Raw genomic sequence first — 270,803 nt, forward strand, 5'->3', positions numbered from 1 at the left:
AAATAAGTTAATAACGATTTTTTAATGAAAAATTTGAGCAAACAAATGATAAGATGAAGATTTCCAAAAAAGAAAAGAGGGAAATGAAAATCAATTTAATTCTCTTTTCTATTTCTTCATTTCATAAAAATTAAACAAGATAAAAAAATCTGATTTTTAAGATGGCTTCTTATAACATTTATTTTTCAATTACACCAAAAATAAGTAAAAATGAGAATAATTGCAATTAAATTAATTTCTTTTTCGTTCTTAATTAAAAAATCTCAATATAATCGTGATTTTTGCGACTAAAATAAAATTTCTTTCAATCGTTCGCTCATTCGCAAAGAACATTTAAATACTGAATAAATGCCCATCCATAAAGGAGAATTTGATTTTTGCATTTATTTGTTTGTTTGATAACAAAATTATGTTGGCAAAATTTATAATTTGAATAAAAGCTTTTCATTTTGAATAATCTTTGGCGTCAGCGAAATGATGAAAAAAAAAGAAAAATTGAAAATTAGAGAAACAAAGCCAAATGAAAAGAATTTGGCTAAACGTTTACAAAATAAACTGAAACATCCAATGTCAAAAAAAGATAGTGTTTTCTGCTCAGAAAACAAAAAGTTCCATGATAACTTGTGATGATATCCTCGTATCCTTCTTCTTCAAGCTCTTCAAATATCTTTCTTTTCAAATCTTTTCTTTTCGCTTCATCCATTTCATTGTACGTTTTTAGTTTCAACCGCCTTGAAATATGAACAAAAAATGTCAAGCTATGGTGTGTTATTCCGTCAATCAATGTTGGCTGCCGAAGATCCTCCAAAACAACATCAATTGCTCCACTTTTCAGCAAGCCATCAACTGGTACAAATCCGTTTCCTGCAGCATTTCTCAAGGAAAAAACGCACCAATTTCTAATTTCTTCGTAATTATCCTTCGCTGTTCGATATATCTGAACAACGCTTCCTATCAGTTTAACATATTCTTCATTCCACAATTTGCATGAGTTAAAATAGAACTTCATTGTTTTCATCCATCCCGTGATTAAAAGCACTTCATTCGCTTCTTCTATGCTCATTTCTTCTTCTTTCTTCTTCCAATCCACATTTCTTGTTAGCACTTCCAGTTCTTTTGTTGACTCTCTTCCAAAATGCAGTTCATTCACAATCACTTCATCCAAGCTTTCATCATTGACCAATCTGAAAATCAAAAAATTCCAAGAAGATTGATAGGCAAGATGAGTGAGGTTGTGATGCTCTTGATGATATTGGATTATCTCTTTGATTTCATTCAAATACAGTTCTTTTGGCCCTTCCTAATAAAAATCGGAAAAAATCAATAACTTCAAAAATGAAATAAAAATAAACATACACTTAAAAAAATATTGCTCAAAGCCAGTAAAGCCACTTCAACTTCTTTTTGAATTTCCTCGTCTTCATCTTTCTTTAATGAAACTTTCAAAAGACATGGTACACAAATTAAAGTCAGGTCATATGTGAAGAAGAAGCTCAAAGAAAAACAGCATTCGCAAAGATCAACAAAAAGCTTTTCGTTCTTTCCTTCTTTTTTCTTATTTTCGTAAAAAATCATCTTTTCAAATCTTTTGTTCAACGAAGTTTCTTCAAAGCCATAAATAAACATTCTTCTCGATGTATGCAAATATCCAATGTGCTTCAGCAGCAAAATTGCATTTCTCATCGAAAGCTTCTCTTCTTTTATCATTTCATCCATTTCATTGAACAGTTCTTTTGTGAAAACTGATTCAAATTCTTTTCTATCCATTTCATTAACCATTTCATTCATTTCTCCAATTTTCTGTTTCTGTTCTGCTTTGGTGAATTGTTCCAGCTGTGAAAGTTTCTCTAAAAAAAGTGAAAAAATCAAAAGAGAAAAAAGAAGCATTTATTTTTTAAATCAACGGTTTCATATAAAAATTTGGCAAACCCAGAAACATTTGTATTTTTGAATGTGACTGTGAAATCGCAAAATGAATTCAAAACAGTTAATAAATTCATTTTCGAAATATTTGTGGTTCAATTGAATCAAATGAATTAAAATATCACCAAATCAAATATCAAATAAAAAGGAATTCCGTACCTCTTTTGCCATCAATGGTTTTTGCCTCAAAACAAACAAATCTGTGAAACAAAATTATCTTGCTTTTGTGCAAATAAATAAGGGTGTCCAACACATAAAATATAAGTGAAGATTTTTGATTGATGATTATCTGCTATAAGAGCATATTTGAGTGGATTTTGCACATAACCACAGATGCACCCATGCGAGTTATATCGCCACAGAAGAACAAGGCATTTGCGTACAGATGGAGGAGCGGGTGGCTATTTGCATCGATTTCTTGCGAAAAGGAAGTTGGTGGAGAAAACCAGCATGAAATTTGAACTTGGTTATATATTACAAAACATACAGTGCAACATTGACTGCAAGATTTTGAATGAAAAATAACTCAATAAAGATGCAGAAAAAATAAGCAGAATGTTTCTGAAGGATTGAAATGAACGGCTTGTTCATTTTGTGGGAAATGTTGTGAACTTGGCATATCTTATGCGCAGGACTTGTTTTGTGGAAAAGGAAAGAGAATTGAGGGTTGGACAATGGAGGAAGTGAGTTGAGCGAAACGTTCAGCAGGCCTTAACAACAATGGCATTTGCATTTTGAACGAAGCAAGTTGGAAAGCCATCAGCAAAAACTTAACATTGAATAAGTTTTTGAAAAGGAGTTAATTTGGAGAATATCTGTTTTCATCTGATATCACGGCCAGTTTCACAATGGATTCTTGCGTTCGATGACGTTCTTTGCCAGCATTTTGATGTACAGTTGTCTGAATTTTTTGAAGGACGAGAGACAATTTTGTCGAACAAGAAACCCAGCTGAGTCGATAATTACCTATCCATTGGAGACGGGAAAATATTTCAAGACCAAAAAGATGGTTTGATTTTTTTTTTATTTCATTCATTTTTCTTTTAAGGTGTTCTTTGAATGAATACAGAATGACTATGAACAGGAACTCCACGAAGAAAGAGAAGCCTTTTTATCCTTTTTCAAAAGAACCAGAAGTTTATAAGATTATTCTTGTTTGGATTGCGTTCAACGATGGCGTTCGTGACTTCTGCCATCTGTCTTGCATGACGCATATCCTGTCAATGCTTTGGATGAGCTTGAAAGAGAGAAAAAGAAGTTTGTTTGGTGTATTTGTTCGGAATGTTTGGCAGAAGCGATTTTTTTGTCGGGGCTTATAAACTGGCTGGACATTCACATTCAGAACACATTCAGTTTTTTCTATCGTCAAACATGACTTGGAAAAGCTGACATCTTCTATTTTTCTTCGCCTTAACATTCTCAACAGTCTCACTCAACAAAAGATGTTCATTGCCAGAATCGACACATCAATCACATAATCATAAGATTCTTCTTTTTCTTCTCCTTGTCTTTGAAAATTTTGGTATTTGTGTCAACTTCTTCAATCGTCAACATCTTCTTCGATTTAGATTTCTTCTTTGCCCATACCCTCATCATACATGAAGTTCTTTTGAATTGTTAACGCTAACAGACAAACGTAATATTCTTTTTCTGAAGGAAAAGCAGTTCAACCACACAAAGGCGGTCGATGATTTGTTAACTTTCATCTTCATCTGTTTGTATCTCTCAGTCTTTCACATATTTTGAGATAAAGATTGTTTATTTCATCTGAAATCAACTCAGTAAATGAATTATTTTTATCAATCGACTTCACTCAAATCATTTTCATCATCTTTATGAAAAGGATTGCATTCGTTTCACAATTCTCAATTGCTCCACCTTCATAGCCCTAATCATCTTTTGATTCTTCTTCCTCTTCTTCCTCTTCCTCTTGCTCCTCCTCCTCCTCCTTCTTCTTCTTCGTCTTCGCCTTCATCATCATCATCTTCTTCTTCTCTCCAGCAGTTCACCTTTTCCTCGTAATGATTTCAGTTGAAGCCATCTTCTTCAATTGCATTGTCTTCATTTTTTTTTCCTTTCGTCTCACCGATATTTGAGGCAATGCAAATCGTGTAATTGATTTTCTGCTATCACTTTGTCGCCAACGGCCATGTGTATTGTTCACATAGTTTGCGTTTTGTGCTCGTTTTTGGATTGCATTGAAGAAGCTGCGGACAATTTGTTAGGGAAATTTGGATGCAAACAGGGGCACATCTTCATCAAAAGAGCAGAGAATGCAAATGGCTGAAGGCAGAGCAAAAGAACAGCAGCGGGCTGTTGCGCCAATCAAGGCAAATGGAAGCGAAGTTTGTGAGTCTTCTTTGTTGGACTGAGGCATTGTTAAAAGAGGAACTGTCTTTCTCTTCCTCGACTATGACTGGAAATTCGTACGTTTTGGAAGGAATTAGGGCAATCATTTTGCGCGAATCATGAATGAAGTGCGTTTGAGGAGAATTCCATTGAGCTGCTGAATGAAGATGTGTGAGCAGAGGGCGAAAGAGAAATTGGAGCCATTGAGAGTTTTTGAGATGAAGCACATGAATCACACGCACACACACACACAAAAAAAAATAAATATAAATATAATAAAAAATAAATAAAATAAATAAATAAATAAATAAATAAAATAAATAAAATAAAATAAAAAAATAAAAAAATAAAAATAAAAAAATAAAAAATCAGCTTTCATTGTGTTTTGTGAGCCATGCGATTGATGAGATGCTCGGCATCGAGGAAGAAGAAGAAGATGATGATGATGAGAAGAGCGACTGAAAGGGAGCAAAAGAGAAGAAGGAATGAGACGCTCTTTGTTGGATGGCTGGTTCACTCGGCCTTCATGCGAAAAGAATGCAGCATCGATTTTGCCAGGTGAAGCAACAGATTGGAGAATATCATCTTTCATCGTCATCGCCAATGGTGCAAATGGAGATATTTTATGGAGGAAAAGAAAGAATCAGTATTATTATTGTTTAAGTGAGAAAGAAAGGAAACCAAACAATTTCAGCTGATGCCAAGGAGCACCAAAGCGGGTGAGAAGTCGAAGGGATGAAAAAAGCGAATAAAAATTGCATGTTCAGCTGAATCGACAGGAAAACGTTGTAAAAATTCATCAGTCGAAGATTTTACATGCATCAGCATCATTTCATCTGATAACGCTCCAGTTGCTGCAGAAATGTTTCAATGGCCAATGACTGTTTCATTCAACAAAAAAATTGTATTTACTGATGGAGCTGTTAATTTTGGTTATTCTTGTTTTGCTGAATATTCTACTGGAAATACTGCAGACTTCTTCTCATTTGGCTCAATTTTACCACAAGCCACTCCGACAGAGAGAGGAATTTTATTCACAATATCTGCTCATTTTCTTCTTCATATTTTGTTGCTGACAGCCGTATTTGACTATCTTATTCTGCATCGTCTTCGTCTTCTTCCTTCTTTGGGATGCGGAATGAGCGAAAATTGAGAGAATCTGCACAAATTCCATTCCTTTTGAGCATTGCTCGAAAAGACATCGCTTTTGGAGATTCTTTTATTGGAAAATGTTAATAGCCTTTTACTCAACGTCGATGAATGAAACAAAGAGAAGATGGCTAAAGATTTACAAAATTACACATGGGAGACTAGGAAATCAGTCCAACCGAAAAGAGAGACAAGTCTCTTTCACAGAAATGGATTTGGCACTTTCTTTTCATTGAGTGTATTTTTGGAGAATTATTATCATGTTCTGACAGAACAACCAATTTATTCGCAATTCAATTTGTGGAACATTTGAAGCAGAAGGCAGACATTGAATATCAAATGGCATTTGTTTCTTCAAAATCTTCTTCTTCATCTTCATTGGCAATTCAATCAACTCTCCCATTCACTGATTTATTCTTCAACATTTCATCCTTCTGTCAACGTTGCTGCTGATTTCTCGTTCATTGTCCATCTCTCTTGAAGCTTATCTCTTTCGATCAAAATCATCATTTTTCATCTTCATCACCATTTTACAAAAACACGTTTTGCTTCAAATTCTTCACAACAAACTATCAACAAACACGAAACGTTCAACATCTGATTTTTCTTCGTTCTTCTAGTTCTTCTATTATCATCATCAAAAAAAAAGCATGATAGTTTCAAACAGAATTTCTTCTTTTTCTTCTTCTTCATTTTGAGTATCAACGAAAACAGAAAAATTGGAGAATGGAAGAGAAAAGGAAAAGGAAGGCTTTCAATTGAATACATAAACCATTTGCATCAAAGCTGTGAATTCATTAGCAACATCTTTTCAATTCGTTCTCAGCAAGCCAAAATAAAAGATTTCATATTTGAATGAATGCATTGCATTTGTATTGGGCTTGAGATAAAAAGCGGATTTGGAAGAATGGATTTTTGGAACATTTCATGAATTGAAGAAAAATGGAGATGAAAAGAACAATTTTGAGCAGAGATTAAGAGATCAGCCAAGGAAACAGAATAAGGATGGAAAATGATTGATGAATGAAGAAATATTTATTTATGCGACAACAAAGCAGCTGAAGGTGAACTGCAATTGGAGCAGAACTTTTGGATGATATTGTGAGAAAAGAATGTGAGTGAGGTTTCTTCTCTTTCTCCATCAATAGGAAAAGGCAGATGAAAACAGAATGATGAAAGAAAAAGGAAGAGAAAGAGATGGAATCTGAGTGAAATTATGAAGAATTGCATTTTGAGACGAAATGAATGAAACGAGTATCCTTATTCAAGAAGAAGAGATAAAAGCAATGAAAAAAAAGCGAAGGGCTACAAAAAAGGAAGAAAAGAATTAAGAAAAATAAAAGACTGAACAAAAATGAGAAGAATGTGAAGGGCAATTAATTCTAATTGACTAGTTCTTTCATTCCCATTCTGAATTGGAGCATTGGATTGAATTCTTTTCCAGCCATATTACATATAGAACTCATGAAGTCGAAATCTATATTCTTCAACAAACATTTCTTCTTTGATGTTTTCGTATTATTCCCAAGATTTTTCATTTCATTTCTTCTTCTTCTCTTTTCGAGTTGATTGAATTTGCAGAGAGAAAGAGATAAAGCAGAGTTATCCAGAATTTTCAAGAGGAATTAAATGTGAAGTTAATTTTTCTTTATTCAAATAAAAGTGTCTATTTGAAGAAGATATGATGCAAATATTCGTTCAATGAAGATTCTTAATAAAAAAATACAAGAATGGAATTTTTGCTTTTTCATTTCTTTTTTATTAAAAAGGGGTAAAAACAACAATTCAAATTATTCAATTAATTTTTTTGAAATTTTGCGTAATGATGAAAATAAAAAAAGACAGTTTTTCGAGTGAAAAAATTAAATGAATTGAATTAAGTTAAACATTGACAAAATAATCAGAAGTATTCAATGAAAATGCATAACAGTTTTTTTCGTGGAGAAAATCAAATATTTCATGAAAACTTATGATGGCATCTTCATATCCTTCTTCTTCCATCCTTTCGAATATCTTTCTTTTCAACTCTTTTCGTTTTGTTTCGTCCGTTTCTCCATCCGTCTTTTCTTTCAGTCTTTTTGAAATATTCAAAAAGATATTCAAGCCATTCCACACAATTCTATCATCCAAAGTTGATTGCTTCATTTCCTCCCAATAGAGACCAATAGCTCCACTTTTCAACAAGTCATCAACTTCCACATTTCTATTTTCAGTAGCATATCTAAGTGTATATAGGCATCCATTTAGAATATCTTTGTGATTGTCCCTTGATGCTCGTAACACTTGAACAATGCAATTGATAAGTCCAGCAATTTCTTCGTTCCACAATGTGCACGAAGAAAAGTAATAATCAACAACAATGAGCCATCTCTCGACAACAAGCACTTCGTCATCTTCTTTTCTCTTCCAATCCACACATTTCGACAATTCTTCCAATTCTTTGGCTGCCTCTCTTCCAAAATGCAGTTCATTCACAATCACATCTTCCAGGCTTTTGTCAAGGTGTAATCGGTAAACCAAAAACTCCCAAGCAGACTGATAGGCAAGTCGCGTCAGATTTTGATGCTCCTGATGATATTCGATGATTTCTTTGATTTCATCGAGGTAAAGTTCTTGTCTAATTTCCTAATAAAAAACAAGATAGAAAATTCTAAAATGTCAAAAAAAGAAAAGAAAAAGAAAAAAAAAAAGAAAAAAAAGTTCTCATACTTCACATTTAACATCACTCAAAGCCAATAAAGCTATTTCCACGTCTTTTTGTGCTTTTTCATTTTCCTCTTTCTTCAATGAAGCTTTCAGAAGACAGGGAACACAAATATAAAGTAATTCTGGAATTTCACACACGTTAAGCAATAAGAAGCACTCGCAAAGAACAATCAGAAACTTTTCGTTCTTTTTTTCTTTATTCTTCTCATTTTCATCAATTATCATCTCTCTCATTCTTTTGTTCAATGAAGAATGAAAAAAACTGTAATTCCACACATTCATCACCATTTCGCAATATCCAATACGCTTCATCAACAAAATTGCATCTTCCATCGAAAGTTTCTTTTCTTCAATCATTTTGTCCATATTGTCGAACAACTCAGTAGTTAAAGTGTTAAGTAAATTTGAAAAATCCATTTCTTCAATTAGTTCAATCATTTCTTCAATTTTATGTTTCTGTTCAATTTTACCGCTTCTTTCCAGTTCAGAAAACAATTCTTCAATGTATTCATTATAACAGAAAGCGCTGAACATTCAAAAAATAGAAATTATGATCAAACTAAAAAACTTCTCTGCAAGTGATGGCTGATGAACCTCATCATTGGATATATCTTCATTGCACATTTCCATTCTGTTTATGTTTCTTCTCTCCATCCAGCTGTTGTTCAGCATCGTTCTGAGCGATTCAACAATTTTGATGGAAAGAAATAAGAAAGACATATTCAAAGGCAGATGCTGTCAAAAAAAAACACAGTCCAACAAATACGATGAGGATGAGTGTCTTCGCAAGTCACTGCAAGTCGCCGAGTCTGAATTGATAAGGATCTGCAAGACAAATCCGTTTTTGAGTGAAATATATCTTTGAAATTCGCAAAATAAACCAAAAAATTATCAAAGAAAAGAACACAAATAAAAAGAAAAACATGAAGTTCCAAATGAGGCAATACCATTTTTTAATAAAATAAGCTCTTCTTTTCGCCTCTCTGATTGAAGCAGTCTGCCTTTTATCATTTCTACCCAACCATTTGTTTTTCATTAGCAAAAGTCAAAAGAACTTCTGTGCATCACTAAAAGAGAAAGAAAAAAAGAGATAGAACAGAAAGGAAAAAATTAGAAATTATCATTGCAAAAAATGTTTCACAAATTTTTTATTTTTGATGATCTCTTTCTTTCTTTCTTTTTCTTTTATTAATTTTTCAAAAATAAATAAATAAATAAATAAATAAATAAATAAATATTTTTGCCATTTTGAGAAGCGTATTAAAAAGACAGTTTTTGAGTTACAAAATAAATAAAAATCACATTTTCTCAAACATTTACAAAGTTGTGTCGAATAATAAATGATGAAAAAAAAAGAAAAAAAGAAAAAAAATAAAGAAATTTTTGAGATACAAATAGAATGGCATTCCATTTCCTCAAACATTTACAAAATAATCAGAAATATTCAAAGATAAATAAATACGTTATGATTTGCAAAAATGTAACTAAACTTTTCATAAAAGCTTGCTACGATATCTTCGAATCCCTCTTCTTCCATCTTTTCAAACAGTTTCCTTTTCATCTCTTTTCTTTTCGCTTCTTCCATTTCATCCTTCTTCTTTTCTTCCAATCGATTAGAAACATTTACGAAAAAAAAAAAGAGATTATTCGCAATTTTTTCATTTAACGTTGGTCGCTGAAATTCCTCCAAAACAGTGTCAAATGCTCTTCCTTTAAGCAAGTCTTTAACATTCACAGCTCTTCTTTCCGCTGCAGTTCTCAATAAATGAATGCACCAATCGCCAATTTCTTTGTAATTATCCTTCGCCACTTGATATACCTGAACAATGCTGCCTATAAGTACAGCAAGTTCTTCATTCCACAATTCGCATGAGTGAAAATAAGACGTTATTGTTTTGAGCCACCTCATTATTATAAACACTTTCTCCTTTTCTTTTTCTCCTTCCTCTTCTTTCCCTCTCTCCCAATCCACACATTTTGACAATTCTTCCAAGTCTCTTCTTGCTTCTCTTGCAAAATGAAGTTCATTCACAATCACTTCATTCAAGCTTTTGTCTTTGTACAATCTGTATAACAAAAATTCCCAAGCTGATTGATAGGCAAGTTGTGTCAGATTGTGATGCTCCTGGTGATACTGGATTATCTCTTTGATTTCATTCAGATACAATTCTTTTTTGACAAACTGACAAGAAATAAGCAAAAAATTATAATAGCAAAAAGGAAATTAAATTTCACATACATTATCTCTAATGCTGCTCAACGCTAGCAAAGCCATTTCCGCTTCTTTTCGAGTCTCTTCGCTTTCCTCTTTCTTCAACGCAACTTTCAGGAGACAAGGCACACAAATATCAAATAACTCCCGATCAAACTGGTAGTTAAGCAAAAGATTGCATTCGCAAAGATCAATCAGCAGTTTTTCATTCTTTCCTTCTTTTTTCTTATTTTCTTCAATTATCATTTCTTCAAATCTTCTGCTCAGCAAACAACATTTAAAGGCAAAACTGAACCAGTCCAAAAGAACTTTACAATATCCAATGCGTTTCAGCAACAACAATGCATTTTCCATTGACATTTTCCTTTCTTCAATCAAATCGTATATTTTGTCGAACAGATCGACAGTATAAATAGATTTAAATTCTTCTTCATTCATTCCATCAATTATTTCATTCATTTCCCCGATTTTCTGCTTCTGTTCGATTTCGTTGCATCGCTTAAGCTCAGAAAACAATTCTTCAATAAATTTATTAATTACCGAAAGCGCTGAACATTCAAAAAATAGAAATTATGAACAAACTTAAAAACTTCTCTGCAAGTGATGGCTGATGAACATCATCATTGGATATGTCTTCATTGCACATTTCCATTCTGCCTATTTTTAGCAAAGATCAATTTACAGCAAAATTTCAAACTAAAAACAGAAAAACAAACAGAAAAACAAACATTGTTGATAATTGACAAAATTAAAATACAATTGTCAAACTCAATTCTTTTGCTTCGTAAAAATCTGTGTGAAAAAATAAATCACAAAGAAGCCAACTGTATTGGCAGTATTTTTCCAAATATGAAAAAGTTTTATTTCTTTCTGATCGAACCAACAATAATTCATTTCATTGAAATGGTTGATATTTCGATTGAAAAATTGAATGCTTTGGAAAGTATCACACATGCCTAAAATTGAATATTAAAAAATTTTCCATTTCAACATTTTGAGCAACATGAAGAAGAGGAGAAAAGACTTTGAAAAGAACTTTGCAAAGAGGAGACAAAAAAGAAGCCGTTTGATGATTAATTGTGCGTATGCTTCATTCTCCTCCAAATCAAAATGCAAGCATTAGTAATTCAATTTTTGCACTCGCATTTTGTGCAATCTGAAAGCTCTCCTTGATAGAAATGATTTTTCCTGTTATTTCAGAGTGTTTGCTGGTTTCCGTGAATGTTTCAGTTTTAATGTGTTGAGCACGGTTATAAACTATTGGGATTCTTTTATAATTAGTTAATTTCTTTAGTTGGTAATTCGAGCTAAAGGAAAATTGTTTTAGGGAATCAAGCTTTCGTTAATCCACATTTTAATGGTGCTCGGAAACATGATAACTGAATCACTTTGGGAACAGAATCAAGGCAATAATGAACAATATCGTTGATCGGGCAATGAAAGAGCTTTCATTCCAAAAGATTATAAATCTGAGCGAAGATGAAAAAAAATCGATATGGTGAAGGGAGATTGATGCAGTATCAAGATCAATTTACAATGGAAATCTTGAGTACATTCGAACATATTAATCGTTTAATGGTGTTGCCGCTTGACGTGTATTTTTCTGTGAATGCGCTTGTTACGTTTTTTGGAAAATTATCATTTTGGGTTGTTTTGTTTACAGTTGTTGATTCTCCAATATCAGCATTGATTTCAAGGCAAACATCGAATCAACATGGACGAAGGAGAAACGAATCCGACAAAACAGAACAGACTGCAATTGAAGTGTCTGTTCAAATTGAGGTGTGTTATCCAAATAAAGTCATATTTTGATATTAATTTTTTTGAAAAAAAAAATTTTAATGAAAAAGAAAGAAAGAAAGAAATCATAAAAATAAAAAAAAATTACTCATTCTTTTTGCACAATTACAATTTCATATTTTCGCTTTTGTTTTTTCTTTTTCTTTTTTTTAAACGTTGCCGATCTTTTTACTTTTTTTTAAAAAAAAAAAAAAAAAAACAGCTGTGAAGAGATTATCAAAGACAGACTGTTTCAATCAGAGAGGCGAGAAAACGAGCAATTTTTTAAAAAAAGGTATTGCCTCGTTTAGGAATTAGTTTTTGAAATGGTTTTCTTTTTTTCTTTTATTTAAAGGTTTGCTGACATATTTTGCAGACTTAAAAAATTATTCACTCAAAAACTGATTCTTGCAACAGATCCTCATCAATTCCATCTGAAGCAGCATTCAATCGCATTGTGAATGGGCTCACATTCATCTTGTTTGTTTCATTGAGCTTTTGGCTACATCTGCCTTTTGAAAGTGTTTGTCTTGTTTCCTTCCATCTGAATCGATGAATCATTCAGAAAACAGCTGGAAGGAATCCAAATGGAAGGAAAGTGATGAGAAAGAGATGAGAAAGAGAGGCAAATCCCTCAGATGCATGTGGAGAGGGGAAAAGGAGAAGAGGGAGGAGAAGGAAGAGAAGAGGGAAGGGAAGAGAGAGAAGAGGGAAGAGAAGGAAGAGGAGGAGAAGAAGAAGAGAAGGAGGAGAAGAGAAGGAGGAGAAGAGGGAGGAGAAGAGGAGATTAGAGATATCAGGTTGTTTAGAGAGGGAGTGGAGAAGATTGAAAGAACAGACAACGAAAAAGGAAGAAGAAGTGGACGACGAAAAAGAAGAAAGAAAAAAGAACAAAAAGGAAGAAAAAAGATGAATCATTATCATCTCCAACTGTTTCATCAACTTCTTCTTCTCTTCTTCTTCTTCTTCTTCTTCTTCTTCTTCTTCTTCTTCTTCTTCTTCTTCTTCTTCTCCTTCTTCTTCTTCTCCTCCTTCTCCTTCTCCTTCTTCTTCTTCTTTTCTTCTTCTTCTTCTTCTTCTTCTTCTTCTTCTTGCCATTCACAAAACAAAGAAATCAATGAAAATGATATGACAAACATTGAATTTGATAGAAATAACAATGAAGAGAGAGAAAGAGAGAGAAAGAGAGAAAAATGAAGAAGAAAGAGAAGAAGAAGAAAGAGAAGAAGAAAGAGAAGAAGAAAGAAGAAGGAAAGAAGAGGAAAATAAAGAAAGAGAAGAAGAAGAAGAAGAAGAAACAGAAGAAGATTTCAAAGAATTACTAACATTTTCCGAAAGGCAAAGAAATAAAGAGAAAGAGAAAGAGAAAGAGAAAGAGAAAGAGAAAGAGAAAGAGAAAGAGAAAGATAAAGAGAAAGAGAGAGAGAGAGAGAGAGAGAAAGAAAGAGAGAGAGAGAGAGAGAGAGAGAGAGAGAGAGAGAGAGAGAATTTAACTTCCAATTCTTGCTGTGATAAAGGTCAATGAATGCATGCATGAAGCCATTTGAAATTCGAATGAAAAAAAATTTCAAGAAAAAGCAAAATGTTTGATCACTCTTCTTCGAATGTTTCTGAGAATTTTGGTTTAAAGGCAAAAGAGCAGAAAACGTTAGTCGCAAAATAATTCATAGCTTTGCTATTTTTCACAGTTTAGTTTTTCTCTTTTATTTACAAATCAATTAAAGAATAAACGACAAATGATAAAAATAAGAATATAATATATAATATTTTTGTTTTGAAAAAAATGTTTGAATAACAAAATGCAACACTGCCAAAAATCATGCAATCACTTTATGCACATTATTTTTCAAATTAACTAGATTAAAAAAATAATTAAAAAAAATAATTATTCGTTTTTGATCGAATACATTATATATACTGAAAATACCATATTCCAACAATTTGTATTTTCTCGGCTTCTATTGCAGATAGAATACATTAATTGAAATGTGTGATTATAAAAGACGTCATCACAATTATATGCTTCATTTACAGCGTCTTGCAATGGAAAAGGACGCGAATGGAAGAACTAAAGCAATGAGATGGATTATTCAGGAAAAAGCAGCTCCCTCATCGCAAATAAGACATGACGTTGCCATTTCGGATAATGACGGATACACGATGGCAATGCTGTGGATTATAAATGTGAAGACAGAGCCACCACCGTGGATGAGGCACGATAATACACTTGGCAATAAAGACGGATGGACAATGTCCATGCTATGGATTTGTCATGTGAAAACAGAACCACCAGAATGGATGAGGCATGACATTTCACTTGGCAATAAAGACGGAGTAACAATGGCAATGAAGTGGATTTATAATACGAAGACAGAGCCACCAGACTGGATGAGACATGACGTTACACTTGGCAATAAGAATGGATGCACAATGGCTATGTATTGGATTTTCTTTGTCAATTCGGAACCACCTGAATGGATGAGACACAATATCACACTTGGAAGCAACAACGGAGAAACAATGGCTATGTGTTGGATAATTATCATAAAATCTGATCCTCCAAAGTGGATGAGGCACAACAATGAACTTGGTAATAAGGAAGGAAAAACAACGGCGATGCTGTGGATGGAGAATGTTCGAACAAAACCTCCATTGTGGATGTTGATGGATAACGCGGAAGGCAACAAGGATGAGAGGACACTTGCGATGAAATGGATTTCGGAGAAAAAGATAGAGCCGCCTGAGTGGATGAGGCATGACCCAGCGCTTGCTGATAAGAACGGAGAGACGATGGCGATGTATTGGATAAAGGAGATAAAAATGGAACCACCGGAGTGGATGAGGCATAATGTCGCGGTTAAACAAAAAGAAGGACGAACAATGGCCATGACGTGGATTCATTTTGTCAAGGCAACTCCACCAGAATGGATGAGGCACGATATTGCACTAAAAGATAAGAATGGAATGACAATGGCCATGTATTGGATTAATTCGAAAGAAAATACTCCTCCTGAATGGATGAGACACGATCCTGCACTTGCAAACAATGACGGATGGACGATGGGAATGCAGTGGATAGAAAAAGTTAAAACAGATGTTCTGAGATGGATGAGACACGACATCACTCTGCGCAACAAGGATGGGTGGACGATGGAGATGATCTGGATTATAAATGTGAAAACAAAGCCACCGGAATGGATGAGACACGATCCTGCGCTTGAGAACAACGACGGATGGACGATGGACATGCTGTGGATAAAGCACATAAAAACAGATCCTCCAGAGTGGATGAAGGCGGACAATGCGCCTCGGGATAAAGAAAAGAAAAGAGAGGGAGCGAGCGGTGAAAATGAGAGAAAATGTGAAAATTTAGATGAAGGAAAGGAAGAAGCGAAAGTTACTAATGAGAATGAGAAAACAAAAGCTATGAGCATGATTGTTGAGAAAAAAGCAGAATTGCCAGAGGAAGCAAGGCACGAGGCAACAGTTGGAGATGAGGAAGGAAGAACGATGGCGATGTTGTGGATTGAACGGATTAAAACAGAGCCCCCAATTGAAATAAGACATAATATTACTCTTGGCGATAAAAATGGGTGTACAATGGCGATGCATTGGATTCAATATGTGCATAAAGATCCGCCAGAATGGATGAGGCATGAAATTACAATTAAAGATAAAAACGGATGGACAATGGCTATGTATTGGATTTTCTTTGTCAATTCGGAACCACCTGAATGGATGAGACATAGCATAACGATTACAGACACGGATGGATGGACGATGGCCATGTTTTGGATTCGCGAAATCCATTCAGAACCACCAGAATGGATGAGGCATGGAATTACTATTAAAGATAAGGAAGGAAGGACAATGGCCATGCACTGGATCCAATTCACTGAAACTGAACCTCCTGAATGGATGAGGCACAACAATGAAATTAAAGATAAGGATGGAAAAGCAATGGCAGATTATTGGAAAATATATGTTGGAAGTGAAGTGCCAGAATGGATGAAGTGTGACGAATCAATTGTATCTGATAAAATTGATGATGAAGCCGATGATGATGAAGAATTGATAGAGACAATGAATTTGATCAAAGAAATGTTAAAGAAGCATCAGAACAGAACAGGAAAGAAAATACACTTGACAATGAGATTGGAATAGAAAAGTGAATAATGAGGATTTATTGAAATAAATAAGAGTATTTTTTTTCATCAGGAATGAGAAAATATATTGTATCTGAAGATGGATGCAAGAAGGCGAGATTTGAAATAGATACACCAGAAATGGAAGATGACTGATAATTTTGCATGAGCGATTGAATCATTTGCCTTGAAGATATTATTTGTGAAGCCTTGAACAAACTGGCAAACAGATTTGCTAGCGTGCAAATAAAGGCTATTCCACAACATTTCTTAATTCATGACTTTTCTTTCTTTCTTTCTTTGAAGATCCTTTTGCTCCATTGGCAGATGCTTGGACATGCTTCAAAGATATCTCATTTAGATCTCCTTTCGATTTGCTTTCAATTGTTTTTTCATTTCAGCAGAACAATTGAAGCTATTCATAACAATGTTTTGATTTTTACAAAATTATTTTTTTCACTATTTTTATTTTATTTTATTTTATTTTATTTTGTGAAGTTTGGTTTTGTTTTGTCTTAATTTTTTACAAAATAATTTAAATAATTTTTATTTGATTCTGTTTATAATCAAAGATAATCTCAATTATTATAATGTTGATATTTTTTTTTTCCAGTTTGTCAATGTGATTGAAAATGAAATGAGCGTTTGTGTGATTTGAAGTTGAGAAAGTCAAAAATAACAAATGGAAGGAATCAACGGGAATGATCTGTCAACGCTGATGATTGCGATGTGAGGATTTGCTAAAATGTTTTCAAAGAATGCAACAATTCTAACCACCTCTGAGGCAAATTGGCTTTTCAATTGATTTTGGCAATGAGTGTTGTGAAAATTAGGAAAATGTTTCATTTCCAGCCTCGGAATCTCTGCCTCAGTTTTATCACTGTCCAGATGTCTCTCAATCACCTATGATCTTCTTCATTTTCTTTGCCAAACGACTTTTCGGTTAAGTTTCCTCTTTTTGAATTCTTTTTGACTTTCCTTTTCCTTTTTTTTCTATTCTCTCCTTTTTTTTTGCTTCTCTTCCTCTTCCTCTTCTTTTCTTTCGACTTTCTCAACATTTGGATGCAAAACAGAACAAAGCAAAGAAGAAATTGAAGAACTACTCAAATCTTCGCCTTCGACAAATTTTTAGCTGGAATTCAAACAAATGTCATCTTTCAATTTCTTTTCTTCTTCTCTTTCTTTTCTTTTCTCTCAAATGCATTCAAAACAGTACATCTTTCCTTTTTCTAATGAAAGAAATCTTCTTTTCCATAACATCAATAGTTGTTGCCTCACTTTGATGATTCCCTTCCATCAGAATGATTGATGAGCTCGGCTCAACCAAACCCGTCTCCACCGCATATCCCCCCGTCTGGCATGGAGCCTTCTCGCCTATCCCATACAGCCCACTTGAGTCTCTTCCATTCACCCCAACAAACAGAACCTTCGTCCAATCCTTCAGCCACTCCTTTTTTGACGTTTGATCATATGACCAAGAACCTGAAGGATAATGTGCATTACATGCTCTCTGGTCATCTGTGTTTGTTGTGTAACATTCATAGAACGGATTTCCTGTGCTCAAAAAAACATTGTAATTATCTGCAAATTCTAAATCATGCCCATATGGATTGGATGCATCCCTGCAGTTGCATTCATGAAAGAAAAGGAAAAAACAATAAATCCTATCATCTGGTGCATTTTGTTTATATGTATTTAAATGAAACCCTCCTCCATATGCCGATGCGTTGCATGAAATAAATTGAATGCTTCTAATCTTAACTTGAACAGGAATATTGTAACAACGCATGCCCCCACCATAATAATTTGTAACCGAACATGAAGTGAAACAGCAGTCAAACACACACGCACTTTCCCCTTCTCCACTTTCATTTCCAACACATCCTATTCCAGAAACCTGAAAATTTTCAAGAAGGAGCCCTCCTCCATGGCTATTTGCTTAACAATTCTGGAATTCATATCTGCTGATCCTGACATGAGAGCTTTGGAGAAAGTATTCATTCATCGTTTTGAACTATCTTTTGCTTTTCAAGCATTAATCAAATAAAAATTTTCTGAAAGAATTCCTTTCACAAGAAAAAAGATGCAGAAAGATCTTCCACTCGAAAATCTATCTGAATGAAATTTTCTTGTCTGGGTTGTTTTTGATCCTCTTTATTCACATCTTGTCAACGAGTTTGCTTCATAGACTGTTCTATTTTATCTCTTTTGAATAGCTTCACATTTTGTTCTAAGCAAAAACTTTCAATAGAACATGTACCATCCTCCTGCAAAGTCCGAAGAATAAAAATAAATAAAAAAATAAATAACCACAACATACTTTTTATTCAACTTGAACGACAATGTTAAAGAAGCTTTATTCGAATAAAAAATAACTTTAAGGGATAGGTGAAGATAAAGAGGAATAAAGAATCGTTCACATAAACTTCGCTTTTTGGATTATTATATTGTTTTCTCACATTTTTCCAAGTGATGTTTGTTTCAATTAACTATAGCAAGAAATAACTTACCATTTTTGTAAAATTCAAATGTTTCATAAATTTAAGAATAAATCACACCAATGCCTGTGATTCTTTATAAAAAAATGCGCTTTCACGCTTCAAATTAATATTTGTCAATGACTTCGATAAATGAATAAGAAATTTTGAAAAATTTCAATTGAGCGATAAATTCATAGAAGTTTCATTTCGTAAAATGTTCACAAAGTAATCAGAAACATCGAATGATAAACTGTGATGGAACTTTCTGCTAAAAAATGGAATGGCTTCACAAAAGCTGATGATGTGATCTTCGTACCCTTCTTCTTCCATCCACTCAAACACTTTCCTTTTGGTTTTCTTTCTTTCCGCTTCTTCCTTTTCATCTTTTTTCTCTTCTTTCAATCTTTCTGAAACACTCAAAAAGAAATGCAAGTTTTCTCTTGCCATTTTATCTTTCAATGTTCGTTGCTGCATCTCCTCCAAAACAGTATTGATTGCTCCTCCTTTCAATAAGTCATCAACTTTCACAGCTCTGTTTTCTGCTGCATTTCTCAGGGAATAAATGCACTGATTGCAAATTCCTCTGTAATTATCCTTCGCTGCTTGATATTCCTGAACAATGCTATTGATTAGCCCAACATATTCTTCATTCCACAATTTGCATCTGAGTAAATAAATCGAGATTGTTCCAATCCATCTTCTGATTATCAGCACTTTATTCGCTTCTTCTTTGTTCATTTTCTCTTCTTTCTTCTTCCAATTCACATTTCTTATGAGCTCTTCTTGTTCTCTTGCTGCCTCTCTTCCGAAATGCAGCTCATTCACAACTGTATCTTCCAAGAATCCATTGGTGTAAAATCTGTATATTAAAAATTGCCAAGCAGACTGAAAGGCAAGTTTTGAAAGATTTCTGTGTTTCTGTTGATGTTCGATGATTTCTGTTATTTCCTTCAAATGCACTTTTTGTTCCAGATTCTATCAAAAATAAGGGAAAAAAGCAAACATAATAAAAATGAAAAAGAAGTGCTCACACTTGAAATCCAATATTGCTCAAAGCAAGCAAAGCAATTTCCACATCTTTTTGAGTTTCCTCGTTTTCCTCTTTCTTTGAAGCTTCTTTAAAAAGATAAGGCACACAGATTGAAATCGATTCCAACGAAATCCATCCGTTCAGAAAAACACAGCATTCGCAAAGATCAGTTAGTAGATTTTCATCCTTTTCTTCGCTTTTCTTCTTATTTTCAATGGCAATCATCTTCTCAAATCTATCATCCATAGAAGATGTTTTAGAGCTATAAATCCATATATTTTTTATCGCAATGCAATACCCGACGTGCTTCAAAAGCAAAATTGCATTTCCACATGTCAATGTCTTTTTTTCAATCATTTTGCCGATTGTATCGAACAGTTCTTTTGTGAAAACTGATTTGAATTCTTCTTTATTCATTTCATCAATTAATCCATTCATCTCTTCAATTTTCTGTTTTTGTTCGTCTTCTCTGCAACCTTCCAGTTCATGGAGCAATTCTGCAAAGGGTATTCAAAAAAACAAAAATTATGTTCAGAATTATTTAATCCAAATTAATGCACAAACTTGAAAACTTCTCGGTAATGGTCAACAACTGTACTCTTTCTTCAGAATTATCATCACCTGACAAACTCATTCTGTTTGTTGCAAAAAATATCAAAAAGAGGGGCAAAGCTTGTCGAATCACAAAAAAAAGATAAAAACAAACAACAATTTTTATCTTGTAAAATAAATATGATCTCAACATATACTATATTGTTTTTGCGAAATAATAAGAAGTGCAAAAGAAATTACGAATAAACCTCAAGGATTGGCTGTCAAAGTCCTTTTATAGAAATATTTTATTTCATTTTGATCAAACCAACAGATTATTTGTTGAATATTATTTTTTTTTTATTATTCTTTTTCATTATGAATAATAACAGTTCTATTTTTGAAATATAATAAATTGCAACAACTTAAGCAAAGAGAAAAGGGAACAGACAAACAAAATGTGTGCATGAAAGATTTTTCTTAATATTTTGTGAAGAAGAACGAGACTGAAAACAAGAACAGGTGATGCCTGAACTTTTGACATATTTTGTGAATTTTTGCATTTTGAGATCATCTGTTAATGGATCATTAAGTTATGAAACAAAAAAAAAAAAAAAAAAAAAAAAAAAAAAAGAAAAGAAAAGAAAAGAAAAGAAAACCACAAAAACAACATGGATTGACAAAAGAACATGAATATGAACAAGGGGAGCATGCTTGTTGAGAGAAAGAAAATCAAGGACCAATGCTTCAATTGCAAAATAATCATGTGTTATGTAGAAAAACAATGAAATCCAGCTCCAATAGAAAAGATGGAGATTCTTCAGTTCATTGAGAATCAAAAAAACAAAAGGAAATTCATTAGTTCATTGGATATTAAAAACAGATTTGTACATTCAAGGCAATTTTTATTTCAGTTGAAATGTAATTTGGAGAAGAAGGAGGAAGGCAACTTTGCCACAAAATGCACTCAAGAAACGCACCAGTTAAGCTATTTCACAGCATATGAAATGGAGAAAATGGATTTGAAGGAAAGCGATTTTTCTAGAATTCAATAACGGTCATTTCAGAATGAAGAGAATGAGAACCATTATGAATTATGTTTTGAGAATTATTTTGAATTGTTATGTTCATCAATGAGCACATCAGAATGCTCTTCATTCATCTTCAAGGCTTTTGACAGAACACAACGGAAAATGAGAATAAAATGAAAATCGTTCTAATTTCTCACCAGAGCTTCTTCTCACTCCACAAATGCAGATTTAATAAGGAATTTATGCTCGTTTTTGATTTCTGCAACGAGTCTTGTAAAAGTCTTTCTCTTTTGTGAGTGTAAAAGTTTCTCATTTACTCATAATTTGATTGATGATGAGACGCTGTCAGCTCGGTTTCCCAAATAAAACAGAATCAAATGCTCCGTTTTTCTTGAAGAGCTCTTTTAATCGAAAAGGCTCATCTCTATCTCCTCCGTCATCTGTAGCGAAATTATTGTCTTCATCTCATTATCTTCATCTTCACCATCAACATCTTCGTCTTCGTCGTCTTCTTCTTCTTCTTCTTTCTTCAACACAAAATACACGACACACACATATATAAATTCAAGAAGATATAAATTCTTCAATTTCCTCGTATTTGAGAGGATGATGAGCAAAAGATAACTTTTTTGATGGCAAATAGAAAGAAGCTGTTTTCACAAAAGGATCTTTTCTTCCACAATGAATTGCATGTGTTAGTTGAACTTGTTCATCTCTTTGGTTAATATGAACTTCTGCTCAAAGGGAGAAGATAAGCAGGTTTTTATTTTTATTTTTATTTAAATTTTTATTTCTTTGTATTCTGAGAATAAAAAAGAGATAAAGGTATATTAAAATGTTTTTCCAATTCTATTGACTTTGATTGAAAAGAAAGAAAGATTAGATAAATCTATTTTCAGGTTTTTTTATCTGTTCGTTTTTGTTTTGCAATTTTGAATTTAAAAAGAAAGTTTATATATTTTGAATCAACTATTCATAAAAATGATTTAGTGATTTTTGTTTTTTCTTTTATGTAAAAAATAGATTTTTTTAGTTATATGAACATTGATCAGAATTGTATTTTGAAAAGTGTTTTAAAGAATGTTTTGGGGATTAATTCTTTTCCAAATTTCGGTATCGACTTACGCACAAGAAGAACCATCAAATCCTCAAACAGTTTACGTGAAGCAAAGCGGGAACGAAAGTTACAGCGGATTGGAGATTGGGAAGGAAAAGCAATCACTGAAAAGTGCCTACGGTTTACTGGACGTTTATAATGCATGTGACATGAAAATAGTTTACGATGCAAATCCATTAATTGCAGAAGCCGTTGAATTTAACCTTCAACGAATAATTACAATTGAAGGATGGAAAAGTGATGGAAGTGGAAACATTGAAGTAGCAATTAATTGTGATGTTCGTCCAGGAAGTGAGCTATTTGTATTTAATTGTGATGCGACATTAAAATACTTGGCGTTTCACTTCCCAACAACGTTGAAAAATAAGGATGAAGAGGATGTATCGTTTAATTTAATAGCAGGAAGAAATGAAAGTTTGTCAATAAGATACTGCAGATTTATTCCTCCAAAAGCCGATGGCGTCAATTTTGATATTAGTCTTGCATACGCATTAGGAGGAACATTGACGATGGAGTCAGTGGAATGTTTTGATGAAGCAAATACAATGAAATTGAATTTCGAACCGTTTGTGACAGATGAATGTGAAACAGTGATATTATCAAATTTCACTTTGAAGAAAGTTGAGACAAGATCACATAGTGTCATCTGGATTCATAGTAGAACAAATATGAAATGTGATTTAACATTGAATGGAACTACTTTTTCGGAATGCATATCGCGTTCTTACGGAATATTGTATTTTGATGCTGATGGAGGTGAAAATACGTTTTCGGTTGGAGATGGAGGCGTCACCTCTTTTTCGTCGTGCAGTTGTGATTATTTCCATAGCACAGGTGGAATATATCTGCGAATACCAACTATTGAATCAGCAAATCAGCTTAAATGGCCAAAAGAGGGAAGGAATTTGATATTTGAAAAATGTTCAGCTGGAAAAGGTGAGTTGATTAGAAACACTGGATTATTTTTAGAGATGGCGAATGACTCATTATTCGAAGAAATTGCATTTGCTATGAAGAAAAGTTTTGCGGCTGATTACACACGAAGAGGAAACAAGTGGAATATCGCTGGAATGGGAAAAAATAACTACGAAGAAATTGATTTTGTGTCCAAATATTTTGATCCTTTACTACCTCCATCGCAAAATATTTCAAAGATTTATGTGAAGTCCGGGATAACTGGGAATGGTGAAAGCTTGGAGAATCCAATTGACAGTTTGAAGGAGGCCAATGAATTGTTGGGAATGATCGCAAGAGAAGATACATTTGGCATTGCAATATTAAAATCGAACGATCCTATCCAAGCCGAAGAAATTTTGTTCAGCAAGAGCCGTGGAATAATAATTGAAGGAGTGAACAGTAATGGAAATGGAAATGTTGAAGTGGCTATCGATTGTGATGCCATAGCTTCAAGAGCTTTATTTACGTGTGAAAAAGAAGTGGAATTCAAGTATTTGGCGTTCAATTTTCCCTCGTCAGGTGACAAATGGATTTCTTTAATTTTCGGAAATGAAATGTCACCGTCACTTACCATCAGCAATTGTCGATTTGTCAGAACTAGAGCTCAATTATCAGAAGGAGGAATTGTCACATGCGCCGAAGCAGATGATTCTGCTGTTGGCAGTCTTGTGAGCGCTATCAGTGGGAAAGTTACGATGAACAATGTTTCATGCACAGATGATTCAATTTGTATTTCATTTATATTTTCGCCATTTTATTTTGAAGGAACCAGTGAAATTTCATTGAATGGGTTGGAGGTGAGCAATGTGAATGAACGAAATGGAGCAACAATAACAATAAAAGATGGAAACAGCACTTTTTCAACAGTTAACATTGAAGGACTGAACATGAATGAAGTGAATTCAGCGTACGGAGATGCTGCTGGCTTGGAGATATATTTGCACTCAGAAGAATCGACAGTGTCGATTGGAAGGCAGAGCAGGTGCACATTCAAGTCATGTACAGCGCCAATAGGAATAGCAGGGGTAATGTACATTTGGATGGCAAAGATAAAGCCAAATCTTCAGCTTCCTTCAGCAGGCAATTTGGATATTGACAGCTCAAACACAGTTGGGCCGACATCAAAACCTACTTCCTTATTCATCGAAAGCGAAGGCATCGATGAATTCTGCAAACAAGAAAATGTGTTTCAGTTTGCGGATGCTTTCGAAGGATCGACAGCTGGATGGATAATGGGAAGAAAAAATAATCAATCAGCTTCTGAGGATTTGTATGAGAAGTATTTGAAGTGGAAGGGAGAAGGGCCAAAGGGAGATGACCCGAAGGAAGATGATCCGAAGGATAAAGAGGATAAAGGAGGAGATGGAGGAAATGAAGGAAATGGAGAAGAAGAGAAGCCATTTGCTTGGTGGATTATTGTGATTGTTGTTGGAGTTGTGGCAGTTGTGGCAGTTGCTTGTGTCATTTTGATTGTGATGAAGAAGAAGAGGAGCTCAAAGAACAGGATCAACGTTGAGGATGAGGAGAACGAATCAGAAGGAAAAGAAAGAAAAGAAAGAAAAGGAGGAAAAGGAGGAAAAGGAAGAAGAAACAAGAAACGAACAAAGCGAGGTGGGACATTGGAAGAAGGGAGGCCAGCGAAGAACTTTGCGGTTGATGCTGATTCAGATGGAAGCAGCAGGAAAACTGATGATTGCAATGATGGCAATAATCCTAATGGAACATTAGAGGCAGAGTATGAAACAAAAGAAGAAGAAGAAGAAGAAGAAGAAGACAGAACAAAGAAAAATGGTGAGAAAGAGGCGAATTGGAAGGGAAATGAAAATGCATCAGTCAGACAGCATTTGGACAATGTCAAACAAAACATCAATGAAACTCTTGAGCAATTTGAACAAAAAGAGCAAAAGGAAAAAAATGGCAGTGCAATTGCAGCAAAAGCAGTCAGTCATGTTTTGTCTTCAACTTCTTCTTCTTCCTCTTTTTCTTCAGTTTTGAATGAAGGATTGCAAACAAAGGAATTGGCAGCAGATATCAAAGGATTAATTACAGAAACAAATGTTATGTCGCCTTTATCTGAATAACCAAAGGGGAATATATTAAAATGGCCGAGGAAGATATCAAAGAGAATGCCTTCAAAGAAGAAGAAGAAAGAAAGAAAGAAAAAGAAGGAAAAAAGAAGAATTTGAAGAGTATAAATGAGTTTAAATTAAAATACATATGATTTTAATAATTATTATAGAATCGCTTTTATTATTTACTCATATTTTTCTTTTTTCCTTCTATTTTTAAATTTTTTATTTTTATTTTTATTCAAATCCTGAATTGCATTCTCTTTGATTATTTTCCAGTTTTCAAAAGAAATCTTAGACTTTTTAACTTTATTTATTTTTAAATCTGAATTTATTTTTATTTTTATCTTATCTTTATCTTTATTTCAAATATTTTATGATTTTCTCATTGAAATATCAATTGATATTTTTTGGGAAGCTCTTCATTGCATTTGCGATGAAACAAGTTTTTTTTTTTTGCTTTCATTTCTTTAACTTCTTATTTTTCTTTATCTTTTTTTTCTTCTCTTTCTTCATTATATTACTGATTTGTTACAAAATGCTACAACTTTTTTGAAAGTTGTAAGTATTTTTTTCTTGTTTCTTTGGTTTGAAATTGCATTTTTCTTCTCTTTTGAAATTTAAAAAACACTTTTTTATTTTCTCTCTCTTTTTTTTTATTGAAATGGCTTTTGTAATTAAACTTCTGTGTCACTTATCTCGTCTCATCTCATCTCATTCATTCGTTCATTCATTCGATTTGATGTTCATTTTTTCAAATGACTCTAACTTTACAAAACAATTTTGCTTATTCCGATTGGAAATCAATAAAGATATTTTTCCACTTTTTCATTCAAATTCATTCAACAAAAGAAATACTTTTTTTGAATGATTTGTGAAGCAATTTGTGAAGTGTGTATTGGAAAATTGAGATGATAATCTTATTTCTCATTATTCTCGCCAAATAATAATAGACTTTGCTTTTATTTCATAGTTATTCTCTTTCTCTCTTTCTCTTTCTTTCTTTCTCTTTATTTATTTCTTTCTTTCTTTCTCTCTCTCTCTCTCTCTCTCTCTCTCTCTCTCTCTCTCTCTCTCTCTCTCTCTCTCTCTCTCTCTCTCTCTCGTTCTTCATGCATTCTTCGCGCATCCAGCCACAACAACAACAACAAGAAAAAGAAGAGGAAGAAGAAGAGGAACGCGAAGAAGATAATGACCAAGAAGGAAAAAATACATATAATTACATTTGCCGAGGAGGTGCATATGAAAACAATGATAGCTTAGACGAAGGCGATGAAGAAGAAGACGAAGATCTTATCGAGATGTCATATGTTGGATATATTCTATCAGAAGATATTCTCAACATCACAACCTCATTCTCTGCTCCAGCAAGCCAAGCTTTGACGATATAGCCCAAAGACGAGGGTAAAGTGTCTTTTTATAAATTCTTTTCATCTCCAATCGCAGTGAAAATATCGGGTCCATTCTCATCGTCTTGCTCTGCAAAGATAAGATTGTCAATTTCAACAACAAGTCTGATTTCTGCACTTTGAGGATACGGATAGAAACGTCTTCACATTATATAGATAAATACAAAATACACACATGATGATATTTTCATTCAAAATTTAAATTGTTGCATTTCGTTGTTCTTCCGATTACCAAAAATAAACAGAATGAATTTCATCACTCGCAATGTTTTTCCAGTGATTGACGTTAGCATACAAAATAATACAATTGATTCTGAAGGATAGATTCATTCGCTGATCTCTCATCTTTCCAATGGATAATCTCGTTCAAAGAAAACAATTTGATCATTGAATCCATAACAAATAAAGAAAAATCGAAAAAGCGTTGCATTTCTTTAAAATCCTTGGCCAGAATGTCAACAAAAGAAAAAACAGTATGAGCACACGTGTTTTATTTGATTGTTTTGAGTTTTTATTTTTCAACAATTTCTTCTGTTCGATCATATGCGAATTCAATGTGAATGGCTGAAATATTATTGCTTTCATGAACAATTTTTTTAAAAAAGAAAAAAATGCAGGACACAGACAACACAAAAATGTTCAATAGTTTGCAATTGTTGTGCAAGTGAATATTTGCTTATTGCATTTTTTCTTTGTTTTTTATTGAAGAATTGTTAGACGAGCTTGGAGATTGCAATGAGGAAGAGCAGAAGCAAAAAATCATTGAAATGAACAAAGCTATTGATGGAATGAACAAAGAAGAATTTAATTCTATTTTTTCAAAGGAAGTGTTCAATAAAATGGACGAAGTGATTGAAGAAGAGAAATTATCTTTGAAGAATATCATTCTGTTACTGAAGCATGTTGGATATTGTAAAGTGCTAAAATGCTTTGAAATTTTAGTATTTTGTTATTCCGCTTTACACCTAAGAATTGTTATGATGATTGCTGACGAAAATGAAAAAAAAGAAGAAAAGAACAAAAAGCTTCTAATTGATCTTTGCGAGTGCTATCTTTTGCTAATCTACTATCCTTCACATGAATTAATATCAACTTGTGTGCCTTGTCTCCTGAAAGCTGCCTCGAAGAAAGAGGAAGATGAAGAAACACAAAAAGAAGTGGAAATTGCGTTATTGGCTTTGAGCAATACTGGACATCAAGTTTGAATATTTCCTTTATATTTTGATATTATTTATTTTTTCTTTTTTTAAATAGTTTATCGGACAAGAACTGTATTTAAATGAAATCCAAGAGATAATCCTGTATCATCAGGAATATCAGAATCTGACACGACTTGCCTATCAATCTACTTGGCAGTTTTTGAAAAGCCGATTATTCAACAACCGATGTTTGAAAAAAGTGATTGAGGATGATCTTCATTTTGTGGAAGAGGCAACAAGAGAGTTGGACGAACTGAGAATTCTTATTGATTGGAAGAGAGCAGAAAAGAAGATATTCGAAAATAAAACGAAAGAAGTGGTTGTTTTGAATAGATGGCTCCGAACATTGGACTCTTGCTTCAATTTATCCGAATTTCTGAAAATGGAAAATGTTGGGTTGGATCGTTGCATTATTGAGTTATGCAGAGCATCGAGAGAATATGAAAGAGGAATAAATGAAACTTGTCTTTCGATTCTTCAGAAATCTGCGGAGCTTGGAGTTATTGGAGCTGATGCACTATTAAAGGCAGGAGTTGCAAATCTGATTTCAGAGGAACTTCAGCGGTCAACTTTGGATGCCACAATGAAACGCAATTACTTTATATTATTTTCGAAAATTCGGATTATATTGAAAAATTATTTTGATTTTTTTGATGTCGATAAAGCGAAAAGAAAGGAAATAAATATGGAGTTTTATGAAAAATTGGAAGAAAATGGATATGAGGATTTAATCACAAGCTTTTATAAAACAATTTCTATTTTAGAAAGATCATATTTTTCTGCTGACTTTTCATATGAATTGACTGATTGTTTCGTGATTGTTTGAAGAAATGCGATGTGCAATATTTCGAAACAAAGAAATATTTTTCTTTCTTTCTATCTTTCTTCTTTTTTGTAAAACTGTTCAACAAATTTTAGGGAATATTTTATTTTATTAGTCAAATGATTTTTTATGGATTGCAATTTGAATTATGAAAATGTAAATGTTTGAGAACATGAGTTTATTTCATTTTGTAACTCAAAAGTTATGTTCTATTATTTTTATTTTTTTTTATTTTTTTTTTTTTTTTTTTTTTTTTGTTTCTGAAAAGAAAGAGGATGCTGACAAATAACGAATTCCAATAATTAGGAATATCGAGTAATTGAGAAAGAATAGTGAAAAGTCTAAAAACAAAAATAATTACAAACAAACAAAAACATCATTTAGTAATTTCTTAACATATAGTTATTCTTTCGAAAGTTTACGTGAAAATACTCAGAAACATTTATCTTTTTTTCAACTTATAAAATTTTATTGTTTTTCGCTTCGGCTTCTCTGCATTGAGACAAAAACAAGAATTTTTGGAAAAAATATTCAATCAAAAGAGCAATGAGTTTCAGCACAATAAATAAGTTAATCTGTGACTTTTTCTTTTATTGCTTCAAGCTTACAAACAAATGCAAAAGTCAAAATTATTTCACAAGAAGAAATCCAATTTATCTTTTTCAGAAAAAAAAACTCTATGCTTATAAAATATCCAAAAAATCTAAAAATATAATCTTGAAATTAAAAAAAGCAAAGACAACAAATCCATTCAACGCACAAAAAAGTTCATTTCAAAACATCAATCTTATCCGGTTCATTTAAATGTGCCATTCAATTTCAACTATTCAAAAAAGAAATAAAATGTATTTTATATTAATACCAATCCAAGAAATTGGAGAAGCTTAATCAAAAAGAGTTTGAGAAAAATAATGAAAATCTTTTCTAAAGAAGCGAAGAAGAAAACAGCAAAAGAATTAAACCTAAAACGATGCTTATCTTATGTGGAATATTCACGTGAAATGATCCTCCAACGTCTCCACGAGTCTCAACAGTTGCAGAGAAGAAAAGAGCAGCCAAGTGATCTTTCGTTGAAAGTTTGGATGAAATTGCAACGCGATATGTGTCTCTGATAGCAAGAGGAACAGAGTTTGAAGTTGCTTCAAAATGATCAGAAAGGCTTGCAGTACTGGCATCTGCGTAATAATCAACTGCGCTATCAGAAGAATGTTCCAGCTTCTCTTGATCTTTAACAAGCCAATACTCAATTTCACTTGAGTCCTTTGAATTCAGAGGCGATACACCCCATCCAAGCACAGTAACCGAGCGGGTGATCTTTTCGTTTGCGTCCTTTGAGTTTGGAGTGAATGCATTTGCATTTTCTGCTGTATTATCATTTTCTCCGAGAACAGACATTTCGTAATTCCATCCTGCGATTAAAGTGTCGATTTCTTTTTGTTCAACGGTGAATGTGATAACGCATGGTCCATGTTTCATAATGTATCCCTTCAACTCCTCTGTTGATGCATCCACAACTTTCACAAATGCCAATTGATCTCCATTTTGCACAACCAAAGAGCTGTTAACGGCATTTACCTCAAAAGCATCTGATTTGCTTGAGCAGATGCCTCAGTTATTCGACGCATATTTTTTCGCTCAAGCATGAATTCTTATCACGTGTTACTAAATTGTCTATTCGACCGGCTGTGTCTGATGTGCAGCGAATTTGGCATTTCTTTACAATTCGTAGAGAGCCATCGAGGCAATCAATCCCAACAAAGCAGTGCTTCACTACAGACGAAAGAGCTGTGAGCCCAATGCCCTTGCACGACGAGGAGGGCTCTCTGCTTTCTCCTCTTTTGTTGAACAACTCTGGCAGACAAGAAAGAGAATAATGAAGAGAAATTGATTGGTTGGCTCTGAAATGCGCAAAGAGTGAGAAGGATATCGCATCTGCAGCTGATCTCAATTGGGACGTGGACACTTTGTGGCAAGAAGAATCAAGTGTTGTGAAAAGACGGAAATATGGGTGGAAGAAGAGCTCATATTCTGACATCACAGAATTGTTCACTGGAAATGCAGAAGCTCCTTGATTATTCCAAAGAAAAGGCTTTTGCTGAGAAGAAAATATTTTGTGCATTTGAAATCTGTTTAATGAAGTTGTGGATTCAAATGCAGAATTAATAGAAGAAGAAGAAGAAGAAGAAGAAGAAGAAGAAGAAGAAGAAGAAGAAGAAGAAGAAGAAGAAGAAGAAGAAGAAGAAGAAGAAGAAGAAGAAGAAGAAGAAGAAGAAGAAGAAGAAGAAGAAGAAGAAGAAGAAGAAGAAGACGAAGAAGAAGAAGGTGGAGAAGAAGAAGAAGAGGAAGAATACTATTGGCATATTGAAGCAGACGAAATGGGGCTGCCAAGGAAGGAAGGGACGCTCATCTTTCTGTGCTTGAAGGACATGGCTCATCGGCCTGTTTGATTATAATGAATCAAATGCCAACGAGATTGCGGATGAGGAAGATAAATCCATATGAAAACGAAGAGAATGAGTTGGCTGTGCTTCAACAGAGAAGAGGAAGATGGATGGAAAGGTTGGCATTCATTCATCAACACTTATGATGCAGATGACAATGCTTCTGAAATGCATTCTATGATGCTCAACGCACAAAATTCAATGGACCATGCACAAACATAGAAGCTGAGCGAAACAACAACTTCATTGAAAAACAAACGATGAAAACAAAAACCATCAAATTCTCTTTCATCGGCTGTGGAGATAAAGAAATCAAACTTCGAATGATAATCATCTTGCTCGCTCAAAATGGCTGTCCCTTCGAAGAATGAAATTCAGATGCAATTTGGCAGAATGCTGTTCAACTGCAAGCTAATATTCGACAATTGGATGTCTCGTAGTTGGCGTTTCTCCACTCTTTTGAAGCAAAAGCGGAATCAGAAATAGAAATTCGCAGCCTTCCATATCTGTCTGGCACAGTTCGAGAAACAGGAAAACTTTAAAAATATGAATGATATTTTGAACTTCTCTTTTTTTTCATTGAATTCTTGCCTTTTTTTTTGTGATAAATATCCTTCCCTCGATATTGCCAGCAAATACCTTTGTCAAAAATATCACAAACTGCTCACCCTGCCTTATGTTACTAAATTCTATATAATTTTGTGAAGATTTTGTCATTCACAGAATTCCATCTTCCTTTGTCTTCATTCAATAAAACAACAGTTAAATCTGTTTTCCCTCTTGCCCCAAATAAAAATCATATATCTTCCGTAACTTCATTTATTTTCCAATGTCTATATAATAATCTGCTCCTTTCTCATTGTCTTGCTCAACAAAGCGGAGATTGGCCATTTCAACAATAACTCACATTCCTGCACTTTGGAAAGGATACGGATGGAAATATCTTCACAACATATAGAACAACAAAAATTACATACATTATGTCTTTTTGTGTTATTAATCATATTGTTGCATTCCCCTTAGCCATCCAATTAACAAAACTCATCAGACAGAATTTAAAAATCGATGCATCTCCACCATTGTCTGTTATCTCCACAGGAAATAATATTCCTAGCTCTTCAGGAAATGTTCACTCACGGAATCTCAATCGGTGCATGAATAATCCAGTTCAAAGATAATTATTCGATCAATGAATCCATTATAAATAAAGACAAGAGATAAAGTGTTGATTTTCTTGATAATTACTTGTTAAAAATATAACACTAAAAGGATGGAGTATGGGATCCAATTTTTATATTGACGATAAGATTTTATTGTGGATTTTAATTTTTTCTGTAATGTTGTGTTTTGTTTTTCATGCAAATGTTCAAAATGAGAATTTTTGCTGATTGCAACATGGCTATGGAAATATGTGGGATAGCTGTCACCGAAAAGTTCACTGGTTTGCATCCATTGTTATGTTTGAATTCCAGATGATTAGATATTCTTTTTTTCTATATTTTTATATTTGAAGAGTTGCTTTCTGAGCTTGAAGATTGCAATGATTACAAGCAGAAGCAAAAAGTCATTGAAATGAACAAAACTATTGATGGGATGAACGAAGAAGAATTTAGATCCATTTTCACGATTGAGATGTTTGACAAAATGGACAAAATGATAGAAGAAAAGAAAATGTCAATGAAAAATGCAATTTTGCTGCTGAATCATGTTGGATATAGCAATGTGCTGAAAAACATATGGAATCTGAATTTTAAATATACTTTGTTGTACAAAAGATTTGAGAGGATGATTATTGAAGAGGAAAAGAAAGTAGAAAAGAATGAAAAGCTTCTTGCAAATCTTTGTGAATGTTATATTTTACTTAGCAACCGGGTTAATTCGGAATTGATATTAATATGTGTGCCTTGCCTTCTGAAAGCTGCGTCTGTCAAAGAGGAAGATGAAGAAACACAAAAAGAAGTGGAAATTGCGTTATTGGCTTTGGGCAACATATACAAAAAAAATGAAGTATGCGCATTTTCACTTTCTTTTTGATGTCTTCACTTTTTTTCATTTTTTCTTTTAAGTTTATGTCTGAAGAATTGTATTTGAAGGAAATGAAAGAAATCATCCAACACCATCAGGAATATCACGATCTTACTCGGCTTGCCTATCAGTCTGCTTGGGGTTTTTTGATAGAAAGATTATACAACGATGGAACGTTACAAATAATTATTGTGAATGAGCTGCATTTTGTGAGGGAAGCAGCAAGAGAACTGGAAGAACTGTCGAAATGTGTGGATTGTGAGAGAAAAGAAGAAGGTGGGGGAGAAAAAGTTAGGAAAGAAGTGGATGTAATAGAGAGATGGCTTATGGTGATTATATCTTTTTTTTTCGAATGTGTATTGCCAAATGTGAAATTTGTTGAACTTATCAGCAGCGTTGGGAGTGTATTCCGAGTTGCAAAGGATAATTATGGAGGAATTTGTTATCTATGCATTTGTTCATTGAGAACAGCAGCGAGAAATAGAGCCGTGAAGATTGAAGACTTGTTGGAAAGCGAAGCTGTTGATGTTGCTTTAGAAGAGATTGCACAATCACGTGTGTTCGATAAACAAACTTCGGATTTGTTGGAATTTTTCAAAAGCCTTTGCGAAAGATTGAAAGGAAGGATTGCAAAGAAGGAAGAGAAGGATAAGAAAAAAGAGTTGAAAAGGAAAGTGCATGAAAAGATGGAAGAAGAAGGATACGAAGATTGTATCATCAGATTCAGTTGTTGCAAGATTAAAAAACTATTATATGAATTATTTTTAGTTGAAAATATTGATGATTTTTTTGTTTATTGCTGATCCGTTGGCTTTTTGATTCATCCTGTGTTTTTGCCTTTGAACTTCATTTGATTTGAACAAAATACTTGTTCTTCTTTTTTTTCTGTTTTCAAGAAAAGTTAATTTTCTTTTTTTCGAAAAGCAACTTTATTCCACTTCTGGATTTGTTTTTTTTAAACATTTCAGATGCAATAAAGAGAGCTTTATTGATTTCTTCCAGGCATATTTCATCTTCTTTTTCATCTTCTTCAAGAATACTAAATATTTAAAACAACCATTTGTGATTCCTTCCTCCTCCTTTCTTTCTTTCTTTTCTTTGTTGCTTTTCAAAGAAGCAAGTTGAAAACAGACAAAAAAAAAGGTTCAAATGCTTGCAAAATCAATAAATGAGAAAATATAAAGAAAGAGTTTTTGATTCGCAAAAATCAATGCAATTTCTCAAATATTCACAAAATAATCTGAAATATTCGATAATATGTCATGATAATGTTTTCTGTTAAAAAAACCTATCACTTCAGAGAAGCTTGTGACGATGTCTTCGTATCCTTCTTCTTCCATCTTACCAAATATCTCGATTTTCATCAACTTTCTTTTAGCTTCTTCCTTTTCATCACCCTTCTTCCTTTTCAATCGGCATGAAATCAAATCGAAAAATACAAACAAATCCCAAACTCTTCCATCTTTCAACGTTGATTGAATAATTTCCTCCATAAAAGCATCAACTGCTCCGCCATTCAGTAAGTCTTTCACACCCCTTTTGTCCTCTGTAAGTATCAATAAATGAATGCACTGATCGTTGATTTCTCCGTAATTATCTTTTGCTGCTCGAAAAACCTGAACAATGCTGCTGACAAGTTCGGCAAACCCTTCATTCCACACTTGGCACAAACTGAAGTAAAATTCCAATATTTGCAGCCAACCCAATATTATGCCCATCTCTTTCTTTTCTTTTCCTCCTCCTCCTTCTTCCTTTGCCTTCCAATCAATGCATTTCGAAAGCTCATCCAATTCACTTCTTGCCTTTCTCACGAAACCCAGCTCTTTCACAAAAACTTCTTCCAGGTATCTGTCGTTGAGTAATCTGTCAATTAAAAACTTCCATGCCGACTGATACGCAAGTCGCGTCAAATTGTGATGTTCCTGGTGATAATGGATTATTTCTGTCATTTCGTTCAAATACAGTTTTTTTCTATTTTCTATTTAAAAAAAATTACAAAAAGAAAGCGAAAAAACTCACACATGATATCCGAAGCAATTCGAGGCAAGCAAAGCCATTTCCACTTCCTTTTGAACTTTCTCGTTTTCCTCTTTGTTCAAAGCAACTTTCAGAATGCATGATGCACAGATCGAAAGAAATTCGAGTGAAACCCTACCATTAAGCAAAAGATAGCATTCGCAAAGGTCATCCAGCAGTCTTTCATCCCTTTCCTCCTTTTTCTTGTATTCTTCAACAATCATCTTTTCGAATCTTTTCGCACAAAGATGAACCCATGAACCACGTGGAATGTTTTCCTTCCAGTATTTTGCGGATTCCAATCTTCTTTCGTAACCCCAAAAAATATCTAAAATTTCGTTTTTTTCATATTTATCAATTTTTCCATCAATTTGAAGACTTTTTCAGTGACGGTGCATTCTAACTCTTTTTCTTCTTCCATCGTATCCATATATTTATGCAATTCAATGAGCATCAGCTTTTGAATGCCTGCTTTGTAATCATTCAATTCATGAAGCATTTCTGATACACAAAAAATAGAACGAAAAACGTGTGCAAAATGCGATCATTTCTTTGCAAGCATTATAAATAGACACACGTGTAAATTTTTCTTTGAAACTGTAACTCTGAGTTTCATCAGATTCAACACGAATTTTCTGATTAACAAAAAAAAAAGAGAATAAAAATAGCAATTAAAAAGCAAGTGTTTATTGGCTTTATTTCAAAATAGCAAAGGAAATCGCAGAAACTTGCCTCAAAATCATTCTTATTTTGAAATCAAATGGGACGAAATTTTTTGTTTTATGAATTTTGTCCACACAGTTCTTTCAAAGATTTTTCTTGATTTTTTATATTTCCATATTCAATATATCGCTATAATGTGCGAATTATAACTATTCGATAGCAGAAAAAGTTTGGAACAAATCATTGAATTTTTCATAAATTCAAAAATTCTGTCCCAAATCTTTGAGATTTTTCGTTAACAAAAATAATATGGGATGAAAAAATTTTAAAAATAGAAATATAACTCTATCAAGTATCGAAAGTGTTTGAACAGCACAATAGAAATGCGAAATGACAATTGTGGAATTGTTATCCGATATTTGCAACTGCATTTGTTCAAATCATGGAAACGAAAAACTCTGTTTATTAAAAAACAATTGTTAAAAATGAAACATACATATCCGAATGAATGTGAATTTTCATTTTGTATCAAGAAAATTAATTAACCAATAAAAAAAGAAAGAAAAATTGTCAAAATAATACCAGAAACAAACTCGAGTTTTTTAATAAAAAATTGTTATAAATTAACATTTCTCACACATATAAACAAAGTCCAAAATTCTTAATAAAAAAGACTTCACAAAAACGAAAATATAATTTTAATCACTCCAATAATTACAGATTTACAAAAATATAAAAAATAAATCAATAATAATAAGCTAATTTATATCATAAATAAAATGAATAATAATAAATATTTTCGTTTTAAAAACATGCAAAAATATACAGAAACATACAAAAACATACAAAAAAAATAAAAAAATTAAAAGTACATTTTTCAGCACTATTGAAGAATCAAATTCACTCCTCTTGAAAAGGCTCTTGTGAATCTGAAGGAATATCAATCTGTTTTGTGGTTGTTCCGTAATCAGAAACATAGCCTGAGATATTTGCATTCTCCTCTTTTCTCCTCATCCCCCTCTGAAAGTCTGAATTTATCGAAGTTAAAAGACTCTTCCTTTCTTCGCATTCAGTTAGCAGCATATTCTTCCTCCATCGTCTTCGCATAAAAAACAATGCCACTGCAAACCCAACACCAACAACTACAGTAGAAACAGCAATAATAATTATTATCATTGTATCCTCAACCACACCAGAATTATTTCCTTCGCTCACACACAATGGAACTGTTGTCAAATCTTTGTTGAATGCATTTTTAGTTGAAAACTTCAGCACAACATACACATCTGATCCATCAGCACGCTCCATGGCATCAAAAGGAAATATCGCACAAACTGCATTCTCATTGCTGCAGTTCAATTTATCTGCCACTGCAATCTCTGCAAATTCGTCTGTGAATTTTCCGGCATTAGTCTGGTTTGCGAGCAGCACCATCAAAAGATTGCAATTCAGAAGACATTTTCCTGTCAGAGTCACTTCATATCCCTCTCTGCTCTTCACCTTTGACACATTCACAGGCTGAGGTGTAAACAAACTCGACATCATATTAGAGGGGAAACCAACAAGCGAGCAGCTGTTGTTTTCAATCCAGAAATTCTTTGGTAATTCTTCTCCAATTTCTTCAAAGATTCTGCTTTTTCCTCTTTTGTCACCATGCTCTGAATAAGTTGTATACCTATCGCCTTTTATAAGCTCAATAGAACCTTTATCATCATTTTCCTGTGCTGTGTCGCTTTTGCAGATGATATTGTGTGCAACACTCGGAAACTCAGTCAATTCCACTGAATTCCCTTTTATTGACCTAACATCAAAAGACAAATAGCTGTTTTCAGAGTTAATCGCACCAACTAGCTTAGTTCTGAATGTAGTATTTTGCACAAAAGCAGAACAACTAAAAATACTCACAAAGGAACTTGCCCAAGTGCAGATAGTATTTGCTTCATTTTTCTGCACATTGTCTACTAAAGAAAGTGCCTTTTCAAATAAAAAGCAGCAGTTTTGAATGAGAACAATGCCAAATCCGTTTATTGACAAAAAGAATCCATTTCCGGGCTCCTTTGAACATTGGGAAATGCTTGTGTCAATCAACTGGAGGGAAACACTCAGAGAAAAATGAGAATGAAAATGTGAATAAGGAATCTGCTAATGAAGTGAAAACCGTTGTCGATATTAAACAGATGAAAATGATGATGATGACACAGTAACTAGAACAGAAGGATTCAAAACAGGAGAATCACTTTTCATGGACACAAACGAATTTACTTCCATCGAATCTATCCGCGATAAAACCGAGATGTTCTTGAGCTGTAAAAGGCTTCCTGTTTTGGCAATTGAGCAGCCTAATTGTTGTTTTCTTGAAAAAACAATGCAACTAATAACAGAAACATTCGAAAAGCCATCTTGCCAAATCGTGGAATCCCTGTAGCTGGAAATAATGCATTCTCTTTCGATAAATATAGACGAGTTTGTAATTCTCATTTTCGTTAGCAAACAGCTCATTTCGTTGATTTCATGTCTATTCAAACCTGTAAAATATTTTCCCAAAATTTTCGTGTTGTCCCTTATGAGTCGTGCATTAATTAATCTATTCTTCAGTGTGTTATCGAAATATAATGATGAGTTCTGCTTCAGATCCTCAAAAGCGCATTTTGAATCTTTTTTAAAAACAATCGATTCATAGTTGGATTCAGAGTAAATAAAACGACCAACAGTATTTAAAATGATGATACACTTTTTGAGCAAATTAAACGTAACATTTCAAAAGCATTTAAAGGCTATAAATAATCAACAAAAAAACAACAAATTTCAAATTTAAAATATGGGCATATCACAAATTTTTTTAAAGAGTGCTTGTTTAATGAGAGCAGTATCACATAAACATTAATATATTTGATGATATTGAATATGACAAGTTTTTTATCATTGATGTTTCATTATTTAATAATGCAAAAACAGTTTTTGTTTAGAAATGCATTTTTTTTTTCTTCTTTCATTTTTTATTTGAGTTGCAATTTTCACTTAAATAACTTTCCGAATATGAGTGTCTTTTCAATTTATTTTCTTTGATTATTTAAAGATGGAAATCGTCTTAATCGTTTCGAAAAAATAACTTTTTAAAAAAATTCAAAACTTTTATCAAATAAAAAAGCTCTTATTTATTCATAAACTTTCATGAAAATAAATTGCGTTGAAGTGAACAAATATCAATAATATATCCCAACAAAATACAAATTATTACTCTAATTAGAGAAAAGAAATAAAGGAGAACAAAATATAATCTAAAATGTCCAAACACAATTAGAAAATGGATAAATAAATAAAAAATTAAGCCGGAAAAAAATAAAAAATAAAAAAATATATAAAAATAAATAAAACTTCTGAAAAGAATTCGAAAGCATCGTCAATAAACATTCAATGCATTATCTTTAGGCATAACGAATAGTGAAAAAATATTAAAAATTACCAATAAAAATTTAATATTTCCTCTTCAACTCCGAAACTTTCTTTTCTCTTGTTTTTTGCTTGCTTTCTTTCTTTCTTTCTTCTTCCTCCTCCTCGTCATCATCTTCAAAGCCATCACCTTCAAAATTCCATTTCTTTCTCCTTCAATTCTTAAACCTTTCTCCCTCAATCTCTTCTTCCCAATCAAATTCTTTGAACACATCCTGCTCAACTTCTTCTTCTTCTCCTCCTCCTCCTTCTCCTTCTTCTTCATTCCTCTCCTTCTTCCTCTGATGCGACTTATTCTTCCTTTTGCCCTGCTTCTCCTTGTTTCTCTTCTCCTTTCTGCCTCTTTTGTGCCTATTTCTCTCAAATAACTCCTCCTCCTTCTCTTCAAATGAACCTTCACTCATTTTCTCTCTCTCCCTCTTTCCCTCTCTCTGCTGATGTCTGTGCTTCTTCTTACTATTTAGTTTATATTCTTCTTCTTCCTCTCCCTCTTCTCCTTCTTCCTCTTCTCCTTCTCCTTCCTCTTCTTCGCTTTCCATGTCCTTCTTCGTCTTCGTCTTCGTCTTCGCCTTCTTTTTCTCTTTTGATTTCTTTGACTTTTCTTTTCCCTTTCCCTTTCCCTTTTTCTTCTCCTTCTCCTTCTTTTTCTTCTTCATTTTCCTCTCTCTCTTTGAGTCACTTTCATCTGCATGTGAAAGAGTGTTAGAAGATGTTGCATCTTCATCCATATTCATCACGTCAAACACATTTATATCCATCATCATCTTCATCTTCCCTGTTGCTATTTCTCCTTCTTCTTCTCTTCCTTCTCTTCCTCTTCCTCCTTCTCCTTCTCCTTCATCATCATCATAATAATCGTCAAACGCACTTTCTTTTCCTCCAATCTCAGATTTCGCCCTGTTTGCTGCCATATCGTCACTTGTCACGCTGTTTCGTGAGTAATCTGACGGAGCTTCTGCCATCATCTGAAATGAATTAGAACTATTTGTAATATTTGATGCATTTAATCCATTTATTCCATTGTATGCATTCATTGAATTCATCTTATTCATTGCATTCGTTGCATTCATTGAATTTGGCACATTCTCCATTCTTCTTATACTCTCTGGCATTTCTGCCTCTCCGTATTCTGTTTGGAATTGATCTCCTCCGCTTCCTTCTATTTTATCTATATCTTCACAATTCTATGCAACTCAAACACCGAACTGTTATGCATTAACTTCAAGAGAAAACAATAGAGAAATATCAAAAAGAACTCCTTCTTTCCAAGCATCGCAAAAAGAGCAGATAAAATTTACCAAAAAAACTTAAAAAATTATAAATTATGAAAATATACCGAAGGACAAACAATGATTTTCTTGTTTTGCTACTGTTGAGACTGGAAACTTCAGAATCAAATTCAGTCTTCAAATGGAGGAGAAGGAAAGAAAAAGCACGAATAAAACAGAGTGAAATACGTTAAACAATAATAAGTATTTCTTACAATTGTATTAAATTGCTTAAAGAAGTTTTTGATAAGAATATAAAAACATAATTATTAATCGTGAAACCAATGCAAATATTAATTATTCTGTTGATCTTCAATTGTGAAATATCCTCATTTTCAGGATATACAAGGAATAAATAAATTATAGAAGGAAAACATCATGAAAAAGAGAATATAAAAAATTTCTTTTTTCAAAATACACATCAAGATCATTAAGATCATTTGAAAAAAGATATTTTTAATTCTATTTAAGAATTTATAACGAATTTGAACGTATATTATAAGCATGTGCAACATTAAGGAGAAAGAAAATACTCGCGGCAATCGACAATATTTGTATATAAAAAGATATATCAAATCTAATTCATGAAAATTATTTGAAATATGGAACACAGATTTGTATAATACTTGAAATCAATCATTCATATTGTTTTTCCATTTTCATCCACAGAATAAATACAAGTCATTTCTGTTTGATTCATATGACAAGTTTTTGATTTTCACAAGAAAATTCATCTCATTTTCACTCATTTCATCGATTAACTAAATATTGCACAATTTTTCATAACAATAAAGAATTTGGTCATTTTTAAATTCCATTTTTCATTAAAAATATTTCACTTTTTATCTTCTTTTCGTTGAAAATTCTGAAATAAAAAAGACATTCATGATAATTTTTAATTGCAATAAAGCCTGGATGATTAATTGGTTTCAAATTTGATGAGCAACAATAAATAAATTCTGGTCTGATTTTCAAAAAGAACAGGCATGTTCAAAACTGTGGCCCAAAAAAAAAAAAAGAAAATTTGACTTTAAGTTTGTTAATTATTCTGTTAATTAAACAATGAATGAAATGTCATTCTCGAAATGAAACTTTAGAATAATATGATAGCATTAAAAACAACAAATTGTTTTCAGGGTTGGGCATGAAGCGATGAAAGAGAACGAGAACAATGAAACATGATCCGATGAGGCATCTCAAATCAAAACAAGAAAAGGACAAAGAAAAGAAAGAAAGTCAAAAAGAAATAAATGAAAAAAGAACCCCAAAAATATAATTTAGCAACATCATTCAATCAGATTAATAAAACAAATAGCACGAAATCCACATTTAACAAATGAGAACAATTCAATTTCAAGAAAATGACACTGGGCAATTAAATAAAAGCACATTCACTTGCATAACTTCTGCTGAGAAATGAGCTGCACTGAAGGAGCATTCATAGCAACAATATAAAAAAAGAAGGATAAAAAAAATGAAAAAAACAAACATAGCACAAAGAATCATGAATATGGGCTCCAATTCAAAAAAAGAAATTCAATGAAGCATATGAAGACACAAGAAAATGGAAAAGGTGGATGGATAAGGGATAACAAACACAAAACACACAGACAATTCTTCGAAAGAAAAGAAAAGCTCTCCTCTCCTTGTTGATATATCCCTAAAAAATGAGTGTGTGCATAAATTCATGTAATCTCCCAAACTCAACAGAAGAAGCTGGAAAAAAAAAAAAATACAATGCAAAGAAAAAGAAGAGAATGAAGAAAATGAGGAAGAAGAACTTCAGGCATCTCAAATGCTGCAGGATAAATACAAAGCAATTAATAATAAAATGTCTGCCTATATTTCCTAACTCTTTCTCAAAACATCAAAACTTCTAATTTCCCTTCTTTCTTTGTTCCTTCTCTGAAACCTTACCTTCTTCATCATCTTCTCCCAAATCCTCCAATTCAAACTTATGATCGTCTTTCTTCTTTGTTGTTGATGCGTTTTCCTTCTGACTCTGTTTCAGTGTCAATTCTCTTTTTTGCCTCTTCCTCGCCTTTTCCGCCTGCTTCCACCGATACATGCGCATCCACTCACTCACTCTCTTCCTTCGAACTCCAAATACAGCTGACAGAACAGCCTTCGTGTCCTCATCAAATCTCTCACGTTTCCTCCTTTTCTCTTCATCCACTTTCCTTTCTTCTTCATTTTCTTTACGTGAAGAAGAAGAAGAAGAAGAAGAAGTATTTTTCTTCAAAAATTGAAGATGCATTTCACTCTGCATATCAAATTCAGGCACCTCCTTTCTCTCTTCCTCTTCTTCCTGTTCATTCTCCCTCTCTTCTCCTTCTTCCTTCTCTTCACAGAGCACCTTCATCATCTCCACTAATGCTGGCTTAAGTTTCCCTTTCTCTGCTCCTTTCTCTCCACAAACACTCTGAAGAGCCACAATCGGTGGCATCAGCAGAAACGGCACCATCTCCCCAACTTCTCCTTCACACTGTTCGAAAGGAGATTGTTGAGAAAGCAGATCAATCCATGGGGAATCCTTCATCTCCTTTGTTATTTCTTCCTTTGAGTGCTCATATAACAAAGTTGAGGGAAATGTTGTTGCAGAAGAAGGTGATGTTGAGGATGACGATGAAAGATGAGATGATGAAAGATGCGGCAGAAAAGTTCCATTATCGAGAGATAAAGCACTTGAAGAAATAGAAGTGCTTGTGGAGTCTTGTCTTTGAGTCATTTGTGTGTCTGACATATTTGAATAAGAAGTTGATTGATTCTCCTTCTCCATTCTGCGCCTAGCCATCTCTATCATTTCTTCATTCCCAAAGAATTTCAGTATTCGCCATGCTTCCATCGGAACCTTCACAACAGGCGGGAATCTCAGCTCTTCCCATTGAATCAAAGCACAAATTGTTGATTGAGCATCAGATTGCTCTTGCTGTTCAAGTTTCTGTTCATTTTGGATTTCATCATCATCTTCTTCCTCTTCTTCTTCTTCTTCCTCTTCTTCCTCTTCTTCCTCTTCTTCCTCCTCGCTTGCTCCAATTCTCGTTTCCTCCTTTCTCTTTCTGTTCCACTTCTCCAAAACAATCTCTTCTCCTCTTTCTGCATCTCCCTCCATCTCTTTCCTCCACCATCTCACCCAGCTCCCTTCCCCTTCCTTTTCCTGCATTCTCTCCAACTTCCCAATCTTCCCAGTAAGCCAATGCAACCTCTTTAGCATTCTCCCTTTCTCTTCGCACTCCTTCCTCTTCTCACATTCCTCCATCAACCTCTCAAATTCCCTCAAAACTCCCCTTCTGCTGTGTCCGCTATCATCTTGTTTTTCTTCCTCCTCTTCCCCCTCTTCTTCCTCTTCCTCTTCCTCTTCCTCTTCCTCTTCCTCATCTTCCTCATTCTCATCCCCCACAAACAGATCATCTCCTTCCACTCTCTTTATCCTCTCCAGCACTCCTGACTCTTCCCATAACATTCCACACACACGCATCAGCTCCCACGCCCCAGCCTCGCCCAGCGCTCCCACCGCCTCTGAGAACGGAATCACTCGTATCCCTTTCATTTTCCCTTCAACTTTCCCTCCTCCTCCTCCTCCTTCTCTTTCCATCTCTTCCATTTCAGGCAGATACACAAACAGCCTCCAGAACAGCGTGTGTAGCTTAACAATATCACTCGGAATGCTCTTCAATGGCATTACCCGAACTTCACTCAAATCTTTGCTGTTTCCGTTCACTCTGCTTGGCATTGTCCCCATGTCCACTCCAAACACAAGCTGATGCATTTCAAATGGCAAACAGGCAGTCTTCACAGAAAGTGCTGTCTTTCTCTTTTCGCCCTCTGAGCTGTTTGTGTGTGTGCCCCTCTCCCCATATGCCTCCACATCCATCCACTTCTTCACACACTCCAGTGCCATTCGGGTGCTCTGCACCAAAAGTGGATGCAGTCGCTCTCCTCTGAAACACACCCCCCGCACAGCCATCTCATCCCATCTGCTCTTCTCTTCAGCTCCCTTCGCCTTCTCTCTTTCTCTTCCGCCTTCTGCTGCCATCCCCTGCATTGCACACGCAAACTCTGCCACCAGCATTTGGAACACCTCCGATGCAAATCCATCTGCACAAATGGAACTTTCATTACCAGTTCTCATTTCGTCTTCTTCTTCTTCTTTATCTTCTTCTTCTTCTTCTTCTTCTATAACTTCTCCTCTCTTCTCAGCAGTTTCATTCAAAACAGAGCTTCCCCCCAAACAGAAGTATCCATCTGCTTTTCTTTGCCCTCTCATTTCTGTTCCTCCTCCTCCTTCTTCTTCTTCTTCTTCTTCCTTTACCCCTTCCTCTTCATTGAGGCAATATTCTGGTACTACACTGGCACAAACTTCTTCCTCTCCCAAAATATCTCCCAAATCAGCTGATTCCATTAGAAGAGTCTTGTCTTCCTGTTCTTCTTCTTCTTCTTCAAAATGACAATGTGATTGTCTTATCTCTTCTATTTCTTCTTCTTCTTCTTTTGTATCTTCTTTTGTGTCTGTAGCTCTTCTGTCTGGTTCTTTCCATCTTCTCCCGTCAAAACAGCAGAATGTCCCAATCTCTTCTTCCTCCCCCTTTTCGCTCTCAATTCTGCTCAAATCTTCTTCTGCCAGAAAAACACGCCTCCTCATTCCCTTCTTTCCTCTCTCTCTTCTCTCTCTTCTCTCTTTCCCCTTCCTTCCCCGCACTTCCCCTTTATCCACATGCCTCCTCTCCTCCATCGTAGCCTTCAGCAGCACCGCCATCCCCTTCGTCCTCTTCTTCATCTTCTCTTCATGTCTCTCAAAAGCCTTCTTCGCCTTCTCTTCATTCAGTTTATCTCTTTCTCTTTCTCTTTCTCTTTCTCTTCTTCTTCTTCTTGAACAAGAGACATGCTTGTTTGATGGGAAATATTCATCTTTTGGCTCATCTGCCATTTGCATTGAATCTTCTGACTGAACAGATGAAGCACAAACAGCGCAATCAGAAGATGAAGCTGAAGCAGAAAAAGAAGCAGAAGCAGAAGCAGAAGAAGAAGAAGAAGCAGAAGAAGAAGAAGAAGAAGAAGAAGAAGAAGAAGAAGAAGAAGCAGAAGAAGAAGAAGAAGAAGAAGAAGAAGAAGAAGAAGAAGCAGAAGAAGAAGGCGAAGAAGATGTTCGTTCATTAGGAGGATTCCTTGAAGAAGAAGGAGATGTTGTTGTTGTTGTTGAGGTGTGTGTTTGTGTCTGCTGACTCTGCAGGAGAAGCTGATGTTGTGTGCTGTCTGGCTGAGGAGGAGCCAACAGAGCTTCTTCTTCCTCTTCTTCTTCTTCTCCCTCATCTCCTCTGGCTCTTCTGGATGCTCCTCCACTCTGCAGTGAAGAAGACGCATTCCAATCTGAATGAAGACGGTTAAGATGGCTGTGTCCATTGCTCGTCTGAGGTGAAGATGTCTGTGTGTGTGCTGGCTGTTGTGTGTCATCTGTCTCATTCGCCTCTTCGCCTTTTCCTTTGAGCGCATTCTTTTTCATCCTTTTCGTGTTTATTTTCATTTTCATTTTCCTTCTTCCTTTCTTCGTTCTCTCCCTTCTCATCTGACATCTTCCCCTCACTGCGACAACCCCTCCTTCTCCCCACAAACCATCCTCTTCTGCTATTCCTCCACAAAAACTCCACAAATCTATCGGTTCTGACCCCTCACTCGAAATCTCTTCTTCTTCTTCTTCTTCTTCTTCTTCTTCTTCTTCAAAGATGCATCCAATCATCTTCATCTTCTCCATTTTCGCTTTTTCCATCCATTTTTCTGCTTCCCTCACAGTTTCTGCTGTTCTGCCTTTGTCCAACCAGCCTTCTTCTCTTCTCTTTTGCTCTTTTGCAACAAAAGATGCATTATTTTCATCTGGCAGAGCAGATGAATCCAAATAAGTTAAATGAAATGAGGTCAAAGAAGAAGATGATGATGCTGGTGATATCTTTCCTATTCTTCCATTCTCCTCTTCCTCTTCCATTTTCCCCGTATTTTGCCTGCAGTCCGCTCCCAAATCCTCTTCTGGTTGTATTTTTCCCTTCCTTTCTGCCTTCTGATCTTTCCTCAAACTTTTTTCGTCTTCCCTTTTCTTTCCCTTTTTCCTACCCTGAATCTTCCCTTTCCCTCCATCTGTATGTTCATTTCCTTCAATTTCCTTTCCTCTGCCGCTTTCTTCCTGGGCCATTAATTCCCTTGGCTTACCAAAAAATCCAATATCTTTATATTTATAAGACTTACAACGCTGCTTATCGTAATTTTTCTCTGCCTTTTTCCGCCTCACCATTTCGCTTTTCCCTTCATTTCCCCCTTTCCCAAGCCCATCCTCAAACCTTACTCTGCTCCTTTCCTTTTCCAGCCCTGTTTCATTTTGTTTATTTCCCTCTCCATTTTTTTCTTCTTCCATCGGCTTTCCTTCCCTCTCTCTGCACACACAAAAATCCTTCTTCAACACTTCTGCTCTTTTCTGTTCCCCAGTCTGCTGATCTGACTCTTCCTGCTGCTCTTTTCTGTCCCTTTTCATCCAAAATACACGCCTCTGATCAGACGGATCTTCCGCCTTGCCTGCCTCTTCACCCTCTTCTTCTCCGACTCCGCTATCAGGCGCTGCTAACTGTGCTGTCTGCGATCCTCTTGCTGCATCCGATCGGATTTTAATTTTCTTTTTCATCATCGATCTTGCTCTGTAATAAGTTGTTAAGCCAAATTAAACATTTTTTCATTCGATTTTTAATTCGATTTATCTCCTCTCTGCCTTCATCAAACCAAATGAAATACAAGGAAACATGGTTGTTTCATAGGAAAAGGTCTGTTTGGCTGTTTCTGCCTTGTTTTCTATCTTTTCTGTTGTTTGTCTATTGTCTTGAAAACTCCAATTCCACTTGTGCTTCCGATGAATGGTCGTTTCCAAAAGGAACGGATAAAATGTGTATTTATCAGTGTTTGCTAAATTCGCATTGTTTGCCTATTACTTCGTTATAATCATGACTTTAACATTCGTTTCTATCAATTTTCAGCTGGGAATTTTTCATGTGCTTATTCTACCATGCAGCGCAATTGGGCATCGTAGGACATGATTTTTACTGGTATTTTTATACTGCGGAGATATCTGATAAGCACAATCTGAACTCGAATGGAAATTTTGAATTTCTTTTTGGTTCCTAAGGGCCAACTACAAAGTCTAGCATGCTTATTTCAGCACAATTCGTTTTACGCCATCTAATTGTACCTGTACCAGCAATATTGAGCGTCTCAGTTGCCATTTTTTTAAAAAGCAAAAAATTACAAAAACGCTTCTGCTACGCTGAGAAATGCCTGAAAGGCTTCAAAATTTCGTGAGACTATTAAAAATACATATGTACAAACCAGATAGAAGTTTGCTATATTCGTATTTCCCTGGTTATTTGCAAAATACGAAAACAGAAAAAGGGGATATTTGGAATAATGCTTTGCAAAACAACAATTTTTGGATTGCAAAAAATGTTCCAAAAACGTTGCTCTTTTTGGTATGTATTTTGAGCGGTGCTCATTGGATGGGATTCAATTGATTTCATTTTCAGATGAGAAAGTTATGGTGCTTATCAAATTATTTCAAATTCATTCTGCTCCCTCTTGAATGACATGACGCCTCTCTCCTTTCTCCTTCGTGCTTTTGATGCAATTTGCAAAGGAAAATCAGGTGTAGATATTTTTTGATGACTTGGCTGCCTTGGACGCAGGTAATTTCAAAAAACCAAATAATTGTGGTTTTTGGGCAGTGCATTTTGCGAATGGTCTAGCTATATTAATATTGACATTTCAAAAGCAAATGCACATAAAAGGCATTGCATGCAATTAGTTTATTTTCTCTGAAGTTTCGAGTTGTGGTTCTGTTCATCAAGTCACGAATGAATTCATTTCCTATCCATTATTCCAGCGCATAAGCGACTTTCATACGTGAAAATGGAATGCATGCCTTCAATTTATGCATTTTGAAAGATGTTGCACTTTCTCATGCGCAACAACTCGGTTATTTTGGCAAATGATATTTTGATGGGAAAATACTTATTTTCATTTCAGAAAAATCAACAATGGAAGATAAATATATCAAAACATTCTGGTATGTTTTCTTTGCATTAATAATTTTATTATTTATCCTTTTTTTATCAACGAAACTGCAAGTTTTTGAGCAAAACTTAAGTAATAATATATTTTCAGTCACAGTTTTGAGAGGGCTAATTTTATTGCATAACCTGCGATATCTGCTCATTTTGAAGAGATTTGACATTGGAGCTTATGGAGCTGATTTAAGCGCTTATTTTCAATTCTTATAATTCAAGTAATTACTACCTTCAATTCATTTAAATTTGCTTGAGCAAATTGAAGATGAGAGACTTTCTATAGTTTTCTTTTTCATGCTGCTATTTGTGAGCACGGAATTGTAGCTATCTTGGAAGATGCAATGTATTTGTTGGATGAGAGAAAATGAAAGTTTATTGTTGACTTTTTTATTTGAAAAGTTCCAAAGAGAAATTTATTTTTCATTATTTTTGAATTTTCTTGGGTCTTTTGCTCATTACCGAGCTTGTCTTTATTTTTATCTGGAGCTTTCAATTTAAAGTGAAACTCTTTCTCATTTCCAATTGTTTCGCAACATCCTCATAAATTTGTTTTTAAAAAAATCACAAATTATATTTTCTTTTTCGTTTCTTTTAGACTGTCTTCAGTTTGATGTTCTCTTAAAAAAAAAAAAAAAAGAAAAGAAAAGAAAGAAAAAAAAGAAAAACTTAACGCAAGCCTTTTCTTTCAACAGACACTATTCTCTAAAAATTTCCTTGTTGCAAGGGCCTTCTATTGGATGAAATGTGAAATGATTTATAATTTTTGAAATAACCTTTTAATTCTGAGTTTTTCAAAGGGTATTTGAGTTTTTCTTTAACTTTTCGAAAATAATTGGTCTTGTTGAGTTTACAATAAATTATGCACATATTATTGGAAAATTGACATAATATCGGACATAACAATATGATTATTTTTGAAGTTATCTCGATTCATAATGAAGCTTTATTAACTTTTTTGTTAATAAATAAAACAAAAATTTTGAAAATGAATTATTAATTTTCTCAAAAAATGTGATAGTGAGTGATATTATTTTTTTCAAAAAAAAAAAGAAAAAAATAAAAAAATTCAAAAAAATATTATTTGTTCTTCATCTGTCAAATGCGATGCATTAGCTCCATCAGAAACACAGAGGATACTGCTTTTGTCATCAGATTCCACATCTGACGATTCTACACCATTTATTATTCGATTTTGGTAAACTAATTATTCAAAGTTGTTAAACTAATAACTCAAAATTGGTCAACTGATTATTCAAAATTGGTCAACTGGGGGGAAATATTGATTTTCAAGCTTTTTTTGCACTAAGCCTAAAATAATTGTTTCACTCATAACATTTTTGAACTTTATCAGTTTTCAAAATAAATTTGATTTTCATATCCTAAAACAGACATCATTGAAATCAAAACATAAAGAATAGCGACATTTCACGAATGCCAAAAAATGCACCCATTTTTATTGTGTTTAATGGTCTCAAATAGTCAATGAAAAGTGCATAATTTTTCAATGAAAATGCTTTAAGTGAAATATTTTGTCCCAACTAATTATTCAAAATTAATAAACTTATTATTCAAAATTGGTCAACTAATTATTCAAAATTTATAAAATCCAGTATTTTTTAAAAAAAATTTTTTGATATAATAAGATCACTGGTTAAGTGTCAGAAAGCGATTAAAATGTTTTGTTTTTTCATTATTCTTAAAAGGGATGAAAAATTGAACCCCGATTTTTATTATTTGTGAATAAACATGAAATTTTCTGATTTTTCAGAAAAAAATCATCATCATGGAATTAGGATAATTTTTGAATTATTTCACCTCACATCGATAAATAATGTGAAATTTAATCAAGAAAAGTTATTTGCATCAGTTTTTCAAACAAAATACAAATATTTTTTGGAACTGAATAAATCTGCTAATACACTTTTGAAAATCTTCAATTGTTTTTTATTGTTCATCTTAATATATTTTAATTTCAATAACTTTTCTTGATTGAATTTCACATTATTTATCGATGTGAGGTGAAATAATTCAAAAATTATCCTAATTCCATGATGATGATTTTTTTCTGAAAAATCAGAAAATTTCATGTTTATTCACAAATAATAAAAATCGGGGTTCAATTTTTCATCCCTTTTAAGAATAATGAAAAAACAAAACATTTTAATCGCTTTCTGACACTTAACCAGTGATCTTATTATATCAAAAAATTTTTTTTAAAAAATACTGGATTTTATAAATTTTGAATAATTAGTTGACCAATTTTGAATAATAAGTTTTCCAAACTTGAATAATAAATGGTGTATGTATGCTTTGTCATCCAGACTTAATTCGGATTCATCTTCGTTTTCAATTTCATCTTTTTCTTCCATTTCTTCTTTTTTTCCAATAGACTTTCATCCCAATTTCATCTTCGAAAGAAATTTTGAGAGTGTTTTTTGCTATATCAAAAGCTGAATAATCTCTTAGATATCTTTCTCTAATCACGTGTGTGTGGAAAACCGCTCTTAAAAGCGACCACGTTCCTTCAATGGTATCTGTGGAAGTACCAGAAGGAGATCCACAAATTGCGTTTTGTGGCACACTGTCCTATCAATGAAGCTAATTGTCCGCAAAGAAGAAGATGCCTTCCACTCGTCACTCATTATTGTTATTTCCGGAAGAATGTGAGATTTTGAAACAGGAATGAGAATGTTTGCTGAACGATATGAAACAACAAAAATGCACTGCTTTTAAAATTTTGAAGAGTTGTTCGTTCTTTCTTTTTCTCCAAAGATTCATGTTTGCTTTTTTCTTCTTACACTTTTATAATTTCTCCCTCTCCATATGCGTTTATCAAACTCCACTATCTTTCTTTCCTTGCCCAACACAATAAAATCATTGTTTATTTGATCAGCACAGGCACATCTCAATACACTGGACCAATAACTCACAACCGCATAATGAACTCCTATCATTTTGTGAAAATGCTTTGTTGAAACTCCAATCTTCAACAGAAATATGACCAATTATAATTTTCCTTTTCCAATCTTCGATATTGTTGATGTTCTATTTTTGAACAACGATCTTTTTTCTCCAAACTTTCTGAATGTTCAATTGTAAAAATTCTCTCCATCATTTTCCATTTTCAACTCTTTACGGTGAATTCTGCACTGTGGATGCATTTCTCTCATAACTCTTTTGAAAGACCAATCCAAAGCTCGATCTTCGTTTATAAACGTGGTTAACTCGTCAAAGACTGAATAATTTTTCCTCTCAGGAACCGCCATTTCACGAAAACATTTGTTGATCAAACCAATTTTTTGAATAATTGTTCCATTTTTTGATTTTTCTCAATCAATTAAATATGTCACCAAACTTCGAAACAAAAAAATAAAAACATTGTGAATGTGATGAAAGGATGTGAAATGAAAAATACAAATTTTTAGTACGTCCGATTTTTTTATAACGTTTTGAAGAAAAAATTTTTAAAAAAATTTACATTATTTTTATTTCAGACATATTATTTTCTGAATCACAAAAAATCGATTAAAAAAATCATATAAGAAAAACCATCGTCAAAAATCAATAATTTTTGTCATTAAAAACTTGTCTTTCATCAAATACTTGTCAATAAACGCAACCTTCAAATTTTTGACCCTGTAGTCAGAGTCTTTAACCGGGTCAGTGATCTATTCTTGTTATTTTAATTTTTTTATTGTTTTTGTTGCTTTATCGACAAATTGCGATTCCCTGAATGATGAAAACCTGGATTGAAAATATGAAATTGTTCAAAAAATAATTTTTCCATAGAAAAAGAATAAAGATCAGTTTGGTAATAGAAAAAACAGATTATTTCAATAAGGTCAATAATAATCAGATGCCCGATATATTGCTCCGAAAGTGGACCCCTCTGGTGCTCTTGCAGGCTGTTCTTCGCTTTCTGCTCATTCCGTTGGATTTTCCATTAGCTGTTTCATAATCAGCGATCGATCAACCAGCCGCTGAGCACTGACATTCCATGAAGCAACAATTGTTTCTGGATATCCTGCTGAAGACAAACAATTTCTCAAAATTGAAAAGAATGCTTCCCTTTTCGATAAAGAAGATGCAGTTTTTCAACATTCCTTTGCTTTAATCAAAATTTTCTTCATATTGGCTAACCAAAATTGGTCATTGGGTTGAAGGTGTGAGAAGTGTGAGAAGACAATTTTATCATATCGATTAAAGTGTCTCTACACAATCTTTTAACTTCTTCAACAAAATGACCGACTACACCATCCATCACAAGAGTAATATGCATTAATTGTTCTCATATTGCTATTCTTTTCTTCAATATATCCGAGAGAAGTGCTATCTTGAAATAATCCACAAACAAGGTTTTTGTAATGTGATCAGTTACTGAAGAAAAACAATTTTCTTGAGATGTTGTTGAGAATAGATATTCTTTCGGAAGGAATGAATGTGGAATAATAATTATTGACAGAAAACTGCAGCTATCAGAATTGGTCTTAAATGCCATTTATGTGGATTGGTGACGAGAAGTTTCAAGCACAAATAGAATAGGTGTTGTTTGTGAAGACGAAAAATTATTAGCTCTAAGTGAAAAGAAATATGTTGATGTTTCACATTTATTTCAAAAAAGTCAAGGCATTGGATTTTCTTCTCCAATATACTTTGAATAAGAATAAAAAAAAGAACATTCACTTTTCTTTATGAATGAGCAATTCTGCCTTCCGGAAGTTCATGTTGTTTCGAGAGCTGTTTTCTTTTTTTCTTTTTCTTTTTCTTTTTTTTTGGACGTTGTTGAAAGAAACGCTTTGCTCAATGTTTATTAACCTTCTTCACTTCTTCATCTTCTTTTTGCTTCTGAATAAGAAATTCATTTGCTTATATTTATTTTTTATTTTGTTAACATAACAAAAAAAATGTTCACACACCATTTTCTCCATGTCTGAAACTGTTGGATATTTTCTTGTACCAAAATTTAATAAAATCATATCTTCCATTTTTTCCTATCAGTCATATGAAAATAACGTTGATTTCACCTTTTTGCTGATTAATCAACTTGCGTTTCTTGACTCAAGAGCTCGTTGCAAAGATGATCGATGAAGTTATCCACACTTATCAATTTGATGCTGAAAATAGTCCAAAATATCATGAACAAACAAAGCATTGATGTGGTCGTTTTCCAACGACCTAATATCATTTGTTGCAACAATCCTATGAAGGGTTATTTTTTCTTTACGCATTATAATCTAAACATCTGCCTCATATGTCTTCTGACGTGAACATTTTAGAAGTGATGTGACGTGACAGAGAAAAATTTTTATTCACTTATTTATAAAATTCTTCTTTTTCAAGAAACAAAAATTACAAAAATAAATTGATGTGTATTAAGAATTTTTGAATCATTATTAAAAAGGTCATTATAATTATGATTATTATTTTCTTTCATGCTCATTTTCAATTTTTAATTGAACAATGGGTTGTGCCGCAATCGTTTTTTTGTTGCATAAATACCACTGCACTCACGTCACTGCCTGTCACTGGAGTTATAAAAATCAATTGTCCATTTTTCTAAAATTTGTGTTTTTTCAGGTGCAAAAAATTCTTTAATAAAGTTTTTAACTTCTCAAAGTCAAATAATTTAAATATGAATTTAACTTTCATGGTTTTTGTTTTTCTTTTATTTTTTTCTGACTCATTAGGATTATTAGAGCTTGTTTTACACAAAAAGCTGTTACAAACTGATGAGATGCTTATTAAAACATAAACTGTTGTTGGAGATTAGAGTCTAAATGTTTGAAGCGAATGGCTGTTCGGTTGAAGGTGGAGTTTTCATCTATTTCAGCGGGGGGCATGATAGAGTTGCGGACGTGTGGCGCTCTGGCAGTGACAGTGGAGAATCTGGACAGCGAAGCGGAGAAGGCGTATCATGTGAAATGATATCCTGTGATATTTGCAAATTATATCTGTATTCCAAGAAAGCCGAGGAAGCTGATGTTGGTAGTTGAGGAGTGCGTTATGAGGGGAGACAGAACAGAGAAAGAGCGAGCCGTGTGCGATCCGGTGCTGAGAGTGCGCGTGAAGGGGAAGAGTGCAGGGTGCAACAGGTGAGTCCTTTCTTCCGGAGCAGAGCTGTTTGATAGGTCAGTGGGGGGAAGATGCATCTATTGTTCGTGTGAAGGGAACTGTGCAGTGCTGTCTGCACTTCCTAATATCTTTGTATGAGGCCAATAGAGAAGAACGGATTATGACACACTGATTTGATAAAACAACGGAGATCACCGAGCGACTGGGGAATGGGAGGAACGGGAGTGAGGCGATTGAGAAGAACGTGGAAGAAGAGGATGTGGTGGAGCTTGCGGTGCATTTGAGAGAGGAGTTGGCTGTGGAGGAGCGGGGATGAGGAAAAGGTGAAGAAGGGATTACAGGGGAGATGGAAGAGGAAGGAGGAAAGTTTAACGTGACAGCAGCTGTTATGACGGAGGGGGGAAATGAAGGGGCAAGAAGTAACAGATCTGCTTGAGCTGTGTTGGTAGCCAATCATGCTGAATATTGGGGTGAGTGCAGTGGGTGTGATTGTGGTGGTGATGAATCCAGTGTGTGGTGTGCGGCTGCTGGAGTCTGGAGAAAACGTACTGTGGGTAAACAGAGAGAATTAGGATTCGGAGTCTTTGTGGATGCTGTGGTTCGGGGAAGAGGGAGCAGAGGGAGGGGTGCTGCTGAGTTCTCAGGTGTTGAACAAGGAGGAAGCAGTGACAGAGCGGAAGATCAAAGCGGAGAGAGAATGTATTGAAGGCAGAGATGGAGAAGAAAGTGGTGAGGAAGCAAAGGAGATTCAAGATGACAAAGAAAGAAAAATGGAAGGAGAAAGAAAAGGTGATGAAATTAATTAAAGCACTGAGAAAGAAGGAAGAGTGGAGGATGAGAAGAGGGAGAGGATAAAAAGTCAGAAGAGAGAGGAGAAAGAGACGGAAGGGGGAGGAAAGGAGAAGTTAAAAAAAAAGTGGATGATAAAGTTGGGGAAGCTGAAGTTGAAGTGGAAGATGAAGAGGAAGGAGAGGAAGAAGCAGAGTGAAAATAGTAAAGAAATCTGCTGTGTCTGTGATTTTTTAATTTTATATATTTAGAAAAAAACAGTTTTTATTCATTCTCATGGATAATAATTCTCTCGATTCTTTTGTTTTCATAACAAAATATTAAATTAACTTTCTTTAGTTAAATAATACAATTGTTTATAAAAAAGAACAAATATTGTTTTGTTTATATTATGAAAAAACATTATTGAAATGGGTGATTCTTTCTGAAAAGTCACAAATGTTTGATTTTCTAATACTTCAAAAATTTCAGATCTTGCTCAAATTTCTGTTTCAGCTCACAAATCTCCTCAAGAATGTTTAAAATAACATTATCAAGTGATAGATTCCATTTAAGTGAAGTTTGATATTAGTTCACAAAATATTTAGCAAAATATGAAATTTTTGAAGTATTAGAAAATTACACATTTGTGACTTTTTTAAAAGAATCACCCAAATCATGAAAATTGCATCAAATATAGAAGAGACTTGTTCACCATATAAAATCACGAAAACTTTTTGCTTTTTAAAATGAATTTTTGTTTCTATTTGAAACAGAAAATCAATCTTCAAAAACGTTAACAAATAAATGGTTGAAACAAGTTGAATATTAGATGTGCATGATGTGAATTTTCTCAAATAGGAAAAATGAAATTGAAATGATTAAATATTTAAATAAGGTTTGCTGATGGTGATTGTTATTTTAAATTTATTTTGATATATTTTTAAATATGGATGAAAATTTTTGGAATCATAACTTTTTTCAGGGTATCGATTTACAAATGTTGTTTGCCGCAGTGAAGAGACTTTGTGTTTGAATTGAAAAATTATCACAACTTATATCAAAACAAATGCAAAAGCTGAAATGAAGATGAAGATGCTTTCAAATTGATCTTTTCAATTTTCTCTCTACTTTTTTTGACGTTTAACAGAAATTTTCGGAACGATATTATTGAAAGAAGAATTATGATATCAAAAATAATCACTCTAATTGAAAATCTTAGATTTGGAATGAATTATTATTTGAAAATACACCTCTGTGACCTGACAAATCACTTGAAGCCTCATCTGTCACACACACACACACACACACACGAAAAAAAAAAAAAAAAAAAAAAAAAAAAAAAAAAAAAAAAAAAAAAAAAAAGAGAGAGAGAGAGAGAGAGAGAGAGAGAAAGAGAAAGAGGGATTGTTAAAGAATAACTCAGAAATTATTGATCAATGAACTATGTGTGTATTTCATTTGAAGTCGCAAATTTCAAATATGTTTTTGTTCACAATTCTGAGAGAAACGATAAAGAAGAAAAAGAGATAACGAACTGTCACAAAATGCTATTGATGTTGAATTGCTAAATGATTCATTCTCGTTATCCTCATCTCTCCGTGTTGTGAATCAAGTACAAAATGTTACAAAAAGTTGTGAAAGGCAAGTTCTTGACAAACATATTAATTCCGTTTCCGTTTTCAAACCTAATCAGCCAAATAAAGATAAAGAGGAAATTACATCAAAAGCCTCACCCAACTCGAAAAAACGAAAAACATGATTGAAATTGAAAGAACAATTACCGATATGAATCGGAAAAAGCATTAACAAAAAATGAAAAACATATGGGTCAAAATATTTGATTTCAGGGATTTTCATTGAAAAATTATGCACTTTTGACAATCTTTTTGAGAACAAAAAATTTTTTTGAAATGGGTTCATTTTTTGACATTAATGGAACGTCATAAAACATTTCGTGAAAACATCTATGATGGCGATATGCAGATAAGAAAAACCAATTTATTTTGAAAACTGAGAAAGCGAAAAAAAGTTATGAGTGAAACAATTTTATTGTGTTTTGTGCATAAAAAGCTTAAAAGTCCATATTTTCCCCCATATAATGGGGGAAAATTCGAACTTACAAGCTATTTTTGCTCAAGGATTTGAATAATTGCTTCACTCATAACTTTATTTAACTTTCTCAGATTTCAAAAAAATCTGATTTCCATGTCCGGAAACAGGCATTTTTGAAATCAAAACATAAAGATTCTTGACATTTCACGAATATTAAAAAATGGACATATTTCTATTGTGTTTTTTGATTAAAAAAAAATCAATGAAAAATTCATGATTTTTCAATGAAAATGCCTGAAGTGAACAATTTTTCCCCGTATAGATATCGATTCACTTGAGGAAAGAAGAAATAATGAAATTAAAAAAAAATACAATCAGTTGAAGTTGATATTAATGAATCAGAAGAAGAGGAATCATATGGATTCATATTTGATTTCATGATAAAAAAACACAGAATGAATTCTTGCACCTAACAATAAACACGTTGATTCAACTTGGAAATCTTGTTCGCTCACGCATAGTTAAAACACTCGAAAGAGTTCCCAATAGAACATTAACACCACACTATCAGTTCATTGTTTTTTTTGAAATGGATATCAAACTCTGACATACTAATAAAGATTGCATCTTCTTTGAAAATAACAGAAATTATTTCTTGTCAAGCCATAACAGAACAATGACCGATTCTTCTTGATGTGTTGGAAAGAAGATTTTCATCTCCTCCTCTTCCTCCTCTTCCAGCTCCTGGTCCTTTTTCATATGTAGTACTCCTTGTCGACGCTACAACAGTGAAGGTTGCAACTCCTGTTATTGATTACGAAGATAAGAAGAAGCTATTCGAAGGTCATCATTGTTCTTATTGAATGAAATTTGAAGTTACGGTCAGTTCATGGAATCCGCACAAAGCCTTGTTTGTGTCGGATGCCGTAGAAGGAGGAGTTCATGATATTGAGTTGTTTCAGAATGGTGTTGAAAGATACATGAATTATCTTAAAAAAAAACCTTAAAAACTTCTTCAATTCATCGAGAAAGTTGAAAAGTTAAGCAGTTTAATAATTGTAAATAATTGATATCATAATCTATTCTCTTATATCGATTTGTTAACACATGAAAAAAGAAGTAGAAGTTAAAGAAAAAAAATTTTTACAATATTTTTATATCTATAACTTTAAAAAAACATTTTCCATAATATACAGTTAAAAAAAGCATTTAATTGGATAAAGAAATTATTCGAAAATATTAATTGAACGTCAAAAAATATTGACAACACATATCATTCATGTATTAATAACAAATGTTTTCTAAACTTAATAGACGAATATTTAAACATTCCTGAATCAACCGCACTGTACAAAACTAAAAAACACATTATTTTTTATACCTTTAATTGATAAATTGTAAAGTCTAGATATAATACAAATATTGCCTATCAAAGTGTGTAATTTTTTTTAATTGAATAATATTTTATTAATTTTTGTTGTTTTGTTTGTTTGATAATTTTTGTGCAAAAGTTGTTGTAATTTTTGAAAATAAATTTTTCAAGAACATTTTTGATTGTTAAATATTTTTTTTTATTCCTTCTAAAAAAATGTTTTTGTTTAACTGTTATGAATGAAAAATATCTATTTTTAAAAAATATATCAAATTTTATTGAATAGATTTATCAATTTTTAACTTTTTGTTTGAAGATGAAATGAAATGGAAAATTTTTATAATTTTTTATATAAGTTATTGAAATGTTGAAAAAGGATTTATGTTATATTGTGTGAAAAATTTTATTTGATTTAACAGAAAAGTTAGAAATGTGATTGTGGTGAAAATAATTTTGTTGAAACTGAATTTTTTTTTAAGGCAATTTTTGCTTTTCCTTGCAATCAAAAATGCAAATATCTTCATCATTCATCAAGGTTGCAATGATATTATAAAAATGTTCGAGTTGCTAATTTGATATTCTTTTGTGAAGAAGGAGATATTGAAATTCCATTATCTCCTTTTGGTGAAATGGATGGGTTTTTTTTTTTTTTTTTTTTTTTTTTTTTTTTTTTACTTTTTTTTTTTTTTTTCATTCGTGAAATGTTAGATATTTTTGTGTTTCAATTACAACGATGATTGTTTGTGGATAAGAAAATCAAATTCATTTTGAAATCTGAGAAAGAGATATAAAGTTATGAGTGAAACAATTTTTTCATGCTTTGCACAGAAAAAGCTTGAAAGTCCATATTTTCCCCCACTTCGAAAATCCTTTGATATCAGTAAGTGATCGTTGTGGCTTGTAACTTACTCCTGATGACTGAATTTTGTTTTCTTTTCTTTCAAAAAATAAATAATCTTTCATATGTCTGACACTTGAAGAAGTCCAAATATCTGTTTCTTTTGGCTTATATTCTGCAAAAAAATGATTCAGATTAATGAATTGTTTTCCTGTTTGTGAAGAAGTTGACGTGTTATTTGAATAAAAGAAGTTGTTGTTTTTTGAATAACAATTTTCAACATGTGAATCAGAGTCAAGTTGTTGGACAAAAAAGGTTACAAATTGGTTAATTGAATCAATGCTTTAATCCTCCAAATTTTTATTTAACGTGTTAACAAACAAACCAAATTCAGAATCGAACGCATTCTTCCCATGGTGCTCTGCGAAATAGTTGATTTCAGTTGTTATTTTGCTGAATAGACGAGAATAAGGGGATGAAATGAAATGAAGAAGACACCTATTGGGGTTGTGAGGTCCTGTATCACAAAAGAACTTGAATGTTTTGCGTCTGTGAAAAGTTGACTTCTTTAAACGGATTGAAGACAATCAATCACAAATCGAAAATCTTTTTCAAAACAAGAAGAAAATAAGTTTATTGTTTTATTCTATGTTTTTCCGTTTTCGATTAGGAAGTTGATAAATGAAAGTTGAGATTGTTGCTGATTATCATAGAATACATGTTGAAGTTAATTGGAGCGAAGTGGAAGTTTCCATTTTTCCTTGAAATATAAAACACACACAACCTCATTTTTCTTGATATTATTTATCGAATCATTGAATTATTTCCTTTACCATTCAGCAATCACTTTGTGTTTGTGATGTTAATGCAGAGTTCAAATACTCTTGTTGAGAGGTCTTTGATTTTTGATTAGAAGATTTCATTTTTTTTTTCCAGAACATCCAATTATGCACACAACCGACACATGCCTGTTCTTATTTCAGATCAGAAAAAATGAACAGTCAATCTATTAAAATATAACAATGAAAAAGAAATGTTTATCTCATTTCTGAATCTTTCCACAGTTGCGTTCTGGGTTAAAATATCAGCCGTTTTTTATTCCCAAAAGAATATTTTGAAGTTTCTTTGATTTTTTCTTTAAAAAGAATAATCAGAGAATGAAGGCATTGATGAAGAGGAATGTTCTGTGTGAAATGTTATATTGTTGTTATTTTTCGAGTTTGAATACGAGTTGTTATTATTCTCTTCAAAAACAGTGATTATCTGAGATTGTTTTTTCTGATGTGAAAAAGAAGATTTATGGATGTGAAATGCTAAAAATGAAATGTTGAGAGAACAATTTGCTGCTGTTGAACTTAACGCCTTTTGCGATAAAAAGTGAAAGTCTTTGCTAAATGTTTTGGTGAACATTACAGAAGAATGATCATTTGAAATGTTTGATGAGAAAATGTTTGCAGTGCTATTTGTTTTCGAAGAGTTGTCAGAAATTGAATTGGTAAAATATTTGCTGTGATGAACCCATTGTTATGACAATTGTTGAAGATTTCATAATATTTTATTGTGGATAAGGGAAAAAAAAATCCATTATCATTTATAGAGAATGTGCTTGTCTTGATAATTGTTTCACTGTGAAGATGATTATTATGAAAACAATTTTGTTTTTCTTCACTCAAGAATTAATTTTGCATATGGGTAATTATTTTTGAAATGTCGCAAATGTTTAATTTTCAAATAAATCAAAAATTACATATCTTGATCATATTTCTGTTCCCGCTCATGCAACTTCACAGGAATGTGTAAAATAGCATTGTCAAATTATATCCTCCGCTTTGGTGAAGTTGCATGAGCGGGAACAGAAATTTGATCAAGATATGAAATTTTTGATTTATTTGAAAATTAAACATTTGCGACTTTTCAAAAATAATTACCCATATGATGAAAATTGACGAGATTTCACTGTGAATCTGATTCATCAGTGAAATGATTAGATTTTTCTTTTGAATCATCTTCAGAAAAAAGACTTATTCCATCTGCAATTGTTGGTGATTATTAATCCAAAGTGGAATTCGGAGATGCGAGATGAAGTGGACAAGTTGAATTGACAGGAGAAAAGATGAAAGATGAAGCTGACATGAAAGATAAAGTGTCAAGAATGGATTCAGCCGTTGAATTCGGTTTATTTTGATAATCCAAACTGGATATTTTTTCATTATTATTTAGTGACAATCCGATATGACCATTTTTTCCTTTCTTATTTTTCTATATTGAATTGAGTGACGTTGTTTTTTCATGAAGAGAAAATGAAGAAAAAATAATTGATGGATATGGGTTCGTTTCAGGAGAAGATGTGGAAATGACTTCAAGAAGCGATTACATCAATTATTCTCACAAATTGGAAACCAATGGATAAGACAAAAGAGAAGAATAAAAAAGAGTTTAAGTCACAGAGAAAAAACAATGTTGAATTAATTGAGTGTCAGACTTAAAGCAGCTTTGAAATTAAGCAGATCAACATTTTCAAGCAACTTTTGATTGCTCTTTGCAGTACTTATTCCTGTTCGAATCAGAAAAAGCTTGGGCAGAAAAGGCTATAAAGAGGGAATCAGATTCAATAATTTATCAGAAGATGGGAGATATTAGTGATCAATGGAAAGAAAAAAAAAGCAGAGCTCCGGAAAAACTTCACGCACAAAAAGAGCGTCAGAGATAAGTGCTCTTTGAGTTGCAGATGATTAGTTGTTGGTTTTTTAAATTCAGGAATCATAAAAATAAAAAGTTTCACTTTTCCACAAAACTGCCTTTTCCGCTTCTTGCGAAGAATCGCATTTCAATCAGAACAATATACCCTCCTCCTCCCTTCTGTTTGATGAAAATGTCTGCTCGTTGCTGTAAATGAAGATCGTTTCTAAAGTTGATGAAACCACCAAATTCAAAATTGAGTTGAGTTTTTCGAGAGAGAGAAATATTCAGGAAAATATTGGTTGAAATATATTTTTTGCACTTTTTCTGTTTCCAGATTGTGATACATAGGTTTGCTCCATTTGTTTAATGTTTGTCTCGAAAATTGAATCGAAAAAAAAGATGAACCGCATTCTTTAAGTTTGGATGAAAGTGCAAAGGCAGAAGAAGATGAAGAAAATGAAGTGAATATCTCTCCAAAATGGATACAAGGGAATATTTTAATTTTCTTGATAAGAAGTCCTGATATTGTGTTTGAAGTTGTTGGATCCGAAGAGAAGAATCTGGATAATTCTTTTTGAAAAGTCGCAAATGTCTTATTTTCAAATAATGTTTAATCTTCATATTTTGCACAAATATTTTTTCTTGTTCACGTTACTTCACTTGAATGAATGAAATATTATGACATCGTTTTATGTCCAACACATATTTTATGTATTCGTTAACCATTCAAAAAAAGCAGTCAACATTTCATTTTCTAATGATCATTTCATTAATTGTTCAATAAACAAAACAGTTATCAAACATTGAGAAAAATTCTATTTTTATCATCGAAAAAATGACATTACAAAGATTATTGTGTAAATAAAGGTTCGCTAAGTTTCGTGACAAAAAATTAAAAATGAAAAATACGAAGATTAAAGGTTAGTAAATCCGTATTATTTCACATTCATTGAATTCAGAATGCCAAGATTACTATCACTGAAAAAACAGCTGGAAATCAAAAGGCTTCATGCAAAAGGATTCTGTAGAAATTCTATCGTGAGAATAACAAAAACATTGAGAGAATAAGTCTCAAAATACATTAACACAATAACACTTATCACACAAAGAATATTCAGGTGCAAACCTGGGCGTCCAACATTTCTTACAAGAAAAAACAGATACATTGCAAAGAAAGCACTGAAAGAAAAATTGATACACAGGGCAAGAGATATCCCAAAGGTGACAGGAATCTATTGCGGTCTTTCCACAGCACGATTACTGTTGCACAATGTTCTGTCCAAATACACACTATGAAAAAAGAAACCATATGAATCGAATTTTTCGAAACAACAAAGAAAGGTCTTTGCAGAGTACCATTTGAGAGACGATGACAAATGGAATCATCCCTGTTTCGTGGATGAAAAAAAATTCAACCTTGATGGACAAGATAGAAGAAGGATGACATGGATTCCATTGAATGATCCTATTTCCTTCGATCATCAATGTCAGAAACCTCTAGAAAAACTTACGGGATGGTGTGCTGTTGGTTTGGATTTCAAAAGTGATTTATTTATATTAGAAAATACGATCAATTCAATTGATAATGTTTTTGTTTTGAAGCACACTCTGAAACCGCAAGATGATACCTAGCGGTCATTTTTCTGGAGATTCGTTCATGATAATGCCTATATCCATAAATCAAAGCTCGTAAAAAAAACTGTGAAGACAATCGAATTCACACTGTTCCGTGGCTACCATACTCTCCGGATCTTCATCCTACTGAAAATGTGTGGAAAATGCAAAGCGATAGATTTTATGAAGATGGAGCTCAAAAAACATCCCTAACAATTTTTAAAGAGAGTTTCACATCAGATTGGAAAAAATACCTCAATTCATAATTAATTACACAATTATGTCAATGAATGATAGATTGTCTGATGTCATTGAAGCTAAAGGAAGTTACACGAAGTGCGAAATTATTGTTCAAAGTTTTTGATTTCTTTTTTTTTTTTTTTTTTTTTTTTTTTAGAAATTATTTTTTCAGTCATGAACTTTTTGGAACATTTTTTTAACTATAAGGGTTCAAATTTTCATTTTTATTTATTCACTAAAGAAAAATGAGACAATTTTGAAAATGATGATGTTTATTTATTATTAAATATCATTTGAACATAAAGAAAAAACACAACACACAACTATTTAAATCAAGAGAAATCAATTATGAAAAGGTTGGATTGTTTTCGTTGGCACTGAAGCATTATTTAGAAATAAATTCCATATTTGGAAAGTTTGGTGCATTTCAACAAAAATTTGAGCAAAATTTGAAATTATTGATTTTTAAGAAAGTTAAACATTTGTGATTTTTTAAAAAGAATTACCCATATCATTAAAAAAACGATGATAAAACTGGTCTATTTGGAGACGCTCCTCTTTCAACTGTTTATCCTTTCTGTCGGATTCACCATCATCATTAAAAGAAGATGTTTTTTTTCTTTTTCGAAGAGCAGCACATCACTTGTGCTTTCTTCCTCACCTATCTCTTCAACAACCTCAACTGCTGTCGTTCCACATGCTCCTCTCCAGTTTCTTCTGTTAGAAAGTTTTTTATTGAATCTTCACATTCTTAGGTTTATCTTTCTCTTTCTCTCTCTCCTCACAAGCATCGTCTTCTCCTGATGCTTCCCAAAGGATATAAAGCTTTTCTTCTCCTTGTCTGCATCTGTGTTCCACAAAATAATAACTCGACATGAAAAATCAGCTCTCAGTTGAGATAATGTTCTGAATGATACGTCAGTGATATATAATTTGTTCCCACAACGTGAAATGGTGAATAAAAAAATGTGCTTTGCGATAAATGATGGATGAATGAAAATTCAATGAAGGGTGAGATGATTGGAGAAGGAAAAGTGGAAGAAGGAGTCGGAAAAATAATCTGTCAATAACCCACTGCATCCTGCTCATTCCGATTAAAGAGGAAGCATCTCTACCATTTCTCCTTATTCAAATGTTTGTCAGACTACGTGTGAACAACTGTTGACATCTTTCTGCCTTCTCCTTCAAACTCTGCCTCAGAAATGTCAAACTAAAAAATCATCTTTGGATGAAACTAACTATTCAAACGCTTTGATTGATTAATTAATGCGCAACTCGAGGTGACAATAAAATTATAGCCAGAAGTCTTTGAGGCATTTCATTTTGTGCTGCTTTCACACTGTGAAGATGAGATTTTCGTTTGAAAGGAACATCACATTTGCCACATTGTGTGTATTTCATGCAAAATGGGAATATGATATTTAATATTAAAGGCTTCTCCAGTGTTTCAGTTTGTTATTAACTGATGTCCATTCTCAGATGAATTGATGCTCATTCTTTATCTCTCTCTCTCTCTCTCTCTCTCTCTCTCTCTCTCTCTCTCTCTCTCTCTCTCTCTCTCTCTGGTTTTAACATGCACAGAATTGAAAATCAAAGTGAGTGAAAAGTGAAGCAGAACTCCATTTGTACAGCCTTATTGCCTCTCATCCACAAATTCACCTCGCAATGAACATTAATCGCGATCAGCTGGTCAACGACTGCTTTGGATATGATTGAATTGATGGGTGTTTTAAAGCATGGTGTGTTGTTATCGGTGATATCTGTGGTACACCACACGAACAGCAGTATGTTGTTCACCACAGTTTCTTTCATATTTACCGGGTTCATTCTCATCACTATCTGGGTGTCAAACTGCAAAAACACTTTTTCTTTCATTCAAACTTTCTTTAACTTGTTCATTATTTCAAAAAATATATTCTGATGTGAACAAGTCGAGTTTCTTCTTCTGTTATTTTCGTGCTTCACCATTATGGAATCTTTCTTTTCCTTTTCTGCTTCATCAATGAATTTGCACAGTATCGTTGAAGTGATGGATGTGACAACACTTCATCGAATGCAAAGATCTTCAACATACGCTTCTGTGAAAGAATACATCAACAACTGATTGTTCTCTCCAAAAATGAATGACGAGATATACTTCATTCCCGTTCCTCTGTTCCTCTTCGGCTCCTCAAATGAACGGAGGGTATTTGGATTCCATCGAAAAAACTTTTCACAAAATAAATTTGTTGCAAGCAAATGCGCCATTCGAAATCATGTCACTATCAATGGACCATTTTTGTGTGAAGGGAGGAAAGAATGTTGAAAGAGTCGTTGAGATTAAAGAAGTCAAAGATAATGACTGACGTATTCCCTGTTTGGCTGAATTTTATCTTTGATTCAGATGATATTTTTTTAATGTTCTCGTCTTTATCTTTCCACTCATCGGCTGCTCCGTTTCTTTCGCCTGCGATCCACTTAATGCTTTTTATCACTTTCAGAGTGTTAATTGACAATGTTTTCATCATGAAGTCGTAAGATGTGGTCAAACATTGCATTTTTTCCACACAATTATTTTCGATAATGACTTTGTGATGAATGCTCCTCCGCCAACAGCTATCTATTGGATTGAAAACAATTCAAAAATCATGTGGGCTTCAGAAGAGGAAAAAAGATAATGATGATAAGTTTTTAAAGAAGGAGAAATAATTCGAGAAAACGAGCGTGATTATTTTTGAAATCATTTCTTTTTTCGGTGTATTAAAATAAAAATTCACTTATGAACATAGCTTGAAAATTTATATTTGCAAACTTTTTGAGTTATTATTGTTTCAAAATCAAACGTTTGAAATGTGCTCAAGAAAATATTTTTAAAGACAGTGCGATAACTTATCAATGTTCACAAGCAAAAATGAAAAACAAATAATTTTATTAAAAAACCTAACAGAAAAAATATTTTGTCGAAAATAATCACACACGAAAAAAAATAAAGAATTCATTATCATGAATAAATGTTCACATCCAAATAGACACATTTTCTTTTTGTAATTTTGAAATAAAAGGTTCTCTACAAACCTTTGAAAGTTTCTTCTTTTCAAATTTCCTGATACAATTTAGAATTCTGTATCTTTCAATATCATCGTTTCTTCCAATTTTATTCGAATGATAACTTTTCCTAACGGATTGGAAATTTCAAAGATAATATTATCTTGAATGATTACACAACTGCATCATTCGTTCAGACAACTTTCTTTGGTTTCTTTCTCAACGATTCGCATTTAAATAATATGAACAAATTTTCTCTGCTTCATCTTTCATTTTCTTTATTCAGCAATATCCAAAAGATATATTTAATGAACACAAAACAAATTATTAAATATTAAAATGAAATAATTGACTTATATTTTTTGACCAAGAAGGAGATCGACATTATTATAAAAATAGCAGTAATTGAATTGAACAAATTATTGTTTTTCTCGTTTGTGATTAAAATTTTGATGTTCATTTGTGGAAAAATACTGACTTTCAAGCTTCTTTTGCTCGAAGCATTGAAAAATTGCTTCACTCATAACTTTATTTTGCTTTCTCAGATTACAAAATAAATTTGATTTTTATATCCGTAAACAAGTATCGTTGAAATCAAAACATGAAGTTTTTGTGTCATTACGCGAATGTCAAAAAATGGACTGATTTTTATTGTGTTTTTTGGAATAAAAAAGTCAATGAAAAGTGCATAATTTTTCAATGAATATGCCTGAAGTGAAATATTTTGCCCCATTTTTGAAAAAATTCATATTGTTGTCTTTTTCATTCGAATCTTTTTTATTTGTTTTTTTTTTATTTTATTTTATTTTTATTTTTATTTTTTTTTTTTTTTTTTTTTTTTTTTTTGTGAAATCGTTTCAAAGAACAATTTTTGAAAAGAAAAAATTTTTGAAAAAAGAAGATTCATACGACAGTTTGATTATCTCGACAGATTTAATTTTTCTGCTGACTGATCTTGACAAAGATCTGAAGATAACTTATTTAAAAAATGCTTTTTTGGTGATTTTTTGGATAAAAATAAAATAAATATGAAAAAGTCGTTAATACTCGAATGGGTGATTCTTTTTGATTTCATATTGTTTCTATCAAGTTTTACGAAATAAACTATAAGCACAAACATTTTGAAATCAATCATATGTTTTGGTAAAAAAAAAAACAATAAATGCACTTCCCTATTCAGATGAGAAAACATGTGTTTGAAAGTCATTAATTTGTAAGCATTTTTCGCTTTTTTGACAATTCTTTTGAAAATATGTGTGACAAAGAAAATTATATATTCCCCGAAAAAATATATGATTTCATAAATTATCACCCAAATGCAATATGAAATTTTTTTAACAATATAAATCAATATAAAATGAGTTATTAAAAAATAACATAATAAATTACAAATTAGAAAAAAATTTGAAATTGTCTTTTCGGTCGACTTGTGGATGTGCTTTGTGAAAAGCAGGTCTTCCGCAAAGGCTTATTGACACTGTGTTATAAAGCACTGAAAATCAACGGAAAAAAATGAATGAAAATGTTCTTGAACAGAAAAATGTGACTTTGCTCGAGAATTATAATTTGAATCGAATTAAAATTCAGTTTTGATTGTTTTGTGTTTTATAAAGAAGACACGATTGAAAAAAGTCGACATTAGGTTCATTTTTTCGTTTTGTTATTTGTCAGGTTATTTTTTGAAAATGTGTGATATCAGTTATTCCTTTTTCAAAGAATAAACACGCTCCAAAAAGTCTCGCACATGCAAATAGTATTTGCAAATAATTTTTATTTTCTTTGAATTTCTTATGAACCCATTAACCAGCAGATCAAATTCATATTATAAAACAAAAAATAAATGAATAAATGAATAAAAGAGAATCCATATGGGGAGATTTTTTTATCCGGACATTTTTTTTTAATCCGGGCATTTTTTTTTTATTGGCGTTTCTCACTAAATAAAAACTGAAAATAGAAAAAGCATATTGAACCAGGTTTGAATACATATTAAATGTTCATACAAAAAAATTTTTTTGTCAATTTTTGTTTTTGATGAAGATCTTGGGAATTTTTAATCTATTTTTGATCATTTGTTTTGCTCGTTTTTAACCGACTCTCTTTTTCTGTCAGTTTTTAGCTACTGGTCCATAAATCATTCATAATTATCTTTAATAATACCAAATCTTTTTTGTTTTTTCTTATTTTTTCACGAGTTTTTCGCATTTCATTGTTTTTGAAGAAAATTGCAAAAATCTTAAAATAATGAGCTACACAATATTTATTAGATATTTTTTTCAGATATGCGTCAAATGATAAATACTTGCAGAAAATATGCACAACGTGAAATTTTTATAAAATGTTGTTGTTTTAACAGTACAAATAGATTTTTCTTAATGACTAAATAGCTCATTTTGTTCTTGATTTAATAAAACATGACAAATCATTTCGATTTGTCATGTATTTTAATATAATTTGCAAATTATTTTGGTATTTTCATTGAAAGAATAAATAATAGTCGAGAAAAAATGAGTTTTTTGTAATTTTCTTCAAAAACAATGAAATGCGAAAAACTCGTGAAAAAATAAGAAAAAACAAAAAAGATTTGGTATTATTAAAGATAATTATGAATGATTTATGGACCAGTAGCTAAAAACTGACAGAAAAAGAGAGTCGGTTAAAAACGAGCAAAACAAATGATCAAAAATAGATTAAAAATTCCCAAGATCTTCATCAAAAACAAAAATTGACAAAAAAATTTTTTTGTATGAACATTTAATATGTATTCAAACCTGGTTCAATATGCTTTTTCTATTTTCAGTTTTTATTTAGTGAGAAACGCCAATAAAAAAAAAAATGCCCGGATTAAAAAAAAAATGTCCGGATAAAAAAATCACCCTATTTTAAAAAAATATTTTAAAAATCTCAAGTTTTGAATGGATTAAAAAAAGAACTTCAATAATAAATCCAAAATCAACAAAATATGAATAACAAAATTGATAATCCTTCAAAATGATATTAACAGCTGCTTCAATAACTAATCAACAAAATCACAGCAATAAATAACAACAATCTCATCAACAGAATTGCAACTGCAATTCTAATCACAAAATAGAAACACTTAAAAAATAAATAAAAAGATAATAATAATAATAAAAGTTCTAAATAGAGAAGTACATTTATTGTTGGCCTGCCATTCATTTGTCCATCTGCTGCTCAGACAAGCCACGAAAACGAACCCTTCCGAAGAATCTTTTCCCAAAGCACATGAATTTCGTGATTAGCGAGCGGTTCATTAAAATTCCCTTGATTCCTGTTCATTTTTGCGTTTTCTTTCTTCTTCTTTGCTTCCTCCTCTGCTCTTTTCTTTTCTGCTTCCTCTGCCTCTGCTTCTTTTTGATCTTCCTTATCATAATACTTGTTGATCTCATCAATCTCCGCACTCAGTTCTTCAACACTCAGCCCCCTTTGAATCACATTTATCAGCCTCTGTTCTTTCTCTTTTTCTCGCTTCTCCTTCGCTTTCGCCTTCTCTTTCGCCTTCTCTTTTCTTTCTTGTTCTTCCTGGTTTTTTCTAATTTTTTCCGCCTTTCTCCTTTTCCACTCCTCTGCCCGTATTTCCTGCATTTCTCTACCTCTCTTACACGGAGCTAATTCCTGCCACACAAGCAGCTCTTTGTTTGAATCCACTCTTTGCTTCACCCACTTTACATCTCCCATCAGCAAATACAGCGCTGCCCAGAATGCAGCCAGCACAACCACAAACCACACCAGCATCGGAACCAGCGACAGTATCATGTTTCTTTCCATCTTGTGCGCTCGCTCAATCAGCTCGTCGGTCACAATCACTGCTGACATGAACCGTTCTGCTCCTTCCCACGCCTTTCCACTCGAAGTCGGTGGGTCAAACTTCCCAATCCCGTCCAAGCACAGAAGAGGGATCAGAACAATGGCAATCCCTATTGCAGATCCAAACACAATCCCACAGCAGCGCACGCTCTTGCTGCATATCGTTTCGAAATCATAATTTTGTGATGGCTCCATGTTGAATGCAAAAAGATGCATCGTGATGATTGTCAGGAACAACGGTATGAAAGTAATTGTCCACGAGCTTGTGAAATTGTCTGTTTGATCGTCCACATGCAGCAAGCATTCCAATCGCACATATTCACGTCCACATTCACACATACACACACAAAAAATAAGAAAGAAAGAAAGAAAAAGAAAAAGAAATAAAATGAATAAATGAAATGAATAAAACATAATTTTTGTGCGAAACAGATACAAAAAACAAACAAATAAATAAATAAAAACGTAATGCTACTCTTCTCTTTTTTCTCACACTCACTCACTCATCCACCCTCCTTTAACACTTTGCATACAGCACAGTTTCACAGAAAAGAACACCCACGTAAAAGCGATTCCAATCAGAGAAATAATAAGCATGAACAAAGAGAAACAATAATGATATGGAAATCTTGGCCAGCATGATACATAAATCCGTTCAGATATCATTGAACCATAGAAAAGCAAAAAAATGAACAAAAGATTGAACAAAATTGTATCTGAGTTTGAAATCGTTCGCCCATCTTCTGTGAATTTTTGTGTGACTGTCTCTGTGTCTGCCACTTTTCTGAAAAGCACATCATTAGCAGTCTCATTTTCCATCGCACTCCTTTGAGGATACGGCTTTGTCACTGGACCATCAACCAGGCGATTGCGAATGTTGAATGTGTGTTCATCCCCATTCACAAAATTGTCAATATCACTGCTTGAGAAAACCACACAAAAAAAGAATCCCATAGCTACTGCATTCACTGCAAGCGTAATCCAAAAACACTCTAGCTTCACCAAACACTGAATTAAGAAATAGAAAAACAATGCAAGCATCACGATTGAAACACTAAACTGGAACTTCGATCGCGACAGGCTGAATGAAAAGACCGATCTGGTAACTTTGTTCGTCAAAAGATTCGACACATGCCCATCATCAGACAGCTTGTCGAAAACTGGCCCCCGGATAAAATTCGTTGAGTAGAAGATGGCAAAGAAAAACAAGAAAAGAAATAGCGCAAGAGACACCCATGTTAATGTGAATACAATTAAATACAACCAAGGATTTTCGATAGTTCTTTTCAGATCTTGAAAATCCTTCCAGAAGCCTTGTCTCTTTCCAAACAGCACTTCTGGAAAAGTCCCATACAACCGAATGGTATCCTTCCATCCTTTCGGGCTCAATCCAAATCGGGTCTTGTCCGCAACATCCTGAATACAATTTAAAGCAAAATATAAATCAATAAATAAACAAAAACGAAAAGAAGCCCATCAAAAAGATAGTCACTCGCTGTGCCTGCTCCAACACAGCATAAAATGCACACATCCGCATTGCTTGGATCGTACGTGTCCAGATCCTGGAACTCGCTCTGACTCATGTAGATGTTGTCTCTCAGCCGCGGCAACTCCTCAACGACAATTTCATGCCAAAACCTGCATTCAGTCAAATCCCGTAAATTTTGATCATAAAAAAATTAAATGCATGTCATACTCGTCTGTATCCAGCATCTTTCGGAAAAACTTTGACGTCCCCATCAGCCTCATTTTCGTTCTTGTGTCGCATTTTTTCAAAATTCTTCCAAATTTTCAAAAATATTTCAAAACCCAACTAAAAATCTCACACTGCTTCCAAATATCCATCGGCACTCCTGCACCACGTGCGTTCAAGCACAAACCGTCCGATAACTGCAAAACAGCAAAAAACAAAAATGCAAACTTTTCGCATCCACCAGTCCACAATCCTCATCTGACGAGCTGCTGGACGTCGGATCTTCAATGCCTGTAACCATGGGAATCAACTCTCGGAACGCTCTCTCATTTCCTGTGTGGCTGAGAACTTCTGAAGATTTCATCGATCTGGTGAATAAATTGTTTTGCCAACTGATTCGCAGTTGCTCAACCAACCACATTCACTCATTTTGTTCACTGGTATTTTTGCATAACCTGGTGATATTTTTGGAGTGTTTTTGTGCTTTTTCGAATTCAATAGAAAAATAAATTAAAGGTACTTTCTTCAAAAAATAATGAATAAAATCCAACAGACTCAATGGCAGCGCAGCAGTCACAGGTGAGGATGGGCGGAGGAAGGGGAAAGTGTGGGGCGCAGACGTGTGGCGCAGACACGCACGCCAAAAAAATTTCTGATTCAGTTTTGGAGTTCGGGCAAGAGGGACGGGGGCAGAAGACACATATAGTGTTAACGAAATGGCTTGCAGTTTTGGTGCATAAGGTGTTTGGGTTTCGTTTTTTTGTTCAGCGACAATCCACCTGAGATGCAAAAAAGGCGTGTTCGAAAGAAACGGGAGTAGTCTGCGGTGGAAAGAAAAAGGTTTGAGTGCTCGTTGCTGTTTGTGCGCTGCACGGTATGTTTGCAATTGTTTCATACCATTTTGCTTTTTTCCCCCTCGTTTTGCAATGCAATTCTGACTTTTTGGTAGACAAAGGCGACGAAGAGGAAGAGGATGAAGAGGAAGGCGATGAAGAAGAATTCGGGAGCGAAATAGACGAGGACGAGAACTCGTAGGACGAGTTGGCTGAAGAAGAAAAGGGGCTGGAGGAGGGAGCAGGGCAAGAAGATTTTGAGCAGGAGGGCATGGCTGATGAAAACACTGAGTTGGAGAGCAACCAGAAAGAGCCAATGGACCAGCTGGACGAGGACGATGAGGACGATGACGTCGAGGAGGATGAACATACCGGAGAACGGTCAGATGGCAACAGCAAGGATGACGCTGAAATGAGCAGGAGTGGCATGGAGGATCGGATGGCTGAGAGCGAGGAAGAGAAGGATGAAGCGAGCGGAAAAGAGAGCAAAGAAGCTGAATACGCTACGAGCAGCATGCAAGAGAAAAGAGAGGAAGCAAGTGACGAGGAGCCTGACGTCTCATCTCCTTCTGAAGACAGGCTTCATCTTCAGCCAGTGACAACTTCAGAAGAGGTGAGGAGGGAGGGTTCTGTTGTGGATGAGAAAGGAAGGAACGAGGCAGAGAAAAGCGATGCTGAGGCGTGTGATGAGGGTGCTGCGGCGACTTTGAACAGCACACAAAAGCAAAAGGGAAGGAGTACAGCTGCATCATTTTTGATGTCTGTCCAACAGCTGCAAAAGTTTCATCAACCACAACACCAGGAGGAGGAGGAGGAAAGGGGAAGGCGACTGGAAGAGCATCATCAGCTGAAGTGGCTGAGAGTTGCGGGCTGGATGCGAAGCAGGAGGCGAGGAGGCTGAAGGCGAAGTTGGAGGGAAAAGACGAAACGATCCTTCGTCTGCTGAAAGAGAAGAAGGAGGAGGCAGAGGAGATGGGGAAGGAGCGAGAGCTGGGGAAGAGCAGAGAAGAGTTAGCGGAGAGGAGCAGGGAAAGGGAGCGGGAATGAGAGAAGAGCAGGATTTGGGAGCTGGAGGAGGTAGAAAAGCGGGGAGAGCAGGAGGAGGTGAGGGAAGCAGTGAAAGAAGAGATAAACCAGCTGAAGAGTGTGATGAGAGGGATGGAGAAAGAGAAGGAGGAGCTGGGAGCGAGGCTGCTAGAAGCGAAGAGGGAAATGGAGAATCTGAAGAGGGAGAAGGCAGCTGCGACAAAAAGGGCAAAGTTGAAGGAGGCGGAGTTTGGAGAGGGCGCAGGAGGAGGAGAAGCGGAGGATGGATGCAGAGGCGCCTCTGAAGGGGAAGATTGGAAGGGTTGGGAAGGAAAGAGATCGCGATCGGTGGTGGTATGAGACAGCAGAAAAGGAGTGGAACAGCGAAAAGGAGGGATTAGAGGCAGAAATACGATCGCTGAAGCAGCAGGTGCAGACGCTCCAACAACAACAACAGCATTCCACTGAACACTCTTCTCCATTGCTCAAATACACAGCTGGAGAAGAAGTCGCAAGCAGAACGAACCAGCCATCTGTTTATTTTAAGAGCGATAATCAGGCGAATGGGGCATCCTGCGCTTACAGTGAAGATCCTCCGTCTGCTCTTTCTCCACCGATTCAGGTTCAGCCATCAACGCATTCACCTTCTTCTTCTTCTTCTTCTTCTTCGTCTTCGTCTTCATCATCATCATCATCATCTTCTTCTTCTTCTTCTTCTTCTTCTTCTTCTTCTTCTTCTCCTCCTCCTCCTCCTCCTCCTTTTACTTCTTCAACCTCTTCCTCTTTTTCTCCTTCTTCTTTTTCTTCTGCTGCTTCTTCATCTTCGTATTCTTCTTCTTCTGCAATTTGCCCTTTTCCACCAACTGCCCCATCTTCAACTTCTTAATTGCCTTCTTCATCAACACTTTCTCCAACTTTTTCGATGCCATTATCACTTTCTTTGCATTGGGTCGGAATATCGGCCTTCTGATTCATTAAAGCTGTTCAATCGGAAGCACAGACAAATTGAACCAAATTTTATTTCATTCACTTTTTATTCTCTCAACATCATCATAATCGTCATCAATGCCTTTTATTGTTTCGCTAAAAATGAATCAGAGCTGCTTTCCTCTCTGCAATGGAGCATTCAGCCCTGCTTCAGATCTTCGTAAGGCTTCCGCGCTCCGGCTGTGCTGAACAGGGTGAATGATTTGAATGTGAATGAGCGGAGGAAGGAAATTCTGGGGGAACGTCGCATTCATTCACTCGCTTTCTGACGCCGCCAAGAAGCGAAGAGAGAGGAGTTCAAATTCAAATGGAAGAGGCAAAGAAAGCGAAGTTCAGTTGCAAGACGAATGCTGTGCAGAGGAAAGGGAAGCAGAATGAAGGCCAAAGACGAAGAAGAGGACGAAAGAGAAAGACGAGTTTTGCACATTTCAAGTTGACGCTTTCGACCAAGGCTTGCACAGGCACAACGGAAAGAAGGCGGAGAGAAGAGTGAAGGTGATGATGATGACGACGAATTGCAGCAGACATTCTGCTTGTTCGACAGCGCACTCTCATCTGCCAAGCTGCACACTCAAAGTCCCACAACCTCCTTGACAATTATCACATCTCCGTTTTCTCCCTTGCCGCACGCACAATTGTCTGCACCTTCTGTTCTTGTTGGAACTCTGCAGAACCCATTCATGCTGTAATCTCCCTCCGCCGACTCCTCTTCATTCACACAGAAGTCCCACTGCACATTCAACCCAAGCTCTTCTTCTTTATCGTCCATGCCTTCATTTTCCTCCTCTAACAATTCGGTCATTGGGTTCTATCGCTCTCGAAGTGCTGCAGTCAATAAAAGTGCAAGGAATCTGCAAAAGTTAGGGAAACAGCAGATAGCAGACAGTCAGGAGAATTCATTTTCTGAATGCAAATGGAATAACTCAAAAACAACTGGAACATCATCATCTGTAATTGATAGAGTTTCGAGTGGTGGGGCGAATTACATGCATAATCAAGTATCTGGAACAATATCATCGTAATATCTAACCTTTTGCAATTGGATACTGTTTTTGGTATTTTTTTCTTATTTGATCAATAATGTGAAATACGGAGAGAAAAATAAACAAACAAAGATAAAAAATTGAGAAATGATCGATTATATTTTGTAGATAACAGCAAGTCCATTTTGATTGCTATTATTCGTTGCAAATTGAAGAATATGATTTATCATCGTTCATTTTTTAAAAATAAAACAGAATTTTTTGATCGAAATACATTTAAAACAAATCTTATCAATTAAATGGTTTTTTTAATAATATACAAATATAATTCATAAATTTAATAAGCACTGTTTGAGAAAGTGATTCTTGAGAGTTTTTTTGAAAACTACAATAAATATTCTTCGTTAAAAGTTATTCCGAAAAGACGGAGTTTATTCCAATTAATTTTTTATTCCAATAAAATTATTTATTCCGAATAAACTTTGTTTATTTGAATATGTTATTTTTATTCGAATAAAACCTTTCTATTCTCATTGTATCTGTTGTTCAAACAAGAAATAAAACTTCATTTTGCGCTTATAAAGGGTAGTTTTTGAATAAAATTTCATTTCGAAAATTTTCTTCCATTTTCTTTTTCAATGAAAAAGAATTTTGAAGAAATTTCGTTAATTGTTCTTCAAAGCAAAATTTCATGAAGGATAGGCTTTGCAGAAGTTTGAAAATACGAAGATGAGGTTTCCAAGTATTTCTTCCTTTTGTTATTTGTTTTTCTTTGAATCACAAAACAGGCAACTTGAAAAGAAGTTGTTTAATTCTCATTGAACTACAAACTTTGATGCAAACTCCTAATGAAAACTTCTTCTTCGTATTGTTTTTCCTTCTTTGTTTTTTTCATTTGTACTTATTATCATGGCTATTTATAAGTCAGCTAATGGAGTTGTCGAAGGAGAAAAAAAAGGAAGAAGAAGAAGAAAGAAAGAAAGAAAGAAAGAAAGAAAGAAAGAAAGAAAGAAAGAGAAAGAGAAAGAAACGATAAAAGCAAAAACATCATCATCTTCTTCTTCTTCTATCTCCTCTTCTTCCTCTTCCTCCACAGACGCATCCTCTTTGCATTCCTCTCTTTCTTCTTCTTCTTTCGCTTCGCATGTGCAAGCAGACTCAGCTGAATGCAGCAGCATCTCCATTCTGTTTATGTTTCTTCTCTCCATCCAGCTGTTGTTCAGCATTGTTCTGAGCGATTCAACAATTTTGATGGAAAAAAATAAGAAAGACATATTCAAAGGCAGATGCTGTCAAAAAAAAAACAGTCCAACAAATACGATGAGGATGAGTGTCTTCGCAAGTTACTGCAAGTTGCTGAGTCTGAATTGATAAGGATCTGCAAGACGAATCTGTTTTTGAGTGAAATATATTTTTGAAATTCGCAAAATTAACCAAAAAATTATCAAAGAAAAGAATACAAAGAAAAAGAAAAATATGAAGTTCAAAATGAGGCAATGCAATTTTTCAAAAAAATGCTCGTCTTTTCGCCTCTCTGATTGAAGCAGTCTGCCTTTTATCATTTCTACCCAACCATTTGTTTTTCATTAGCAAAAGTCAAAAGAACTTCTGTGCATCACTAAAAGAGAAAGAAAAAAAGAGATAGAACAGAAAGGAAAAAATTAGAAATTATCATTGCAAAAAATGTTGCATTTATTTTTATTTTTGATGATCTCTTTCTTTCTTTCTTTTTCTTTTATTAATTTTTCAAAAATAAATAAATAAATAAATAAATAAATAAATAAATATTTTTGCCATTTTGAGAAGCGTATTAAAAAGACAGTTTTTGAGTAACAAAATAAATAAAAATCACATTTTCTCAAACATTTACAAAGTTGTGTCGAATAATAAATGATAAATAAATACGTTATGATTTGCAAAAATGTAACTAAACTTTTCATAAAAGCTTGTTATGATATCTTCGAATCCCTCTTCTTCCATCTTTTCAAACATTTTCCTTTTCAACTCTTTTCTTTTCGCTTCTTCCATTTCATTGTACGTTTTTTCTTCCAACCTCATTGAAATAAGAACAAAAAATGATAAGCTATCAAATGTCATCTTGTCATTCAACGTTGGTCGCTGAATTTCCTCCAATACAACATTAACAGCCCCACTTTTCAACAAGTCTTCAACTTTCACAACTCTATTGAATGCTGCAATTCCCAAGGAGGAAATGCACAAATCGCCAATTTCTTTGTAATTATCCTTCACCACTTGATATACCTGAACAACGCAGTCTATTAGCTTTGCAAGTTCTTCGTTCCACAATTTGCATCTGAGGAAATAATTGTTCAATGTATGGAGCCATCTTCTCAAAATATGCTCTTCTTTCGTTTCTTCTCTTCTTTTTTCATTCTCTTCTTCTTTTCTCTTCCAATCCACATTTCTTGTCAACTCTTCTAGTTCTCTTACAGCTTCTCTCGGAAAATGAAGTTCATTCACAATAACTCTTTCCAAGCTTTTATCGTTGAAAAATCTGTCTACAAAAAATTGCCAAATTGATTGATAGGCAAGCCTTGTCATATTCTGATATTCCTGATGATGTTCGATGATTTCTGTAATTTCATTCAAATACAGTTCTCTTTTCATTTCCTATGCAAAAAAGGAAGAAAAAAATTATGATAGCAAAAAGGAAATTAAATTTCACACACATAATCTCTAATGTTGCTCAACGCTAGCAAAGCCATTTCCACTTCTGTTTGAACTTCCTCGTTTTCCTCCTTATTCAATGCAGCTTTCAGAAGGCAAGGCACACATATTGAAAGTAATTCTGAAGAGAAGTCATAACTAAGAGTGACATTGCATTCACAAAGATCAATCAGCAGTTTTTCATTCTTTCCTTCTTTTTTCTTATTTTCTTCAATTATCATTTCTTCAAATCTTCTGCTCAGCAAAGAACATTTAAAGGCATAACTGAACCAGTCCAAAAGAACTTTACAATATCCAATGCGTTTCAGCAACAACATTGCATTTTCCATTGACATTTTCTCTTCTTTAATTGTTTTATTAATATTGTCGAACAGATCGACAGTATAAATAGATTTGAATTCATCTTTATTCATTCCATCAATTATTTCATTCATTTCCCCAATTTTCTGCTTCTGTTCGATTTCTGAACAATGCTCTATTAAAGAAAATAATTCTTCCAATATATTGCAAACATATCAATTAAAGTGCTTTTAAAAAAATTGAAAAAATGAATAAACTTAATAATTTCTCATCACTTGATAGCTTCTGAACATCATCATTGGGTTTATCTTCACTGCACATTTCCATTCTGTCTATTTTTAGTAAAGATCAATTTGCCGCAAAATTTCAAATGAAAAACAGAAAAACAAACAGAAAAACAAACATTGTTGACAATTGACAAAACTAAAATATAATTATCAAACTCAATTCTTTTGCTCAATAAAAATCTGCGTTAAAAAAGAAATCACAAAGAAGCCAACTGTATTGGTCGTATTTAGCCAAATACGAAAGAGTTTAATTTCTGTCTGATCGAACCAACAATAATTTATGCCTTGGATCTGGATTGCATTTCAAATGAATAGTTGATCGTGATGGAAAATATAACACATGCCTAAAATTGAATATTAAAAAAATTTCCATTTCAACATTTTGAGCAATATGAAGAAGAGGAGAAAAGACTTTGAAAAGAACTTTGCAAAGAGGAGACAAAAAAGAAGCCGTTTGATGATTAATCGTGCGTATGCTTCATTCTCCAACAAATCAAAATGCAGGCATTAGAAATTCAATTTTTGCACTCGCATTTTGTGTTATCTGAAAGCTCTCCTTGATAGAAATGATTTTACCTGTTATTTCGGAGTGTTTGCTGGTTTCCGTGAATGTTTCAGTTTTAATGTGTTAAGCACGGTTATAAGCTATCGGGATAGTTTTATTATTAGTTCGTTTCTTGAGTGGGTTATTCAGGATGAAGAAAAATTGATGGAGGGAATCAAGCTTTCGTTAATCCACATTTTAATGGTGCTCGGAAACATGATAACTGAATCACTTTGGGAACAGAATCAAGGCAATAATGAACAATATCGTTGATCGGGCAATGAAAGAGCTTTCATTCCAAAAGATTATAAATCTGAGCGAAGATGAAAAAAAAATCGATATGGTGAAGGGAGATTGATGCAGTATCAAGATCAATTTACAATGGAAATCTTGAGTACATTCGAACATATCAATCATTTAATGGTGTTGCCGCTTGACGTGTATTTTTCTGTGAATACGCTTGTTACGTTTTCTGGAAAATCATCATTTTGGATTGTTTTGATGGTTGTTGTTGATTCACCGATTTCGGCGTGGACTTCGAAGCAAAGGCGGAAACAATACGTGCGATATAGGAATGAATCTGACAAAATATGCATGACTGCGATTGAGGAGCTTGATAATATTAAGGTGCGTTATCCAATTTATGAAACAATTTTGCATTTTTAAAAAAAATAAAAAAGAAAGAAATCATCAAAATAATAAAAAATTACTCAAACTTTTTCAGCAATGATGATTTCATGTTTTCTATTTCCAATTTTGTTTTTCTTTCTTTTTCCTGTTTTTGTGTTGCACAGATGTTCTTTTGACTACAGTCTGAATAAATAAACGACAGGGAAGAAATGATAAAAAACAGACTGCTTCAATCAGAGAGGCAAGAAGATGAGCTCATTAAAAAAAAGGTATAACAACATTTTGAAATGCAAATTATTATTCATTATCTTTTTATCTTAATCTTAATCTTTTTCTTTTTTGAATTTTCTGATTTATTTTGCAAATTTATATATAATTTTCACTTATAAACTGATTTTTGCAACAGATGATTGTCAAATCCATCCACGAAAACTTACAGTCACTATTGAATGCGCTCACATTCATCTTGTTTGTTTCATTGAGCTTCTGACAACATTTGCCTTTTGAAAGTGTTTGTCTTGTTTCCTTCCATCTGAATCGATGAATCATTCAGAAAACAGCTGGAAGGAATCCAAATTGAAGAAAGCAGACGCAAACACATTGGAGATGTTTCTGCAGTCAGCCGAGTCTGCTTGCAGGTGAGAAGGGGAAGAGGGAGAAGAGGGAGAAGAGGGAGAAGAGGTTAGAATTATCAGTCCGTTTAAAAAAGGAGTGGAGAATGTGTGTTTTCATCTGATATCATGGCATGACCGAAGGTTGATTCTCTTCCTTCGATGATGTACTTTGCCAGCCATTTGTTGACTGGTTGTCTGTTTTTTTTATGCGGCAAGAGGAAATTTTGGAGGACAAGAAACCAAGCCGAGTCGATAATTACCAAACCATCGGAGACGGGAAAATATTTCAAGGCCAAAAAGATGGTTTGATTTTTCTTTTCTTTTTTGTTTTGTTTCATTCATTTTTCTTTTAAGATATTTTTTGAATGAATACGGAATGACTATGAACAGGAATGACACGGAAAGAAACCTGTTTATCCTTTTTCAAAAGAACCAGAAGTTTATGAGATTATTCTTGTTTGTATCGCATTCAACGACGGCGTTCGTGACTTCTGCCATCTGCCTTGCATGACGCATATCCTGTCAATGCTTTAGATGAGCTTGAAAGAGAGAAAAAGAAGTTTGTTTGGTATATTTGTTCGGAATGTTAGGCAGAAGCGACTCTTTTGTTGGAGCTGATAAACTGGCTGGGCATTCACATTCAGAGCACATTCATCTTTTTCAATCGATCATTCTGACTTGGAAAAGCTGATATCGACTACTTTTCTTCACCTTCTTCTTCTTCTACTACTACTACTACTACTACTACTTCTTCTTCTTCTTCTTCTTCTTCTTCTTCTTCTTCCTTTTTTTTTTTCTTCTTCCTTTTTTTCCTCTTCTACCTCTTCTTCTTCTTTTCATTCCTTCATCACCATCAGCTCAATAGCTGCAGGCAACAGAAACACATCCACCATCATCTGCTCGGCTGCCTCCAGCCCCTTTTCCAATTACTTCTCCATAGTTTCATCCACTTCGCACACTGCAGCCATTCGCCCCATCTATTCTTCGTCCAGCTTCTCCGTCACACGCATCGACTGTTGCAGCAGCAATGCAAGTCGCACAATCGTCGAAGGGAGCAGCGACTGGTCGAACAGATCGAAGATCGAAGGAAATGCTGTTCGCGTCCTCCACCTCAAACGTCCTCTTCCTTCTTTGACTGCGCTCCCACAGAGGATGCATGAGACGAAAGCCGCGCTGTCAGTGGAACTGAAAGGAATACAGAAAATTCCACATGTCTCACCAAAAAATTCCATCACAGTGTTTGAGAGAACAGAAGCATCAACAGAAACAGCGGCATGCACTGTTCATTCACCGCAGCTGCCTCAGGCAGCACAATTTGCAGCCATCTCTCATGTTGTCCATTTCTGTTAATGATAAGTTTTTTAAGCTCTGACTGAAGAATGTTAAGAACTGATTGCAGGCTCAGATGGGGGTGATGATGACTGTTCATCCCTGTCACCTTCTCCACTCCACTTCAAAGCTGCATAAATGGCGATGAAGCAGACGAAGAAGATGGAGACGTTGAGAGAAAAAAAGATTGCTGCATTTAGATGGCAACAAGAAGCTTTTTCAGACACATTATCACTTCTGTTTGCAGCTCCACCAGAAAATCATGCTCAACATCAGCATTTGGATCACAAAGGATAATCACATGTGAGTTTTTTCAGTGTTCGAGGGAAGGGAACAGATGGATCAGGGTTGCTTTCAGGCAAAGAATTGAAGTGAAAAGAGGAGGATGAAGAAGAAGAAGAAAAGGATGAATGTATTTGCAACGAGGAAACCTTGTGAGGCAGATGAGGAGTTAGCAGAAGATTGAAAATGTTTTTTTTTTTTTTTTTTTTTTTTTTTTTTTTTTTTTGTGGATTTATCTGCAGCAAAAGAAGAAGTTGTATCTGAATCAGATTCTGCTGCTTGGAATAATATTGAAAAACAGAAGAAATTAAGAAAAGCATTTGATTGTGAGTATTTTGTGGAGGAAAACGAGCTATGTTCATATGAAAAATATTGAAAACTGATAGGAAAAAATGTTTGGAAGGTTTGCAATTTTTATTGATATTTTTGAATTGTTATTTTTTTATTCAGTGAATTTTCAAAAAAATGATGAGGAATCAGATTAATTCGAAGAAGAAAAAAAGAAATGAAATAATTTTGCCATAGAAGAGAAAGTTTCACTCCATTTCTGAGAATTCAACTTGAATGGTGAATGATGAACTGGTTTTGTCAGAGCCTTTCATTTTTTGTCACAATCATACTCAAGCCAGCTAAAAGGGGGGAGAAATAAAGGATAAAAGCAACACATTGTTCCATGTTCAGCTGAGTCAGCATGAAATATTGTGTAAATTCGTCTTCTGAAGATTTTCATTGGTCAGTGTTTTTTCATCTGATTGCACTCCAATCACAGCAGAAATATTTCATTATTCAGTGTTTTTTACGAGCAGCTTGACAAATTCTTCACAAATGGAACCACGAATTTTGAAGAAGCTTCTTTGACAAAGTTTTCAGCTGGAAATACCACTGAAAACAGTTAATTTGACTCAGTTACAACATTAGACACACCAACAGAGCGAGACTTTTTATCTTCATCATCTTCTTCTTCTTCCAGAAAAAACAGTCTATTTTCTCAGTTTCCACAAGCCTGGGAGCTGTAAGGGATGATTCAAATGGAATTGGTTCGGTTGCGCAAAATGAAAAAAGAGCACTTAAACCACAGAAGAGCTAAAGAGCTGCATGTGATGATGGAGAATATGAAGAGAAAGAAGAAGAGGAAAGAGAGACAGAACGTTAACAGAAGAAGAATTTGGGTTTTTGTGATTGAGAAGTGGCAAAAGAACGACCATTCACCAAAAGAAATCTTCTTTTTTCTTCATAAGGTTTTGATTTTGTATCTTCAGATAACTGAAATCATGTGGAACAAGGAATAACAAGGGAAGAAGCTGAAGAAACACAAAACCACTCAAAGGAGCAGAGAAGAGATTTTACAAGTTACTGAATGAAAAAGGTCTCACAAATTTTTGTCTCATGAAACTTGACGTGCAGATGCACCATTTGAAAAAGAGGAAAATGAAAGTCATTTTAAGTCTCTCTCTTTTTCTCTTCATTTCATCAAAATGAAGCGAGACAAAAATAAAAAATTAAAATGAACACTCAAATGATTATTTACGATTTTGCAACATGATGAAAAAAGAAAAATTGAATAATTGGAGTTACAGAATAAATAACATCTTATTTATTCAAACATTCACAAAATAATCAGAAATATTCAACGATAAAACAGTTATCCAAAAATGTCTGTTTAGAAAATTAAACATTTTGTGAAAGCTTGCAATTGTATCTTCGTATCCTTCTTCCTCCATCTTTTCAAATATCTTCCTTTTCGTTGCCTTCCTTTCCTCTTCTTCCTTATCATCTTCCTTCTTTTCTTTCAATTTTATTGAAACATTCTCAAAGAACCGTAAGCATTCGGTTGTCATGCCTTCATTATATGTTTGTCTCTGCATCCCCTCCAAAACAACATCAACAGCTCTTTTCAACAAGTCTTCAACTGGTACAAATCCGTTACCCGCTGCATTTCTCAAGGAAGAAATGCACCAGTAGCTAATTTCTCTGAATTTATCCTTCACTGTTCGATATTCCTGAACAATGCTGCTGATGAGTTCGACAAATTCTTCATTCCACAATTTGCATGAGTCAAAAAAGGACTTTATTGTTTTCGTCCATCCCGTGATTACAAGCACTTCATTCGCTTCTTCTTTGCTCATTTCTTCTTCTTTTCTCTTCCAATCGATGCATCCAATCAGCTCTTCCAATTCTTTTGTTGCTTCTCTCACAAAATGCAACTCATTCATAGCAATTCTTTCGATGTGTTCGTCGCTGCAGAATCGGTCAATCAAAAATAGCCAAGCAGACTGATTAGCAAGTTTTGTAAGATTTCTGTGTTTCTGCTGATGTTTGATGATTTCTGTAATTTCCTTCAAATAAAGTTCTTTCCTTAAAAACTAATTAGAAATTAGAAAATAGCAATAATATCAAAAAAGAAATAACAATGTTCATACACAATGTCCCATTCCGCTCAAAGTCAGCAAAGCCATTTCCACTTCTTTCTGAGTCTCTTCGCTTTCCTCTTTCTTCAATGCAGCTTTCAGAATGCACGGCACGCACACGCAACGCATTTTCGAATTTATGTAACCATTCAGAAAAATATAGCATTCACAAAGATCAACAAAAAGCTTCTCGTTTTTCTCTTCTTTTTTCTTTTCTTCTTTAATAATCATTTTCTCAAATCTATTGGCCAACGAAGATTTCCCAAAGCTTGGAATGAAAACATTTTTAAGCTTGATGCAACATCCAGCATGCTTCAACAGCAATATTGTATTCTCTATCGACATTTTCTTTTCTTCAATCATTTTGTCTATTTTATCAAACAGCTCTGACTTGAAAATGGATCTGAATTCTTCATTGTTCATTTCATCAACTATTTCATTCATTTCTTCGATTTTCTGCTTCTGCTCTTCCTCATCGCAATGCTCCAGCTCAGAAAACAATTCTTCAAAAAAAAAAGAAAGAAATGCAATAAGCAACAATTCAAATGCAACAATGAATGCAAACCATTGAACTTTTTTGTGCTGTCCATCTCCTGTATTTTTTGCAGAAAATTTCATTCAGAAAACAACACCATTTTGATATTCACAATGAAAGTTCATTTGATTGGATAGAATAAGTTAATGAAAAATTAAACCTCGCAAAAAATGAAAGAAATATATGCATTCAAACTGTTTCATCAAGCATTGACATTTTCGACTTGTAATTTCAAAGAAAAAGAACACTTTGTTCTTTCTCTTTGTTGTTATGGATGCTTTGATCGATAAGAATAATTCATATATGTTTGTCTTCTTGATAGATGAGAGATTGAGAAATAAATAAGTTAATCAGGGTGGGCAGAAATATTTTGAGAGATTGCACGAGACAGCGATGGTGGTGAATTGACGATGGAATTGTGTGAGATGATTTTCATGAAAAGCATCTTTGTAGTTAATTCTTCAATTTTGTTTTCAAATGAAAATATCATCATGAACGTGAATTTTATTGTTCTATTTATTTCAAAGATGTTTCCTTGTGCAACCTTCTTTAAGAATAGGAATCAGATTTGTTGTTGAAATGGCCAATCTCCGCTTGAGAGAGCAATACGATGAGAATGGAACTGATTATCATATAAAAATTGGGAAACAAAGGAATATGCGTAAATGCCATGATTTTCATAATTTTTATTGAACAAGAGATGAAGACAAATTTGCATAGCGTTTTGGAAAATGATGAGGAAAACGGTTTTTTGTGGTTTTTGGCGAAGAAAGTGGATGACAATCTCAAAAGCGAGATTTTTTATGAAAAAAAGGCAAGGAAACAATGAACAGCAATGAAACAAGATAATAGCATTTCTTGGAGAACATTTTGCTTTTCTGATTGAAAGGTTCGCCCGTGTTTGGAGAGTTTTAATGAGTTGAACATCGTTGCGCCTTCTCATGAAGTTGAGACAGGTGAAATGGAGATCATCAGCATCTGTTTCAGCCCATGCTTTTGAAAGATTTCCAATACAAGTCCACGCAGCTTCGTTTGTTTCTTATTTTGAGCATTGGCAACATTTTCAAAAAGAACAGACAGAAGTCTTATGACTTCGGTATCACGGCTCTCTTTCAATGATTTGGAATGGGAATATTCATCTGTGCTTTCAATATTATCAGCATCTTCTTCCTTCCTCCTCTTCCAAAGAAAGCATTGTCTCCAGAACTGACACGCTGTCTCGGGCGTTGAGTGTGACGGGGACGGAGATAGAGATGAAAATCGATTTGACTTTTCGTTTTTCAGTCGAGCTCCTCGTGAGTGGAGTGGTTGTTGGTGTTTTTGAGGGCAGAGTGGAAGTGAGAAAGCACAGCATATTTTCGAACATTCCTCTGAGAGGAGAAACTGTGATAAAGCAGATGAAAAGAGCAAGAAACTGAAAAAGAATGAGAATGTGCAAGGGAGATGGCAAGGAAGAAGAAGAAGAAGAAAGAGAAGAGGAAGAAGGAGAGGAAAGAGAAGAAGAGGAAGAAGGAGAAAAAGAAAAAAGAAAAAAGAGAAAAAGGAGAAAAAGAGGAAAAAATTGAAGAAAAATCAGATAAAACATAAAATATTTCAAAGGAAAATTCAAAAAACTCAGAAAATTCATCAAAATCAGCAAATTTTGCAAAATCAAATTCAATAAAGTCACTTTGTTTTTGTTCTCCTTCCACAAATATCACAACCCCTCCTCCTTTTCTTCCTCCGAAACATTCTTTTCGTTCTTCTTCTTCTTCTTTCGGTTACCTCTTCGATCACACTGAACTGGTTGATCTTTACGTCAAAGAAAACATATCGTGTGAGGAAGTTTGCTGGTTTCTGTGTTCCAAATTAACACTGCTCATGGAACAGTTGGAGATGTGAAAGGAGTTGAAGTTAAGGCGTTTGCGAGGGAGATGAGGTGGAATATGCTGAGGTTGTTAAAATTGAAACTTGTGATGAATGTGTGGTTGAGGAAGAGGGAGCTGACTGAGAGGAGAAGATAATAAAGAAAATGAACAAAACGAATTCGCAAAAAAAACTTAATGGTTCTTTTTTTCGTTTCAGAAGCGATTAAGCAGTGTTATGAAAGATTAATTTGGAAAACATTGGAGATTAAAGAAGACAACACGAGTAATATTTTCAGATGGGAGATTTGAATGAAGTGGAGCAGAAACAGAAAAAAGATGAACAGCGTATGGAGAAGACAGCAAGAAAATCATTTCTTATAAATAATTATGAAAGAAAAGTCGAGATTGACTCTTTTGTAGGGTTATTATTTTATCTTGACACTTTTTCTTTATTCTGACCCAAAAAATGAAGTGAAAAAAATTCAAAAAACAACACAATTAAAAGAAAACAAAATCAGAATTAATTCTTCTGATAACTTTCCTTTTTCCTTCACCTCGATTTAATGCATTATCTTTCTTTTCATCTTCAAAATCATCGTTTTAACATGAAGAAATCTTCTTTTTATTTTTTTCTTATCATCCACAACAGTCTTCACTTCATCTTTCTCCTTTTCATCCATTTCATTTTTCCTTTCAATATTCATTTTCAAATGATTTTCCCATTTCTCTAAAAGATTTTCGTCGGTTATCACTTTTCCATAAAAGTTGAATCTATTTCTGCGAGATGGAAGAGGGTAAATCGAAGATTCGGGCAGTTTCAAAAGAACTGGCCCAGAAGAATTGTGAAGAACACCACTGCAGACAAAAGCTTTCTGAATTACAGAAGGTGATAATGCAGTGTGGATAGCTTGAGGCAGAACGTCGGAAATTGCAGCTCGTTTGGAGGAAGATGAAGAAGAAGAGGGAGCCTCAAATCTGTTTGTCAGCTCAGATTTGAACACAGCAAACACTCCTCTGTCCAGTGGTTGACAGAGGTGTGTGCTGTGTGGCACGAAGGTTAAAACGTCGACTTGTTGTTTTTGGAATTCTCGCCAGATCGATGGATCTGCGCGAGATGCATGCGAGTCAAGAAGGAGAAGAATGTGTTCATTTTCAAGTGACATGCGCTTTCTTCTTTCGATGATGGAAGGCAGAAGAACGGTGAGAGCATACCTTTTAAAGCACTCATTGTCCATCCAGCCGCTTCCATTTGCCCAAATTTCCAACGTCGGAGATAACAGGCTTTTCAGCTCTTCTGGCAGCTTTGCACTTGGCCACAAAATGACTGAAGGAAAGGCATATCCGTCCGCTGCAACAGCTGCCACGAATGTAGAATTAATCATTCTTGGTGGTTCTTTCGTAAAACCTGCTTTTGTATCTGCTGTATGCACTACAAGCTGTTTAGAATCTGTAGGAACGCGCGTTGAAGATTCATCGACATTTACAATCAAAGCTGGATTGTAATGGAACTTTTCGTGCAGCTCGTCGAGTGTTTTATACCAGGGTTTTAAAACACTTCTGCACGAAACAGCCAGTCTGTTAATGTCCAAATTCTTCGGCGTTCCAGTCTTCAGCTCCGGATGACGCTTGACAAAGCCGTAAGTTGCAGACATTGAAACTTCTGTAAATGGTGAGTCTTCATCATCGTTGTCGTTTATAACATTTTCTATCTGAAAAACAAATGATTAAAACATATAAATAAAAATTAAACAAACCAATTCTCTTGTTTTTTTCAAAGTTAAACATGTTCCAGACTTTGCTTCAATGTGAATAATATCCAAAACTCTTTGTTCCTTTTCGCCAACAACTGCTGCAGGTCTGCCAATTTTTCCAACCAGCCTTCCTTTTCTGAGAGCTCTCACAGCATTTTTGATACCTATGCGGCTGAATTCCTTTGAATTAATTGCATCCGTCATGCGAACAACTCCATCAACAACGATATGAGCCATTCGCTCCAGCAGACTGTGATACTTCCTGTACTTACGCGAAGACATTGCGCGATGCAGTTTTTTCTTACCTTCTTTTAATTTTATTTCTGTTGATATTTTCATTTTTTTAATAATATTTTTAAGATCATAATAATTTTTTATTTTTTTGATTGAAATGAAATGAAAAAAAAATCAAAAAAAATAACATTTTTAGTAAACGAAAGGTTTTATGCCCCATGTAACCCTCCAATTCCACACAGAAGTTCAATGAAGGGGCTAAACCCCCCCATCTCCCCCCCCCCCCCCCCCCCCATGCGAAATTGGGTTTGTTTCAAAATGTATTTATTATTATCTATTGAATTCATATATATACTTAAAAATCTTTAAAAATATGAAATTGTGGGAAAAGTTAATGATTAATTAAAAAAAAAGGTCAAGATAAAAAAAAAAGGTCGAGATAAAATTATAACCCTAATTATTTATTGCTGTTTCCCTCCATTTCGTTTATTATTTTTAAAGTCGTTAAACTGCGCAGATTTGACAGGAACTTTGAAATGATGTTTCGGCTCAAAAAAATTCTTTTTCACCTAAAGCATAAAAAAGGAATGTTTTTTTCAATAAAAAAATAAAACAAATACATATCACAGAAATAAAAGCTAAATACTAGCAAAAAATCAATTTTTCTCTTTGAGCAATAAATACAACAATAGATTTTATTTTTTCAATTTTCGATCTTTTTTATGATGTCAAAAAAATTCACACATATATTTATTTTGCAAATCAAACAATAGTGATTTTTCAAAATTGAGTGATTTATTTATCCCATATTTTTTGAAATTTGGAAAATTGGTCTTAATGAATAGAATGAGGGTGTTGTGTTTGTGCTGTAGATAAAAATGAAGAATTGAATAAAAAGAACAGTTTCAAAAAGAGCTATGAAGTTCATTATTCTCTCTATTCATCTGCTTCATCTGCTTCATCGAGGTTAATGAAATTCAGAAGCGAAAAGTTGAAAGCTGCTGTGTTTACTGAAAATATGAGAAATCCTTCGTTGTGATAATTTTCTAGCCTTTCTTTTTGTATTCAATAGTTTGCAATTTTTTTTATAGAAATTCATCTGCTTGTTGCAGTGAGTGAATAAGTAGCAAAGCATGTGACAATCGTCTCGTTGCTGCTCTTATCGCTTTATCTGCTTTTGTTGCTTCTCAATAATCAAACAGATCAAGGGTTTTGTTGCTTCAAGCTGTTCTGTTTGGATGAAATGGGTTGTGTTGCCTTGTGATGTCGAACTTTTTGTGATGCTTTCTTCTACAGTGTTTTCTCTTCTTCTGTCACTTGGTGTGTGTATGTTCCCGAAGTTGGTGAGCAGATGGATATTTGAAGAAGCATATGCTAAAACTTGAGCATTGATTCTTTGATGGGTTTGAATTGCCCATTACTATGAAATAGAGTTGGTCGCATGCTCAATTAGATAGCAAAGATATGCAGAAGGTGCATACCCCGTGGGAATGAAGTATAAAGAATCTTCTGTTTTGTTTGATCAGTTGCTGATATATCCAAGGGTTACTTCACTTGAAATACTGAAGAATCCGCTTGTGGCTTTTTATTCGAACAAGATTTCCTAAGTTGAAGAAGAAGCTGTAAAAATGTAACAATGTAAAAGGAGAAAAAGATAAAGTGTAACAAGTGATAAAAAAATAAGATGAAAATGATGAAAATGATGAAAATGATGATGAAGAAGGGTCATTTGAAATCTGAATGCACGCGTCGATGCCAGTTGTTTCTTCGCTGTCTGCCAGCCCATTCCCCGAGAAAATGGAGAATCTCACTTGCCCGACACCTTCTGTGCTGCACTCCTCCTCGTTCACTGCTGCGCATGCCCCTCTTTTCTCCCAAACATTCCTCTCCTTTTTCTTCTGTTCGAAATGTCTTTCTTTCTCGTTTTCTTTTCCTTCCCAATCCATCTCCCCATTCTCATTCTCTTTCTCTTCCACTTCATTCATCATCATCATCTCCTTTGCCATCATCTCCCTCACCACCCAGTGCAGCCCTCCCCCAAACCCGCTGCTCTCACACCCCACCCACCAGCACTCCCCCATCACACACACCCCGCTGCACCCCTGCACAGAGCTGCCTCCACCCATCCCCCCTGCCACACAGCACTTCTCAAACTGGCACCCCACAACACATGCTGCATCACTGTTGCTGCCTCCATTGCTTCTTCCTTCACTTCTTCCTCCTGTTGGCGAAGAAGGAGGCGCAAAAGAAGACACATGCAGTCCACCCCCTGCCACCCCCGCTGAGCACCCTGTGAAGTTCGTGCTGTTCGCACAGAAGCTGCGCCTGACTGACGTGGCACACACGCCTCCGCCGCTTTTCAGAGGCGATGTGCAGTTCGCAAAGGCAGACGACGAGACAAGGAAGGCGCCGAACGAACGGCCGAAAACAGCTCCCCCCGACGACAGCGCAGTGCAGGACTGGAACGTGCAGGAGATCACACTCAGCGACGCATCGTCAATGCCCTGAACAGCAAGCGCTCCGCCGTCAAATGCGCCGCTTCCAGTTTGGTTCCAAATGCAGAACGAAAAAGTGTGGTTTCCTGATTCGCCGATTTGCTCCCGTTTCATTGTAGAATTCCCTTGCACACTTAATGTTGCTAAATGGCTGCACGCTATAAAAGACGTATTGAACGCTGAAAGTGAAGAAAATCCCGAATTTATGTCTCCTACGATTCCCCCATAAATCACATCCAACACACTCTCGAATCTGCTCCCGCTAATAATAGTCTTCCACAACTCATTCCCCCATTCTCTTCTTCCGAGCCCTTCTCCGTTCCCTGCCCTCCTGCTCATGTTCCGCATCTCGCATAAATCCACCTTCCACTCCCCTCTCCTCAAATCTCCCAAAAACGGACCACCACACAGTTCCATGCACTCAAACGAGCTCTGCTCAACACGCACTCTCCCAACATTCAACCCTCCATTTTTCCCCTCGCAATCTTGTACGAGCGGCCAGACTGCGCAGTTTGGATGATTTGTTATAACAGAAAAATTATTCAATAGCAAATATCCATTTGACACCGAAAATGGCGAGCATCTGGAATTTCGATTCTCCACAACAGCATTGTAAACATGTGTTGATGACAAAGCGCAAATTGTGATAATATTTAGATTTTCATATTGCAAGAAATAAGCACTACTTAATGTTATTGAAGAATTATATAATTTCAAATCTTCTCGAAAAGAAATTGAAGAATAAGCGCTCTAGAATTGTATCGAGAATATTAATAATAACGTTGAAGGATAAACATATAATAATATGAACAAATATCGAGGTATTTAACAATGAAAGTGAAAATAAACATATTGTCTAAAGTCATACATCAAATAATTCCCCCTTTAAAATTTTGCTTTTACAAGGAACATAAAACCGAATTGGTGTGCTAATAGCATCTAATGATGCAAAGAACAAAAAAATAAAAATAAAAATAAAATTCATTAAGTTATGTAATGGGGCTATTAGCAAATCAACAATTCATATTCATTTTTAAAAAGAAAAAAATGAATTTCCCTTTAGGCTTCGGTGATGATTGAAAACATCTTTTAAAGATAATATTAAAAAATGAAAGATAGAGCTGTTGAAGATAAAATTGAGAAATGCATAAAAAATTCGTCCACTCCGGGAATTGAACCCGGGCCATGAGAGTGACAGTCTCATATTCTACCGACTATACTAAGCGGACTTGTTGTTTTTGTGAATTTTTTATTATCAAGTAGTAAAATACGATATGGGTAATTCTTTTTGAAAAGTCGCCACAGATCAAAATATTGTCCCATCGCAGTAAATATAAATACACTCCGTGACCATTATTCAACATTTGTTTTTCATATTTTAAATTTGTGTTTTTTTTATCATGAAAAACAAAAGGATAAAAAAAAAACCTTTTTCCAAAAAAATTTGAATATTGCTTTTTGATCAATTTTATAAATTTGATTTAATGGTGATATTACAATTTTTATTTGTCATTGCACTTGCTTCTTTGCAACACATTTGTGGTGTAATCGATTTCAAGAGTTTATGAATTGAAAAATCAGTTTGATTTATCAAATACTAAATTTTATAGTTGTTGTGTTTATCTTCTTTTAGAGAAAAGCGATTACGTTGGGTACGGACGAATCAAGTTTTTGTTTCTAATGGACTATTCTGCATTTACTGTTTCATATGTGGAAGAGGATTTGCTGACATTTAAATTCAAAATTACATCTGCGGAACATTGTTTAATTACTGCTTTTTTCCATTACAATGCATGCTTAAAAGGCGGACATGACGCTATTCTCCAAAATTCTTCAGCTTATAACAAGTGATTCCACATGCTATTTAACAAGGAAAACATCAAAAGGAGAAAGTGCAAAATATAACTCAGTTGATATGAGTGAACAGCTTAATTTCAAATGAGGAAGAATTAGATTCGTTTCATTGGTTCAAACACAACCAAATGAAAATGATTTATTCACTTCCTCAACAACATCCAAACTACACCAGATGGCATTCTTCCAACACCTTTGATTCCGTTTAAAAAATTAATTCTCAACACATTTTTATATGGCACCTATTTCGATCCAAAGAATGACACATCGTTTGCTCCTGATTACGTCTTTTTGGTGTTGAGAAAAGGAGAAAAAGGTACAGAAAGATATTTGTTTGTTCATGCTCCAACTTCGCATTCTTTTATGAACAAACAAGAAGCGACATCATTCATAGAGAAGAGACAACTGATTACGAGAAAATTGAGCACAATGAGAACACAACAGCATAAGATTCTTGTTTCTATAAAGCAACAGGAAATGAAAGAAATAAAGGAAATTCATCAAACGAAAACAGAGTGAAAGAAGGAAGTGCCTTGATTGCAGCTGTTCAGAGAGAAGTTGAACAGAAAGGAGAGAGAAGCAACCCTTATACTCAGATTGACATCGCTTGCATTGAAATAGGCAGCATACCAAAGGTGATAAAACACATTCTATCAACACTCACTTCTTATGTGATGATGTTTACAGACATTTCTAATATTGTCATTTTTTTGGAGATTTAGAACAACACAAGGCAACTGATCACAACAAATTTCACAGAGATTTGTACTTCTCTAAATTCAGATTCAGATTCATATTCATATTCAGATACAGCAACGTCACAAACAACGATGACTGCCACAGTATCATCGAATTCTGCATCCCCTTCAACACCTTCTGCTCCACCACAATCTTCAATAGCAGACTTGTCGTTCAGCATTCTGCAAGAAATATTCTCGTCAGCTGCAGATGTTGTGCATTTCTTCCTGTTTAGCTACTCCTTTTCCTCCTCTTTCAAAGAAATGCCTCTTCTTTTCAATGGTTCAAATGATCAAAATACTCATTTCCTGCTATTTGAGTCAAGAAAAACAATGCATCGAATTATGCAGCAGCAGACAGAACTGCTTGTGATGAGAAAAGAGGAAATACTGAATGAGATGCAGACGCTGAATGAATGGCTCAGATTAGTTGATTTGAGTTCTAGACATTCAGTTGACAAAAGAGGAGGAAGAATTGGAAAGAGCCATTCCACCAAATGTAATTGTGACAGGTTTCATCAAAGCAAAGTTTACCCAACTGCAATTCTTGTTGGAGCTTAATTCTGCTGACAAATGGAGATGAACAGATAGTCCTAAAAATGTAATTCAGAAACAGATAAAGCTGATTTGCTTGCTTCATTTCCAGCTTTTCTTGATACGCAAAAGCATCGTCATTGTTATGGATGTTCTTGTGCACATTTCAACAGACAACTTGGGTGTGTCTATGCTAAAGATATCTGAATTCTCAGAAATGGCAGGTGCTCAGATGATGGCACAAGGCGGGAACTACGAATGGCTCTGCGAAATATTCTCAGAGCGGGAAAAAGCGAAGATAGAAATCAAAACAAGGAGGAGCACTTTGCAGACGAATAGAAACGATGAAGGAAAAGGCACTGCCAATGAGTCAGACGAAGCACCACAAAATGAGAAAGCCACATCTTCTGATGGAAAAAGTGTGCATTCAGGAAAAGTGACAGAATCACAATACAAGGCAAACATTGCGTTGCGGTTTATGGAACAAGAACAAAATGAGAAGGATGCATTTTGATACAGAAAGAAAAGATTGCGGCAGTTTCCAGGTGCTGATTCTTGCTCACTCAAAGTTATTTTCTCACCTTCCGTAATTGACATATTTGACTATCCAATTGATGCATTCGCGTGCGAGATATCGTCATCAATGCTCATAGAACAAGAAAAAAGAGCATCATATTTTGAGGCTACTCTCATTTTGATAGAGTCAATCATCACTTTCATCTATATCATGAGGAGCATGGGAGTGAATATTGAAGGACTCCCAAATGACCAAACAGAAGACGAAGAAAATAACAACCAACAAGATGGAAACGAAGAAGTCGACAGGCATTATCATAAAGATGAATCGAGAGAAGAAGGAGTTGGAGTTGGAGTTGGAGAAGGAGGAGAAGGATCATTTGAAGAGGGAGCTATTGAAGACGAAATAGAAGAAGAAAGGCAGATAGGAAGACAATACATGGAGAATGAGAACGAGCCAAAAAGGGAAAAAAGGAAGGAATTGGAAATGAAGATGGAGACAAAATTGAAATAAAGCCTCAACAACAACCACACAAAGAAGTTGAATGCAAAGAAACAAAAAATGCAACTTGTTTTGAAGGCACTACTGTTCTGCGGACGAGCGATCTTAACGAGTTTATTACACAGCATACACACTATCGACCAGAAAACTCTGCAGAGAAGAATTCTTCAGTTGCGGTCGAAGCGTTTCAAACTCTTTCAGAGATACAACACAAGTCGTCAGAAAATAAGAAAGCCGAAGAAAGTCAACAAGAAGACAACGAAAATGCTTTGACATTTTTCAATAAAGCAGAAAGAATGAGATTAAATAGCTGAATAGCAACTGTGGAAGAGAATGTTTGATTGTTGAGCCTGTTGTTGGGAATACAGAAGCTGAAGTGATGAAATACACAAGCGAGTGGGATCAACGTCATACAGAAAGAGAAAAAGAAAGAGAAAGGAAAAGAAAGAGAACGGGATATGATTTGGGTTCATCTTTGGCATTTCAAACAAACAATGCAAGCCATCTTGACAGCATAACGTGGAGAGAAAGAAGATGGATGATGTGGGAAGGAAAGGTGCTTCAAGTTGTTTGCCGCAAAGTTGATGAGCCTCCAGTGTCAACAATACGTGAAACTAACATGAAAAGATTACAGGAATACTTGATTAAAAAGAGAAAGAAAGAAAATGAACAAAAGTTGACGAATATTAAAAATAAACTTTCGAGCAAGTTTTTTGGTTCACAAAAGAAGCCATACGAAGATGAGGAAGTGAAATCCACTAGCAGATTTGCACTTGCAAACGAAGAGGTTTCAGAATTGTGTGCGAATAATAACGGGCAGATTCCAACAAAAGAATGCATTCAAGAGCTTACAAAAATAAGTGCAATACATCCCACTGTTCAGAATCAGAGCGGAGGTTACTATGAAATCCACAGATTCACTCGCTCGCCTGATTCTTCACCTTCTGGATATATCTGTGATTTTATCATTCCTATTCTTACGGCTGGCCCTCGCTCCACATTCTGTTATGCGCTTTTTACTCTTCCGCTTTCTATTTCTGAGGTTCTTTCTTCGAAGATATCGTTAAAGCCGATCATCAAAGAGATTGTTAAGCTTTCTTCGAAGATCACTGTCTCCAAATTGAAGTGGATCGATACAAATTCAAATGAAGAGATGAATAACTATTGGAAGAACATGTACACCAAACAGGCAACGCCACAAGAAGAAAAAGAAAAAGAAGATGGAATAAACGAGAGCGAATCTTCGTGCAAAACTACCAAAGTTGCAACTGTTGAATCACAGATATCAAATGGCGGAGCATCCAGAGAAAGAAGAATCGACAAAAGCTAATGAAAAAAACTTACAGCAGGAAAAGAAGAAAAAACAGTATCTGAATCAAAAATGAATGGTGAAATCGAAAAGAACAGAAAATCGGAAAATTTGAAAGAACCAAACGATGAAGATGTTGGAAACAAGGAGCAAATTACTTCTTTGCGGCAAGATCCATTTCTTCCACTTTATGAGCATTATCATTCACACACTTTGAGCAGCATTCCTTCAGGCACTTTTGTAAACAATGTGATTCTTTCTTCACCAAATGAAGCACTTTTGCTCGAAACAAATAATAAAACATTGCTCTGTACTAATGCCACCACAACTGTTCTTCTCTCTGAATTGCTCCAAAATTGCACAAAGAACATTCAATTGCTTGATGGAAATGATTCTTCTTCAAGCAATAAGAATGGAGAAGATAGAAAAAATACCGGTAAAGCATCACTTTCAACAATTGAATCTGTTTCAAATCAACTTTTGCCTCTGAAAAGTCCATTTGTTCCTCCGCCATCTGCAATTTGCCATTTTACAGTGGATGACTTTGCAGTAGTTGTTGAATGCCGACGGATTGAATGGCTTGCAGATACTCCAAACAGAGCAGAAGTGGAGTAGGAAAGCCCACTCAGAGCGAAACTATGGCTAAAAGAGATTGTGGAAGGAGAGTACATCGCAGCATAGGCGATGTAGTTGACTGTTCCACTTCATCCTGGAGCGTATTGGTGCACGGAAACAGAAGCCGAATACTGGGAGTGAATCAAAGATGCGATGAAAGAGAAGTATAAATCAATGGATAATTGCATTTCAATCACAGAATTCTTTACTATCAATCCGGATCATTGCTTCTTTGAACGTCTGGCTGAACTTCAAGCACTGACAAAGTTTCTCGTAGGAATGTTTAAGCCAGTGATGATTTTTGGAGAAATATCGAACGGAGAGAAGAGGATAAAAGGATGGGAGATGTTTGAAAGGCTGAAGGAGCTGAAAGAAAACAGAGAGACAATTCAGCGTGTTGTCAAAAGAAGACAAGATTGGCCAATGCGACGAGCAATGCAGAAAGAGGCAGAAAGAATAATGGAACAAGACAGAATGACGTGGGGTCATCAGCACCCTCTCAAAGAAGAGCACAAAATGTTGATCTACATGCAGATACCAGCGAGCTTTGACCAAAAGCTCAAGATTCTCAACTCTCTGGCCTTTGAACAGAAGCAAAAGTTGTATCAGTGGCCAAATAGAACGGCAGAGATATCAGAAGAAATAGCACATGACAAAGCAATCATTCGGAAGTTCAAACGAGAAAAGCTGCGAGAGATTAAGGATCTTCTCAGCAAAAAGACATTTTTGACACGATTGGAGAGGAAAGGCGAGGAGAAAAAGGAGTTAAACAACTTGAAGCATCTTCTGAAGCAACAAGCAGCACATCTCAAATACCAGAAACAAGAAGAAAAGAATTCCTTCTTTAAAACGATTGATAAGATTTTGAATGGAAGCCAAAGAGGTCGCAGCGAGATGCTTGTAGCACCATCTCTTTCTTCTTTTAAAGAAGGATTAGTTCGAAGACGCAGAATATCAACTTCTCTGTCTTCATCATCCTCAGCAGCCATGTCGCCATCTCTGGTCCTTTCACCTTATTCCTCCTCTTCAAATTCAGAGTCGCCTTTCAGTCATTCATCTGCTCATCCGCTTTCTCTGTCGCCTCATCGTTCGCGATGCCATCACCACCACATCCACGTTCACCATCCCAGAAACCACAGAAAGAGCACACAGAAAATACAAAATTCTGCTTTTAATGCGAAGAAAGCTACTCGCCCAGATAAGAAATCGAAACGGAAGCTAATTCCAAAAGCGAAGAGCCAAATTTCACCATCTTTGGAAAAGGAGAAGTTTTATAGTGATGAAAGATTAACCAAATTGCATCAAATAAAGAAACTAGCTTGCTTGTGAAATCTTCCGTGTTCAATTTATTGGATCGCAATTCATTATCACCTTCATCTTTGTACTCGTCGCATACTTCTCCTTCTCGCTCTTTCTCAATAAGATGTGAGTCCACTTCGTCCATTTGTTCCACTCTCTCGTGTGTTGAGCTTCCGTGGGAAGAGGCTGCAGAATATTCAGAGTCAGACGAAGAATGTATGCTCCAGGAACGACACGTCAGGAAGATGGAGAAGAGAATAACCATCAGGCAGCAAAAATTAGCAGAGCGGAACAGAAAACAAGAGCTGAAAAGAAGACTGTAGAGGAAGCTCAGAAAGGAGCGATTCTTCATCTTAAATGGATTCAGCATGTGAGCCAGCTCAGAGAGATCAACGACATCAGAGAAAAGATGAAGATTAAAGAAGAGCGGTGGAAACCTATTTCCAGAGAAACAAAAGCAGAGGAAAAGAAAGCGATTGATTGTCTGAAGCGACAAAAAGAAGAAATGCAAAAGAAACACACTTCAATCGAAAAACAGTGCTCGAAATTGATCGATCAAATTGTTGAGCTGAGAAAGAGAATCAACAAACTATCTTTGTCAACTTCTCCAGAGAAAGAGCCAGATGAAAAGAAGATGATGAAAGTGGAACAAAAAGTATTCCAAAAGATCAGGAGTTATGAAGAAGGAATGGATTGAGAAATGAATGAAGAGCAAACAAAAAGCGATTTGGACAAAAACGACAAAAGAAAGCTATCAAAAACTCAACCAGTAGACACTACAAATTTTATTCCTCTTACAACAATTGCCAGCATTTTGGAAGCAGAGAAGAAGGAAGAAAAGGTTGCAGAAGCCGAAAACGATTCCAAAAATGATAAAACAAAAACAGATGAAAAGCCAATATATAAATTGGAAGAAAGTAAAGAAGAATAGTAGCTTATAAAAAAAGAGCTAACAAAGCAAACTGAGGAGGAAAAGGGAAATGAGGAAAGCTCTATTCTTAGCAAAGGGGATCAATTACCATCACAACAAACTCAGAAAGAGCCAGAAGAAGAGCAAAAATTAACAAAAGCGGAAGAAGCTTCTGTCGAAGAAGCCACGAACAAAGCAAACACAGCTACCCAATCAGAAGACATTGAAATAATAGACACAAGTTTGAAGACTTCGAAGCGTTCGTCGACGTCTCCATAAGACAATGACGAAGACGATGATGATGACCTTCCATTTTCTCGTCTGAGAAATGGAACAGCCTCTTCGCGAACGAGGCTGTTCACTTTGTCCTGCCTCACATCTTCCATCGTCGCTTCGATGAATCGCAGCAACGATCACGTTTCTTTATCAACACAGGCATACTTCTTCTCGGCTCTCTCAACGATGATTTCTGAGCTGCGTTGCGAATACCCTTTTCCACCGCGTTCACGCTCACCCAGAAAGCCCTCCTTCCATCTCCTCCATTGCCCCTTTTCTTGAATTATTTGAAGAAACGAAGACACAGAGAAGGCAGACCGCGACTCGGAAAAGGGTCAAAGCAGTGCGAAAGAGCAGCAGAAACACTGTTACAGATGATGAGCGTGCAACTGCTCACTGAATCAAGAGGGAATCTGTCAAAAGGAGACAAAAGAAAGCTGAATCAGCTGGAGAAGATTCTGAATGAAGGCGAATAGGGGAACAAGAGAGGCAACAGTCCAAGCGACAGGATTATGCAAATAGCGATGAAGATGGACGAGATGGGGAGAAGCAGAATTCATAACCATTGGAGAAGAAACGACAGTGACGACGACGATTCAGACAGAGACTTTGATGGAGATTTGGATGAGATTGAAATGCTTGTGAAAATGAGGTAGTTGGAGTCGGATCGTTTACGAGATAATCAAAAAGAAGGTTCGTAAACAGATATCGAACCAAAAAGAGAAAGACAGAAGATAATGATGAAAATTTATAATTGGTTGCTTTATTTGAACAATTGTTTATGAAACGATAAACTATTGAAATGGAGAAAATAAATAAAGAAAGTTATCAGTCGATGCGTGTCGTCATAATCTGATGAACTCAAAATGTTTGTAATGATACTAATTAAGTGGAACTGCAACCATTATCTTCATCTTCATAATCTTCTTCATCTTCATAATCTTCTTCATCTTCATAATCTTCTTCATCATCATTGTCTTCTTCATTATCTTTTTCTTTTTCTTCAACGTCATCGTCTTCGTCTTCTTCATCAGAAAGAATAACAGCTTCCTTCCTTCTTTCATCATCTTCAAAATCTCATTGGCAAACATTTTGAGAATAAGTGCATCTTGGTTCATTATCAAAATTATCTGTTTCTTCGTCTGTTTCTTCTTCGTTTCTCGGGATTTCAAAACGCTTGCACTTTTCTTTTTTCCCTTCATATCTTCCAAGAATAAGTGCAAGCGTTTGTTTCCCAGTGGGAAATGACAAGCAAGAATACTTCTTGCTTGTTGCTTGTTTCTTTGCTCTTTCGAAAGAAACAGCAACCCTCACTTCACTCCATCTTGTATTTTCTTCTTCGTTGTATGGAGCAGCGAAAATTCTTCCTTCTTCGCTGCTCCATAAAAGATTTAATTTTAAATCTTTAACCCTCAGCTTCGGTGAGACTCTCACCTGAAGCCGAGGGGTGTATGGGAGGAAGTGCCTATTGATTGAGGCACTTCCTATCTCATCTGTTGATGAGTCAAATCTTTTTTTGAAAAAAGAGATTAGCTCATCAACAGATGAGATGTCCTCTCGAGAGTTCCGCGTTTCTCTCGAGAGGACCCCAAATTCTCCATCCACTTCGCTTTTTCCGTGACCTTCAGCAAAAAAGGAAAGCGAAGTGGATGAGAATTTTTTTAAAACAGAAGATGAAGGATAAAGAACAAAGTGGAGGAATGCTCCATTTCGAAAGTGTGGGCCACAATCAGCCCACACTTTCAAAGAGGTTATTTGTTTAAATTGATTTTTTGTTTTACTGAGGACTGTTTCAAGGCAGTCAACTGCGTATCTGCTGTCTTTTGATAAAACAGTTGAAAAGAAGTTGAAACAATTTTTGACAATAATGTTTTTTTGAATCATGTAAACAATTATTCCCAGATGAGAGACTTCTTTCTTTTCATAGAAATCTCGAGATATTTGAGTTTGTCTGATTGGAAGAGTCCAGTTTTGCTTGAAGTCAAGCAAAACCAGAATCTCACTTTCTTTTAGCTCATCAAGATTTTTGTTGAACTTTTCTCTTTCTTTCTTTTCAATAATTTCGTGCTTTTTCAAGATTCTTAATTCTTCCTTTTCATCATCTGTTAATTCGTTTGTTTTCATTTTTATTTCCAAACAATTCTTTCGATAACACAGATTGCATATATCTGTTCTGTTTTTTGATTTCTTCACGTGTTTAGACATTTTGCAAAAATGAGAAAAACTTATATTTAAACCTGTTTCTTTTCTCATATTTTTCCAAAGTTCATATTTTGTGGAAAAGAAAATTCTTTCTTCATTCTTTAAAAAAATTCTTCCATCTATTTCATTCATCAAATTTGTGTTTCTATTGATACAATCTCGTTCGAATATAATACGGTTTTTTCTCTGTTATTCTTCTGTTGTAAGTAAAGTTGTTTCCTTAGAGATAAATATGGTGGATGATGCAACTGGTGCGGATGATGTTAACAGTGAGATAGATGAGTCAGAAGATGTGAATGAAGAAAATAAAGCAGATGAAGCAGACGAGGCAGATGAATCAAATGAGGCAGTGGAGCGAGCTGGTTGTGCTGCTAAGGCAGAAGGGGTGAATGAAGAAAATAAAGCAGATGAAGCAGACGAGGCAGATGAATCAAATGAGGCAGTGGAGCGAGCTGGTTGTGCTGCTAAGGCAGAAGGGGTGAATGAAGAAAATAAAGCAGATGAAGCAGACGAGGCAGATGAATCAAATGAGGCAGTGGAGCGAGCTGGTTGTGCTGCTTAGGCAGAAGGGGTGAATGAAGCTGATATTGAATTGATGTTGAATTTGTTCCTAATTGTTTTTTGTATTTGATCTTGTTCGATATATGGATATTTAAAAGTGTTTGCATGTGAAGTAGATAAATTCGTTGAATTGGACAGTTGAAATAAAATGGGTGAAGAAATGTTCTCAACTGTCAAGTGTGATGGATTTTTCAAAAAATCAATATCATCATCTGACAAATCAATGAGTAACTTTTTGTTTTTTTTTTGAGTTTTACCACTTTCAGTTGTATTCCGCTTTAACCACCATTCACAAAATAGAAAATCATAATTCGATAAAGCTGAATATTTATATTATTTTATTGAAGTTAAAGATGTGAAGTGCAAACGATTTCTAACTTTTGGTAATGCTTTTCTTTCACTGTTTTGAACAGAGTAACCGTGAAGTTTGAGCATCCGTTTTGCATGGTCAACATTATTTTTTGTGCAATTCCATTGAGAATTGCGCAAATCTTTTTCTGTAACAGCATTCAAAAACGACTCCAACAAAAGAATCTTGTTCTTTTTATCAAGAATGTCGTATAACAAACCGGAATGAAACAGCAATTTGTTAAACTTTTCTATCCATTGAAAACGATTTTCAAAATTATTTTTTAATGACTGAAAATACTAATAGATACAACCATTCAATGCTTCATTCAAATACTGCAGTATTTTGTTTCCTTCCAAAGAATGCTCCAAAAAATATTGAATGAACAATTTTTCTTCATTTTTTGTACAAAATTGTAAAAATTTGAAAAGTTCTTCACATAGTTGAGATTTCCTGCTTGAAGATAATTGCGAAAAAAGCATTTTTTAAAAAAAATTTCTTTATTAATGGGAACGGAATGATCAACATTTTTTGATCATTTTTGATCTAATTTTCAGATCAGTTAAACGTTTGCGACTTTTCAAAAAGAATTACCCATATGGCACTTTCTTTTTGAAAAGTCGGAAAACTTTAATTTGCCACCCTTAAAAGATCACAAAATTCAAAAATTCTATTTTGTTGTTCAAATCAATTATCTGCTGTTATTTGTCAAAAAACTATCATTTTCAAGTTGTTCTGTATTTAAAAAAAAAGAAATCAATTATTCTTTGCATATTATTATTATTTATTTTCGATCAATCATAGTTATTCTGTGAGTTATTGCAATGAAAGAAAGGCACAATTGGTAGAAATGATGGAGAGCTCAGAATAACAATTGATTTCTTTAAAGAAAAACACGCAAACTTTGTTGAAATTCTCTTTTTTCAAAACAAAATAAGGAGTTTGAATATGTGATAAATTTTGCCAATATCACAAATCAATAGTCAATTTTTTGAAAATGAAGGTGCAAATTTTTTTAGTTTGTTTTGAAATTTTCATTTTTGGCTTTTTTGTAATCAGACGTACACATTTAATCTTTATTTTGAAAAAAATTGTTAAAGTTTTGAATTTGAATTACAGAACAAACAATGAAAGAAGTTGAAGAATGAAAATTTTGAAAACACTTTAATGGTAGTTTCTTACGATCAAATGTTCGCCCCAATAGCAGAAAATGCATCTCTAAAATAATTTTTCATCTGAATTATCGGTTTCAATGTCTCCTGTGACTTCTTAGATAAATGACAATGCATTTCATCCATCTTCCGCAACCACAGCTTCTTTTCCTCCTTCTTTAAGAAATTTGCCTGATTCGCGTACACGCTTATCAAATTACAACCTGTTGCTAATGAAGGCCAAAACGATGAGAAATATGAATGAAATGGTTTACAGACGCCAACGCTCTCGCGCTTTCCAGATTCATGAACATAAAACATCAAATAGCAACCAACTTTTTCACAAATCTCTTTATAACCATAGTTATGGAATCAGTCTTTCCCTCTTTTTCTTCACACTATTGAATGCCGTTTCATTGCTCCGTGTATGCTGAATACAATTGAGACAGAAGTTGTCTACAATGATTACTACATCATTCAAACAGCAAGCAGCCAACGAGTGAAGAGGAAGAGGAAGAAGAAGAATTAAAAGAAGAAGAAAATAAAGAAGAAAGAAGCGGTTGATGTGGTTAGGGTGCTGCTCATAGGCAGTGCAGCAAAAGAGAAGGAAGGTATCAGCTGCTGTAGTTTGAAAGAAGAGCTTGTGGAATATGCAGATGAAGATGTTGTTGTTGCCACACGGGCTGGACTGAAATAAACTTCTTTCCTTCTCCGCTATTGTAGCTCGTCGTGGGAAATTTTTCAGTCATTTTTGCCTTCGAAGGATGTTTAATTTCTTTTAAGCACAGTTTGCTTTAAATGCTTTATTAACATTTGCGGGTCGCATATAAACTTCAGCATATCGAGCACCGACTCTTTTTTCTCAATTATCACCACGAAGAAGAGCATCGCAATGATCTGCGAAAAGTCCACGGAGAAATGCGGAATGAGAGGCATCACATACAAAATGAAGCGGTAGTCTGCGAGCACCCGGCGATACACCCTGTTCATCAGCTGCATGATGATGTTCTGCCTCCTCAGCACACACATCAGCACGGCTAGGTCACCCAGAAGAAATTCCAGTGCACAGATCGTCCGTATCAACTGGAATAGAGTGGAAGTCGACTCCACAGTAATCAGGAAGATGATCGACAAGCCCTGTGCAGTGTTGCTCATTCCAGACGTAATCACTGCCAATCTCTGTTTTGTCAGGTAGCTGTCGAACAGGTCGTGCACGCAGCTCATCTGCAGAGCAGAAGAGGAGGAAATAACACTGTTGTTTTTGTTGCTATTCCCACTTCCATTGCCGCTGCGTGGCGGATAATTAATGTGCAGTTTGTGGTTCACTTCATCTCTGGTTTTTCAAATGTTAGGCTGATTGCATTTTTTTCTTCGTTAGTTTTCTCTTTTTTTCTCTGTCGTCTTTTCAATTTGCACTTCTTTTCCACTTTCTTTTGACTGCTCCATCTTCTGCATTCAAATTACTCTGCACTGAACTTCCGCTTCTTCAACCACATTAACAAGAAGAGCCAAAAACAGAAGCAGAAGAAGGTGATGTGGTTGCATTTGCAATTCCGCCAGCCCCAGAATACGACTAGATCCTCCCCCGTGTGCAGAACGACTTGTGCGGAGTACGTTTGAATGATCGCACCTGATGATAAAACTCGCTGTACAAGTGAGACAGCTTCAGCATAGCGTAGACGCCTGCTTCGCCATGCAGCGAAACGCCTCCAAAGGCAGAGGTGAGGCTGATGCAGCCAAGCAGTCAAAACACAGTCGCACGCTGCCGCTCAAACTGTGCAAAGGGGGAAAGAACTGCTGGAACGTCAGCCCTATTGCACTCGCCATATTCAAAAGGAGTGTTATTGCGAAGGAGAGCTGGCTGCTCAAGGCATCGAAGTTGCGATATTGGCTGCTTGTGCAATTATTGCTTCTACTTCTGCTATTGTAACTGTAACTGCAACTGCATCTTCGGGATGGTGCCGACTGTCTGGCTTAAGAAGAGTGAAGGGGTTGAAAAAGGAGCTTTTACGTGCAAAGACAAGTCAGAGTCCATAAGCTGGATCTGCAGGTTGTGTTATTGTGCTTGTTGTAGGTGCAGCAGCAGCAGCTGTTGTTGAAACGGAACCTATTAAAATTGCATATGCAAAGCTTCACCTCTGTTCACGACAACTCTGCCAATGTTATCAGGAGCAGAAGCCGGTTGAAGATGGTCTGCTTGAGCAGTCGCATTGATTAGAGTTTCCCGTGCACGTTGAACTCCATATGCTGATCTTCGAATACATTGAAGTGGATATGAGGGCGCTGCTTGAAGAATGACGGGGCAGAAGAGAGGGGAGGGGATTCATGGTAAGATGATAAAGAGGAAAAAGAAGAGGAAGTGAAAGAAGAGGAAGTGAAAGAAGAGGAAGTGAAAGAAGAAGAGGAGGAGGAAGAAGAGGAAGAAGAGGAAGAAGAGGAAGAAGAGGAAGAAGAGGAAGAAGAGGAAGAAGAGGAAGAAGAGGAAGAAGAGGAAGAAGAGGAGGAAGAAGAAAGCAATGAACGAACAGTTGCTTATTCGGGCTTTCTCGTATGCCTCCACTAATTCTGCGTGGCGGACTCATCAAGACACAAGACACACGTCGTCATCCACAAGAAACCTCTTCCATACAACTCGGATCACTCTTGTCACTCGCATCTCTTGCATCATTCGTTCCACAACTCGCAAGGTGACAATTGTACATCCTTCAAAACCGAGCAAAAAGCTAACAAGCAGCTGGATGATCCACAGGAAGATCCCCCTAAGTGTCCTCGTTTTCTTCCGAACTTGTCTTAAGAAAACTCATTTGACGCAAAGGAAAAGAAAAATCAGACGCTTGTTATTTCTCCGGCACTTGTTCCTTTTTGTTTGTAACCAGAGACGATAACGCAATGTGCGTTACAGGTTATGGGAGTGCTCACGTCCAATAACGAAATGCCAAGCCTTTTGAGCTTCTCCTCTTTGGCGAGGCAGATGCGGTATAGATGCAGCTTTAGAAGAAGCAGAACACAAATATTTGCTGCCAGAAAAGGATGAAGAAGCATTTATGATGTTCAGTCAAGCGAATCGCTGGGTAGCTCAGAGTTGGAGAGGATAATGAATTACTGGCAGAATCCGCGGAAGACGTCATCGGAATTCAACAGCTCCGTAATTTTCAATACGCAGCTTCCAGTGAACTTCTTCTTTTTCTCGATGCAGAAGCATGAACAGTGCCTTCCAATTACAACAAATAATCCTCCTTGAATTCAATAAATCTTCTATTGCATTGAATTGTTGATGCAAAAGAAAAATAATAATAATTAATACGTAATTATTTTTTATTTCAAGTAACTGTTTTTCAAAATAATCAACAAAAAGAAATGCAACAAACATCGTTATTTATTTATCAAAAGTCTTTCCCATAAAAGAAACACAAAATATTGTGATTCATGCTATTTATTTCATGAAACATGTTTTGAGTCATTTTCTTGCAACTAAATTATTAGCATGTTAAATTAAACAACACAATTCAAAATATAAAAAGAATGCATATATGAAAAATAAATAAAAAGCTTCACAATGCTTTTGATAGATGAAAACAGGAAAAATAAAAAAAAACCTCCTATCAGATTAATTATTAAAAATTCTATTCTGGTTTATTCAAAAAAAAAATAAAATGCAAGAATCGTGTTATTTACTAAGTTTGTGCTTTATAGAAACATTAATGTAATTTGACATATTATTTGTTATTTGATGGAAAATAATTGCCAGATGATCTCTGATTTTTCAAAAAGATTTTTAAACCAGTTAATTTTATTCTATATTCATGATACCCATGTTGAGAGTCTTTCTTCTTTCCGGTTTGTTTTTGAAATTTGAAATTTTGAAAAACTATCACATGAAAGGATTGTTATTTATCAAAGATCAATTTTTGATAATTTTAGAAGGGTCTGTGTGAAGGGAAACAAACTCTGTGAATTTTAAATTATGAAGTGTTTAGATAAGGGTTTAATTATCTTTTGGCGTTATGTATTAGTAATCTTGTTTCAATTTATTTTTCACATATAAAGCAAAATGCATTATTGAGTGAAGAGTGTTTCTTATATCTTAACTCATTCACTCTGATTGCAAATGAAATGCTCTGATTTTCTTGGTTTGTTATTGCTGGAGCGTTCATCGTTTTTATCCATTTGAATATTATTATTGTATGTTCTTTTGGATAAGAATTTGAATTGTTAGTTATAAAATACATCAGATGAATTAAGTCGTGGAGAAAAGAAAACAAACGTTGAACATTCATTGTCACAGCACATACCAAAAAATTCTCCGTTCAAATTGAGCGTTTGTTGAACACATTATTAATGACATTTCTCCTTCAAGTACAAAAATTGCATATCGACCAGACATTGAAAAACCTTCATTTTTTTTTATTCTCCTCATATTCTTCTTTCACAGAATCTGCTGAGATTTTTTTGGAAAAGCCGCTGAATACAGTGTTCTTTAGTTCAAGGCTTCCACTTGAGTGTTAGTGAAACCATAAACAGGTTGTTAATATGTGGAAACGATGAATGTGGAGAATAGATCACGGAGCGGTGTTGCATGTAAACTAGATGAACATTCACGGTAGTTGCAACAACCTACTGACAAATAGATCTGATCGAACGAAGAAGCATCTGCCTGTAGAAGGACCCAAGCGAAAGCAGCTCGAGCTCAAGATACTCTTTTGCAGGAGAAGAAAAGTTCAATAAAGGGAAAAATGAGAAGCCTCTGTACTTGTTGTTTCTAGCAGTTGATGAGATTAACAGGATATTGGACTTTGGGTTTAAGCCAGATGTGGAGAGGATTATGGAATTCACCTTTGGATTACGTCAGGATGCTTCAAACAGCAGCAAAAAAAACAGAGAAGGTGAAAGTGAACATGACAAAGCATTCTTTGGATGGCCTGATCCAGCACAAAGCCCATCTTTGCCAATTCCGTCACAGTCGCCGCCTCCAGTTTCCTTCGGATCATTTTCTTCCTCCTCCTTCCTTATTCGCAAGGCCCGACTTCTTCCTCTGTCAACCTCTCCGCTGATATTTTTGACCAACAGTCCTTTTGTTCTCTGCGACATTGCCGCTGTGGGTCAACCGTCTGTACCGACACTTTTTGCGTTGAAAGCCTAATTCAGTGTGGGTTGTTCTCGTGGAATCAGGTGTATTAGCCGCAGCATCAAGCGTGAAGCAAAAAGAAATGAAAATCTAGTGTGAGAAGCTAAGTGGAATTATTGGAAAATGTTCAAGGACTTTTGAGAAATCTACAGATTGTTCGTCATCTTTTCTGACAAGAAGGCCTAGGCAAGCGCGCTTTGTGTGTGCCGTTGAAGTCTTTCCGCTGTCATTAATCGCATGGCTATTTCACCAAGGCTGATAGGGAACAGACACTGAAGTCTTTTTTAATGGGTTCCATTTAAGTAACTTTTACAACAGATTATTACCAACGAAAGACATTGATTATCCGCAAATTGAACCGATTATTGTTATATTTGCACTAAAGAAAATAGAGACTGACGTTTATTGTTCTGGAAGAACATGTTGATGCATACGAGGACGTATATGCATTGCATTGCATTACAAAATATAAGAGTTCTCCCTGAGATGATAGAAAGGAAGAGCTGATTTCGTTACGAGCACATTTCGGCTACTTCAGTAGTGCAGATGATATGAGCAGTTGGAAATGATGGCACAGAACAGATTGTGGCTGTTTCATGTTAACTGATTTCATTCTTCATATATGTTGAACAGCTGACGGCAAAAAACTTGAGGAAGAAGAAACAGATGATTAAAACAGAGCTGAACGAAGGGGAGAAGATTTGTGAGGAAAAAGATGATGAGGATTCAAAAGACGAAAAAAAAGAAGAGGAAGGAGGAAAATTATTGAAAAAGAAGCTTAATGAGGAAGTCAGAAACATAACGAGAAAAAGGAAAGAAAATATGATGAGGACGCAGTAAAATACTGCACAAAGAAAAAAGAAAGGTTTGGAAAGAAAGCTTAGCAGAAGGTGTTAATTATGATGCCTCATGCCGATTCACAAAAAGTTGGAAACAAAAAGAAACTTCAATTGTTTTATTTTTTTTCCTCTCAATTGCTTTCGCAGCAAGGGAGGAGAAACCCTTCCAGATCTGGTCATCTGGGAATGCATTGTACAATCTTCGCGCTTTCTTCCCATGGAGTATGATCTATTTTGTGCAGCGCAGCAACTTTATTCGGATAGAAGATCATCTATTTTTTTTTTTCTGTTTGAAAAAAATGGATTCATTTGTCAGTGCATCTGACTCGTGCTGCTTTTTGTCTCAGACAACTGTTTCAGAGCTGCCGAAGCTTGTCGCCAGAGAAGAGGTCTCTGCTGTAATCAGGGAGCGAGACAAAAATGTAGGGCGGAAAGGAAGAATCAAAGGGAGAAGCATCAGAGGAGGAGGGGCTTTTGGAAATTGGAGTGAAAGCAGGAGCAGTGAAAGATGTGGATGAGAAGAAAGATGTTTTGATTTTGGAGGTGGGTATGGAGAATGTGGATCGAGTGGAGGATATTGCAGAAGAGGAGGAGGGGGAGGGGTGGAGGAAAATGAAATATAACATAAATCAGCTTTTTTGAATCATGCTTTTTCGAACTGATTCGACATTTAATCAACTCAATCATTCATATTTTGCATTTATTATATAATTTCAACTTTTCTAAAATTTTAAAACATTTTATTTTGAAATATGCAAAAACAACAAAAGCTTGCTTTTAAAAAATATTGAGGACAAGTGAATTTTAAACATGAATATTCAAATATGAAAGAATTGCTCAAAAAAAAAATTGCACATTCTTTATTAATATAAGGAAAAAACTTAGTGACGCTCAATATGACAAAACTTAAAACTCGATATCTGATACAAGAGGAAATGTGATAATGTTCAAAACCAAACTTTGTTGAGAGAAGCTCTCTCAATATTACAAATGAAAATAATGAGATCGGTTTGGAAACAAAAATGTTTTTCAAACAGAGAACACTTATATCCTGCATTTATTCACCTTTCAATTTTTGAACATCCTTTTCTGTTTGAAGTATTCACAGTTGGGCTTTGCTCGCCATCTTATGTTGTTTCCTTCAGGTCAATTGCATTCAACATCTTCACAAACGCTGCTCTTTCACTTAAGTTCCCAACAAACAAAAGCTGCAGCTCGTTCAGAATCTTCCACTCTCACGCTTCTGATGGAGTGTGCACTTCAGCAAACACAAAATATGATGAGACGCTAGCTACTCAAGATTGGACTCTCCAAGTTCGCTTTTTTCTTCCACACATACTTGGCTCCATTTTCCCTAAAATTGCACTTTTAGCGTCAGACATCCCAACAGCATCGTCCCAATCGAGAATGCAACAAAGCTCTTTGTTGCTCCCATCTTCTTGTTGATCACCAGCTCAGGTGCCTTCCACATCAAACACTCATTTCTGAATCCTTCATCATCTTCAAACGCTGATGAAGGAGGAGGTGAGTCTGTGAATCTCTCGCTCATCAACGAAATATTGGAGGAGGAAGAAACAATGCTCAATGAAGAGATTGAAGACGAATCTGAACTGTCATCAGAAGAACACTCAGAGTGTATCGCAATGCAGATAACCATGTGTTATGAGAACAGCAATGGGAGACTCAGTTTGGTCAATGATTGAAGTGGGTTTTCCATTTCGTCAAATAAGTGGAGTGCTCCATTTGCCACCCAGAATAATATCTGAGCAGCTGTTCGTTCTCTTTCTTTCAATGAATCAATTACCATCCTTTTCTTATCATTTTTTTCACAAAGTTGAATAAACAGCTGAGCAATTTTCACAAAAATAAGTATTGTTCTAAGTGCCGTTTTTTCAACTTTTTTCAAAATGATAATTCTAAAAATACAAAAGAATGATTAATTTGTTATTTTCTTTTGTTAAAAAATGATTGTTAAAAAAATAAAACAACAAAAAAGAATAATGACAAATTATAGAACATACATGATAAATACAATTTCAATGCAAATGATAACTCATTTTTTGATTCACGCTCTATTTTCAAACAAGTGTACAATCACTCAAATTATTGTTTATTATCAAAGAATAATGAATTATAAGTACCATTAAAAACAGTGTAATAAAAAGATGTTTGAAAAACATACTATGAAACCAATGACTTCTTCACATATCAATGAAAATATGAATTGTTAATAAAAAATCAATATCCCTTAAATTTTTATATTACAAAAAGCTATTTTGGTTTGGGAAAAAAGGAAAAAATGAGAAATGTATTTTGCTTGTGATAAATATCAAAATTGTGCACGATCGTTTTTGGATATATTATAATTTATTTGAAAAAAAACAATAACGGGAAGATCTCTGATTTTTCAAAAAGAAAGTGCCATATATTAATCAAGATGTTGTCTTTTTTTCTCTTTTTTTTTCATTTTATTGTTAATTGATTTTTATTTAGGTTTTGTATTATTATCCGATGTTTTCCGGTTTGTCATGTTCCTTTTAAATTTAATATATTTATATCATACAATTTTGTTGTTTGGTATTTTTGAAAAAGTTAGGATAAATCCTTTTGATGAATTTGAAACATAAGTTTTTGAAAAATTTTTCTTTTATAACATTTATTCTTCTTTTTAATGAATTATTACAGCACGCATAGCATTTTGGAATTAAATATTCCAATCACAATAAAAGAATAAAGAGGCTTTTCTCTCATAGAAATTTTTATGTATTTCGAACATTCATTTTATCCAAAAAGTTTGATTTTGTGTTAATTATTATTATCACATGTAAGATTACAGAAAATCAGTTATTGATCATTACCTTTTTTTCATTGGAACCTAAATTTTATTGATTATTCCTAGCTATTAGAACTCATTTTATAAAAACATGGGTAATTTTTTTCCAAAAGTTCCTTTTGTTTAATTTTCAAATAGGGTCAGTAATTTATCATATCCACTTTTTTTTATCGAAACCTAAATTTTGTGGCTCACAGGAGCACTTTTCGAAAAAAATAAATAATAGAATACATTCAAATTATTTTTATTTACTATTCCTGAGAACATTTTTGATTTTTTTGATTTTTTTAATTTTAGTGAAAAGATCAGCCGTTTTTTGTTTTATTTTTTTAGATCAAAGACTTGCTCATATGGGACAAAATATTTGACTTCAGGCATTTTCATTGAAAAATTATGCACATCAGATGAACTTTTTGTGATCAAAAATTTGAAAAAAAATGGGTTTATTTTTTGAAATACATGCGATGTCACACAACATGTTGTTATTATATCAATGATATTTGCTTGCAGATATGAAAATCTTATTTATTTTGATATCTGGTTTAGTTAAAAAAATGTTATAAGTGAAACAATTTTTTCAAACTTTGTGCATAAAAAGCTTGAAAGTCCATATTTTCCCCCATATTTTCACGAGCTTTTTGTTTTGAGATTTTTTAGTGTTGTTATTGTTATTGAACAAAACTTCTTTATAATTTTGGTTATTTTTAATTGTTAAACACTTCGTTTTTTTATTATTTTTTGTATTTCACTAAATTTCGACAAATTGAAGATTTTTTTGTGACAATTGAATCACTTTGTTTATTTATGTTGAAAAACAGTTGAAAAAAAGGATTGATATGATCGTCACAAAAATTTTGAAATAAAACAACATGATTTGAAGCAAAGAAAGTGATAAAACGCAAATACAAGTATTTCAGTTTTATAATCACTGTTATAAAAATATAGAGATTTTTTTCCTTTTGCATATCTTTATTTATTGATAATTGATATATTCACCCATTTCAATAAATGAAAAAACATATTTATTCAATTACATTCTTCAATTTGTCGAAATTTAGTGAAATACAAAAAATAATAAAAAAACGAAGTGTTTAACAATTAAAAATAACCAAAATTATAAAGAAGTTTTGTTCAATAACAATAACAACACTAAAAAATCTCAAAACAAAAAGCTCGTGAAAATATGGGGGAAAATATGGACTTTCAAGCTTTTTATGCACAAAGTTTGAAAAAATTGTTTCACTTATAACATTTTTTTAACTAAACCAGATATCAAAATAAATAAGATTTTCATATCTGCAAGCAAATATCATTGATATAATAACAACATGTTGTGTGACATCGCATGTATTTCAAAAAATAAACCCATTTTTTTTCAAATTTTTGATCACAAAAAGTTCATCTGATGTGCATAATTTTTCAATGAAAATGCCTGAAGTCAAATATTTTGTCCCATATGAGCAAGTCTTTGATCTAAAAAAATAAAACAAAAAACGGCTGATCTTTTCACTAAAATTAAAAAAATCAAAAAAATCAAAAATGTTCTCAGGAATAGTAAATAAAAATAATTTGAATGTATTCTATTATTTATTTTTTTCGAAAAGTGCTCCTGTGAGCCACAAAATTTAGGTTTCGATAAAAAAAAGTGGATATGATAAATTACTGACCCTATTTGAAAATTAAACAAAAGGAACTTTTGGAAAAAAATTACCCATGTTTTTATAAAATGAGTTCTAATAGCTAGGAATAATCAATAAAATTTAGGTTCCAATGAAAAAAAGGTAATGATCAATAACTGATTTTCTGTAATCTTACATGTGATAATAATAATTAACACAAAATCAAACTTTTTGGATAAAATGAATGTTCGAAATACATAAAAATTTCTATGAGAGAAAAGCCTCTTTATTCTTTTATTGTGATTGGAATATTTAATTCCAAAATGCTATGCGTGCTGTAATAATTCATTAAAAAGAAGAATAAATGTTATAAAAGAAAAATTTTTCAAAAACTTATGTTTCAAATTCATCAAAAGGATTTATCCTAACTTTTTCAAAAATACCAAACAACAAAATTGTATGATATAAATATATTAAATTTAAAAGGAACATGACAAACCGGAAAACATCGGATAATAATACAAAACCTAAATAAAAATCAATTAACAATAAAATGAAAAAAAAAGAGAAAAAAAGACAACATCTTGATTAATATATCGTATTTTACTACTTGATAATAAAAAATTCACAAAAACAACAAGTCCGCTTAGTATAGTCGGTAGAATATGAGACTGTCACTCTCATGGCCCGGGTTCAATTCCCGGAGTGGACGAATTTTTTATGCATTTCTCAATTTTATCTTCAACAGCTCTATCTTTCATTTTTTAATATTATCTTTAAAAGATGTTTTCAATCATCACCGAAGCCTAAAGGGAAATTCATTTTTTTCTTTTTAAAAATGAATATGAATTGTTGATTTGCTAATTGCCCCATTACATAACTTAATGAATTTTATTTTTATTTTTATTTTTTTGTTCTTTGCATCATTAGATGCTATTAGCACACCAATTCGGTTTTATGTTCCTTGTAAAAGCAAAATTTTAAAGGGGGAATTATTTGATGTATGACTTTAGACAATATGTTTATTTTCACTTTCATTGTTAAATACCTCGATATTTGTTCATATTATTATATGTTTATCCTTCAACGTTATTATTAATATTCTCGATACAATTCTAGAGCGCTTATTCTTCAATTTCTTTTCGAGAAGATTTGAAATTATATAATTCTTCAATAACATTAAGTAGTGCTTATTTCTTGCAATATGAAAATCTAAATATTATCACAATTTGCGCTTTGTCATCAACACATGTTTACAATGCTGTTGTGGAGAATCGAAATTCCAGATGCTCGCCATTTTCGGTGTCAAATGGATATTTGCTATTGAATAATTTTTCTGTTATAACAAATCATCCAAACTGCGCAGTCTGGCCGCTCGTACAAGATTGCGAGGGGAAAAATGGAGGGTTGAATGTTGGGAGAGTGCGTGTTGAGCAGAGCTCGTTTGAGTGCATGGAACTGTGTGGTGGTCCGTTTTTGGGAGATTTGAGGAGAGGGGAGTGGAAGGTGGATTTATGCGAGATGCGGAACATGAGCAGGAGGGCAGGGAACGGAGAAGGGCTCGGAAGAAGAGAATGGGGGAATGAGTTGTGGAAGACTATTATTAGCGGGAGCAGATTCGAGAGTGTGTTGGATGTGATTTATGGGGGAATCGTAGGAGACATAAATTCGGGATTTTCTTCACTTTCAGCGTTCAATACGTCTTTTATAGCGTGCAGCCATTTAGCAACATTAAGTGTGCAAGGGAATTCTACAATGAAACGGGAGCAAATCGGCGAATCAGGAAACCACACTTTTTCGTTCTGCATTTGGAACCAAACTGGAAGCGGCGCATTTGACGGCGGAGCGCTTGCTGTTCAGGGCATTGACGATGCGTCGCTGAGTGTGATCTCCTGCACGTTCCAGTCCTGCACTGCGCTGTCGTCGGGGGGAGCTGTTTTCGGCCGTTCGTTCGGCGCCTTCCTTGTCTCGTCGTCTGCCTTTGCGAACTGCACATCGCCTCTGAAAAGCGGCGGAGGCGTGTGTGCCACGTCAGTCAGGCGCAGCTTCTGTGCGAACAGCACGAACTTCACAGGGTGCTCAGCGGGGGTGGCAGGGGGTGGACTGCATGTGTCTTCTTTTGCGCCTCCTTCTTCGCCAACAGGAGGAAGAAGTGAAGGAAGAAGCAATGGAGGCAGCAACAGTGATGCAGCATGTGTTGTGGGGTGCCAGTTTGAGAAGTGCTGTGTGGCAGGGGGGATGGGTGGAGGCAGCTCTGTGCAGGGGTGCAGCGGGGTGTGTGTGATGGGGGAGTGCTGGTGGGTGGGGTGTGAGAGCAGCGGGTTTGGGGGAGGGCTGCACTGGGTGGTGAGGGAGATGATGGCAAAGGAGATGATGATGATGAATGAAGTGGAAGAGAAAGAGAATGAGAATGGGGAGATGGATTGGGAAGGAAAAGAAAACGAGAAAGAAAGACATTTCGAACAGAAGAAAAAGGAGAGGAATGTTTGGGAGAAAAGAGGGGCATGCGCAGCAGTGAACGAGGAGGAATGCAGCACAGAAGGTGTCGGGCAAGTGAGATTCTCCATTTTCTCTGGGAATGGGCTGGCAGACAGCGAAGAAGCAACTGGGATCGACGCCTGCATTCAGATTTCAAATGACCCTTCTTCTTCATCATTTTCTTCATTTTCGCCTTCATTTTCGCCTTCATTTTCGCCTTCATTTTCGCCTTCATTTTCGACTTCTTCTTCTTCTTATTTTTCCTCCTCCTCTTCCTCTCATCTTCTCCGCTCATCCCTCGATGAACTCCCCTCTTTCTTCTGCCACTGCCTCTCCACTTCCCTTGCTTCTTCTTCCCCATCCAAAAATCGTGTCCATGTTATCCTCAACACTCTATCTGGATTTCGTGATGATTGGCTCCCCACTGAAATGTACCGCTGTTATGTCTCTTCCTCTGGAGAAGATGCTGTTTCATACTGCGGATGGACTGAAAAGCTGCCTTGTTTGACAATCAGAAAAGCAGCTGGGCAGTGTGGAGTGCTGGTGGAGGATGAAGGGAATGCAAATGCAGATGGAAATGGAGAAGGAAAAGATGAAAATGAAAATGAAGATGATGATAGAATTCATAGAAGAAGTGGAAGCAAAAGCAAAAGCAAAAGCAATGAACTCATCACTGAATGCTTTATCCATCTTTCCCCTGGACTCCACACGAGCGAAACATCTACCCTTTCCATTGGCTACAAACACCTCTATTTAACTGGCTCCTCCTCTTCCTCTGGCCGTTCTGTCATTCGGATAACATTCGGTGCTCCGCTGATTAGACTCACGGCGATGGGGCAGCTGACACTGGAGAAGGTTGGCATCTCTTCGACTGCTCAGCTCAATGGCCCTGTTGTGGAGGTGGATGAGATGTCGCTGCATTCTGTGGAGATTGTGAACTGCACGGTGGAGAATGTGGTTAGGAAGGGGAGGGGTGGAAGGAATGAAGAAGAAGAAGGAGAAGAAAGAGAAAGAGAGAAAGAGGGAGAAGAAGAAGAAGAAGATTATAATAATTTTTATAAGAATAAATCTTCATTTACTAATTTACTTCAATCAACTGAAGAATATTCCCCTATTTCTCTTTCCTCAAACGCCAATGGCCAAATCTTCGGCTCCGTTTTGGATGTTCCTCTGGGAATGTGTTCAGTTTCAGTGAAGGATTCTTCATTTCTTTCGTGTTGCTCGCCTTCCTCCACTTCTGGTGGCTGTTTGCACTTCAGCTCTGTTTCTGCCTCAACAGCAGCTGTTCTAGTGAACTGCTCGTTTTCATCGTGTGTTGCATCAACTGCTTCGATTTCTGTGAGGGAAAGAGGAGAAAGAGGAAATGAAGGAAGAGAAGAAGGAGAAGGGGAAAGAAAAGGAGAAAGTGAAGGTAAAAGAGCAAACGAAGAAGAAAGTTCAGATTCAGCTGGAAGAGGTGGGGCTGTGTATTTGGAAGTGCTGTCTGGTGGAACATTCACATTTGAAAATCTTTTTTTCTCTCAGAACAACGCCACAATCGGAAGAGATCTGTTTCTTGTGTGCAAATCACTTGTGGATGATGTCACAAATTTATCATTCAGTTTCGCTTTGAATCCAAATGGAACAGCTAAACCTCTTTCGCTCTATGGAAGTGATGCGACGGAGCGGTTTGAAGGAAAAGATGTGGATTTGTTTGCGTTTCTGGTGGGGTATTTTGCAGCAACTGTACATGTTTCATCTTCTGCATCGGTTTTATCGCAGAAGAAACAAAATTCCAATAGGAAATTTGAACAATCAGTTCATTTAAATAGAAATTCAGATGAACAAGCCACAAATAAAATCAATGAAAAAAATGATGAAACAAACAAAAAACACTCAAATCCAGAAGATCCAACAGAACCAGCTGATTCTCTTCGCATCTGGTGTGGAATGCCATATGCCCCCTGCTTCACTCTTTCTGAAGCGATGCCTCGTTTCCTGCCGACAGCGCTGGTGAAGACGCTGGCTGTGGTTGGAGAGGCAGTTGTGGATGAAGAAAGAGATCTGAGCAACATGGAGATCACAAGCTATCAGCCAGAAAGGAAGAATTTGGAGAATTCTGAAGCAAATGGAATGAATCAGGGAAAACAGAATTTTATAAATGAAATGAAATTAATTTCGAACGATGAACAGGCAACGCTCTTATTTGACACAACCACAACAGACACTGAAACATTCACTGGAGCTATTAGAAACAGAGCAACACTCAAATTCTCCACAATTATTTTGTCATTCGCTTCTTCTCTGACTCCAAATGAAGACATTCTCATTGAATCTCAGGGGACTTTGCTGTCGATGATTGATTGCATTGCCTCTAATTCTGATGCTGCTAACTGCAATTTCATCGTTTTCTCTATCAAAACTGGGCTTTTGAGTGTAGAATCATCTGAGTTCAAATCAACAGCAGGAACATTCAATTTTCCTTTCATTCAAATTTCTTCCTCTGTTTCCTCCGCTTCCTTTGCCCAAACATCTTTTCACGATATTGTGATTGTTTCATCCAGCATCATCACATACAAACAAGATGTAACTGCGACCAATTCAATAGCTAATCTATCAAACATTATGATTGAGCTAACCAAATGCAATGTAACTGCTGTAAAAGGTGCTTCAAAACCTTGTTTCATTTCAAGCGAAGCCAATTTGTGTGTCCAAACAGCAATCACAAACTGCACATTCACAAATAGCACTTCTTCTTTCGTCGAAGGAGGGGCAATGAATGTTGTTGTGAATGAAACTTCTTCTTTCTCTGTGAAAACTTCATTTTTCACCACCCCCGTTGCCTTTCATACGACTTGCGGGCATTCCCTCTGTGTCAATTGCAGCAATGCTCCTTCTTTCTCTTTTGTCCAGTCAACTTTCTCTCCATTAGCATCAACCGCACGAACAAGCTATGTTTCTATCGTTTGCACAGAACTTGATGCCTCTCGGTGCTTTTCCTGTTTTGTGTTCGACCCATTCGATTTCTTCAGCGAAACCTCATCAGAATTTGTCGAGTTTGCCAACAGTTCCTCTCAAACGTCCCTTCTTTCTCTTATCAACGCCCAACAAGCAGAATCAGTAGCGGTTTCATCGTCCATGGGAAAAGACACATTTGATTGTGCGACCATTGCTAATCCCTGCAAAACATTTGGAGTTGGCTGGCGAAGGCTGAAGGCGACAGGATCAGCACCAAGCTTGCTGGTGAGGGGGACAGCTGTTGTTGAAGAAGAAGTGGCATTGGGAAATCGAACAATCACAGCAGCAAGTGAAGGAGAAGAGGCTATTTTAACAGTTTCTTCGTCTGTACAAACAAGAACGGGGTCAGAAAATGCCGTGTTTATTAACAAATTTGAAGGAGGAATGAGTCATTTGCGTGTCTCACTTCCTTCTCTTTTTGATTCTCTTCAGAAAATGCTGATTTTCCTGGCAAGCGGAACATTTCAGATGGACAGCTGTTCTGTTACACCACTTCTGAATAACACAAACAAACAGTTTTCAATCAGCTTTCAGCTTCTTCGTGGCATTGGTGGTACGCTTCAAATAAAAGAATGCTCAATCGGAACAGCCAATTGCGACTTCATCTTCGATTCCACGCCAGTTCGGCTCACAAAAACAGATTCTGTTTTGAACAACACATTTTTCACTTGTTTGAGAACAGAAAATTCCACAACAGGAGGAGCAATCTATGCAGAGCTGGCTGATAGCACAGAATTTCAAACATCCAATGTGACATTCAAAAAGTGCTGTGTTTCAGACATTGTTGGATTAGGAGGTGCAATTTACTTGGATTGTTACACTTTTAACGAAACATCTGATCCAATGGAACTGAAATTTGACTTGTCTTCGTGTTTATTTGAAGGGAATGTTGCATTTGTGGGGAGAAACTTGTTTCTTCTCTTTGCAGCAGCTGCTGTTGGCGATGAAGAAGATTGCAGAAGTTCCATTTTCTATTCAGGAAACGAAAAAAGCAACGTAAACAAAGTGTGTATGAGCAGCATTCTTCCACCTTATTCTTCAGGAGGAGGAGGAGGAGGAGGAGAAGACGATGATGACAGCGATTACACAGGAAGAATAATGGATACCCCTTCGCCTTATCTCATCGGCCTTCGTCAGTTTGAGCGCCAATACGAAGGAAAAACATTGTTTGTTTCTTCTCTTTCACAAAATTCATTCATCGGCTGTGGAGGAGAGCGATTTCCATGCAGTTCATTCCAACTGGCTGTTGATCGGATTGGCGCAAACTCACAAAGAACAATTGCCGTGAAGTCAGAATGTTCCATTGAAAACAATGTTGCCTTGTCAAATGCGTCGGTTGTGTCAGCAAATGAGTTTCCGGCTGCATTCAGCATTGAAATTAACACAAGTGCTAATCCAACAATGAATGCTATCACAATCACGCAATCAACAAGAACTAACTTCAAACTGCTCAATTTCTATGCTGTGAGGCAGTTTGTGAGCGACACAGCTGTTTTTGCAGTGGAAGAGTCTGACGTGTTGTTCGAGTCTTGTTCGTTTGTCGACATGTTTTTGAATGCAAATGCTGAATTTGTGGTGATATCGCAAAGAGGAGGCAGTTTGAACTTGACAAGAATCGACTTGCAGTTTGCAAGGAACATTGGATTGCAGTGCAAAAATCCATTGGTCAAGTTTTTGGATGCAGAAGCGATTGAAATGAATGATGTGAAGATTTCCAACTGTGCTGTGGGGAGTTTGTTTACGTTTGAATCTTCTCCTTCTCCTTCTCCTTCTCCTTCTCCTTCTCCTTCTCCTTCTCCTTCTCCTTCTCCTTCTGCTTCTTCTTCTTCTCCTTCTCCTTCTGCTTCTTCTTCATTTTCTCCTTCTTCCTCTTCTTTTCCGTCTCTTTCTATAAATTCTTCTGTTAATTCTTCTTCTTCTTCTTCTTCTTCTTCTTCTTCTTCATTTTCATCGTCATCATCTTCTTCGTTTCACTCATCTCATATCACCTCACATTCACAATCACATTCACTTTCACATTCACATTCACCCAACTCCGTTCCTTTGCTCAACATCACGTCATCTTCATTCATCAACATCACCTCCAATTCACCTTCACCGACTGTTATTCCGCTTCCCTCTCAAAACACAGCCATTTTCATTTCAAACAGCTCTTTTCTCAACCACACGTACTCAAACTGCTTGAAAGGCGGGACTTGTTTTGTGAACGTTGACAATTCAGCAGCCAGTTTGATTGTTTCTGACAGCTCCTTTGAAAACTGCTCTTGTTCCAGTTCATCAGGAAGAGGAGGCGCAATTTGTGTGAACATCACCACACCGGAATCAATCAGCAACGAGCGAATGTTTTTTGCACAGCTCATTTTCAGTGGAAATGTCGCTCAAACAGGAAGGGATCTCTTCTTCTTCCCAACAGTCCCGTTGCAAGTGAATGAGACACACTTCGTGATTGACTGGAATCAAGACACTTTCTATGCATTTCGCTCTTCTTCCTCTTCTTCATCTTTTTCTTTCTCTTCTTCCTCTTCTTCATCATCCTCTTCCTCTTCTTCCTCTTCTTTTGTGTTAAGTGACAGCTCAATCTGCGAACAGAGCACAGATCCACTTTCCCCAGTGGATGTGAGCATTCTCGAGAGGATTATGAAATATTCAAACAGAACAGTGTTTGTGACTGGAAGCGGAGGAGGAGGAGGAGGAGGAGGAGGAGGAGGAGGAGGAACACAACAGCCAGACACGAAATTGTGTGGTTCAGAGGCAAGTCCTTGTTATGCACTGGATTATGCGGCTAACCATTTGCTCCCTGTCAACGATAGATTCATCATCATTTTGGAGTTTGTTCCTGTTTTAGCGAAGATTTCGTTGAACAACGTGGCTCTTTCTCCGCTCGAAAGCAGCGCAAACATCACAATCAATGCAAGATATTCCATCGGAACATCACCTCCTGTGTTTACTTGTTCGAATAATGTCAGTTTCTCTTCAATTGTGTTTCTCTTTCAGGCGAATTTCTCGTCACGAGAAGGGTCCGAAGAGCTTATTCAACAAGGAAATGGCATTTTGTCACTCAAAAACTGTTCATTTGTGTTTGCTGAGGAAGCAATGGTGATGAATTCTTCGTTGATTGGCGTGGATTCAGGGGAATGCGAGCTGAATGGAGTGAAAGTAGCAGACATTTCATTTCGAAAGGAGACCGCGTCGTATTTTGTGGGGAGAAATGCAAAGTCCAAATTTGAGTCGTGCTATTTCAATGGAGGGGTTGCTGTGGAGTCGATGTATGTTGCAAATGAAGAGAGGGAAGAGAGGGAAGAGAAGGAAAGAAGGGGGAAGAGGGAGAAGAGGGAGAAGAAGGAAAGAGAAAGAGAAAGAAATAGAAAAGTGAATCATTTCGATGACGATTTGGAAGAAAATGATGTTTGTTCTTTGAATCAGAACAGATTTAGTTCAAAATCCGCTTTAAAAACAAACAAATATTCAGTCACTTCATCATCATCAACATCATCATCATTTTCTTCTTCTTCTTCTTCTTCTTCTTCTTCTTCTCCATTATTTTCTTCTTCTTCTTCTTCTTCCTCATCTTCCTCTCTCTGTTCCTGGGACTCCGGCCTCCTCTCCTTCTCTGGCCCTCTCACCTCTCTCTCGATGAACAATGTCTCCATCTCAAATGCTTCCACAGGCGGAATGCTGTTCAATGGCGGCAAAGCCACTCTAACTTCAATGCAATTCACTGACAACAACCCTTCCTTTGAGCTTTATCCTTCTGTTCGGAGAAATATCAGATGCGTCTCCGGAGAATTATACTTGGTGAGTCTGAGCAGTTTGAGCGATGGGGCGAACGGAATTTCTCCGTTGTGGATTAGCAGTGGAAGCAGCACTAATAGTAATAGTAATAGTAATAGTAATAATATTAATAGAAATGAAGAAGGAAGAGAAAGAGAAAGAGAAAGAGGAAGAGGAAGAGGAAGAGGAATAATAAACAAAGGAATAATAAGCAATGATGACATGATCAGCAGCAGGAGCAGTTATTTGAATGAAGATGGAGGATGCATTCTGAGTGGGGTGATGACATCACGCGGCTCAGCATTCTTTGAGCCCATTTTGGAAGAGGTTGAGTTGGGACAAAAAGAAGAAAAAGAAGAAGAAAGGAAGATTTTATTCAAAGGGAAGTATTTTATTCCTTGTGACTTGGCATTTGAGGTTGTTTGTGCATTGTCGAATGGAACAAACGAGAAGAAGAAATTCGATTTGTCTGCTTTTTCATCAGAAAACGAAGTTTCTGGTTCTTTTCCTTCATCTTTGATCGATGACGCAGCATACGACACAGAAGTTGATGTCCATCTTCTTTTTCTTTCTTCTTCTTCTTCTCCTCAAAAGACAACCTCTTTCGTCCTCAAGAACATTACTCACAATCCACAGGCAAATCTTCCCGTGTGGATGCAAGTTCTGGGGTGGCCTTTATTTTCTTCTCTTTTGATTCTTCTTGTCATTCTGATTGTTTTGATGATAACTTTGCTGTGCTTCAGACACCATTCGAACAAAAGAGACGAGAAAATGAGGAAGATGAAGAAGAAGATTGAGAAGGAGAACGAAGAAGAGCTGAGGGAGCAGAGGTTGCAGCTGTTGAGGAGGGAAGCTGGGATTAATGAAGAAGAAGAAGGAGAAGGAGAAGAAGGAGAAGAAGGAAGAAGAAAAGGAAGAAAAGGAAGAAAAGGAAAAGGAAGAGGAAAAAGAAGAAACAAAATCAAATCCAGAAGAAACAACAATAACAATAATAATAGCACATTAATCTCTTCATCTTCCACTCAATCACAAGACACAGCAGATGAAACACTTGGAGAAGAAATGCTGCTTCTTCTGAATCCGTTCCTCCAAAAACTGGCCATCTGCCGCTGTTTCAACTGCTCCTCACTCAAAATTGTGACGGTTTTCAATGCGAAACCGCTGAAGTTGTTCTTTTTGAGAGGGAAAGAAGAAGAAGAAAGAGAAGAAAGAGAAAGAGAAGAAGAAAGAGAAAGAGGAGAAGGAGAAAATATTGGTAGAGGTTCAATTTTCTCTTATTTAAATTCTTCTTCTTCTTCTTCTTCTTCCTCTTCCCCTTCCTCTTTAACTTCATCATCATCTTCCTCTTCCTCTTCCTCTTCCTCTTCCTCTTCCTCCTCTTCCTCCTCTTCATCAACCTCCTTCCCTTCTTCTCTTCTCACTCGTCTCATTAATTCTGCCTGGGTCCTCTCTGAAATCGCTTTTGGCTGCGAACAACTTCTGAATTCTGAGTCATTTTCATCTGATTCATCAAATTCAGAAAATTCTTCTTCTTCTTCTTCTTCTTCTTCTTCTTCTTCTTCTTCTTCTTCTTCTTCTTCTTCTTTATCTTCTTCTTTGTCTTCAAATTCTGACTCAAATTCTTCTTCTTCCTCTTCTTCTTCTTCTTCCTCCTCCTCTTCTTCTTCTCTTTCTTCCTCTTCTTCTTCTTCTTTATCTTCTTCTTTGTCTTCAAATTCTGACTCAAATTCTTCTTCTTCCTCTTCTTCTTCTTCTTCCTCCTCCTCTTCTTCTTCTCTTTCTTCCTCTTCTTCTTCTTCTTCTTCTCTTTCTCTCCTCTTCCTCTCCCCCTACACCCTCTACAAATCCCCCAACAATTCCATTTTGATCGATTTACTGCCGAAATTAACATCCAAATGGAAGAGCAAAAGAGAAGAAGCAGAAGAATTTGACTTGGCAGACGCTGAATTGGAAGAAGACGACGACGAAAACGTGTTTTTTGAAGGGAAATGGATGAGGTACAGGGCACCGGAGTTGAGGAGAAGAGGAAGAGGAAGAAGGAGAAGGAGAAGAAGGAGAGGAAGAGAAGAGAAAGAGAAGGAGAAGAAGAAGGAGAAAGAGAATTATAATGAAAATGAAGAAGAAGAGGAAGAAGAAGAAAACTCAGATACTTCTGAATTATTACCACATCAGCATTCTTCTTCTTCTTCTTCTTCTTCTTCCTCCTCCTCCTCCTCATCATCATCATCTTCTTCTTCTTCCATTTCAATTTCAGATTCATTTTCTGATTCAGATACAGAAGTCAACCAAGAAATTGACTCAAATTCTGAATCAGATTCAGAAAACGACTCAGATTCTTCTCTTTCTCTTTCTTCTTCTTCTTCTCCATTTAATTCTTCTTCTTCTTCTTCCTCTTCCTCTTCCTCTTCCTCTTCCTCCTCCTCCTCTTCTTCTTCTATCAAACCCACCGAAAAATCCACAGTGTTTTCATTGGGACTTATTTTGTATGAGTTTTCGAGTGGAAAAATTCCGTTTGAAGAAGAAGAAGACGATGCGGAGGTGTTTGAGAAGATGAAAAGAGGAGAACTGCCTGAAGGAATAAAGAGGATGGAAGAAGAAGAAGAAGAAGGAGGAGGAGGAAGAGAAGGAGGAAGAGAAGGAGGAAGAGAAGGAGGAAGAGGAAGAGGTGAAGAAGGAATGCAAATGAATGAAGCAAGCAATACAAGCAATACAAACATGGATGACATTTCAGAACTGCAAGGCAATTCGAACATTTCAGCTGTTGACGCAACAATAACAATGGAATCATCATCATCATCATCTTCTTCTTCTTCTTCTTCCTCTTCTTCTTCTTCTTCTTCTTCTTCCTCTTCCTCTTCTCCTTCTCCCCTCTTCCTCCTCTCCTCTTTCCATTCATTGATTTCCAAATGTCTTCGTCTTTCGCCTTCTTCCCGTCCTTCTCTCGAACAGTTCAGAAACACTCTGGATTCTCTTGTGCCACACGATTGGGCGAAGGAGCTGAAAGAAAGAGAGGAAGAGGAGGAAGAAGAAGGAGAAGGAGAAGAAGAAAGAAGAGAAGGAGAAAGAGGAGGAGAAGGAGAAAGAAGAGGAGAGGGAGGAGAAAGAGAAGGAGAAGAAGAAAGAGAAGGAGAAAGGAGGGAAGGAGAAGAAAATGACAGAAATCAAACAGAAATCAGAATAAATTCACAAAATACCCAAAATTCACCGTTTTCTTCTCAACAACTAGCAAATTCAAGAAATCAGACAAAAAATGTGAACAAAATGAACAAATCGAAGCAAATTCCAAAGGGAAGAGGGTTTATAAGCACAAATACAATGAATGCTGATAATTCTTCTTCTCTTTCTTCTTCTTCTTCTTCTTCATTAAATTCTTCTTCTTCTCTTTCTCCTTTACTGTCACCATCACCATCATCATCATCATCTTCTTCTTCTTCCTCTTCTTCCTCTTTTTCATCATCATCTTCTTTTGTTTCACCACAAGATTCTTTATTTACTCCATCACACAACAATTTGTTGTTCTTCTCTTCTTCTTCTTCTTCATCATCATCATCTTCTTCTTCTTCCTCCTCCTCCTCTTCTTCTTCTCCTTCTTCCTCTTCTTCTTCCTCTTCTCTTCTTCATCCATCTTCTTCTTCTTTTCATTCACAAAACAAAGAAATCAATGAAAATGATATGACAAACATTGAATTTGACAGAAATAGCAAAGAAGAGAGAGAAAGAGAAAGAGAAAGAGAAAGAGAAAGAGAAAGAGAAGAAGAGGAAAGAGAAGAAGAGGAAAATGAAGAAGAAGAAGCAACAGAAGAAGAAGAAGAAGAAGAAGAAGAAGATTTCAAAGAATTACTAACATTTTCTGAACGGCAAAGAAATAAAGAAAGAGAAAGAGAAAGAGAAAGAGAAAGAGAAAGAGAAAGAGAAAGAGAAAGAGAAAGAGAAAGAGAAAGAGAGAAAGAGAAGAAGAAGATGGAAAAAGAAAAAAGGAGGTTGATTCAATTTGGAGGAAGCAACAGAAGAAGAAGAAGAAAAGAAAGCGATGCTTATTGGCCAGGCGGTTATAATTCTTCTTCTTCTTCTCTTTCTTCTTCCTCCTCTTCTTCTTCTCTTTCTTCTTCTTCTTCTTCTTTCAAACAAACTCACAGTTTTCCTAACACATTTTCGAATGAACAAAATTCCAATGAAAATGTTCATTTTGATTTTTCTTCTTCTCTTCCGCCTTCGTTTTTCTCTTCCACTCCAATTAATTTGGATTCTATGAATGAAAAATCAATTTCTTCTTCTTCTTCTTCTTCTTCTCTTTCTTCTTCCTCTTCTAATTCAAATTCTTCATCTTTTTCCAAACCAACCCAAAAATTGGGGCAAAAATCAAAATTGAGTCAAAATGTGACAGCTGATGAAATAGAAGCAGAGAACGAGAAATGCATCCAATCAATGATGGCTGAAATGGAGAAGGATTTCGAATGGGACGAAAACGAATCATTGAATTTAATGTGAAATTAGAAATTGTTCCTTTGGGGAAAAAAAATGAGATAAAAAAAAATATTTTTTCATAAATAAAAAAATAACAATAAAAAAATTTGGGAGCGGAGAAATATCTGGTATTTATAAATCACAAAGACACTTCACAGGATTAATATATTATGTCTCTGTTTTTGTTTGTTTAATAATCAAATTATTCTTTTATTTTCATTAATTATTTTATTTGTTGTAAAATTTTTATTTTCTTTTTGAAAGTGTTATCCGAAATTTGTTTGTTTTATTATGATTTAATGCTTAAATAATCAGATATGGGTTCAATAATTTATTGCTTCCTTGTTTTCCTTAAAAATTGGTGGTAATTTTTTTAAAAAAAAAACAGAACATAAGTTTTAATAAAAAGTCAATGCATAACAAATTGGAACTTGAAATGAAAAAATGCAAACTGTAACAAGGTCCAATTGCATTTATTCACTTTCACTGAAATTCTCTTTGAAATTGTTCAAATTATTGTTTTTCAGTCCGATTTCACTATATCCAAATAAATACAAAAAATGTTCTGATATAAAAAACCATCCAATAATTTGTTAAATATTTGTTTTCTTGAACATTCAAGCTTCATAAATTATTGGAAAACTTATATGCACGCTTGTCAATGGAAAAGACTTTCATTTTTTTAATTTTAGGCTGCAAAGGCTGAACATATTTGTGAAGAAATCATCGACCATCAAATAGAAATGTTAACCATTCACATTTTTGGATTTTCCGTATCAATATTTATTATTATAATTATAATTTTGATGATTTTTCATTTTAATTGTTCTTGTTTTTTAGAATTTTTTCGAAAAGGATCGACTTATGCAAGAGATCAAACAAAATTATTCTCGAAATCTTCAGCCCCAGCTGCTTGGGAAGTGTGCATTTCTTTTCAATTTATCCTGTCAGATTGATATGTGTTTTTGTGAATGTTATTTTTTTTATGTGACTTTTTGTACTTATTATTCATCTAATTCTAAAGGATTTCATTTTCATTGATGTATCTGTTGTTGCTATTCCCGATTTTCCTTTCTGCAGCTGCATCATCAAGTGAAGAACCTTTTCTTCAGAATTTTGTACCGATTCAAGATGAAGACTCGTATGAAGTACCAAAAATTATCTGGCTGTATTGGGAAGGCAAAATGAATCAGGAAGTTCGCTATCTTTTGCACAACTTGAAGGAAAAGGTAAAAAATTTCACTCCTATATTTATCACAGATTCGACACTTAGTTTGTATATGGACAGAAGCACAATTCCATCAAAAATGAAGAAATTTCCTCGAGCGATTAAAGCTGATTTTTATCGCCTTCAATTGCTTTATAAATACGGTGGTCTGTGGATGGATGCAACGACATATATTTGCAATGAAACATTTTTGGAAGAATGCCATCAAAAATTGACAAAGGCAAAAGCTGATCTGCTTGCCTTCAACAGCTATTATCCACCAACATTTCACATTGAGTTTGGGTTTTTGATGGCACCTAAGGGAAGCCCGCTTCTTGGAAAAGTCTTGGAAGAATTCAGGATTATGATGCCGATGGGACGTTTATCATACATGAAAGATAGAATTTATGGTGGAGTGGAAATAAAAAGTCCCGTTATCCACAAATTTGGTTCGGATCCAGAACATGATTACTGGGCGACGTATTACGTCGCTTACGTGTGTATGCAGACGGTGGTGCAAAGAGAATTCAATGGAAATCCAAATGTAATTCTTATGGATTCGGAAGATTATTTTTACAAGCTGAATATTGGTTGCGATTGGGAATCTGCATGTATTGCGGATAGGTGGGAAAATGATCCGGAAGTGAGGCAGTATCCAATCACAAAGTTTTGTTCAGGATCAAGAGGAATAGTGAAATTCCCGGATGTTGATATTATATAAATTTCTATTCAAACACTGTTTTGTTATTTTTTAAAATAATAGTTAGCGATTCATTTCATTTAAGCATCTTTTCCGTTCACTTAGTTTTTGCAATGTATTTATTACTTCATTTTTTTTTCCCGCAATTTGTGAGTGATTTATTAATCAATCAAACTCACACGTTTTTATTTTTTAATTTCACAATCTGTAATTCTCAATAAATTTATTTCTACTTGTATTTGTGTATTTCAAACCAACTTCATTTTTTTCTTAGATTTTTGATTTTTATTTATTTTTTAATACTCTTGAAGTTCAGTTCAACTTTTTCAAGAACACCTTTTCTCTGAAACGTTAATCAATAAAGCTCCAAACCAAAATTTTCATTCTTTTTTTCCCCACAAACAATGCCTATTTAACCATTAAATTAGAAATGAAAACACACCAAAGCTGCTATCAAGTCCAAAACAAACAAATAAAAAACATTTTATTCAATTTCAAAAACAACAATCAGATATCAGAAAACATTTTGATTAAGTGAGAGATTGTTAAAATACAATGAGTAAAATACCCGGAACATGGTAAAAAACCCGGAATTTTTGTAAAAATTCATATATCTCGACAAGTTTAAAAAATTAAATTATGATAATTCACACATTCATACATCAGTATATAACACATCTAACCATATTGAAGTTTTTATTTGTTGTGTTGTATTTATGAAGAAATAAATAATTTTTATTTTTGAAAATGTGACTTTTAATGAATTTTTCTATTTCAACTAAATGATTCACTTCATCTTTTATACACACAACTAATTTTTTCTTTGTTGCAAACTGTTTGGGTTATTTTTTATTTTCTGCAATTTGCTCTTTCTGACGGAATGAAAATCTGTCATTTTCAAAAAATCACAGTCAATGGGATAACTTAAAAAATATTTTTTGCAAAACACAAAAACATCCAAGTGGATTTAACACATGCAATAATAAATATGACAGTTATAAAAAATTACCACATTTTTGAAATTAAAAATGATTTTATATTCATTTCAATAATGCAATTAGTTTTCATAACTGATCATTTATAATAATCATTTTCATTGAAATTATTACAAAATCGTATTTAACAAAACGATAATGGAATTTTCTTTTAATTTCAAAAATGTGGTAATTTTTTATAACTGTCATATTTATTATTGCATGTGTTAAATCCACTTGGATGTTTTTGTGTTTTGCAAAAAATATTTTTTAAGTTATCCCATTGACTGTGATTTTTTGAAAATGACAGATTTTCATTCCGTCAGAAAGAGCAAATTGCAGAAAATAAAAAATAACCCAAACAGTTTGCAACAAAGAAAAAATTAGTTGTGTGTATAAAAGATGAAGTGAATCATTTAGTTGAAATAGAAAAATTCATTAAAAGTCACATTTTCAAAAATAAAAATTATTTATTTCTTCATAAATACAACACAACAAATAAAAACTTCAATATGGTTAGATGTGTTATATACTGATGTATGAATGTGTGAATTATCATAATTTAATTTTTTAAACTTGTCGAGATATATGAATTTTTACAAAAATTCCGGGTTTTTTACCATGTTCCGGGTATTTTACTCATTGTAACAGCATTTATTTAAATACAGTCTAAACCGGATATAATCACGTCGAATATAATCACATTCGTATATAGTCACATTTTTCGATGCACCGACATTTTTAGCCAATTTTTCATTCATTTTTCATCGCATATAATCACAGAAATGAAAACATATTATCACATTTTGTCACATTATGAGTGGATTTTTCATTGAAAAATCAACGTTTTGATCAAAAATCTCATTATTTCGATTTTTCAGAAATATGTATAAATAAGTTAAAATAATGTGTATTTATGAAAAAAATTGTTTTTACATTTCAAAAATGCGTTTTAATGAAGAATTTTCAAAAATAAAAAAACTGACCCAAAATTTATTTATTTTATTAATTTTAATATTTTTCTGTTGAAAGCAGCATCGCATATTATCACAATCAGATATAGTCACATAAAGTTGTGCAAAAACCGATGTGATTATATCCGGTTTTGACTGTAATCACAAGCAACGCGATCTGTATCGATTCCGTACCATATGTTCATGCCCTTTCGCATCCTCAAAATGACATATCTGAAGCACAACCATTAAATGAATCTTGTTGCTGACGATGCAACTGAATAAATGTTTGACAAAAACAATTGGTAGAAGATAATCTGCAGCTGGATTGTCGAACGAGTTTTCACTTTTTCAATGAAGAAGAAGAAGAAACATAAACGATGGATTTGACAAAGCAAGCAAGACGAGCAGACGAAGCAAACTGAAGAGGAGATCTGAAAGGAGTTTCTTTGACAGATAGAGATAAAGAGATAAAACTGTGCTATTGGCTCGCTTGGCGTAAAGAAGCGTTCCTTGAAAGCAACTCAAATTCTTCAAATAGTTTCAGAAAACTCTTTTGCAGTTCGGACAATAATTAGAAGCAGAAGCAGAGGCAGGTTGGGCAGATTGGATAGAGAAAGGAGTATTCGATTCAACGAGAAAGCGGTTAAAGGTTAAACTGAATCCACAAATGGATGAGGATGCAGAGGGATGCAAAAGTGACATGAGGCTTGTAAAGAAGTTTTATTCCAAGTGCCTTTTCGAAGAGCAGCAGACATGCAGTTCTCTCATCTGGTTGAACCATTCGAAATTATATCTTCTTTGTCAAATTACCTTCTCTCTCTCTCTCTCTCTCTCTTTCTTTCTTTCTTTCTTTCTTTCTTTCCTTCTCAATTTGTGTTTATCTTGATTCATCTTCAACACTTTTTCAAAATAAGATACATCAGCAAAATTATCAGATATGTTTCTGCAGCTACATTTCGGCTTCATCATTAAATCGAATATCACAATCTTTTTCTTTCTCTGATCTGCAATAGGGTTACACTTTAACCTCTGACCCTTTTTTTTACCCCCACCTTTTTTTTGTGGAGCTGGCTACGGCTTAATACAAGCTTGTGGCCAACAAATAATAACTAGAAATGTTTATTTTCATATATTAAACTTATGCAGAAAATATTTTTAACGAAAATTTTTTCACTTTGAGATCTCGGTATTTTTTAATTTTTTTTTTTGATCATTAAATTGATGGTCTTTCCATGAATATAACATTCTGGAAGTTTTAAGCTACATCATCATTACACCTCATATCCTTTTTATTGTTTTTATAACTTTTCACATTTCACAAGTTTCTTTTTCACCTGTTTTCTCATTTCATCGACTTTTCGAAATAATGCAATTTCATAAGGAATGATGAGTTTTTGAAAATATTTTTCAGATTATCCTTAATATATAGTTAAATTTTAATCATGTGGAATCACATAAAAGTTTTTCAAATTTTGTTTTTTAATGGAAAAATAAAAAACATCATTTTCTGTTGTTTTGATTTTTCCAACCAGTGACATTTTTTCTGCAAAAAATTATGTGAGTGTGCAATAATATATTGAGTAAAAAATAAGAGACAGCTTATAAAATTAAAAAATTGTCTTTTACACAATCAAAAATTTTTCATTTTTTCGAAAAATCGATGAAATGAGAAAACAGATGAGAAAGAAACTTGTGAAATGTGAAAAGTTATCAAAGAAATAAAAAGGATATGAGGTGTAATGATGATGTAGCTTAAAACTTCCAGAATGTTATATTCATGGAAAGACCATCAATTCAATGATCGAAAAATAAAATTAAAAAATACCGAGATCTCAAAGTGAAAAAATTTTCGTAAAAAAATTTTTTTCTGTAAAAGTTAAATATATAAAAATAAACATTTCTAGTTATTTTTTGTTGGCTACAAGCTTGTATTAAGCCGTAGCCAGCTCCACAAAAAAAAAAAGGTGGGGGTAAAAAAAAGGGTCAGAGGTTAAAGTGTAACCCTATCTAAAATATGAATTCATTGTTGTTGATGTGAAGAATGATCACTACGTTTCATTGATGAATGCACAATCCAAACACACTTCAAAGACAAAATAATCTAATATTCTAATAAATTTCTCCAAAATGAAAATGTCGAAATAACATTTTTGCCATTCCAGCTATTCCGCTTCTGTTCTTTAAGTGAAATGAAAGCGATCAGATATGAAAGTGATACTCTCCTGCTAAATCCGAACGAAGCTAAGATATACCACTTTTAGGGCTATGATTTTATCTTGACCTTTTTTCTTTATCAAGACCTTTTTCTTTTTTGCCATGCTTAAAGCTTTACACAAGCCTGCGATAAATAAAAAATAACCAGAAATGTTTGAAATGTTTTAATTTCCTTATTCTGTATTTTTTTTTTCCTATATTTCATTTTTTTCAAAAAGATCGAGGATAATAATAATTTTTTGTTTTGATCATTGACTTGCTGCTATTCCAGCGAATATTTTTTATCGGAAGTTTAAAGCTTTCATATTATAATACATCGTTATATTATTATACGATTTAGTTGTTTTAAACTTTCTCAACTTGTTTTTTTAACACTTTTCCTCATTTCACACTTATTTTCAAAAAACACGATTTCAGAGACATGCATCCATTTGTATTAAATTTAATGAAATGAAATAAAAACAAATTTGAAATGAAATGATATCTCAAAGAAAAAACAACAAAATATTTGTATATGACGAACAATTTTCAGATCAAAATAGTTATATGTTCTGCCATTTCGCTTCAAATTCTTGTTCAATTCTTTTTCTTTTCAGAATTAATCAAAAATATACAATAAATAATACCTTGTTTTTTTTATCTGCTTAAAAATTTACACAAATTCATATTTGTTCCGAAAATCGTGTTTTAAGCAAAAACAGTGATATGAGAAAAAAGGGTCAAAAATAAAATTGAAAATGTTAAAAACAAGTTAAAATAATAATATTGGAATGAAAAATTGAGATGCTGTGGCTTGAAACGTTCGATATGAAATATTCGCTTCATGACCAGCAAGTCTTTGATCTGGGTCCAAAAATAATAAAAATTTTTAATATTTTTTTGAACAAAAAAATATCAAAAAATTTTTTAACAGAATTCTGAAAAACAAAAATATCAAGAAGTCTATTAATTTTGTTTTTGTTTTTAGCCTTTTCACAAATCAAAAAAGCAAAAATAAGTTTCAAAAAAACAGGGTTGAGATAAAATTATGAGGTCAAGATAAAATATGCACACTAACAAAAGGAAGAAACATTGTGAAACCTCATTTTCGTATTTTCAAACTTCTACAAAGCCTATCCTTCATGAAATTTTGCTTTGAAGAACAATTAACGAAATTTCTTCAAAATTCTTTTTCAATGAAAAAGAAAATGGAAGAAAATTTTCGAAATGAAATTTTATTCAAAAACAACCCTTTATAAGCGCAAAATGAAGTTTTATTTCTTGTTTGAACAATAGATACAATGAGAATAGAAAGGTTTTATTCGAATAAAAATAACATATTCAAATAAACAAAGTTTATTCGGAATAAATAACTTTTATTGGAATAAAAAAAATTAATTGGAATAAACTCCGTCTTTTCGGAATAACTTTTTTCAAAGAAAATTTATTGTAGTTTTCAAAAAAATTCTCAAGAATCACTTTCTTAAACAGCACAAAAAAATTAATTATAATTATCCATTTATATTTAAAAACCATATTATTGACCAGATTTGTTTTAAATGTATTTCGATCAAAAAATTCTGTTTTATTTTAAAAAATGAACGATGATAAATCATATTCTTCAATTTGCAACTAATAATAGCAATCAAAATGGACTTGCTGTTATCTACAAAATATAATCGATCATTTCTCAATTTTTTATCTTTGTTTATTTATTTTTCTCTCCGTATTTCACATTATTGATCAAATAAGAAAAAAATACCAAAAACAGTATCCAATTGCAAAAGGTTAGATATTACGATGATATTGTTCCAGATACTTGATTATGCATGTAATTCGCCCCACCACTCGAAACTCTATCAATTACAGATGATGATGTTCCAGTTGTTTTTATGTCATTCCATTTGCATTCAGAAAATGAATTCTCCTGACTGTCTGCTATCTGCTGTTTCCCTAACTTTTGCAAATTCCTTTCACTTTTATTGACTGCAGCACTTCGAGAGCGATAGAACCCAATGACCGAATTGTTAGAGGAGGAAAATGAAGGCATGGACGATAAAGAAGAAGAGCTTGGGTTGAATGTGCAGTGGGACTTCTTTGTGGGTGAAGAGGAGTCTGTGGAGGGAGATTACAGCATGAATGGGTTCTACGGACTTCCAACAAGAACAGAAGGTGCAGACAATTGTGTGTGTGGCAAGGGAGAAAACGGAGTGGTGGCAAATGTTGAGGAGGCTGTGGTGCTTTGAGTGTACAGCTGGGCAGAAGAGTGTTCTGTCGAACGAGCAGAATGTCTGCTGCAATTCGTCGTCATCGTCATCTCCTACTTCTCTTCCCATGTCCCTCCTCCTTCTTTCTGTTGCCACCTGTGCAAGTCTTGTTTCGAAAGAGTCAATTTGTGATGTGCAAAACTCGTCTTTCTCTTTCGTCCTCTTCTTCGTCTTTGGCTCTTCATACTGCTTCCCTTTCCTCTGCACAGCATTCATCTTGCAACTGAACTACGCTTTCTTTGCCTCTTCCATTTGAACTTGAACTCCTCTCTCTTCGCTTCTTGGCTGCGTCATTCATCGAGCTGAAGACTGTGATGTGTCCGCAACTTCTTCCCCCTCACACCCCGATTCACCCGATTCAGCTGTTGGCGCACTGAATCCGAACGAAGAGCCGAAGGAGAGCTGAATGCGCCATTGCAAAGGGGAAAGCAGTTCTGATTCATTTTTATGCGTAACAATAAAAGGCATTGATAACGATTATGATGATGTTGAGAGAATAAAAAGTGAATGAAATAAAATTTGGTTCAATTTGTCTGTGTTTCCTATTGAACAGCTTTAATGAATCAGAAGGTCGATATTCCGACCCGATGCAAAGAAAGTGATAATTGCATCGAAAAAGTTGGAGAAGAAGTTGATGAAGAAGGCAATTAAGAAGTTGAAGATGGGGCTATTGGTGGAAAAGGGCAAATTGCAGAAGAAGAAGAAGAAGAGGAAGAAGAAGAAGAAGAAGAAGAAGAAGAAGAAGAAGAAGAAGAAGAAGAAGAAGAAGAAGAAGAAGAAGAAGAAGAAGAAGAAGAAGAAGAAGAAGAAGGTGAAGAAGGTGAAGAAGGAGAAGAAGAAGGCGAAGAAGAAGGTGAAGAAGAAGGTGAAGAAAAGTAGTCGATATCAGCTTTTCCAAGTCAGAATGATCGATTGAAAAAGATGAATTTGTTGTTAATGAAAATGCCCAGCCAGCTTATCAGCTCCAACAAAAGGGTCGCTTCTGCCAAACATTCCGAACAAATACACCAAACAAACTTCTTTTTCTCTCTTTCAAGCTCATCCAAAGCATTGTCAGGATATGCGTCATGCCAAAATGATGGAAGAAGTCACGAATGTCACGTTCAATGTAATTCAAACATGAATAATCTCATAAACTTCTGGTTCTTTTGAAAAAGGATAAACAGGTTTCTTTCCGTGACAATCCTGTTTGTGACCAATCCATATTCATTCAAAGAGCACCTTTAAAGAAAAATGAATGAAACAAAAAAATCAAACCATCTTTTTGGCCTTGAAACATTTTCCCGTCTCCGATGGTTTGGTAATTATCGACTCAGCTGGGTTTCTTGTTCTCCAAAATTTCCTCTTGCCGCATAAAAAAAACAGACAACCAGTCAACAAATGGCTGGCAAAGTACATCATCGAAGGAAGAGAATCAACCTTCGGTCATGCCATGACGTCAGATGAAAACACACAATCTCCACTCCTTTTTTAAACGGACTGATAATTCTAACCTCTTCTCCCTCTTCTCCCTCTTCTCCCTCTTCTCCCTCTTCTCCCTCTTCTCCCTCTTCTCCCTCTTCTCCTTCTTCTCCCTCTTCTCCTTCTTCTCCCTCTTCTCCCTCTTCTCCCTCTTCTCCCTCTTCTCCCTCTTCTCCCTCTTTTCCCTCTTCCCCTTCTCATCTGCAAGCAGACTCGGCTGACTGCAGAAACATTTCCAATGTGTTTGCGTCTGCTTTCTTCAATTTGGATTCCTTCCAGCTGTTTTCTGAATGATTCATCGATTCAGATGGAAGGAAACAAGACAAACACTTTCAAAAGGCAGATGGTTCCAAAAGCTCAATGAAACAAACAAGATGAATGCGAGCCCATTCACAAAGCGATTGAATGCTGCTTCAGATGGAATTGGTGAGGATCTGTTGCAAGAATCAGTTTTTGAGTGAATAATTTTTTAAGTCTGCAAAATATGTCAGTAAACCTTAAAGAAAAAGAAAAAAAGAAAATCAATTTAAAAGCTAATTCCTAAATGAGGCAATACCTCTTTTTTAAAACAAGCTTGTCTTCTCGCCTCTCTGATTGAAACAGTCTGTCTTTGATAATCTCTTCACAGCTGTTTTTTTTTTTTTAAAAAAAAGTTAAAAGATCGGCAACGTTAAAAAAAAGAAAAAGAAAAAACAAAAGCGAAAATATGAAATTGTAATTGTCCAAAAAGAATGAGTAATTTTTTATTATTTTTATGATTTCTTTCTTTCTTTCTTTTTCATTAATATTTTTTTCAAAAAAATTAATATCAAAATATGACTTCATTTGGATAACACACCCCAATTTGATCAGACACTTCAATTGCAGTCTGTTCTGTTTTGTCGGATTCGTTTCTCCTTCGTCCATGTTGCTTCAAGTTTTGCCTTGAAATCAATGCTGATATTGGAGAATCTACAATAACCATCAAAACAATCCAAAATGATGATTTTCCAAAAAACGTAACAAGCGTATTCACAGAAAAATACACGTCAACTGGCAACATCATTAAACGATAAATGTGTTGAAATGAATTCTCAATCTTGCATGCGCTTGATTCCGCATATTGCATTAACCTCCCTTCGCCTTCTCGAATTCTTTCATCTTCGCATAACCTCAAAATCTTTTGGGAAAATCTCTTTCATTGCCCGATCAACGATATTGTTCATTATTGCCTTGATTCTGTTCCCAAAGTGATTCAGTTATCATGTTTCCGAGCACCATTAAAATGTGGATTAACGAAAGCTTGATTCCCTCCATCAATTTTCCTTTAGCTCGAATTACCAACTCAAGAAATTAACTAATTATAAAAGAATCCCTTGTTTATTACTAAACTCAACACATTAAAACTGAAACATTCACGGAAACCAGCAAACACTCCGAAATAACAGGAAAAATCATTTCTATCAAGGAGAGCTTTCAGATAACACAAAATGCGAGTGCAAAAATTGAATTTCTAATGCCTGCATTTTGATTTGTTGGAGAATGAAGCATACGCACGATTAATCATCAAACGGCTTCTTTTTTGTCTCCTCTTTGCAAAGTTCTTTTCAAAGTCTTTTCTCCTCTTCTTCAAATTGCTCAAAATGTTGAAATGGAAATTTTTAAATATTCAATTCTAGGCATGTGGGATATTTTTCAATAAGTTCAATTTTTCATATAAAATGTTATTAATTACTAAGAATGAATTATTGTTGGTTCGATCAGACAGAATTTAAACTCTTTTGTATTTAGCTAAATACGACCAATATTGCAGATTCTTTGTGATTTCTTTTTTAACGCAGATTTTTATTGAGCAAAAGAATTGAGTTTGATAATATATTTTAGTTTTGTCAATTATCAACAATGTTTGTTTTTCTGTTTGTTTTTCTGTTTTTCATTTGAAATTTTGCGGCAAATTGATCTTTACTAAAAATAGACAGAATGGAAATGTGCAGTGAAGATAAACCCAATGATGATATCCAGAAGCCGTCTCTTGAAGATAAGTTTTCAAGTTTGTGAATTTTTTCAATTTTTTGAAATGTTCAGCGCTTTCGGTAATTAATAAATTAATTGAAGTTTTATTTTCTAAGCTTAAAATTTGCAGTGAGGAAGAACAGAAACAGAAAATTGAAGAAATGATTGAACTAATTGAAGAAATGGATTTTTCAAATTTGTATGACACTTTTACCACTGAGTTGTTCGACAATATGAACAAAATGATTGAAGAAAAGAAACTTTCGATGGAAGATGCAATTTTGTTGATGAAGCGTATTGGATATTGCAAATTGCTGAAAGATGTATGGAATCTAAGATTTGGAGGATCTTCGTTGCAAAAAAGATTTGAGAAGATGATTATTGATGAAGAAAAGAAGAAAGGAGAAAAGAACAAAATGCTTTTGCCTGATTTGTGTGAATGCTTCCTTTCTTTAAATTACAGATACGTTGTCCTTTCAGAAACAGTAAATGAAATTTGTGTATCTTGTCTCCTGAAAGTTGCGTTGAAGAAAGAGGAAAGCGAAGAGACTCGAAAAGAAGCGGAAATGGCTTTGCTAGCGTTGAGCAGCATTAGAGATAATGTGTGTGAAATTTAATTTCCTTTTTGCTATTATAATTTTTTGCTTATTTCTTGTCAGTTTGTCAAAAAAGAATTGTATCTGAATGAAATCAAAGAAATCATCAAATATCATCAAGAGAATCGCAATCTCACACGACTTGCCTATCAATCTGCTTGGCGGTTCTTGAAAGACCGACTTTTGGTTGACAATGGCTTGGAAGAAGTCATCGTGAATGAGCTTCATTTAGCGAGAGAAGCAGCAAGAGAACTGGAAGAGCTTTCAAAGTGCGTGAATTGGAAGAAAGAGAAAGAAGAGGAAATGGGAAAAGAAACGAAAGAAGAGCGTGTTATCGAGAAATGGTTCAGTGAAATTTTTCATTTCTTATACTCAATCACATTGTGGAACGAAGAACTTGCTGGACTTATAGGCAGCATTGTTCAGGTATATCAAGTGGCGAAGGATAATTACAAAGAAATTGGCGATTGGTGCATTCATTTATTGAGAACTGAAGCGGAAAGAAGAGCTGTGAATGTTAAAGACTTGCTTAAAGGAAGAGCATTTGACACTGTTTTGGAGGAATTTCAGCGACCAACGTTGAGTGACAATATTGAGTGTAGTCTCTTGATCTTTTTCATAAATGTTTCTAAACGATTGGAAGAAAAGAAGAAGGATGAAATGAAAGAAGCGAAAAGAAAAGAGTTGAAAAGGAAAATGTTTGAAAAGATGGAAGAAGAGGGATTCGAAGATATCGTAGCAAGCTTTTATGAAAAGTTTAGTTACATTTTTGCAAATCATAACGTATTTATTTATCTTTGAATATTTCTGATTATTTTGTAAATGTTTGAGGAAATGTGATTTTTATTTATTTTGTAACTCAAAAACTGTCTTTTTAATACACTTCTCAAAATGGCAAAAATATTTATTTATTTATTTATTTATTTATTTTCGAAAAATTAACAAAAGAAAAAGAAAGAAAGAAAGAGATCATCAAAAATAAGAATAAATGCAACATTTTTTGCAATGATAATTTCTAATTTTTTCCTTTCCATTCTATCTCTTTTTTTCTTTCTCTTTTAGCGATGCACAGAAGTTCTTTTGATTTTTGCAAATGAAAAATAAATGGTTGGGAAAAAATGATGAAAGACAGACTGCTTCAATCAGAGAGGAGAAAAGACGAGCATTTTTTTGAAAAATGGAATTGCCTCATTTTAAACTTCATATTTTTCTTTTTCTTTGTATTAGATGAATTGCACAATTTTTGTGTAATTGTGAAATTTTCGAAAAATTTTGAAATTCGTATATGTTATTTTGAAATAATCAAGAAATTTTGAAATTTTTCAGAAAAATTGAAAAAAAGGCAGTTATTTTAAGTTTCACCAACAAATTTCAAGTTAAATAAAAATTGTGGGAAGATCTTCGTTTTTTGCATAAAAATAGTGATGTTCAAAAATTATTGGAAATTTGTTGAAAATATTCTTATTTATTGTCTACGCACTTTTCATAACGTTCACCAATCAATTATGTGAAACAAATAGTTTGTTATAATTTTATTCCAACCAAAAAAATTTAAAATTATAAAATATTATATCACAAGTTTTTTGTGATTATTATAATATCTTTGTGACAACAAATGATTGCCAATGTTCAAATATTAAAAAGTTCAATGGAGAAAAATAATTTGAAAATGTTTTGTGATTTTCATTGACTGAAAAACTATGAACGCAATCATTGAAAACGATCATTAATAAATCGAATCAGTACATCCAATGAAACAAATGACATTCTACGCCTTTTTATGTTTGAAAAATTGACAAAAACCGATGATTGAGCTGAATAAAGCGGCGTTGTCGTCCGATTCATAAAGTTGGTATCCAATAAACCACAACAAATTTGAGCCGAAAATGAACAGATCATATCCATAGAAATGATTTTCCACTGGATAAAAAAGTAAAGAAGCAAATATTCACAAACAATTTACTGATTTTTTGTTTCTTTTTGAATAAATGACTTTCATCGACTGTTATATCTCTTCGCGTGGCAATCAAATCACTGTGCGTGGATCGTGTGGTCGTTTGAATAATCTAAGCTAAATGTGAAAATTTGTTCAAAGCCTTATTGGACAAAATGTTGATTAAAAAGGAAATACAACGAATTTTTGAATCGTTCAATCAGTGATTAGGCACTGGAAACAGGATTTGGAGCTTTTCACAGACTAGAAATATAATAAAACGATACGTTGTTTTATTTAGCATTTTTTCCCATGGAGAACGAGCACACAAACCTTTTGCCTTAGTATTTTATTGATATCAACTTTATCCATCACAGCTCGAATCCTCCAAAATACAACTTGACAATATTTGAAATTTCATATTTTGCAATATGAAAAGGTTCTGAAATGACTTTCTCATCTTTTTTGCTCATGCTGAATACAGATCAGCCTTTCCATTCCGAAGGCAAAGTAGCGAAGATAAGAAAGTGACTTGGGTGTTTGATCAGTCCATTCTGTTGTTCCAATGCGCACTGCTGAAACTGTGGGAGTATGTTGAAGCACTTTCGGTGACAATTTCAGTTTCGCTGGTGAATCTGCATCTTTTCCTTGGAACGTTGGTGGGTTAGTTGTTGAGGAGAAAGTGGATCTTGGCATAGGTTCATCTGTGCTTCTTTTGCAATTTGCTCTGTTTGAAATTAACTTTATGATGAAATAATAGATAAAAATAAATTGAAACTTTTGGGTGGACGAATTTTTTGAAATTATTTTTTCTTGTTGAAAAAAATCAATTTTGAAAAATCACCCATAAATATTACAATTTTTAATTAAAATTAATATATAAAGATAATTTCCAATTAATAAATATATGCAATGCTTTTAATTGTTATATTAACCTTTCAAATAAATGAAAATCTGAGAAATAAAACATTTATAGATATTAAAATTTTTAATGAATAATTTTTGATCTGTCACATAATAAACTTTTCAATTTCTAAAAATTTAGGATTAGCTTTTTTGTATGAAGCGTAAGGAGCACACTTTCCAATATGTTACAGTTTGAATATATTTATATTTTATTATTGTATGCACTGATTTCTATTGAAAATATTCTTCAATAATTTTCAAATTATGATTGTTTCAAAATAAAGACAATTAATTGTCAACGCAAAACAATATGAGTTTTATATTAGTGAAATTTGTCAAAATTGGATAGAAAATGCGGATAAACGTATTTTTCAATTTTTCTTATTATATTTAATTTGTTATTTTAACTTTTTTACAAAATTTGTTAAACAATTATTATTTCTCAATTCGGAATGATGCAGACAGTATAGATTTAAATGAAAATGGAGGGGGAATATTCAAAGCATTGGATGCATCTGGATCAATGAAGTTGATTGACTCAACAATCAGTCTTTGCAACTGCAGCACTTATTCAGGAAAAGGAGGAGTGTTGTATTTGGAGACAAAGGAAACAGGGTTTCTAAACTTCCCATTTGTGTGGATGAAGTTCAATGAAAGAACAGAAAGAGTGAGAAATGATATTTATATTGAGTGTTTCGACATCACATCGTTAATCAATAAAAGTCAATATCAGTTTCATCCTCGAGAGAAACCAAATGTTGGGTATGCGAATGGGGGAAATGGAGGAATGGGCTGTCATGGATGCGGATATCCTGACTTTCCATGCTCAACATTGACAGATACATGAACAGCGATGTTTGGTGCAAGATCAGCGGCATTGCGGTAGATGTGCACTTTCACGATTCACAAAGAAATTACACTCTATGCGCAGCCAATGGTCTTTGACGGAGAAGTGGAAATTGAATGAATTGTGATGAGAGAAGAAGATGATGGAGGAGAAGGAGAAGTGGGAGGAGGAGTGAAAAAATGCTTGATTGAGACGATGGAGAAAATCACATTTCGCTCTCTGATGTTTTGTGTTTGGTCTTTTGGCGGATAAGTCTGAACATGTTTGTTCATGTGCAGCGACGATGTTCTGAGACTTGAAGGACACTCGTTTGGCGCAGAGGTTGGAGCATTATGTGTGCGTGTGGAATGTTTGAAGGGGAGAGAAGGAAAGACGGAGCTTATGAAGTGTGGATTTGAAGAAGTGAGGACAAGGGGATGCGGGATTGTTGTTGCTGATGAGAGTGAAGCGGGAGTTGAATAAAAGAAGGTGACAATACGAAACACGGAGAGGGAAGACGAAGGGAGTATGTTGGAGCTGAGAAGAGGAAAGGCTGTGATCATAGAAAACACGACAATAAAGGAGACGAATTATGTGAAAGGGATGAGATTGGCATTGAAGAGGATATGGGGTTGGAGATGAGGAACAACACAATGTGAGAGGTGAGGAGATACGAAGGGAATGGAGGAGTGATGAGTGGGAAAGTGATGAGTGGGAAAGTGTGGGAGATTGAGTACGATGCGTTTCAGACGTGTGAGTGTGAAGCAGATTACACATCGTGATGTTTGAGAAATGGATATCCGTGTGAATCAATGTGGAGTGGAACAAGTCACATTGAAAGAAGTGGGACTGAAGGAGAAAGGACAGCGAAAGTTAGTGATGAAGGGAGTTTTTGATTCTTATTCATTTTTAAAGCGGATGTGATTGACGGATGTCTGAGTAAGGGAGATCCCATTATACGCAAGCCTTTTCGTTTTGAAAAGACGATCTAAAAAGATTCTCATGTAATTCTTAATAAATTATGAGTGTTTCAAAGGAACATTTAACATTTCAAAAACGCTCAATCAAAAATATGATGTAATTTATATGCATTGCTATTTTTTAAAAATGATTTGCAATAAAAAATTAAACTATTTGAAAATAATTCCCCAAATTTATTTTGTTAATGAAATTCTTTTGAAAAACAAAATTTTTTGAAAAAGACAATCAGAATTATCAAAGGAGAAACAATTACAAAATTTATATTTTTCTCCTTCATAAACTTTTTTATCTTCCAGCTAAAAACTCTCGATGTTCCTCAATCAACACTTATTTTCCTATTTCTCTTCTTTATTTATCTGTTCTCACTTTTTCAAAAATTTTTTTTTCATTTTTCTTCAAATCATCAAATTCATCGACTTTTAATGTTAATAATTCCTTCATGAAATCTTCATTTCAGTCATCTCTGCCTTTTATCTTCTTTTTCACGGTTCAATTCTTCTTTTTTTCCTTCTCACTCTCTCTTCTTCATTTTTTCCATTCATCTTTCATCCTTTTTCAAACAGCACGTTTAGCGAAAAGAAATATGTTGAAATTGTTTTTGATGATATTCTTCATTGTTGAGCTTTTTTCATTCTTTCCAATATATTCTTCTGCAAAAAATAAGTCGAAGTCTTCTTCTGCTTCTCAGCTTTGAGCGTCTTTTGAGGGTTCCTGATGAAGGAACAGAAGTTTTTTATTCTTCTATTCTCATTATGTTCAACTTTTGTATTCAATCTTGATTACGAAAATAGAGAATATTTTGAAGATGTCACTTCAACATATTTCAATTTAAATATAAAATAATGAACAATTACACACCTTTGAAAAGATTTTCTTTCATGGATTTTTTCATGATCTGTTTCATAAAAACGTCCAACTTCATATTGCTTGAATAATGATTTAATTTTGAAACAATCATAATTTGAAAATTATTGAAGAATATTTTCAATAGAAATCAGTGCATACAATAATAAAATATAAATATATTCAAACTGTAACATATTGGAAAGTGTGCTCCTTACGCTTCATACAAAAAAGCTAATCCTAAATTTTTAGAAATTGAAAAGTTTATTATGTGACAGATCAAAAATTATTCATTAAAAATTTTAATATCTATAAATGTTTTATTTCTCAGATTTTCATTTATTTGAAAGGTTAATATAACAATTAAAAGCATTGCATATATTTATTAATTGGAAATTATCTTTATATATTAATTTTAATTAAAAATTGTAATATTTATGGGTGATTTTTCAAAATTGATTTTTTTCAACAAGAAAAAATAATTTCAAAAAATTCGTCCACCCAAAAGTTTCAATTTATTTTTATCTATTATTTCATCATAAAGTTAATTTCAAACAGAGCAAATTGCAAAAGAAGCACAGATGTACCTATGCCTGGATCTTAATATCGAACTGCGTGAACGCGTTCCATTTGATCTGCATTCCGTTCAATCCTTCTGAGTTACAACCTTCCACAGCGCAACTGGTGTTCCTATCTGCACAGTCGAGGAGTGTGACTGTGAGGACAGACGAGGAGGTGGTAAGATGAGGAGTTGAAGAGAATGAGGTGTGGAAGATTGAGGAGATGGTGGTGAAACTGGCAAGGAAGATTCTGGAGCTGAGGAAGAAACCCAAGACAGAGGTGAAGGAGCTGATGGAGCAGCTGGTGGAGATAATGAAGAAGATAGAGCTTAGCAAGGAAGAGTTGTGAGTGTGGTTAGCAAACAGAAACTGGTAGTGTTGGCGAAACATGTTGCAATTCAGACTTCATTGGCCCCACTTTGCGGGAGAAGCAAACTGCTTTGGAGGAGGAGATGAAAGGAGGGGATCTTAATCTGGGATCATCGAAAGATCGGAGAAGAACGACGCTGTGACCAATGGTGGAAGCATTGATGATAATGGTGGTAGTTGTGAAGGAGGAGTGAATGCAACGTTGAGGTAGAAGATAAACAAAATCTAGAAGGAAACGAAGATGCTGATGGAGCTATCGAAAGTGTATGAGAAGATGATAATAGAGCAGAAGGCGCTGTTCAATTTAGAAATTGTGAAGAAGCAAATGATACTTGCTCAAAAGAAGTAGAAGCAGAAGAAAATGAAGGTATCGTATGAAGAGAAGGTTGAACGGCTGGTTGGGCACGCAAAGGAGCAGAAGGAGCTGGTGTTGCGGAAAAACTTTGACATGGAAAGAGATTGAGGGGCAGAGAAGAAAGTGGCGAGAGAGTGTTACAGTACGAATAGGAGATGGATGAACAGAAGAGGAGGCGAAGAAAACGAAGAAGAAGAAGAAGAAGAAGGAGAAGGAGAAGAGAAAGAAGAAAATGTTGATGATGAAGTCCAATTATTTTCTTCCTCTATTTCAGTCAAAACAAACAGCAGAACTGTTTCTGCTCCATTTCTCAGCAAATAATCTGCAGAAAGATTGTTCTTACGAGAAGAAGAAGAAGATGATGATGATGACGACGATGAAGCAGAATCGCAAGAATCACAAGAAGAAAAGGAAGAAGAAAAGGAAGAAGAAAAGGAAGAAGAAAAGGAAGAAGAAAAGGAAGAAGAAAAGGAAGAAGAAAAGGAAGAAGAAGAAGAAGAAGAAGAAGATGATAGTTGTTTGAAAATTGTTTTTCTGTCAGATTGACAGGAATTTGATTTATCATTCAATTATCTCCAAAAGAGATCAGGAGAAGAGATGGAATCATCAGCTATGGAATAGAAAGGGAAGAAAAGATAAATGCTAGAGAAAGCAGACCCAGATGATGTGAAATTATAAAAATGGCCATTATCCGAAGTAATACAATCTGCAACGAATTGCACATTATTGGCGTTTAACTGGAGAACATAAGAAGATGATAATGGAGCTGTAGCTAATGGAACTCACATGGAGGGTTCGCAGAAAACTGTAGACTTCGTGAGAAAAGAGTTGTGCAGCCTCCTGTTTAAACCTTTTAAGTTCCATTCTCCTCAAATATTCTTGAGTCATAAATATTCACTTCTTCTGAGCCATGGACAAGAGCAAGTTCCTGTAAAGACTGAAATAAGAGAAAAATTAGCTGGTTCAATTTTTGTTTGGACAGTTGCGCTCATATTTCTTTGTCCATAATTCACATAAGCATTGTCATCGAAGTCTTCACTTCTTATTTCTGTTATTGTTCCTGTAAATATCTGAACTTCATTTGCATTACGTAAAAAAAGTTTATTTATACAATGGCTGATAGAATTACACGGATAGCTTTCATTGATCTGACATGAAAAAGCACCTTTGGAATTTTGTTTTGCTTCAGTTGAAAAAACAAATCTGATTCGTCCGCCAACATTATCAAGCTATTCACTTTTATCAACAACAGAGTTGTATTATGAGCTAACTCTGTTTGGTGTTTGTCTGTTTGAATAACTTCTTATGCTAATGTTGTTTAGCGAAAAGTCTTGAAGAAGAATGTCATGTCCACCTTTCACACATGAGCTTTTGTGGAAAAAACAGTAGAAAAATAAAATTCCTTTATTCACTGCATAGATTTGTGAGCCAGCAACACCTCCAGATGTCATCGAAAAGCAGTTGCAGAATAGGCAGTTGAACAATAAGAATTTGTCCATTGAAAGCCAATGCACAATTGCACCACGTTCAGAGCCTGAAGAGTTAAGCGCACTGCATTTGAAAAATAAACTGATTTATAACACATTTCTTCTGTCTCCCAGTTCTCTTTGCACGCAGATCAATTGCCCCTCCGTGGTTACCTGAAGAGTAATTATGAAAGGAGCAATCATAAACTGCTGGATGTGAATTGACATTTTCAAACTGAATTCCTCCACCACCGTTTTTATCTGAACTAGCTTTTTCTGTAGAACATTGCGTTAATGTGGTCTAGAGCAAAATTTATTCAGCGATATTCAATGCATATATTCTTCCACATCTTGCGGAAGAAGCATTACACATAGAAAAGACGAATTTTCAACTCTAAGGATGGCTTTTTCATTGTCGTGCACATAAAGAGCACTTCCTTGTTGCGATGTGCAACCAATCCATTTCCATAATGAAATGGACAAACTTTCTGTTGCATCCATTTTGTTTTCCCTTGAATTTGAAGATTATTCAATTCTCATTAACCTTAATGAGAAGTATTTTTCATTGGAATTGCTCTAACCAAGAAAAACAGTGAAAATGAAAGAATAAGTTTTTTCAAATCAAAATAATTTTTCAACGTGAAAACTTGTGAATCATATCGAACCTCAAATGTCTTGTTCAGAAACTTTCGTGATAAAACGCAACAAGTCTTATGTCACCAGAAAACAAATATTCTAATTGATCAAAAAATAACATCAAAAATTAATAACGAGTGCAGTTTTTTTTGATACTGTAGTTTTTTCAGATATTTTTTCTCATTTGTAAAATTTTGAATATTGATAATAAATAATTGCAACGGAGTGTTTCATTACTTTCTCCAATCGGTAAATATTTAGATCCTTGGAGACTTTTTAAAAAATTTGACACTAAACATTCATCTGTCAAAAAAAAAAATCAACGAAAACATTCAAACGATAATAACAATTACTTTGAAAAGAACAAAATTGTATTCCAAAGCTTGTTTCGAAAAATCGTTCATTATTTCATTATATTTTTGTTTTAAAAAATTATTTTTTATTAATAATTATTAAAAGCAACAGATTATTCTTAGAAAATATGATTTGAATAACTTCGTGTTTATGCATAATATATATTTTCACAGAAAAGTTTTGTCAACCCGAGTTATTGCAAAATTCCCCAAAAATTTCAAAATTTCCATTGACAATTTCAAAATTATTGGGTTATTTCAAAATAACCCAATAATTTTGAAATTTTTTTTTATTTCACAATTCATCTATTCTTTTCTTTGATAATTTTTTTGTTTATTTTGCGAATTTCAAAAATATATTTCACTCAAAAACAGATTCGTCTTGCAGATCCTAATCAATTCAGACTCAGCAACTTGCAGTAACTTGCGAAGACACTTATCCGCATCGTATTTGTTGAACTGTGTTTTTTTTTTGACAGCATCTGCCTTTGAATGTGTCTTTCTTATTTCTTTCCATCAAAATTGTTGAATCGCTCAGAACGATGCTGAACAGCAGCTGGATGGAGAAAACACGCATTAACAGAATGGAGATGCTGCTGCATTCAGTTGTGTCTGCTTGCACATGCAAAGGGGAAGAAGAAGAAGAAGAAGAAAGAGAGGAATGCAAAGAGGATGCGTCTGTGGAGGAAGAGGAAGAAGAGGAGATAGAAGAAGAAGAAGATGATGATGTTTTTGCTTTTATTGTTTCTTTCTCTTTCTCTTTCTTTCTTTCTTTCTTTCTTTCTCTCTCTCTTTCTTTCTCTTTCTCTTTCTTTCTCTTTCTCTCTCTCTCTCTCTCTCTCTCTCTCTCTCTCTCTTTCTTTCTTCTTCTTCTTTTTTTTATTCCTTCGACAACTTTATTAGCTGACTATTAAATATCCATGGTAATAAGTACAAATGAAGAAGAGCAAAGGAAAAACAATACGAAGAAGAAGTTTTCATAGGGAGTTTGCATCAAAGTTTGTAGTTCAATAAGAATTAAACAACTTCTTTTCAAGTTGCCTGTTTTGTGATTCAAAGAAAAACAAATAGGGCTATAATTTTATCTTGACCTTTTTTCTTTATCAAGACCTTTTTCTTTTTTGCCATGCTTAAAGCTTTACACAAGCCTGCGATAAATTAAAAATAACCAGAAATGTTTGAAATGTTTTAATTTCCTTATTCTGTATTTTTTTTCCTATATTTCATTTTTTTCAAAAAGATCGAGGATAATAATAATTTTTTGTTTTGATCATTGACTTGCTGCTATTCCAGCGAATATTTTTTATCGGAAGTTTTAAGCTTTCATATCATAATACATCGTTTCTTTTTTAAATGATTTAGTTGTTTTAAACTTTCTCAACTTGTTTTTTTAACACTTTTCCTCATTTCACACTTATTTTCAAAAAACACGATTTCAGAGACATGCATCCATTTGTATTAAATTTAATGAAATGAAATAAAAACAAATTTGAAATGAAATGATATCTCAAAGAAAAAACAACAAAATATTTGTATATGACGAACAATTTTCAGATCAAAATAGTTATATGTTCTGCCATTTCGCTTCAAATTCTTGTTCAATTCTTTTTCTTTTCAGAATTAATCAAAAATATACAATAAATAATACCTTGTTTTTTTTATCTGCTTAAAAATTTACACAAATTCATATTTGTTCCGAAAATCGTGTTTTAAGCAAAAACAGTGAAATGAGATAAAAAGATCAAAAATAAAATTGAAAATGTTAAAAACAAGTTAAAATATTAATATAGGAATGTGGAATGCTGATGCTGTGGCTTGAAACGTTCGATATGAAATATTCGCTTCATGACCAGCAAGTCTTTGATCTGTGTCCTAAAATAATAAAAATTTTTAATATTTTTTTGAACAAAAAAATATCAAAAAATTTTTTAACAGAATTCTGAAAAACAAAAATATCAAGAAGTCTATTTATTTTGTTTTTGTTTTTTGCCTTTTCACAAATCAAAAAAGCAAAAATAAGTTTCAAAAAAACAGGGTTGAGATAAAATTTTGAGGTCAAGATAATATTTGCACCCTATTTTAATTCCTTCATTATACACCTCCCTTGCTCGCGTGGTGAGAGAAACAATTGTTGATAAAGAAGGCAGATCTGTTTGTGTGTACCTTGTTCGATTGATTTAAAATCGAGAGCAATACTTGCTTCCTTTGATGTTATCATCACTTCTTCCAATTGTTTCAAAAAGTGTTTTGTCTTATTTATTTAGTTCCTGCTTGATGCAGGCAATAACTTTATGCGTTTCTATTGAGAAAGAAAAATAAATTTGATTGTTCATTGAAAGCTGAAATCAGGTTCTGCGTCTCTTCAACACAAGGAACGGAAGTGATATCTTTGAAGGGATCATAAATTGTCAAATTATTTTCATTTATACACTCATCAAGACTAATTTGAGAGCGGCTTTGAAAGGAAAAAGAAGAGCAAAATGAGAAGGAATGTGAGGAAAAAGGATGTGATTTCATCTGAGGTGCTGAATAGGAGATGCGAAGGGAGTTTCTTGGAAAACGCTCTCGAGAAAATAAAGAGAAAGAGGAGTTGGAATAAGTAGATAATGATGCAAATTCCATTCCAAATTCCGTCTTTTCTTTCGTGTTCTGCTGAGTCATTTGCAGACCCTGCATCTTGCTCAGAAACAAGCGTCCCACTTCCTCATCGGGATTTTTGAGTTTGGACAGGCTGAGTGCCAGGCAGCAATCAATGAATAGCTCAAGACAGCTCAGCAGCTGCTTGTCTTCTCTTGTTTGCTCAAAAGCCGTTTCATTGGAGATTGTTTTAGACAAATCAGTGATAGGAGGACGTTATGCATCATCACGCAACATTTTGTCGATTTGCATAAATTATGATGAATAGACAATCATCTAAGCAGTCTTTTTCAATGCAACTGGAACAAAAACCAACTCAAGGAACATTCCACTCATTTTGCTCCTAAGCTTATTCTGCAGCACCCACATTGTCTCCAGAGTCAGCATCAACATTTATTTTTTTGTCTTCCCAAGAACAGAACCAGCCCAGTTTGTCAGTTCAAATGCAATTCACCACATATCCCATGCGTCCGCTTTCTGTCTCATTGAACAGTTCAGAATCACTTCCACATACGGATAGTTGTGAGATGTTTGGCAAGAAGATTGCATTATCTGCTCTCTTTTCCATTGATTCAGCAGATGCATAATTGCACAAACATGGACTTGAGATGCATCAGTTCCAGACTCATGTTGTTGCAATGTTGTGTTTGATCAAGAAATTATTTCAGTGGAAGAAGGAGAAAGAAGAAGATAGAGCAATTTGAGCTGAATTAGAATGGGTCTGGCTTCTTTTCGCTGGTTGTGTCAATACGTTTTCAGGCTTCATATCTCATCACACAAATCCCTTGCAGTATGGACGTGCGAAGAATCAATTCCAAATTGTGAATGAATTCTCTCACTGAAAAAATAGAAAGCATGTAGTCACCTCACATCTGAATCAAAACCTCTTGAAGAACACAACTGTTATTCAAATGCAATATATAAATGATTTTCATGATGGAAATGCACTATTAAGTGTTCGATTCTTCTTTTTCCTTTTTCAGAGAACAACATCAATACCTCTTTCCTCTTCAAAACCTTTGCTTGCTTTTTTTTCTTCTTTGATCCAAAAAAGTTATTAATTTCTTTGATATTTATGATTTTTGATTCCTTCTTCAATTTCTGTTTTTGTGAGTTATTCTTCCTTTAGAGCAAATAAATTCAATAATAAATTTTCGTAAAATTTTTCAATCCTTCTTCAGCGCATTGCCAACTTGTCAAGTCTTCAAATTCTGCTCCTCGAATAATGAAATAAAAATAATGATCACACTCACACATTTCGAAACCTTCTCCAGTTATTTCCTCAAAAAAAATTGTTCACAAAAATAAAAAATAATTTCCATTGGATAGCTTGATAAATTATCTGATGACGATGTTAATGGATGAGAAATGGAGAATCATATGGGTATTTTTTTTTTTTTTGAAAAGTCACAAAATATTAATTGATCTTAAAATCAGATCATAAATGATCAGTATATTCTGATCATTCCGTTCCCATATAAATTCACAATTTAAATCATTCTTAGTGTTTTTTCTCTCTCTTCAAAAAAATATTTTTAATAATTGTCCATGTATCATAAATATTTTAAAACTTTTTTATCACTAACATTTTTAGTTAATATCATTTTCGTGTTACTTGAATCTACGAAGTGATATGTTTCAATTTCTTCGTTTTCATTTCATTATCGATATTTTTCGTTCAAAAATCTTTTAAATTTTGTTTTATTTTAAAATGCACTTCTTTGTTCAAAAACAAATAATGAAAAAAGAGCTTTTTTTGGAATTTTTTTCTCGATATTTTTGATAGCGGAAATATTATTATTTCATGTGCTAAGCATTCAAATCACATTCAAATAAACGTGCTCAAAAGAAAAAGATTCAGATGTTGAATTGAAAAAATGAAATATACAGACAATTTATTTTTCGAAAAGCCCTAAAAATAGCAAACCAGAGAAAGAACAAGCCATGAATCAAAACCCTTGTTGTTTTGATATTAATCTTTCTTATTTTCGTATGTTTTTCATTTCATTTTGAATTCTTTGCATGAAGATATCCAGTTTTGTGCTTTTCAATCACTTGAGAAAAGGTTTGCAATTCTAACTGATCAAAATCTCTTGTCACATGAAGATGTTGTCTTTGTGCAGCTGTTGGAGCTTCTAGTGGGCGTGGTGGGGTATTTGAAAAGTCTTCTTGTTACAGGAGCGGAGCAGTAATCTTCTTATCGCTCAAGTCCTTTGTCTTTTTTATCATTATCTTAAATTCGGATGAGTAGAAAAGAAGTGGAGAAGGTTGCAGTGCATAAGCCCTTCATCTTCATTTTCATCGACAGTTGATTCTTCGGAGGCATCGGTGGTAGCTGTGTTTAACACGTCATTAGCAGCGATGGACAGCATCGAAAGACGGCTGCGGATTGTGATGCCAGAATAACTTGGGCATATGTTCTGCACATGTCGCTGTCGCTGAAGATGCTGTGGGAACATGCTGTCATGTGGCTTGCTGTGAGGTTCGTGGACATTTAGAACATACGCAATGAAAAGCTTTCGGAGATGCTTTTTGTTCCGCTGGTGGCTCCGCTTCTGTCGCTTGCAATGTCTGTGGGAAAGAAGTTGGGGAGAAAGCGGATATTATCGGTGGCAGATATGAATGGTTATTGTCGATTAACGATCAATTTTTTCCATTCGCTGAAGATATGGCAATTGCAGTTGTTGAGGTGTGTGGAGTGAAACTGGACGATAAAGTGACGGGGAGATGTGCAGCAATGTTTGAAAAGGGGAAGAGCTGAAGAACAAGAAGGAAGACCTGGAGAGGACGAAGGCGAACGCTTCTCAAACGCTAAGCAAAATGTACGGAAAGAGCGAGGGGCATGTTATGGAGCTGGGGGTGGAAAAGGAGGAGCTGGGGATGCATATCTGGGAGACGAGAGAACAGCACGATGAGGCGAAGCATGAGATGGAGAAGCGGTATTCGGAGTTCAATATGATGCTGCAGAAGATCTGGGACGACGAGCGGATCTCGAAGCGGACGAACGGGCTGGTGGAGCAGCTGCAGCAGAATGACAAGATCAAATGATGCGAGAGAGGAAGATTCTGCAGCTGAGCGAGAAGCACAACACAGAGGTGAAGGAGCTGCAGCAGCTGGTGGTGATGAATGTGAATGTGGAATTGACTAATGTGGGTATTGAGAAGGATAAGATGAAGCAGAAATATCTGTGTAGGTTGATGAGCGGGAACAGGAAATTGAAACTTGGGGATTTACGGCCACACTTGCTACGCCTTCTTCGTTGTCGTCTGCGGGAGGTGGGGAGGTTCAGTCTTTGGCTTTGTTGATTCTGCAGTTGGGGCTGTGTGAAAAGAGTCAAGAGAAGATTGCAGAGAGCTTCAAATGGAAGTGCTGTGATACTTGAGCCAGAGCCGACGGGAAAGGTGTTGTTGTGAAAGTTTGGAGCGGAGTGAGCATAGTGGGAGAAGCAAATAGCTGTGGAGGAGAGAGTTTCTGTATGGAGAAGTGGGGGGTACAAATGTGTGGCAGAAGAGAAACAAGATGGAGATGGAAATGAAGATGCTGATGGAGCAGTCGAAAGCGCAGGAGCAGACGATCTGAAAACAAAAGGCGCTATTCGAGGAGGCGATTGAGAATCAGTGGATGGCACTTGCGCAAAAGAGCAGGATTAAAAGATAATGAATGCGTCGTATGAAAAGATGGCGCAGCGCCTGGTTTGGTAGGTGAAGGGAAGGTGGAGCAGGGGAGAAAGTGGTTGGAGAGGGAACTTTTCTGGCGGGGTTGACAGCGATGGAGCGGCTGATGAACGCAGTGTCTCAGATGCGGTGGTAGGTTGCGTACGAAACAGCGAACGTGCTTTGGTTGCCGCCAACGTGGAGGTCATCAGTTCCGATGCAGATGCTGTTGATGCTGCTGAAGACAGGACTTAAACAGAAGCTGGCGTGGACGCTGTCGAAGATCCAGGGAATAAATAGAGAGAAGATCGAAGCAGACTTGGGTAGGGCAATCTTAAGTGGGATGGTGGTTCCGAGGCAAAGGTTTGAGGACTTAGTGTGTATGTGGATGTAGGAGAATAATGCAGAGCAGAAAAAGAGTGAAGCAGCTTTGTGGGCATAATCTGTGGTGTGAAGCTGTTCCGGAAGGACTTTGCAGGGATGTGGCCATCTGGGGTATTTGTGCGGAATGAGTAAATTGGAGGTGAAATGCAGTTTTCATTCATTTAGACGGTGTTTGAAGTTGTATCGGAGAAAAGATGAAAGTGTTTTTTGTTGTTTGAGGGAATAAAGTCGGAAAAGAGAAAAACCGAAATATTTGTGTTTCCATCGTTTTTCTGAACAACTTCCGAGCAGTAGCAGCTTCCGGATGTTTGTGATGAAACTTATCTGCGAAGTCCTCATCTGCAGTCTTTGAATAATGAGATTGTGAAGACAGCGAGATGCGCTGAACAACTTAATGCGGGAACTTTATGCAGTATTGAATGTGGCGGGGGAATGGATTGGGCTGAAGCTACCAGAAGAGATTATTCAGTCGGTGGAGGAGAATGAAAACGGGAAGAAGGCGTTGTTCCAGATGGCGCGGCTGCTATGATGGCTGTTGTCGATGAAACTGTGGAGGAACGACTCAAAAAAGGCGATCTGCTTTGATCTTCCTTTGGAGGATAGGCAGTGATTGGCGCAGTTTCTAAAGACTGTGGCATAGCGGAGGGAGTTGATGGCGAAGCCTTGTAATGTTCTTTATTGGTATTGACATCTTCGTTTTCATGTTCTTCTTCAAATCATTCTTCCTCTTCCTCCCACTCCTCTTTCTCTTTTTTCTCTTTTATTCTTTTCTTATAAATTTTGATTTTCTCAATTTTTCTTCTTCACTTGATTTTATTTCATCGATAAACCTCATTCTCCATCCATATCCTGTTTCTTTTAACATTCATTTTCTTTCAAAGCATTCTTCGAAAGAAACAAATATATAGTCAACATTGAGAATGTTTTGTCTTCTTTTTGTTTATTTCTGAGTGAATAATGGAAAATAAGAAGGAAAGGAGGAGGAGAAGAAGGAAGAGGAAGATGATGATTCTTGAAAATATATTGGCTCCTTCTCTTTCCCATTGCCGTTCCATTCTATTGTGATACAGCTCTTCACACCTGCCAATCACACAGCTGCATCCCAAAGTTGATCTTATTTCCCATCTCGTTCTTTTCAGCTGCAGCCCCACTAGCCCCACAAACAACCCAATCATCCACAACAATGCCCGCTGCCCTTCTTTCTTCTTATCAGCCTGCTGCATAGACTCCATCCGCAGTTTCTGAACCACATCCACCCCTACCCATACCCTTGCACATGTTGATGCCACCGAAATCACCAGCACTTGGCCATTCAGAGCCATCTTCAGCAGCGCAAAATGCAGACTAACTGTCTTCTTAACTGTCCTTTTCTCAGATGGATACAGATATGCTCAAATTTCGGAGGAATTAAATATATCCTGATGTTTCAGTTACAGCGTGAAGAAGAAATTGCGATGACACGCCTCCAGCACCGACACAAATAATGGCAAACAGCACCCAGACAGCATGCACACATCCCGAAAGATCCGCAGTAACAGCGCGTGCTGTATCTGCAGAATGCTCTCTCACAAAAGAGACTCTTTCTACGAATACGTCATCCCTCACCAAGCTTCGTGAGATGATGATGAAAAAGTCAATGAATCGCATCAGCGAATCTCATTATGCAGCTCCATTATCACCTCCTTTTTTCATCTTTTCTTCTGCTCAGGTGTTATTCAACAGAAACCCTAGAAACGCAGGCGAGTATTCTTCTCACTTCTCCGAATAAAATCCCTCTAACTCCTCTAAAAATACATCTCGATATTCTTATCCGAAGCCTCTTTAACAGCTGTATTGATTCACTTCCAAAACATCCTATACAACATCATTAGGAAGATCTAGCTCTCTTCTGAAAGTGGCTTCAACTGAAAACCTTCAAATAGCACTTTGCAGTTGTCTTGAAAACCACAACTTGATTCCTTTGCACTCCTCCTGCACAAACTTCCCGAACAACAACACATCCACAAAGTCCTTTTGAAACAGCTCCACAACAAAAATCATCTTTAATTGTGCGGCCTCACTCTTCTTCTGCGCTGCGTGCTTCACCCTCAGCCACATGAATATATAATCCCCAAACTACTGCCTCGGAACCACCACTCTCACAAACACAGCGCTGCCCTCTCCCAAGTCTGTTGCGAGCTTGTCTCCAAATATCCCCAGAATCAACGTCAGCTTCCACACCAACGATGGCTGCAGCCCTATTTTCAGCGGCTTCAACAAACGCTTCATCCACACAGACGACTGCAACTTGATCGGTATCCAAAGCTCATGTTTCGCATCGTGCGCAACCAGCCCAAGTGACCAAGAAACCGTTCTCATCTGATGCTCCATCCTCTCTTCAAACAACTCCTTCTTTTTCTTCTGCTCCCATTTCTATTGCACAAGCTCCGTCCGCAGCTCTCATTCATCAATTGAACAGCGCCTTCTACATGTGTATTATCCTTTCCTGTTCTTTTGACAGCACCATTCTTTTCTATCTTTCGCTGATCCCAGATCTCGTTCCTTCACTTCCACCACCTCCTCAACCACAGCTGTTTGTTTTACTAACAACATTTATCGCGCTCCTCACTTTCACAACAACAACCTTCCAAGAGGAGTACATCTCAAGCATCACAGCGCTACCACCACAATGCTCGCTGTAAACTTCTCCTTGTGCTTTTCGTACAGCCCCAACAACAGAATCAAGGAAACCAAAGATGGAACCATCCCATAACAAACAGAGAAACCAAAGAAGAAAATGTGGCAATTGTAACCTCCGATCAGCCATTTTCCACTTTTCATCCACACCCACCACTCCTCCTTGCAGTGCACAGCACTTCTTCTCCTTTACCTGCTTCACCTGCTTCACCTGCTTCACCTCTGTGTTGTGCTTCTCGCTCAGCTGCAGAATCTTCCTCTCTCGCATCATTTGATCTTGTCATTCTGCTGCAGCTGCTCCACCAGCCCGTTCGTCCGCTTCGAGATCCGCTCGTCGTCCCAGATCTTCTGCAGCATCATATTGAACTCCGAATACCGCTTCTCCATCTCATGCTTCGCCTCATCGTGCTGTTCTCTCGTCTCCCAGATATGCATCCCCAGCTCCTCCTTTTCCACCCCCAGCTCCATAACATGCCCCTCGCTCTTTCCGTACATTTTGCTTAGCGTTTGAGAAGCGTTCGCCTTCGTCCTCTCCAGGTCTTCCTTCTTGTTCTTCAGCTCTTCCCCTTTTCAAACATTGCTGCACATCTCCCCGTCACTTTATCGTCCAGTTTCACTCCACACACCTCAACAACTGCAATTGCCATATCTTCAGCGAATGGAAAAAATTGATCGTTAATCGACAATAACCATTCATATCTGCCACCGATAATATCCGCTTTCTCCCCAACTTCTTTCCCACAGACATTGCAAGCGACAGAAGCGGAGCCACCAGCGGAACAAAAAGCATCTCCGAAAGCTTTTCATTGCGTATGTTCTAAATGTCCACGAACCTCACAGCAAGCCACATGACAGCATGTTCCCACAGCATCTTCAGCGACAGCGACATGTGCAGAACATATGCCCAAGTTATTCTGGCATCACAATCCGCAGCCGTCTTTCGATGCTGTCCATCGCTGCTAATGACGTGTTAAACACAGCTACCACCGATGCCTCCGAAGAATCAACTGTCGATGAAAATGAAGATGAAGGGCTTATGCACTGCAACCTTCTCCACTTCTTTTCTACTCATCCGAATTTAAGATAATGATAAAAAAGACAAAGGACTTGAGCGATAAGAAGATTACTGCTCCGCTCCTGTAACAAGAAGACTTTTCAAATACCCCACCACGCCCACTAGAAGCTCCAACAGCTGCACAAAGACAACATCTTCATGTGACAAGAGATTTTGATCAGTTAGAATTGCAAACCTTTTCTCAAGTGATTGAAAAGCACAAAACTGGATATCTTCATGCAAAGAATTCAAAATGAAATGAAAAACATACGAAAATAAGAAAGATTAATATCAAAACAACAAGGGTTTTGATTCATGGCTTGTTCTTTCTCTGGTTTGCTATTTTTAGGGCTTTTCGAAAAATAAATTGTCTGTATATTTCATTTTTTCAATTCAACATCTGAATCTTTTTCTTTTGAGCACGTTTATTTGAATGTGATTTGAATGCTTAGCACATGAAATAATAATATTTCCGCTATCAAAAATATCGAGAAAAAAATTCCAAAAAAAGCTCTTTTTTCATTATTTGTTTTTGAACAAAGAAGTGCATTTTAAAATAAAACAAAATTTAAAAGATTTTTGAACGAAAAATATCGATAATGAAATGAAAACGAAGAAATTGAAACATATCACTTCGTAGATTCAAGTAACACGAAAATGATATTAACTAAAAATGTTAGTGATAAAAAAGTTTTAAAATATTTATGATACATGGACAATTATTAAAAATATTTTTTTGAAGAGAGAGAAAAAACACTAAGAATGATTTAAATTGTGAATTTATATGGGAACGGAATGATCAGAATATACTGATCATTTATGATCTGATTTTAAGATCAATTAAAGTGCATAAGCACCTTAATTATCAAGAAAGTGTTTCATCAATTCCTTCTCTTGTTTGAGAGACGCCACAATCTATGGGTCAGTCGCCACATTAGATCAATGATGTCTGCTTCGCAATTCCCTCCGATTGTTGGACTTACGCCGTCGGCTGATTCTGCAATGCAGCACAGTGGGGCGCAAAGCCAACCAGGGACCTTGTCACAACCTAACATCTTTTCTTCCTCTTCAATTTTTTCACCTTCTTCATCGGAAGGTTAAGCACAGGAGTTGACCCCTTCAGCTGACAGAAAGGAAAACGAAGATGACTTAGAGATATCTCAACGTATTTGTCAGGAGTTTGAGGACATTTTCGGACAAACGCCGAATATTTCAATTTTTGATCTAAGGATTTCCCCAAGATCCGTTCAAGATGTTGTTGAGGAGTATAAGACACAGGATTTTAGCCCGTTGTTATCGCTTGAACCGCCCACTGCCAAGAGAACAGAAAACTGGATTAAAGACGCATTAGATCAGGCGGGGTACAAGGTGGAGATTTTTCTTTTCCAGGCGATTAAAGCTGCGCTCATAGGTTTAGCCGAGATACCGACTTCAAGTGAAGGTGCAAAACAAAGGCTTGCTGACATCTTGATAATGATTACCAGGGCTCTTCAAGAGGCACGAACGGTTCGAATTCAAGGCAGGTTTGGTTTCAGGGCTGCCACAGCGATGAGCACAGACGCTTCTACAGGAATTCTCACAGAGAGACAGGAACTGATTCTCAAAGAAACAAGGCAGGAAGCCAAGCTAGAGAGAGGCTTCCAGAGACCAGCACTTCCTATTACACGTGTTCAGGCTCCTGTTAGAGAACAACCAGGAACACTTCAAAGAAGATTCAGTTATCCCATTTCTCACACAAATACACGGTTTTTTCGGAGATACCCCCGGTCCTCAGCCCCCACAAGAAGACAGCAATTCGGAAGAAGGAGGAACCAGAGCAGTTGGAGCAGGAGACCAGGGGTGCGTCAACAATTTTAGGTCCAATTCACAAGGAAACAGAGCAGAGGAGGCACATTGGAGGGAGAACCGCTTTGTTTCTCTCAGCATGGAAGCGAATCGGAGGAGAGAAATTGATAAGCAATGGAGTTCAGGCCATGTGGAAAAGCAAGCAGTCCAGGAAAGCTCTCAGCAGAGCCCAGTTCAGAGATGGAGCGTGTCTACTCAACCAACAAAAGATCGAGGAATTCAAGAAAATATTAGAAGAACAGTTACGAACAGGAGTTGTTATCCCAATGGAGCAGAGGGAGGTCAAACACAGAAACAATGTATTTCTCATTCAAAAGAAGTCAGGAAGCTGGAGACAGATTCTCGATTGTCGGAAACTAAACGCAGCAGTGAAGAGAACACATTTCAAGTGCGACGGAGAAAAAACAGTAGAACGGCTAATAAGACGGAAAGATTACGCAGTATCCCTGGACTTGGAACAAGCTTATTATTTAATTCCAGTTTCAAAAGAACTAATTCCCTATCTTGCTTTCAGATTCATGGGAAAAGACTACTCCTTCAAAGGCATGCCTTTCGGCTTTGTAGATGCACCGCGCCTGTTCACACATATAATGAGGAAGGTGACAGCGGAGATAAGAAGAAGATGGGATGTCAGAGTCGTTGCCTATTTGGACGATCTTCTTTTTCTGCATCAAGATCAAGAAGTCTTGAAGAACATAATACAGGAGATAATCGTATTTTTGGAAAGCCTCGGTCTGCTGATAAACAAGAAGAAGTGCAACCTCATTCCGAGTTCGCAGTTCAGTTTCCTGGGATTCAAATGGAACACAACCAGCTTCGATGTTTGCCTTACGGAGGAAAGAAAAAAGGCACTGAGAGAACTGTGTCGCTCGTGGGAGAGAAGGTGTTTAAGAGCCAAGACAGTCAGAGTGAAGGATTTCGCATCATTCGTGGGAAAGCTCAGTGCAACGCGCTTCGTTCTTTCAGACGCATCTTTACACCTCCAATCCATCTACAAATTGTTGCAGAAAGGAGTTACGACAGGCGGATGGGATGGAATGATGAAGCTGAATGCGTCAATCCTCCTGCAGATAAGAAAATGGAGATGGATGTTGATGAAGAACCCCAGACGCAGACTAACTCCAGTGTTTATTCCAGAAGCAGCGCTCACCACAGATGCATCAGAAAGCTCCTGGGGAGCAACCCTCAGACTAAACAGAATGTCACTAGATTGTCACAGTCGCTTTCCATTCGCGGTGAAAAACCAATCATCCAACTTCAGAGAACTAAAAGCCGTGGAACTTGCCCTAACACATTTTGCACCAATCCTAGCAGAGAATCGGATTTCACAGTTGCAACTTCGTTCAGACAACTCAGCAGTTGTTTTCAACGTGAACAGATGGAATGCAGGAAGGAATCTCCGTCAAACGCTCAAAAGGATATGGATATTGAAGGAGAAACTGAAGATAGTCCTGAGAGCAGTTCATCTCCCCGGATCGCGAAACACAAGAGCCGATGCTTTTTCCCGCCTGGAAAGAGCAGGAGACTACAGCATTGCAGACAGCGAGCTCAAAGAAATCTTGTCTGTTCTTCAAGTTACTCCAACGCTGGACGTCTTTGCAGCTCAGCACAACCACAAGGTCGATCGTTGGTGCGGAATTGGAAGCCCATTGGGAGAAGACGGTCTAGCATATCCATGGAAGAACGAGTGCGTTCTGGCACACCCCCCAATTCCACTGATTCCAATGACGATTCGGAAGGCACAGAAGGAGAGAGTACCAGTAGTATTACTCCTGCCGAACTGGAAGGGGCAGAACTGGGATGTGCTATTGGAGAAGACGCCTCATCAGACATTCGAATGGAGGAGTCTGAGAACAGTACTGAGAAAGGGTCCATCAATGGCAAGCACAGGTGCATGTCTTCCTCCAGGCAGGTAAAGAGTCATATTGATCAATCCACAAGAGTTAAAGGCGAGAGCTGGTGGAGAAGGGCTTTGGAAGAAAGATCTTTCCCAGTTTCATTGGCAGAGGAGTGCATATCGGGAATTGCTCAGTCGACGTGGGATGGATATTTATTCGGCTTCGCACACTTTGGAGAACAGTGGGAAAAGAGTGATATGGGCATAATTCCAGAGGATATTCACGAGTGGGCAGCTCGATGTTCCAGCATATTTATTACACTTAGAGACAATGGAATGAAGCTGTCATGTTTGCAGCTCATCCGCTCAGCAGTTTCATTTTTCACAAGCTTGGTTTACAACACAAATTTAGGGGATATTCCGATAATAAAAATATTGTTTAGAGGGTTTAGAAGAACAGAGAGGACAAGAAAAAAGAAGGTCCAAGAAATTTGGAATCCGAAGACCATTCTGACATTCTTTTCTAATCTTGGAGAAAACCAAAGCTTGAGTTTCAAACATCTGACAATGAAAGCCATTGTGCTCACCATGCTATTCACTGCGTGCAGGTTTACAGAGTTGGAAAGAGTAGATATGGAACGATCCAGATTCGAGCAGGAAGGAATATATCTAGACACAAGGCTAAAAACATCGCTTAATCGAACAGAAATTGCTGTTCCTTTTTTAAATGAAAGCCCTTCAATTTGCCCAGCTTCGGCCATTCAAGTTTTGTGGGAAGAGATAAAGAAAAGAGAACCAGATGGAAATAAATTGTTTTTAAATACCGAAACTTTTCACCCTCTTACAGTAAAAGGTATTAGACGATTGGCAAAGGAGACGTTGAAGGAAGCAGGAATTCCAGGCCATTTCACTCCTTATTCAATAAAGGCTGCAACGCTTTCAACGCTAACGATGTCTGGAATTCCACCAACTCAGATTGCGAAGTTTGCCCGTCTTTCCCCTAGAACAGACACTTTGGTGAAGCATTATGTGAAGGCCAATCTTGCTTCAACCTTGGGGAAAGTGATCGCCTCAACTATGAACGTTCACAGTGAAGAGTTAGCAAACAATCCGTGTGCAGAAAATGGTGTCAAGATGTGCGTCAGACCAGACAGAGACCAGAAGAACAAAAAGGAGAGACGAGAAATGGAATCTGGGATGGTACTGAGGGATGAGAAGTGCCTGATGAAGCCAGGTTTGAGTGAGGAAGAAGCTAAAAATTCTGTTGAATTCCCTTCCAGAGTAGACGAGCCTGATGAGGAGATGGAGGAACAGAAGTCACTTGGAGAACAATTCATTATTCGAACAAGATCACAAGCAAAAAAGGAGGAAGAGAGCAACAACGCAAAGAAGACGCACACTGTGGTAGTAATGATGGCTTCATCATCCAACTAATTGATTCTCTCAAACAAGAGAAGGAATTGATGAAACACTTTCTTGATAATTAAGGTGCTTATGCACTTTAATTAAAAAAGAAAGTGGAGAATCAATTCCTTCTCTTTGCCCACCACCGTTTTCACTCCCACCCTTTGAAGTTCTGTTTTCAAAACTGTTCGTGTTTTTTGCAGTTCCTTCTCTTTGCGCCTTTTGGTTTTATAAGCGCAAAGTGGTTTTTTTCCCAATTCACCAAAACACACAAATGGGCGACTGACCCATAGATTGTGGCGTCTCTCAAACAAGAGAAGGAATTGATTCTCCACTTTCTTTTTTAATTAATATTTTGTGACTTTTCAAAAAAAATACCCAATATCTTAATCAACTTTTCAAAAAAAAAAATCCAGCCAATCTGATAGGACTGCTGAGTTAGGTGGTCATATCTCTGATGATATCGGTTTATTTCTTTGATTTTTTATGATTGTTTGTTCTTGTTGCGCTTCCTCAATCGAAAGAAAATCAAGTTAAGTTTTATCACAACGAATCAAAAATGCTCATTTTCAACACAATAAATAAACAAATAAATAAATGTCAAACAAATAAAATCTCAGAAATAATGCTTCTTCCATTTTATGCTCTGACATACTCTTCTGTTCTTCATGACATTTTATTTGAGAATAGAAAAGATGAAACAAAAAAAAATCTCGACAAAGGAAATCGAAAATTTTATTCAAATAACAAACTTTAACGTACAATTTTCTTGTCTTCTTTTTCATAGTTAACATCTTTTTTTTCATTCCATTCCTTTCAACAGTGAAGCAAGAAAAACAAACAATTCATTCTAAAATTGAAAACAATTATCAAAATGGCAAAATCTTTGAGTTTATGAATAAAAGCGAATTCATTTGCACATTCAATTAACATTTTTCATGTGCGTTTCATGAGCATAATCAAATAAATGTTTTGTGTTATTCAAAGGTTTGTGCCCATCATCAACCAAATTTTTATTTCCAACAAAAGGATTGAAACACATGTTATTGTCGACTTCAATATTTCTACAAGCACTGAATTGGATTTCAATTCCACAGATAAATAAAATTTTAAATAATCATTGAATTATTATTCCATAAAAAGCAATTCATATTTATATCATCAAAAAGAACCGACAAACTCAAGATGTTAGTTTTCATTTTTGAATATGATGATTTATGCAATTTATTTCTTGAGAATAACACCATAATTCGTTTTCTGATCTTAATGAAATGAAGGAAATAACTTTATTTTGCAGTTATCTTCTCTTATCCAATTATCATGTTCCAATAATATATATCTTATAAAATCATGTATCGATGTTCTATGAGTGCAGAAACTTTTCTCAGGCAATATTTATTACAAATCAGTGAGATTCATTTTCTTTTCTGAAATTATTTTTGGAAACAGTTTTTCGTTATTTTCCAACTTTTCTTTTTCTCCTCCCCGCTTCCCTATTCATTCTTGTGTTTTTTTCCGAATTTTCACAAATACAACAATTTCGAAAGTTAATACCATAATCAACAAAATTCAAAACTTTTCCTCAACGATAAATGTCAACTTGATGAACAATTTCCTTTGGTGCAGTTTTTCCATCCGAATCTGTTCAAAGCTTTTCTTTTCCGTTCAACGCATGTGATGGAATCGATAAAGAAACCAGAACAGATCTGTATCGACAAATGTCTGTTCGCTTCTAACAAACACGTTCGAATCTTCAGCAAGTTGTTCATATTTAAAGTTGAAAGAGACTTAAGTTAAGATTGCTTTGATATTTTTTCTCCCCAAATATATTTCCCTCCGCTTGGCTGTATCATTCATGAATAAGTTTCCATGTCAATAAAAAATGGCCGTCCAGCTGTAATTTGCCAGCACATTTCACACAAGAACATACCCCAACCTGGATGATCTTCAAACTCGTTGCCGCTGAACTTTCATCAGGCAGTTCTAAGACAGCACTCACTTGGAAGGTTCAATCCAATCATTCTTCTTGCAAAGCAGAATAAGAAATACGACGATTGGCAAGGCGTAAGATAGATAAAAACTGAAAGCACACATTCAGTATCGCTTTTTTTCAAACATATGCAATTTTTGATGATATGTTAATTTGTTATAAAGCTTCTGAAACATTCATTTGTTTTTTCTCACTTTTCAATTTTTTGTTGAATAACAATCAAAATAAAATGAATAATTTCTTTATTAACAAAAGCCTAACTTTTCTCTGTTAGAATCAGTGCTTCAATTGAAGATCGCGTTCAAAAAAGAAAAACAATCAATGGATGCAATATGAATAAAAAGAATTATGAAAAAAACAAACCAAATTCATTTCATATCAAAAAAAGTAATTAATATTTTGATGCGAAATGAATATAACGTTCGAATAAAAAATAAATGTCTATTCTCGCTATTTCAACAAATTTTTGTGAAAAAGATGAATAATAAATTATAATGGTATTATTTTTTTCATATTTTTTTTTTCATTTCTCGTGAATCTCGTATATCCTAAAATTTAAATGTACATGATATATGTTTTGATGACTACGTTTAAAATTATTTAAAAATACGATAGTGATATGCTCAATGAATAAAAAAAAGATGAAGGCTCCGAAAATAATAAAAGATAGGTGGAAAAGTGTCTTTTTATTAAGAAAAGATGCATTCAACTCAACAAGAAAAAGATAGTCGTTTTTGCGAGTTTCAAGTTGCTTCAACAAAATAATAAGATAAAATCAAGAATTAATTAATAACAAACGAGACTATGATTTTCAGGAATTATCCATAAGTCTATAATGTCTTAAAAGTGAAAAATATCAGAAATTGTAAATATTTATCTTATTTAAAAAAATCGAAACTTTTTTAGGAAAGCAAAAATACAAATTATATTAGGAACCATAAAAAACAATAATGATAATACAATTAATGTTTGTGTAGATCTTGAATTGTTTGGAGAAAGGAACATCAACTTTAATGTTTTTTTCATTTGTATTATTGCAAATTGCTCTTACCATTAATTCAGAAACAATTGAACCCATATATGTAAAAGGAAGTGCTATTGATGATTCAGGAACAGGGACAAAGGATAGTCCAGTGAAAACTTTGAATACGGCATATACTAAATTCGATGGCAAAGAAAGCGATGCAGTTTATACAATAAAAATAATCAAAACAGATGATCCTCAATTAGCTGAATCAATTACATTCAACAAACAAATCGGAGTGAAAGTTGTTGGCGTTTACATTAAGGAAGCAGATAATTCAGAGGAGGAAGCTGAAGTGCAGTTAGATTGCAAAATTCAAGTTACAGAAGATCTGATAAAGTGCAGGGAAACAGTTGAATTGAGTAAGATAGTATTCATCTTCACTTTTTCATTGGCATCTGCGGAAACAACTGAAACGCTATCATTGATCGCTGCAGAAGACGAGTCAAATTTGTTGAAAATTACAAGTTGCAAGTTCAAACGTCCTGATACAATTCCAGCAGATTCAATGGCAAAAATACACCTTATAAATGTGAAAGCAGGAGAGTTACAGATGAGTGAAGTACAATGCAGTGATGAAAATAATATGATAATGTTCAGCGTTGCACCTTTTTTGTTTGAAGGAGTTTCGTCTGTTTCATTAACGAGTTGTCAATTTGGCAAAATAACATCTAGTGCCAGTTCGGTAATGAGAATCAAAAATACAAACAAAATTCAAGTTTCTTTGGACAGCTGCACATTCACTGAATGCAAGTCAACTGAAGCAGCAGCTAGTGCAACAAGCGGAGCACTTTATGTTGAAAGTGACGCAACAGATAGTGAATTCACAATTGGAAATACAGGTGCAACAACATTTACTTCATGCACCTGCGAAAATGGCAAATCAGGAGCAATACATTTGAATATGAAAAAGATAACAGCTGATAAATTAACTTGGCCAAAAACAGAAGCGAATTTAAAATTCATAACTTGCACGGTTGGAGCTGCAGCTACATCTAAAAATACATCTTTATATTTAGATGTTAAGGTTGAACTTCATTCAGAATTTGCTGCTGCAATGAAAGCTAGCTTTGCGAATGGATATGACAGAACGACACATAAAGATTATATCATGGCAAAAAAAACAGAAACCGAAGATATCGATCTTGTTTCAGAATATATTGACCCAGCTCCAAAGGAGGTGAAAACTTTTTATGTCAAAAGTGGTGCAACTGAAGGAGATGGATCAGATACAAAACCATGGGCCAACATAAAAGATGCCTATGATCATTTTACTGAACCAAGCGAAGGTGGTTTCTTCATTGAGATCATGAAAACTGATGGAGAAGGTGGGGCATTGGTTGCAGAGGTGAATACATTTGACAAAGCAACAGGGGTGACAATTGAGGGATATCAAACTGATGTTAGCAATATTGTAAAAATTGATATCAACTGTCAAACTGCAGAAGGAAAAGATATGTTCACATGCAAGAAAGCTGTTGCATTCAAATATCTGAAAATGACCTTCCCGTTGACATTTGATAAAAAAGGGGCATCAATGTCAAATGATGGAACATTGGCACTTATTCATGCTGATTCGGAATCGACATCTCTGGCCATTGACACTTGCGAATTTGTGAGAGCACCAAAGGAGACAGGAAAAGATTACATTGCTAATATTCACGTTGTGAATGTGGATGCTGGAGCTGTTTCAATGAACGATGTTAAATGTACTGGTGCAGAAGAATTGACATTTTCAGTCACACCATTCAAAGTTGAGGGAGTGACCTCTGTTTCATTAACCTTGCTGAACATTGAAAAGTTGAATTCCAAACAAAGTGCTGTGATGAAAGTTGTGGGAAAAGCTGATGAAGTTGTCACAGTTGTGATTGACAGATGCACATTTTCAAATTGCATTTCAAGTGATGAATCCACAGCAACAAGCGGAGCATTGCATGTTGAATGTGAAAACAAAGGGAGCAAATTTTCAGTGAAAGATAAAAGTGCAACATCATTTTCATCATGCAGTTGCACAAAAGGAAAATCAGGTGCTTTGTATCTGAAAATGGCAAATATTGAAAAAGCAAATCAACTGTCATGGCCCGAAACAAAAACTGATGATAATTTTAAATTCACTACTTGCACAGCAGGTGAAGGAGATAACGAAAAGAGTACAGGAATATATTTGGATGTGCCAGTTGCCCTTCATAAAGATATTGCAGACACAATGAAAGCGGGATTTGCAACAGGATATGTCCGAGGAACAAATGACTGGAATATTGTTGCCAACAGTGAAGATGGAGATGTTGACTTCACTTCAAAATACTTCAATCCAGCAATTGCATATGTGAAGAAAGATGGAAGTGGAAATGGAGAAACATATGAAACTCCAATGGGAAGCATTATAAACGCGTATAACGGATTAGTGGCAAAGCCAAGCATCTCTGGATATGTCATCAAAGTTATCAAGGAAGAAGATGATAAAAAGATTCTGAAAGCAGAAGCTGTAACATTCGAAAAAGAAGTTAAGATTGTTGGAGTGAAACAAGTTCAAGAGGAAGGTACCGAAACGAAGAAAGAAGTTGAAGATATAGTCAGCCTTGATTGTGATGCCAAAAATGGAGGAGATTTGTTCACATGCAAAAATAAAGTTGAGTTCAGAGGAATTTCCTTCTTGTTCCCATTATCATTGGATAAACCTAAGAATTCAAATGATGATCCAGTTATTAATTCATTGATTGTTGCAGAAGGTGCAGATGCAAAGTTGAACATTGTGAACTGCAAATTTGTCAAATCAAAAACAGAAACATCATCAAATGATGGTGAAGAAACAGTTGGAATCCATCTTGTGAAAGTGAGTGCAGGAACGTTGACAATGAACACTGTTGAATTCAAAGAAGCTAATGAAGTGAAATTCCAAAAGTCAATGTTTGTTATTAATGGTGCTTCTTCAGTCAAATTAGATAAAGTTGATATCGAGAAAGTGAGTGTGGTTGATGAGGCAGCAATCATCATTCAAGATGCAACTGATAAAGCTATGAATGTCAAAATCGAAGAGTTGACCATGAACGAGGTGAAATCAGAAAAGGGATTGTCAGCAGGTGTTAAGATCAAGATGGTTGATAGTGGTTCAAATGTTGAAATGGGAAAAGATAAGAAATGTTCATTCAAATCGTGTGTTGCAACAGCAGGTAATGCAGGAGCAATTACCATTGAGATGAAAAAAGCAGTTGATCATTTGAAACTTCCGGGTGAAGGCAAACTTGAGTTAGGTGAAAACAAAGGGAAAGATTCATCGGTGGCATCGTTGTGCATCATTGCAGAAGACTTTGATGACTTCTGCAAGAAGGGTGATTCATTTGGGTTTGCTAAGGATTACAACGATGATAACAAAGGATGGATTGTGGGAGCAAAAGATGAAAAATCTGACCTTGAAGATGTGTATGAGAAATACTTGAAGAAAGAGGAACCGAAAGAAGAGCCAGAACCAGAAAAGAAGAAGTCAAATGCAGGAACAATTGTTGCAATAGTTGTTCCTATTGTTGTTGTGGTGATTGTTGTGGTTGTGGTGATTATTGTAATTGTTGTTGTAAGGAAGAAGAGGTCTCGCAACTAAAAAATGAAAAGTCAGAGCGTTAACTGTTGCTGATGTGCTATATAAAAAAAGTAAAAGGCTTATTTTTTTCTTTTATTTTTTTTTTAGAATTAAGTTAAACCCGTGATGCTGATGTTTTGAGTTTTATTATGCTTGTTTGTTATCAACAAACATGCTATCTTCTATCTGTTTCCGTCTTTTCTTTTCTTTTCCTTTATCTATTGATAAAATTATTTTATTGGTTTTTTTTTATGGCTAATTGCCATACACTATTATCATCATCTTGGCTGTTGACAGTCTTTGATGAATATATTAGCAAAACTTTTCAAAATATTTTTAATTTTTGAAGTCCTATTTGACTTACCGTGCATTTGTCGTTCAAAGCTAAAGTTTGGGCTTTTGAAATAAACTTTTGATCCTTGTTAATAAATAAGAATGAATATAGAAAAACATAATTGCGATAATTTTTTTTTTGATGAAATATAGACTTTGATAATTGTTTATCGGAAGTTGATTGAATTTTTTTAAAAAACAAATGTTCTGTAATGATGAAAAAAAGTTATCAATTTGTTGCATTCGAAAATAATATCAAAAATTATTTTATGAAAAGAGCAAACGATTTTTAATACTGTTTTATTTGCATAATTGTGATTTGATTGCCAACTTAATTTGTTTGAAAACTTCTTCTTTCTTCATATTTTTTCGGTGAATCACTTGTTCATATCGAATTATTGAACATTTTCTTTTTAAAAAAAAAAAGACAAAGCACTTTGATTTCAAATTACAAGCAATCATATGTTGGAAAAAGATGAAAATTTTCGGAAACTTGCATCCATGCATAATGCGATCAAAGTTGACTGACAATTCACAAAAGATTCGTAATTAATCCATTCGCAATGCTTGCAATATTTGATTTTTATTCTCTTTTGTCTTTCATTTTTTGATAATCGTTCGAGTTTCAAAAAACTGAAACAACTATTTGACTCATACTGTTTTGTTTCAAAATGAGCCATATTTTTCCGAAAGAGTTTATTGACAAATCACACACGTCCATTGCTGCCCTGTTTACAAGAAATCTGTCTCATAATTAATTGCTCCGGGAGTTTTTGAGACACATCCCACACACCAAGTGAATGAATTCGCCCCATTGTCTGCTATTTGCTGTCTCCCTGGTTTCGATGGATTCCCCTCACTCCCATTGACTGCAACATTCTGAGACCGATAGCATCTGACAAATGAGGTGTTTGAGGCAGCCAATGAAGATGAGGGGCTGTTGAGCGAGGGGACAATGCCCCCATCATACACATCCCACACCGACACAAATTCACATCCACTCATCAGAAACGAGGTTTGGCCCAGTCCTTCACCCTGATGTGTTGTTTTCGATGGATTTGTGGAGATGTTGAAGAAGGTCAGCTGGGTGAGTGTCACAAGGGGTGTCGAGGGAGGTGCCAGAAACGGGGCTGAAGACACAAAAAGATGAGAAATGTGACTCACTTACCAAATCATTCCCTCCTCCTCCAATTTCTTCTTCACTTTCTTCTCTTTTTCTGCCCCATCATTTCTTCTCCTCCAAACAACCTCTTTTAATTCATTTTTTCTCTTTTTATCCAGCTCAACAAAATATATCTCAATAACACCGGAAATTTATTTTTTTTATGTCTCTTCTTCTGGTAATTTTAATTTTCTTTGGATAAATGAACATTTTCTCTATCGTTGAAGAAGTTAGCAATAATCGAATTAAGCTTTCAACTTCAGATGTTGAGAAATGCTCTTCTTTTTCTCATTTTTTTAAACATTTCACAAATTACTTGTACCAATTTTTTGAAAAAGAAAATGACTAATATTTAAATGTTTGAGTGAGGGGATGACTAAAAACAACCATATGGCTGATTTTTCTTTTTTTTCATGAAAAAAAACGAAGTGTTATCAAAAAATATATTCATAAAGGGACTGGTTGGTTGGAAAAATAAAAGTTATGAATGTTCAAATTCTTTTTTTCGTATAATTAATGTTATATATTTGTTGCTTTGAATAAAATTTTTATTATTATTATTATTATTATTATTATTATTATTTTTATGATTTAATGAAGAATGATAAATCGAATGAAAAGTGATTCTTTACAAAATTTATTTAAATATTCAATAAGATAGTTCAAGTTATTTATCTTTCCATATATTTTGTCCATCAGTTATAAGAACACATAAATTTCTTTTCTTCTTTTTTTCCCCCAGTCAATACCTAATTTTGCTGATCTATTAATTTTGCATGATAACGTTACTGAAAATTGAATTTGTGAGGAAATCTAATTCATAATTATTACTGATATAAAAAAATTAAGAGAGAGAAAATAGATATCCAATTTCTTCTCTTCATATTTGAGAGACCACTGCTTATTCGGAGCTTAACTTCTACAACTCATTTGAGTTTCAGCCGTTCGTGTTTATTCTGAAATCTCATGTCTTCGCAACTGGGCATTTGTTCTTATTATAAATGTGTCTGATTCCTAATCTTTCTGCTCGCTTTTTTAAGGCTGTTTAAATCTGAATTATTCTTGATTTTCCTTAGAAAGCCGAACTGCTTTGATCTTTTCGTCTTTCACAGCGGATCTTTGTGATTCTCCCAACTTCTGTCTCTATTCTTTCCATTGATTCGCCTTCTGACTCAGTCTCTGAATATATTTGTTTGGTAACTTCTACATTCGTGTTCCATGATACTTCATTATTTGAGTGGCTTCCTTCTTTTTCCCTTGCATTCTCATTCATTGTTGCTCCAATAACGTTTGCCATTGTGTTTGATAATCGACTCTTAAAGTATTATTTAACAAACGTATTGGTCCTTGGTGAAAGATGAGCGAATTTTTCACTTTGTGCTGGTGGATATCAGCCATTGTTAACGACGATAAAGTTGCCGATTTGAGAGAATAAGGCGTGAATTTGTTCGGTATTCCTGCTTCCACCATTGCATCCTTCTCCAGCCTTCAAATCCCGGAAACGTTGAGGGGCTCAAATGTTTCTTCAAAGAAAAAAAAATAAGAAGTTCTTCTATTCATTATTTGAACAATTTCCCACAGCATCCTGATTGCTGAAGCTGGGCAAATGAAAGTGACTTCTGACAGAAAGGGAACTACGATCTCTGTTCTGGTATTTGATGTCTTTAAGGAGGTATCCAAATATACACCATCCTCTGTTATTCTAGACTGGGACATGTCCACCCTTTCAAATTCAGTGAACCTGCAGGCCGAGAAAAGCATTGTGAGAGTCATAACTTTCTGTGCAAGTGCTTTGAAAGAAAGATTGATATTGGATCCCAGTTCATTATAGTATTTTTGCAGTGTTTTTGGATTCCATAGCTCAGGCATTGTCTTCTTCCTTGCATTGTCTGTCCTTCTGAACGACCGAAAAAGAGTTCTTATTATTTTGATCTCTCCCAAGGCTGTGTTGAATGTGAGCGATGAGAAAAAGGAAACCGCTGCTTTGATCATTTGAAGCACAGACATTTTAACCCATTTATTCTTAAAGGATAAAAACACGGCTGCACATTTTGCAGTCCACTCTGGTAGGTTGTCTGGCATTTCTGTGTGTCCGCATGATTTCCATCGTTCAGCAAAACGTGCAAAGCCGAAAAGGTATCCATCCCATGTGGATTATGCAAAGCCTTGTACGCATTGCTCACCAAGCTCCTCTGAAATTTTCCGTTCCTGTTAGGCTTGTTTCCAAAACTGTAAACCTTTTCTTTTGAGGGATTCAGAAGAATTAGCCTGAGTTTCACAGGAGGAAAGCATGCTCCTGTCTTCTTCATTGATGGAACTTCTATCAGTTCCTGGAAATTGTAATTCAGTTCCCAACTGAAGAAGTTGCTGTCGCGCAAAAGAACTTCCCAGTTCTGACCTTTCCAGTTCGGCAGGAGTAGAACGACTCGAGCTCTCTCCGTCTGAGTTTTCCGTATCACCATCGGAATCAGCGGAATTGGAGGATGAGCAAGAACACATTCCTGACACCATGGAACTTATTATCAGTCTTCGGATATGGGGCTTCCGATGACGCACCATCTTTTCAACTTGTGATTGTGATGAGCCGCGAACGCGTCGACTGTTGGTCTGACTTTGATGAGCGATATAACATTTTTGAAGGTTTTTTTTTATGGGATAGTCCCCTGCTCTTTCGAGTCGAGATAATGCGTCAGCTCAATTGTTCCGTGTACCTGGAAAATGTTGAGCTTTCATCTACACCTTCGTTGCTTCTTTCCATTTCCATGTCTTTCGGAGAACTGGCCTGAGATTTTTCCAAGCATTCCACCGATTGATGTTGAAGGCAACAGAGCTGTTGTCCGACCTCAATTGAAGTTGAGATATTTTGTTTGTTCTGATTATTTGTGAGAAATGGTGGAGTGCCAATAACACCGCCAACTGTTCCCTGTAATTTGAAGATTTGCTGCGAGCATATTTGTGGAACTTTGCATGCCAGTCCAGAATTCTGTTGTTGATTCGAAGTGTTGCTCCCATAGCTAGCTCCGAAGTATCCGTTGAAAGTGTTGCTTGGTGAAAAAATACTGTTTGAAATTGCCGAGGCTTGTTCAGGTTCAGAATCCATTTCTATTCCCGTCACTCCTTCAGAACAGAGGTATTCATCTTCATCATCCAGCTCCATCCTGATGTCCTCACATTCTTCTGGAACAGACGATGCAAAGCCACCATCCGAAGTGATGCGTCTTGTCTGACAAAGCGGACTGCATTTATCTTCCCGATTAGAGAAGCGAAATCTTTTATACGAACTTGTTTGACCATGACGCTCTTCTTTTCCCAGAGACAGAGGAGAGCTGCAAGAGAAAAAGCTTTGTCTTTTTCCAATCTCGCTGTGAACTCCTCTGTATCACAGTCGAATCCCAAATAGGTAGATTTCTTTGTTGTTGATTCCAACTGGCATTTGTCCTTGTGAACCATTAACCCCAAGCTTTCCAAGAGCAACAACACTTCACTCTTTATTATTTCCAAATACTCTCTGTTCCGCTGGAGTATTATCATATCGTCGAGATATGCAATGACTCTCACGTTCCATTTTTCCTTTATGGCTCTTGTTTCCTTCCTCATAATCTTTGTGAAGATCCTTGGTGCATCCATAAATCCAAATGGCATTCCTACGAATGAATAATCTGTTCCTTCGAACGTGAAACTGAGATACGGTTTAAAATCTGGTGAGACGGGGATGAGGCAATAGGCTTGAGCCAGATCCAACGTTATTGCATAATCGCCATTCTGAATGAAGTGTTCCACAGCTCTCTCGCTTTCGCAATTGAAGTGAAATCTCTTCATTGCTGTATTAAGTGGATGGCAATCTATGATCTGTCACCAGGCTCCTGTCTTTTTTTTGACCAAAAAAACATTGTTTTTGAATTTGACCTGATTTCAAAGCTTAATCTGATAATACCTGTACCCTGTTGCTCCTTTAGCTCATCTCTGAAAGCTCTCCGCTGTTCTTCGCTCATTCGCTTTGCTCCATCTTCCAAGATCTTTTTTCCAATCTTTCTTTTGCTCTTTTATTCTTCCAGCATGCATTCGCTCCAAGTCTGATAAGTTTTCTTCCATTTATCTTGTCCCATTCCTGGAAAAACAATGTAGTTCTGCCTCTAATTATTTTTTGAGTACTTGTTTGCATTTCATGTTTCCCTCGGAACACCCTGAAAGTTCCCTGCTCCAAGCTTCTGTTGACTTTCTTTGGGAGTTTCGATAAGGGGGTTGACTTCGAGGCGTCCGGGGCCAACTTCCAAAAAACCGCCTTCAACTGAAGCCCTTTGCCTGCGTTGTTCTGTATGATGATCTTCCGACATTATCTGTTCTCTTTCGAAAATTATCCCCTCTGTGGAATTTTGAATTTGCTTCTGTTCAACACGAACCTCCTCCAAAATGTCTTGTTGCCTCTTTATTAATAAGCATCACGTCGTATCTGCCACCATCTTTCAAGCGGCTGAAAACCCATATCTGCCTCGGATCCGAGCTCTTCTGGCTTTTTGAATTATCTGAGTCACTAGTCACAAAGCATCTTTTATCATCTCGTAAGCTAAATCAGGTTTCATCTTTATGTTCTGAATAAATAATAACAATGCTTTGTAAGCTGGAAATAAATACCTTTAACCTGCTTACCAGCCTTGTCCCATGCTTTGTGATTCCATAACTGTGACCTAACTGCTACCGGTGGGCAGAGATATGGAATATCTGCTATAAATTTATTTTGATTAAGATCTATCAATATTATCGATATATGTGCATCTGGTGGTTGTTATCATCTGGTATAATAAGTTGGAATAGGTAATGATAATCAGATAGAGGTCATGAGGAGATTGCTGATATTCTTAGGGGTTATCATGATTAGATATTCAGTGATGTTCAATAAAGAAGGAGTTATTGATAGGTGTAATCGAGATACATCAATAGCCGATATACCATATCTCCAAGGAGGAAAATTGGCTATCAGATTAACTGAAAATGTTCAAGTTGGTAAATTAATGGTAAAATTGTATGTTATCGTTGGTGAAATCGTTGACGAAAAACATGTGTTGAACATGTGTTGAACATGCGTTGAACATGTGTTGAACATGCGTTGAACATGAGTTGAACATGAGTTGAACATGAGTTGAACATGAGTTGAACATGAGTTGAACATGAGTTGAACATGAGTTGAACATGAGTTGAACATGAGTTGAACATGAGTTGAACATGTGTTGAACATGTGTTGAACATGTGTTGAACATGTGTTGAACATGCGTTGAACATGTGTTGAACATGCGTTGAACATGAGTTGAACATGAGTTGAACATGAGTTGAACATGAGTTGAACATGTGTTGAACATGTGTTGAACATGTGTTGAACCTGTTAGTGTTATCGTTTGCGTTATCGTTGGTGTTATCGTTGGTGAAATCGAAAATTAAAATAATTGATTTTATTTTTTGGTTTTCAGTAAATGGGTCAGAAGAAGATATGCGTAACTGTGAAAGAAGCTAAAGCGGCTCAACAGAAACAAATTTAACAGTTTCAGGAAAAACGTATGGAAGAAACAAAGTATTTCAACGAACATGTGTCTGAGAAACAGAAGAAGTTGATTAAGATTTTGATAAGAAAGCTTATCGAAAGTGAAGAGTTGTTTGATGAGATAATGGAGAAAATTATTGTTTGAGTTGAATGCGTTAATAATTGCTTGCAATAGTTAACTATTTCACATGCACCGGGAAGACTGTGTAGATAATAAGGATCCTGTGTCATGGAAATGTTGAGAAAAAATCCTTGTACTGGAAGCGAAGTTTGGTAGACCGAGAAGGTTGTCAATTTTTATTCCATTTGAAAACACCTTTCAACATGCCATTTCTGCCATATGAGTGTTTTTCCATAAATTTGTGAGGTCATAAAGAGGTTTTTTGTTTTTCAATGAGTGCTATCATCTTGCCACATTGCCACATAAAATCGTTGATGTTATGTTACAAGTGGCACACACTTTTGTATCGTTTGCGTATTAATGATTTTCAAAAAAACGAAAATGTTTTGTTAATTTTTTCTGAACAGTTCATTTCATCTTCATCTTCTCGTCGTTTGAGGAGTTGTTCATACTCTGGTTTGAGTTTTTTAACACAACACTTGATTTCCTCTTCCACCTACTTGAATTCTCTCACATCTGTCTTTGATTGCTTGATGGAAAGAGCAATCGTTCTTGTATTCAACAGGTCTGAAACATAGTGCTTCAGAACATCCACACACTTCTTTGAGCCTATTGTGATGCTCCTGACAGAACACATCGATGACAGAGAGTGATGCAGCAATGATATCTTTCTTTGCCTCAGTTGTTGGAATAGCCCTTGTGTTGAATTCAGAAAGATCTTTGCTGAGGAAATAACAGAGAAGTTGTTCATTGAATTCATTATCGAAAGAGCTCGTGAAATCCTTGAAGAATGTGAGATTGTTCTTATATTTTGAGTTTCAATTACAAACAGCATATCTCCTGTCACCAATCTCAACCTTGACTGGATATGTGTGATTTGTTACAAATATGAAATTAGCAACGTTCTCAGCCGTTTTTCTTGGCTGATTCTTCTCATAGATTCTGATTGTTGAATTTGTGATTATACTCTTCAATGCGTCAAAGATAGCTGTTCGATCATCTCCAACATTCTTCAATTCGTTGAGTACAATGAGCAGTTTCCCTTTGACGATGGAGTTGAACTATCCTGTCAGTTCTGCAATCTCTGTGACATTTGGACATGAATATCCCACCAACAGTTCAGCAAGCACATTTCTCCAGACATTCTTTCCTAAACCTTGCAAACCTTTGAGAACAAGTGATGTTTCTGCTTTTTTACCAGGATTATGAACAATTGAAGCAATCCAACAGAGGATGCATCGATAGAGTTCTTCGTTATTGTTGGCGATAACCTCTCGTGTGAAATCCAAAATGGTTTGACGATTTCATCATTTTGTTCGTTTGCCATTTGGTATTTGAACCCATGGAGTAGGGAGAATATTTGAGAGTTATCTGAGAAGAACTTCATCTTATCGATCGATAGAACGTGTGAGTATTGTTCGAAAGCTGTCTCAAATGTAAGAGTCTTTTTATCATCATGCCAGAGTTTTATTGTTTTGGACAGTTCGTTCATTGCTGATTTTGTCTTGAATGTTATCGAATAACAAGAGGAGTGAATGTCACACTCTTTCACAATGAATTCCATCCTTGCTTCAACAAATCTAATAACTTTTGGAAGATCTTCAGTGATTTCTAACAGTGAAGAGTATTGTTTTCGACGAGCTTTATCACTGATTTCAGAGAACGAGAACTATGAGTTGAGATCTATTTCATGAACAGTAATCGATTGTGGAGGTTCTTCCGTTAGCTCATTCTCTTTTCTGAGGAGTGGAATGATCACATCGTTGTAATATGTTGGATTCCATCTCTTGACAATCTTTTGCAGAACAAATGGATGTGACTTGTTGTCTCTGTTCCTGTTTCGTTTCTCTTCATAGTGAGTGATTGCATTTGATGTTAGAGCATCTATCTCTTTGATTTGAGAAAACCTGAATGACGTGCTGACTTTTGACGTGAAATTTTCGAATTCTGACGGACTTGGAAATTCCATCACGTCACTGAAATATTTTCTCTAATTCTCTCATTGTCTTTTGAAAGTGTTAATATTATTTTTATTCTAATAATATATCCTTTAAAATAATTAATAAATAATATCTTTGTATTTTGTTTTAATTTTTGATCACACAAATAACTTGTATTTCACTGACGTATTAGTCATTTGAGGAATTTAAAATGTCATTGAAGGTCACTGGCGTCAGCTTCATTCAATAAGCAAATGGAAATACTGTCGAAAGGTTTTCAAAGTGAATTGCCTGACGAGTTGGTTTCGAGCCTCAATAACCCTCTAATTGTTTGCTTTTCAAAAAATGCATTTGATAAAATATATTATTTTGTATTTGTTTTTTTGCAAAAATAATTATGAAACAAAAAAATTAAAAAATTTGAAAATGCATTAATATATGATAAAATAATATTTTTTTAAATGAATGTTTTTTTTAGAAATTTTTTGCATTGGACTCCAAAAAACAAACGAATTTGAAATTTAAAAATACTGACGTGAAAAAACTCCAGTGACGTTCGTGAAGTGAAAATCTTCTTCACATCACTCAGGTTTTGATTTGAGTGAAAAGAAAATATATTGATTGGTTATCAAAACCGTTAATGACGACAAGAGAATTGAGAGCTGCAAATAACGGTAAATAAGTTAACTCAGAATCAAGTGACAAAGAACCTGTGTTGTTTTGTATTTCAACATCTTTGAGTCCATCAACAAGAGCAAGAGCGACAGTTGGAGACATATCAGCGACACCATCTTGTGTGAGAAGATTGTGTGGTTCAGCTGCCATTGTCGCTGATGTATTCTCTGTTTTGAGGTCAATTCCGAAGATATCAAGATCATTCTCGAGTGATGAAAGATCTGTGAGCTCTCTGTAATTGTTGAGGGGAATGTTCATAATGATGATTCTCCTGAGATCTTTCATCCTTCTGCGTGAAAAATCAGCTTGAACAACAAGCCTTTGTTTCTAATCTTCAATACCTGTGAAAATGTCGATATCGAACTCTGGACTCGTGAACACTTTGGTTTGTGATGAACATTTGAGGGGATAACCACACAGCTCACAATAAATGTGAAGACCACCATGAGCTGTTTGTACAAGTCCGACATTTTGGGGGAGTTTCTCGAGAATGGAATTCCTGATGGTTTTCGTTTGTTCAGCTTGAAGGGATTTGTTGATTTCAACATCAACTATACAGAGATTCTCACATTTGCTGATATGGATGTCTGTTCCTGAATATCGTTGACTTTGCTTCTTGTCAGAGTATTTCTTGCGGTCGAACAAATCATCGAGGTGAACTTTCATTCGTTCTCCAAGCATTTGCTATTATGTTGAAATTGAATCAATAAATTGTTGGATTACGTTGTCAGAGTCTGTTTGGGGGGTTTGTCATTCAATAATAATTAAAAACAAATATTTTTTGAAACAAATTTTCTATTGAAACGTGAATTTACAAATAAGATGATGTTGGGGTTAATGTCAAAATTATCCGATAACAGAATATTTTCACTTTAAATGAATTTTGCTCAATTTGCTCTGTTTGCCCATTTGCCTATATGATTTCTAGAATAAAATTGACACTGTCCACTCGGTCCACCCAGTCCAGGTGCAAAAGCTCGGAGATAAAAATCAATATTACCATGCCACAGGATCCTAATTATCTACCCAGTCAACACGGCCCAGGCAAACAACCATTAACTCATTCAACCAAAAATAAACGCATTCAACTCAAACAATAATTTTCTCCATTATCTCATCAAACAACTCTTCACTTTCGATAAGCTTTCTTATCAAAATCTTAATCAACTTCTTCTGTTTCTCAGACACATGTTCGTTGAAATACTTTGTTTCTTCCATACGTTTTTCCTGAAACTGTTAAATTTGTTTCTGTTGAGCCGCTTTAGCTTCTTTCACAGTTACGCATATCTTCTTCTGACCCATTTACTGAAAACCAAAAAATAAAATCAATTATTTTAATTTTCGATTTCACCAACGATAACACCAACGATAACGCAAACGATAACACTAACAGGTTCAACACATGTTCAACACATGTTCAACACATGTTCAACTCATGTTCAACTCATGTTCAACTCATGTTCAACTCATGTTCAACGCATGTTCAACACATGTTCAACGCATGTTCAACACATGTTCAACACATGTTTTTCGTCAACGATTTCACCAACGATAACATACAATTTTGCCATTAATTTACCAACTTGAACATTTTCAGTTAATCTGATAGCCAATTTTCCTCCTTGGAGATATGGTATATCGGCTATTGATGTATCTCGATTACACCTATCAATAACTCCTTCTTTATTGAACATCACTGAATATCTAATCATGATAACCCCTAAGAATATCAGCAATCTCCTCATGACCTCTATCTGATTATCATTACCTATTCCAACTTATTATACCAGATGATAACAACCACCAGATGCACATATATCGATAATATTGATAGATCTTAATCAAAATAAATTTATAGCAGATATTCCATATCTCTTCCGATGATCCCCTCTGTTTTTTCTGCTGAGAGGCTTTCCTCCCAATAGAGCGGCATCTGAACCTGCTCGTTCTCTTGTTTTGTCTTCGATTCGGATTAAGCTAACGACTATCCAAATGTTGGGTCAGATATTCTTCTCTTCCAGTGGAAACAGCCTTCTCTGCAAATATCTCCTAATCGAACGATCTTTTATTCTGCTCCTTAATTGCGGATATTGGTTGTGTTCGTTTCATTATTTCCTTTTATTTATCTGAAATTAATGGATCATCCATATTTTCTCTTCAGACATTTACCGATACCAAACCCTGACGTTCTTTAATTCTCTTTATTCAACATTCCAATAATGATACCGTTGAAAGAGAAAGCGCATAATTAATTGGAATCCTCGCGTCTTCGCGTGCTGAGTCTCTCGTAAATAAAAACGCATTAATGGAAGGGTAGAGCTTTTTTTCAATTTGCTCCCCTGCTTTGTCCAGGGCATCTGATGCCCACTTGAATGAAAATTCGATCTTTCGAATTGAAGAAGTGTTGAACGGAGTTGGGGTTATAAAGAAATTGTATTCAATTATTTCTGCGACATCTCTTTAGTCGATCGGAATGTTAAAAATAATGTGAGATAAAACGCTGCCAAAGAAATCTGCAGCCTCTCTTTCTAGGATTTCTTGTATTCTATCTCCTTGTTCACTTTCACTTTCTTCACCTTGTGACTGTGAAGAAGACTGTTAGATGGAGGCAAACGTTTCCGGCTGAGTGTTTTGTGAAGAAAAACTCGGAAGATGAAGTTTGTTTTCTTGGGACGTTGCAGAAGCACTGGAGGGGGACGAAAATATTGCCCCATCGCTCGTTGGCCCGGAGGACAGAATTCCAGGCATAGCTCCCGAATCGAGTCTAATTGTGCTTCGCGGGATCATTAAATAAAAACACTTTTGAACGACTAGCCCGGTCAGTACAAGGGTTTTCTCCCAAAACAAGAGGTGTCGTCGATTAACAGGTCGTTCTTTTGAATTAATAGGCTAGCGCCATATAGGGTTTCATAAAAAAAATTTCGACTTGTGTTCTCAAAATTTTTTCTTAAAGGGTTGCTTTTAAAAAAAATGAAAGAAATGATCGTGAAAATAAATGGGTCATTCTTTTTGAAAAGTCGCTACGGATCAAAAATTAATCCCATGAAAGTTAATAAAAATCACTCCGTTACCATAATACAAATTAAAACATTAAACTTTCACAGTGATGTTTGAAGGCTCATAACAAACTTCTTTGTGAAAAGATATAAACTTTTTTTAAAAATTATGTATCAAATTTTTAGATAAAAATTTAATATCATTTTTTCAATGAAATAGAGTTTCACTTGATTGAAACACTTTGCAATTGTTTATTAATGAAATGAACAAGGTGTGTTTCGATTTTATTTCAACAAAAAATTGAGACTCGTTAATAAATAAAATCCTTATTTGATTGAAAATTTGCATTGCACAGAATGTGCCTGGAATTTTAATAAATGCGTAGATTACTCCCACGAGCTTGATAAAGATGAAAAACACACATATCAAAAGGTTTTCATTCAGCTTTTATTTAAATGTTTTATTTTATAATTCTAATAGAATTATTCATTTTTTTAGCTTGGCAAATTTGCAGTACTAACAGAGAGTCTGACATGAAAGAAATGGCGATCTGGGGAGTCACAACAGAATTGTTTGTTGGGGAAGAAGAACTTCTGCTGATGGTGATGAAATATCAGAGCGAGACGATATTTGTTTCTTCAGCCACAGGCAACCACGGAGTCAGCAAGCAATGCGGAGAATTTGAAGAACCATGTCAGTCAATGGATGTTGGATTGCAACACATCATTCCTTCATCATATTCTCAACTGCTAGTCTCAAAGGAGACGATCATCAATGGAGAATGCGAAGCGAAGGATGTGACCATCCGTTCATTGCAATCTAACTCAGCCGCATTGGTGTGTCTGAACTCAACAATAACAAACGAGGGAAATCTTATCATAATTTCAGATAAAGTTCGGATTGAAAGTGTGAAATTCAATTTTGGTCAGTTATTTTTGTATTCAGACAGTTCAATTATTCATGAAACAAATTGCCAATTATCTCTTTCATTTGTTGATTTTTCTTCTGTTGGCCAATCAGAAAGCATTGAATCTATTGTTCTCAATTCAACATTGTTGAGCATCAAAAATGGAATTCTTCATGTTGACAACTGCTCAATATCAATACTTTCATTCCAGAAGCCTTCATTTTTGTTAAATGGTGATGAGATAAATATTTCAAATATGAAACTGGAGCAAATTGAATCAATAACAAATGCATTTGAGATTTGACAATGTGGAAGTGTTCCATTCAATGAAATTGATGCTAACGCTTGTGAAGCTGTCTGATTGCTGTATCATTTCCGTGAACGAAAAAACTTCAGGAGCAACCTCTTTTGTTGATTCATCATTCAACAACTGTTCGAGGTATTCGTGAGGAGCTTCTGTTCTTAAATTGTCTCTCCCTCCTCTTCCTCCTCTCCCTCCTCTTCCTCCTTTTCCTCCTTTTCCTCCTCTCCCTCCTCTCCCTCCTCTTCCTCCTCTTCCTCCTCTTCCTCTTCCTCTTCCTCTTCCTCTTCCTCTTCTTCTTCTTCTTCTTCCTCTTCTTTTTCCTCTTCTTCTTCCTCTTCCTCTTCCTCTTCCTCTTCCTCTTCCTCTTCTCCTTCCTCTTCTCCTTCTCCTTCTGATTCATTAAACATTCCAATTTCACAACATTTCATATCAATTTGTTCGAAGCAACATTTATCTTCTTCTTCTTCACCCCCTTCACCCCCTACACCTTATTTACTATTATTTGCTCAGAAATAAGCAAAAAGAAAACAAAACATTCTCAATGTTGACTCCATATTTGTTTCTTTCAAAGAATTTTTTGAAAGATATTGATTGTAAAAAGAAACAGGAAATGGATGGAAAATGAGGTTTGTTGATGAAGCAAAATCAAATCTTGAAGAAAAATTGAGAATACAAAAATCGATAAATAAAGAATAAAAGAGAAAGAGGAGAAAGAGGGGTTAAAGGAAGAAGAAGAATAGAAGTAGAAGAATACGATAAGGATAATATCAATACCAATGAAGAATATGGTAAGGCTTCGCTATTTACTCCCTCAGCTACGCCATCGTCTGCAGAAACTGCACTACTCATTGCCCATCCTCCAGAGAAAGATCAAAGAAGGTCGCTTTTTTTGAGTCGTTCCTCCGCAGCTTCAGCCCCAACAGCACTCCCGGTAGCCGCACAATGTGGAACAACGACCACCGCCCTTCTTTCTCCTCTTTCACCAACTGAACAATCAACACATGTGCTTCAGCATTAAACCATTCCCACGTCACCTTCGATACTGTGAAAAACTCCTTCTCCGAGTTGACCTACGCCATCTTGCCGCCTTCGCAATCACATAATTCAAAGACTGCTATAAAGACTGTAACTTGTCAGCTTCATTGCAAACATCCGGAAGCTGCTTTTTCCCTAAAGTTATTCAGTAGAAACACCATAAACATAAAGGTATCTGCATACGTCTTCTCCGACTGAATCCACTCAAACAACCAAAAGACATTTTAATCTCATCTCCAATACCCCTTCTAACACCATTCAATTATCAGGAAAACTCCAATTTACCTCAAGTTTACTCTTTCCGTACAAATTCCTTAAACAGTTCCATCTCTGCAAAGTCCTTCCGGAACGGTTCTTCCCCATACATCCTCGCACACATCACCGCCAAGTAATTCTTCTGCACAGCTTGCTTCTCCCCCAGCCACATGTACACAAATTCCCCAAACCCCTGCCTCTGCACGCCCACCCCCATTCAAAGATCTTCTGAAATAATGTCTCCGCATCACCCCCGGATCCTCGACAGCTTCCACATTAGCTACGACTGCAGCCCCGTCTTCAGCAGCGTCAGCAGCCGCTCCATCTGCACAGACCACCGCCGCGAGTGTGGAACCCGAAGTATATGTACTGATTTACACTTTTCTTGTTCCAGCCAAACAGATACTGCGCTCGTCAGCCACTCCATCGCTATCGATCCCGCCTGCAAAGGCACCCCATTTGCTCCAGACATCCCTGCCCTCAATCCACCGGAGAAATCACAGACCTCTCAGATTCTTCCCTGCTTCTGCTTTCTGTCTTCTGCTCAAGAAGCATGAACGGCCACTGCACAACAGTCGCCTTCCCTTCAACTTTCTTTGCCACTGTTGGAACCACAGTATGCATCCAATCATCCTGCTCTCTCTTCGGATTGTTGTGCGGCGACAGCGGAATCCCATTCAGCGCGCTTGCAATTCTTTCTTCTGCCTTTTCCACCTCCTTTGCTTCCTCGTATTCTCCGCCTTAACTTAAGTTCCTCATCCTCCTCCTTCCTTCATCCATTTCTCTCGCCCCTTTCTCCTATTTCCTTCCTCCCTGCTCCATCCAAAGTGTTCTTGCACCTCACGCTTTTCCAGCTTCTTCACCTAACCAGGAGTTAATTGAGCAACCTCTTCACACGAACCTTAAATATTCTCTTCTCCTGCTTCTTTTGCCCAAGCGACATATGCTTCTTTTCTATCACCTCATTGAACAGCGCCTTCTGCTCGCATATAGTCTTTATGTGCACATTCAACAGCGCAATCAGCATCTTCGTTTCCTTATCCATCTTGCTCATCTTCTACAGCACTGTTGCATCCACTCCTCCTTCACAGCCAATACTAACACCACCACCACCATTTGTCCCAACTTCTTTCTTCTCTGATCTCTTACTGATCCCAGATCTCGTTCCCTAACTTCCACCACCTCATCCACTATCGTTGTTTGCTTTTCTCACAACACTCACTCCGCTCCTCGCTTTTGCAACAACAGCCTTCCAAGAGGAATCCAGCTCATGCATCATAGCGCTGCCACCGCAATACTCGCTGCAAACTTCTCTTTGTGCTTTTTACACAGCCCAACAGCGGAATCAACGAAGCCTTAGACAGAATTATTCGTCCACACACACACATTAACAAAGAAGACGTAACAAGGAAAACTTCAATTTCCTGCATCGACCCCTTGCTGTACCAACTCACCACCACGCCCTGCTGCGTCCATCGATTCTTCACTTCTCAATCCTCATATAAATCAGTTCCGCCCACTTCTTCATCGTCACTAGCTGCTCCTTCACCTGCTTCACCTGCATCACCTCTGAGTTGTGCTTCTCGCTCAGCTCCGGAATCTTCCTCTGATCCATCCAGATGATATTGGCCTTCTCCTTCATCTGCTCTGTCAGCCCGCTCATCCGCTTCGCCTCCTTTTCCTTTTCCAACTTCTTCTTCTTCTTTTCTTTCTTCCAGCAAATGCAACATAATCGCTGTAGTCGATAGAACCACATCCTCCATCATCAGCTCCTCTGCCCCACCGCCTCCAGCGCCTTCTCCGCAATCTCTCCCACTTCATTCACTGCAACCATTCTCCTCCTCATTTTGTTGTCCAGCTTCATCACTCCTCATGCCTCGACTGCTTCGATCGGTTCACCAGCCATTCAATGGTCAATGGAGCCAGCGATGGATCAGGCGCATTGCAGATTAACAGGAACGCGTTCACATCAACTACTGTTAATATAGGCTTCTTCGACGACTTCTTTCTCGATAAGTTCTCAAGAAATGGGAGCAAAGCAACAAGAAGAATGAAAAGTATTATTCATTGAATTGACACAGCACGTTCTGCTCAGCAGAGCACAGCAAGTCAACATTGAAACCTCGCAGCGTGTGCAACATCCGCAGCGACAGGAGCAGTGACAGCTTCATAGCCATCCAGCTTTTGCAGCTCAGCTGCTTTCTTGGCAACTATCCTCAGCCGCCTAACGATTTCATTCATCCATGCTACTTCAAGCGTTTATGAATCCTCCACCTTCCAGGCATCCGAAGGGTAAATTGGTAGTACAGACGAAGATGCTAATAACTGTACATTCCCTGTCACATTCTTCTCTTCTCTTATTGGACTCCGGAATGGTAAAGAAGATCTGCGTGCTGCTCCACTCGAAGAAGACGAAGAAGACAAAGGTGCTGAGCGAAGAGACAACTGAATCGCTTCCACTCCCGCAATAAGCTTTTTGATACAACGCATCGCACAAAATTGCAGTACCTTTCGTGTCATAAAAACAAAGTCCATATTCAAATAAGAAACGTCAATTATCACCGAAATCTCATCTTTTTGATCTAATGGAAAAGAATGAACAGAATTTCTTTTGAAAAGACTTGAAATGAGAAAAAAAAGATGAGAAAAAAAAGAAAATGAAAAGTTGAAAGCTATTTAAGACACAATTCATGTTTTGATTCAAAACATGAGATACCATTTCTTTTTTGAATTTTTTATAAAAGGACATTAAATACAAGAAATTATATGTTATTCTTCGTTTATTTCTTATAACCTTAATAACTACTCAATGTTAACAACTTTTTGAATTTCTTTTTATTTCAATGAGGATAGTATTGATGAAATCTCACTGTTTAATAATTTCTTTACAAAATATTCAAATTTAAACAAGTTAAAATCTATTTATCTTTCAACATAGGAAAATACTGAAATAGAAGTCTCCATTCGCAAAATCAAAACGTAGACTTTAACAGTTGAAATGAAAACAAAGAAATATAAACATATTTTTCTGTGACTTCAAAAAACAAGAAAAAAAAATTTAAATCATAAAAGTGATTCAATAGTAAATTGGGTATTTGAAATCTATTTTATTAAAACGCAATATTTGGGGATAGGGTGGCAAAACTCAATAGAATAACATTCAGTAATATATAATGGTAACGGAATGATCAAAATATTCTGATCTTTTATGATCTGATTTTCAGATCAATTAATATTTTGTGATTAGAACTTTAACTAATTTATTCAATAAAATTTCATCTATAAGATCAATTTGAATTTTGTCCTCCTTTTTTGAATTGACAGAATCAATTCTGATATGTCTCAATCTTGTTTGTGATCAATAATTAAAAATTTATATAACAAATTTGATCAAATTTGTTAAATATTTAACTTGTATTTTGATGTTGAGCAATTTATTTTAATTAACATGGGGGAAAATACGGACTTTCAAGCTTTTTTTGCACAAAGCATGAAAAAATTGTTTCATTTATAACATAATTAAACTTAATCAAATTTCAAATAAATTCGATTTTCATAACTGGAAACAAACATCATTGATATAATAACATCATGTTTTGTGACATCAAACATATTTCAAAAAAATAAACACATTTATTTCGAAAATTTTGATCACAAAAAATTCATATAAGTTGCATAATATTTCAATGAAAATGCCTGAAGTTAAATATTTTGTCCCACATTTTTATCCGTTTTTCGCATGGCAGTTTGTTACATATTAATAGTGTGTATTTTGCTCTTCAATGTGAAAAAGACCGAAAATGTTGATGTTATTTATATTGTTTTATAGTGCGAGACAGTCAACTGTGAATGTTTTTGCTCTTTGAAACTTTAATATTCAACGACTTTTTTCAAATTCTCCCAATCTTATATTTCTCATTCGCTTTAATCATGTTTTTGAAATTTATTAAGTGTTTCAATAAAATTTTCTTTACAGATATAGATTGCGCACAAAATACCGGACATCGCACAAAATACCGGACAAAATATAAATTAATGGGTTGTTCTATTTTTTGGTTTTAATAGAACTGAAATATTTATTTGATAAAAAGATAAAATAAATAACATTGAGTTCAAAATTTGACTCTTTCTTATTTATCAAAAAATATATAATTTGTATATATTTATCCCATTAGATCAAAAAAACTTACAAAAAATTGTCAATGGAGGAAGACACGTTTGAAAATGGAAGTTCATTGTTGCAAAAATCAAAGCTTTTGGAAAAACTGACTGAAAATATCGATTACGATACTGCAATAATTATATTCAATGAATTGGAATCTCTTAATCCAGAAAATGTACCTATCATGTTGAAATATTTACAAGAGCTACTCACTCGTTATTATCCGAAATACTCATCATCGAGAGGATTGCAGTTGTTTGTTAATTTCAAAAAATCAAGAATAGATGAATTAATAAAAATGGCAAACAAAGAGCTAAAAGAAAGAGGAAGGCCAAGTGCAATATCAAAAGAAAAGGAGGAGGAATTGGTAAAGCTTTGTATTGAAAAATATTACAAAGGATGTCCATTCACTATTTCCTCATTACAAACCTATATCAATTCAACTTACAATTTAAGCATTTCCTACTCTTTCGTTCGTAAGTTTCTGTTGAATTACAATGACAAAATAAAAAAAAGGCTTGCAAAGCCAATGGAAATAAAAAGAAAAGAAGTGAAGCAATCGTTTGGTCGAGAGTATGTTAATAAATTAGAAAAAATTTTAGAAAATGTGGAACCACAATTTGTTTTTTGCGTTGATGAAACTGGCATTCAAGAATACGTAGACGCAAAAAAAATGAAAGTCATTTGCCCAAAAGAAGTGGATGATAAGAATGTTTCATATACAGTTGTTAGAGATGGAAAACTTGTTTCTTTGATTGGGTGTATTCCTCTTATTGGTCCTTCAGTTGTTCCCATGCTAATAATTAAAACTGCTACTGTTCAATCTATTATATTTGGAGATTTGCTTGATGGAGTGGATGTAGTCATCAAAAACTCATCCAAGGGTTATTGTACTTCACAGATCTTTTTGGAGTGGCTTAATATTTGTTTTATTCCACATATTAATAGGATGAAGGATGAAGCAAACAAAAAAACGGTTCTTATTGCAGACGGCTTTAAAGCACATTCAAGCGACGAAGCTCTTCGTGTAATGGAATTAAACAAGATATGTATTATTTTTATTCCGCCACATTCTTCACATTTGTTCTCTCCTTTGGATTTGGTAACATTCTCTAATCTGAAAAATAACTTAAAAAAGTTACGATCATTATTCCCATCAAGGCAGCAGGCACATGTCCTTGCCGGTATTGTTAAAAGCTATCAATTATGTACAATTCCATTCACAAACAGATCTGCATTTCGCAGAGCAGGCATCATATTGAAAAATGAAGATGGAAAGCAAAAAGTTATAGTGGATCAGTTTCGAATGGCTCAACATATAGAAATAATGTCAAAGGATGAAAATCCATCTCAGTCAATTAATGATCAAAAAGATGAAAAAGAAGAGATCAAGAAACAGGATAAAGAAAAGGAAGATAATAAGGAAGATGAAAAAGGAGATGAAAAAGAAGAAAAGAAAGAAGAAGAAAAGGAAGAAGAAAAGGAAGAAGAAAAGGAAGAAGAAAAGGATGAAGAAATGAAATATTGGAAGGAATGGATAAATGATCATCCATCGTATGTTGTCGAAATGTTGATGAAAAAGAGAGACAAGATAAAAAAACGCGAGGAAGATTTAGCGAAAACTAAAAAAAGAAAACATTCATCAAAAAAAGAAAAAGATAAAGATACATCACAGGAAGACGATGAAGATGAATGTTATTTTCGTGTGAAGAGAAAAAAGGTAGGTGATCCCACTGATAGAAAAACAAAACGATTGAAAGCCAAACGTTGCAAGAAGTCAGGAAGTGATTCTGAGAGTGCAAAAGAAATAAATCAATTTCGACGAACAAGATCTGTCAAAACTCAAAAAAGAATTGACATGTATTTATATGAAGATTCATTCACAGAGGCAAGCACATTTCATGATAGCACAACCACAGAGAATAGCGAAGATTCTTCGATAGAGTATTCATCTTCTTCTTTTGAAAAATAAACTTTCCAATTGGATATTATCTTCACAATGATGAAAGTGTTAAATGTTAAATTGATCAAATTAATATCTCAATCATTTTTTCACAATTTTTAACACGCTCATTTCATTATTACGAGTTTGACGAATAAGATATCTGATAATAAATATTTTCACTCTTTATCTGATAAGACAATGTTTAAAATATGTTCTTTCTTTCTTTTTTTTTTTTTTCTGATATGATCATTCGAACAATCATTTGTTTCTTTAATCATTATTCGTCAACATTTTTTGATCAATACTCCTTTTTAAAACAGTCGATATCATATACTTTAAAGTTAATACCACTTTTGCACCTCCACACAATCTGTTTATCATTAATCCTATCGCATATATCGGAAGTGAAACAATTAGAATAACTCCTCGAAGACTGGTTTTATTTGTTGCAAACAGTCTTCACTTCCATGAGGCGAATGTGAAAATTCAAATGGTGGAACTAGCCATGGAGGAGCGCTTTATGCTTCTTGTACAAATGCTCATCTATCTATTAATTTCTGTTCATTCAACAATTGTTCGATCACAGGCGATTATGCTGGTGGAGCGTTATACAGTTACTGTTTGCAAAATGAGAATATTTCAAAATCCAATTTCACAAACTGTTCTGCTCCTCATGGAGGAGCAATTTGTATTGATGGAAGACAATCATCTGCTGTTTATTCATTTTCTGAAAACAGAGTGGAAAGTTGTTCAATAACAAACTGGTGTGGAACTGGTTGGTATTTTGCGCTTCAAACTATTTCAACAAATGGTCAATTCCTGTTTTCCAAATGCAGGTGCATCGAAAATACTGGTGGAAATTCTGCTGATGTTATTTCATTCAATTTGCCTCCTCAAGAAAAGCCAAATCTCATTTTGATTGATGATTGCCTGTTCATCGATAACATAATGACAAGTTCAACAGCTTAATAAAGAGGCAAATATATTTGCTGTTAATATTATTTCATTTGGGCGAGGGGTACGTAATTCATTTCATATTCTTCATTAAATGAAATCTTATTTCAAACGAAACATCGAATTGGAGATATGAAATGGAATTTGCAAACAAGGAAAATAATTGAAAAACATGGCTTCTGAAAAGGTTAAACAATATGGAAGAACATTTATGTTAATATTTTATTAACAAAGTGAAAAAATGAAGAAAAGCAAACAAATATGAAGAAACGATCAGCATTATAGAAAATACACTCTCTCAAACAATTGCTGATGATGAAACATAAGCAGAGTCAACGATTAATGATTTTATTTCGCAATAAACATCCATCTCTATCAGTATTAACATGTCATTCTGTCGTAGCAGTTATCAGAAACTTGCAGATGATTAAATAAATGAAACAGAGAATCTTTCTGTGTATTAATTTATTCATTTGTATTAATTGAACAAGGTGATATCTACTAATTACTTCATTTGAGAATATATTTTTTGTAACTATTTTACAAATGAGGACTTTTTGTATCTGTATTGAAATTGTTGATGAATTTTATCTTCCACACCACACATTCAAAACAAGCAAAGCCACTTTTTGAGCTTTAAGATTTTTCCTTTTCTTTTTCTAATATTATTTTCCATATTTGCAATATCAATATTAATGCTTTTATCTTCAAAAGTGCAATTTCTTTTCAAATAATCTTCGTCCTCTCATTATTTTCAAATAATGATCATTGATTCAATTCTATTAACCAATTGTCTTTGAAAAGAAAAAAAGGAGAAAAAAACCTCATTTTTTGAAAACAATTGACGGACTTACAATTTTGTTACAATTTTAACGTTTGAATTGTCGTATTTTAAAATTGAACGTCACACATGAAATAATTCGCTATTTCTTTTGTCTGAGATGTTAGAAAATATCTGGTAAACAAGAAAAAATAAAAGAATGTACGGTTTTTTTTTTTCAAAACCAAAAAAAAAAAAAAAAAAAAAAAAAAAAAAAAAAAAAAAAAAAAAAAAAAAAAATGAAAATAGAAAAAATTTCAATCAAGAACTATAAAGCATCAGGAGCTTCAGCCGCATCTTTTATCTCACTTTTGTGAAGTTCTCAGCCGACAATGCAAGCGTCGGAAGAGATATGTATTTAGTGTGTGAATCATTTGTCGGTTTTGTGAAGGAACCCTTGTTCGCCTTCATGGGAAACATCACTCAGAAAGACAACTCGGTTGTTGGACATGATAGAACAGAAGCATTCGGTGATTGGGATTTCGATTTATTCATATTTCTCGATGGAAACTTTGCTGACTCAGTGTTTGTGGATGGAATATCTGGAGTGGATAATGAATATTGTGGATTAGAAAAGGCACCTTGTAAGAATGTGAACAACGGAATGGGTCATTTGAAGAAAACGCTGAATGTTAAAGATGAAATAATTCTGTGTGAAAAATCGAATATTTCTGGATGCGTGGACGTTGGCGGAATGTGTATAAAGGCAAAAACTGAGACAATTGTGCAGATTGAATGCCAAAGGGAAGTGAGTGGCACTGAAGAAGAATGTGTTATGAAATCAACATCGATTACAGAAAAGAAGTTCATAGGGATTGTTATTCCATCGAGTTTTAACATAACAATCGCATCGGTTTAAGAATCAATCATGAAAAATCACAAGCCGTTCATGATGAAGTGTGAGATATATGTTGATGGTGGAATGAAAAGCACAAATGCTTTTTTTTTCTTTTGATCAAATCGATAGTAATATTGGTTGAACTGGAGTTTGGAACAATTTTTGATAAGAAATCAACTGTCTGATGTTTTCATATTATCTTTTATCTAGAAGTGTGAATGAAGGATGAAATGAAGTGTAATGAAGAATCAAGCGATATGTCAACAAAAAAAATGATTGTGGATTGATTGGTTGGATGATGATGATTTCATAAGTTTTGCGAAGACTATCCGTTTATGATGGCTAAAAACATCAAAAATCTTTTCTTCACAACATAAAAACACAAACGATCAATTCTTTCACAAGTTAATTTGTCAATCTATCAGAAAAAGACTTTTTTAACAAGCATTTTTAAAAATATTTATTATACATTTTGTATCTCAAATAATGGTATTGATCAAAATATATCACGAAGATCATTTCTTTCTTTCATTTCTTAACAGACGCAACAATGATCAAGAAAAATCAAACGATCAAATAAAAGGTTTGTTATATTGATTTCTTTGCTTTAAATCCATTTCTTATTAACAATATTGTTGCTATTATCTTTTCACAGTCATTTTCTTGAGGGGATTGCTTCTGTTTATTGTAAGACTTGGTATTGAATCATTTTTTTTTGTTAACTTCATTCACACAAAAATGTTTCCTAATTATTTCACTTGTTTTTTTCTTTTATAATAGCTGTTTTTAACCGCCGATCTTAATCGATTTTCATGAGATCACAACGTTTTTTGATTTTAACAAACAGTTGTTTTGCTCGATTTCTTGATTTCGTTGTTTTTTTTAGAAATCCTTTTTATTTTTTATAATATTCACATTCATAACTTGTTAATGAATTTTTTGTGTTATTTTGTGATTATTGTTGATTTAATGAAAAAGAAAAATATCGAAATTCATTTATATTTGAGGAAATTTGTGTTATATTTTTATTTGCGTGTGAATGTGTAATTATATTAATCACTTCATTCTTTTAATAGGAAATAAATATATCTGTTCATATGTTCATATGTTTGTTTGTTTGTGAATCAGTGAATTTTTTACCATTGAACGTTTTATTCAAATAACAATTAAAACAAAAATGTGATTGAATAGAAATAACTACAAATCATCAATAATTTAATGGGTTATTATTAAGAAAGTTATTGAAATAATCGGAAAAAACTTCCAAAATTTAATTGCATAATAAGAAAAGATGTTGTTTATTTGACGTTATAACAAAATTTCAATTCTCCCTTTATAGTTAATGTTGTCCGGTATTTTGTGCGATGTCCGGTATTTTGTGCGCAATCTATATTTAAAATTAAGTTTTAATTGTTACGATTTATTACCTTTAGCATATCAAATTAATCATCAATAAAGAATGAAAAAAAATATCCTTTTATCTTTGTGTTTTTATTGTTTGAACAGCAGCAAATGTTGAATATCGGATTTTGAAAACATCGAATTAATGAAACTTTGCTTTTTGAAAAAGAAATCACAAATTTTTTGATTCTAGTGCCTTTTAAATGCTTTGTTTTATGAAGATCTTTTGATAACTTCGAACAGAAAAACAATCAAAAAATATGATCATTTTCCCAAAAGTGAATCAATCTGCTTTGACTTAATCAATTCAAATAAAAACAATTCATTTCATATTTTTGTCTCTCTTTTTGGCTTCGTTTAGGAAAATACCATGTAATTCATACAAACTGAATAAGGTCTATTTTTCAAAAAAAAAATACCCATATTTATATTTTTTATTTAAAAATTTAATACAGTGAAGCTCGGTTATTATTACATCTATTGTAATCAAGACCGCGAATAATCACATTATTTCGCGCATCAAAAAATTTAGCATTTTTCCATGTGTAATTTCATCGGTTATAATCACACTAAAATCGTGAAAAAATGAATTGTGATTACAACCGAGCTTCGCTGTGTTTCGTTTTTATCATTTCACTGTTTGAAAACAAACATTTGAAAAACGAATTTCTCTTTCTCTTTCTTTTGTTTATTGTTTTTTTTTCAAATAATATTGTTCACAGCTTTTTCTACATTTTATTTTTGATAAAACTATTTCTCCAGTTCACAAGGAAACAAGGAAATACATTTTTTTCTTTTTTTTTTTTCTTTTCTTTTGTTCATGCAATTTGTGATGATTTTCTGAATATCATTTCTTTTCATCATTCATGACACAATGATCCATTGACAACAAAGCTCAAAATGCAACAATCCACAAAATATGTCAAACCTTAAGGTATCATCTGTTCTTGTTTTCAGTTTCATTCTTATCCCCAAAAAAACAACTAAAACATCTTCCGTTCACTCATTCAATCTGCCAGATTTCTTTTCCTCTTAGCCAAAGGATTTGCTATTTATTTCTTTGGACAAAACAATGTGATTCTAAAAGTTAATGATTTTTTGAAATAAATATCATTCTTCAAATAATCTGTTGGTTTGATCAAAAAGATTCAAAAAATTTCCACTTCTAGCCTCATTCAAATAATTTTTGTGGCTTCTTTGCATTTTCTTTTGTACTTTTTTTTTTTTTATTAAGTAAAAACAAAACAATTTGTATCGAAATCGTTTTTATTTTGCAAAATAATCAATATTGTTTGTTTTTATTTTTTATTTTGTTATTTGCCAAACTTTGCACCTCTTTTTGAATATTTTTTGGAACAAGCAGAATGAATTTGCCAAGTGATGATAAATGTGAAAAAGAAGTTCAGGCAATGACCAGAATAGAGCAGTTTTCAAGTTTGTTCTTTTATTTGGATTAAGCAATTCTGAACAAAAATTTTGCATTTTTTCAGTTCCATTTACAGAATTGTTTTGTGAATTGGAAGGTTGCATAGAAGATGAACAAATGCCGAAAATCAAGGAAATGAAAAGAATGGTGGAAGAAATGAAAATGAAAGAATTCAAATCAGTTTTCACAAAAGAACTGTTCGATACAATAGGCAAAATGATTGAAGAAAAGACGTTGCCATTGGAAAGTGCACTTGTGTTATTGAAGTTCATGGGATGTCGCAAAGCGCTGAAAGACATTTCAGATTTGGCATTTAATGAAACATTCTTTTGCAAAAGAATGAAAGAGATGATAATTGATGAAAATGAGAAGAAAAGCAAAGAAAAGAACGAAAGGCGTCTGATTGACATCTGTGAATGCTATCTTTTGCTGAATGATGATGACATTTCAGATGAATTGATATCAATCTGTGTGCCTCGCCTCCTGAAAGCTGCATTGAACAAGGAGGGAAACGAGGAGACTCAAAAAGAAGTGGAAATAGCGTAGTTGGCTTTGAACAATATTGGGTATCACGTATGACCACTTCTTTTTCATTTTTGATGTTATTTATTTATTTATTCATTGATTTTTTTTTTTTTTTGTTTTTTATTTTTTCTTATTATTTATTTATTTTTAATTCTGATAAGGAAATCAAAAAAGAGCTGTATTTGAATAAGATTACAGAAATCATCAAATATCATCAAGAACATCGCCATCTGACTCATCTTGCATATCAATATGTTTGGGAGTTTTTGATTGATCGACATTGGAATGATGAAAGTATTGAAAAAGTGTTTGTGAATGAGCTGCATTTTGTGAAAGAAGCAAGAAGAGAATTAGAAGAACTCTCAAAGTGTATCGACTGGAAAAGAAAAGAAGAGAGAAAAGGAGAAAGGGAAATGAAGGGAGTTTTTGCTATCGAGAGATGGATAAATACTATTGATAATTGCTTATACTTGTGCACGTTGCAGAACGTAGAACGTGCCGGACTCATCAGCAGCATTGTTCAGGTGTTTAGAGCATCAAGAGATAATTACCCAGATACAAGGCGTCGATGCATTGATTCATTCAAATTTGAAGCAGCAATTGGAAAAGTAAAAATTTATGACTTGTTGAAAAGCGGAGCTATTGGTGCTATTTTTGAGGAGATTCAGATGCCAACAATTAATGATGATCTGATAATAGCTTGCTTGGATTTCTTTTCGAATATTTCGAAAAGACTGAAAGAAAAGAAAAGACATAAAATGGTAGAAGCTAAAAGAAAGGCAACGAAAATGAAGGTGTTTGATTGGATGGAAGAGGAAGGATTTGAAGATAACATCACAATCCTTTATGGAGAAATTTCTTTTATAAACGACAGAGATGATTATGAATTTTCTTTGAATATTTCAGATTATTTTTTGAATATTTGAGAAAATGAAACTCTCTTTGTTAACAAATTTTAATTTATTTTTATGAATTTAATTATTTATTTTTGATTTTATTGATTAATGGTCCAACAAAACTTGAACCGTTTTTTGTTAAAAAAACAAAAATATTTTTTTCTGTGTTATCTGGTTTTGGCTGTTTAGTTAATGTTTGAAGAAATGAGATTCTTCACGTTTTGATTTTCACTGTGCTTGTTTTTTCTTTTTTGATTATTCCTTTTATCCGCAAACGGATATTTGCAGCCTTTTCAGTTGATTATATTTGTTGAATTGCTTGATAAATAATCAGCTGATGATGTAAATGTTTGAGAAAAAGAGAGTCATATTTATTTTTTAACTCAAAAATTGAAGTTTTTGTTTTTGTTTTTGTTTTTGTATTTGTATTTGTATTTGCATTTGCATTTGTATTTGTAACTCCAAAATTACCCACAATAAAAATATTGCAAATTTTAATTTATTGAAAACAATATTTATCAAAATTTCATCCAATATTAAATGCAATTGGAAGCAGATATAACATTTTCTCCATTTTTCAAGAATATTACAAAGTTTGCTTGAACTAAAGATGAAATCAAATTAATTTGTTGATAAAAATCAAAGCAGAAAGTTGCGAAAGGAGAAGAAATCAGAAAGATTCGAGAACTCGAGTTAAAAGTTGAATGTTTTCAGACTCAAATAGTTAAATTGAATGAAAAAGTTTGAAAAACATATACATTTAGTTTTTTTAATATTTGCTTTTAGAATGAAAAGAATGAACAACATTTTCTTGAAACTCAAGAAAAATTAAAAGAAAAAATAACATATTTAGTGTATGCATTAATAATCACAGTTGATTTGTTGTTTAACGTTTTCAAAAGTGATTCATTGGAGAGTGCTTTTGATAGAGAGTCATCGCTAAAAACTCAGCTTGAATTTGCTATATCACAACGAGAAGAGGCAATTTCTGCATCAGTTAAATTGGAAAAATCTTTGCAAGAGATGAGATCAATGATTCAAAATACTGAAGAAGAAAGAGAAAAGAAGAATGAAATTGAGAGACTACGGAACACAGGGAAATTAGCAGAGAGAAGGTGTGCCATTTGAAGGAAATATCATCAAGCGTTGTATTTTTCAACATGCCAATTACACATCTTAACATAGATTTTGGGAAAGTCTTGCAAGCGATGCAACCTCAGCTTCTTTTCAGCCAATGTTTGCGGTCAGTTTTCTATTGCAACTCACATCTTGATATTAACACTAACCTTTTGTTTGTTTTAATTCTTTTATAAAAAAATCCTGAAAGAAGAAAAGCAGAAAAGGAATTGGACACCAACGAGAATTGCTTTGTGAAAGAATCAAGAGAAAGAAATGCTTTTCATGTGATTGAAGAAGAACACAAAAGGAGAATTAAGCTGGAAACAGAACTGAGAGAAGAAAAGGCAAAACGAGAAGAAGAAAGGGCAAAACGAGAAGAAGCAGAAAAAGCGCTGGCGAATACAAGAAAAGCACTTTCGAAAGAAAGAGAAGAAAAAAACAAGAAAATGGCGCTGCTTTTGAGAAGAGTCGAAGGATTGAACGGGCAAGTTAAGAGGGTGTGCATATCTTTGAGTGAAATATTTTTATTGAGATGTTGAAAGTGAATCATTTTGGTTGCACTGCTTTGTATCGTTCGTTCGTTCGTTCGTTCTTGCTCTTGTTCTTTTTTCTTTCTTTTTCTTTCTCTTTGTCTTTTTCACATTTCACCTTATCATCATTCATCTTTTTCCCTCGTTCATTTTTCATTTTTCATTTTTCATTTTTCATTTTTCATTTTTCATTTTTCATTTTTCATTTTTTTATATTTATTTATTTTTTGTTATTGTTATTATTATTTTATTATTATTGTTATTATTAATTTTTATTTTATTTTATTATATTTATTTATTTGATCGCATATTCTCTTCATTTCTGATGCAGATGACGAAAGAGCTTGACTCAAAAAGCAGTCTTATCAAAACTCTGAACAGAAAACTGAGCGAAAAGAAGGTTTTCGTCAATTCCTCATATTTTTCGACACCTTCTTCAAAGAATGTGAAGGATAATAGAAAAGAAATGAGGGAAAAGGAAGAAGGAGAAGGGGAAGGAGGAAGAGAAGGAGGAAGAGAAGAAGAAGGAGAAGAAGCGAAAAAAGCGAATGAAAGAAGAGAAAGAAGCAAAAGAAGGGAAATATTGAGATTAACTCCACATCATCCACATCAACAACATCCACTTCAGAAGAAGAAGAAGAATCTGAAGAAGGAAGAAGAAGAAGAAAAAGAAAATGAAGAAAAAGAGGAGGAGGAAGAAGAAGATAAGCAAGGGACGATGATGACGATGATGGACTTTGCAGATGATCCGTATTTGTCAGTGAGAATGGAGCGAATGATTGGAAAACTGCAGAAGATGGAGAAGATGGAGAAGATGGAAAAGATGGAGAAAACACAGGAAAAAGCACAAAGTGAATGTGAATGTGAAAATGGAATGGAAGGAGGAAGAGGAAGAGGAAGAGAAGGAGAAAGAGAATGGGGAAGAGGAAGAGAAGGAGGAAGAGAAAGAGGAAGAGAAGGAGAATGGGGAAGGAGAAGTATTGGAAAAGATATTACAGGTTTGGAAGGTTTAACAGGAATAAGAGGAGGAAGAAATGAAAACAAAGACGAAGGGAGAGAAAGAGAAAGAGATAGAGAAAGAGAAAGAGTGAGAAAAGAAAAGATAAAAGTGAGTTTTAATGAAATAAAACAGAAAGATAAAGAAAAAGAAGAGAATTTTGAAAGTTATGATAAAGATTATGAAGAAGAAGAAGAAGATGATGATGATTATGAATTCAAAGAATATGATTTCAGCAAAGAAAGAGAAAGAAAAACAGAAAAAGCAAAGCAAATGGAAGAGGAAAAGCAGAAGGAGATGTTAAGTTATTCAGAAAAGAAGCAAAAGGAACCAAATAAAATGGAAATGTTGAGATTTCAAGAAAAAAATAGCTTTGAAAACAGAATGAAGGAGAAGGGAAGTGACTTTGAAGAAGAAGAAGAAGAAGAAGAAAAAGGAAGAGGGGGAAGAGAAAAAGGAAGAGAAAGAAGAGGAAGAAGAGAAAAAGAAAGAGAAGAAGAAGAAGATGATGATGATGATGAAATCAACGTTGATGAGCATATTTTGTGTCCAGGTGAATTGGAAGAATGTGAAACATCGCTTCTTTCTATTGAAGAAGAAGAAAAAGAAGAAAAAGAAGATGATGGTAATAACAAAGAAAATGGAATGGAAGAAGAAGAAGAAGATGATGATGATGATGATAACATTGATGTTTTCCTTCACAATAATAACTACAATTCCAATGATGAATGTGCATTGGATGTTCTGACAGAAGATGAGGCAATTGAGCTGATGTTGGAAGACGAAGCGGAATTAAACTCCTTTTTAAACACAAGCAACATCAACAAAATTTCCGTTTTGAATGAAGAAAATTCGAAATTTGAGAATAAAAAAAAGGAAAAAAAGGAAAAAAACGAAGTTGAAAGAATCAGAACGCCTCCAATTGAACGATCGCTTTCTCCACCTTCATCAGCTCAGAAGTTGTCTTGTTTTGCTTCTCCTTCTGATGATTTTGTTGAAACTTCTTCTTCTTCTTATCCTTCATCATCATCATATTCTCCTTCTTCTTCCTCTTCCTCTTCCTCTTCCTCTTCCTCTTCTTCTTCTAATTCTTCATCATTATCTTCTTCCTCTATTAATAAACCATCTTTCACTCCAATTTCTCCTTTTCCTTCAAAATCTCATGTTTCTTTCCCGTTCAACACACAACAGAAAAATTCTTCTTTTCAAACAGAAAATTTATCAGACAAACAAAGAGAGAAAGAGGTAAAAGAAGGAAAAGATGATAAAAATGATGGAGATGATAGAAAAGAAGAAGATGAAGGTGAAGAAGAAAAGGATTTTCGTAAAGAGAAAGGAGAAGGAGAAGGAGGAAGAGAAGAAGAAGAAAGAGAAAGAGAAAGAGAAAGAAAAGGAGAAGAAGATTTATTTGAGAATAAGCCAAAGAAACAATCTTTTGACGCAAACAAACAAATCATAAAGAAAAAGAATTCGACAGAAAGAAGAAGAAGAAGAAGAAGAAAAGGAAGAAGTGAAAGTCAAAGTGAAAGTCAAAGTGAAAGTGAAAGCAGAAGAAGAGAAAAAACAAAGAAAACAAAAAATTCAAATGAAAATTCGTCTCATTCACCAGAAAATGACTCATTTGAAGCTGATTTTTCTGCTTCTGCTAAATTTTTCACTCCAAAACGAACAAATCCTACAGAACCTTCGCAAAATTCTTCTTTCTCTTCGCTTTCTTCTTCTTCTTCTTCTTCTTCTTCTTCTTCTTCTTCTTCTTCTTCTTCTTCTTCTTCCTCCCCTTCTTCTTTATCTTCCTCTTCTTCTCCCTTTTCTTCTTCTTCTTCTTCTTTTATTTCTTCTCCTTCTTTCTCTTCTTCTTCCTTTTCCTCTTCTCTTTCTTCTCTTTCTGTTCCTTCTTCAGAATCAGCGCAAATGTCTTCAACAAATTTGATTCATCATCCTCTTCAAAAACATCATCATCATCATCATCATCATCAAAATAAACATCATGTGAATCTCTTTATTAATCAGAAAGAACAAAAGAAAGAACAAAAGAAAGAGAAAGAACAAACGAAAGAGAGAGAAAGAGAAAGAGAGAAAGAGAATGAGAAAAAGCAGGGTATTGAGAAAGAGAAAGAGAAAGAAAAAGAAAAAGAAAAAGAACAAGATGAATTCAATATTCATCATCGTCATCATCGTCATCATCATCATCGTTCAAAGAACACTCATTCATCCAATCACAACCACACTCCGCATAATCTTCACGATTCAAGCTCTTTTTCATACAAAAAAAATAAGCATTTTAACTCTTTGTCTTCTCCTTCTCCTTCTCCTTCTTCTCTTTCTTCTCATTCATCTCTTTCTCCTTCTCCTTCTTCCTCTCATTCTCCTTCTTCTCTTTCTCTTCATTCTTTCAATGAAAGCAACAATGAAACACCAAGCGAATCACAATTTCCTCCTCTTTCTCCTTCGAATGAAAAAACAAACAGAAAACTTCACAAACATCATTCGAAAATTCATTCTTCTTCTTCTTCTCTTTCTTCTTCTTCTTCTTCTTCTTCTTCTTCTTCTACTTCTACTTCTTCTCACCTCTTCTTCATCTCCTTCTCCTTCTCCTTCTCTCCTCGCCTTCTTCTTCTTCTCTCCACTTCTTCTTCTTCTCTCCACTTCTTCTTTATGCTTCAACCTTCTTTTCCTTCTCTCTCTTTTCTCTCTCTCTTTTTCTCTCTTTTCTTATTCTTCTTTCTTTATCTTTTCTTCTTTCTTTTTCTTCTCTCTTTATCTTTTTTTCCTTTCAACTTCTTTCCTATTATCTTCTTTTTATGCAGCTATTCTATTTCCATATGTTTGTGAATTCAACTATTAAACCTCAAGCACCTTTCATTTAATACTTTCTCCTCTCATCTTTTCCTTAATCTTGTTTTTTTCTATCTTCATATTTTTTTTTCCTTTTAACTACAGTTATAAAAAAAGATATCCCCTTAAAATAGTTTCAAATATTCAGATATTCTTTTTGTTACCGAAATTTCAATCATTCATTGACTATGTCATTGAATGTCACAGGAAAAAAATAAATTTATGAATTTTCAATAAAAAACAAAAATTAAATCATTACAAAGATCAAAGCTATTTGTTACAAACGCAATGATTGAAATGTATATTGTATGTTAAATGCTGAATGAAATAAAAGACAAATGAAAAGAAGGAAAATAATACGATACAAAAAAGTTCAAATCATCAAAAATCAAAAACAAAACCATATCCAGCATGCAACACCTGTGGAAACTTCTAATTCTTCTTCCGATCTTCTATGTTTGTTGTCGTTGCTATATTGCATATCACGAGAAATCTTTAAAAAAATTGAAAAGAATGAAAAGCTTCCATTCATGTGTGTTCATGAACAATTAAATATTTAAAGAAAATGAAACTTATTAAAGATTGAAAATTTATATTCTTCGAACATCAAAAAGTTTGCACGACCGAATAATACTCAGCAAAAAAGAAAATGCTTTATATTCGTACAATTATGGTTATTTTCGAAAATTAAATCAATCCAAATTTGCGTATTAAAAATATTACAAAAAATGATGATTTATCATATTAATTAATTTCCAATGTATTTAAAAAGTTGTCCCACAAAAATTCAAAAAAAAGATCAAACATTGAACGAGATTATCATCTCAAAAAAAATTTCCCAGATATTAACTAAATATCAACAATTTTAAACAATAAAAAATATGAGAAGAAATAGTACTATTTCGACAAATTCATGGTATCATAGTCAATTCAAAACACAAAAGAAAACTTATCTTAAATGTTCAAAAACTAACTTGTCTATTTTCCCTCTGTTTCCTATTTACTCTTCCCTTTCTGATAGTTCTCTAACTTTGACTCAAAAAGATCAAATTCAACAAAGAAAAAAGACAGACACAATAACAAAACATCACTTCACACTCTCGTCAACTCTCCCTTTCAAAAATCTCACCCAAAGATCAATGAATTCCCTCACAACTCTCTCCATTAATGAATCTCAATATATACAAAAATAATAGGGACAATAACCAATTTTATTATAGGGACATTACAGTGACAAAAAGCACAAGAAAACAATCGGATTCTAACTATTGTGCACCTGGGAGGCTGCTCGTCGTATCCAGGTCCGGATAAAGCAGCCTGAAGGCTGCAATATCAAATACGAACAGTCATGTCCAGCACCCTTCCGATAGAGTGCCAGCTAAGCATACACAACAACTTGTTTCTTAAAAAGGGACACCAAAAGAACAGTTTTGAGATTCATTAATAGAAGAAGAGTCAAGAAGAAGCTCAAATCTTCTTGAAAGAAGATCTTGAGAAGATTGAGAAAGAAGAGAAGAGTTAGATGACGTAATATCAGAGTGAAATGACTTTCTTGTTCGTTGAACCTTTTCTTTCATTGTTGAAGATTCGAGGGCAACCAGAGAGCGTTGAGGAAGATATCCAACAGCAGATGCGCAGACAAATGAGCCCTTGCGCTCAAAATACAAGAAGTCCTTCATGTGAGGGACTGATAGTGATGGCCATGAAATTTGCTGAGATGGTACGTACTCTTCAAAGTACCTCTCATGCACATACTCCTTGATAGATGATGACGATGGAGAAGAATTAGTTGAGGATGATTCAAAAATGTCTTGTTGTGATGTCGAAGAAGCAGATATCGAAGTGTTCATATTGTTTTCGAAGAAGTTGATCAAATCATGAAGTGTGGTAATGTGTTCAGTTGATAAATTGTTGTTGATTGTGTTCACAAGTGCACCAAATTCACTATCACAAATATTCTTTCCATGGTGCTCAGCGAAGAAGTTGAGTTGAGTGTTTTTCATTTTTAGAAGTTTGGATTGTTTGGAGAGGATTAAGTTAAGAAGGAAGCGATTTCGGTTGTGTAGACCCGAATCGCAGAAGAACTTAAAAGTGTGAGTGTGTGAGAAGAAGTTTCTTTTGATCACAGATTCCAGACACTCAATAACAAATCTGTGATCATTTGAGAGACAGTCGGAGAAGAAGTTGAATGTTCGTTTTATTTGTTGATTATTTATTTTTTGTGGTGAGATGATTGTGAATTGGGAGACTTGTTGATAGTTGAAAAACTCTTGTTGAAGTTGGTTCTTTCGGATTGGCAGTTTCCATTTCTCTTTAAAGTCGAAGACGAAGACTGCTTCTCCCTCTTTCAGATTATCAACTGTTGATTGATAGTGTTTATGTTGCATTTCTGCAACAAGTCGGTGTTGTCGAAGAAGTTTGAGTGTATGAAATTCTGCTTCAGACAGTCCATTTTTGTTTTGTGAAGATTTCAGTTAGTTTTCGAGATAGTTCAACTTCTCACACATGCCGCAGAGATCTGTTCTCCTTTTTGATTTGGAAAAGTTGGTAGTGAGTTTGTAGAAGTGGGAAAGAGAAACTTTGATATTCGTTTCTTCTGAAAACTCTTTCCATTATTTTGTCTTGGGCTTGAAGATTAATCTCTTTTCATTGGGAGAAAAGATGCCCGTTTTCTTTCTTCTTTCTTTCAGTGCTTCCAATCCATATGAAGATGTGATTGATGATGATAGTTGTGGAATGGAAGTTGTTGGATGAAGTGGAGAGATGAATGATGATGATGATGATGATGTTGTTGTTGTTGTTAATGTGTTATTTGAAGTGTTGTTATTAAATGTTTCTGAAAAAGAGGAGGTACCACCAAATTGAATAGTTGAAAACGTTGGTTTTGTTTTTTCTTTGGTATAGAAAGAAAGGGAAGGAGTGTAACCTTGAATGTGAAGATTATTCCATGAAGAACTCCATTTATCACTATCGAATTCAGTCACTTCAGCATCATTGCAAATCCTCCAAAAACTGTTGATTCCACTCTTCCTTTTAACGATAGCAATGTAATGTCCGTTTTGTTGATCCAGACGTTTGAATAGTACTTGCCCAACTAGATGATAAATGATGGTTTCTTGATTATCTTTTTGAAGATGTTGAATATCTTTTGAAGAAAACCCTTTGCAGAAAGTGCGCTGGTATACACGATCTGTTTCCATAAGGAGAGTTCTGGAAGGAGCAGAACAAGCAGCATCAGTGCATTCATGACAGAGGGCTAGCACCTCTGGAAATGAAGTCATTTCCTCACATCTCTCAGCACAGCATTTCTCTTTGCAATCGTTGCAATAAACGGTGTTCTTTCCATCCAATATCTCTGTTGCAAAAAGAGATGATAGACCTTTGTGAGGAGAAGATGAATTAATTACCACGTTATTGCAAGCTTCGTTGAAATGTGATGAGATTTTTTTGCATTTTTGGCATCTGTGATGAGTGATTAAAACAGGATTGAAGGTGTCCTTATTTATTAACTCATCTTTTCGAAGAAGTTGGTGAAGATTATTAATTCCTCTGCCACATTTTGCTGCTGTCTGCTGCCAAATCCACAAAAGTTTTCCCATTTGTTGATCAGTGATGGAACCCACGAACGCGCTATCATTCAATCTTTGGATAGTTGATTGCATACACTTATGATACACAAAGATGTGTTCTTCGAAGTTGTTTGTTTTTTGATTAAAGATGGGTTTTGTTTAGTTATAGAAGAGAAACATTGAAGAAGAGAAGCCAAATAGCATGTGTTGCCTAAGTTTGGCAACCTTTTTGCTATTCGTGATGATTTATTTGCAGAATTTGATGAATTTGAAGAAGATTGAGGATGAAAATGATTTTTAATTGAATATTCTTTAGCATTCTTTTTAGAAATATTTTTTGAAGAATTATTTTGTTGATATATTTCAAAATTTGAAGATAGAACGCTTTGTTGTTGAAGTGTTGAAGTGTCATTCTCTTTTTAAAATGAAGAAAAGAGAGTTTGAAATCCTTGAGGTGGAATTAACGTGGGTGAAGTGGCATTATCAACTAATTGCTCACTCACAAACTCATTATCATTTTAAAATGATGAAGAATTAATTTTTTCTTTCAATTTTTTTGAAATTGAAATTTGTGAAGAAGAAGTTTTTGATTTGAATATTTTGTGAATTGGTATTGGAGATGGAGAAGAATGACGTTTGTGATTTGAATTTTTATTTTGGTTTTTTGTTGGACCCCTTTCTCTCCTAATTGGAGTCCTGATTGGTGCATCAACAACTTGAGAAGAAGAAGAATTAAAAGAAGAAGTCTTTTTTTCTGAAATGGTTTTTGAATTTTTATTGAGTTGAGATGATGTTGAAGAAGAAGATGATTGTTCTTTCTTAGAAGAATGATTTTCTGTAACAATTTCATTTTCCCAGGCATCTTCATCAATAAATCTGGCGTAATCTGGCTCCGCTCGCTGCTTTTTCTTTGCTGATTGAAGAGAAGTTGAGGCTTCAGTGGAATGGGCTAACATCCAGTTGTTGCCCTTTTCCCAGTCCTGTTCATTTAAGCCTAAATAAACAGAGAAAATTATTTTAAAAAAAATATTAAAAAACACAAACCACTTTTACAAGACGGAAGATGAGGTTTTTGAGGAGGAATGATAAATCCTTGGTTTTTCTTCAGTGTTTGCTTCGCATAAATAAATTTTCCCTCTGTCACATCATATCCATAGTCTTGCAAATCGGATAATGATGTATTGCGGGAAAGCGCTTGCAGCATTGTTGTCTGAGTGTGCAACGGAGCGTTGTTGTACACTACAGACAAGTCTTCCAGCAGCTTTATGTGATATTCTGTTTCAAAAAAATTAATAATTAACAAATCAAAAAGTGAAAAAAAAATAACAGAGAGTAAAAATAATATTTTTAACACAATGCAAAATATTAAAAAACCAAACCATTCAAAGACTTCAGTAAATCATTAATTACTGAAGATGATTGCCTGTAAGTGTAAAACAAATAGGCAAGCAACGAATCTACGTCATTTCCGCCGATGCGCTTTATTTCTTGCCATAGAACATTGCATCGAGAATTTAATGTCGATTCGCGTTTTGAAAACTACATTTTTCTCTAATAAATATTTTCTTATGGAAAATCACAATTATTCTTAAAAAAATTTTTTTTATTTAAAAAAATATGTATTGTTTTTTTTTCATTATTTGACTATTTCTAAATTTGTTGAAAAAATTTTTAACGTGATTTGGATTTATAAAAATATATTTGAAAATTTTTTATCAGAAAAAAATAAGAAAAATTTGAGATCACTTTTATCGAAGGTTTATTGAAAAATCATCACATAAATGAATATGTGTTATGAAAAAAATCATTCTCAGATAAAAATATTTTTAAAAATATTTTATATCATCCTTGAATGAAAAATAGGATCCAACCCTTTATTTTATTTTTTTGCGAAAAAAAGATCAAAAAAATAAGCGTTAAAGGGCGAGAATTGCAGGTAGAAGAATGCAGTTTTTTGGCAATAGATGAAGTTAAAATGGTGAAAGCAATCATTTTATGCAAAAAAAAGACCCCTGAGGATTCTGTCATTTTGTGATCTCCATTGTTTGGACAAAGAAAAAGAGCTGATGCTCTTCGAATACAGCGTTTGAAAATCTGGAAAAAATCGCTTGCTAACTCTTATTGCACGCACAACAACAAAATGTACATTTTAATTTTTTTCTGATATTTGTTTTTTTTTTTTTTTCGATTAACTCTCAAAAAATCAAAAAGACATGGTTCTGATTAAAGCCGGAGTTTTGTTTCTTTCATTTTTTCAAAACCACTTGCTTTTCCAACTTTTTACAGGTTTGCCAATAATGTCTTTTTCATATTGTTTGTAGTAATGTTATTATTTCTCAAATATATTTTTATATTTACCACTTTTTTTAATAAATATGTCAAAATATATTCAAAATCTTTTTATTTTATATTTGTTTGTCAAAAATATCTGATTGTTACACCGTTGGCCTACATTTATCTTGTGACGCGGCTTCAATTTGAAAAGTTTTTTTTTAAATGGGGAATTCTTCAGATGCTGCTTTCAACAAAACATATCTTCTTGCGCTGATTGAGTTCACTCTTCTGCTCGTGAGCCAACAAGAAGAATGAAGCATCACACATTCATTCATCTTCTTGGAGAGTTGCAGCTATTATTGAAGCAGTAACTGTTTTTTATTTGTGACATGCTTTCACAGCGCATGGTAGATGATTCAATGAGACGGGGAATTCAATTGCTTGTCGGAGGAAGACATCAGCGGAAGAGCAAGAAAATCAAAAGAATGCTCATGACTTATGTAGTGAAAGGGAGATATTTGTTACAGAAGCAGAACTGCAAAGAAAGGAAACGAACGAGAACTAAAGAAGGAGGAGAGATTAAGGAATAAGAATAGAAAGGGGCAGAATAGAAAATTAGAAAGGTTATTTTGTTCGATCTATTTAATTCAATCTTCATTTTTTTTAAATCAATTTTGAACTTAATAATAATAATTTTAAGACCATTTCATGATTTTTTTTTTTTATTTTTACTCTGATTCAGATGCAGATAACATTCTCATATGGCTTATTTTGACGAAGCAGACGCGTCTGTTGAATATGCTAGTCTCAGAATTGCGATCAGAAAACAGATGGTGCGGCGTTGGCGTGCGTCCATTTGGTTGGCGATGGGCTGTAACATGGAGTGCCGAGAGTTGACAGTCGAAGTACAAAGTGCAGGAGTCGATTGGGCTGTTTGAGTGGAAGATGCAGGATCATCGGCAGAACCTGGAGCGGATGCGGGAGTTTGATAAGCTACGAAAGACAGTGCGGACAGCTGGGGCAGCAGAAGGGGTGTCGCCGATGCTGCTACTGCTGAAGCCGCGGGGGGAGTTCTATAAGGAATCGGAGCTTTCGTGCGTGACGATGGTGCAGAAGAAGATGAATGAGGGGGAAGAGAACAAGGTGTCAGTGATGCTGCGGGAGGACGAGAAGGAGTAGGAGCGGAGGGAAGGGGCAGTGAAGATGCGGGAGACAAGACGGCAGCTGAACCGAAAGCTGGGAGAGAAGAACGCGAAGAGGAGGGCGATGGAGATGAGCGAGACGATGCTTGCGAGGCAGATGAGAGAAGAGGCAAGGAAAGAAATCAGCAGAAAAAGAAGATGAAATGAAGAATGTGGTAAGGAGATCTTTGGATTTTCCAAAAGAAGATGAGAAGATATCAGAGAAGGAAGGAAGAGCAAAGAATGAAAGAGATGGAGGCATGTGGAGTTTGGAGATCATTTCTGTAGGAAGGTGGTGGGAAGGAGGTTATTGACTGCAACAGCGAGAAGTTTAAAAGAAATGACATCTCTGTATTCAAAGAGCGACAGTCTTGTTTTGAGTTTTTCGGAAGAAGATGGAGGTGCTGATCCTACAAAGGGATTCCGCTCGGCTGGACACTGGATTCGGAGCTTGGACTTCGATATGAGGAAGATCATTAGGCTTTGTCTTCTCCATCGTAACTTATATTTTCTATTGGATTTCTATCTTTTTTATGAGTGACTTCATCATCTTTAACAGCAGCAGCATCGGTAATGTTTTCCACTCCACTTGACACACGGAAGCAGTTAACTCTTCGGATAGGAGGTGCAATTCAGAACGGAGTAGATGTTCAAACGGCGTGAAGTTTACGGTGGCAAATGAGTTTACAATCGTTTTGAAGCCAGTTTCCTCATTCAACAAAGAAAGGCACACTGCGTCGCATGGAGAACTATCTGACTGATGCTGTGGTGAAGATTGTGGAAGAACAGAATGTGATGTGTATAAATACAGAAAGCTAGGTCCATTCCGAATTACAGCTGATTATGAGTAAAATGTCACCTACAGCTTGAAGTTTCAGGTTCCGAAGCCAGAGAAGAAGTTGTGGATGAAGAAGCTCGTAAAGAAGATGGTGACTCAAGCAGACAGAGAGCAGACGAAGGAGACGCGCGGGCAGAGGCTGGTATGTCACAAGATGGGATTGGAACAAACGAAGAAGTGGAAGATGCGAAGGATAAAGAGTTGAGGAAGTGCTTCATCACAAATAAGAATGAGCAGCTAAGTGAAGGGAGCATATCTTGAAGAAGGCTGAATAATTTCTTTGCACTGGAGAAAAGAGGAAATAAAAATACGAGTAATCGATTGAGTCAATGAATGATAAAAGGAAGAAAAAGAAAAGAAGAGACGGAGGAGGAGGATGGGTATATGGCTTGGCATCTGAGGGATTGGCATAAAAATTGGCATCATGGGCGAAACGTGAACAATTTTGAGAGCGATGAAAGTTACACAACAACAGAAGCAGCAAATACAGATGAAACAGATGGATCTTTCTCTGTTCCAGTCACAAAACATATTCAGTTGAATTTGGTTCAATTTTCGAGAACGAATAAGACGAAATTAACAATATCTGCTAATTATGATCGCTGCTGAAGAAGAAGAAGAAAGAGGGGCAAAGGGTCGACAATGCGGGAAGAGAAGGAGAGGAATGTGCGCTGACAGTGCTTGTGGAGCAAAGGAGGTTTGATGGGAGTAACGGGGCAGACGCAGAAATGGAGGAGCTTAACGTCATCCAATACTCGCAACATGTACAGAATACTTCGTGTGCTTTTCGCGACAGCTTTATGTGCGCTCCATCACCGAGGCCTTCGTCTGACCCTCAGTTCGCGATAGATTTATTTCGGAGGAAGCAGTAGAAGGAGTGGGCTCCTGAGATTCCTCAGGTTAACATCGAATGCTCACTGTTTGTTTCGTGCGTGGTGTAGGATGTGAAAATGAATCTGTTCTATGAGCTGAACGAGAACTCGATTGTTAAAAGCGATAGACTTGCTGTCGATGAGAAATGTGATACGAATTACTAGCTCATTTTGTGTGGAGGTCCCTTTGAGAAGTTCACTCACAAGCACTGTTTTCCGCACATCCTGAAAGGACACAATGGAAGAGAGTTTGGAAAGCTTTGTGGGGTTATATTTGAGTCACAATACGCAAACCAGTTACTGAAGAATGCTGTGGAAGCAGCAAAGAAGAGGGAAAATGGAAGCTTCAAAGGAATCTGCAAGTCTAAGTTGTATTTGTTGCTGTCTGATTTGAGCGGGGCAGAAACGCAGGCGAAGAAGTCTATCATATAGTTAAATAGGATTGCGAATGAAAAGAAGACACAGTTTATAACACATGAGAAGAAGTTTGGAGAAGAGGCGAAGTTTCACTCCCCAAGTGTTGAAATCTTTAGAAGACTGGCTAAAGAATACTTTTATCTTTGGTGAAACTTGGCTTATTACAAACAAAATTGACTAGATTTTCAAAGAAGAAAGATTTTAGGAAAGCGATGAGAGCCAAAGGCTGCGGATGTTCTGAGTTCGACGAGAGAAAAAAACAGAATTTCAGACGGATCAATGTTGGTGATGGAGAAGATTGGAATAAATGTTTGTGTTTATTTTCTTTTTATTTAACAAAGAAATATTATCAATTTATAATAAATTGCTTATTTTAATTTTTATTTCATATTCTTTTAAAAATTTTGAACTATTTGCTTTTAATTTTTCTCATTTTCTTGTGAACAGACATTCTTGACAGGGATTTGTTAGTTGATCGCATTGGTCATTTTGTGAGTGTATGCATTGACAACCTGCATCGAAATGCCTGTCTGAACTGCCTCTGCATAATAATCATAGAGACGCCAAATCTTTCCACTCTGTTGTGACCTACACAAACAATCTCCATTAAACTCTTGCAAGACGCGATGAAGACACAATTCCTCATTTAATAAGGTTTGTTATATTTTTCTGCTTTTGAATATTTTTCTTTCATTCCATTTCTTGTTTTTCAAATTAATCTTCTATATATTTTTATTTCAATTAATTCAATCAAATAATATTCATACATGTGAATCATCCCTCATTAAATCACTTATTTTCAATTAGTTTCGATCGCGAAGCATGGGCTGCGGATCTCTTCCAGGATAGCTTCTCAGAGTTTCTGCTGCCATTGGAAACAGAACAGAAAAAAAAGACTGAACAATGTGCCATCTCCACCGCACCATTTGCTTCAACAGATATTTCGGTAATGCCGATGACTGCCTCCTTTCCACACACGCTGGCTTTCTCTTTTCAGAGTCCACTTTAGATATCTTCTCTGCATCATCAACATCTTCTTCTTCTTCTTCCTTCTCAGATCAGTCATCCACAAACCGCTTTATTGTTATTATGATCGAAAAAGTCAAACTCCCTTCATCCAAAGCAAGCATCCTTTCATATTTCTCACAAAAGACCTTTCTTTCTCCTCCACCTCCAATTATCATCTGAATATATTTCTTCTCCATCACCCTCCAGAACTCCTTCTCCTCCACCTCTCAACAGCCACATTTGGTATCGATTCTTTTCTTCTGCTCCCTCCAAATGCTCTCTTGCATATTACTATCTCTTTTAATGTCATCTCTTTCATGAACTTCATCGCAACAACAACAAAAGCTGTGAAATGCCCACCCCTTACTGGCTTTGCCAGCTCTCCAACATCATCCAACTCATCGCAATGTTCTTCTTCTTCTTTGATGTCTTCCTCCTGCTGATGGCACATCAATGAACAGATCGCTTTATTCAGCCCATCATAATCAATCACTATCACATCTGAAGCCCACTCCCCAATCAACAAAGTTGTCTCTTCCTTCCTTTTCACTCAATTTGAACCACCGCCGCTGAGCTTGTATTCTTCACATTTGTGATTTGCCCGTTCGTGTGTGTTATCGGCAGAAACAAACATTTATTCAAATGGATCTTCTTTCTCTTCTTGTGGAGATAGAAGCAAAAATGGTTGAATAAATTGGATGATAAGCAGTTTTCCTGAGGTTCTTGTCTTGCAGTTGTTTTCTGTAGCGTCAACGATGAACATCCTTTTTTCAAGCATGGGAATATTTCAACAAAAATACAACAACCAGAGAAATGAGTATTTTGCTCATTTTTCTTCTATCGCTTTCAACAGAATCAGATGATACTTTGAAGAAAATATTGTTCCCGTGGGAGCTATTCATTAATGAATTGGAGATTTGATTGTGAAAGAGATGAAGAGAGAGAAGGTTACTGCATAAGAAGAAAAAAAGGAGAATGGAAGATGCAAATTCTTTCATTTTGTGATTCATGGAGAAATCATATCGTGTTATTCATCTTCCTCGTCTTCTTCCTAGAAGGTCAAGACATCTGAATCTTTTGCAGAAGAGATAAAAGACTTATTTACACGTACGGATGAAATGTTTGATGTAAAATATTTAGTGAAAATCCACATGACTGCCTATTGTCAACGAATTCATCTGAGTGGAAGGGTTTCCAAGAAGCGGTTTACTCAATTACAGAGAAGAGAAACAAAAGAAGAAGCAGCAGGGAGGGTTTGAGCCTGAGTTAAATAAAGTATTTTGTTTTCTTTTTCTCACCTCTTCGTCAGTGTTTGGATTATCCATCTCTTCTTCAGCTCTGTTGGCTGCGTCTTCTTCTTCATTTTCTTTTACGTCGTTCATTTCCCAGTCCCCCTCCATTGTCTCGCCCTCTGATGACGCTGCTTTTAGCGCCAGGTGGGTATTGGAAGTTGCATCATTTTCTTCTCTTCCTCTTCATTCTCTTCTTCTAATCCTTCTTTTTCTCTCCTCCTTCCCGGCCTCCTTCAGCCTTCAACGCTTTCTGCAAATTTCTTCTTTAGCTAGATAAGGAGCTCTCCAAAAGAGAAGAGGAAGATGAGGAAAAAATTGAGAGAGAAAGAAAGAGTTTCAAAGATAAGTATTAGCATGTTTCAACTTTTATAATTTCTTATCGCATTATACACACAAAAACTATTCTGTTGCTTCAACTGCATCTTCCTCTTCACCTTCAGCTTCCTTGTCTTCTTTGTCTTTGTCTTCGCAACATTCCATTGCACCTTCTTCAAATGACCCATTCCATTATTCACATTCAAACATGGTGCCTTTTCTATTCCACAATACACCTCTTCCACTCCTGATGTTCCATCAACATAAATTGTGTCTGCAAAATATCCATCTATAAATATAAACAAATCGACATTCCAATCACCGAATGCTTCTGTTCTGTCATGTCCAACAACCGAGTTGTCTTTCTGAGTGATGTTTCCCATGAAGGCGAACAAGGGCTCTTTCACAGAAGCGACAAGGGATTCTCACACAAAATACACATCTCTTCCGACACTGGCCTTGTTGGCTGAAAGCACGATGTTGGTGATGGAAAAGGAGGATTCTGACACTTGTGAATCATCCTTGTACTTGATCATAAGAGCACCGCCTCTTCCTCCAGAACTTGTATCCTCGCTCACAGAGCAGGTGGAGAAGGCTGTGTCACTCACTGAAAATGTGTTGGCAGAGACGGATGAGGCGAATGAGCTGCACCCGCCTTTTGAGGCAGTTTGTTGGTGTTGTGGAGCTGAGTTGATGTTGGTCATGGTGCAGTTGGCGAGGAGATGGAGAGGCCAGGGGAAGTGGCATTTTTGAAGAAATAAAAGAAGAAAGAAGAGGAAGCAAAGGATGAGTGGAATGAATTCCTTTGTGTATAAAGGAACGATAGAGCGAGTATGTGGAATTAGAGTGTCAAAGAAGCAATAATGGAAAATTTTGAACGAACAAATGGTACAGAGAAGAAAGTTTGAACTCCAAATAATCAGGAGAAAAGAGAGAAATAGATGAATTTGAATCAACTGTTATTCTTGGCAATATTTTCTTTTCCATAATTCCATCCAGTCACTCAATCACGAGACTGGAATGATGATTTTGTGATGTTAAAGCCAAAGAAATTAAAGATGATAAAATGTTGTCATTTTTTGAAAGACAAAAAAAAATTTTTTTTTCATATTTAAAACTTTTCCAATGTATTTTGCTTTTTTTTCCCAATTATCGGTATTATTTAGTTAGTCTTGAAACTTTTGTTTTTTTCTGAAGTTTTATTCATTTATTTTTTTGTTAATTTTTACAAAACTTGATCATAAAATTTTTTTTCACTAAAAATCTTAAAAAGGTATGTTTTTTGCAAAAGGAAATAAAACAAATTTATATTACAAAAATTAAATCTAAATACTTTCAAAAAAAATTGATTTAACTCTTTGATCAAAAAATGCCACAATTGATTTTATTTTTTCGATTTTTGATCTTTTTTTATGATATCAAAAAAAATCACCCATATTTTTAAAGAAATCTCGTTGAAAGACAATAAAATTTTTGAAAAATGTCAAATATGCATCCTCCTAAACTCTTTATTTCATCTTTCTGACGAACCTTTGCATTGGTGACTCCTCTTCCTCCTTCTATTCTTGTTCCGATATGCTCCACGTTTCTTATGCTTTCCATTTCCTTCTAATTTTCTCACTTTTTAAAAATCAACACCTCCGATTTCTCTCATAAATTGCAACTTCACCTTCTGTTGCAGCTGCTCAACTTTGCTCGTGCACTACCATTGTTCCTTTTTATTTTCAGTATTTTCATTTCTTTTATTCACTTTCTTTGCTGTTGTTCCTCTGAAACGCACAGCTGCTTCGACTTCCATTATTACCAAAAGGAGAATAAAATCGATTAAAGAAACATTTCCAAACGTGGAATTGTCTCTCACAAATGCACAACTATCCATTTCATTATCCCTTCATCATCTCTTCCATTATCTATGAAAATCTTTCATCATCTTCGAACAACTTTTCATCATGGAACAAGATCAAAACAAAGACCAATTATTCTTGGTCAATCCGTCTCAATGCATTGCTTCTTCATTTCTTCCATCAGCCCTGTCCAACTTCCGTGTCAGCTTACTGCATATCAAATCTTCCCAAAGATCTGGATATCTTCAATCCAACTTTGTCCAATGACCTTTGAAGACGATGACAAACTGTTCACCACTTCTTCTTTTTCGACAATAATTTTTCTGTTTTATCTGATCTATCCATTAATAACGTATCTCATTCCAATGTTTGCCTCTACTTCATCTTATTCATATTCTCTTTCAAATTTCGATTTTTTGTCGGAAATTCTTTTTTGTAACATGAAAAACCTTCCTTTTAAAAACGGAACTATATCCATCTTTCATCGAATCCGCTTTTCAGTCTGGAATAACAAAGAAGATGGAAAAATACCTATGGAAATCTCTATTTATTGAATATTTAAATAAAATTTGAAACAAAATAACCTTTTCAAATTGTTGTTTTCCACTTTGCTGGAATTATTCAATCTGTAATTGTGTGCTAATGAGAATATTATTCAATTATTAAAATGGAAAAAAATCACAATTAAAAATAAAACATAAACACAAATACCCCCATTCAAAAAAATAAATAATCTATTTTATACACTTTTTTGAAATGTCGCATTTCTTTGGACCTTTCTATTCCTATTTGTTGAATTTTTTGTTATTTGTGATCTGAAGGAAAAGATTATGGGTTGAGAAAAAAGAAAAAATTTCAAGTTTTTGATGGAAGAATTTCGACATTTTCCATCAACAGTTTGTTTTTAATAATTATTAGCATTAATAATATGCTAATAAGAACAATTTTAAAAACCTTTCCAAACTGGTACAAAATAGACCTATGCCATTGGAAGAAGATCCTGCAAGAGAATAGACCAAGGAGTCTGAAAAAGAGAACAAGGCCAGCAGTACTTACAACAGATTCGTCAGAGCTGGGATGGGGTGCAGTGTTAACAATACAGAAAGAGAGCAAGGTGGAGAAGATATATGTCCACGGAAGTTGGACCCCCCAGGAGAGTGCGTTAGCGATAAACGAAAAGGAGTCCAGAGCAGTGTTGAGGAGATTACAGAGAAAGGGAGCATGAATGAAAGAACAGAGGATGTACCATATTCGTCTGAGGACAGACAATATGTCCACGAGATGGATAATACAGAAGAAGAGGGGAGCGCCATCGCTCATTCCAACACTGAGAGCATTGGAGAAGAAACTGAACAGCCTGGACATAATAATACAGACGGAACATCTCCCGGGAGAACAGAATATGGAAGCAGATGCACTCGGCCGGATGGCGAGAAAGCCGAATTATGCATTGAAGGGGGAGAAAGTTGAAGAGATATTGCAAATAGTCGCACCGAGAACACTAGATATTATTTCAGAACCGATGGCGTTGGTGCTCTGTGGAACTTTTTAGAAACGATCCTCTCTGAGAAGGGAGAAAGAGTGATTGAGCTGTAGTTGAACTAGATAGTGCTAATCTGTTATTGAGAAACATCGGATTGACCTTCAAAGAGATGAGAAGTGATGACTCGAATTTACCCCCATGTTAAATAATTAGTGCAAGACTGGAGATGATAATATATAAGAAGGGAATTTCTTCAAACGTAGAGAGATAACGTTGGAGCGAAGGACATATCAGCATCAATATTGACTATTCAAAAGAACGAAAGGGATTCGTAGAGAACGCTGAGAAGATTTAACAAGTCTTGGACAAGTGAAGTACTGATGATACTGGCCCCATCACAACCAAAGATGCTTAATGGATTAGGGGAGTATTTATTGAAACTCTATCCTGTACAAATGTTTTAAGTGGAGAGATTAATAAAGATGAAAGAAAAGTGATTGAGTCTATTAACCTTTTCGGAGAAATAAAGACGGAGGAGAAAGATATTAATTCATCTCTTTGAACTTACAAGAGAGATAAGCAGAGAAGGTGCAAGCAATTTAAATCAATGTGGGTTTTTGACAACTATTTCAAAAGTGGAAGAAACCACATACAACTCAATAGACCCACAAGCACTCCAGAGGAGAGCCCTCATCCTCATTATGATCTTTGGAGCGTTAAGGCCAGCAGAGCTGGAGAGAATGAGAAGTGATACAACGATATTCAAGGATAATACAATACTTACGCAAGGACAGATCAAAACGTCTGGAGGTGAGATTATCAAAGTTATTTCAAATAACCACCAAAACCCACGTATCGATGCAGTTGAAGCGCTCCAACGCTGGATGGATTTTTCAAAGACATCTTTTTGAGACAAGCATATCTGATTTGACATAGAAGGGAGTAGACCTGATAACCTGCAGAGGATCAAAGAAGAATTAGTGGCGGTCCTGAGAGAAAACTGAATACCAGACACATTTACCGCAAACTCGATAAGACACGCTGTGATAACACATTTTGCAAGACAACAAGATGCAGATTGGAAAGCAATCAATATGTACGCGAGATGGGCGCCAGGTTCTAGAGTAACCCAGGAATACTATACCGCGTTACCGGTGCCAGACACAAATTGGATCCTGGAGACAATCGGTGGATCAGTACCCCAGAGGGGAGAAGATTACAAGCCAGATAAGAGTGGAGATTCGAAGGAGGGTAAGCCCGAGATAGCAGAGGCAAATACGAAAGATCGCACTGAGAAATTACCAAAATCTGGTATTGAAGAAGGGAAGAAACCTACGAGAAAACGATCAAAAAGAAGAGAGTCTTCTGAAGGATGGAGGAAAGAAAAGTGAGACGGTTCAACCTCGATGTTCTACACCCCGACAACCGAGTCGTCAGAAGACACCCCCCATAATCCCCAGCAGCATCTGTGAGCTGACTGGAGAGAAGGATACAACTCCACTGAAGAAGAGAGGCAAAGATCGGAAGAAGCATAGTGGAAGAATCATCGTACAGATAGGGAATGACATTGAAGAGGTAAGGGCCAAACCGATGTCGCCTCAAAGACATCCCAAGAGAGGGAGGGAGAAGAGACAAGGGCCGCACCGTCACCCGCACGCTCTCAATTCATCCTCCGCACGATGACGTGCTAGACAGAAGGGTTTAAGATCATTACTAATAAATAAATAAATAAATAAATAAATACAAAATTTAATAAGAATAAAAATACAATAAAAGGGCTTTCAAGACTCATTGTTGAGGAGCAAACCTGCTCCTTGCGTTTGTTGATTCACTCCATTGCGAATTTATAAAAACGCAGTGAGACAGGTTTGCTCCGAGATAATAGCAAGACGGATGGAGAGACGACAGGAGGAGTGGTGCGAGGGGGAGTCAGAAGTGTGTGGGGAGATGACGAGAAAAAAGGGGCGAGATAGAGAAAGAGAGAAAAGAAGATCAGACGCCCGAAGTGGTTTCTGTACGTCGAGAATCTGGAAAGACACAAATGGAATGAAGAAACAGTTTAAATCATAAGCCAACTCCTTTAATTGTTATCGAACAAGTCGCAAAAAGAAGTGTCAGATTATCCCACGCAGCGTGTGATGAGTGGATTTTCTCTGCTGGATCAGCAGAAGAGCGGGAGGCAGAGCGCTGCACAAGCAGTTTTTTTTTTCACGCCTCGCATGAGCGAGAGCGGTTTTTCTTTCTGCTCCGTTTTTAGCTTTCGCCTCACCGGCTTCCTGCACAGCCTGCAGGGGAGAGCTCCGAGGGGCAAGTCCCCTGCCCTCTGGTCTTCGTGACCAAGGCAAAAGGCGAAGTCGGTGGTGAAGTGAAGCGGACAATGCATTATTTTATTATTCAATTTTTATATTATTGTTTTGAATTTGATCTCACCCTTTTTCCACGTCATTTGGGGAGGGCGAAGTTTTTCACTCAAACCACCCATAATTTAAAGATCAAACTCATTATTTCGGAGCAAATCCTGTCTCACTGCGTTCTATCAAAAGTTTAAAGCATTTGCATGCAGATTTCTAATTTGAAGATGCTTTTTTTTTTTTAAAGGAATTGCATACATGTTATCCCAATCAGTGAATTTCCTCTCCATGATCAATAAGTTTTCGGAGCAGATTCAATTAGGAAAGATTCAGACTGTGAAATGTCCATCAATTACTTATAGAACACTTCCATAAAAAAAGCATGACAAAAGGAGAAGATGGTGGAAGCCATTGAGTTAGCTCAAATAAAGCTTTTATATTAGAAACAGAAGAGTTGTAATATGAATTGAAAATGCAAGTAAACGATTCATTTTTAACCGAAAAGGTTTCCTTCATTTTCAATTTTCATCACAATCATCACCATAGCCATTTTCATCTTTTCCATCAATTTCCCTACTTCATTATCTTCTTCATTCTTCCTCTTTTTCCTCTTTATCAACACAGAAATTGTCTTCATAATTATTTCCTTTTTATGTTTTCACAATAAATAAAACAACCAATTCACTTCGTTTATTTCACATTCTAGATAGAATTTTTCAAAAGTGCGAAGCTGATTCAGTTGCTTTCTTCTTTTCTCCCTCAGATGGCTTTGCTCAAAGTTCGCGCCGAATGAATGAGCCTTTCATTTCCCCTTGGCACAAGGAAACAAGGAGATTTAATGTTGGAATTCTTCAACCAAGTTCAGTTGCATTCATTGCTGGAGGGATGAAATGAAAACGGAATGAAATGATTGTGTCATTTTGAAAACATATTTTCTGGAAAGAGAAAGAGGCAGACAAATGTCGAAGAAGCCTTTTGAAAGCAAAGGAACTTGCAGATGATGAAATGTCTGTGTGAAAAGCCATTGTTTTTCCGATATATTGCAATCTCCAAGATTGAATTTGAGTGAAAGGAAAGAGGAGACAGATGACGAAAAATGAAGAAGAAATGCTGGGGAAAGGAAACAAACACAATTTCCAGATTGAATTGAAGTGAATTTTAACGATCATGATGATGGTGATATTGCTTCATCATTGTTGCATTTTTGAGAATTGGAGAAGAACTTTCACATCGAAAACAATTATGAAAACAAATAACTTTTTTGGAAAAGGGAAATGAAAATATATTCACTGGAAACATTGTCAATAAAAGTGACGGATTCGAAAGAAAGGCACTTTCCAAACAAACAAGGATTTGTTGCTCGACAACTGAAGTGAAAGATCAAGAAAGCTATTTGAAGATCAGAATGTTAATGCGAATCTGAATGAAGTTGAAGCTGAAGCCGAAGATGCTGAAGAAGGAAAAGAAGACAAAGAAAATGATGAAGATGAAGAAACCGAAGAAGCTGATTTTTTGGAAGAACAAGATTTTGAAGTGGTTGGTGAACAACGCGAAGGCGAAGATGATTACGAAGAAGGCAAAGAAGATACAATTAATTCGAGCAATACAAATAGCTGGCAAAAAAAACTCATCAACTTTTTCTTTCTTTCTTTTATCGCTCTTCAAACATATTTCCCTTCATCATCATCAACGCTCAAGACGTCTGCGTGCTTGCATCATATCTTGGCTAGCAATTCGCTTCGAATGATCGGGTTCAAATTCAACATGTTTGCTGGCTCCAATGATGCTCCCAACACATTTTGCGATTTTGAAGGAAATGATGCTGCCAAAACACAATCTGATGGGGTTTGATTGATCCGCGAAAGAGATGCTTGAAATTCGCTTCATGAACCTCAAAGGCAAAGAAGACGAAGAAGACGAAGAAGACATCAATGACGAAGAAGACGAAGAAGAAATTCGAGAAATTCCGATTTCTCATTCGTTCCAGATAGCTTTGTTAATTAAAATGTCAATCTCAATAATCATTTCTTGGAAGATTCTTTGAACGTTTGGCCTCATGAAATTGCTGTTGAAGCCAATCACTTCAAGCCAATGACAGAAACAACCATCGTCAAAATCCATTTCTGCTCGCTTGAAGAGCAAAGGGAAAGAAGTCAGATGAACGACAAATCTCGTATTTGGGCTTCTCTTCTTTTGATGGATTCCCTTTTGAATCTGCAACAACACATTCTGCCTGAAAAATCAGACCCATCGGAAATGAATGCTTCCAGATGGAGCAGTGCTTTGGAAGAATTTGATGTGCGATGCGAGACAAGTTCTGCAACTGGGACGATTTTTTCTCGAATTCGAATGCACATTTTCACATTTGGCAGAAATTCTGCTTTTTGTGCCTTCGAGCGAGGTTTGCTCATCATGCTTGGAATATCGCTTATTTTTCTGTTTCAACTTGGCATTTTCACAAAAGCTTCTGTTTGTGTGGAATTGTTGAAAATCAATTTTTTTCTGATTTGACACATAATTTTTCTTTCTCTTTTGATGATCTTTTGTTCATAATAAATAAATGAGCCATTTTCATTTTTGGGTTTTCCACATACATATGTTTGTCGATCAAAAGAAGTTTTTGAAATTTTGATTTTGGAGCAAGTTATGCATGAGATCAAATAAAATCGTTCTCGAAATCTTCAGCCCCAGCTGCTTGGGAAGTGTGCTTTGTTTCAATTTATTCCGTGAATTTTATGTGTGTTTTTCTGACATTATTTTATTTTTAATGTAATTCTTTATTCTTCTTTTTCATCGAATTTTCAAAGATTCAATTTTCATTGATGTATCTATTGTTGCTTTTCCCGTTTTTCCTTTCTGCAGCTGCATCATCAAGTGAAGAACCTTTTCTTCATAATTTTGTGCCTATGCAAGATGACGACTCGTATGAAGTTCCAAAAATCATCTGGCTTTATTGGGAAGGAGAAATGAATCCGGAAGTGCGCTTTCTTTTGCACAACTTGAAGGAAAAAGTCAAGAATTTCACTCCTATATTTATCACAGATTCGACGCTAAGTTTGTATTTGGATCGAAAAACACTTACATCCGAATTGAAGAAACTTCCTTTGGCGAATCAAGCTGATTTTATTCGCTTTTCGTTGCTTTACAAGTATGGAGGTGTGTGGATGGATGCAACGACATATATTTGCAATGAAACTATTTTAGAAGACTTTCATCGAAATTTGACAAAGGCTAAAGCAGATGTGCTTGCCTTCAATAGCTATTGGCCTCCCGCGTATCATATCGAACTTGGGTTTTTGATGGCACCTAAGGGAAGCCCGCTTCTTGGAAAAGTCTTGGAAGAATTCAAGATTATGTTGCCTATGGGACGTTTATCATACATGAAAGATCGAATTTATGGTGGAGTGGAAATTAAAAGTCCCGTTATCCACCAATTTGGTTCGGATCCGGAGCATGATTACTGGGGGACTTATTTCATTGCTTATGTTTGCATGCAAACAGTTGTCCAGCGCGATTACAAAGGAAAGCCAAATGCCATTCTTATGGATTCGGAAGATTATTTTTACAAACTGAATATTGGTTGCAAGTGGGAATCTGCATGCATTGCGGATAGGTGGGAAAACGATCCAGAAGTGCGGCAGTATCCAATCACAAAGTTTTATTCTGGAACAAGAGGGATTGTGAAATTCCCGGAAGTTGATGTTATTTAGATTAATTGTTATGCTATGTTTTGTTATTTTTCAAAATAACAGTCAGTTATGCTTGTATTTATCTTTTTTTTAAATTCAATAAGTGATTGCCGTATTTATATTCCTTCCTTTTTTCACTGTTTGTGAGAGATTAATTAATCAATCAAACACACATCTTTTTTTGAAAACTTTTTATTTTATTTTGTTTTGTTTTCCTTTCATGATTCTTTTTGTATAAACATTTCGTCCAATAATCAGATAAATAGCAAATTTTTGAAAAATGAAATAAAATGTTTGCATTTATGTGATTCTTTTAATATTGCAATTGCAATTTCTCTTTGACAATTTTCCTCAGTATCATTTTTTGTGTTGTGTTTTTTTAAATGGAAAATTCTTTTTTTTATGCTCACAAACAACAACAAAAATCAATCAGCTCATAAGTTTTTCAATAATTAATTTCAATTATTTTTTCAGTTAATTGTTCTCAGTCTTTGCTTCAATTATAATTTTTGTGAATCATGTTTGACGAATTATTGAAAAGCAGTTGAAAGACAATTCTATTTTCATTCACTTTTTTCTTTTCTTTTCTTTTCTTTTGACTCGTGGACAAAGTGAACAGAAGTATCTCAGCTTTGATTTTTTCTTTTGATCATTGGAAAATCGTATTTTCCACGAATCATCTTCCAGCTTCACCACCACATGCTTGAATTGCTTTGATCGCCACACCAGCTGCGTTATTAATGATGGCAGCACAGACAAATCAAACAGATCAAAGAATGGTAAAAATGCATTTACATCAGTTGCTGTTAAATATTCGCTTGCTCCCCGTCTTCGTTCCCTTTAACGCTGTTTGTGAAGAAAGAAGCTGAAACAGCTGAACTGAAAGCATAGCCAAAAGTGCGTCAATACAAACTCACGCACAACATCCCCATACAACACAACCAGCTGTGTAACGCCATATCCCTCGAAGCATCTGCAGCGCCCGCTGCAACAGCAGCGGCAGCAGCTACAATCTGCACGTGCTGCATATACACCCCAGCTGCCTCAGACACCACAATCAGCAGCCGCCTCTCGATGTCTTCTATTTCTTCTGCAGATCTGCATGCTGCTCCAGTTGAAAAAGAAGAAGACGGCAAAGAAGAAGAAGTCTATGACGTTGACAAAAATGGAAACGATTGTGAATGTTCATCTCCAGCTGGTACTTATCTTCGTATCCTGACTGGAGAAGCAGACCAGTGGGCTGTTTCAGTTAAAGAAGAAGAAGAGGAAGAAGAGGAAGAAGATGATGATGAGATGGAAGAAGGAGAAGGAGAAGGAGAAGGAGAAGGAGAAGAAGAAGAAGAAGAAGAAGAAGAAGGAGGAGGAGAAGGAGAAGGAGGAGGAGGAGAAGGAGAAAGAATGGAAGATTATGACAGAACTGGTTGTGAAGAGGAAGAAAGTTATGTAACTGTTCTAACTGCTCCGTCGGCTTCAGCTTCTTCCTCAAATAACATGAGTTTAAATACAAATCAGATGGAAGATTCTGCAGGTTCAGTATCTTCTTTCTTTTCGGCCTTCTTCTTCTTCTTCTTCTTCTTCTTTTACAAATTCAATTTCATTTATGCCTCTTCTTCTTCCTCTTCCACTTTTTGTTTGCTTTTCAAAGATTCTCACTCCTGAAACAAACAAAAAAATCAGCTACAAACAGCGCTTGGCGTTCAATCTGAATTTAAAAGCGAAACTTCAGATGCACAGCTGATGGCTGAGCTGAAGGAGAAATAGATGTCTTTTGTGTATTCTGCAGACATTCTCTTTGAAAGAGCTGAAGACGAGCTGCATGGAAATGTCCACCTTGTGCCTACGATGATGACAACTTCCACAAATTCGATTATCCGTACATGAAGAAAGTGGATATGGAAGGAGAAAAAGATGACAATGAAGAAGGAGAAGGTGAAAAAGAAGAAGACTATGTTGATGATGGTAATGTTCATGAGTGAGAAGTAGAAGTAGAAATTGAAGTTGAAGAAGAAGAAGAAGAAGAAAAACAAGAAGAAAAACAAGAAGAAAAACAAGAAGAAAAACAAGAAGGCGAGAATGATAGTGATTATGATATGGAAAATGATAAGAAATTTTATTTTCTGAGGAAATTTTTGTTGTTGTTTGTTAGAGAGAAATATACAAATACATTTTGCTTATCTTTCTCTTTATCTTTTCCATTTTTTCCCTCTCTTTTTCACAATTTTCCTCATCTCCATTCATTTTTTTCCTTCTTTCTTCAATTTTATCAGTTCAATCTTTTCTCTCCATCTCTCTTTTCTCTGTCAAAATTCTATCCCTCTTTGCACAAATCATCTGTTTGCTATTTTCCTTCTTTCTCCTTTTCCTTTGATCCTTTTCTTTTGCTCCTTTTCCTTTGCTTCTTTTCCTTCTCCTTTGCTTCTTCTGCTGAAATCCTCAAAACCCCACGTGTTTTCATTTTTGAACCACATCCAGAGAATTATAAATGCCGCAGAAATATTTCCCTTCATTTAATTGTCCCCGTTTTCATTTTATCTTTCTGCTTCTTTTTCTTCTCATTCACTCAATTCATTTTTCTCTCTGGAGATTCCCCTTTTCAGAGCATCTTTTTGGTATTTTGAAGATAAAATTTATCCAAACGTTTTCTTCATCTGATCTCAAAGCGAATATTTTGGTGCGATACTTTTCTCTTCTTTCTCTGTATCTTTTCTTCTTTTCTTCTTTTCCTCTGTGTCATTCCGTTTTCTTCTTTCCAACTTCTTCTTTCTTTCTTTTTCTCTCTTTCTCTTTCTCTTTCTTTCTCCAATGGCATGATTCTCTCTTTCTCCTTCCAGAATTGTTCGGTTCTCCCTCTTTCTTCTTTAATTGTTATTCTTTCCTCCATTACCACTCAAAGCAACTTTTCTTTTCCACAATCACTTTTTTTATAAAAACGCAGTGAGACAGGTTTTCTCCGAGATAATGAGTGTTGTTCACAATTTATGGGTGGTTTAAGTGAAAAACTTCGCCCTCCCCAAATGACGTGGAAAAAGGGTGAGATCAAATTCAAAACAATAATATAAAAATTGAATAATAAAATAATGCATTGTCCGCTTCACTTCACCACCGACTTCGCCTTTTGCCTTGGTCACGAAGACCAGAGGGCAGGGGACTTGCCCCTCGGAGCTCTCCCCTGCAGGCTGTGCAGGAAGCCGGTGAGGCGAAAGCTAAAAACGGAGCAGAAAGAAAAACCGCTCTCGCTCATGCGAGGCGTGAAAAAAAAAACTGCTTGTGCAGCGCTCTGCCTCCCGCTCTTCTGCTGATCCAGCAGAGAAAATCCACTCATCACACGCTGCGTGGGATAATCTGACACTTCTTTTTGCGACTTGTTCGATAACAATTAAAGGAGTTGGCTTATGATTTAAACTGTTTCTTCATTCCATTTGTGTCTTTCCAGATTCTCGACGTACAGAAACCACTTCGGGCGTCTGATCTTCTTTTCTCTCTTTCTCTATCTCGCCCCTTTTTTCTCGTCATCTCCCCACACACTTCTGACTCCCCCTCGCACCACTCCTCCTGTCGTCTCTCCATCCGTCTTGCTATTATCTCGGAGCAAACCTGTCTCACTGCGTTTTTATAAATTCGCAATGGAGTGAATCAACAAACGCAAGGAGCAGGTTTGCTCCTCAACAATGAGTCTTGAAAGCCCTTTTATTGTATTTTTATTCTTATTAAATTTTGTATTTATTTATTTATTTATTTATTTATTAGTAATGATCTTAAACCCTTCTGTCTAGCACGTCATCGTGCGGAGGATGAATTGAGAGCGTGCGGGTGACGGTGCGGCCCTTGTCTCTTCTCCCTCCCTCTCTTGGGATGTCTTTGAGGCGACATCGGTTTGGCCCTTACCTCTTCAATGTCATTCCCTATCTGTACGATGATTCTTCCACTATGCTTCTTCCGATCTTTGCCTCTCTTCTTCAGTGGAGTTGTATCCTTCTCTCCAGTCAGCTCACAGATGCTGCTGGGGATTATGGGGGGTGTCTTCTGACGACTCGGTTGTCGGGGTGTAGAACATCGAGGTTGAACCGTCTCACTTTTCTTTCCTCCATCCTTCAGAAGACTCTCTTCTTTTTGATCGTTTTCTCGTAGGTTTCTTCCCTTCTTCAATACCAGATTTTGGTAATTTCTCAGTGCGATCTTTCGTATTTGCCTCTGCTATCTCGGGCTTACCCTCCTTCGAATCTCCACTCTTATCTGGCTTGTAATCTTCTCCCCTCTGGGGTACTGATCCACCGATTGTCTCCAGGATCCAATTTGTGTCTGGCACCGGTAACGCGGTATAGTATTCCTGGGTTACTCTAGAACCTGGCGCCCATCTCGCGTACATATTGATTGCTTTCCAATCTGCATCTTGTTGTCTTGCAAAATGTGTTATCACAGCTTGTCTTATCGAGTTTGCGGTAAATGTGTCTGGTATTCAGTTTTCTCTCAGGACCGCCACTAATTCTTCTTTGATCCTCTGCAGGTTATCAGGTCTACTCCCTTCTATGTCAAATCAGATATGCTTGTCTCAAAAGATGTCTTTGAAAAATCCATCCAGCGTTGGAGCGCTTCAACTGCATCGATACGTGGGTTTTGGTGGTTATTTGAAATAACTTTGATAATCTCACCTCCAGACGTTTTGATCTGTCCTTGCGTAAGTATTGTATTATCCTTGAATATCGTTGTATCACTTCTCATTCTCTCCAGCTCTGCTGGCCTTAACGCTCCAAAGATCATAATGAGGGATGAGGGCTCTCCTCTGGAGTGCTTGTGGGTCTATTGAGTTGTATGTGGTTTCTTCCACTTTTGAAATAGTTGTCAAAAACCCACATTGATTTAAATTGCTTGCACCTTCTCTGCTTATCTCTCTTGTAAGTTCAAAGAGATGAATTAATATCTTTCTCCTCCGTCTTTATTTCTCCGAAAAGGTTAATAGACTCAATCACTTTTCTTTCATCTTTATTAATCTCTCCACTTAAAACATTTGTACAGGATAGAGTTTCAATAAATACTCCCCTAATCCATTAAGCATCTTTGGTTGTGATGGGGCCAGTATCATCAGTACTTCACTTGTCCAAGACTTGTTAAATCTTCTCAGCGTTCTCTACGAATCCCTTTCGTTCTTTTGAATAGTCAATATTGATGCTGATATGTCCTTCGCTCCAACGTTATCTCTCTACGTTTGAAGAAATTCCCTTCTTATATATTATCATCTCCAGTCTTGCACTAATTATTTAACATGGGGGTAAATTCGAGTCATCACTTCTCATCTCTTTGAAGGTCAATCCGATGTTTCTCAATAACAGATTAGCACTATCTAGTTCAACTACAGCTCAATCACTCTTTCTCCCTTCTCAGAGAGGATCGTTTCTAAAAAGTTCCACAGAGCACCAACGCCATCGGTTCTGAAATAATATCTAGTGTTCTCGGTGCGACTATTTGCAATATCTCTTCAACTTTCTCCCCCTTCAATGCATAATTCGGCTTTCTCGCCATCCGGCCGAGTGCATCTGCTTCCATATTCTGTTCTCCCGGGAGATGTTCCGTCTGTATTATTATGTCCAGGCTGTTCAGTTTCTTCTCCAATGCTCTCAGTGTTGGAATGAGCGATGGCGCTCCCCTCTTCTTCTGTATTGTCCATCTTGTGGACATATTGTCTGTCTTCAGACAAATATGATCTATCTTCTGCTGTTGCATCCACGCTCCCTTTCTCTGTAATCTCCTCAACACTGCTCTGGACTCCTTTTCGTTTATCGCTAACGCACTCTCCTGGGGGGTCCATCTTCCGTGGACATATATCTTCTCCTCTTTGTTCCCCATCGGTATTGTTAACACTGCACCCCATCCCAGCTCTGACGAATCTGTTGTAAGTACTGCTGGCCTTGTTCTCTTTTTCAGACTCCTTGGTCTGTTCTCTCGCAGGGTTTTCCTCCAATGTGTCAACTCTCCTAACAACATTGGGTTGGCTATCACAGTCCCGTTCCAGCCTCCGCGGGCTATTGCCTGCCTTAGCAAGTATTTCATACGCTTCATCCACAAGCTCGCTGGTGGGTGTTGTAACCTCACAAAATTCAGCCTCCCGAGGAGTGCTGCAAAGTCTCTCGTCTTTTGTATACTCCTTTTCTTTTCATGTTCTATCCATTTTCGCATATCCTCTAGCAGCAGCACTCTCTTCCTCTCTTGGAGCGTCACTTCCATCTTCTCTGAATTCCACAACCATCTTAAAAACTCCGCACTCCCTATGGGCTCCAATTTCAGCTTCTCTTCTGACAGTATCCAGCCCAAATTTCTCAGGAACTGGGCTATCTCCTGTGAGATCAATCTCAATGCATCCCTGTCTGAGTGCATGAGGAAAATGTCGTCCAGATAAATTACTAGCTTGACTTTCCACTTTTCTCTGATGAACGAGGCTGCCCTTTTTGTTATCTTTGTGAATGCTCTGGGAGCATCTTTCGCTCAAAAAGGCATCCCCACGTTAGCGTAGCATTGATTCTGAAAGCTGAAACGCATATAGGGACTGAATTGCTCGTCCACCTTTACATACTGGTATGCACTCGATATGTCCAGAGTGGTCATCCAATCGCTCTTCTCCAGGAGTTCCACAACTGTCTCCTGGGAATCCATCTTGAAGTGTTTCCCTAGCACTTCCTCGTTTACAATTCTGCAATCCAGAATCTTCCTCCACTTTCCGTTCTTCTTCCGGACCATGAATGTCGGGTTGAACCACTTCACCTCCGACTCCTGTATGGGCTTCACCACTCCTTCCTTCAACTCCTCCTCCAAGAGGGATAAATAATTGTTTGTCATCTCCATAGTCCCCCGATACTCTTGTCTGTATCTTCTCTCGTCGAGTGAGATTGGGGATTGGGGACTTTTCCATCGAGCTTTTATACCACGGCTTACAAGTTTGTCTCCCCCAATCTTCCTCCACTCGCTCAGTCTGTTCACTAGTCTCCCAGGAAGTGGCTCTTTCGGTGGTCCAATCACTATGCTCTCCCTCACTCCTGGCGTCTTGTGGCCAGGTTGCGTCTGTGTATTCCCTTCTTCTTCGAGAGTCTCTAATATAGCTGTCCTCGAGCTCCCCTCCCGGGCACTCCCAATTGGGGGCTCGATAACAATCCCAAAAGCTCTCAAGACTATCTTCCCTTTCTCCCTCTCGCTCTTCTGTCCCGTCACTCGGGGATATTCGGAGTCTCCTTCTGTTCTCGTTGTCTCGTGACGTACATCTTCTATCGATATCTCTCTCGCCGAATCCCCCGTGATTTCTCGTTCTCTCAACTTTCTTTGGTCTGGCGAGTTCAGAGTCCCTCTGACGTTCATCTGTTGTTTCTGCATTTCCGTCCCTGATCGCGTCTCGCCCGGAGCTATGGTTGCTCGTCTTGTATTCATCTCGCTGTAATTTGCTTCTCTCTCTTCTCTCTCTTCTCTCTCTCCTCTCTCTCCTCTCTCGGTCTCGCGGCAAGGCGCGGATTTAAGTTTTTCTCTTTTCTCATGATCACTAGATTAAGCTGAGTTTGATTCTTCATTATTTACGTTCGAATATGCACAGCTTCAATTTGATTTAATTATTTAACAACAGTAATTGAATTATCCTTGTATAAAAATATCGCTGCAATATGTGTTCAGATCTTCACAAATATCCTTTTAAAATATATTTGTTTATATTTTGATGTTGCATTTATCCATATCACGTAGAACTGCGCTATTCCTTTCCCTTGTAATCTTCTTTCAGTATTTGCAGAATCTCTATTTATCCCTATCTCGCTGCAATCAACAGCTCTTTTTCCACTAAAGAAGGCATAGAAATTTTTTTCTTCTGTTTTTTCATTCTCTGAAATAAACTCTTGAGAATGTATGACTTCATTTTAATAAATTGTATCTTTATTAAAAGTGGATTCTATCTCGATAATCATCTCTCTGCAATATATGAATATATCTTCTTTTATTCTAGAAATATCTTGCGATTTCTAAATTTTCCTATATCTCGATGCATATATGGCTCATTTTCCTAATAAATGAACAAAATATTTTGTTGTTTCATTTTCTTAGAAAATATTTTGAAAAACATATCTTCATTTTGCATAAATATCTCACAAATATCAAAATTTCAGTTAACTGTTTTATAGCTTCGATTCTTGTATTGTCTTTTCACAATGCGCGGCTCTCTATTCGTCTTTATTAGCTGTTCGCAGTCTTTTATTCCGAATGATGCATTTCAAGCTTAGGTCCTGGTAAGTTCTTCAATAATGTTTTCCTCTCTAACCAGTTTCAGAAGACGATCAAAATATTTTCCATCTCCGTCTCTGGATTTTTAGTAACAGGCTGTTGTTTCTTAATTATTGCGGACAATAAAGATCTTCTTTGAATTTAAGAATTGGTGAAGTTAGTTCTTAAACCACCCATAAATTGTGAACAACACTCATTATTGAGGAGCAAACTTGCTCCTTGCGTTTGTTGATTCGCTCCATTGCGAATTTCCTTATTTTCCAGTCAATTGCTGCATCTTCTCTCCGTTTTCTCTTCTCCTTTTGGAAATCCTCCTATTTTTGATTCCAATTCAAAGTTTCTGGAATCCATTTCACATTTTATTCATCCTATTCTGCTAATTGCATCAAAATTGTGAGCCTTGCCATAAAATCTTCCAGTTGCATATTTCCATCAAACAGTTTTCTGAAATGACAAAGAAAGATAAATAACATGAAAATTTTGTTGCTTTTTTGAATGTGAATGCCCAGCTAGCCCATCTGCTCTGATGAAAGAGTCGCTTCTGCCAAATACCCTCAACAAATGAGCCAAACAAACTGCTTTTCACTTTCAAGCTCATCTTAAGCATTGCCAGGGAATGCAGTATGCAAGACAGATAGAAGATATCATGAATGACGTCGTTGTGTGTAATTCATACAAGAATCATCTCAAAACTTCTGGTTCTTTTCAAAAAGGATAAAAAGGCTTCTTTTAATAATATTCCTGTTCATAGTCATTCTGTATTCATTCAAAGAACACCTTTAAATAAAAATGAATGAAATAAAAAAAGTCAAACCATCTTTTTTATCTTGAAATATTTTCCCTTCTCCAACGGATTGGTTATTATCAGCCATGCAGTCTTTCTTGCTCTCCAAAATTGCCTCTTGCCACATAAAAAACAGACAACTGGACAACAAATGGCTGACAAAGAACATCATCGAAAGCAGAAAATCCTTTATGAAACCGATAATGATGCAAGTGAAAGATTATATTATCCAAATGATAAAGAAATCAACTCTTTTTTATTGATTTATTCAATGCCAAGTCTTCGCTGATGGCATGCCAGTAGGATTCATGCAAAATGCAAATGAGATTGTAATTGAGGACTGCTGAGTGCTTCGTTCTGTTCGCTTCCTCCATTGTCCAACCCCCAATTCCCTTTCCTTTTCCACAAAATCATCCTTCCCTCAAAAAATCACACAAAACAAGTCCTGCGCAAAAGATATGCCAAGTACACTGCACTTCCCTGAAATGACAAAGCGGTTCAATTCAATCTTTCTGAAATTCAACTCGCTTTTTCTGCATCTTGCTTGGATTACTTTTCATTCAAAATCTTGCAGTCGATGTTACACCATATGTTTTGCAATATATTTATAAGTCTAAATATGTGCAATTTCCCCTATCAATTTCCTTTTTGCAAGCAATCGTTGCAAACAGCCATCCGCTCCTTCATCTGTAAACAAAATCCATGCTCTTCTGCAGTGCTATATCTCGCATGAGCGCATTTGTAATCGTGGTTCTAAGCACTTAAACACGCCCTTGTTGCAGACAATCACCAATATAAAATCTTCACTTATATTTTATGTGTTGGACACCCTTATTTATTTGCACAAAAGCTAGATTATTTTGTTTCACACATTTGTTTGTTTTGAGGCAAAAACCATTGATGGCAAAAGAGGTATGGAATTCTTTTTTATTTGATATTTGATTTGGTGATATTTTAATTCATTTGATTCAATTGAACCACAAATATTTCGAAAATGAATTTATTAACTGTTTTGAATTCATTTTGCGATTTCACAGTCACATTCAAAAATACAAATGTTTATAGGTTTGCAAAATGTTATAGGAAATTGTTGATTTAAAAAATAAATGCTTCTTTTTTCTCTTTTGATTTTTTCACTTTTTTTAGAGAAACTTTCACAGCTGGAACAATTCACCAAAACAGAACAGAAACAGAAAATTGGAGAAATGAATGAAATGGTTAATGAAATGGATAGAAAAGAATTTGAATCAGTTTTCACAAAAGAACTGTTCAATGAAATGGATGAAATGATAAAAGAAGAGAAGCTTTCGATGAGAAATGCAATTTTGCTGATGAAGCACATTGGATATTTGCATACATCGAGAAGAATGTTTATTTATGGCTTTCAAGAAACTTCGTTGAACAAAAGATTTGAAAAGATGATTTTTTACGAAAATAAGAAAAAAGAAGGAAAGAACGAAAAGCTTTTTGTTGATCTTTGCGAATGCTGTTTTTCTTTGAGCTTCTTCTTCACATATGACCTGACTTTAATTTGTGTACCATGTCTTTTGAAAGTTTCATTAAAGAAAGAGGAAAGCGAGGAAATTTAAAAAGAAGTTGAAGTGGCTTTACTGGCTTTGAGCAATATTGTTTTAAGTGTATGTTTATTTCTATTTCATTTTTGAAGTTATTGATGCTTTCCCCCCTTTTTTGTAATTAGGATATAAATCAAGAGCTGTATTTGAATGAAATCAAAGAGATTATGAAATATCATCAAGAGCATCACAACCTCACTCGACTTGCCTATCAGTCTGCTTGGGGTTTTTTGATTTTCAGATTGGTCAATGATGAAAGCTTGGATGAAGTGATTGTGATTGAACTGCATTTTGGAAGAGAGTCAACAAAAGAACTGGAAGTGCTAACAAGAAATGTGGATTGGAAGAAGAAAGAAGAAGAAATGAGCAAAGAAGAAGCGAATGAAGTGCTTGTAATCACGGGATGGATGAAAACACTTAAGATTTATTTTTCATGTTGTAAATTGTGGAATGAAGAATATGTTGAACTGATAGGAAGCATTGTTCAGATATATCGAACAGCGAAGGATAATCACAGAGGTATTAGCAATCAATGCATTTGTTCCTTGAGAAATGCCGCAGGAAACGGATTTGTACCAGTTGATGACTTGCTGAAAGGAGGAGCAACCAATACTGTTTTGGAGGAGATGCAGCAACGAACATTGAAAGATAAAATGGCAAGAGAAAACTTGCATTTCTTTTTGAGTGTTTCAGAAAGATTGAAAGAAGAGAAAAAAGATGAAAAGGAAGAAGCAGAAAGAAAGAAAACCAAAAGGAAGGTGCTTGAAAAGATAGAAGAAGAAGGGTACGAGGATATCATCACAAGTTTTCATGGAACTTTTTGTTTTCTGAGCAGAAAACACTATCCTTTTTTGTCGTTGGATGTTTCAGTTTATTTTGTAAACGTTTAGCCAAATTCTTTTCATTTGGCTTTGTTTCTCAAATTTTCAATTTTTCTTTTTTTCATCATTTCACTGTCGCCAAAGATCATTCAAAATGAAAAGCTTTCATTCAAGTTATTAATTTTATAAGCATAATTTAGTTAACAAACAAATAAACAAATGCAAAAATCAAATTCTCCTTTATGGATGGGCATTTATTCAGTATTTAAATATTCTTTGTGAATGAGCGAACGATTGAAAGAAATTTCATTTTGAAAAAGAAAATATGAAATTCACTTTCTTCTCTTCGATCTGAAAGTTTGTAGCAATTGGGCGTTATGGATAACTTTCTGTATTATCTCTTTCCATCATTTCTTTTCATTTCTGTGATCTTGTTCGAATAATAAACTGGATGCATTTTTCTTCAATGATTTCATTTTCGTTTTTCTCGTTTTCATTGTTCGTTGTATTTAATTGCTTTTCGTGGATAGATTGAGACTCATTATCATCTGGTTCTTCAATACGGTCTGGTTGTGAGATCTCTTCTCTTGCTTTCTCTGTTTCACGGTTTTCTGGCAAATGTGATTGTTGATTGACGGGAATAATGGAATCCTTTTCGTCTGGTGTGGATGTGGATGGATGAATTGTGGAAGGATGTTGAATTGTTTCATTTGTTTCCTGATTCGATGAAATTATCTGTGCCATCTTGTTTGATATGTTGGATTTGAAATAATGCTTTATCACTGTGTTGCTTCTGGGGGATAATCTTGCGAATTTTGCCACCTGTTCGACTGGGGTTCCCGCCATTGTAAAGGCTGATATAGAGGCATGTTTCAAGGTGTATGGGCTGTTGTTCGAAGGGATTCTTGCATATTTCATCATTTCGCTGGCTGCTTTTCGAATTGCACGGGCCTTCATTGGATCATATGTTGAAGAGCTCAGAAATAGTTTATTGGCAGTTGGATTGTGAATTTTCACCCGATCCCATTGATCTTTAACGGCTGTTGCTGGACATATCAAACTTTCCTTGCTGAGGAATGGGATGACAATGTTGCTTCTTTCAAGTCCAGTTTTTAGTGATGTATTCGAGAAAATTGATTGCTTTTCTATTTCTGATTCCTTGAGATTAATTCTTTCCAGTTCTGTAAAGCGGCACGCAGAGAACATCATACACAAACAAATTGTTTTCTTCGTTAGCTGTGAGAATGATAAATTTTCGTTCTTTCCAATCGTTTCTATATACGTGAATAGTTGTTGAGGATTCCACATATCATCTTGTCTCTTTTTCTTTCTGCATTCCGATCTCCTGAATGATCTAAACAGGATTGGAATCAAGGTGTTCTCCCCAAGTGATTTTCCATATAATACTGATGTTAGGAAGGAAATGGCAGATCTGACAATTCTCAATGATGAAGCTTTCATTCCGCTGTTTTTCAAGGCGACAAACACATCCAAGCATCTTTTTTGCCAAATCTGAAATTTTGAAGGGATGTCTTTGAATTTCAACTGATCCCATCCGTCTTTGAAATGCGCGAAACCATAAGTGTATCCCATCCATTTTGCACTTGCTACGCTGTTTTTGCACTCTTTGACCAGTTCACGTGACATGCTTCTTGATGCCAAAATCTCATTCCACCACGATTCTCCCTTTTCTGTTATGGATTGATTAGGCATATCCTCAGTCTCCCAGTAGGAAGCGTTGCGTTCATCAGCTTCATCCATCTTCCTTCCTTGATAATCTCCTCCGTTCGCCTCCATGTCCAAGAGATGTGATTTGTGTTGTTCAGAAGAAATTCCCATATCTGACCTTTCCAATCTGGAAGAAGAAGAAGAACTCGAGCTTTCTCCATCGCTGCTTTTCGGATCACTGCTGGAATCAAAGGAACTGGTGGATGCGCAAGAACCGTCTCGTTTATCCATGAAATTTGTAACCCGTCTTGACTAAGATAGCTTCCTGGTCCGCACAATCTCGTTGATTTTGTGTTTTCTTTTGTCGCGAAGGCATCGAGTGTGATAAGCATCTGAAGCTGATTGGGGATCTCTTCGAGTGCTTCTTGTTCGACTTCGTAATCTCCTCCTTTTGTCAATCTCGATAGTCCATCTGCTCTGACGTTTCTCTCTCCGGAAATATGTTGAGCTTTCACAACAACTTTCAGTGCTTGGGTTTGATTCCACATTTTCTTCTGAAGGGTTCTGAGATTCGGACCCGCTCCCCTTCGATTCAGATTGCAAACTGCTGTTGTGTTGTCTGATCGAATAAGCAGATTTCCTATTTCTTGATTTCGAACGGAATTTGAGAAATGCGCGATGGCTTGATTTATTGCGAATAGCTCTCTGTAATATGAACTTTGGTTTCTGATTGGAGGTGGAAGAGGTTTGTGAAAGTCCAGCATTTGATTGTTGATTTTTTGTGTTGCGCCCATGGCAAACCCTGATGCATCTGTCGTAATAATTGCTTCTGGTCGATACACTGGATTCAATTTCCTTGGTTGGTTCTCTTTCAGCCTTTCGCTCCACTTTCTGAGGCAATTTGTTATCGATGCATTCACGCGCATTTTTCCTTTCCATCCATTCAGACTCAAAGCTTTGTTTAGGAGTTTGTACAGTTGTGACAAATTCAGGGAGGCTTCTTGATACACGAATCTGGTTGCAATTTGTTTCCCTATCAACGAGGTGGACTTCTTTTTCGATACAACTCTGTTGTACTGGGCAATCCTCCTCCATTTCTTGCACTCTTTCATCAGTTCGGTTTTCTTCGATTCCTCTATCTGCACCACAAACTGATTAGTATCCCATTGGAAGCCCAAAAATTTGAACTGCTGACTTGGAATTAAATGACATTTTTCTGAATTGACTAATAGTCCCAATTTGTTTAACATCAATAGGGTTTTCTCCACAATAATATTGATTTCCTGTGGGTGTGAATGAAGAAGAACAATATCGTCCAGGTATGCAATTGTTATCACACCCCATTCCTCCCTCATGTATTCTAGGACTTTTCTCATCACTTTTGTGAACGTTCGAGGAGCATCTTTGTATCAGAAAGGCATTCCGTGGAAAGCGTAGTATTTTCCTTTGAAAACGAATGAAAGGAATGGAGATAATTCTTAGCTGATTTTAATAAGATAATAAGCTTGGCTAAAGTCCATCGTGACTGCGTAATCCTTTTCTTGAATAATTTTCTACACTGTTCTGTGGTCTTCTTGCTTGTAATAAATTGTCTTGATTGCATTGTTGAGTCTTCTGCAATCCACGATTTGCCTCCAGCCACCGTCTTTCTTTCTGATAACAAACACTGGATTCAAATGCTTCACATCCTTCTCCTGAATCGGTTTGATGATATTTGTTTCCAGTTGCTTCTTGATCATCTCTGAAAAGGCTTGTTGGGCTTCTTGACTCTGATGCTCCAAAGGGTTGAATACTCCTGTTTTCTTGAGTGATTCCTTCGCGGCTTTGCTCCTCCAAGCAGGGATCACTCCTTTCCCAATAATTCGTTCTCCTCCAATTTTTTCCCATTCTTCTCGAAATAAACAAGTTCTTCCTCCAACCATTGCCTCTTGTCGGACTTCTGTGGGCTGTAGAATGCTGTTCGTTTTCTCTATTGGAATTTTCGCTCCCCTGATTGTCTTCTTGAAGCGAAACTTGAAGCTCTTGTCCGCAGCCGGCTTTGGTTTTGTTGTCTTGACAACCAGGGAGCTGCTTGAAAAAATTTCTTGCTTACTGATCTTCTGGTTGGAATTGTTCTGACTCTTATCGAACTTCTTCTCACAGGCCAACTTGTTGTTTGCAGCTTGAATAGTTGACTCTTTTCTGTTTTTCTCCATTCTTCAAGAACTTCTGATTGCCTTTGAGTAAGAAGACTGGTAGCTGCACTCTCCTTCATCTGTGCAGCTGCCCTAAAGCCGAATCTTCCTTGAATTCTTACAGTTCTTGCTTCCTTCGGAGCATTTGAAACTAATAAAATTGTATCTGCAATTGATCCTTTTTCGACATCTTTTTCTTTTAATTTCGCATGTGTGTGAAGCAGGAATTTAATGGCTGGATATAGAAATGCTTCAGTGCGCTCACCAGCCTTATCCAATGCGTCATTCATCCAATTATCTGTTCTCGAAGCTGTAGGAGGAACCTTTAGCAGAAATGGACTTAAATCTTCTTCCTTCAGGTCAATAATAAGATCTTCCAAATATGTCTAAATTTTTTTGTAAAGTTCCTTTTGTTAAATTATCAAATAAAATAAAATATTACGTATTTCAATCAAATTTCTGTTCCCACTCACGAAACTTCACTAAAAGGGAAATATAAACATTATAAAAGTTTTTTTTCATATTGACAGAATTTGGTGAGTGGGAACAGAAATTTGAACGAAACATGAAATTTTTATTTTATTTGAAAATCAAACAAAAGGAAGTTTACAGAAAAATTAAGACATATCTTTCTGGTAAATCCATATCATATAAGCTGCAATCCGGATCTCTGAGAAATATTGTTTTTTAACAACTTTCCAGAAGCAAACTATCCTCACAGTGGCTTTCTTTTGCTTCTGAAGCTCCCGGAAACTGTTGGGAAAATTCAGAACTGGAATGAGAAATCGAACTTGAAAACATCTCTCCCGGAGGTCCATCTAACATCATTTATGAAGCAGAATTCAACGCTGGTCCAGTGCTGAGTGGAGAGCTATGGAGCATTCTTTTTTCAGATTCGCCGTGACTGACCCTTAAGTGATACTCTCAGATCGAAGAGAAGAAAGTGAATGAATGTTTTCTTGCAAGTCAAAATGCTTGCGTTTTGATTAGTCGCAAAAATCACGATTATATTGAAATATATATTTTTAGAAAGAAAAAAAATTAATTTGAATGCAAACTTTCTCATATTTAATTATTATTGGTGTAATTGTTAAATAAATGTCATGTGAAGCCATCTTAAAAATCAGAATATGAGGAGGAGAAAGAAGAAGAAGAAGAAGAAGAAGAAGAAGAAGAAGAAGAAGAAGAAGAAGAAGAAGAAGAAAAAGAAGAAGAAGAAGAAGAAGAAGAAGAAAAAGAAGAAGAAGAAGAAGAAGAAGAAGAAGAAGAAGAAGAAGAAAAAGAAGAAGAAGAAGAAGAAGAAGAAAAAGAAGAAGAAGAAGAAGAAGAAAGAGAAGGAGAAGAAAAAGAAGAAGAAGAAGAAGAAGAAGAAGAAGAAGATGATGATGATGATGATGATGATGAATGAATGAATGAATGAATGAAGGTGTTAATTTTCATGTCTTTCATCAGATGAATTTGTTGAGAGACAAATGAGAAGATCAATTCAGAATTGGTGAGCGCTGCAGTTGCTGTCATCTGCTCAATCATCTGGCCAAAATGACAAATACACAGCAACCTTCATTCTCTTTGCAGACATTTCAATAAAGGTACAAATGTTTGCCTTTCCAATCTCAAAAGCTGAAAGTCTGTGAAACTCCAATTTCAGATGAAAAACGGATCTGAAAGTTTTATTTTTTTGTTGAGTTTTCTTGCCTCTCTTCATTTCCCTTTCGAAAATAAATAAAATAAAATAAAATAAAATAAAATGCATTTTCAACATTCACTAAAAGTGTCAATTCTCAAACAAATTTCTTTGTTTCCATTTCATTTCTCCAGCAATCTCTGATTCAGATATCAAATGCAAAGATATTCTATAAGACGATATGAATCATGATAATGTAGAAAAAGCTGCGTGAAATGTTGATGCATTTGAAGCAAATGTAGAAAATGACGACGAATGAATTGCATGAAATGGTAAATTGAAGTTCGAAAATTGAGAAGATGAGAGCCAATTGATGTCAACGGAGAAATTCATTGAAATTCTCTTCTTCTTTCCTTTTTTTCTTCTTCTGCCGAGGAGAAACCTCTGAATCCTTTTCACTTTCAGCTCAATCTCTTTCCCTCTCTTTAGCAAAGAATAGGAAATATTGAGTAATCTCTTTTTCATTTCATCTCTAAAGCTTTCAATTCCCCTTCTCTTACAAAAAATCATCTTTCCTCAAAAATAATTCTTTGTCAAAGCCCAATGCCAGGCATCTTCGAAATATCTTGAATTTCATCTGTCTGTCTGCATTTTTCTTCCCCACTTTTCTTTTTCTTGTTCAAAGCCAGCTTATCTTTCGCTCTATCAACTTCCTGAACTAAAAATAATCGCTTCAAAAAAATAACAACAGTTAACCTTATAAACATTTTTAAAGGCAATTTTCTGTTTTATATTCAGTTGGCAACTGCTTTCTTCAATTCAATTTCATTATTCCTCCATTTTAAATTGTTTCATCATCTAATTCGCTTATTATCCTTTTCAGATGTCATTTCCCCCTCAAAGGAGTCGACTTTTGACTTACCGAGGAAAAGAAAGACCTTTATTATCTTTTCAATTCCATCCTGCATCATCGAAAAATTAAACAAAATCCAACGGTCATCCAATATCTCCTTCTTGAACAGAAGATACTGCACAAATTTTCCTCACTCGAAATTCTGCACTGAAAGGCGGATGCAGCCATTTATAATAAAATGTCATGTTTCTGGTTCCTGAAATGATGGTGAACAGAGACATTTTCAAAATGAATAGGAGTTATATAAGGGCATACGTGATGTTGTGTCTATCAATAATTTATAACTGTAACTGTTTGGTCGCACATAAATGAAAAACAACGCATCAATTAACCAAAACGAATATGTCGTCATCAATGAAACATAAAGTCATATGAAAAAACTGTTCTTATAATGACAATATATTTCATTCGTCAATTTTTCATTTAAACAGGGAATATTTTTGTTCGAAGAAAACGATACGATCAATGCATCCATTACAGCAAACAAAAGAAGAAAAAGATTTTTTTTTCTTCATGAAACATTGCCAAAATGTTAGCACGAGATGAAACGGTGTGAATTCATAGATTGTTGTGATTGTTTTGTGTTTTTATTTTTCATCTGCTTCTTCTATTCGATCATTCACGAATTCAATGTGAATGATAAAAATGCTGTTGTTTTCTGGTACATTATTTCTTTAAAAACACAGACGGAATTCAACACAAAAAAATTCACTGGTTTGCAGATATTGTTATGCTTGAATCCTTGATTGTTGAGGTTTTATTTTATTATTTATATTTGTTTGAAGAGTTGCTTTCTGAGCTTGAAGATTGCAATGATAACGAGCAGAAGCAAAAAATCATTGAAATGAATGAACTTATGGACGAAATGGAAAGTATGAATTCAGATCAATATTAAGAATCGAGCAATTCGAAAAAATTCAGAAAATGATTGATGAAAAGAAAATGAATTTTGGAAATGTGATTCTGCTTTTGAAGCACATTGGCTATTGTGAAATGTTAAAGCGCACATCCAACTCAAATTTTGGAAATTCTTCATAGGGAAAAAGTTTTGCCGAAATGTTGATTTTGAAAAGGAGAAAAAAGAAGAAAAGAATGAAAAACTTTTGGCTGACCTTTGCAAATGCTATACAATGCTCAGTAATCATAACCTTAGAAAGGAATTGCTTTCAATTTGTCTGTCTAGCCTTTTGAAAGCAGCTTTGAACAAAGATGATAGTGAGGAGACTCGAAAAGAAGTGGAAATTGCTTTGCTAGCATTGAGCAAAATTGAAGGATATCATGTGTGCTCTTTTTCTCTTTCTTTTTGTATTTTAGTATTTTTCTTTTCTTTTTTCTTTTTCTTTCTTTTTTTTTTAACAGAAAATAGAAAAGAAGCCGTATTTAGAAGAAATGAAAGAAATGGTCTAATATCATCAGAATTATCGAAACCTTTCCTGCCTTTCCTATCAGTCGGCTTGGAAATTTTTAATTTTCAGATTACTCAAAAACAGACATTTGGAAGATAATATTGTGGATGCAACGCATTTTGCGAGAGAGGCAACAAAAGAATTGGAAGCGCTGATTTAATGTGTGGATTGGAAAAGAAAAGAAGAAGCGAATGAAGTGCTGGTATTCAGGAGATGGATTAAAACAATTGAGATTTATTTTCGCTATTGTCAATTGCAGACTGAAGAATATGTTTGTCTTTTCATCAGAATTGTTCAGATATATCGAGTTGCAAGAGAAAACAAAAGTGAAATAAGCGATTGGTGCATTCATTCCTTGAGAGAAGCAACTGAAAGAAGAATTGTGAAAATTGAAGCTTTTTTGAAAAGTGGTGCTATTGATGCTGTTTTTGAGGAAATTCAGCAACAGACAGTGGATGACGGAATGATATTTGATTGCTTGGAATTTTTTGAGAACATTTCAAGTAAATTGAAAGAAAAGAAGAAAGATGACAGGGAAGAAGCGAAAAGAAAGGCTATAAAAAAAGAGTATTTGGAAAAGATGGAAGAAGAAGGATACGAAGATATCATCACAAGCTTTCAAGAAATTATTGATTTCCTTGACTTAGGATTCCATTATTAATCGTTTGAGATTTCTGATTATTTTGTTCATTCTTGAGAAAGTGAAATGCACTTCACTTTGTAACTCAAAAAATATCTTTAATTTTTTTATATTTTTCAAAACGCAATTTTGCAGGCATTTGAGTATTTTTTGTCTTTTTTCAACACACTTTGGAAAGCAGCAAAGCAAAGAAAGAAGGAAGGAAGGAATCACAAATGATTGTTTCATATATTTAGTATTCTTGAAGAAGAGGGAAAAAAGTTGAAATATGTTTTAAAGAAATAAAAAAATACTCTCTTTATTGGATTTGAAATGCGAAAAAAATCAAATTCAAAAGACGAAGAAAGTTGATTTTCGAAAAAATAACATCAACTTTTCTTGAAAACAGAAAAAAGAAGAACAGGTATTTTGTTCAAATCAAATGAAGTGGAAAGACGAAAACACAAGATGAATCAAAAAGTCAATGATTCAGCAACAAACAAAATAATCACCAATGAATGGAACCAACTTACAGACAAAGCTCTGTTTTGTAATCTTGCAACAACTGAACTGATGATACAATCTTCGTATACTTCTTCTTCCATCTTTTCAAGCACTTTCCTTTTCAACTCTTTTCTTTTCGCTTCATCACTTACGATTTCTCTTTCGCTTTTCAATCTTTCGCAAATACCTTTGAAATAAGTCAAGCAATTCACAGTTTGAATATAGCCCATATGTGATTGAGAAACCACCCTCAAAAATACATCAACAGTTTCGCTTTCCAACAAGTCTTCAATCTTCACGGCTCTGTTTTCTGCAGCTTTGCTCAATGGACTAATGCACTGATCACAAATTCCTCGATAATTCTCCTTTGATGCTCGAAATATCTGAACAATGCTTGTGATAAGCTCAGCTAATTCTTTATTCGGCAATCTGCAATCAGAAAAGAAAGAACCAATCATATCAAGCCATCTCATCAAAGCAAGCTCTTCCAGAGTCTTTTTTCCCCTTTCCTCCCCTCTTTTTCTCTTCAAATTTTCTCTCTTTGAAAACTCCTTCAATTCTCTTGATGCTTCTCTGGTAAAATGCAGCTCATTCGCAATTAAGTTTTCCAAGCTTTTGTCTTTGTGTTATCGATTAATCAAAAATTTCCAAGCACACTGATGAGCAAGTTGAGTGTGATCGTGATGCTCCTGGTGATTTTTGATGATTTCTGTCATCTTTTCCAAGAAAAGTTCTTGTTCCACTTTCTGATGAAAAATAAGGAGGAAAAAATAAATCTCATCAAAAATGGGAAATAGAAATGCTCATTCAGTTCCATCATCAATGTAACTTGAACATGATAAAGCCAGTTCCACTTCTTTTTGTGTTTCCTCGTTTTCCTCTTTCTTCAATGCAACTTTCAGAAGGCAAGACAAGCAAATTGAAAGCAATTTCGAATCGAACTTGTTGCCAAGCAAAAGATAGCTTTGGCGTAGATCAACAATTTGCAATTCAGTGAATTATTACATTCAAGGAGCAGGTTTGCTCAACAATAATGATGAGATAATAGTACGTTTAATGGGTGGTTTGAAATCTGATTTCGCTTCAACTCAAATTCAATGGAGAAGTTTGATGTCATTAAGTTTCATAGATCAACAACCAATGAGAAGCTTACACGTGGATGGTGAGGAAAAGGAATTTGATCTTCTTTTAATGATGGAAAAAGTTCAAAAAATAATTGAAGAGTTATACAAGAGCTGAGCCTGAATTTCATCATCAAGGATAATAGATTGTGTACAGATAAGAAAGGAAAAGAGAGAGAGAGAGAGCAGAAAAAGAGAAGCTCTCGGTCAAGATCATTTTCTTCGGAATATGGATCAAGTTATAAAAGTTGCATGCCACAGAAAAAACACAGACAACTCCAATGGAACATTCGCGCATCCCCTCGGACCAAGTGTTTTGATGGAGAGGTGGATAGTTATTGGGATTCCGAGGAGGAGGAAGAGGAAGAGGAAAACCTAGACTTTGCAAAAAAAATCCAAGCAAATGGCTGTCACTTCGAAAGCAGGTGGGAGAGCACTGGAAGTTTATCAAGTTATGCAAGGCATTTTCTGTGAGAATAAGCGAGGACAGTCTAAATGGGATATAATCACATCGGTTTTAGCATGACTTTTTGCGACTATATCCAATTGCGATTACACTCAATTTCGTTTTTAATAGAAAAAAAATAATTACCATTGGTGCCAAACCCTGAACCTGGTGCCAAACCCGGAACTGGCAAATATTTGTGTAATTTGAAAAAAATAATAACTTATTGCAAACAAAGAACGAAGAGCTCTCATTCAAAATTTGACTATGCCTATTATTATTTATTTATATTTTTTAATCAAAAACGCTAATACATTCGTATTCATAAAAATTGTTTAATTCATCAATTATCCAAAAATAAATATTGTAAACAAGATAACAATAAAAATAAAATATCATATCACGATTTGTTTTATATATGTGAATAAAAAATCAATATGTGTTAAAAAATATTTGTGATTCACATGACAAAATAATTTTTTCACATTTGATCATAACCATAAGAATGTGAAAAGTTATTGGCAAGCTCAACCACAACTTGCGAGAGAGGTTTGCATTAAATATTTCAAGAAGCCTTTAATAACAATTTATCTTTCTTTTAATTTACAACTATAATTTTATGAATACGTCTGCCAGATACCTGTTTTGTCTCAAGCATGCTTTTTTGGTAGCAGACGTTCCAAAAGAAAAGGTTACAGTCTGTTATTTTTGGAATGAAATTTATTCTATTATTGTTTGTTATGCCTCACTTTTAAAAGCTTCAAAAATGGGGCTATAACTGCAGTGTTTATTGTATATTTTTTTAAAGTTTGTTGGTATTTAATTTGTTCAATGATAAGCCAAACTTTGTTTATATGGTATTTATACTAATGACTTACTGTAGTTAATATTTTGATTCAAATAAATACATATTCAGCTATTAATTAAGTTGATATTATTTATTAAAATTTGTTCAATTCTTTCTATATTCAATTATCGTACTCGATCTACAATAAAATTTCTTGTGCATTTTCTCAATACATTATGTTTGCTGGTGTTTTATCTCAAAATTCTTTATTTTCACAAAAATATACGATGCATTTTCTTTATCAATTTTTGAGTATTTTTTAGTATTATATTTCATAATTCATTTTTTATTTGTTTGTACAATTTCATTACATATATAAATATTAACTTGTTTTATTCAATCAACATATATTGTTTTTTCCTCATGTTAATGAATTTCTCTTCAAAGAAATACAGTTTAAAAATTTGATAATTAAATAAATTGAAAAAATGATAAAGTTTAACATCAATTATTGGATATTATCTTGATTAATAAAATTATAAATGACATATTGTTCGAAGTTTAAAAAATACCACTTTGAATCATATAAAATTAATAAAATTACACAAAAATTGATAAAGAAAATGCATCGTATATTTTTGTGAAAATAAAGAATTTTGAGATAAAACACCAGCAAACATAATGTATTGAGAAAATGCACAAGAAATTTTATTGTAGATCGAGTACGATAATTGAATATAGAAAGAATTGAACAAATTTTAATAAATAATATCAACTTAATTAATAGCTGAATATGTATTTATTTGAATCAAAATATTAACTACAGTAAGTCATTAGTATAAATACCATATAAACAAAGTTTGGCTTATCATTGAACAAATTAAATACCAACAAACTTTAAAAAAATATACAATAAACACTGCAGTTATAGCCCCATTTTTGAAGCTTTTAAAAGTGAGGCATAACAAACAATAATAGAATAAATTTCATTCCAAAAATAACAGACTGTAACCTTTTCTTTTGGAACGTCTGCTACCAAAAAAGCATGCTTGAGACAAAACAGGTATCTGGCAGACGTATTCATAAAATTATAGTTGTAAATTAAAAGAAAGATAAATTGTTATTAAAGGCTTCTTGAAATATTTAATGCAAACCTCTCTCGCAAGTTGTGGTTGAGCTTGCCAATAACTTTTCACATTCTTATGGTTATGATCAAATGTGAAAAAATTATTTTGTCATGTGAATCACAAATATTTTTTAACACATATTGATTTTTTATTCACATATATAAAACAAATCGTGATATGATATTTTATTTTTATTGTTATCTTGTTTACAATATTTATTTTTGGATAATTGATGAATTAAACAATTTTTATGAATACGAATGTATTAGCGTTTTTGATTAAAAAATATAAATAAATAATAATAGGCATAGTCAAATTTTGAATGAGAGCTCTTCGTTCTTTGTTTGCAATAAGTTATTATTTTTTTCAAATTACACAAATATTTGCCAGTTCCGGGTTTGGCACCAGGTTCAGGGTTTGGCACCAATGGTAATTAATTATGGTTCAATTTCTAAATTTTTTTTTTGATATTCTTCACAACGACACTTTTTTCAACATCAACAACAATTTTTTTATAAATACACATAATTCAGTTTTATTAAAAAATCTTTGAGAAATATTGAAAAATCGATATTATATGATCAAAAATTCAATTTTTCAATGAAAAATGAACCCATTAAGAGACAAAATGCAATTTAATATATTTGGTCCTGTGATTATATGCAATGAAAAATAAATGGAAATAAATTCAAAAAATGTTATAATAAACAAATGTGTTTGTGCTCGATGTGATTATTTCCTGTTTTGACTGTATTGTTTTTTGGGTGTGGATTTCAATAAAGTCTTTTTGTCACAATCTTGAAAATAATCATTGACATGTGAAATACATCACAGCTATAACAGAAGCTTATGCACAAGATGAAAGAAAGATGAAGATATCTTTGTACGGTATTGTTTCTTCTCAGTGATCATTTGAAACCAATCACAACAAAACTTCACACAAAAATTATCAACATCCAAAATATTATTTCAATAACAATTACCCACATATCTTTCAAACAGTCCAAAGTGAGTTATTCATTTTGAACACTAACTTTTGATATTGGTGATTGTCTGTTTTGATGAATGAATGATTCTGTCAAAATTCACAAAAATCAGATTTTCCATTATCACCTCTGAAAGATATGAGAATTTTTGATGAAAATGTTTCTTTTCACTGTTGTGTTTATTGATTCCCATTGAAAATGCGGGATGCCCAACTATTGTGATGGTTCCAAATTTGGGACGAAATTTTTGGTTTTTTGAAAAATAATAAGGATTTGTTCACAACTTTTTCTGCAATTATTTCATAATAAATCTTCTGTAACAATGAAAAAAATTCAGAAAAATTCAAAAGTTGAGAAAAAAATTATAGGAAATATTGTGTGGAACAAAATTGGAAAATGATAAAATTTTATCCCAATTTGTTTTGAACAGATACTCCTAAAATGGGCATGATCAAATCAGATTTTTGATTGAATCTTCTTATTTCCGATTTGACGATGAATAAAGAACTTTCGAGCGAATTCTACAAAGCATTTGGAGAGCATCCGCAGAATTATTTGTCCTTGCCATTTCCAGTTCAGCTTGGGTGTGCTTGTGTTTTTGTGCTTTTGTTGTTGTTGAAATGGTGTTTTGTGGATTGGAACCTGGACTTCGAAGAGAAACTTCGTTTTTGCCGGCATTTGCGTCGAAGCCTCGAAACGTGATTCTTGTGGACTGCTTCCTCGAAGCGGTGTTTTCGAAAAACAGAGTTAAAGATGCATCATGTGATTGCGCAATTGATTGCCGCGGTGCTTTGGAAAAGGAGTATTTTGAAAGAGCGTTGGGATTGGTGCAGAGGCATTTTCCGCACAAAAAACTTGGGGCTTCATTCAAAATATACACACGAAATAAAATGCCGATGGTTTCGAATTTGATTTCATTATTTTTGTTATTATTGATGAAGTTTTATCTTTGGCATTTTTTTTTTTTTTGAAATGTCTGTTAGGAAAAGATGGAGATTTCGAAAGAGCTTTTGCTGTTGGCAGCGATTTTGACAGTGCTGGAAGTTAATTCGCTGGCAGCTTCTATTTGTTCGATAAAGGAGATGCTGCTGAGTGCAATGGTATGTGTTTATTGTTTCATTCTATTCTTTCTTTATTTGTTAAAAAAATAATTTTTTTATAAATATTTTTGTGAATCATTGGGTGAATTTTATTGTTTGATATTAAAATTTGCACAACCTCAAATTTTGACTGAAGCCAAGATCTCGCCAAGGCGAAGGGGTTGCTGCGTATTTGAGCGCGCTTTTTGTAGGGTGCCAGAATGTTGTTGTGCATCTTCCGTCATTTGATTCATCGCGAAGCGAAAACTCGCATCCGCTTGTTTACCCGCTCACCGAGAATATTGTTCGCTGTGGAGGGCAAAGCAAATGTGAGGAATCGAAGGCGGAGGATTCGTGTGGGGCAGTGTTGAGCGGCGGTGCAACTGGACGCAGCAGATGGCTGTTCCGGATTGGAAAAGAGGCAGAGTTGGAGAAGGACGAAGTTGAGAAGCTTCGAATTGTTCAATTTAGCGCAGAGCTTACGTTCCTTCTTGTTAAATATGTATGTTGGGGTTTTGAGAATAATTATGTGATTATTATTTTGTGATTATCAAACTTTTTTCTTTTCTATCTATCTTTCTTTTTTATTTGTGTGTGTGTGTGTGTGTGTGATTTCATTTTTTTTTAAAATGCAAATGATGATTTTTGGTGTGTTATTCATTTATTTTTGTGAATATGTGTGGATGTGAAAATGAGTAGAACTTGCATGAGAAACATTACCCCAGGCTTCTGCTGAACGAGATGACGCACCCGGGCACGCTGACTGAGCAGAATACACAAAGAGAAGGAGGGATGGATGTGATATGGGAAGCGGTGGAGGAAATGAAGAAGAAAGTGAAAGGAGCAGAATTCTCAATAGAAGAGAAGGAAAAGAAAGGAAAAGAAGGAGATGAAAAGGGCTGTGTTGCAACGATTGGAGCAGTGAAGGCAGCGTATCCGTTGCTTGGAACACTGATTGATGAGCTTGTTGAGCAATATCTGGGGAAGGAACAAAAATTGCCATTGGAGTCTTCATCTGTTTTGTCTTCGTTGGATCTGATAAATCCGTTTGTCTACTGCATGAAGAACTGTGCAAGAGATGCGTGGCTGCCTGTGAGTGCATTGCCGTGGACTGGGGTTGAAAAGAATGGAAAAGCAGAAAAAGGGATTTGTTTGTGTGAATCGGTCAGATGTTGTGGCGGGAAGGAGTTTCATTGGCCGGGAATTCCGCAGAAGACTGAGAAGAAACAAGAAGAATGTGCTTTCTTCTTTCTGGAGGGGAGTTGCGTATACAAAGTGGAGGCTGTGAAGGATGGGGGCAATGGATGCAGCGTGGAAACGGCGGGGAAAGCGAGTTCGGAAGGAAAAGAACGGAGTTCTTCGAGTTGTGGTTCAGAAAATGAGGTGTTCCCTCTTTCGTCTGGGATTTGTGTTGCACCGCTTTCACTGGTTGAGATTGTTTCGAAAAAGATGACAGAATTTTCTGAATGGAATCAGAAACTGACAGATTTTTCTTCTGCTTCTGCTTCTGCTTCTGCTTCTGCTTCTGCTCCTTCGGGTTCTTCGGGTTCTTCCACTTTTCATTCGCTCGTTTATTCTCTGTGCCAAACATTCACAAAGGATGAGCCTGATCTCAAGTCGGTCAAAACAGATGCCACTGCTCTTTTAGGTATGATTGAGAGGATTCTACCTGCTGAGCGCCAAAAGCGAGGCTTTTTTGATTCGCTGAGGGAATTGCGTGCGGCTGTGAATGCGCTGCGCTTGCCTTCATGTGTGTGTGCGCGGGGAAACGATTGCAGCGGAAAAGAAGGCGAAAGAAAAGCCGAGAAGGAAGAGAAGGAAGAGAAGGAAGAGAAGGAAGAGAAGGAAGAGAAGGAAGAGAAGGAAGAGAAGGAGAATGGCAAACAACAGGAAAGGGAAGCGATTAAGAAGGAATCGGAGTCGTTGGCCTTCTTGCTCCGCCCCATACCGCCTCCTTCTTTATTCCTCCCAGCTTCGCTTTTGACTTCTTCTGTTGATAATGAGAGCGTGTCTGTTGCGCAGTCGTCCTCAATTGAGTCAAGCGATCCGCCAAAAATTGCGCTTGTGACAGGAGCAGCTGGCTTTATTGGGTCTTGGGTGTGCCACAGACTTCTGATGAGCGGGGTTGCTGTGATTGCAGTTGACTCGCTGAATGATTTTTATTCATCGTCAATCAAGGAACATGCGATTGCAAGGCTGGAAGAAGTGGCTCGTGCGGTTGGAGGGAAGAGATGGAAAGAAGAGAGAGGAGGAGAAAAGAAAGAGGCAGGAAGTGAAGACAGCAACGGAACAGGGGTTATATCGCTTTTGACGAATTTTGTGTTCATTTACCACGATTTGCGAGACAAAGAAGGATTTCACGCGAAAATTGAAAAAGCATACAAATATGTCACTGGAGTGAAATGTCCTGTTTCAGAGGACAAAGCGAATGATAATAGCCAGATTCATTCAGAATCGAAAACGAAAGTGCGCATTCCGTATATTGTTCATCTGGCAGCGCGTGCTGGTGTTCGGTCGTCGATGCTGTATCCGGAGCTTTTCAGATCAGAAAATGTGTTGACGACACAAAATGTGTTTGAGCTGGCTGTGGGAGACTGGAGCGATGGGAAGAGAGGAGAAGGGTGGGGCACACAGAGCATTGTGTATGCCTCTTCAAGTTCTGTGTATGGAAAGATGAAAGACGGACTTTGTGCAGAGCATCTTTGCGTTGGGCCACCTGAATGCATATACGCGGATACAAAAGTGTGAAGAGATGTGTGAGTGAGAAAGTTGAATGCTTTTGTATATTTATTTGTGGTTGTAAGATAACTTGAGGATATTGTTGAGTCTTTTTTCATTTTTCATTTTTCATTTTTGCATTCTTCCTTCCTTGTTTCACAAAAGGTTGAAAACGAAAGGCAAGCCGCTGAATTTATATCGAAATTAACCCACACTCCCATGATATCAACAACAGCGCCTCCTTCTCCTCCCGTGTCCACATTCATTCCATCTTCAGTGCTTGCGCACTCGCCAATTCCACCTGTCTTCACAGGGCTCCGATTTTTCACTGTTGATGGCGAGGTGCTGGGCAGCTCGGCAATGGGGCGGATTGACATGGCGATTCCCTGCTTCACTCGGATGCTGCATTCAGAAGGGAAGGAGAAAGTGACGATGTATGGGGACGGGTCGTTCAGAAGGGATTATACGAATGTGAGGGACATTGTGGATGGAATATGCCTGAGCTTGGACAGAGCAGAGCGATTGAGGAGCCAGATGAGAAAAGAGAAAGAATTGGCGCTCTCGAAAGAAAGAAGTGCAGAAGAAGAGAAAAGCGAGAAAACGAGTTTAACTACGGGTTTGTCTGGCAGTTCGTCAGTTGCAGTGGAAGACTTGCTGAGAGTGTTCAATTTGGGAGAGGACCATTCGACTTCTGTGAGGCAGCTTATTGTTCAATTAGCGAAGGAAATGGGGATGTTCAGCAAGGAGACGATTTCAGCTATTAAAGAGAAAGTGAAGCACGAAGTGACTGAAGAAGAGTTTGCATTCATTTATTTGCTTGATTGTTGTTCATGAGAATATTTAATATTTGGGGAATGGGCATATATGTATATTCCCATTTGAATATCAAAAAAATCTTTTATTTTTTTTTTTTTTTTTTTTTTTTTTTTTTTTTTTTTTTATTTTTTTGTTTCCTTTCATTCGGTGTTATTTCATCTGGGAAAACGAATGCACTGTATTTTTTTTTCATTTATGAAATGAATGTCTGATTTTTAGTTTGCTGCAATATCTTCTCGAGCGGGAATATGTTGCTTCTGTTACGCCGCCTCCAGGTGATATTCCGATCTGCATCACATCTCTCACGCGATCCCGTTCAGAGTTGCGTTATTCGCCAACTTTTTCAATGGATGAGAATTTGCATGCATGCGTTCATGATACGTTCAATGAAAAGGTGTATGAGAGTTCGATATTTGCTCACAGACAGACAAGTTGCAATTCGAAAGGAAAAGGGAGTGAATGGCTTAGTGCCAATAACTGTTCTCATTCTGGTGAAGAATGCACAGAGCTGTCTCTGCATCCATCTAATTGTTGCACGTTGAATTGTTTGTTGGCAACGCTTGCATCTCTTAAATCCTTCTTTTCCTCGCATCTCCTGAACCAAATTAACCTCTTTTTGTCCCTTCCTCTTCCGCAGCAGACAACGATCCTTTCTTCTTTCCTGCTGCGCTTTGGTCTGAACACGCACCAGGCTCATCCTTCGTCAAAGGAGCCCGCTTTCCTGCCAATTGCAGAGCTATCTGCTGTTGAAGAGCACGCATTGCTTGGATGGGATGGAAAGCGTGTTAAGGTTCTGGGAGAGGCTGGAAATGAGGCGGAGAAAGCTGAAGATGGACAGTTGAGCTATTCAAAGCAGCTGGAGAAGATTGGAAAGGGGAAAGCAAGAGGGTCATATGGAGGTGCAGGGTTGTTTTATTTGAATCCTTTGTTTGTTCCTGGAGAAGGGGAGGAAGAAGGGAAGAAGAGCGGGTCACAATCGGAGATCAGTTGCCCATCTACAAGAAAGAATGAGGATATGAACACAGAAAAATGTGAAAGTGTATTTGTGGACAAAGCACATCTTTTCACTCTGGGAGACTTTGTGTTTTTGGCATGTGTGTTTGAGCAAATGTGGGTTGAATGCAATGGGATTGAAGGTAACGTTGCTGGGGAAGCGAAGCAGGCGCTTCTCGAAATGGTGGTTGAAGCTTTCAATAGAATGCTTCAGCTTATTTATCAGGTTGCTAATAAATAATTCCTTCAAATGAAAGAACAGAAATTGACACACTCGTTAATTGGGTATTTATAACTCGAAATATCTATCTATTTATTTATTTTGACAATTAAAGTTTGAGAGATTTAGTTTCTGTTGATCTTTATTTTAATGTTTGCTTTTATATTTAAAGTTAAGCGCAATCCTTTTGTTGGATTGCACAAACAATCAAGTTATGCCTGTCAAATTTGATTTTTTTCCCCTCCCCTTTTAATCTGTCAATGGCAAATTGACAAACGAGTCAATTTTGCTTGTCATTTCTCATATATTTTTTTCAAAGGTTCTTTCCTTTAATTTCAAAAACTTGAATATGCTGTTTCATTAATGCAATATGAGGAACTTGTGAAGTTTTTTATTCTTGACAAATTTTGATTGGATTTGTCGCAAAGCGTCAGATGTGGAAATTGAATTGACACAATTTTTGAAATAGGGTGGTTTTTTTATCCGGACTTTTTTTATCCGGACAAAAATTTAAAATTAAAATATCTCAACAAATATTCAATATTAATTTAGGCATAAACATACAAAACGCGTACCAAAAATTTTCACTAAATAATAACAACGGAAGTTCTGTTTTATGATTCTGTTAATATTCACTTCGTAACATCTTGCGAAAAGTGATGTGAGTGAAAAAAGATCAAAAAATATTTTCGCAAAAAATTTATAAAAATTATTATGTTTATGGTTCAAATTCCGAGGAATCTTCTCCTGTTCCAGCTCCAAAAGGATCTGAATCCTCGCTTTCTGATTTTAAAAGTTCTTCTTCAGTATCCTCTTCATCTCTAATTCCTAAAAGGTCATTTATATCAGGAATTTCTTCGTTTTCATCAACTTCATCATCATCAATTTCCAATTCAAATTCATCTTCAGATTGAAAATTTATTACTTTTTCGATGAATTCTCCGTAGGAAAGTAAACCTGATCTTTTAACAATGAACGTTGCAAGCACTCCAGGAATAAACCGCTCTCTCACTCCATATCTTGGAAAAAAAGATCGCAAATGTGCCCACATTCCTTCGATAGAGTTCGTATTGGCTTTTGTAACGGGGTCAACGTAATGACGTTTGTGGCAGACGGTTTGGTGGGTGTAACCAATTTCTCCTAAGCAAGTGTATGCTTTCCACTCGTCGCTGATTATTGTTGTTCCTTCTTTGATTATATTTTTAATTATAGGGATTAATGTCTCTTTTTTTCGATTAGGCACAATGACCACAAATTTTTTTCCTAATTCTTCTTCACTTTTTCGTTCGACAGCTCCAAATATCCACATCAATTTTTTCTGCTTTCCTAATTCAAAAATAGTTATTTTCACAACAAATAAATTAATATAAATGTTTTCAATATTAATATACGATGTTAAAACCTTTTTGTATTTCCGTCTCCTCCATGCGGCTTCATCAATTTCTACTATTTTGCCTGCCCCTCCAATTTTTTCATTTCTGTAATTTAAGTGATTTCACGCAGTCGACCTTGCAACGCTTGTCCAGTACCCAATCGTCATTTGAGATACATTTAACATCATGCCAATTTGTCAATCTTTGATTTCAAGCCAAAACATCAAAAGAATCATCATCACAGTGGAAATAGGGGCATAAGTGTAACAAAATACCTCCTTCAATTTAACGATTTTTCACATAAAAATAAAAATGAAATAAATGACATAAAAAAGCAACACTTTTGGGTGGAGCAGTTTTTTGAGATATCAAAAAAATTTTTTATCTAAAAAATTTTTGTGATCAATCCCATAATAAAATTTTCATATTTATCTTTAGAGTTTTCAATGCGAATGCTTTTGAATTGAAGATCATACAGCATATTGATCAAAACAATTTATAAAAAGAAGCAAAATGTTTGTGTATTTTCTCCTTTTTTATCTCTTTTGAAACATATTTTTATTATGTTTTTATATGTTGAAAGTTTCCATATGCTTCTTGTTCATTTTTTTTTAAACTGTTAGAATTAATTTCACTTGTATGAAAAAATGCTCTTTTTTGTATTATATGTTTATCCTTTTGTTATACAGTGAAATTAACAGAATGCTCTTTAAAACGCAAAAAACAAAATAGAAAAGCTTTATGGATCGAGAAAAATAATCTAACCATTTTCTAGGGTTTTTTATAAGCATTGGTCCAGGTAATGTTGAAACGATTATAAGAAATGTGTCACATGAAAAATATTTACAGAATTTATGTTTTATTTTGTTATTTTAGCGCTTATATTGAACAATCAAAAAGAAATTTCTTTCTTGTTTTTTCGTTTAATTCCAATAAACAGAGCTTTAAAAAAATTATTGAATGAAAACTTTTAATAATTTATTATCGTTGGATAAATCTGTGAATATTTTTTATTGAGTTGATAAGATTAAAAATTCATGAATTTGATATCTTTTTTATTTTCTCGTAATAAAAGGTGCGTTTTCAATGACAAATAATTCATTGGTAGTTGATGGAGTTTTATCAAAACCGCGCTTGCGGAAGATGATTAATTTGCAACCAGTTTCAACTTTGTTAATGTGGAATTTTTTGTTCAAACAAAAATGAAGTATGTATTCGGTCTTCAAAATAAACCATGTGAATGGTGTTTCTGCTTTTGCTTCTGCTGTTTATCTGCTGATTGAAAAAGATGCATCTCCTCATCTGCTGATAACTTGCTATCGCTGGTACCTTCTTAAAACTTTTTCAGCAGTTGAATGACCAGCATTGTGTTAAAGAAATTGTTGAATATGCACAGTGTTCACTTTTCTCTCAGATCAACATCCAACAGTTTCAGCGCTTTTTTATAGTGGAAAACTTTGACTCTGCTCATGGAATGATGGAATACGAAATACTTCTACTGTGATGGCACATGTGCACCACTGACAAATTGCTTATGCGTCTGGGATGAAATTCTCGACAAGAGGATATTTTCTTTTGATGGCTCTGCATGAGAAGGTTTGACAGTGGCTGCAGGTGTCGAGAAGATGAACGAAGAAAGCAAGACGACAGTATCTGGTAATGAAATTGCTGCTGTTGTACTTGGAAAAATACTTGCATTAAAGAAGAGGAAGAAGAGAAAAAAAAAGAAGAAAAAGAGAAATTGGAAAAAGGATTATGAAATTTCGTCTGAAGAAACAAGAAAAAGAAATGAATAGAAATGAACCATCAAACTTGGAGTTATCAGCTGTTCCGCAATTCCACTCTTTTTATTGTTTTGGTTGTTGAGTCGCATTGTTGGAAATGATGCTGCTTCAATTAAAGAATGCATCATTTGCTCTGCAATTAGTGGCGGTGTTGCCATCGAAAAAGAAGAAAAAGATGAATCTAATACTATTCATCCAAGAATATGGAGGAAGGAAACATATCGCTGCACCATTATAGGAAGTTGAATTTGATGTCAATTTGATATTTTCAAATTGGCAATCATTAACCAGAAATTTAGTTGACTTGTTTTGTGGAGGATAATTGAATGTGAGAGAACCAGCAGAATCACCACCTGAATTTGAGATGCACTTGCATTTGGAAAATTAGATTTGAAAATTTGTATTATCATGTCCAAGAGCAGAATATCAACAAGTTCCTCACCAATCAGTTATTTTGCAATGCTCCACTCTGTTTTCTGAGAAGGTCCAATCAGAATTTGGTTGTGAATGGTTAACGAACGCTATTTTTCCATGAACAGCAGAATCGGTCTCGTATTAAAAATAGACAGTAAAGACATTAATAAAATATATTTAAAACACAGTTCCACTTAATGGAAAAAATGCATTGCATCAAAAACAGAAAGTGACAGCGCAATTCCAACATATAAATATATAATAAAAATATGTTTCAAAAGAGATAAAAAAGGAGAAAATACACAAACATTTTGCTTCTTTTTATAAATTGTTTTGATCAATATGCTGTATGATCTTCAATTCAAAAGCATTCGCATTGAAAACTCTAAAGATAAATATGAAAATTTTATTATGGGATTGATCACAAAAATTTTTTAGATAAAAAATTTTTTTGATATCTCAAAAAACTGCTCCACCCAAAAGTGTTGCTTTTTTATGTCATTTATTTCATTTTTATTTTTATGTGAAAAATCGTTAAATTGAAGGAGGTATTTTGTTACACTTATGCCCCTATTTCCACTGTGATGATGATTCTTTTGATGTTTTGGCTTGAAATCAAAGATTGACAAATTGGCATGATGTTAAATGTATCTCAAATGACGATTGGGTACTGGACAAGCGTTGCAAGGTCGACTGCGTGAAATCACTTAAATTACAGAAATGAAAAAATTGGAGGGGCAGGCAAAATAGTAGAAATTGATGAAGCCGCATGGAGGAGACGGAAATACAAAAAAGGTTTTAACATCGTATATTAATATTGAAAACATTTATATTAATTTATTTGTTGTGAAAATAACTATTTTTTGAATTAGGAAAGCAGAAAAAATTGATGTGGATATTTGGAGCTGTCGAACGAAAAAGTGAAGAAGAATTAGGAAAAAAATTTGTGGTCATTGTGCCTAATCGAAAAAAAGAGACATTAATCCCTATAATTAAAAATATAATCAAAGAAGGAACAACAATAATCAGCGACGAGTGGAAAGCATACACTTGCTTAGGAGAAATTGGTTACACCCACCAAACCGTCTGCCACAAACGTCATTACGTTGACCCCGTTACAAAAGCCAATACGAACTCTATCGAAGGAATGTGGGCACATTTGCGATCTTTTTTTCCAAGATATGGAGTGAGAGAGCGGTTTATTCCTGGAGTGCTTGCAACGTTCATTGTTAAAAGATCAGGTTTACTTTCCTACGGAGAATTCATCGAAAAAGTAATAAATTTTCAATCTGAAGATGAATTTGAATTGGAAATTGATGATGATGAAGTTGATGAAAACGAAGAAATTCCTGATATAAATGACCTTTTAGGAATTAGAGATGAAGAGGATACTGAAGAAGAACTTTTAAAATCAGAAAGCGAGGATTCAGATCCTTTTGGAGCTGGAACAGGAGAAGATTCCTCGGAATTTGAACCATAAACATAATAATTTTTATAAATTTTTTGCGAAAATATTTTTTGATCTTTTTTCACTCACATCACTTTTCGCAAGATGTTACGAAGTGAATATTAACAGAATCATAAAACAGAACTTCCGTTGTTATTATTTAGTGAAAATTTTTGGTACGCGTTTTGTATGTTTATGCCTAAATTAATATTGAATATTTGTTGAGATATTTTAATTTTAAATTTTTGTCCGGATAAAAAAAGTCCGGATAAAAAAACCACCCTATTTCAAAAATTGTGTCAATTCAATTTCCACATCTGACGCTTTGCGACAAATCCAATCAAAATTTGTCAAGAATAAAAAACTTCACAAGTTCCTCATATTGCATTAATGAAACAGCATATTCAAGTTTTTGAAATTAAAGGAAAGAACCTTTGAAAAAAATATATGAGAAATGACAAGCAAAATTGACTCGTTTGTCAATTTGCCATTGACAGATTAAAAAGGGGAGGGGAAAAAAATCAAATTTGACAGGCATAACTTGATTGTTTGTGCAATCCAACAAAAGGATTGCGCTTAACTTTAAATATAAAAGCAAACATTAAAATAAAGATCAACAGAAACTAAATCTCTCAAACTTTAATTGTCAAAATAAATAAATAGATAGATATTTCGAGTTATAAATACCCAATTAACGAGTGTGTCAATTTCTGTTCTTTCATTTGAAGGAATTATTTATTAGCAACCTGATAAATAAGCTGAAGCATTCTATTGAAAGCTTCAACCACCATTTCGAGAAGCGCCTGCTTCGCTTCCCCAGCAACGTTACCTTCAATCCCATTGCATTCAACCCACATTTGCTCAAACACACATGCCAAAAACACAAAGTCTCCCAGAGTGAAAAGATGTGCTTTGTCCACAAATACACTTTCACATTTTTCTGTGTTCATATCCTCATTCTTTCTTGTAGATGGGCAACTGATCTCCGATTGTGACCCGCTCTTCTTCCCTTCTTCCTCCCCTTCTCCAGGAACAAACAAAGGATTCAAATAAAACAACCCTGCACCTCCATATGACCCTCTTGCTTTCCCCTTTCCAATCTTCTCCAGCTGCTTTGAATAGCTCAACTGTCCATCTTCAGCTTTCTCCGCCTCATTTCCAGCCTCTCCCAGAACCTTAACACGCTTTCCATCCCATCCAAGCAATGCGTGCTCTTCAACAGCAGATAGCTCTGCAATTGGCAGGAAAGCGGGCTCCTTTGACGAAGGATGAGCCTGGTGCGTGTTCAGACCAAAGCGCAGCAGGAAAGAAGAAAGGATCGTTGTCTGCTGCGGAAGAGGAAGGGACAAAAAGAGGTTAATTTGGTTCAGGAGATGCGAGGAAAAGAAGGATTTAAGAGATGCAAGCGTTGCCAACAAACAATTCAACGTGCAACAATTAGATGGATGCAGAGACAGCTCTGTGCATTCTTCACCAGAATGAGAACAGTTATTGGCACTAAGCCATTCACTCCCTTTTCCTTTCGAATTGCAACTTGTCTGTCTGTGAGCAAATATCGAACTCTCATACACCTTTTCATTGAACGTATCATGAACGCATGCATGCAAATTCTCATCCATTGAAAAAGTTGGCGAATAACGCAACTCTGAACGGGATCGCGTGAGAGATGTGATGCAGATCGGAATATCACCTGGAGGCGGCGTAACAGAAGCAACATATTCCCGCTCGAGAAGATATTGCAGCAAACTAAAAAATCAGACATTCATTTCATAAATGAAAAAAAAAATACAGTGCATTCGTTTTCCCAGATGAAATAACACCGAATGAAAGGAAACAAAAACACAAAAAATAAAAAAAAAAAAAAAAAAAAAAAAAAAAAAAAAAAAAAAAAAAAATAAAAGATTTTTTGATATTCAAATGGGAATATACATATATGCCCATTCCCCAAATATTAAATATTCTCATGAACAACAATCAAGCAAATAAATGAATGCAAACTCTTCTTCAGTCACTTCGTGCTTCACTTTCTCTTTAATAGCTGAAATCGTCTCCTTGCTGAACATCCCCATTTCCTTCGCTAATTGAACAATAAGCTGCCTCACAGAAGTCGAATGGTCCTCTCCCAAATTGAACACTCTCAGCAAGTCTTCCACTGCAACTGACGAACTGCCAGACAAACCCGTAGTTAAACTCGTTTTCTCGCTTTTCTCTTCTTCTGCACTTCTTTCTTTCGAGAGCGCCAATTCTTTCTCTTTTCTCATCTGGCTCCTCAATCGCTCTGCTCTGTCCAAGCTCAGGCATATTCCATCCACAATGTCCCTCACATTCGTATAATCCCTTCTGAACGACCCGTCCCCATACATCGTCACTTTCTCCTTCCCTTCTGAATGCAGCATCCGAGTGAAGCAGGGAATCGCCATGTCAATCCGCCCCATTGCCGAGCTGCCCAGCACCTCGCCATCAACAGTGAAAAATCGGAGCCCTGTGAAGACAGGTGGAATTGGCGAGTGCGCAAGCACTGAAGATGGAATGAATGTGGACACGGGAGGAGAAGGAGGCGCTGTTGTTGATATCATGGGAGTGTGGGTTAATTTCGATATAAATTCAGCGGCTTGCCTTTCGTTTTCAACCTTTTGTGAAACAAGGAAGGAAGAATGCAAAAATGAAAAATGAAAAATGAAAAAAAGACTCAACAATATCCTCAAGTTATCTTACAACCACAAATAAATATACAAAAGCATTCAACTTTCTCACTCACACATCTCTTCACACTTTTGTATCCGCGTATATGCATTCAGGTGGCCCAACGCAAAGATGCTCTGCACAAAGTCCGTCTTTCATCTTTCCATACACAGAACTTGAAGAGGCATACACAATGCTCTGTGTGCCCCACCCTTCTCCTCTCTTCCCATCGCTCCAGTCTCCCACAGCCAGCTCAAACACATTTTGTGTCGTCAACACATTTTCTGATCTGAAAAGCTCCGGATACAGCATCGACGACCGAACACCAGCACGCGCTGCCAGATGAACAATATACGGAATGCGCACTTTCGTTTTCGATTCTGAATGAATCTGGCTATTATCATTCGCTTTGTCCTCTGAAACAGGACATTTCACTCCAGTGACATATTTGTATGCTTTTTCAATTTTCGCGTGAAATCCTTCTTTGTCTCGCAAATCGTGGTAAATGAACACAAAATTCGTCAAAAGCGATATAACCCCTGTTCCGTTGCTGTCTTCACTTCCTGCCTCTTTCTTTTCTCCTCCTCTCTCTTCTTTCCATCTCTTCCCTCCAACCGCACGAGCCACTTCTTCCAGCCTTGCAATCGCATGTTCCTTGATTGACGATGAATAAAAATCATTCAGCGAGTCAACTGCAATCACAGCAACCCCGCTCATCAGAAGTCTGTGGCACACCCAAGACCCAATAAAGCCAGCTGCTCCTGTCACAAGCGCAATTTTTGGCGGATCGCTTGACTCAATTGAGGACGACTGCGCAACAGACACGCTCTCATTATCAACAGAAGAAGTCAAAAGCGAAGCTGGGAGGAATAAAGAAGGAGGCGGTATGGGGCGGAGCAAGAAGGCCAACGACTCCGATTCCTTCTTAATCGCTTCCCTTTCCTGTTGTTTGCCATTCTCCTTCTCTTCCTTCTCTTCCTTCTCTTCCTTCTCTTCCTTCTCTTCCTTCTCTTCCTTCTCTTCCTTCTCTTCCTTCTCGGCTTTTCTTTCGCCTTCTTTTCCGCTGCAATCGTTTCCCCGCGCACACACACATGAAGGCAAGCGCAGCGCATTCACAGCCGCACGCAATTCCCTCAGCGAATCAAAAAAGCCTCGCTTTTGGCGCTCAGCAGGTAGAATCCTCTCAATCATACCTAAAAGAGCAGTGGCATCTGTTTTGACCGACTTGAGATCAGGCTCATCCTTTGTGAATGTTTGGCACAGAGAATAAACGAGCGAATGAAAAGTGGAAGAACCCGAAGAACCCGAAGGAGCAGAAGCAGAAGCAGAAGCAGAAGCAGAAGCAGAAGAAAAATCTGTCAGTTTCTGATTCCATTCAGAAAATTCTGTCATCTTTTTCGAAACAATCTCAACCAGTGAAAGCGGTGCAACACAAATCCCAGACGAAAGAGGGAACACCTCATTTTCTGAACCACAACTCGAAGAACTCCGTTCTTTTCCTTCCGAACTCGCTTTCCCCGCCGTTTCCACGCTGCATCCATTGCCCCCATCCTTCACAGCCTCCACTTTGTATACGCAACTCCCCTCCAGAAAGAAGAAAGCACATTCTTCTTGTTTCTTCTCAGTCTTCTGCGGAATTCCCGGCCAATGAAACTCCTTCCCGCCACAACATCTGACCGATTCACACAAACAAATCCCTTTTTCTGCTTTTCCATTCTTTTCAACCCCAGTCCACGGCAATGCACTCACAGGCAGCCACGCATCTCTTGCACAGTTCTTCATGCAGTAGACAAACGGATTTATCAGATCCAACGAAGACAAAACAGATGAAGACTCCAATGGCAATTTTTGTTCCTTCCCCAGATATTGCTCAACAAGCTCATCAATCAGTGTTCCAAGCAACGGATACGCTGCCTTCACTGCTCCAATCGTTGCAACACAGCCCTTTTCATCTCCTTCTTTTCCTTTCTTTTCCTTCTCTTCTATTGAGAATTCTGCTCCTTTCACTTTCTTCTTCATTTCCTCCACCGCTTCCCATATCACATCCATCCCTCCTTCTCTTTGTGTATTCTGCTCAGTCAGCGTGCCCGGGTGCGTCATCTCGTTCAGCAGAAGCCTGGGGTAATGTTTCTCATGCAAGTTCTACTCATTTTCACATCCACACATATTCACAAAAATAAATGAATAACACACCAAAAATCATCATTTGCATTTTAAAAAAAAATGAAATCACACACACACACACACACACAAATAAAAAAGAAAGATAGATAGAAAAGAAAAAAAGTTTGATAATCACAAAATAATAATCACATAATTATTCTCAAAACCCCAACATACATATTTAACAAGAAGGAACGTAAGCTCTGCGCTAAATTGAACAATTCGAAGCTTCTCAACTTCGTCCTTCTCCAACTCTGCCTCTTTTCCAATCCGGAACAGCCATCTGCTGCGTCCAGTTGCACCGCCGCTCAACACTGCCCCACACGAATCCTCCGCCTTCGATTCCTCACATTTGCTTTGCCCTCCACAGCGAACAATATTCTCGGTGAGCGGGTAAACAAGCGGATGCGAGTTTTCGCTTCGCGATGAATCAAATGACGGAAGATGCACAACAACATTCTGGCACCCTACAAAAAGCGCGCTCAAATACGCAGCAACCCCTTCGCCTTGGCGAGATCTTGGCTTCAGTCAAAATTTGAGGTTGTGCAAATTTTAATATCAAACAATAAAATTCACCCAATGATTCACAAAAATATTTATAAAAAAATTATTTTTTTAACAAATAAAGAAAGAATAGAATGAAACAATAAACACATACCATTGCACTCAGCAGCATCTCCTTTATCGAACAAATAGAAGCTGCCAGCGAATTAACTTCCAGCACTGTCAAAATCGCTGCCAACAGCAAAAGCTCTTTCGAAATCTCCATCTTTTCCTAACAGACATTTCAAAAAAAAAAAAAATGCCAAAGATAAAACTTCATCAATAATAACAAAAATAATGAAATCAAATTCGAAACCATCGGCATTTTATTTCGTGTGTATATTTTGAATGAAGCCCCAAGTTTTTTGTGCGGAAAATGCCTCTGCACCAATCCCAACGCTCTTTCAAAATACTCCTTTTCCAAAGCACCGCGGCAATCAATTGCGCAATCACATGATGCATCTTTAACTCTGTTTTTCGAAAACACCGCTTCGAGGAAGCAGTCCACAAGAATCACGTTTCGAGGCTTCGACGCAAATGCCGGCAAAAACGAAGTTTCTCTTCGAAGTCCAGGTTCCAATCCACAAAACACCATTTCAACAACAACAAAAGCACAAAAACACAAGCACACCCAAGCTGAACTGGAAATGGCAAGGACAAATAATTCTGCGGATGCTCTCCAAATGCTTTGTAGAATTCGCTCGAAAGTTCTTTATTCATCGTCAAATCGGAAATAAGAAGATTCAATCAAAAATCTGATTTGATCATGCCCATTTTAGGAGTATCTGTTCAAAACAAATTGGGATAAAATTTTATCATTTTCCAATTTTGTTCCACACAATATTTCCTATAATTTTTTTCTCAACTTTTGAATTTTTCTGAATTTTTTTCATTGTTACAGAAGATTTATTATGAAATAATTGCAGAAAAAGTTGTGAACAAATCCTTATTATTTTTCAAAAAACCAAAAATTTCGTCCCAAATTTGGAACCATCACAATAGTTGGGCATCCCGCATTTTCAATGGGAATCAATAAACACAACAGTGAAAAGAAACATTTTCATCAAAAATTCTCATATCTTTCAGAGGTGATAATGGAAAATCTGATTTTTGTGAATTTTGACAGAATCATTCATTCATCAAAACAGACAATCACCAATATCAAAAGTTAGTGTTCAAAATGAATAACTCACTTTGGACTGTTTGAAAGATATGTGGGTAATTGTTATTGAAATAATATTTTGGATGTTGATAATTTTTGTGTGAAGTTTTGTTGTGATTGGTTTCAAATGATCACTGAGAAGAAACAATACCGTACAAAGATATCTTCATCTTTCTTTCATCTTGTGCATAAGCTTCTGTTATAGCTGTGATGTATTTCACATGTCAATGATTATTTTCAAGATTGTGACAAAAAGACTTTATTGAAATCTACACCCAAAAAACAATACAGTCAAAACAGGAAATAATCACATCGAGCACAAACACATTTGTTTATTATAACATTTTTT

The 270,803-nt window shown here is 35.3% G+C and overlaps 76 protein-coding genes across 76 annotated transcripts; 39 read left to right on the forward strand and 37 right to left on the reverse strand.

Annotated features, from left to right (window-relative positions):
• Nucleotides 1–7,302: 7,302 nt before the first annotated feature.
• Nucleotides 7,303–8,493, reverse strand: MONOS_4964 (uncharacterized protein; the record flags this gene model as incomplete). Its single annotated transcript, XM_067875075.1, has 2 exons — nucleotides 7,303–8,046; nucleotides 8,404–8,493. 2 exons carry the CDS (start codon nucleotides 8,491–8,493, stop codon nucleotides 7,303–7,305), a joined length of 834 nt encoding a protein of 277 aa, XP_067732409.1.
• Nucleotides 8,494–9,571: 1,078 nt separating this feature from the next.
• On the reverse strand, nucleotides 9,572–10,585 carry MONOS_17190 (uncharacterized protein; the record flags this gene model as incomplete). The annotated part of the gene is made up of 2 exons (XM_067870086.1): nucleotides 9,572–10,309; nucleotides 10,367–10,585. 2 exons carry the CDS (start codon nucleotides 10,583–10,585, stop codon nucleotides 9,572–9,574), a joined length of 957 nt encoding a protein of 318 aa, XP_067732410.1.
• A 1,468-nt stretch (nucleotides 10,586–12,053) lies between these two features.
• Nucleotides 12,054–12,579, forward strand: MONOS_4963 (uncharacterized protein; the record flags this gene model as incomplete). The annotated part of the gene is made up of 3 exons (XM_067875074.1): nucleotides 12,054–12,121; nucleotides 12,342–12,413; nucleotides 12,474–12,579. 3 exons carry the CDS (start codon nucleotides 12,054–12,056, stop codon nucleotides 12,577–12,579), a joined length of 246 nt encoding a protein of 81 aa, XP_067732411.1.
• Nucleotides 12,580–13,874: 1,295 nt separating this feature from the next.
• MONOS_4962 (uncharacterized protein) lies at nucleotides 13,875–16,854 on the forward strand. The gene has a single exon (XM_067875073.1). The coding sequence runs from the start codon at nucleotides 14,105–14,107 to the stop codon at nucleotides 16,280–16,282; it is 2,178 nt and encodes a 725-aa protein (XP_067732412.1). The 5' UTR covers nucleotides 13,875–14,104; the 3' UTR covers nucleotides 16,283–16,854.
• A 2,063-nt stretch (nucleotides 16,855–18,917) lies between these two features.
• Nucleotides 18,918–20,407, reverse strand: MONOS_4961 (uncharacterized protein; the record flags this gene model as incomplete). Its single annotated transcript, XM_067875072.1, has 3 exons — nucleotides 18,918–19,718; nucleotides 19,777–20,270; nucleotides 20,338–20,407. 3 exons carry the CDS (start codon nucleotides 20,405–20,407, stop codon nucleotides 18,918–18,920), a joined length of 1,365 nt encoding a protein of 454 aa, XP_067732413.1.
• Nucleotides 20,408–22,359: 1,952 nt separating this feature from the next.
• MONOS_4960 (uncharacterized protein) lies at nucleotides 22,360–25,490 on the forward strand (the record flags this gene model as incomplete). The annotated part of the gene is made up of 1 exon (XM_067875071.1): nucleotides 22,360–25,490. The coding sequence occupies exon 1, from the start codon at nucleotides 22,416–22,418 to the stop codon at nucleotides 25,488–25,490; it is 3,075 nt and encodes a 1,024-aa protein (XP_067732414.1). The 5' UTR covers nucleotides 22,360–22,415.
• Nucleotides 25,491–26,590: 1,100 nt separating this feature from the next.
• On the forward strand, nucleotides 26,591–26,869 carry MONOS_4959 (uncharacterized protein; the record flags this gene model as incomplete). The annotated part of the gene is made up of 1 exon (XM_067875069.1): nucleotides 26,591–26,869. The coding sequence occupies one exon, from the start codon at nucleotides 26,591–26,593 to the stop codon at nucleotides 26,867–26,869; it is 279 nt and encodes a 92-aa protein (XP_067732415.1).
• Nucleotides 26,870–29,833: 2,964 nt separating this feature from the next.
• Nucleotides 29,834–30,385, reverse strand: MONOS_4958 (uncharacterized protein; the record flags this gene model as incomplete). Its single annotated transcript, XM_067875068.1, has 1 exon — nucleotides 29,834–30,385. One exon carries the CDS (start codon nucleotides 30,383–30,385, stop codon nucleotides 29,834–29,836), a length of 552 nt encoding a protein of 183 aa, XP_067732416.1.
• Nucleotides 30,386–30,521: 136 nt separating this feature from the next.
• Nucleotides 30,522–31,028, reverse strand: MONOS_4957 (uncharacterized protein; the record flags this gene model as incomplete). The annotated part of the gene is made up of 1 exon (XM_067875067.1): nucleotides 30,522–31,028. One exon carries the CDS (start codon nucleotides 31,026–31,028, stop codon nucleotides 30,522–30,524), a length of 507 nt encoding a protein of 168 aa, XP_067732417.1.
• Nucleotides 31,029–32,721: 1,693 nt separating this feature from the next.
• Nucleotides 32,722–34,178, forward strand: MONOS_4956 (uncharacterized protein; the record flags this gene model as incomplete). Its single annotated transcript, XM_067875066.1, has 5 exons — nucleotides 32,722–32,791; nucleotides 32,864–32,984; nucleotides 33,216–33,357; nucleotides 33,417–34,086; nucleotides 34,144–34,178. The coding sequence occupies 5 exons, from the start codon at nucleotides 32,722–32,724 to the stop codon at nucleotides 34,176–34,178; spliced, it is 1,038 nt and encodes a 345-aa protein (XP_067732418.1).
• A 417-nt stretch (nucleotides 34,179–34,595) lies between these two features.
• On the reverse strand, nucleotides 34,596–35,615 carry MONOS_4955 (uncharacterized protein; the record flags this gene model as incomplete). The annotated part of the gene is made up of 3 exons (XM_067875065.1): nucleotides 34,596–34,615; nucleotides 34,664–35,264; nucleotides 35,397–35,615. 3 exons carry the CDS (start codon nucleotides 35,613–35,615, stop codon nucleotides 34,596–34,598), a joined length of 840 nt encoding a protein of 279 aa, XP_067732419.1.
• Nucleotides 35,616–36,954: 1,339 nt separating this feature from the next.
• MONOS_4954 (uncharacterized protein) lies at nucleotides 36,955–37,599 on the reverse strand (the record flags this gene model as incomplete). Its single annotated transcript, XM_067875064.1, has 1 exon — nucleotides 36,955–37,599. The coding sequence occupies one exon, from the start codon at nucleotides 37,597–37,599 to the stop codon at nucleotides 36,955–36,957; it is 645 nt and encodes a 214-aa protein (XP_067732420.1).
• A 1,585-nt stretch (nucleotides 37,600–39,184) lies between these two features.
• On the reverse strand, nucleotides 39,185–40,547 carry MONOS_4953 (uncharacterized protein; the record flags this gene model as incomplete). The annotated part of the gene is made up of 1 exon (XM_067875063.1): nucleotides 39,185–40,547. The coding sequence occupies one exon, from the start codon at nucleotides 40,545–40,547 to the stop codon at nucleotides 39,660–39,662; it is 888 nt and encodes a 295-aa protein (XP_067732421.1). The 3' UTR covers nucleotides 39,185–39,659.
• Nucleotides 40,548–41,801: 1,254 nt separating this feature from the next.
• MONOS_4952 (uncharacterized protein) lies at nucleotides 41,802–47,446 on the reverse strand. The gene has a single exon (XM_067875062.1). The coding sequence runs from the start codon at nucleotides 47,437–47,439 to the stop codon at nucleotides 42,649–42,651; it is 4,791 nt and encodes a 1,596-aa protein (XP_067732422.1). The 5' UTR covers nucleotides 47,440–47,446; the 3' UTR covers nucleotides 41,802–42,648.
• A 7,196-nt stretch (nucleotides 47,447–54,642) lies between these two features.
• MONOS_15722 (uncharacterized protein) lies at nucleotides 54,643–55,643 on the forward strand (the record flags this gene model as incomplete). Its single annotated transcript, XM_067868614.1, has 3 exons — nucleotides 54,643–54,774; nucleotides 54,833–54,957; nucleotides 55,448–55,643. The coding sequence occupies 3 exons, from the start codon at nucleotides 54,643–54,645 to the stop codon at nucleotides 55,641–55,643; spliced, it is 453 nt and encodes a 150-aa protein (XP_067732423.1).
• Nucleotides 55,644–70,043: 14,400 nt separating this feature from the next.
• MONOS_13072 (uncharacterized protein) lies at nucleotides 70,044–73,421 on the reverse strand. The gene is made up of 6 exons (XM_067865751.1): nucleotides 73,280–73,421; nucleotides 73,187–73,211; nucleotides 73,055–73,138; nucleotides 72,888–72,996; nucleotides 71,892–72,774; nucleotides 70,044–71,633 (listed from the first exon to the last, which is right to left on the reverse strand). The coding sequence occupies exons 1-6, from the start codon at nucleotides 73,413–73,415 to the stop codon at nucleotides 70,726–70,728; spliced, it is 2,145 nt and encodes a 714-aa protein (XP_067732424.1). The 5' UTR covers nucleotides 73,416–73,421; the 3' UTR covers nucleotides 70,044–70,725.
• A 188-nt stretch (nucleotides 73,422–73,609) lies between these two features.
• MONOS_17191 (uncharacterized protein) lies at nucleotides 73,610–74,066 on the forward strand (the record flags this gene model as incomplete). The annotated part of the gene is made up of 3 exons (XM_067870087.1): nucleotides 73,610–73,792; nucleotides 73,872–73,925; nucleotides 74,001–74,066. The coding sequence occupies 3 exons, from the start codon at nucleotides 73,610–73,612 to the stop codon at nucleotides 74,064–74,066; spliced, it is 303 nt and encodes a 100-aa protein (XP_067732425.1).
• An 89-nt stretch (nucleotides 74,067–74,155) lies between these two features.
• On the forward strand, nucleotides 74,156–75,796 carry MONOS_13071 (uncharacterized protein; the record flags this gene model as incomplete). The annotated part of the gene is made up of 4 exons (XM_067865750.1): nucleotides 74,156–74,576; nucleotides 74,657–74,792; nucleotides 74,834–75,158; nucleotides 75,218–75,796. The coding sequence occupies 4 exons, from the start codon at nucleotides 74,156–74,158 to the stop codon at nucleotides 75,794–75,796; spliced, it is 1,461 nt and encodes a 486-aa protein (XP_067732426.1).
• A 672-nt stretch (nucleotides 75,797–76,468) lies between these two features.
• MONOS_13070 (uncharacterized protein) lies at nucleotides 76,469–76,699 on the reverse strand (the record flags this gene model as incomplete). The annotated part of the gene is made up of 1 exon (XM_067865749.1): nucleotides 76,469–76,699. The coding sequence occupies one exon, from the start codon at nucleotides 76,697–76,699 to the stop codon at nucleotides 76,469–76,471; it is 231 nt and encodes a 76-aa protein (XP_067732427.1).
• Nucleotides 76,700–78,645: 1,946 nt separating this feature from the next.
• MONOS_13069 (uncharacterized protein) lies at nucleotides 78,646–79,934 on the reverse strand. The gene is made up of 2 exons (XM_067865747.1): nucleotides 79,571–79,934; nucleotides 78,646–79,511 (listed from the first exon to the last, which is right to left on the reverse strand). The coding sequence occupies exons 1-2, from the start codon at nucleotides 79,901–79,903 to the stop codon at nucleotides 78,747–78,749; spliced, it is 1,098 nt and encodes a 365-aa protein (XP_067732428.1). The 5' UTR covers nucleotides 79,904–79,934; the 3' UTR covers nucleotides 78,646–78,746.
• A 1,122-nt stretch (nucleotides 79,935–81,056) lies between these two features.
• On the forward strand, nucleotides 81,057–81,505 carry MONOS_13068 (uncharacterized protein; the record flags this gene model as incomplete). The annotated part of the gene is made up of 2 exons (XM_067865746.1): nucleotides 81,057–81,326; nucleotides 81,494–81,505. 2 exons carry the CDS (start codon nucleotides 81,057–81,059, stop codon nucleotides 81,503–81,505), a joined length of 282 nt encoding a protein of 93 aa, XP_067732429.1.
• A 3,647-nt stretch (nucleotides 81,506–85,152) lies between these two features.
• MONOS_13066 (uncharacterized protein) lies at nucleotides 85,153–86,769 on the reverse strand (the record flags this gene model as incomplete). Its single annotated transcript, XM_067865745.1, has 4 exons — nucleotides 86,693–86,769; nucleotides 86,528–86,555; nucleotides 85,975–86,465; nucleotides 85,153–85,917 (listed from the first exon to the last, which is right to left on the reverse strand). Exons 1-4 carry the CDS (start codon nucleotides 86,711–86,713, stop codon nucleotides 85,153–85,155), a joined length of 1,305 nt encoding a protein of 434 aa, XP_067732430.1. The 5' UTR covers nucleotides 86,714–86,769.
• A 1,660-nt stretch (nucleotides 86,770–88,429) lies between these two features.
• Nucleotides 88,430–90,377, reverse strand: MONOS_13065 (putative DDE superfamily endonuclease; the record flags this gene model as incomplete). The annotated part of the gene is made up of 2 exons (XM_067865744.1): nucleotides 88,430–90,053; nucleotides 90,099–90,377. The coding sequence occupies 2 exons, from the start codon at nucleotides 90,375–90,377 to the stop codon at nucleotides 88,905–88,907; spliced, it is 1,428 nt and encodes a 475-aa protein (XP_067732431.1). The 3' UTR covers nucleotides 88,430–88,904.
• A 1,502-nt stretch (nucleotides 90,378–91,879) lies between these two features.
• On the reverse strand, nucleotides 91,880–93,809 carry MONOS_14184 (uncharacterized protein; the record flags this gene model as incomplete). Its single annotated transcript, XM_067866964.1, has 2 exons — nucleotides 91,880–93,574; nucleotides 93,693–93,809. The coding sequence occupies 2 exons, from the start codon at nucleotides 93,807–93,809 to the stop codon at nucleotides 91,880–91,882; spliced, it is 1,812 nt and encodes a 603-aa protein (XP_067732432.1).
• A 1,587-nt stretch (nucleotides 93,810–95,396) lies between these two features.
• MONOS_14183 (uncharacterized protein) lies at nucleotides 95,397–95,597 on the reverse strand (the record flags this gene model as incomplete). Its single annotated transcript, XM_067866963.1, has 1 exon — nucleotides 95,397–95,597. One exon carries the CDS (start codon nucleotides 95,595–95,597, stop codon nucleotides 95,397–95,399), a length of 201 nt encoding a protein of 66 aa, XP_067732433.1.
• A 497-nt stretch (nucleotides 95,598–96,094) lies between these two features.
• Nucleotides 96,095–96,979, forward strand: MONOS_14182 (uncharacterized protein; the record flags this gene model as incomplete). Its single annotated transcript, XM_067866962.1, has 2 exons — nucleotides 96,095–96,368; nucleotides 96,651–96,979. 2 exons carry the CDS (start codon nucleotides 96,095–96,097, stop codon nucleotides 96,977–96,979), a joined length of 603 nt encoding a protein of 200 aa, XP_067732434.1.
• Nucleotides 96,980–97,258: 279 nt separating this feature from the next.
• MONOS_14181 (uncharacterized protein) lies at nucleotides 97,259–98,297 on the forward strand (the record flags this gene model as incomplete). The annotated part of the gene is made up of 1 exon (XM_067866961.1): nucleotides 97,259–98,297. The coding sequence occupies exon 1, from the start codon at nucleotides 97,347–97,349 to the stop codon at nucleotides 98,295–98,297; it is 951 nt and encodes a 316-aa protein (XP_067732435.1). The 5' UTR covers nucleotides 97,259–97,346.
• Nucleotides 98,298–98,348: 51 nt separating this feature from the next.
• MONOS_14180 (uncharacterized protein) lies at nucleotides 98,349–98,891 on the forward strand (the record flags this gene model as incomplete). The annotated part of the gene is made up of 1 exon (XM_067866960.1): nucleotides 98,349–98,891. The coding sequence occupies one exon, from the start codon at nucleotides 98,349–98,351 to the stop codon at nucleotides 98,889–98,891; it is 543 nt and encodes a 180-aa protein (XP_067732436.1).
• Nucleotides 98,892–99,065: 174 nt separating this feature from the next.
• MONOS_14179 (uncharacterized protein) lies at nucleotides 99,066–100,220 on the forward strand (the record flags this gene model as incomplete). Its single annotated transcript, XM_067866958.1, has 1 exon — nucleotides 99,066–100,220. One exon carries the CDS (start codon nucleotides 99,066–99,068, stop codon nucleotides 100,218–100,220), a length of 1,155 nt encoding a protein of 384 aa, XP_067732437.1.
• A 184-nt stretch (nucleotides 100,221–100,404) lies between these two features.
• On the forward strand, nucleotides 100,405–100,887 carry MONOS_14178 (uncharacterized protein; the record flags this gene model as incomplete). Its single annotated transcript, XM_067866957.1, has 1 exon — nucleotides 100,405–100,887. One exon carries the CDS (start codon nucleotides 100,405–100,407, stop codon nucleotides 100,885–100,887), a length of 483 nt encoding a protein of 160 aa, XP_067732438.1.
• Nucleotides 100,888–101,222: 335 nt separating this feature from the next.
• MONOS_14177 (uncharacterized protein) lies at nucleotides 101,223–101,486 on the reverse strand (the record flags this gene model as incomplete). Its single annotated transcript, XM_067866956.1, has 1 exon — nucleotides 101,223–101,486. One exon carries the CDS (start codon nucleotides 101,484–101,486, stop codon nucleotides 101,223–101,225), a length of 264 nt encoding a protein of 87 aa, XP_067732439.1.
• A 2,324-nt stretch (nucleotides 101,487–103,810) lies between these two features.
• On the forward strand, nucleotides 103,811–104,140 carry MONOS_14175 (uncharacterized protein; the record flags this gene model as incomplete). The annotated part of the gene is made up of 1 exon (XM_067866955.1): nucleotides 103,811–104,140. One exon carries the CDS (start codon nucleotides 103,811–103,813, stop codon nucleotides 104,138–104,140), a length of 330 nt encoding a protein of 109 aa, XP_067732440.1.
• A 2,267-nt stretch (nucleotides 104,141–106,407) lies between these two features.
• MONOS_17192 (uncharacterized protein) lies at nucleotides 106,408–106,794 on the reverse strand (the record flags this gene model as incomplete). The annotated part of the gene is made up of 1 exon (XM_067870088.1): nucleotides 106,408–106,794. One exon carries the CDS (start codon nucleotides 106,792–106,794, stop codon nucleotides 106,408–106,410), a length of 387 nt encoding a protein of 128 aa, XP_067732441.1.
• Nucleotides 106,795–112,957: 6,163 nt separating this feature from the next.
• Nucleotides 112,958–113,260, reverse strand: MONOS_14174 (uncharacterized protein; the record flags this gene model as incomplete). Its single annotated transcript, XM_067866954.1, has 1 exon — nucleotides 112,958–113,260. The coding sequence occupies one exon, from the start codon at nucleotides 113,258–113,260 to the stop codon at nucleotides 112,958–112,960; it is 303 nt and encodes a 100-aa protein (XP_067732442.1).
• A 3,679-nt stretch (nucleotides 113,261–116,939) lies between these two features.
• On the forward strand, nucleotides 116,940–130,343 carry MONOS_11825 (uncharacterized protein; the record flags this gene model as incomplete). The annotated part of the gene is made up of 2 exons (XM_067864394.1): nucleotides 116,940–117,056; nucleotides 117,175–130,343. 2 exons carry the CDS (start codon nucleotides 116,940–116,942, stop codon nucleotides 129,787–129,789), a joined length of 12,732 nt encoding a protein of 4,243 aa, XP_067732443.1. The 3' UTR covers nucleotides 129,790–130,343.
• Nucleotides 130,344–130,789: 446 nt separating this feature from the next.
• MONOS_11827 (putative Capsular polysaccharide synthesis protein) lies at nucleotides 130,790–132,049 on the forward strand. Its single transcript, XM_067864395.1, has one exon. The coding sequence runs from the start codon at nucleotides 130,806–130,808 to the stop codon at nucleotides 131,691–131,693; it is 888 nt and encodes a 295-aa protein (XP_067732444.1). The 5' UTR covers nucleotides 130,790–130,805; the 3' UTR covers nucleotides 131,694–132,049.
• Nucleotides 132,050–137,810: 5,761 nt separating this feature from the next.
• On the forward strand, nucleotides 137,811–138,041 carry MONOS_11828 (uncharacterized protein; the record flags this gene model as incomplete). Its single annotated transcript, XM_067864396.1, has 1 exon — nucleotides 137,811–138,041. One exon carries the CDS (start codon nucleotides 137,811–137,813, stop codon nucleotides 138,039–138,041), a length of 231 nt encoding a protein of 76 aa, XP_067732445.1.
• A 668-nt stretch (nucleotides 138,042–138,709) lies between these two features.
• On the reverse strand, nucleotides 138,710–139,113 carry MONOS_11829 (uncharacterized protein; the record flags this gene model as incomplete). Its single annotated transcript, XM_067864397.1, has 2 exons — nucleotides 138,710–138,951; nucleotides 139,080–139,113. The coding sequence occupies 2 exons, from the start codon at nucleotides 139,111–139,113 to the stop codon at nucleotides 138,710–138,712; spliced, it is 276 nt and encodes a 91-aa protein (XP_067732446.1).
• Nucleotides 139,114–139,913: 800 nt separating this feature from the next.
• MONOS_11830 (uncharacterized protein) lies at nucleotides 139,914–140,429 on the reverse strand (the record flags this gene model as incomplete). The annotated part of the gene is made up of 3 exons (XM_067864399.1): nucleotides 139,914–140,019; nucleotides 140,080–140,151; nucleotides 140,362–140,429. The coding sequence occupies 3 exons, from the start codon at nucleotides 140,427–140,429 to the stop codon at nucleotides 139,914–139,916; spliced, it is 246 nt and encodes an 81-aa protein (XP_067732447.1).
• Nucleotides 140,430–141,757: 1,328 nt separating this feature from the next.
• On the forward strand, nucleotides 141,758–142,912 carry MONOS_11831 (uncharacterized protein; the record flags this gene model as incomplete). Its single annotated transcript, XM_067864400.1, has 2 exons — nucleotides 141,758–142,117; nucleotides 142,175–142,912. The coding sequence occupies 2 exons, from the start codon at nucleotides 141,758–141,760 to the stop codon at nucleotides 142,910–142,912; spliced, it is 1,098 nt and encodes a 365-aa protein (XP_067732448.1).
• Nucleotides 142,913–145,923: 3,011 nt separating this feature from the next.
• On the forward strand, nucleotides 145,924–146,259 carry MONOS_11832 (uncharacterized protein; the record flags this gene model as incomplete). The annotated part of the gene is made up of 2 exons (XM_067864401.1): nucleotides 145,924–146,021; nucleotides 146,076–146,259. 2 exons carry the CDS (start codon nucleotides 145,924–145,926, stop codon nucleotides 146,257–146,259), a joined length of 282 nt encoding a protein of 93 aa, XP_067732449.1.
• Nucleotides 146,260–156,796: 10,537 nt separating this feature from the next.
• On the forward strand, nucleotides 156,797–157,024 carry MONOS_11833 (uncharacterized protein; the record flags this gene model as incomplete). The annotated part of the gene is made up of 1 exon (XM_067864402.1): nucleotides 156,797–157,024. One exon carries the CDS (start codon nucleotides 156,797–156,799, stop codon nucleotides 157,022–157,024), a length of 228 nt encoding a protein of 75 aa, XP_067732450.1.
• Nucleotides 157,025–157,632: 608 nt separating this feature from the next.
• MONOS_17193 (uncharacterized protein) lies at nucleotides 157,633–158,023 on the forward strand (the record flags this gene model as incomplete). Its single annotated transcript, XM_067870089.1, has 2 exons — nucleotides 157,633–157,668; nucleotides 157,787–158,023. The coding sequence occupies 2 exons, from the start codon at nucleotides 157,633–157,635 to the stop codon at nucleotides 158,021–158,023; spliced, it is 273 nt and encodes a 90-aa protein (XP_067732451.1).
• Nucleotides 158,024–159,496: 1,473 nt separating this feature from the next.
• MONOS_11834 (uncharacterized protein) lies at nucleotides 159,497–159,781 on the forward strand (the record flags this gene model as incomplete). The annotated part of the gene is made up of 1 exon (XM_067864403.1): nucleotides 159,497–159,781. The coding sequence occupies one exon, from the start codon at nucleotides 159,497–159,499 to the stop codon at nucleotides 159,779–159,781; it is 285 nt and encodes a 94-aa protein (XP_067732452.1).
• A 347-nt stretch (nucleotides 159,782–160,128) lies between these two features.
• On the reverse strand, nucleotides 160,129–160,383 carry MONOS_11835 (uncharacterized protein; the record flags this gene model as incomplete). The annotated part of the gene is made up of 1 exon (XM_067864404.1): nucleotides 160,129–160,383. One exon carries the CDS (start codon nucleotides 160,381–160,383, stop codon nucleotides 160,129–160,131), a length of 255 nt encoding a protein of 84 aa, XP_067732453.1.
• A 4,232-nt stretch (nucleotides 160,384–164,615) lies between these two features.
• On the forward strand, nucleotides 164,616–166,859 carry MONOS_16227 (uncharacterized protein; the record flags this gene model as incomplete). Its single annotated transcript, XM_067869139.1, has 1 exon — nucleotides 164,616–166,859. The coding sequence occupies one exon, from the start codon at nucleotides 164,616–164,618 to the stop codon at nucleotides 166,857–166,859; it is 2,244 nt and encodes a 747-aa protein (XP_067732454.1).
• A 2,973-nt stretch (nucleotides 166,860–169,832) lies between these two features.
• MONOS_13717 (uncharacterized protein) lies at nucleotides 169,833–173,438 on the forward strand (the record flags this gene model as incomplete). The annotated part of the gene is made up of 1 exon (XM_067866445.1): nucleotides 169,833–173,438. One exon carries the CDS (start codon nucleotides 169,833–169,835, stop codon nucleotides 173,436–173,438), a length of 3,606 nt encoding a protein of 1,201 aa, XP_067732455.1.
• A 4,585-nt stretch (nucleotides 173,439–178,023) lies between these two features.
• Nucleotides 178,024–178,731, reverse strand: MONOS_13718 (putative Reverse transcriptase (RNA-dependent DNA polymerase); the record flags this gene model as incomplete). Its single annotated transcript, XM_067866446.1, has 1 exon — nucleotides 178,024–178,731. The coding sequence occupies one exon, from the start codon at nucleotides 178,729–178,731 to the stop codon at nucleotides 178,024–178,026; it is 708 nt and encodes a 235-aa protein (XP_067732456.1).
• A 4,360-nt stretch (nucleotides 178,732–183,091) lies between these two features.
• Nucleotides 183,092–183,439, reverse strand: MONOS_13719 (uncharacterized protein; the record flags this gene model as incomplete). The annotated part of the gene is made up of 1 exon (XM_067866447.1): nucleotides 183,092–183,439. The coding sequence occupies one exon, from the start codon at nucleotides 183,437–183,439 to the stop codon at nucleotides 183,092–183,094; it is 348 nt and encodes a 115-aa protein (XP_067732457.1).
• A 3,272-nt stretch (nucleotides 183,440–186,711) lies between these two features.
• On the forward strand, nucleotides 186,712–187,090 carry MONOS_13720 (uncharacterized protein; the record flags this gene model as incomplete). The annotated part of the gene is made up of 2 exons (XM_067866449.1): nucleotides 186,712–187,014; nucleotides 187,067–187,090. 2 exons carry the CDS (start codon nucleotides 186,712–186,714, stop codon nucleotides 187,088–187,090), a joined length of 327 nt encoding a protein of 108 aa, XP_067732458.1.
• A 457-nt stretch (nucleotides 187,091–187,547) lies between these two features.
• On the reverse strand, nucleotides 187,548–187,796 carry MONOS_13721 (uncharacterized protein; the record flags this gene model as incomplete). Its single annotated transcript, XM_067866450.1, has 1 exon — nucleotides 187,548–187,796. The coding sequence occupies one exon, from the start codon at nucleotides 187,794–187,796 to the stop codon at nucleotides 187,548–187,550; it is 249 nt and encodes an 82-aa protein (XP_067732459.1).
• A 942-nt stretch (nucleotides 187,797–188,738) lies between these two features.
• MONOS_13722 (uncharacterized protein) lies at nucleotides 188,739–189,303 on the reverse strand (the record flags this gene model as incomplete). Its single annotated transcript, XM_067866451.1, has 2 exons — nucleotides 188,739–189,048; nucleotides 189,185–189,303. 2 exons carry the CDS (start codon nucleotides 189,301–189,303, stop codon nucleotides 188,739–188,741), a joined length of 429 nt encoding a protein of 142 aa, XP_067732460.1.
• An 866-nt stretch (nucleotides 189,304–190,169) lies between these two features.
• On the reverse strand, nucleotides 190,170–190,409 carry MONOS_13723 (uncharacterized protein; the record flags this gene model as incomplete). Its single annotated transcript, XM_067866452.1, has 1 exon — nucleotides 190,170–190,409. One exon carries the CDS (start codon nucleotides 190,407–190,409, stop codon nucleotides 190,170–190,172), a length of 240 nt encoding a protein of 79 aa, XP_067732461.1.
• Nucleotides 190,410–193,514: 3,105 nt separating this feature from the next.
• Nucleotides 193,515–193,794, forward strand: MONOS_13724 (uncharacterized protein; the record flags this gene model as incomplete). Its single annotated transcript, XM_067866453.1, has 2 exons — nucleotides 193,515–193,725; nucleotides 193,790–193,794. 2 exons carry the CDS (start codon nucleotides 193,515–193,517, stop codon nucleotides 193,792–193,794), a joined length of 216 nt encoding a protein of 71 aa, XP_067732462.1.
• Nucleotides 193,795–196,912: 3,118 nt separating this feature from the next.
• Nucleotides 196,913–197,419, forward strand: MONOS_13726 (uncharacterized protein; the record flags this gene model as incomplete). Its single annotated transcript, XM_067866455.1, has 1 exon — nucleotides 196,913–197,419. The coding sequence occupies one exon, from the start codon at nucleotides 196,913–196,915 to the stop codon at nucleotides 197,417–197,419; it is 507 nt and encodes a 168-aa protein (XP_067732463.1).
• Nucleotides 197,420–200,010: 2,591 nt separating this feature from the next.
• MONOS_14057 (uncharacterized protein) lies at nucleotides 200,011–201,700 on the forward strand. The gene is made up of 4 exons (XM_067866825.1): nucleotides 200,011–200,089; nucleotides 200,163–200,233; nucleotides 200,290–200,798; nucleotides 200,912–201,700. Exons 2-3 carry the CDS (start codon nucleotides 200,164–200,166, stop codon nucleotides 200,769–200,771), a joined length of 552 nt encoding a protein of 183 aa, XP_067732464.1. The 5' UTR covers nucleotides 200,011–200,089; nucleotide 200,163; the 3' UTR covers nucleotides 200,772–200,798; nucleotides 200,912–201,700.
• Nucleotides 201,701–202,669: 969 nt separating this feature from the next.
• On the forward strand, nucleotides 202,670–207,268 carry MONOS_14056 (uncharacterized protein; the record flags this gene model as incomplete). The annotated part of the gene is made up of 4 exons (XM_067866824.1): nucleotides 202,670–202,761; nucleotides 202,832–202,882; nucleotides 202,974–203,262; nucleotides 203,627–207,268. 4 exons carry the CDS (start codon nucleotides 202,670–202,672, stop codon nucleotides 207,122–207,124), a joined length of 3,930 nt encoding a protein of 1,309 aa, XP_067732465.1. The 3' UTR covers nucleotides 207,125–207,268.
• A 1,262-nt stretch (nucleotides 207,269–208,530) lies between these two features.
• MONOS_14055 (uncharacterized protein) lies at nucleotides 208,531–209,130 on the reverse strand (the record flags this gene model as incomplete). Its single annotated transcript, XM_067866823.1, has 1 exon — nucleotides 208,531–209,130. One exon carries the CDS (start codon nucleotides 209,128–209,130, stop codon nucleotides 208,531–208,533), a length of 600 nt encoding a protein of 199 aa, XP_067732466.1.
• A 2,084-nt stretch (nucleotides 209,131–211,214) lies between these two features.
• Nucleotides 211,215–212,162, reverse strand: MONOS_14054 (uncharacterized protein; the record flags this gene model as incomplete). The annotated part of the gene is made up of 4 exons (XM_067866822.1): nucleotides 211,215–211,690; nucleotides 211,741–211,971; nucleotides 212,076–212,119; nucleotides 212,158–212,162. The coding sequence occupies 4 exons, from the start codon at nucleotides 212,160–212,162 to the stop codon at nucleotides 211,215–211,217; spliced, it is 756 nt and encodes a 251-aa protein (XP_067732467.1).
• Nucleotides 212,163–213,736: 1,574 nt separating this feature from the next.
• Nucleotides 213,737–214,647, reverse strand: MONOS_14053 (uncharacterized protein; the record flags this gene model as incomplete). The annotated part of the gene is made up of 2 exons (XM_067866821.1): nucleotides 213,737–214,257; nucleotides 214,566–214,647. 2 exons carry the CDS (start codon nucleotides 214,645–214,647, stop codon nucleotides 213,737–213,739), a joined length of 603 nt encoding a protein of 200 aa, XP_067732468.1.
• Nucleotides 214,648–214,892: 245 nt separating this feature from the next.
• Nucleotides 214,893–215,250, forward strand: MONOS_14052 (uncharacterized protein; the record flags this gene model as incomplete). The annotated part of the gene is made up of 2 exons (XM_067866820.1): nucleotides 214,893–214,950; nucleotides 215,024–215,250. The coding sequence occupies 2 exons, from the start codon at nucleotides 214,893–214,895 to the stop codon at nucleotides 215,248–215,250; spliced, it is 285 nt and encodes a 94-aa protein (XP_067732469.1).
• Nucleotides 215,251–216,490: 1,240 nt separating this feature from the next.
• MONOS_17194 (uncharacterized protein) lies at nucleotides 216,491–217,287 on the forward strand (the record flags this gene model as incomplete). Its single annotated transcript, XM_067870090.1, has 4 exons — nucleotides 216,491–216,587; nucleotides 216,726–216,744; nucleotides 216,900–216,932; nucleotides 217,086–217,287. The coding sequence occupies 4 exons, from the start codon at nucleotides 216,491–216,493 to the stop codon at nucleotides 217,285–217,287; spliced, it is 351 nt and encodes a 116-aa protein (XP_067732470.1).
• Nucleotides 217,288–217,482: 195 nt separating this feature from the next.
• MONOS_14051 (uncharacterized protein) lies at nucleotides 217,483–217,737 on the reverse strand (the record flags this gene model as incomplete). Its single annotated transcript, XM_067866819.1, has 1 exon — nucleotides 217,483–217,737. The coding sequence occupies one exon, from the start codon at nucleotides 217,735–217,737 to the stop codon at nucleotides 217,483–217,485; it is 255 nt and encodes an 84-aa protein (XP_067732471.1).
• A 1,528-nt stretch (nucleotides 217,738–219,265) lies between these two features.
• Nucleotides 219,266–219,646, forward strand: MONOS_14050 (uncharacterized protein; the record flags this gene model as incomplete). The annotated part of the gene is made up of 1 exon (XM_067866818.1): nucleotides 219,266–219,646. The coding sequence occupies one exon, from the start codon at nucleotides 219,266–219,268 to the stop codon at nucleotides 219,644–219,646; it is 381 nt and encodes a 126-aa protein (XP_067732472.1).
• A 2,019-nt stretch (nucleotides 219,647–221,665) lies between these two features.
• On the forward strand, nucleotides 221,666–221,962 carry MONOS_14049 (uncharacterized protein; the record flags this gene model as incomplete). The annotated part of the gene is made up of 1 exon (XM_067866816.1): nucleotides 221,666–221,962. The coding sequence occupies one exon, from the start codon at nucleotides 221,666–221,668 to the stop codon at nucleotides 221,960–221,962; it is 297 nt and encodes a 98-aa protein (XP_067732473.1).
• A 1,352-nt stretch (nucleotides 221,963–223,314) lies between these two features.
• MONOS_10585 (uncharacterized protein) lies at nucleotides 223,315–223,611 on the forward strand (the record flags this gene model as incomplete). The annotated part of the gene is made up of 1 exon (XM_067863045.1): nucleotides 223,315–223,611. One exon carries the CDS (start codon nucleotides 223,315–223,317, stop codon nucleotides 223,609–223,611), a length of 297 nt encoding a protein of 98 aa, XP_067732474.1.
• A 3,866-nt stretch (nucleotides 223,612–227,477) lies between these two features.
• On the forward strand, nucleotides 227,478–228,523 carry MONOS_17195 (putative Capsular polysaccharide synthesis protein; the record flags this gene model as incomplete). The annotated part of the gene is made up of 1 exon (XM_067870091.1): nucleotides 227,478–228,523. The coding sequence occupies one exon, from the start codon at nucleotides 227,478–227,480 to the stop codon at nucleotides 228,279–228,281; it is 804 nt and encodes a 267-aa protein (XP_067732475.1). The 3' UTR covers nucleotides 228,282–228,523.
• A 5,210-nt stretch (nucleotides 228,524–233,733) lies between these two features.
• On the reverse strand, nucleotides 233,734–235,670 carry MONOS_15409 (uncharacterized protein; the record flags this gene model as incomplete). Its single annotated transcript, XM_067868282.1, has 4 exons — nucleotides 233,734–234,370; nucleotides 234,518–234,615; nucleotides 234,826–235,124; nucleotides 235,175–235,670. The coding sequence occupies 4 exons, from the start codon at nucleotides 235,668–235,670 to the stop codon at nucleotides 233,734–233,736; spliced, it is 1,530 nt and encodes a 509-aa protein (XP_067732476.1).
• A 4,433-nt stretch (nucleotides 235,671–240,103) lies between these two features.
• MONOS_15410 (uncharacterized protein) lies at nucleotides 240,104–240,895 on the reverse strand (the record flags this gene model as incomplete). The annotated part of the gene is made up of 1 exon (XM_067868284.1): nucleotides 240,104–240,895. One exon carries the CDS (start codon nucleotides 240,893–240,895, stop codon nucleotides 240,104–240,106), a length of 792 nt encoding a protein of 263 aa, XP_067732477.1.
• Nucleotides 240,896–241,380: 485 nt separating this feature from the next.
• Nucleotides 241,381–242,709, reverse strand: MONOS_15411 (putative reverse transcriptase; the record flags this gene model as incomplete). Its single annotated transcript, XM_067868285.1, has 1 exon — nucleotides 241,381–242,709. One exon carries the CDS (start codon nucleotides 242,707–242,709, stop codon nucleotides 241,381–241,383), a length of 1,329 nt encoding a protein of 442 aa, XP_067732478.1.
• A 198-nt stretch (nucleotides 242,710–242,907) lies between these two features.
• On the reverse strand, nucleotides 242,908–243,549 carry MONOS_15412 (uncharacterized protein; the record flags this gene model as incomplete). Its single annotated transcript, XM_067868286.1, has 1 exon — nucleotides 242,908–243,549. One exon carries the CDS (start codon nucleotides 243,547–243,549, stop codon nucleotides 242,908–242,910), a length of 642 nt encoding a protein of 213 aa, XP_067732479.1.
• A 1,029-nt stretch (nucleotides 243,550–244,578) lies between these two features.
• On the forward strand, nucleotides 244,579–244,936 carry MONOS_17196 (uncharacterized protein; the record flags this gene model as incomplete). Its single annotated transcript, XM_067870092.1, has 2 exons — nucleotides 244,579–244,609; nucleotides 244,656–244,936. 2 exons carry the CDS (start codon nucleotides 244,579–244,581, stop codon nucleotides 244,934–244,936), a joined length of 312 nt encoding a protein of 103 aa, XP_067732480.1.
• A 1,212-nt stretch (nucleotides 244,937–246,148) lies between these two features.
• Nucleotides 246,149–246,417, reverse strand: MONOS_17197 (uncharacterized protein; the record flags this gene model as incomplete). The annotated part of the gene is made up of 2 exons (XM_067870093.1): nucleotides 246,149–246,261; nucleotides 246,321–246,417. 2 exons carry the CDS (start codon nucleotides 246,415–246,417, stop codon nucleotides 246,149–246,151), a joined length of 210 nt encoding a protein of 69 aa, XP_067732481.1.
• A 293-nt stretch (nucleotides 246,418–246,710) lies between these two features.
• MONOS_15413 (uncharacterized protein) lies at nucleotides 246,711–247,472 on the forward strand (the record flags this gene model as incomplete). Its single annotated transcript, XM_067868287.1, has 5 exons — nucleotides 246,711–246,718; nucleotides 246,752–246,779; nucleotides 246,853–246,937; nucleotides 247,104–247,345; nucleotides 247,425–247,472. 5 exons carry the CDS (start codon nucleotides 246,711–246,713, stop codon nucleotides 247,470–247,472), a joined length of 411 nt encoding a protein of 136 aa, XP_067732482.1.
• Nucleotides 247,473–253,507: 6,035 nt separating this feature from the next.
• Nucleotides 253,508–259,257, forward strand: MONOS_14953 (putative NAD-dependent epimerase/dehydratase family protein). The gene is made up of 7 exons (XM_067867797.1): nucleotides 253,508–253,644; nucleotides 253,716–253,959; nucleotides 254,044–254,160; nucleotides 254,297–254,641; nucleotides 254,839–256,881; nucleotides 257,023–257,654; nucleotides 257,893–259,257. Exons 1-7 carry the CDS (start codon nucleotides 253,556–253,558, stop codon nucleotides 258,905–258,907), a joined length of 4,485 nt encoding a protein of 1,494 aa, XP_067732483.1. The 5' UTR covers nucleotides 253,508–253,555; the 3' UTR covers nucleotides 258,908–259,257.
• Nucleotides 259,258–264,635: 5,378 nt separating this feature from the next.
• On the reverse strand, nucleotides 264,636–269,887 carry MONOS_17198 (putative NAD-dependent epimerase/dehydratase family protein; the record flags this gene model as incomplete). The annotated part of the gene is made up of 6 exons (XM_067870094.1): nucleotides 264,636–265,650; nucleotides 265,903–266,534; nucleotides 266,677–268,728; nucleotides 268,927–269,271; nucleotides 269,408–269,524; nucleotides 269,609–269,887. 6 exons carry the CDS (start codon nucleotides 269,885–269,887, stop codon nucleotides 264,636–264,638), a joined length of 4,440 nt encoding a protein of 1,479 aa, XP_067732484.1.
• Between the last annotated feature and the right edge of the window lie 916 nt (nucleotides 269,888–270,803).

Source organism: Monocercomonoides exilis (assembly GCF_001643675.1).
Source record: "Monocercomonoides exilis strain PA203 chromosome Unknown scaffold9-1957334, whole genome shotgun sequence".
Classification (NCBI taxonomy): Eukaryota; Preaxostyla; order Oxymonadida; family Polymastigidae; genus Monocercomonoides; species Monocercomonoides exilis.

Bases quoted from the DNA above. Each gene is read 5' to 3' on its own strand.
- MONOS_4962 (XM_067875073.1), top strand. From the start codon at position 14,105: ATGTGTGATTATAAAAGACGTCATCACAATTATATGCTTCATTTACAG.
- MONOS_4952 (XM_067875062.1), bottom strand. From the start codon at position 47,439: ATGATGAAAAAGAAAATTAAAATCCGATCGGATGCAGCAAGAGGATCG.
- MONOS_13072 (XM_067865751.1), bottom strand. From the start codon at position 73,415: ATGAAATCTTCAGAAGTTCTCAGCCACACAGGAAATGAGAGAGCGTTC. The intron at 72,775-72,887 runs GTGTGCATTTTA...AATTGTATTCAG, and splicing joins ACGATCCAAGCAATGCGGAT to GATGTTGCGGACAAGACCCG. The intron at 71,634-71,891 runs GTATGCAAAGTG...ACGATCAAACAG, and splicing joins CTTTTCTGTGAAACTGTGCT to ACAATTTCACAAGCTCGTGG.
- MONOS_13069 (XM_067865747.1), bottom strand. From the start codon at position 79,903: ATGTCAATGGAAAATGCAATGTTGTTGCTGAAACGCATTGGATATTGT. The intron at 79,512-79,570 runs GTGTGTGAAATT...TTTTTTGCATAG, and splicing joins TGAGCAACATTAGAGATTAT to GAAATGAAAAGAGAACTGTA.
- MONOS_11827 (XM_067864395.1), top strand. From the start codon at position 130,806: ATGTATCTGTTGTTGCTATTCCCGATTTTCCTTTCTGCAGCTGCATCA.
- MONOS_14057 (XM_067866825.1), top strand. From the start codon at position 200,164: ATGAATTTGCCAAGTGATGATAAATGTGAAAAAGAAGTTCAGGCAATG. The intron at 200,234-200,289 runs GTTTGTTCTTTT...GCATTTTTTCAG, and splicing joins CAGAATAGAGCAGTTTTCAA to TTCCATTTACAGAATTGTTT.
- MONOS_14953 (XM_067867797.1), top strand. From the start codon at position 253,556: ATGAATAAAGAACTTTCGAGCGAATTCTACAAAGCATTTGGAGAGCAT. The intron at 254,161-254,296 runs GTATGTGTTTAT...TTTTGACTGAAG, and splicing joins AGATGCTGCTGAGTGCAATG to CCAAGATCTCGCCAAGGCGA. The intron at 257,655-257,892 runs GTTTGCATTCAT...TCTGATTTTTAG, and splicing joins CACGAAGTGACTGAAGAAGA to TTTGCTGCAATATCTTCTCG.